Raw genomic sequence first — 288,358 nt, forward strand, 5'->3', positions numbered from 1 at the left:
TTACCACAGCATCCACCAGGACGAAATTGGAGCGTACCTTACGACCGACAGGTAAGTTATAATGCGCAACAGCAACAACAACCGCAAAAGTTTGGAGATCATAATAGGCAATATCCGAATGTGAATATAATAGAAATGACACCTGATGCACAACCTCAATCTGTGTCAGTACCTAGTACAAATGCTAATCCGACAAACTAGAAACAGTCACTTCTATGCCCCAGGTCATGGCTGAAGAATTCTTGCGGGGCGACTGCAATGTTAATCAGTTATTTGACACCACACTTGAACAACAGAATAATGATATGCCGAATAATTCTAAACAAAAATTACCTGTTTTATTTATAAGATACAACCACAATGAGAATATATCAGATGAACTTTTACAAGACAGTACACAATGTCGTTCAAACACAAATGAAATTGTTTTAGCATCTACTACTGATGTAGTAGGTGGGATTCCAACTACTATTATCCTAGATACAGGTGCAGCTGTGAGCGTTTTGTCTTTTAATTTCTATAAAAAGATGTGTGAATTGGAACCTGTGCCTGAGTTTCCTGCCCAAAACTGTAAAATAACTACTGCACTAGGTAATAAGTCATGTAGGGTTACGAAGCAAGTTTTTGTAAACATTAAAATAGGTAATGGAACCGTACAATGGCCATTCCTGGTTGTACAAAACCTTGTGACAAATTGCATATTAGGAATAGATATTATGAGCGAGAAGGACTCTATTATAGACTTCTCCAAAGGTAAATGTATTTTAAATGATAAAGGCAGTGTAATTATTATTGATTTGGACAGGAGAACTCTAAAGCATGACAAACACTGTACAGGGTACAAGGTTCAGTTAGTACTTGACAATGACATTCAAGATATGCAAACACACTCATCTGACACAGAGCTAATGGACTTGAAAACATTGCTTGATCATAAGATAAGTGAAGCTACAGCTCTCAGTGTACATGAACGTATAAAACTACAGGAAGTGTTATCCAAATATTTACAAGTTTTTACCAAACGATTAGGTGTTATCAACATGTATGTGTACAAGATTGAAGTTAAGCCTCACAAGATCTTCTACCACAAGACATATAACGTACCGTTATCTCAACGACCTGCTGTGTGGCAAGAATTAAAGCAAATGTTAGACTGGAAGGTCATTGAACCATCCACCTCACCAAATTGTAGTCCTCTACTTGTTGTCAAAAAATCAAATGGAAGCATTAGGTTAGTGTTAGACGCACGAGCAATTAATGAAATAATTTTACTGGTTCACACAAAACCCGAGAATTTAGAAGAGCAATTACAGAAATTTCTAGATGCAAAATATTTTTCCACAATAGATCTCGCTAATTCGTTTTGGCAGGTGGGTATCACTCCTGATTCACGGAAATATACTGCATTTATGTTCGGGGGGCGAACCTATCAGTTTTGTGTTCTACCTTTCGGACTGAATGTCAGCTCTGGGGTATTCATTACAGCCCTGGATACTGTGCTTGGCGACGATTTAGTTGAGACAGTCACACACTATGTAGATGATATACTGATAGCTACACAGTCTTGGAAGGAACACGTTGACACACTTCAAAGAATTTTAGAAAAATTTGCACAAGCTGGAGTCACAGCCAATCTTAGAAAATCAAAGTTTGGTTGCAGTGAGATAAAGTATTTAGGACATATCATTAATTCGCAGGGCATACGTCCGGATCCCAGTAAATTAGATGATATCAGAAACTTTCCTAGCCCTCGTACTAAAAAGCAGTTAATATCATTCCTTGGGCTATGTTCATTTTTCAGACGTTTTTTGCCACAACCACTTTTGAACAGTAAACATCTGCTAAATCTACTCAGAAAGAATCAAGTTTGGATCTGGTCGGAACAGTGCCAGAATGACTTTAATACAATTAAACATGGTTTAGTGGGTGCAAACTTATTGAGCCATCCAGATTTCAATTTAGACTTTTGTATGACTTGTGACGCTTCACGAACTGGCTTGGGATGTTGCTTATTTCAAGTTGTAAAGAATAAAGAAAAGGAACAGATAAGAATTATTGGGTTTGCAAGTCGTACTCTAACTGAATGTGAGCGTACATACTCCACTACTGAGTTAGAAACACTTTCCATAGTATGGGCATTCAAGAAATTCAATTATTATTTATTTGGAAAACATACAGTAATTTACACCGATCACCAGGCCCTGACATTTTTGTTAACTAGTAAACTTGTACATCCTAGACTATCACGATGGGCAGTTACACTTCAGAACTACCCTTTTGAAATTAAGTACATAAAAGGTAAGGACAACACCATTGCAGACGCTTTGTCTAGACTTCCACAAGGTATGAATGATACCAACAGTGACTTAGAAAATATAAATGACTACAGGATTCTCTTAATGCAAGACAAGCAGTATCACCAATATTATATTGATATGTGCAGAAACATGGCTAAATTACAAAAATCTGACCCTCACTGGTATAAGATAATAACATTACTGGTAGAAAAACACAATCATCCTTCGACTAAGTATTACAAGTTACACAATGATGTGTTATTTTACCGCCGACATCCAAATGCTACTAACTGGTGTGTATGCATTCCCAAAGAGTCTGAACGTAATCTAATTTGGCACACACACTTAGTTTGGGGTCATTATGGGACGAAAAAGTGTTTGGCAAGGCTCAGCACATACTGTTATTTTAGCAATATGAGAAGAAAAATTTACAGGGAACTGAAAACATGTGTCATATGTCAAAAATCAAAACCTCAGAATTTATCCACAAAAACAGATTTACATTCTATTTTACCTAGTAAACCCCTGGAAATTCTGTGTACTGACATCAGTGGACCGCATCCAGCAAGCTCTGGAGGCGTCAAATATATCTTAGCTTTTTACGATATATTTTCTAAACATGTCAAACTTTATGCTTTAAAATCCGCCACTGCAAGTGCTATAATACGAAGATTCTCAAGTGATTACCTGACGCACGTGGGAAAACCTAAAGCAATTCTGTCAGATAATGCAGCATACTACTCTGGGTACAAATGGAGAAATTTCTTGAAGGACAATAACATTAAAAGTATATTTATTTCGAGGTTTAGTCCACAATGTAACGCGACTGAGAGACTTTTCTGAGAATTAAATCGATTCATGAGGACCTATATTTCATCAAAACATACTAATTGGGTGTCCTACCTAAGTCTTTTTGAAGACGTACACAATAATTTAAATATTTATGATACAAATTACACACCTAACGAGATCATGTTCAATTGCAAACAGAACGATCAGTGGATAGAACCATTACCTAAGTTGTCAGACAAGGAAATCACACCTGAACAAAAAATAAAAGAAGTATTGACTACGCTGACACATCACGCACAGATACGAAACAAACATCACAGAAACATAATAAAAAGAAAACAAAAATTCGAGGTAGGAATGCTTGTACTACTTCGTACTCATCATAAATCTGTAGCACTCAAACGACGCAACGCTAAGTGGCGTCTGCTATATGAAGGACCTTATATAATTGTTAACATACCGCATCCTGGTGCGTATCTGTTACAACATCGTAGAACTAACAAAATTATTGGGCTATACGCACACTGAGATCTTAGAGCATTTCATGCTGAATAATGTCAAAGTCATACCCATCAAAATATTGCTAAGCAACTCGAAAAACTCTGTTGTTACAACACAGATAATAAGTGGTGTAGAAATTTTCATTTCAGCGGTTCCAGAGTCGCAGTTGAAGGCAGAAGAACTCTTCTTTCAGCGCGCGCCACCACCTGGAAGACGGAATATCAAAATAAAATTTATGATTACGTAGCAGTGAATGATATATTAATTTTTCACGGAACATTTGTTATTGTAGGTACCACTGACTTGGTATGACACCTGACGAACCGACAGACGTCAACTGTGAAGCGATCTTTTACTTTGAGAAATAGATTAGACGCACATCTCTCAACACGAAAAGCATCTATCAGTAGTCAAGGCCACACAGACACTCTTCACACACGCACAAAACGCGAGGAATCGAACATTTTTTCTCTCTTACTATTTTGAATATTTATTGAGTAGTGAAAACGCCTGGTCTTGCCTACTGATGTAATGAATGTTGTGTCTAACCTATCTTAATTTCAGATGACATCACGTGACACAATGTAATAACCTATAGCTATGTAATGATGATGCAAACATGTTTATGTGCAACTGTATTATGTTTATGCTAAGAAAATATGTGACGTGTGTATGTATAATTACTTTTTTTTTTAACTGATGTATCATGTAACTGTTACTATGTAAAAAATTTGAACAAAACGAGTGCCAAAAAGACATTGCATAGTGAACCTCTGTTCACGGACATTAACGAACATTACTAACTCTGCAACTACGCAGAAACTTATGTGAAAGAAACGGTTAATGCCATTCATTATGCAGCGTATCTATGTAAACGCGATGAATGATTTCTTTGATTAATAACTATGAACATTTAGGTGAGCTATATTCAAAAAAAAAAAAAAAAAAAAAAACTGAAAATGTGAAGTGCATAATTCCTGCATCGTCTAGTGACATTACTACAGTACCTAACTTCAAGATGTTAACTGGATTAAATGGACACAAAGTGCCTGTCCAGAAAACAACACGACGGGTGGAAGAATTTTGGTTGGAACTTCAGGGAATGAAATGTTCCCGAAATGTGACGGACACTCTTACCTGGACTGTCCAAGGATCGACGCCGGCTATGTGCCGTCCGAGGTTCTGCAACCAAGCTTCCACGGAATGTAAAAAAAAAAAACGAACTGCACGTGGACCAATTACTCGACGGGTCACGTCTGATCTGTAATGAGCAATGCCTTTAGTCACAACGAACTGCATCACAACGACTATAATGGAAATGGGAAATGGACACGCTTATGTATTAATCACGTTGTTATACAACGATGTTACTGTGATCAAAAAAAAAACTTTACCACGACGATACTAACCTGTAAAAAAATTATTGTGCAGCAGATGAATATGAACTGTAATAACGACACGATGTGTATAGGTCAACGCACCTGAAACATACGGACATTTTTCTTTGAAGTATTTCAAAACAATACTATGTAACTAAGAACATTCAACAATCTAAGTTGTATTGTGTTATAACAAATATTGTAAATTTAAAACTAAGTTACCTGTCATAGAATGTAGTCTTCATATGTAATCTTGGTTGAATATTTTCTTTGTGCAACGACTGAGAAACGCGCGCACACGAACAATATGAACTGCAATACTGTGCTGCGTGATCTAACTGTACGATATAACGGCAGTGCCGGAGTCACACAGACGCTTCTGCGCATGCGCGCACTCTATCTGCCAACATAAGAACTTTTACGGCGCACCCGCGTCATTCAAATTTTGTATATAATGTGTATAATGTAAGTCATGTAAATAGTTGTAGATAACTTAGATTTTCTTGTGCCTTTAGGTGAATTGCTCGCCTGCAGGTGTGTCCTTTCGCCTCGCAATTCAGGGGGCAATATAAAGGCACATTTGCATGCCGAGCGTGAGTTTCCTCGGAAACGCGAAATATTAATTAAATAAATAATCAGTGACAAATAAATAAAGCCTATGGCACACAACTGCAGCGCTGTGTCGCTGATAAAACAAAAGCACAATTACGTTACTCTTATGTTTGATTAAGAAAGGAGAGAGCTCTGGGAGAAGTGGTACGAGAAGCACGTATTTTATTCTATTGTCTGGCACATTGCCATATTTCATGTTATAGAAGAATACTGCGAGTTGCAACCAGACTAGGCACTCGATTCTGTAAAGAATTTATATTTATAAAAGTAAGTAGGATTATGAACTGTAGGCTTATTCATTGAATATATCTGATTTAACTAACTGTGTAACTTTTTTATGTTTAGTAGACAATCACCTCTGTACGACGTATTGGCATGGCTGGCAAATTATTGAAATAGTGAGATTTAGATTATGAGTCCGCACCTACCGCAGCAGTCTTTGGAAACGATTTATTTACGAAGTCCGATTATTTCAGTTTTATTTCACGGTCAACTACGAGTAACATTGCCTTTACGAGAAAGCCATTGTCAAGCGTCTGATACCGAATAATTAAACGTCCACGTTCCAGATAAGCAAATATTAATTACAATTACAATCACAATCACCATCATACAGATAGAATAATTAATATCTAAATAATATTTTTTATTTTATTTATTTTATAAACTCACTGCCCTCTATGACAAACATGCACCCGTACGCACAATCCGTGAATGAAAATCTCCTGCTGCGTGGCTGACAATTGAATTACGTCAAATGATGAATAATAGGGATGCTGCCCACAGGCGTTTCAAGCAGATACGAAACACCAGCGTTTCGAAGAATATAGAAAGCCACGGAACACAGTGAAACAATGCATTTGCAGTGGTCCCTTGTATGCAGCAATTTCACGTCCACGGATCTGTGGAAGGATCTCCGTAGCTTGGGGTCGCAAAGGCAAAATCGAAAACTGTTTTTCAGGTCCCACTTTACGAATTAAATGAATTCTTCTCTGCACCTCTAAACACCCATTTGGGCTGATAATTGCCTCCACAAGAATCTGCTAACTGGATAACGAACTACGATACCTTCCGTGTCAAATAATTACGGCAAGAAAAGCAATACTGAGAATCTCTTCTGAGACTATAGGCAATGACAGTATCAGTATAACCATGATTAAGTATGTTGCCGATATCTTAGTACCTGTCTTAACTAATATATTTAACTTTTCTCTCGTGAAAGGAATATACCCCACTGCATGGAAACGAAGCATAATTCGACCCATCCCTAAGATCTAAAATCCGAAACTGCCTAGTGATTACCGAACAATTAGCATACTGCCTGCTGTTTCCAAAGCACTTGAATACATTGTTCATGATCAAATCACTGACCACCTGCATGAATTCATCCAGTATGACAAATTTCAATCCGGTTTCCGTGAACACCACACCTCAAACACTGCTATAATTAAAGTAACTGATGACCTGAAATTTGCCATAGACAGCTGAAAGGCAACAATATTGACGCTGCTACACTTCAGCAAAGCTTTTGACACTGTTGACTTTGACGCATTGCTCAGAAAAATGCGGAAGCTTAATTTCTCAGATAGTGCAATGAGGCGGTTTGAAAGCTGCTTAAAAGACAGACAGCATTGTGTTGTTCGTGTAAATGAAAAATCTTCCTGGAAACATGGCTCCTCAGGAGTTCTACAAGGATCAGTCTTAGGACCACTTTCGTTTGCTTTATATGTCAATGTCCTTTCGTCGGTTCTGTCCTCCTGTAAATATCATTTCTATTCGGACGATCTCCAGGTTTACCTAAGTGTCATACCTGTAGATATAAACACTGCAATCGCTCAGATGAATGATGATCTGCCTTTGGTGGTGACATGCAACTAAATGCAAAAAAGATACAAGTAATCTTAATAGCTCATTAGAAATTAATAACCTAAGTTCAGACTTCCACGAATGGCTGCCTCCTATTCTGCTCGACGGTATTTCAATACAGTATCAGAAAACCGTTAATAACTTGGGTGTCACCAGCCGGGTGGCCGAGCGGTTCTAGGCGCTAAGGAGTTCTAAGTTCTAGGGGACTGATGACCTTAGAAGTCGCATAGTGCTCAGAGCAATTTGAGCCACTTTTCGGGTGTAACTTTGGATGAGCATCTCAACTGTGCAGAGAATACAGACGTCCTCTTGTCCCTATGCTGTCAAAAAGTTTCGGAACGTATGTCCACAGTACCTGAAACGCCATCTCGTACAAGCACTCGTTCCACTGAATCTCCACTATTGTGATGTAATTCAACATGGCGTGAGTGGTGAAATCAAAATACTGTTAGAACAAACCATGAACGCCTGTGTGCGTTGCACCTGCAACACTCGCCGATGTGATTATGTTAGTACTTCATACTCTCAGCTAGAGTGGCTGCCGCCGGACAAATTGCGTGACTACCACACTCTATGTCTACTTCACCGGCACCCCAGTACCTTGCTTCAGAGATTAAACACCTTTCAATGCATCATAATCGAAACATGAAGTCAACTTTTATTTGGTATCCTAACTGTGCCCACCCACAAAACAAAAACATTTGCAAACTCCTTCTCTGTTGTCGCAATCTGCTTCTGGAACACACTTCCCCTTACTCTGCGCAAAATTCAATCCCCTGCCGCTTTTAAGAAGAAGTTGAAGCATTTCCTACTATCATCCTCATAACGTTTTCCATAAAATTTAAGTACAAGGCCAATCCTCCCCTCTGTCAAACAACGAAGGTAGTGTCTCCTATCTTGCTCCTTTCTGTTCTGCCTCTTCATCTATCTCCATTAACCTCGCAATCTTCTTTTCCCTTATATTTCCTTATCTGTGTTTCATCATGTCCCTATTCTTCTCCTCCCTTCACCATTAGTTTCCCTTATACCCCCTGCTGCTAGCACTCCTATCTAAAATCTGTCTCTATCATATCGGCTAATTGTAGCAGTACTTATCATCTACGAATATAAACTGTATGTGTATGCATTTTTCCAATTGTATCTTTGTAATTGTTTATTTCACTTTCTTATTACATGTAGCTTAACATACCTAATAAAACATATGAAAGCAAAATATGTAGAATGCCTGGTTTGATGTAAGAGGGGGCATGATGGCCCTAATCGTGCCAGGTTAAATAAATAAATAAATACTTCCCTCGAACAAAAAACTGTGCCCAGTTCTTGGAAAAAGACACCAGGTCACACCCATCTACGAAAGGGTAATAGAACTGATCCACCAAACTACCTCCCAATATTCTTGACATCGATTTGTTATAGAACCTTAGAACATATTATGAGCTTAAACATAATGAGGTATATTGAACAGAAGGACCTTCTCAGTGCCAACCAGAGTGGTTGCTTCTCTGTCATTGTCGTCCATAAAGGCAAAACGTCACAAAATTAGCTCCTTGGCAACTGTATTGTGTTACGTATGAGCAGCTGTACGCCTGCCAATCCCCTATGAGCAGTCGGTCAGTAGCCATGTCATTGGTTATTACATTACCGTTACTCGGTATGTACGTTGTCTTTTGTCGTTCATTTTCGGATATTCGACATCTGTCTGCGCAACATACCGCGGCTCTCAGGGTAGCGTTGTCAGTGTCTCAGTGTGTGGTGTTGACGTCCCCTGCCGTTGCTCTACCGCTGTTGAACAGCGAGGTGAGTACTCGTTACCGGCATGTTTGCCGTCTCCCCTGCTAGCATGCTGGCAGTCGTTCTGCAGGACTCCTTCACTATAATTTCTCCATTAACTACAATTAACTTTATCTCTAGCGATGTTGAAATAATTTTGGTAATAATTAAATAAAACATTACAAAACAAATGACTTATTGCCTGAATGTAATTCGCTCATCCTAGCACAGCTGGTATAAAGTTCATTTTCATGTTATCACTGACCCTCACATCGCTTAACGTTTCATAGCAAACACATTCCCTGATATTTCTATTCTACTTCATGCAACAGTACAACCAATTATCGTACCGTACACTATAATTAATATGATGAAAACCCAAAGAAACTGGTAACCCTGCCTAATATCATGTAAGGCCCCACGAGCATTCAGAAGTGCATCAACATAACGTGGCATGGACTTGACTAATATCTGAAGTAGTGCTAAAGGGAAATGACACAATGACTACTGCGGCGCTGTCATCTATCTGTAAAAGTACGAAGGGATGAACAACTCTTCTGAACAGCACGTTGCAAGGCATCCCAGATATGCTCAATAACGTTTATGTCAGGGGAGTTTGGTGGCCAGCGGAAGTGTTTAAACTCAGAAGAGTGTGCCTAAAGCCACTCTGTAGCAATTCTGGACGTGTGAGGTGTCTCATCGTCCTGCTAGAATTGTCCAAGTCCGTCGGAATGCATAACAGGCATAAATGGATCCAGGTGATCAGAAAGTATGCCTACATAAGTGTCACTTGTCAGAATCGTATCTAGGCATATCAGGGGTCCCATATTGAGAGATTGCAAGGCACTTTCATTTTTGATATGGTGTCATGCTGTTTAATGTTCTTAGTGAAGATTAACTTTATTACTTGGTTGCTATATTTCAAAAAAGGTTCAAATGGCTCTGAGCACTATGGGACTTAACATCTATGGTCATCGGTCCCTTAGAACTACTTAAACCTAACTAACCTAAGAACAGCACACAACACCCAGTCATCACGGGGTAGAGAAAATCCCTGACCCCGCCGGGAATAGAACCCGGGAACCCGGGCGTAGGAAGCGAGAACGCTACCGCACGACCACGAGTTGCGGACGGTTGCTATATTTGATACGAGGTGACTTCACTCACATGATGAAATGGTTGACAGTAGTAAACACTCTTGCTTGTGTGTATGCTATGGGCAGAACTTCGTACGAATTGATGAATGGCAATAAAGCATAGGATCGGCCCTTGTTAGATACGAAGCCGATGAGATGGCTTCGAGTTTCTTCGAATTTCTGTGGGACAGGGCACTGGCGCCCATGTGTCTAGACTCTGCTACATAACATATTTGTGAAGGCATGAGGCTTTTAGCGACTTTACGGCCGTTCTGTGGAAAGTACGAAATGGACACAACTGGAGAGATAATGATTATTTTATGGAGTGCCGTGGTTCTGTCCAGGTGATGCTTTTAGCAAAGACGTAATCGCATAGGAAAGAGACCATGAAGCTGAATCGTTTTCCTTTTGTGTGCTACCGAGCTGGCGATGAAAACTGAGAGAAAGAGAAGAATAGGCTTTGTAGTGGCACTTCCCTAGTAAAGAACAGCAGGTCTTTACCTAAACGGTGAGACTTGTGTCCTTTGCTAGTGTGTCGTTCACCAACTGAATCATCAGAGGTACTGCTTCTAGCATCATGCACGCAGCGAGTGATGCGTAGGTGTACTTATTTGTTTTTAGTTGGCATTGAAACGTTTGACATATTCTGTCACGCCTAATCGTGTCACGGAGTCAAACTGGTTTGTCAGACCAGCAAATGGGTCCACGTGCACACTGGAATTCACCAGGGTTTCAGAGGGTCATAGGGAAGTACCTGCGTTCCGGATCAGCCGAACATGAGACCGTGTGTGTGCATAGTTTCCTCACGTGCGCCATTAGTAACAGATTGTCGCTGCCCGTGATTCCAGTTGGCAGCCGCGTCGTGCCGTGCCACTCTCACCTGCAGAAGGATGAAGTATGTGCTGTTACAGCGTAGGGCTCCAATATATGGTTCTCAGCACCCTGTTCCTTGGAACAACATTTTTCTTTACTAACAGTACAGTACAGATGTTTGACAGTAGCGTAGTTTTTGGGCCATACCACGGATTCACATTTATGTAGTCAGATAAAGTGATTATTTCTGGTTAGTGTGGTGTGTTGATCCCCTGCTGATCACTTTGTTCACCATAGACCACTTATCACTGAAAGCTTTTGTCAGATAAAAATGTTTGTGTGGCGTTTCTGTAGCCATGTAGCCATTTTTTTCATTTGATGTTAAGAATTAATAAACTTATTGTTATTTAGACCACAACTCATCCCATTGTTCTGATTAACATCACCTTTGCTATTTTATTAAAATCTGATTGAATTGGAAGACCGGAATCTTGCAGTTGGTGAACTGCCAGGATATAGGTCCTTGGCACTTCTGTGATGCTGTCATTTAGCGTTGTTTCCAAACACGTCGACATTATGTTAGTTAAAAATATGTTTCAGTAGTATGTTGTAGATACTTATTTCTCTGATTGTGTTCTTTATGCATTTGTTTGTTTTATATACGGTGTATGTGTCAGTTACTTCTGTGTTCCATGTTGATAGTTTTCCGGTAATTGCCAATGGCGTTGTCGTATTATTTTTTTGGTGTTTATTATTGTATTTGGTTGTTTTTGATTCAGAATCTTGTGTACTATTGTCGTAGTCTCGGACTGCAAACTGCTTTGCTAATTTTCTTTTCACGTCATTGTGTTTTACTGTGTATTTCTTTTGAGTTAGATAATACAGTTGTTCACGTGCTGCATGGATAATTAAAGTTTGTTGTGTGTAGAGAATCTGAATGATAACGAGAAGTAGGGCACGGAGGCAAGTAGACTGCGAGGAGGGAAAATTAAGTGTACGTTATAGAAGAAGAGTGCAATGAAATGGTGCAGGCACACTATTTGAACGTAGGGAGGTGTTGCTGTTGAACGGTGTTAGCCACAACGATGTCGTGTAGCGAGGAAATCAGGGGGACGAAACCGATACGGTTTATCTTGGGGGGCGGCCAGTGTCAGATCGCGTGCGATGCAAGATGTGAGCGTACCACAGCACATCGAAGCAGGGGTGATTATCAGAAATACGGACAGAGAAGACAGGGCGGTATCGGAAAGCAATGATGCGGAAATAACACCACAGAAATCAAGTATGAGTTCGGTCTATCACGATACTAAGGAAAGGGAGGAGGAGTTCGGTCTGGTGCCATTTTAATGGGTATGGAGAAGAATTTGGAAGAGAAAGTAAATGAATTAGTACGAGATTGTAACGAGACGTTGATGGACGTAAAAAGTATCGGTACTCAGGTAAATGAGATTCAGGAGGAACAGAAGTCATGGCCAAACCAACTCCAGGAAAACCTAGGTAAGGTAAACACCAAAGCAATCAAAGGCTTAGAGATTGCACATCACGTTCTAAGAAGACGGCAGAGAGCGCCCAGGCAGCGAGTGTCGCAAGAAGAGTAGCAGCTGAAGCACCGAAAACGAGTATACGCACAGCATCGCAGGGACGGAGGCAGCGATCAGTTTGAACAAGAAGGTCGAAAGCGTGGAAAAATGGTAAAATGACGCGGAGCAGCGCATCGACACGAAAATACGTGAAGCCACGGATCTTCATGCGACAGCGGCCATGAACAGAATAGAGTCTGAGCTGCGCAAATTAGGGACTGATTCGGAGGTAACAACTGCAACTCCAGTGAGCAAGACTGAAGAGGTCTCAGCAGGAAGCTATCAAAGAGAAGAAATTGGAGGAGGCGCTAAAAAAGCAATTTGAAATAGGGCCAAGCGCGATCGCAAAAGAACCAAAAACAAATTCAGACGTCACGCATGCAATTAGCAGTGAGCAGCGGACACGGTGAGATGAACGCTGCATTTTCTCGAAGCCTTGGAGGCAGCACAAATGAGGGGACGTCGAACGAGGACATCCGAAGGACATATTTTCCGTAGGACGGAGATTGTCTACTAAGTGCCATTTGATCCTCAACACTTCTTGTAATTCCAAAAATTCGAAGTTTTCCGTGTGAGGGTAACTTTACTCACTCACGCACGTGGATATCGCAATTTGACCTCTCTTTATCTCCTAATTGGCCTTTAAAATACAAATCAGACTTTATCTGCGAACACTTTCAAGGTTCAGTCGCGGAGAAAATGCGCGGAATATCTGCGACGTGTTCAAGGACAGCTTCCTAAATATCTAGTGGTCCAAGGAGACGCAAAAGCGCGTAAAATGCGAGATGACTGTTGGCAAAGATTTCGAGAGTTCAGGCTACAAATGTCCAGTCAAGTTCCTTGACGCAATGATTGACAAGAACCAATATCTTCAAGTACCATGCTCTACCGGTGAAATCATACGTCACTGTTACACCAAACTTCCGTCAGCATATCGACAAGTATTAGTTGGCAGGTGTAATGTGGAACTCAGTACTCTCCGTAACACTCTTTACAAATTAGATTACGCATTCCGAGCAGGGAACACGAAAGAAATTCTGACGGATAAGTCGCAGGCTGTGTGTCGCGTGCACAACATAACAATTATAATAATAGGAATGGGAATGTGCGAAATTGAACGCCTTATGGAAACCATTCACGGTCGGGAAATTTTGGGAGTAATATAGTGGAACAATGGAGAGTCTGGAATGGGAACCGCAATAATTATGTACTACGCGCAGAGGCTGGAATGGAAGGAGCAATGAAGGCTAAAGACCACAAAACAATGGATCACGAAACCATGGATCCGGATTCAATGACAATGGAAGATGTGCGCGAATGAACAACGGAGGAAACAGACGATTGGTCGAGGAACTTGAGATTCGGGGACCGAACCCAGGACGAAGGGCGCGAGGAAATGACAACCAAAAATTGACTAGTTGAAAATGCAGAAGAGGCACAAAACGCATCTGCAACTGAACTCGGACCTAACCTCATCCATGTTATTAGATGTGACAATCTTGAAGGAACATTGCTGGAAGATTCTTATTCTGAACAAGCCACAGATTGTTTAATAGTCGGTGACAGCCGAACGTGAACATAGTAGCATAAGTTTTCTTTAGTTATGATAGTGTTAAGGACAACAATCATTTGTTTAGATTTTTTTGTGATTCACAATGGTAATTAGCATAGAAACTTCTCCCATTTCTGCTGGTCATAAGAGTTAGGCATTGTTAGAGTCTCACTGTACAGATGTTCATCCCAGAGCAGACTAATTACAATAATAGCTGAGAGTAGAAACTTCGTTGTTTATTTGAGTCCCCTTTCGCATGAGTTAATATGTTCTCATAGCAGTTTTGAAGTTTGCACGGAAAGACAGAATCAAGTGTAACAACAACGGTAGAATTTTATGTCGTAGAGTCCGGAACAAGTGCACGAGTATTGGGGACGGAATTCTTCTCTTAATATCTTGGAGTTCAGCTACAATCAAATTTCTTCTGTTTATTCTGTTTGCATCGCAGTAAACGTCCTTGTACGATCCGGTGTACAATTAGTAGCATAGAGTGTGAAAGGGGCGTCGTTGAGATTAGTTTGCGAGACCGATGGAGGTATTTTGCAGGATGGTTGTGTATTGTCCACGCGAGAGGCGTATTGACTGTCTTGTGTATTTCGCCGTGGTTCGTGACCGTTGTCCAGTGCAGTGTGTGTTCGCTGTGGGCTGATTATTGTCATCGCCAATGGCGCGATGTGTTTGTGGTGTGTTTTTCGTCTAGAGATGTCGTCTTTGGTGCGATGTTACTCGAGAATGGGATATTTTATTCGAGTGTGGTTACACAGATGAGTTATCACGTCTTATGCGATTGTTGTTCATTGCGGTTATTTGCTTGTGGTTCCCGCATGTGGTTTTCCGCACTGGTGTGCGTTGATATTCGTGTGGGCTTTCGCGAGTGGTCCGCGAGAGCCCGAATGGCAGGTCTTGGGCAGTAGCCTGTATTATGTGGCGTGAGCACGGAATGTGCGAGTCACTTTGGTATGTTTTTGCAGCGTGAGCGAGGCATACCATCAATTTACAGAAAGAGAACGGAAGAAATGTAGCTTTGCGGTGAAATGTCGATATCTTGTGCGCTTTTTTTGTTGTTGTTTCAGCAACTGGAGTGTAAAATTTGTACATCAACCTAAGAAATTTTTGTGTCACTTTCAGTCAAAAGAGAATTTCGCAGAAGAATTGTTTTGCCCACACAGCACAGAGAACAGCCTGACGATGTCGGCACTCATCGCAACTCACGCCATACGCCAGTATTAGTGTCACCATAAAGACTAAGTAATGGGGAAGTAATCTGCAGTACCTTCAGTAGTTCCTATATCTTCTGTAGCAGAAGCGATGCATGAATAAGTAGTAGACTTAGATGGTGTGAGAGTGACTGAAGTCAATGTGTAGTCTAAGCCGGTTTAGTACTTTGAGTTGCACGAGAGCTTGTAGGAAATTAACACTAAAGTATCATACATTACATCTCACCACTACTTAAGATTATAAAAATTTAGACACAGAAAATTAATCATTTAAAATTATTGCTGTAATATAATCTACATCTACATCCATACTCCGCAAGCCACCTGACGGTGTGTGGCGGAGGGTACCTTGAGTACCTCTATCGGTTCTCCCCTCTATCCCAGTCTCGTATTGTTCGTGGAAAGAAGGATTGTCGGTATGCCTCTGTGTGGGCTCTAATCTCTCTGATTTTATCCTCATGGTCTCTTCGCGAGATATACGTAGGAGGGAGCAATATACTGCTTGACTCTTCGGCGAAGGTACAGGTATGTTCTCGAAACTTCAACAAAAGCCCGTACCGAGCTACTGAGCGTCTCTCCTGCAGAGTCTTCCGTTGGAGTTTATCTCTCATCTCCGTAACGCTTTCGCGATTACTAAATGATCCTGTAACGAAGGGCGCTGCTCTCCGTTGGATCTTCTCTGTCTCTTCTATCAACCCTATCTCGTACGGATCCCAACTGCTGAGCAGTATTCAAGCAGTGGGCGAACATGCGTACTGTAACCTATTTCCTTTGTTTTCGGATTACATTTCCTTAGGATTCTTCCAATGAATCTCAGTCTGGCATCTGCTTTACCGACGATCAACTTTATATGATCATTCCATTTTAAATCACTCCTAATGCGTACTCCCAGATAATTTATGGAAGTAACTGCTTCCAGTTGCTGGCCTGCTGTATTGTAGCTAAATGATAAGGGATCTTTCTTTCTATGTATTCGCAGCACATTACACTTGTCTACATTGAGATTCAATTGCCATTCCCTGCACCATGCGTCAATTCGCTGGAGATAATTGTAGAATAGAATAACATTTTATATTTGTTCAAATGGTTCAAATGGCTCTGAGCACTATGGGACTTAGCATCCATGGTTATCAGTACCCTAGAACTTAGAACTACTTAAACCTAACTAACCTAAGGACAGCACACAACACCCAGTCATCACGAGGCAGAGAAAATCCCTGACCCCGCCGGGAATCGAACCCGGGAACCCGGGCGTGGTAAGCGAGAACGCTACCGCACGACCACGAGCTGCGGACTTTTATATTTGTCAAAAGAGCTCTGTACACCATTTTTACTTTTTATTCTTGGAGTAATAATGTAAAGCAAGTCCTTAAAAATTCGTTATAATTCTCTCTGTATTTATGCTGTAAACATATTTGTAAAAACACAGCACAGCGTGCAAGCATTGTGCAGACTACGGGGGCTGAGCAGATGGCGACATACCAGGCAGCTGGAGAGGTCGCTGACACCGGGGCGGCTGCAGCAGCTGAGCAGACAGCGCGCCCAGGACCACACTGGCACCTAGCACTGTGCCCTCCACACGTCTCGTCTCGTACAAGTTTATTCGCCTGCGGCCGCAGCACTACTTCGGATTACCTGGTTTGTCGCCGGCAGCTTGTCACCTATCCGTTGATGACAAGCTTCAAACACATTGACTTTTACGCACCTTAATTTTTCCGGAAATCCTCTATTTTGCCGTATCGTTCAACAAACTCCAATTTTCTTTTCAAGTAATTTCTCTACAAGTTCTACACTGTTATAATTATCCATGTAGAGGTGATGCCACTTTCCATAAGAAGGTGTCAACAGTTCCATCACTGTTTTTGCTGAAGGCTGTCCAGCGCTTGAGTGCATCCTGAAGGAGTAAATGTATCCTGTACTCGAATCACACAGAATCCAAATGAGTATGCGACATTTCGTGATTTTCGACGGATTGTAAATTTTTAAATCTAACTATCCACGGCATGGTATCATTTCGTCATCAACTGAGACGTTTTGACATAGATTAAAGGTTTCTTTGAACTTTTTGGAAAAAATAATCAATTACGAATTGCACTTTAAAAATCCGGTCGGCTTTATACGGATTATTGTTGTTTTCGGAAAAATGTAAAAATGATAATATTTGTCTGAATCGGTTGTGGTACATCGTTCTGCGAAATATCGGTGTTTATATCAAGGAATTCTTTAACCAATAATCATCGATCCTTGCGATTTTTACAGTTCACATAAGAATAGCAAGCCTAATCCTTTTGCTATGTTCGGGTCCCATAACGTCGACAAATTTGACAGTTTTTTTATCCAGTTTCCTTCTATTGCAATTTTGACTGTGGTACTTGTTGGTATCATTGCTAATATAGTAAAATATATCGTTCCCAACATATCATTCTATGATATCCTTCATGCTCTGTGTGTCTTTGGGAATGGGAAATATGTTTGGATCCGGAGATCCTTCAGATTTATTATTGGTCATCGGTAAATACACTCCTGGAAATGGAAAAAAGAACACATTGACACCGGTGTGTCAGACCCACCATACTTGCTCAGGACACTGCAAGAGGACTGTACAAGCAATGATCACACGCACGGCACAGCGGACACACCAGGAACCGCGGTGTTGGCCGTCGAATGGCGCTAGCTGCGCAGCATTTGTGCACCGCCGCCGTCAGTGTCAGCCAGTTTGCCGTGGCATACGGAGCTCCATCGCAGTCTTTAACACTGGTAGCATGCCGCGACAGCGTGGACGTGAACCGTATGTGCAGTTGACGGACTTTGAGCGAGGGCGTATAGTGGGCATGCGGGAGGCCGGGTGGACGTACCGTCGAATTGCTCAACACGTGGGGCGTGAGGTCTCCACAGTACATCGATGTTGTCGCCAGTGGTCGGCGGAAGGTGCACGTGCCCGTCGACCTGGGACCGGACCGCAGCGACGCACGGATGCACGCCAAGACCGTAGGATCCTACGCAGTGCCGTAGGGGACCGCACCGCCACTTCCCAGCAAATTAGGGACACTGTTGCTCCTGGGGTATCGGCGAGGACCATTCGCAACCGTCTCCATGAAGCTGGGCTACGGTCCCGCACACCGTTAGGCCGTCTTCCGCTCACGCCCCAACATCGTGCAGCCCGCCTCCAGTGGCGTCGCGACAGGCGTGAATGGAGGGACGAATGGAGACGTGTCGTCTTCAGCGATGAGAGTCGCTTCTGCCTTGGTGCCAATGATGGTCGTATGCGTGTTTGGCGCCGTGCAGGTGAGCGCCACAATCAGGACTGCATACGACCGAGGCACACAGGGCCAACACCCGGCATCATGGTGTGGGGAGCGATCTCCTACACTGGCCGTACACCACTGGTGATCGTCGAGGGGACACTGAATAGTGCACGGTACATCCAAACCGTCATCGAACCCATCGTTCTACCATTCCTAGACCGGCAAGGGAACTTGCTGTTCCAACAGGACAATGCACGTCCGCATGTATCCCGTGCCACCCAACGTGCTCTAGAAGGTGTAAGTCAACTACCCTGGCCAGCAAGATCTCCGGATCTGTCCTCCATTGAGCATGTTTGGGACTGGATGAAGCGTCGTCTCACGCGGTCTGCACGTCCAGCACGAACACTGATCCAACTGAGGCGCCAGGTGGAAATGGCATGGCAAGCCGTTCCACAGGACTACATCCAGCATCTCTACGATCGTCTCCATGGGAGAATAGCAGCCTGCATTGCTGCTAAAGGTGGATATACACTGTACTAGTGCCGACATTGTGCATGCTCTGTTGCCTGTGTCTATGTGCCTGTGGTTCTGTCAGTGTGATCATGTGATGTATCTGACCCCAGGAATGTGTCAATAAAGTTTCCCCTTCCTGGGACAATGAATTCACGGTGTTCTTATTTCAATTTCCAGGAGTGTAGAAGTCTGATCCGAATTCTTCTTGGACGTATTTCACTATCTTCTGACGATTCTGCTTCACTTCTTTTTTTTTTTTTTTAAATATCTATTGTCCTCTTCCCAAGCGGAAAAGTCGTCAGGAACATCAGACACGACATCTCCACATTCATCATAAATAACCGTATCATCTCTCTCGTCTGCCATGATGAAAGGGAACAAGTACTTATAAAAACAAAAATCTTGTTGACGTGTGTAACGCATTGTTAGCTAAACAAAACACCAACAGAATGCAAAAGGCAGTAAAGCGCTGGCTGTCGCCAGCCACTGAGCGATACTGTGCACGTGACACCACTGTGGTGTCGCAGCTACTTTACGTATGACACCACTGCGAGACACAGGCGGTGGTAGCCCACATAGCGACAACAGGGCAGCTGGCCCACATGACGTCATCGGGGTACTGAATGGAGGCATGTGCGGACGAGTCTCTGGGCACCAAGAGCTTTCAATAAAGGGCTCGTGCCCTGGCAGCATGCGAGCACTTTTGCCGCCACTTCCGGCTTCCGAGGTCCCGAGGGACATACTGGTGAATGGAAGGGCGAGCGACTTGCAGAGTGCTGAATCGAGGTACTTACGTCTCTGGAGACATTGGTCGTTTCTCTTAATGAACTTGTGTATTATTATTCGTTTTGTGTGAAGATTCACTTGTTTTATGTTACTTATAAGTTGTTTTGTTGTGTTGACAATAGCATCTTTGTACTAAAGGAACAGATTGACACATGTTAAAGAAATAAGCGGAACAGATGACATGCAAAATGAAAACTAGGAATCTTTTATATTGGGTGAATGTGAGAATGTTTGTGATCGATATTGTGTCAAGGAACGAGTGCAGCCATTTCTATAATTCACCAGGAGTAGTAATTTTCCTCCAGACATCATCATCATATTGTGGATAGGGAAAATCCTTCTCTGGCCCCAATTTCAGGACGAATGAATAGGTAAATGTCTGCATGACCCTGTAATCATCTAGTAACTGTCATTTATGTCTGGGTCTTCAAGGATATGAGCCGATGGTGCACCAGTCACATTTACTTTTCTCACTTTAATTTTGTAGGCATGCAGGAGAGACTGTACGGATGACGCCCGGTTGAATGTGTTAAGAACACACTATTACATTGTGCTGGGGTTTGTTAATGTTTACTTCTTTCATAATGACCCAACAAAACTGTCACAATTTATTCTGTCCTGTGTCACACTAACCTTTTGAAGTGTGACACTCCCCAAGAATAAATCTGAGAGGAACGGGGAGGTTGTGACAGTTGCAGGGCGCTCTCACTTCTAACATGGTGTTATACTTCGTTATTTTCTTAGAGAAGTTGATCTTTATTACTTGGTTGCTTAACCTGGATACGATCTGACTTCATACATTATGAAGAAATGTTGGGCAGTAGTTAACACTATTGCTTGTGGGGTCTAGTGAAGGAACCATATTACTATGCGTACAAGAGGAAAGAGAGTTAAGTGACTGCAGTAAAGGCGTGCGGTGGGTAATGTCGGAGGAGAGCGTTTTTTCTACGGAACCTGGGTGAAAACGTTTGCGGACTGCCAAGTCCCACTGTCTTTTTGTGCAGACACATTGTGGGCGCCAGTCGATCGACGGCCGCGTCCAGGTAGGCTAACTAGCGCTGAGGAGTCGCTGCAGCTGTGAGCAGAGCTTTGTGCGAACTGATGATTGGCAGTAAAGCAGGGGATGCGCCCTTGTTAGGCAGGAAGCCGATGAGACAGCTTCCATGGAAGAGGGCAGTGGCGCCCAGGTGTCCAGACTCTGCTACAAAACACATTTGTGAAGGCATGAGGCTTTTAGCGACTTTATGGCCGTTCTTTGGAAAGTTCGAAATGGATGCAACAAGAGAGATATCAGTCTTTTTGTGGAGGACTGTGATCACAACCAGGTGATACTTTTAACAAAGACACTGCATAAAAACGTGGGAAAGAGGCCGCAAAGTTGAATCTTTTTCCTTTTCTCCCAATTATTTTTTAAAGTCGCTGGTTGGTCAAATCTGTATATGCAGAGCAGGGGGCGGTCTCCCAGCTTCGAATTCCGAGCTCCATCTCGTGATTCACTTGTGCGAAAGTGGGTGTAGTCTAAGCCTGTAAATTTTCTATGCTACCGAGCTGGCGAGGAAAGCTGAGTGAAAGAAAAGAAAACACACCTATACTGATGGTTCACAAGTAAAGAATGTCAGGCGTTTACCTAAACTGTCATACTTATGTCTTCGGCTAGTGTGCCACTTACAACCTGTGCCAGTCACCATCTGAACCGGCAGAGGTGATCTGTGGGTGTACTTATTTGTTCAGAGTCAACCATCTAAACGTTTGATGTATTCTGTCATGCATAGTCGCGTCACAGAGTCAAACTGGTTTAGCAGACCAACAAACAGGTACATCTGCACACTGGAATCCACCGGAGTTTCAGAGGGCCTTAGAGAAGTACCCTCATTCAGAATCAGCCAAACGCGAGATCGTATATTTGCATATTTTCCGCACTCGCGCTGTTATTAACAGACTGTCACAGTCCATGATTCCAGTCAGCGACCGTATCGTGCTGTGCTGCCCTCATCTACAGAAGGGTAAATTATTCGCCACTATGGCGTAGGGCTCCAGTATATGCTTCTCAGCACCCTGTTCTTTGGAACCACATATTCCTTTATTGAATTGTAGAGTATAGATGCTTGGAAGTAGAGTGGTTTTTTGGCCATACCAGGGATTCACATTTATGTAGTCAGATAAAGCAATTATTTCTGGCTAGTGTGGTGTATTCATCCCCAGCTGATCACTTTGTTCACCGCTTTTCATTTGTTTGCGTTTGTCAGATAAAAATGTTTGTGTGGTTTAGCCATTTTTTTCATGTGATGCTAAGAATGAATAAACCTATTGTTATTTAGACCACAACTCATTCCAGTGTTCTTATTAACATTAACTTTGCCATTTTATTAAAATCTTGATTGCAACTGAAAGACCAGAATCTTGCTATTGGCGACCCTGCAGGATCCAGGTCCTTGGCACTTCTGTGATGCTGTCATTTAGTGTTGTTGCCTTACAGGTCCACATTATGTTAATTAAAAATATGTTTCAGTAGTTTGTTGTAGATACTTATTTCTCAGGTTGTGTTGTTTATGTGTTTATTTTTTTTTATTTACAGTGTACTTGTGTCAGTGACTTCTGTGTCACGTGTTGACCACTTTCCCATCATTGCCAATGGCGTTGTCGCATTATTTTTTGGTGTTTACTATAGTATTTGGTTGGTTTTGATTCAGAATCTTGTGTACTATTGTCGTAGTCTCGGAATGCAAACTGCTTTGCTAATTTTGTTGACTGTACATGCTTCGGTTTTGAAAATGTTTGCTCACAGACATAAGTTGTTCAAAACTCTAATACCACACCAACGAAAAATTCCTTCAGCTTTGGAAACTCGATTCCATGCAAGCAGTGACAAAAAAAAATGGTTCAAATGGCTCTGAGCACTATGGGACTCAACATCTTAGGTCATAAGTCCCCTAGAACTTAGAACTACATAAACCTAACTAACCTAAGGACATCAGACACACCCATGCCCGAGGCAGGATTCGAACCTGCGACCGTAGCAGTCCCGCGGTTCCGGACTGCAGCGCCAGAACCGCTAGACCACCGCGGCCGGCAGCAGTGACAAAACTCAACAAGATTTTCTTCTGTGTGCTTCTGTTTCAACGAGTTTCAATCAGATGGCTTCTCGAACAGAAGAATGTCACCCTCAGTACTGTCAAGTTATGGAAATCTCTGGAATAATGCTTCTTCTAGTAACGAATAATTTTTTTTCGGAATATCAAGACCGACATTTTCGGGGATTTTATCACAACACTCTTTGAAACAGTGTAAATGAGAAAAGTTTTCCCCTTCCATTTGTCCTACAAACAAGGACAGCCTTCTCAGAAACCCTTTGACATATCTCTAGAGATGAAAGACGAGGTTATCCATTTCCTGAAATTTGATGTTAAGTTCGATCATGTGATTTTGACTGTGAACAAAAGTGACAGCCAGGTGAGATCTGACACCTTTGGATCAGCTCTGTCGTTTTCAGTGAGAGAAACATCTATTTCTTTTCAGAGAATGTGAAAACGAAAGACGACTTTACAGCAGCTGAGTCACGTCACTGCTCTATGATTAGGCGAACCAGAGAATCAATATCTTCAAGAAAACTTGGAACTAACCGTGACAGAATACATGTCCCCAAATGAAGTTCACAGCAGTAAAGACTGGTTCCATTACGCAAGAAATACATCTTTCCCACATATCTATGAACAGGGTGCCAGTAATCTGTAAACTTCCCAACTGAATTCTAATCATTCGACATAGTAAATTTGAGGCACATAGCATCAAAATATCTCTGCACATGTGAAGATCTAATATATTAAACACAACATTTAAATTTAAACTGCATCACAACGTCTCGTGTTTCATACGTTTGACCGAGCAAATTCCAGTACTGTCAGTGGGCTGGATGAACTGACACAGTGGGGAAGCTTAGAGGGAAGCCTAAAATGTTTTCGTAGCCTTGTAAAACTCAATGCGGGGGATTTTGTAAGAACTTGGATAACTTCCGAGATGTACCTTGTCGCTACTATTCTTTTGGTCTCCAATGAGGAATATGAAAAAACAATTCTTGTGACAACGTTCAAACCAGGAATAAAATACAGTTACGCCAACTAAATCTATTCACTTACATTTCCTAATTTAAATACATTTTGAGTGTTTATTTGTTTCATAAGAAAATTTTGTGTTGGCAAATTTCACTCACAGTGCTTCCGAAAGGCGGTGGACGAAGTCTGACGTGTACAGGAAATAAGACAGACAGGGATAGAGCGAGACAGAGCAAGAGAGAGAGAGGGAGAGAGAGATGAGGAGAGAGAGAGAGAGAGAGAGAGGGAAATAGAGAGTGGTGGACTAGGTAGAGGGAAGCAAAGATTGTTGGCTTCGCGAGGGACACTTAAAAGTCCTTTCATTTCGAAGTCATTTCGAAAGAAGCTTACAGGGTCTTTTGAGGAAGGAAGTCAAGAGTGTCCGCCTTGGCCTCTATTAAGAACTTTCTCCACTGGCAGTTTCCGATGACTGAAGAAACTTTCGACAGGGGCTTCAGAACCGGAAATAAGGTTCCTTCTCCGCCTTGCAGCAGGCGCAGTATCAGCCGCTGTGGGCTGTTTGCTCGGTGCGGAATTAACTAAGGTAGCCTTGACTAGCCGGACGACAAAACACCGGTAAACACAAGAGAGAATATTGTAACTTTGACCAAAACGTCGATTTTGTCAAGTAGTAGTTATTTTACTATCTGTCGTGCCATAATACCCGGAACACTTTTATTATTATTAAAAAGACAATGACGATCAGCTCTTATTACGCCATCTGACTATGGCGGAAGTAGCATACTCACGTAGTGTCCTCTGAAGTGGTCGTTACTATCTCCCACTTGAGTTCTTCCTGACTTATTAACTATCACGATTCAGTAAAGAGTTTTATGAAATTACTTAACCTCATGGAACTTGTAAACAGTTGATATTCTTTACAGTATATTCCCAATGTAAAAAGAAATATGTACGTATGTCCTCTTCCCACACTGAATACAAAATCTGATTCCCAGAATATACTACAGTGCCACGAACACGTAATACCTCAGTACAGAATGTATACACCACGACACCTTGAAGGCTAAATACACTCCTGGAAATGGAAAAAAGAACACATTGACACCGGTGTGTCAGACCCACCATACTTGCTCCGGACACTGCGAGAGGGCTGTACAAGCAATGATCACACGCACGGCACAGTGGACACACCAGGAACCGCGGTGTTGGCCGTCGAATGGCGCTAGCTGCGCAGCATTTGTGCACCGCCGCCGTCAGTGTCAGCTAGTTTGCCGTGGCATACGGAGCTCCATCGCAGTCTTTAACACTGGTAGCATGCCGCGACAGCGTGGACGTGAACCGTATGTGCAGTTGACGGACTTTGAGCGAGGGCGTATAGTGGGCATGCGGGAGGCCGGGTGGACGTACCGCCGAATTGCTCAACACGTGGGGCGTGAGCTCTCCACAGTACATCGATGTTGTCGCCAGTGGTCGGCGGAAGGTGCACGTGCCCGTCGACCTGGGACCGGACCGCAGCGACGCACGGATGCACGCCAAGACCGTAGGATCCTACGCAGTGCCGTAGGGGACCGCACCGCCACTTCCCAGTAAATTAGGGACACTGTTGCTCCTGGGGTATCGGCGAGGACCATTCGCAACCGTCTCCGTGAAGCTGGGCTACGGTCCCGCACACCGTTAGGCCGTCTTCCGCTCACGCCCCAACATCGTGCAGCCCGCCTCCAGTGGTGTCGCGACAGGCGTGAATGGAGGGACGAATGGAGACGTGTCGTCTTCAGCGATGAGAGTCGCTTCTGCCTTGGTGCCAATGATGGTCGTATGCGTGTTTGGCGCCGTGCAGGTGAGCGCCTCAATCAGGACTGCATACGACCGAGGCACACAGGGCCAACACCCGGCATCATGGTGTGGGGAGCGATCTCCTACACTGGCCATACACCACTGGTGATCGTCGAGGGGACACTGAATAGTGCACGGTACATCCAAACCGTCATCGAACCCATCGTTCTACCATTCCTAGACCGGCAAGGGAACTTGCTGTTCCAACAGGACAATGCACGTCCGCATGTATCCCGTGCCACCCAACGTGCTCTAGAAGGTGTAAGTCAACTACCCTGGCCAGCAAGATCTCCGGATCTGTCCCCCATTGAGCATGTTTGGGACTGGATGAAGCGTCGTCTCATGCGGTCTGCACGTCCAGCACGAACGCTGGTCCAACTGAGGCGCCAGGTGGAAATGGCATGGCAAGCCGTTCCACAGGACTACATCCAGCATCTCTACGATCGTCTCCATGGGAGAATAGCAGCCTGCATTGCTGCGAAAGGTGGATATACACTGTACTAGTGCCAACATTGTGCATGCTCTGTTGCCTGTGTCTATGTGCCTGTGGTTCCGTCAGTGTGATCATGTGATGTATCTGACCCCAGGAATATGTCAATAAAGTTTCCCCTTCCTGGGACAATGAATTCACGGTGTTCTTATTTCAATTTCCAGGAGTGTATAACTTGAGATGCCACGCCCCTTCTTTCAAAGACAATCAAGTGTGGAAAGCTTTCAACATGACCGAATTTACGTATGCAAATATCTGGTAGCTAGCTATTCTTGTTACAACTGACGTAACTTATCCCTGCTACAAACAGATATATCCACAAACACACTTAAACCAGTGCATACAATGATGTATTAAATACATATGTTGTTCTTGTTATGGTCTTCAGTCCGAAGACTGTTTTCATGCAGCTCTCCATGCAATATAAATATAAATATACAAATACCTTCCGTGATTGTAGATGTGTTACAGTACCTACCGAAAGTCTATGTGCGGACAAACAACGCTTTACCTAAAATGTTATTCAAATTAAGTGATGTGAATGTATACTTGCTGAAATGGGTCAACAGAATGCTGTCAAAGTATTGATACGATCGACGTAACACATGTTAGTTTACTGACTGGGATAGAAGCATGTAGAAAGGTGAACTGTAATTGGATATAAATGAGCTGCGAAACTTGACCAGTGCTCGTATATAGTGAGTAATAAACTACTTTTGTAATCAATTTCCATTTATAAATGGCTACATCTGAATGCAGTTGTCTGTTACGTTTCACAACTGTTTTGGATTTGAAAGTTCCAGTGAATTAATATCGCCTTGTTCTTGGCTACAAGGTACCTCAAACTGAAAACACTTCCGCATTCAGTACAGCAGGGCGATAAAGAAAGAGGATAGTACAGGCTTGTCATGAACTTTACTGTTTGCACCTCTACTGTATCTAACATAATGCAAGGTTCTGACACCGAGTAAAATCTGACGTTATTACTGCACTGCGGGATACCCCTAGTTATCGTCTTAAGGGATATGAGCGTTGTTCTGTTGTGTAGCACTCTCTAATCTAATGTTACGTAAGTTGTTTTGATTTTGTATGATCCAGTAACGCAAATGGCGATGGACTGTTGATAAACGAATTCAGAGATGTCAGCTCAATACTTCCTATCTCACGATGATTGTTGCGGAGTTTCTGGAGTAAACACTTTGCTGTTCCGGCAATATCGCTGAGCTGCTGCCAAAACGGTGAAGGCGGCTTCATCGATTTCTAAAATGTCCACCGCAACTGAAAGCAAAACACTTTGCTGCGGTATGGGCACGTGTCGGGTTAAGGCCAAGATCACAGATATTCACTTACGATAATGGACGGCTGCTTAACAGAACTTTTGTATGGCACACTCTCTGCTTATTATACCGTTCTAATTAGAAATCACAAGTTTGGCTCTTTGTGTCTGGAATACAGTTTAGAGCGAACAGTCCACGGCATTTGCCTCGGAGACTTATCACTCTACTTCTCCTCGAAATACCGGGTAATCAAAAAGTCAGTATAAACTTGAAAACTGAATAAATCACGGAATGATGTAGATAGAGAGATACAAATTGACACACATGCTTGGAATGACATGGGGTTTTATTAGAACAAAAAAATACAAAAGGTTCAAAAAATGTTCGACAGATGGCGCTTCATCTGATCAGAATAGCAATAATTAGCATAACAAAATAAGACAAAGCAAAGATGATGTTCTTTACAGGAAATGCTCAATATGTCCACCATAATTCCACAACAATAGCTGACGTCGAGGAATAACGTTTTGAAAAGCACTGTAAAGCATGTCCGGAGTTATGGTGAGGTATTGGCGTCGGATGTTGTCTTTCAGTATCCCTAGAAATGTCGGTCGATCACGATACACTTGCGCCTTCAGTTAACCCCAAAGTCAATAATCGCACGGACTGAGGTCTGGGGACCTGGGAGGCCAAACATGACGAAAGTGGCGGCTGAGCACACGATCGTCACCAAACGACGCACACAAGAGATCTTTCACGCGTCTAGCAATACTTTGGGTTTTTTTGGTTCTAATAAAATCCCATGTCATTCCAAGCATGTGTGTCAATTTTTACCTCTCTATCTACATTATTCCGTGGTTTATTAAGTTTTGAAATTTATACTGACTTTTTGAGCACACGGTACAATAAAATACCTGTCTCTCTTTCTCTCAAAATTATCACATAACTCATTCGTTTTGCTGCGTAAATGCACAATGGCATGATAGCACTCTCGCAACGTGATTGCTGCCGATTCTGAAAGGTTTGATGCCTCTGTGGTATCTTTTACGTCCCGTCGTCTTCTTTGATGAATCTTCTAAAGGGTGGTTTCTTCTCCCTTCTCCATCTGTCTTGTATCCTTAAACGTCCTCATGTAGACAAGTTCATCCTATTACAATAAAACAAATAATAGTAACTATAAGGCAGCGAACGCCTTTAAGACGTTTCACTTTCGTTCGTATTTCCTCCTAAATAACGTTCTAGTCCATGGGAAAGCAGCTTCTGCACCCCTGTTTCCTTCCGACACTGCGAAAACTGTTTTTTTTTTTCTTCAGAATTTACTTTTGCTTGTGAAGAAAAAAATCAGTACACAGATTGTACACTATGCTATCACATTAATGTGACCACCACCTATGTTGGACGTCAACGTGAAAAACCACTCACAGAAGTCAGGTGGCAGCACTAGCAGTGGAGGGGACATAAAGTGTGTCGGGGGGACGCGGGAAACAGTGCAGTCGTTATCGTAATACGGAAAAGGAGCGATTTATCTGACGTCCACGATCATTACCTTTCGGGCCAAGTGTGGAAGCTTTTCTGAAACAGCTGGGTGCGTAAGCTGTTCGCGTGCTTCCGTGGTTAAAGTATACCGGGCATGGCAAGATGGCGCTGTCCAAAACCGGCACCGAGACAACTGAGGTGCAAAACGTGACAGGGGCGAACGACGGCTGCGCAGATGTGAACGGGCGAGTACACGTGCAACTGTTGAGCAGCTGTCCGCCCCGATGAAGCAGTAGTCCATCAACAGTGTCTTCTCAACGACTGTTAAGAGAACGTTGCTGCGTACGGGCCTTCGCAGCTGTCACGCGCCCGTGCTGACTCCTGTGCATCGGCGGCGAAGGCTGCGATCTGCACGCCGGTACGGCAACTGCACGTCCAGTGAGGGGCCACCAGTGGCCTCAGACTCCGTCTGACAGGTGAGTGTTGGCGCGGACGTTGTGAAAAGCGTGAAAGCATTGTGGTCTGTGGAAGGTGCAATGGATCCACAGAAGCATTTCTCTATCTTTTTGATAGACCACAAAAATAGGCAAATTTAATTTGGTTTTCGCCGATACGACAGAGTCTTCCTGTAGTGCAATGCAAGGTGTCACACAGCTCACACTGTACGTGCGTGGTTAAAAGAGCACCAGCATGCGTTTACCGTACTCCACTGGCCATCGAACTCCCTGGATTTAAACCCAATCGAGAGTCAGTGGGATGAACTGTGTCTGGCAGTTGGCGCCATGGATCCTCAGCCGAGAAACGCAGCGAGGCTGGGCAGCTTGGCCCCGCACTGGAGCCGGCGCGGCTGCTCTTCCTGCCTGCCGCTGCCTACCGGAACATGAAAGGCTCTCCACCCACACAGCGGTGGACGCTGCTGGTGCTGTTATTCAGGCGTTTGGCAGGTGTTCACATTCATGTAACTCGAGAGTGTATTTTCGCCTGACCGATCTTCCAGAAAAACAAATGTTGTTGTTGTGGTCTTCAGTCCTGGGACTGGTTTGATGCAGCTCTCCATGCTACTCTATCCTGTGCAAGCTTCTTCATCTCCTAGTACCTACTGCAGCCTACATCCTTCTGAATCTGCTTAGTGTATTCATCTCTTCGTCTTCCTCTTCGATTTTTACCCTCACTGCTGCCCTCCAATACTAAATTGGTGATCCCTTGATGTCTCAGAAAACGTCCTGCCAACCGATCCCTTCATCTTGTCAAGTTGTGCCACAAGCTCCTCTTCTCCCCAATTCTATTCAATACCTCCTCATTAGTTATGTGATCTACCCATCTAATCTTCAGCATTCTTCTTTAGCACCACATTTCGAAAGCTTCTATTCTCTTCTAGTCCAAGCTATTCATCGTCCACGTTTCACTTCCATACATGGCTACACTCCATACTAATACTTTCAGAAACGACTTCCTGACATTTAAATCTATACTCGATGTTAACAAATTTTTCTTCTTCAGAAACGCTTTCCTTGCCATATCCTGTATACATTTTAAATCCTCTCTACTTCGACCATCACCAGTTATTTTGCTCCCCAAATAGCAAAACTCCTTTACTACTTTAAGTGTCTCATATTCCAATCTAATTCCCTCAGCATCACCCGACTTAATTCGAGTACATTCCATTATCCTCCTTTTGCTTTTGTTCATATTCATCTTATATCCTCCTTTCAAGACACTGTCCATTCCGTCGAACTGCGCTTCCAGGTCCTTTGCTTTCTCTAACAGAATTACAATGTCATCGGTAAACCTCTATGTTTTTATTTCTTCTCCATGGATTTTAATTCCTACTCCGAACTTTTCTTTTGTTTCATTTACTCCTTGCTCGATATACAGATTGAATAACATCGGGGATAGGCTACAACCATGTCTCGCTCTCTTCCCAACCACTGCTTCCCTTTCATGTCCCTCGACTCTCATAACTGCCATCTGGTTTCTGTACAATTTGTAAATAACCTTTCCTTCCCTGTATTTTACCCCAGCCATTTTCAGAATTTGAAAGACAGTATTCCAATCATCATTGTCAAAAGCTTTCTCTAAGTTTACAAATGCTAGAAACCTAGGTTTGCCTTTCCTTAATCTTTCCTCTAAAGTAAGTTGTAGGATCAGTATTGTCTCATGTGTTCCAACATTTCTACGGAATCCAAACTGATCTTCCCCGAGGTCGGCTTCTACCAGTTTTTCCATTCGTCTGTAAAGAATTCATGTTAGTATTTTGAGCTGTGACTTATTAAACTGATAGTTCGGTAATTTTCACATCTGTCAACACGTGCTTTGTTTGGAATTGGAATTATTATATTCTTCTTGAAGTCTGAGGGTATTTCGCCTGTCTCATACATCTTGCTCACCAGATGGTAGAGTTTTGTCAGGACTGACTCTCCCAAGGCTAATCGAATATTGTCTACTCCGGGGGCCTTGTTTCGCCTCAGGTCTTTCAGTGCTCTGTCAAACTCTTCACGCAGTACCATTTCTCCCATTTCATCTTCATCTACATCCCCTTCCATTTCCATAATATTGTCTTCAAGTACATCGCCCTTGTATAGACCCTCTATATACTCCTTCCACCTTTCTGCTTTCCCTTCTTTGCTTAAAACTGGGTCTCCATCTGAGCTCTTGATATTCATGAAAGTGGTTCTCCTTTCTCCAAAGGTGTCTTTAATTTTCCTGTAGGCAGTATCTATCTTACCCCTAGTGAGATACGCCTCTACATCCTTACATTTGTCCTCTAGCCATCCCTGCTTACCCATTTGGCACTTCCTGTCGATCTCGTTTTTGAGACGTTTATATTCCTTTTTGCCTGCTTCATTTACTGCATTTTTATATTTTCTCCTTTCATCAATTAAATTCAATATTTCTTCTGTTACCAAAGGGTTTCTACTAGCCCTCATCTTTTTACCTGCTTGGTCCTTTGCTGCCTTTCATCCCTCAAAGCTACCCATTCAGCTTCTACTGTATTTCTTTCCCCCATTCCTGTCAATTGTTCCCTTATGCTCTCCCTGAAATCCTGTACAACCTCTGGTTCTTTCAGTTTATCCAGGTCAAATCTCCTTAAATTCCCACCTTTTTTCATTTTCTTCAGTTTTAATCTACAGCTCAAAACCAATAGATTGTGGTCAGTGTCAACATCTACTCCTGGAAATGTCTTACAATTTAAAACCTGGTTCCTAAATCTCTGTCTTACCATTACATAATTTATCTGATATCTTCTAGTATTTCCAGGGTTCTTCCATTTATACAACCTTCTTTCATGATTCTTGAAGCAAGTGTTAGTTAAGATTAAGTTATGCTCTGCGCAAAATTCTACCAGGCGGCTTCCTCTTTCATTTCTTGGCCCATATCCATATTCACCTACTATGTTTCCTTCTCTTCCTTTTCCTACTCTCGAATTCCAGTCACCCATGAGTATTAAATTTTCGCCTCCCTTCACTACCTGAATAACTACTTGTATCTCATAATACATTTCATCAATTTCTTCACCATCTGCAGAGCTAGTTGGCATATAAACTTGTGTTATTCTAGTAGGCGCGGGCTTCGTGTCTATCTTGGCCACAATAAAGCGTTCACTATGCTGTTTGTAGTAGCTTACCCGTACTCCTATTTTTTAATTCATTATTAAACCTACTCCTGCATTACCCCTATTTGATTTTGTATTTATAACCCTGTATTCACCTGACCAAAAGTCGTGTTCCTCGTGCCACCGAACTTCGCTAATTCCCACTATATCTAACTTTACCCTATCCATTCCCCTTTTTAATTTTTCTGACCTACCTGCCCGATTAAGGGATCTGACATTCCACGCTCCGTTCCGTAGAACGTCAGTTTTCTTTCTCCTGATAACGATGTCTTCCTGAGTAGTCCCCGCCCGGAGATCCGAATGGGGGACTATTTTACCCAAGAGGACGCAATCATCATTTAATCATACAGTAAAGCTGCTTGACCTCGGGAAAAATTACGGCTGTAGTTTCCCCTTGCTTTCAGCCGTTCGCAATACCAGAACAGCAAGGCCATTTTGGTTAGTGTTACAAGGCCAGATCAGTCAATCATCCAGACTGTTGCCCCTGCAACTACTGAAAAGGCTGCTGCCCCTCTTCAAGAACCACACGTTTGTCTGGCCTCTCAACAGATACCCTTCCGTTGTGGTTGCACCTACGGTACGGCTATCTTTATCGTTGAGGCACGCAAGCCTCCCCACCAACTGTAAGGTCCATGGTTCGTGGGGGGAGAAGAACAAAGAATAGTTATAATTTACATTCAGATAATATTACACCATAAATAACATCTGTTTACATAAGACATATAATTACATTTTCCTACAAAAGATAAGAAAAATCCTTCTATACAGTTAAGAAGACAGGCTCTTCCTAACATAAAGAATGAGACATATTCAAGTCTTCAAGGCACGATTTACGACGGACTTGAACAATAGAACACCATAGTTAAATACACTTGTAGCAACAGGTAAAAAAAAGTCATCACAGAGCATTTTTGAAACATAGTATTGTATCATACGCAACGTTACTTACTGCTAGATTTGCTAATTCGAGCGCAGAAGAATCCATTGGAGATCATAGGATCCGAGCCCGATGCGTCGCGTTTGCTTGGGCGGACGCTGGCTGTATCAGGTGGTCGCTGGCTGATGGCACTGAAATTGTCCTTAGCATGACAGCCACCCACAAGCCCTCTCACAGACATGTCTCCGCAAGATGTCTGTATTACTCGCTGGTTAGCAAATGAACGAAACTGTCTATGACATTTTGTCAGACTGATGCTCTTAGCAGACAGATGGAATAAGGCTTGAAAAAGAAACGAAAAGGATGGATTTGGCATCACTGCTTTGGGTTCCCATTGCATGACGTTGACTTCCACACCACGAGTAGGTTATTCACAACTACAGCTCCAGTCAACACTTCTTGTACCATGTGCTGTGTACCCCATTATGACAAAAACATGATGCTACCACATGTAAAATTCGGTAGTTGGTTTGACTGAGGCTAGATTGTAACTGTTAAAGTGTGGGTTCGATTCCCGCTGTGGGTACCAGTGTTTAACAGCCACAAACATACCCTCTTCATTTTCAGTAACACCAAGTAAAGAATACATTGTTACCCGTGGATAGAAATCAACATCCAATATGTTCATTCGCTACTGACTGGAACAAATTTGGGTTACTTTTGGCTGCCAGATTCGGAAGTCCCGCTTACACATACTTCCTTACACTAGTAATGTTATTTTACTTCACGAATGTAAGATCACAGGACCTTTATTCCTTATTTTAAGTGACACTGAGATTTTGAAAATATTGGCACTGTACTGGGATTCGTGCTCAGAGTCCAATTTTGCTTTGGATGTGAACACTTCGAGATGATACTCTTCCATCATTTCGTTGTATCTTCACGATCCCATACTCCTCCGGGTCTCTACGAATGGCGAGATCCCAACTACAAGTGAAAGGGAATTTCATAATCGACACCTCTTCGTATGAGGTCGACAACGACGTTATGCGCGGCGTTGGAGCCCACGCAGCACAGCACTATTCCTTGTATTACCTCTGGCGGAACATGTTTACTTCTCAATAATGGTGAAGAAACGATAAATATTTCATGTTTTTTCATAGCTATAGGACAGTAGCGAAATATTCTGGGTTCGAATCGCTGCGAGGCAAGAATCATTTGTATCGTCGCTTCAGGTTCCTGGATCACGCTGTTGGTGTTCTGTGTTCTACTCCCCGTCCGTCACTACAACTTTACTGGGTTTTCACACTTGGCGTTGCACTTTATTACATGCCCTTCGTGGTTACTAATCAGTGGTCAGATAAGCTTCATTGGATTCCCTGTGCAGTCCTAAGAGAATCTTCATTAATCTTCGTTGATCCATTACAGGTCGTGGGACGACGGCTCTCATGAACTTCTTGATGCAATAATTTCGCAACAGCCGTATGTATTGTAGATATTTATTTTATTTTATGAACTTTTACGTGCTACCAGTTTCGGCATTACATTGCTGCCATCTACAGGCCCCAATCCTTATAGTCGTAAAATCGCTATACGCGGAAGGAGCCATATAACTGGATCCGTGAATCAAATCGTCCTGCAACATATCTTGGTGGCCAGGCGACACAGACTCTTAATTCCAAGGTTCGGACATTTGACCTTGTAAACTGATACTGGTGAACACTCGATATTTAACGTCTCTTTACGCCTTGTCGAGTATCGATGGGGCACGCAAGCTTAGTTTGACTAACAGTTGGTTCAAATTGTGTTCACAAACAACACGACATCTCATTTAATCAGTGTGATGAGACTTCTACGGTGTCACCTATTATTACGAAGTTTAATTTACAAGCGTTAAGAATGTCTCATCTCTAATAACATGTTTTCTAATATTTGATGTATCATGGTATTATTTGACATCAGGACTGACTGCCATAATGAGCAGTTTTCCGTAGTGCTGTTTTGCGGTAACTACTGCGCATAGTCAGACGACTGTACGCATGTGATTTCGGCGTTCAGAAGACCTACGACAAAACTACGTTGTGTTTTTTGCTATCAAGTGTGTCTAATAATAACGTCTCTTTGATTAGGATTCTAGAAGCCATCAATGTAGTGAAGAATGTAATGAATGTCGAATTGCGGTGTCTGAATCAATTACTGTAGACAACTCTGTTGGAAACGAGCACGTCGATGTCGTGTCTTCATGAAACCATGCGGTACTTCCGCTCGCAGCTCACTGTCTCGCTCCGTATAAGACACACGGCACACACGCAGAACCAGTAGTCACTCCTTCTTCTACAACCTGCTTACCTATCTCTCTCATTCCCTTAACCCTTCCGCCCATCTTTACCCTTTAGTTTGTCTTCCTAGACGGAAAAATCATTAAGAGTTAGGTATACAGTGCTTGCAGTCTTAGTATTTTACCCTTCTAATGGGTTATATCTCTCTCTTCCTTGTGATAAAATTTGCAGAGGTGATGACTATAGACTCAGCCTCCTACAAATTTTCAGCTCGCCTTTTAACACTTACTGTGTTCACTCGGACTCTGCTAAAACAGTTAACGTTGTATTGATATTTCCCAAGTATACAGTACTTATTCCTCGGCTGTGTATGAATGAACTGTTGTTAAAAACTGAACTGAAAATTCCGTGATACAACGTGGCACACAAATTACCAGTGAGACATCCCAACGCTGGATTAAAAAACTTAAGTTATGTCAGTGGTTAAGTGAAATCAAATAAACTGAAAATGACGATATGGGGGGACTAATAAACAAATGGAAGAGATTAATTAAAGGTTTGAAACAAGAAACGTTCGCCTTTCTTACAATACCGTTTACACAATAAAATTACAAATCTCTGGGACGATTGTACTGGGGCTGGAGACGACTCAGTTACTAACGGGAGGCAGACTGGGGACGAGTGTCCTCACCATCGATCGCAGTCATTTGTCATGTGGTGGTGTCAGCGAGAGCCGTTGGGTACGCACGTCGCCCCGCCTTGAAGCAGCGCTGTGTGACTCGGCCACACTCAGAGACGCGCCGCGGCCGTGTGGCGAAGGCCGCGGTCGAGCGCAGTGTTGGGAGGTCGCCGTGTGTTTCGTGGTCGAAGCAGCGCTGAGTGACTTGGCCGCCCTCAGCGACGCGCCGCGGACCTGTGGCGAAGGCCGCGGTCGATCGCTGTATTGGTAGGTCGCTGTGGTTTTCGTGGTCGAAGCAGCGCTGTGTGACTCGGCCGCACTCAGCGACGCGCCGCGGGCGTGTGACGAAGGCCGCGGTCGAGCGCTGCGTTGGCAGTTCGCCGTGGGTTTCGTGGTCGAAGCAGCGCAGAGTGACTTGGCCGCCCTCAGCGACGCGCCGCGGCCCTGTGGCGAAGGCCGCGGTCGATCGCTGTATTGGTAGGTCGCTGTGGGTTTCGTGGTCGAAGCAGCGCTGTGTGACTCGGCCGCACTCAGCGACGCGCCGCGGGCGTGTGACGTTGGCCGCGGTCGAGCGCTGCGTTGGCAGTTCGCCGTGGGTTTCGTGGTCGAAGCAGCGCTGAGTGACTTGGCCGCCCTCAGCGACGCGCCGCGGCCCTGTGGCGAAGGCCGCGGTCGATCGCTGTATTGGTAGGTCGCTGTGGGTTTCGTGGTCGAAGCAGCGCTGTGTGACTCGGCCGCACTCAGCGACGCGCCGCGGGCGTGTGACGAAGGCCGCGGTCGAGCGCTGCGTTGGCAGGTCGCAGTGGGTTTCGTGGTCGAAGCAGCGCTGAGTGACTTGGCCGCCCTCAGCGACGCGCCGCGGCCCTGTGGCGAAGGCCGCGGTCGATCGCTGTATTGCTAGGTTGCTGTGGGTTTCGTGGTCGAAGCAGCGCTGTGTGACTCGGCCGCACTCAGCGACGCGCCGCGGGCGTGTGGCGAAGGCCGCGGTCGAGCGCAGTGTTGGGAGGTCGCCGTGTGTTTCGTGGTCGAAGCAGCGCTGAGTGACTTGGCCGCCCTCAGCGACGCGCCGCGGCCCTGTGGCGAAGGCCGCGGTCGATCGCTGTATTGGTAGGTCGCTGTGGGTTTCGTGGTCGAAGCAGCGCTGTGTGACTCGGCCGCACTCAGCGACGCGCCGCGGGCGTGTGACGAAGGCCGCGGTCGAGCGCTGCGTTGGCAGTTCGCCGTGGGTTTCGTGGTCGAAGCAGCGCTGAGTGACTTGGCCGCCCTCAGCGACGCGCCGCGGCCCTGTGGCGAAGGCCGCGGTCGATCGCTGTATTGGTAGGTCGCTGTGGGTTTCGTGGTCGAAGCAGCGCTGTGTGACTCGGCCGCACTCAGCGACGCGCCGCGGGCGTGTGACGTTGGCCGCGGTCGAGCGCTGCGTTGGCAGTTCGCCGTGGGTTTCGTGGTCGAAGCAGCGCTGAGTGACTTGGCCGCCCTCAGCGACGCGCCGCGGCCCTGTGGCGAAGGCCGCGGTCGATCGCTGTATTGGTAGGTCGCTGTGGGTTTCGTGGTCGAAGCAGCGCTGTGTGACTCGGCCGCACTCAGCGACGCGCCGCGGGCGTGTGACGAAGGCCGCGGTCGAGCGTTGCGTTGGCAGGTCGCAGTGGGTTTCGTGGTCGAAGCAGCGCTGAGTGACTTGGCCGCCCTCAGCGACGCGCCGCGGCCCTGTGGCGAAGGCCGCGGTCGATCGCTGTATTGCTAGGTTGCTGTGGGTTTCGTGGTCGAAGCAGCGCTGTGTGACTCGGCCGCACTCAGCGACGCGCCGCGGGCGTGTGGCGAAGGCCGCGGTCGAGCGCAGTGTTGGGAGGTCGCCGTGTGTTTCGTGGTCGAAGCAGCGCTGAGTGACTTGGCCGCCCTCAGCGACGCGCCGCGGCCCTGTGGCGAAGGCCGCGGTCGATCGCTGTATTGGTAGGTCGCTGTGGGTTTCGTGGTCGAAGCAGCGCTGTGTGACTCGGCCGCACTCAGCGACGCGCCGCGGGCGTGTGACGAAGGCCGCGGTCGAGCGCTGCGTTGGCAGTTCGCCGTGGGTTTCGTGGTCGAAGCAGCGCTGAGTGACTTGGCCGCCCTCAGCGACGCGCCGCGGCCCTGTGGCGAAGGCCGCGGTCGATCGCTGTATTGGTAGGTCGCTGTGGGTTTCGTGGTCGAAGCAGCGCTGTGTGACTCGGCCGCACTCAGCGACGCGCCGCGGGCGTGTGACGTTGGCCGCGGTCGAGCGCTGCGTTGGCAGTTCGCCGTGGGTTTCGTGGTCGAAGCAGCGCTGAGTGACTTGGCCGCCCTCAGCGACGCGCCGCGGCCCTGTGGCGAAGGCCGCGGTCGATCGCTGTATTGGTAGGTCGCTGTGGGTTTCGTGGTCGAAGCAGCGCTGTGTGACTCGGCCGCACTCAGCGACGCGCCGCGGGCGTGTGACGTTGGCCGCGGTCGAGCGCTGCGTTGGCAGTTCGCCGTGGGTTTCGTGGTCGAAGCAGCGCTGAGTGACTTGGCTGCCCTCAGCGACGCGCCGAGGCCCTGTGGCGAAGGCCGCGGTCGATCGCTGTATTGGTAGGTCGCTGTGGGTTTCGTGGTCGAAGCAGCGCTGTGTGACTCGGCCGCACTCAGCGACGTGCCGCGGGCGTGTGACGAAGGCCGCGGTCGGGCGCTGCGTTGGCAGGTCGCTGTGGGTTTCGTGGTCGAAGCAGCGCTGAGTGACTTGGCCGCCCTCAGCGACTAGCCGCGGCCCTGTGGCGAAGGCCGCGGTCGATCGCTGTATTGGTAGGTCGCTATGGGTTTCGTGGTCGAAGCAGCGCTGTGTGTCTCGGCCGCCCTCAGCGACGCGCTGCGGCCGTGTGGCGAAGGCCGCAGTCGAGCACTGCGTTGGCAGGCAGCCGTGGGTTTCGTGGTCGAAGCAGCGCTGTGTGACTCGGCCGCCCTCAGCGACGCCCGCAGCCGTGTGGTGAAGGCCGCGGTCAAGCGCTGCGTTGGCAGGTCGCCATGGGTTTCGTGGTCGAAGCAGCGCTGTGTGACTTGGCCGCCGTCAAGGACGCGCTGCGGCCGTGTGCCGAAGGCCGCGGCCTAGCACTGCATTGGCAGGTCGCCGTGGGTTTCGTGGTCGAAGCAGCGCTGTGATACTCGGCCGCCCTCAGCGACGCGCCGCGGCCCTGTGCGAAGGCCGCGGTCGATCGCTGTATTGGTAGGTCGCCGTGGGTTTCGTGGTCGAAGCAGCGCTGTGTGTCTCGGCCACACTCAGCGACGCGCCGCGTGCGTGTGACGAAGGCCGCGGTCGAGCGCTGCGTTGGCAGGTCGCCGCGGGTTTCGTGGTCGAAGCAGCGCTTTGAGACTCGGCCGCTCTCAGCGACGCACCGAGACCGTGTGACAAAGGCCGCGGTCTAGCGCTGCGTTGGCATGTCGCCGTGGGTTTCGTGGTCGAAGCAGTGCTGTGTGACTCGGCCACCCTCAGCGATGCACCGCGGCCGTGTGGCGACGGCCACAGTGGAGCGCTGCGTTGGCAGGTCGCCGTGGGTTTCATGGTTGAAGCAGCGCTGTGGGACTCGGCCGCCCTCAGCGACGCGCCACGGGCGTGTGGCGAAGGCCGCGGTCGAGCGCTGCGTTGGCAGGTCGCCGTGGGTTTCGTGGTCGAAGCAGCACTGTGTGACTCGGCCGCCCTCAGCGACGCGCCGCGGCCGTGTGGCGAAGGCCGCAGTCGAGCGCTGCGTTGGCAGGTCGCCGTTGGTTTCGTGGTCGAAGCAGCGCTGTGTGACTCGGCCGCTTTCAGCAACGCCCCGCGGCCCTGTGGCGAAGGCCGCGGTCTAGCGCTGCGTTGGCAGGTCGCCGTGGGTTTCATGGTCGAAGCAGCGCTGTGTGACTCGGCAGCCCTCAGCGACGCGCCGTGGCCGTGTGGCGAAGGCCGCGGTCGAGCGCTGCGTTGGCAGGTCGCCATGGTTTTTGTGGTCGAAGCAGCGCTGAGTGACTCGGCCGCCCTCAGCGACGCGCCGCGGCCGTGTGGCGAAGGCCGCGGTCGAGCACTGCATTGGCAGATCGCCGTGGGTTTCGTGGTCAAAGCAGCGGTGTCACGGTGTCTGCTCTTCAATGTTAAGCAAGGAACTGGACCACAAGGATCCGTCCATTTAACACGGAACAGGAAAAGAGTAAGTCACAAAATGAAGATCCACATACACTATGTGATCAAAAGTATTCGGACACCTGCCTGAGACTGACTTACAAGTTCGTGGCGCTCTCCATCGGTAATGCTGGAATTCAGTATGGTGTTTTCCCAAACTTAGCCTCGATGGCAGCTTCCACTCTCGCAGCCATACGTTCAGTCGGGTGCTGGAATGTTTCTTGGGGAATGGCAGGCCGTTCTTCACCGAGTGCTGCACTGAGGAGAGGTACCGTATCGATATCCGTCGGCGTTCCAAAACATCCCGAAGGTGTGCCGTAGGATTCAGGTCAGGAGTGTGTGTAGGCTAGTATATTACAAGGAAGTTATTGTCGTGTGAACACTCCAACACAGGCCGTGCATTATGAACAGGTTCTCTATCATTTTGAAAGATGCAATCGCCATCCCCGAATTGCTCATCAACAGTGGGAAGCAAGAAGGTGCTTAAAACATCAATGTAGGTCTGTGCTGTGATAATGCCACTCAAAGCAACCAGGGGTGCAAGCCCTTCCTTGAAAAAGACGACCACACCATAACACCACCGCCTCCGAATTTTACTGTCGGCACTACACACGCTGTCAGATGTCGTTCACCGGTCATTCGCCATACCGGCCCCCTGCCATCGATCGACACATTGTATACCGTGATTCGCCACTCCAAACAACGTTTTCCCACTGTTCAATCTTCCAATGTTTACGCTCCTTACACCAAACGAAGCGTAGTTTGCCATTTACCGACGTGATGTGTGGCTTATGAGCAGCTGCTAAACCATGAAATCCAAGTTTTTTCACCTCCCACCTAAATGTCAAAGTACTTGCAGCGGATCCTGATGCAGTTTGGAATTCCTGTGTCATGGTCCGGATAAATGTCTGCCTATTACACATTACCGCGCTCTTCAACAGTCGGCTGTCTGTGTCTATCAACAGACGAGGTCGGCATGTTCGCTTTTGCGCTGCACGTGTCCCTTCACGTTTCCACTTCACTATCACATCGGAAACAGTGGACCTAGCGATGTTTAGGAGTGTGGAAATCTCGCTTACCGACGTATGATACAAGTGACACCCAGTCACCTGACCACATTCGAAGTCCGTGAGTTCCACGGAGCGCCCCATTCAGCTCTCTCACGACGTCTAATGACTGCTGAGATCGCTGATTTGTAGTACCTGGCAGTATGTGGCAGCACAATGCACCTAATATGAAAAACATGTTTTTGTGGGTGTCCTGAGACTTTTGATCACATGGTGTAGCTGTAGAAACGAGGATAAGATCCAAAGTCAGCAGACTAGGTATGTGGTGGGTGGGAGAGCCTCTGCGTCCTCATCCTTCCGCACTGTCTCCCTGACGCTTTCTGCACTTTTCATCACTCTCCTTAGCTCACAAACTCCTCGACTTTTTCTCCTCCTCACGTTGACATCATTGGCGGACTAAATCTGCAGTAGCACCCAATGACTGCCGTTTCGTGACTACGACTCCCACTGCAGACAGTAGGTTTTCTGTCTTGTGTGTACTGGTGCGTGACTCTGAAACTGGCAGCCTTCTCACATGTTCACTGGAGGCTGCTTAGCGTTTTGGTCGCACATTGTTCCGATGTTTTCCCGAATTGCTTTGTTGCACAACACTTCTTTATGACGATTGTCTCTACATGAGTCCTGGACATTTCTCTTGATTTATAAGCAACTTTCTTGCTGTCCGGCAAACATTTCCTCCTATGAAACTTCCTGGCAGATTAAAACTGTGTGCCGCACCGAGACTCGAACTCGGGACCTTTGCCTTTCGCGGGCAAGTGCTCTACCATCTGAGCTACCCAACCACGACTCCCGCCCCGTCCTCACAGTTTTACTTCTGCCAGTACCTCGTCTGTTTGCAGGAGAGCTTCTGTAAAGTTTGGAAGGTAGGAGTCGAGGTACTGGCAGAAGTAAAGCTGTGAGGACGGGGCGGGAGTCATGCTTGGGTAGCTCAGATGGTAGAGCACTTGCCCGCGAAATGCAATGGTCCCGAGTTCGAGTCTCGGTCAGGCACAATTTTAATCTGCCAGGAAGTTTCATATCAGCGCACACTCAGCTGCACAGTGAAAATCTCATTCTGATTTCCACCTTTAACTGGCTGACCTCTTCCACTGTTCCACAGTTTCACATTCTTCGCTGTGCGAATTCTAGGCATTTTGTGCCTACGCTCCATCCTAGTGCCTACATGGGTCTGTCAATTAACAGCACATGTCTCACTTTTTAAGGTAAGGCAAAATGACTGCTGGCTGCCTGGAGTTTAGCACGCTTTCACGTATGTATTCTTAACACTTTTGTGTCCATGCTTTATCTTAGTGTCTGCAGGGGTCTGCATTGTCCTTTACGTGTTTCTCATTGTGCGTCAGGTTTTTCGCAAGGTGTCCATTCTTAAATGAGCGGCGAACACCTGCCGGCCTACCCGCTGCTTTGTTGCAGAGTTACCTCTATGTCTGTCTCTGTTGGCGCTCGCGGTATGACGTTCAGCTTTCTCCTCAACCAGTGGCGCTGGCAGTGGGAGGCATTGAATGTGGCCACTAGTTAAGGTATCACATCACATTTTATTCATACTTGAAATCGAGTAAGGTGGGCTTGGACGACTGATATCTGGAAGTAATGGTGATGCTGGCAATTTCTCTTCTTCTCCAGCCTCATCGACGCGCAACCCACATTTTATTAATAAAAATGTGGAACCGGTGTTTGTCAAGACTCGACAATACCCTATCTACATCTCACTGCCATTCCGCAATCCACTCTAAGGCGCATGGCGGAAGTTACCCTCTGTCAGAACTAGCCATTTCCTTTCCTGTTCTACTCGCAAGTAGAACGAGGGATAAATGAGTGTTTATACGCCTCCGTATGAGCCCTAATTTCTCCTATCTTATCTTCGTGATACGTACACGCAGTGTATGTTGGAGCCAACAGAGTAGTTTGAAGCCAGCTTCAAATGCTAGTTCTCTAAATTTTCTCAGTGGTGTTCCTCGAAAACATCGTCGCCTTTCCTACAGGGATTCCCACTAGAGTTTCCGAAGCATCTCCGTAACACTTGCGTCTTGATCGAACCTACCGGTAACAAATCTAGCTGCCCGCGTCTGAATTAATTCGATGTCTTGCGTTAGTCGGACCTGGTACCTATCCCAAACACCCGATCGGTACTCAAGAATAGGTCGCGCTAACGTACTATAAGTATTCTTTCTTTATAGATGAACCACACTTTCCTAGTTTTTTCCTAATAAACCGGAATCAACCATTCGTCTTTCCTGCCACATCCTCACACTCTCACGCCATTTCATATCGATGTGCTACGTTAGGCCTAGAAATTTAAACGACTTGACTGTGTGAAGCAGAACAATATTAATGCTTATCAGAACTTTACTGGTTTGTTTATCGTACTCATACGTGTTAAATTACATTTCTCTATATTTAGAGCTAGCTGTCATTCATCACATGAACTGGAGATTTTGCTTAAGTCATGTTGTATCCTCCCACAGCCTACCAACTCCGGAACCTTACCGTACACCACGGCGTCATCAGCAAACAACCGCAGATGCTGCCCATCCTGTGCGCCAAATCATTTGTGTACACAGAGAACAACGGCGGTCGTCCCACACTTCCCTGGAGCGCCTCTGACGACACCCTCGTCTCTGACGAACACTCGCCGTAGAGGACAACGTACTGGATTCTATAAGTTTTCGAGCCACTCACACATCTGTGAAGCTATCACATATGCTCATACATTCTTTAACAGAATGCAATGGAGCACCGTGTGAAACGTTTTCTGGAAAGCTATAACTATGGCATCTCTCTGTTGTCCTTCATTCATAGTTGGTAGTATATATCATGTGAGATAAGGGCACAAAAGTGAGACAGAAAGGTACGGACGGTCCCATCTGTGCATATTAAAAATTAATGCCTCGAAATTCTTTACTTATCAAAAATATTCACTGACTAAGGGTCTTTTAACATGAAAGTTGAGTTTGCTTTCGGTAGAACCATTCTATAGTTGTTCCCACATGAGAATCGACGCTGCACAAATCAGTGCATTATCCTTGAAAGAAACGAAGCCGATCTGCATGTGAAAGCCGAGCTAGTCAACACTGTATTATTCTGCTGAAAACAGTCCTGTTATTCCCTGAACTGTGAGGAGAGGATGGGATGTAGCGTCTTCGAAAGTGCTTCTTGCTATGACCCATTTATGAAATCATACAGAGAGCGTCTGTGTTGTAAATGATATTCCTTAATCGTATTTTTCAGTCTCAGATCACACAGATCATATCATAAAACGATTTTAGTTCCCAGTGTGTCACCTCCAGGTTGAGATGTTTACATATAAACTTACTAGTTGTATTGCTGGCTAACAATCTACTCAGCCGTTGATACATGTATCTTACATGATGAGAAGTTACTATTTGAATTAATCACGGAATTAATGTTGTATTAAAGACAGTGCAGATTCGAGAGAGTAATCAATTCAGATGTGAAGGAATGAAATTTTCTAACACTGGATCGTACTATAAGTGCAAACACGTTATTCTTTGTAGGGGTACCAGGTGCAAGGTGTATATTCATGGTGCCTTTATAATATGAGTACGAGAATAATTAAGAAAACACACATGCATCTGACTAGCATAATGATGATTCCCCCACTGATTTGTGCAATGTGGTCACTTGTCGTTGAACGTACAGTCTTAGACAATAAAACTGACCGCCGGCCGGCCGCCACAGAGACTAAGTCCGAGTCTTTCACTTAAGGTGGCCAATAAAACTGGCCGCCCCTGACAACTCTAAGTCCGGCCATATGCACAATCTGGCAATACTGTAAGATGCGGAAGTGTTAGGAGGAAGTGTTGTCTACTTCCGAGACGTTGTCGGACTACCTGAGCCCATGGTCTAGTGACTGCCGGCACGGTAGCTCCGCGTGTTCGGTCAGAGAGCCGGTTGGCCTCTGTAATAAAAAAACTGAGTGGAAGGATCAACCACCGAACTTGAACAGGATGTCTTGCGACGTCCGCAACGACCAAACAGAACGATCAATAACGAAAAAAAAAAAAAAGTGGCAAGCGTCGTGCGCTCTAAACTTATAGTCGCCTGTTCTCGTTCAACTGTATTTTTTTTTTTTTTTTTTACCACAGTCGGCCTAATGTTATGAGTCTGACTGAACATCGAAGATAATTCGCTTAACATTCTACCCACCAGCAATACCCAGTATTCCAGAAACAATTCCGCAGGACAGTTCATGGCTGCGCCGCGATCAGAACAGCTTACGCTCGAGCGTTTCCTCGCGCTGCAGCGGCTATCGGCCACCGGCCAGACGCCACCCGCCGCCTGAAATCCGGCGCCGCCCATGTGAACGCGGCGCCACGCTGTCAGTGTATGTATCAACTGTCATTTTCGAATTTGAAGTTCTAGTTATCATCTTGCAGTTAAGCATTGGATTTTGCATACTAGAAAATCATGAACTACAGTTAAGCATTGTAAAATTGAGTCGCAAGTGGAAATAGGTGTAACATCTGCAACACAACGTTTACTTTTGGTATAACAGAGGGGTGAATGCAGAGGAGGCAGCTAGAAAGATTTGAATTGTGTGTGGAGCGAGTGCATTTGGGAAAAATACGCCAGAAAAAGATATTCTTGTTTCAACAAAGATCGTTCTGGCATGAATGATTTTCCACATTATGGAAGTCTCGACTACTGATATATGTGATAGATTACCATTTTACCGTCATGCGACTGTGGTGTCACCGCCAGACACCACACTTGCTAGGTGGTAGCTTTTAAATCGGCCGCGGTCCGCTAGTATACGACGGACCCGCGTGTCGCCACTGTCAGTGATAGCAGACCGAGCGCCGCCACACGGCAGGTCTAGAAAGACGTACTAGCACTCGCCCAGTTGTATAGCCGACTTAGCGAGCAATGGTTCACTGACAAATACGCTCTCATTTGCTGAGACGATAGTTAGCATAGCCTTCAGCTACGTCTGTTGCTAAGACCTAGCAAGGCGCCATTACCAGTATCAGTTAATATTTATCTATGGATGCCTGTGTAATCAACACCTATGTTCTCCAATTATGGAATAAAGTTAAGTATTACTTCAATTCCGTACTTTATTTGCTACATTAAATTACATTGACCTGTTCCAGACCTCACGCCATCCTGCGTGAGCGTAGCGTGCATTTCGGCCTCCTCAAAATACAAGGTGTTGGCACTCTGCCAACACTTCAGCGACATTTGCATTCAACAGGCAAAGTTCAGAAGTCTGGTGTAGGAGTACTGCATGCTCTAATTCGAAACAACCAAAATCAACGGAGTGACTATTATTGAACGTCATCAGGTCGCTCATTGAGCATTCGTATGCAGTACTGTTACTGGTGACGTGTTATGATGCCTTTATCGTTAACTTCCTAAGAAGAAATGAAAGGCTGAGCCCCTCAAAAAGACATAACCTCGAGCAAAGAGTAGTGTGAACATAATATTGAAAGGTCTCTGATGGATTCCTTTCAGGTTTAATTTCTTAAATCTGTTGCCATTTATGGAATAAATTCCTCTTCTAAATGTACTGTGGCGTTTCTGACTATCTGGGAGGAGACTGAGCAGTGGAACGTGTTACTTTTACACATAAACAAGAACGATCTGTCACACTACTACACTTTAAAGCACAGTTTATATGTAATTCTTATATGTAATTCATGTCACACAGTCTCATACGGAACCTACATCCGCTCTCTTTTATATACTGTATGTGATAAGATACTGTCATCCCCCTCCCTTTTGTGTGAGAGGATGAATGAGCATATGTATTTCTAGTTGCATGCTTGAGGGTAGCAGACAAGGCTGTCTGCTAGAGAACAGTAGGACCAACGTCGGAACAGGTAGCTACGCTTCCTAAAAGCAAAGAGGTTTCTATCCGTAGTATGGTCCTGTCCGTCCGTTGTCATGTTGGTATAGGAAGCTGCCCCTCTGGCCACTTCCGTTGGTCTTTGTGACCCACCCTCAGGAAGCACGCTCGGCAGTAGGGCAGTTGCAGGGTGGCCGTGGCGAGCGCCTGAAGTGGTAAGATCTCCGGCTAAGTGCGTGTCTGTTAAGTCCGTAGGACAATGGATTTCTTAAGTTCAGCCTAACTGAAAATTTAATCACTTTTATTTCGGGTTTAGGTCTAAAATATCCGATGTTATCTTAAATTGCAGCGCAGTGTAATTATCGTGTGAAGTTCAGATTATTTTTCGGTAGTTGCTTTGTTACTACTTTGTGAGTAATGTGGAACCACGTGTTGATCAGTAACTCTAACTAAGTTCATCAATCTTAAATCCGAATGTGCGTGAGATTATAACGTCTCGTCTTGAGAATATTTTTTTTAATATAGCAACTTTTCTTTATGCTTTTCTTTATGTTCAACCCACGTGGGGTGTACTTTGCGAGACCAGTACCACGTGCTTATATAACTGTTTGACCCATCAGGTTAATAGTAAGACGTTAGTAACCAGTTCAAGGTTTTTCTTTTGTCAATTGCTTTTCGATCTAATGTATTTTAATTATCAAAATTATTGTGGAGTTGTACGCTTTGTGTAAACCAAGTTGACCACGTGGAGCATGTGGTGTAATCATCAAAGTAGCCCTCAGCTATTCTTTTTGCGAAGACTTCACAAAGAGTTAATATGAATTTAGTATACCAGTGTGTGGTAATTACATGACGGACAGGATTGTGGTATGAACGTAATTTCTTTGGGTAAAAACTGAATCTGTTGGTTGTGGTTAATTTCTTCTTGCTTATGTTTCAATGTTCTTCGTGTGTTATTTTATGAATGGAGTGTTGTATGCAGTTTTCCAAATCTTGGCTCCATATTTTATGTGTTCCGTAAGATTACAATCTCACATTCTTTTCAATCGTAAATAAGGCACCAGCTCAGTTATAACTCACGTATAATATGCTGAAATTTCAATGAACAATCTTAAAATAAATTTCCAAATATAAACTGATTTCTTTCTTTTTATTTAAATTCTCCTTTTTATATATATATTTTACCGGTTTTGTATGACTATTAAAAGATTATCATTAATGTTAGTCTGGTTGGTAAACCTAGACTAAATATCTGATGAAACAGTTGCCCAGTAATCCACGGTTAACGTCCCCAGACAGATCACGGCTTTTAACCCACTTTCATTGTCTATTAGCTCCGATCTCAGCATAACAAAATTAAAGTTACAATATTACACATCAGCATACCAAATTAAAGTTACAATATTACAATATTTTACATCTGATAGCTCCAAAAGTGTGTTTTGGGCTACGAATTCTGCCCCAAGGGCTGTGTGCAACACTGCTGGAATTTGTTGCCAACAACTGAGACACTTTCCGGTCTCAGCGTAAGAAAATCGAGCAACACAACTACGAAAGCAGCTTACACCTGGTAGCCAAACATGTTTCTTGGGAACAGGCTACTTCCTAAAGTGGGAAGACATACTTTTGTGGTTGAATTGTTGGCAAATGTCAGTCAGACGAGTGCCGTTGGCCTAAGCGTTTCGGTGTGTTGAATTTGTACCAATGATTTTTCTACAGGTTTTTTCTGTCCCAAATAGAGAGTTGAAGTCTCCCATTAGTATTTTCACGTCATCTTGGTGAATTTTGCTCATAGTATTTTCGAGTGTGTTCCACAATTTTTTGACATTTTCGGTGTTTTCCTTATTTTCGATGTTGGTGGGTGCATGTGCATTTATGAGTGTATATTTTTTATAGGGGCTCTGAATGAGCATAGCGATAACTCGATTGTTGATGGGTGTGATTTCTTCGACGGAGTTGTTGATAGATCTGTGTTCGAGAAATGCAATGCCGAAGATTGGTGCGCCTTTCGCTACCTTTTGTTGTACACTCCTGGAAATTGAAATAAGAACACCGTGAATTCATTGTCCCAGGAAGGGGAAACTTTATTGACACATTCCTGGGGGCAGATACATCACATGATCACACTGACAGAACCACAGGCACATAGACACAGGCAACAGAGCATGCACAATGTCGGCACTAGTACAGTGTATATCCACCTTTAGCAGCAATGCAGGCTGCTATTCTCCCATGGAGACGATCGTAGAGATGCTGGACGTAGTCCTGTGGAACGGCTTGCCATGCCATTTCCACCTGGCGCCTCAGTTGGACCAGCGTACGTGCTGGACGTGCAGACCGCGTGAGACGACGCTTCATCCAGTCCCAAACATGCTCAATGGGGGACAGATCCGGAGATCTTGCTGGCCAGGGTAGTTGACTTACACCTTCTAGAGCACGTTGGGTGGCACGGTATACATGCGGACGTGCATTGTCCTGTTGGAACAGCAAGTTCCCTTGCCGGTCTAGGAATGGTAGAACGATGGGTTCGATGACGGTTTGGATGTACCGTGCACTATTCAGTGTCCCCTCGACGATCACCAGTGGTGTACGGCCAGTGTAGGAGATCGCTCCCCACACCATGATGCCGGGTGTTGGCCCTGTGTGCCTCGGTCGTATGCAGTTCTGATTGTGGCGCTCACCTGCACGGCGCCAAACACGCATACGACCATCATTGGCACCAAGGCAGAAGCGACTCTCATCGCTGAAGACGACACGTCTCCATTCGTCCCTCCATTCACGCCTGTCGCGACACCACTGGAGGCGGGCTGCACGATGTTGGGGCGTGAGCGGAAGACGGCCTAACGGTGTGCGGGACCGTAGCCCAGCTTCATGGAGACGGTTGCGAATGGTCCTCGCCGATACCCCAGGAGCAACAGTGTCCCTAATTTGCTGTGAAGTGGCGGTGCGGTCCCCTACGGCACTGCGTAGGATCCTACGGTCTTGGCGTGCATCCGTGCGTCGCTGCGGTCCGGTCCCAGGTCGACGGGCACGTGCACCTTCCGCCGACCACTGGCGACAACATCGATGTACTGTGGAGACCTCACGCCCCACGTGTTGAGCAATTCGGCGGTACGTCCACCCGGCCTCCCGCATGCCCACTATACGCCCTCGCTCAAAGTCCGTCAACTGCACATTCGGTTCACGTCCACAATGTCGCGGCATGCTACCAGTGTTAAAGACTGCGATGGAGCTCCGTATGCCACGGCAAACTGGCTGACACTGACGGCGGCGGTGCACAAATGCTGCGCAGTTAGCGCCATTCGACGGCCAACACCGCGGTTCCTGGTGTGTCCGCTGTGCCGTGCGTGTGATCATTGCTTGTACAGCCCTCTCGCAGTGTCCGGAGCAAGTATGGTGGGTCTGACACACCGGTGTCAATGTGTTCTTTTTTCCATTTCCAGGAGTGTATTTTGCTCTTGAAGATGCCATGGTTTCCGTAATGCAAGTTTTAATTGTCAATTAATCATGGTTCTTGAAGAGCAAGGATGAGAATTTTTTGGCGGACGATTTCTTTTGTGAGATTATTTAGGTTTCTTGTGTGGATCAATGTATCGATGTTTAGTTTTCAAATGAATGTTTTCTGCTTGTAGGGAAATTTACCAGAGATCTTCGATATTCTCTGCCGTGCTAACCTGGACTCCCCAGAGTGCGAAAATCCAACTGCCGCCTATCGGTGGCCAGGTTGTGTACCACCTGGGTTAAAGTTACCTTTGCTTGCATAGTTCATGTATTCTTGTGTTTCATTGGTTTGGCTTGGGTGATACCGGGACCAGACAGGACCAGAGGGTGTTGAAGGCTTTGGAAGCAAATATTTTCAGCCAATCTCATTGAGATAACAGACGGTGACCAGAGTTGCGGTGATTTTCACTCAGATGTGTCTGGATTTTGCGTTCAACGGATTGAGTAGCCGTTCAGGATTGTGTTAGTATTTGGTTCACCCCAAGTTCAAACGGCTCTGAGCACTATGGGACTCAACATCTTAGCTCATAAGTCCCCTAGAACTTAGAACTACTTAAACCTAACTAACCTAAGGACATCACACACACCCATGCCCGAGGCAGGATTCGAACCTGCGACCGTAGCAGTCCCGCGGTTCCGGAGTTCACCCCAAGTATTTGATTTTCTCGGTACCACCCATATGGAAGAGGGTTTCCCCTATCGAACACACGGGATTTTTATTATTATTATTATTTTCATTATGTCATCAGCAAATCTGATATGGAGTATCTTCCCACCACTGAAATAGATGTGTATTGTTCGATTCAATATTTCCATCAGATAAATATGGGTTACATTGCTGCTAGTCGACATATTTCTCCCTTTTTTCTTAGACAGTTGCTAGCTGTTACTCCATCATAGGAATTTATGTGCGCAGCATTGTTGCAATACAAACGTTCAAATTATCCGATTTCTGTAATTTCATTTCGATACAAGATCGTCCTAATCGGATTCAGCCAGTCAGTCTTAATTTGGATATCCGACTACGACGCTCATCATCTGATAGGCTGGGTGAACCACATTCCTAATCGGACTGTTGAATTCAGGTCACTTATCTATGACAGGGAATGAATTCTTAAACACTGTGGAAAATAATAATCCAATGTGCTTATTACAAATACGTTATTTAAATAAAAATATATGAATTAACGAGATAACAGATTATTTACAGGAGCAGAGACCCATCCATCATAGCAGAGCAGTGCGAGATTGGTTTCAGGGCCAAGAGAAGATAAAGCTGTTGCCGTTTGTTCCACGATCACCGAACATCAACCAGATAGAGAATATGTGGGCAGAGGTAACAAGGTCATTGCCATGTGTCCCTACAAATGCAAGGGACCTTTGGACGAATATAAAAAACGTATGGTGGGAAGTAAACCATCACGCTACACTGTCGACGATTTAATGAAATCAATTCCCCTACGCCCTCGAGAAATCTTACATAATGATCGTGGGTCGGTTGGTTACTAAAAGTATACTCGTCCACAAAACCCATGTGGACAATTGTCTGATAATCGGTCAAGCTTTGCTTTGTCGCAGGTCTTTAGCATACAGCAAGTCCATTTACTTTCAGTCCCCTCCTTACAATTCTTGCAATGCAAAGTAATTGAAAAATCTCATCCACTCGAAGCCATCTGAGGAAATGACTGGTGCATGTGTTGTTCAACACACAGTAGTTGTCACCCCCACTCGAATCAATGACTGTTTGTGTGTGTGTGTGTGTGTGTGTGTGTGTGTGTGTGTGCTTTCGTGTTCACGCACAATCTGAATCAATACTATTAACATTAGAGAGACAACCAATAATAAGTATTGCATCAAGTATGACTGTAAAGTATTTTAATGCGATGGGAAGTTACAAACTGAATTTTTTAACATCCCACGTCCTGCGTATTATGTTAAGTAAGATGTATTAACTCCATAGTATCGTTAGCAGAGACAGTGCGCTCTTGTTGTCGAGGCTCGCGACAAGTGCAGCGATCAGCAGTGCCCAATGCCGCCGCGATTTGTTTATGTTGGCTGAGCGTGGACACTGCAGCAGACGCTTCGCCATAAACAGAAAGAAATCACCTTGGCTCTGACTGCAGTGAGCGGATATCACTGCCTGCGTGTTCTTATAGTAACCAACGTGAGACTCTACTCACAGGTGCCATGGGGCAATTGCAACGGGTATCATGTCATTAGTCATCAGAATATTAACCAGTGATGAAATGTCCACTCTATTTGAATCCCAAGAAAATGGGAACCTTCTCACAAAGGAATGTGAGGTGACATCAAAAATTATCCAACATACAAAAATTAACTGCAAGGCTTTCATGTATGCAGTAATAGCACACAAGGAAATATTATGTCTTGGATACGCTTCCAAGTGAGAAAAGAGAAGTGAGAAAATAAACACGAAAAACTAGTTCCTGAGAAGCATATAAGTCATTTCCTCTTCTCATATCACAACTTTTGTTTTAGTATGAAGTAAAAAAATAAATAGTTTAGAGTTCTGAAGCATAATATGACACCACATTCTTATAGTAGGCGCTATCGGAAACGCCAAAAGAAGGGAGCTGTCCATTCTTTTGTCCAATAGTCTGTTTCCTTTCATGTATTACTCCCGCTAGGAGATTCTTATTTAAGGACTTGTGGGCATCAAGTTCTTCAGCAGAACAACCCTTATGTTATTGTGCTAATTACGGTATGGAAAAAATGCAACAAAGACGAGTTCCGCTAGGGCAATGAGGATATTTGCACATGTGTGTATTCAGCAATGACTGCCAGCTGCCACAACACATCACAGAATCCTTGCGGCAGGCAACAAAACTGTGCGTGCACTTCAGACTTCATTCAGTGAGACGTCAGGAGATGGATGAAAACGTCAAATTAACGTCGCTTTCCGAGTCGTATTCAATCCAGAATGAGGTGTTATTAAGGTAGTTGAGCGTTCTAGCAATTACACTTTTATGATTCCCATATGAGTATTTCGATAGCCAAAAGAACCCGTTAGTGTGAAACTATCGGGAACTGCATTATATCAAACTGCAAGAACTTGAGACAATACGTGGACTTCTCTTCGCAGGGTGACCTGTTACTGTTATTTAGCATTCTCTCCGTCCTAGTCGTAATGCAAATGGAACTTCAGAAGCGCTTTCCGCTATTCTTGACAAACATCAGCAACCTGTAATCACTGAGAGTCAGAACTGCGTGATGATAGTGGTTCAGGTTGTCGGTAGTTGTGGTGGTGTTATGCTGTCAAACTGCTTACAGTAACGTTAACGGTGGCTCACATAATTTAGCGCTGACTACCTACTTAAGTAAAGATAGCGTTTTGGCGTCGTCGCTTGTCTTTATTTGGCCTCAGCTTGAGTAATCCGATTCAATGAACATAGTACTCCAGTCGCGGGTTCCTAATACAGTATGACTGCAGAGATTTTCGTGTGAATATTACATTAATTCTGCAATGAAATGCTTAACAAATCTTACCCTCAGCTATGCAGCTGGAATGGCTCATTACACAGGTACTCCATGTTGCACTTGGTTAAGTGATCAGTTCGCTGCAATCCTGATTGTACTGTTCGTAAATACTCGTATACTTCAGAAATGGTTCAAATGGCTCTGACCACTATGGGACTTAACTTCTGAGGTTATCAGTCCGCTAGAACTTAGAACTACTTAAACCTAACTAGCCTAAGGACCTCAGACACATCCATGTCCGAGACAGGATTCGAACCTGCCACCGTAGAGGTCGCGCGGTTCCAGACTGTAGCGCCTGGAACCGCTCGGCCACCCCGGGCGGCATACTTGTATACTGACCATTCGTTATTTGACTAAATATGAACTACAATCTAATTCGCATGTATATGACATGGGTTAGCGCCGGCACAAAGGTATGACTAAGGGTTGGATGCCGTTGAAGTCCTGTTACATTGATGGCAAGACAAATGTTCGCAAATCACCTCTATTGCCTCAAAAAACAATTGTATCTTAAATATCGAAGGACCGACGACCACACTGTCACAGCGCGTTGAAATACAGCAACGACGGCAGATGAAAATTCGTGACCGACTGGGCTTCGAACCCAGACCTCCTGCTTACTAGACAGACGTTCTGATCACTGGACTATTTTTTTTTAATGTTTGATAAGACTTTCAGCACCAGGTAGGCGGAGGCCAAGAGGGCAGGGGTCGAAGATCCGGTCCTGTCATGGTCCTTCAACAAGGTTCGGATGACATTCCACTTCCAGTTGTTAGTGGCCATGCGCTTGGGATTCGCCCTTAACCACAGTCGGAGTTGGAGACTCTCTTCAGTTACATCTAACCAGCGCGCATCTATTGCACTATTGTAAGAACCGAGATGCAGTATTTTGGTATTAAAATTTTGTAAATTTGTGGTAAGAACTTATGAGACCAACCTGCTTAGGTCATCGGTCCCTAAGCTTACACATTACTTAATCTAACTTAAACTAACTTACTCTATGGACAACACACACACCCATGCCGGAGGGAGGATTCGAACCTCTGATGGTGGACACTATGATGACACAGCAGTCAACCTCTCTGCAGCACCCATCTACACACGCTCCTCGTCAGACGCGAATTCCCATTTTTGCCGCGTACCACATGCGCGGTAACTCCCGGCCATTGTTCCACTAGCTTGCGTCCACACTGTATTCCCGCGAGGGTCGGACTATGTCGTGCGTCTAGCACTGAAAACTTTCGGTGACCCGTGGAGACCCAAATAATTATACAGGATGTTACAGGAGGGATCCCGGCCATTGTTCCACTAGCTTGCGTCCACACTGTATTCCCGCGAGGGTCGGACTGTGTCGTGGGTCTAGCACTGAAAACTTTCGATGACCCGTGGAGACCCAAATAATTATACAGGATGTTACAGGAGGAATCCCGGCCATTGTTCCACTAGCTTGCGTCCACACTGTATTCCCGCGAGGGTCGGACTATGTCGTGGGTCTAGCACTGAAAACTTTCGATGACCCGTGGAGACCCAAATAATTATACAGGATGTTACAGGAGGAATCCCGGCCATTGTTCCACTAGCTTGCGTCCACACTGTATTCCCGCGAGGGTCGGACTATGTCGTGCGTCTAGCACTGAAAACTTTCGGTGACCCGTGGAGACCCAAATAATTATACAGGATGTTATAGGAGGGATCCCGGCCATTGTTCCACTAGCTTGCGTCCACACTGTATTCCCGCGAGGGTCGGACTGTGTCGTGGGTCTAGCACTGAAAACTTTCGATGACCCGTGGAGACCCAAATAATTATACAGGATGTTACAGGAGGAATCCCGGCCATTGTTCCACTAGCTTGCGTCCACACTGTATTCCCGCGAGGGTCGGACTATGTCGTGCGTCTAGCACTGAAAACTTTCGATGACCCGTGGAGACCCAAATAATTATACAGGATGTTACAGGAGGAATCCCGGCCATTGTTCCACTAGCTTGCGTCCACACTGTATTCCCGCGAGGGTCGGACTGTGTCGTGGGTCTAGCACTGAAAACTTTCGATGACCCGTGGAGACCCAAATAATTATACAGGATGTTACAGGAGGAATCCCGGCCATTGTTCCACTAGCTTGCGTCCACACTGTATTCCCGCGAGGGTCGGACTATGTCGTGCGTCTAGCACTGAAAACTTTCGATGACCGGTGGAGACCCAAATAATTATACAGGATGTTACAGGAGGAATAGTAAATATTTACTGTTTTACCGTTTAAGACTGTACCTTGACGCATCTGAAAATCAAAGCAAACGTAGACATTTCTTGGCTCCTGTAGACGGTTGTAAGATGTAAATAGCTGGATGTAAACGTTAAATGAATGACTCAAAGAACAGTCCTACGGTGGGCTCTAACTGTTGATACGTTCCCAGGAGAGCTTCTGTAAAGTTTGGAAGGTATGAGACGAGGTACTGGCAGAAGTAAAGCTGTGAGTACCGGGCGTGAGTCGTCCTTCGGTAGCTCAGTGGTTGCTGGCACGGTAGCTCAGCGTGTTGGGTCAGAGAGCCGGTTGGCCTCTGCAATAAAAAAACTGAGTAGAAGGATCAACCACCGAACATGGACAGGATGTCTTGCGACGTCCGCAATGACCACACACAACGAGCAATAACGAACAAAATGCAAAAAAAAAAAAAAAAAAAAAAAAAAGTGGTAGAGCACTTGCCCGCGAAATGCAAAGGTCCCTAGTTCGAGTCTCGGTCGGGCACACAGTTTTAATCTGCCAGGAAGTTTCAGTTGATACGTTATCAAGATTTCAGAAAAATCACTCGTGTGACTGACGGCACAATTTTACACTACTGTTTACTTACACTAGTTACAGATGCAGCCACTAATGGTGCTAGCCCACCAGCAAACAGAATCACTAATTACGCTTGAGTCTGCTGACCAAGGAAGTATCGCAGTATACGAGCTTCAGTCTTCACATTTCGTTGCACAGAAAAAACAATAAAGAAGTCAAGAACTACAGTGTACTTCTGCTTGCACACCTGGACAAAATAATGTTATCAATCATCGGAATAAAAAGAAAGAAAGATACACACAAATTATTCTATGAAATGGTTGTCAGAAAACTCGATATGAAACAGGCAAATCTGATTAGGTATAAGGCCGAGGCAATTATAGACTGGATCTAATGATTCATATTGCCGTCTTGTGCAAAACCAGTCACAGGATTTCTGAGCCCCTAACACACATGCGACTATCACTATACGAGAAAGATACGTAAATATACTCCCGTAAGACCTCTCCAATAACTAAGAAACCAAATGCGAATATAGCAAGATTAGCCGCTGCCACGCATTTCATATACGAGTATTGTGGTGTCACCGCCAGGCACCACACTTGCTAGGTGGTAGCTTTAAATCGGCCGCGGTCCATTAGTACATGTCGGACCCGTGTGTCGCCACTGTCAGTGATCGCAGACCGAGCGCCACCACACGGCAGGTCTTGAGAGACTTACTAGCACTCGCCCCAGTTGTACGACGACTTTGCTAGCTACTACACTGACGAAGCCTTTCTCTCATTTTCCGAGAGACAGTTAGAATAGCCTTCAGCTAAGTCCATGGCTACGACCTAGCAAGGCGCCATTAACCATATCTAGAGAGTCTCACTTGTATCATCAAGAATGCTGTATACAAATGATGGATTAAAGTTAAGTATTACAGAAGCTACGTACTTTTCTTTATAGTATTCATTACGTATCCTGTTTAAGACCTCAGCAAGCTTGCTTGAATTTAACGCGTGCATTTCGGCTACTTCCGAGTGGCGTGGCTATCTTGAGACGCCACAACAGTTGGCGCCGAGGATTGGTGACGCGCCCACGTTGCATTCGTCTTGATATTGCTTTGCTCTGATTTACTTGTGTCATGGCTTCGCCACATTCTCCAGATGTACTGTCCGAATTTTATCGCTTACAGAATCAGCAGACGCAGGCGTTATTGGATGCCCTTGGACAGCTCGACCAGGGTGAACGTGCACTGCAAAACGATGCGGCCGCCGCCGCTTCATTGCTACAGCAGCCACAACACGCAGTTGCACCAACTTTTAGGCCTTTTAATTCAGCCCAGGAAACATGGACGGAGTGGTCACGCCAATTTGGATTCCATCTCGCCGCCTACAGGATTCAAGGTAACGAGCGGCGGCCTTTTTTGTTAGCATCCGTCGGGGTGCAGACGTACCGTGTGATAGTGAAATTGTTTCCCCGACGCGACGTAGCAACTCTGTCATACGAAGAAATTTTGTCTGCTTTAGATGCCTATTTCAAAGAAACAGTAAATGTCGTTGCAAAAAGGTATACATTCTTTCGTACAAAACGTACGGCCGGTCAAACTAATCGGGAGTGGGTTGCAACATTGCAAGGCCTTACAAGGGATTGTGCTTTTGAGTGTGAATGTGGACTCCCTTATTCAGATACTATGGTGCGTGATGCAATTGCACAGAACGTTTCTGATGTTCTCATAAGGGAACAGATTTTGAAACTCGTCAATCCCTCCCTTCAACAAGTGATAGACATATTGGATAGGCAAGACACACTTGACTTTGCTCAGGAATCATTTGCAACTTCGCCAGCTGTGTGTCACATTACCCAGCCCGGGTGAGCTGCACGGAACAGCCTTCGCGCACGTCCGCGCAGCCACGTGTCCCGCGAAAGCAAGCAAATGCAGTGCTGAAATCATGTCCGCGGTGTGCAACTAGACATTCGCGTGAGAATTGCCCGTCACGCCAAGCTATTTGCTTTTTCTGTCATAAAAAAGGACATGTTCATAGTGTTTGCCAGAAAAAGCTTAGATCAGACGCTCACAACCATTCCAGGCCCTTTGCTTCGCACCTGAATCGAACCAAGGACACTCAGGCTCGTGAACCTTCACCCATGGACATTCATGTAGTTAATTCCACACTGTATAGTGCTACTCTCTCTAACAGTGACTGTGTTCGTCCCACAAAACGTGTGCGTCGACGTCGACGGAAATCCCGTCAAGTCGCCAGTGCTTCTGGCCCAGAAACAGTTCACCTTGCACGAAACAGTCGCTCTTGTCGTCAGCAGGACAATAAACTTTTTGTAGACTTAGAAATTAATGGCAACGTGATACAATTCCAGCTCGATACCGGAGCTGTGGTTTCACTACTCAATCACGCCACGTACAAACAACTGGGAGAACCTCCGTTGCGTGCCGCAAATGTGTTTAACTTGTCTATCGTCAATCAGGTCCTATCAGTGAACCAGACTGTGCCTTCCGTCAGTGTTTCTCGTCTATGTGAGGAATTTGCCGACATTTTTGCACCGGGCCTTGGTTGCGCTAAGAACTATGAAGCACATTTGGAACTAAAAGTAAACGCGCAACCGAAATTTTTCAGAGCGCGCAATGTTCCCCACGCATTGCGTGATGAGGTCGCAAGAACATTAAACGATTTAGAATCACAAGGTGTAATTGAACGTGTGCAGGCTTCTCTCTGGGCCTCACCCTTAGTAATTTTGCAAAAACCTTCCGGAAAATTGAGACTTTGCGTGGACTTCAAGGTAAAAGTGAATCCACAACTTGTGACTGCAACTTTTCCTTTACCCCGCCCGGAAGATCTTTTTGACAAACTGTGCCCAGGAAAATACTTTTCGAAGTTGGACCTAGCAGATGCGTACTTGCAAATACCGGTGGACGAAGAATCCCAGCGCGTCTTGGTGGTTAACACGCATCTTGGTTTGTACCGATTCAAAAGACTGCCATTCGGGTGTGCATCCGCCCCTACATTGTTACAGCAATATTTACAAACTGTTTGTGCGTCGGTCCCTACTGCTGCAAACTATCTGGACGATATTGTGATCTCCGGCAAGACAGCAGAAGACCATTTACTCAATCTTAGGACATTATTTCAGGTATTGCGACGAAATGGTCTCCGTTTGCGGAAGGACAAATGTGTGTTTTTTGCTCGTGACTTGCCATATCTGGGACATGTAATCAATGCCCAAGGCATACATCCGAGTCCAGAGCACCTCCGTGCCATACAGGACAGGCCATCGCCGCAGAATTTGAAGCAGCTACAGAATGTGTTGGGAAAAATTAACTATTATCATAACTTTCTTCCGCATGCCTCTTCCATTTCAGCTCCGCTTCATCGCTTACGTCGTAAAGGTGTTCCGTTCGTCTGGACATCGGAATGCGACCGCGCCTTTCGCCAGTTGACGTCGGCGTTGCTTTCAAATACTTGCCTTACGCCATTCGATCCCCAGAAACCCCTTTTGTTGATGGTAGATGCATCGGATTTCGGGATCGGTGCTGTGCTTGCGCACAAAGATGGTTCGCATGATCGCCCTTTTGCCTTTGCGTCCAAATTGCTGTCGTCTGCGCAAAGAAATTATTCCCAGATAGAGAAAGAAGCTTTGGCTCTCGTGTTTTGGTGTTACCAAGTTTCATGATTTCTTGTATGGTCGTCACTTTACCATCATCACAGACCACAAACCTTTGTCATCGCTTTTTCATCCGTACAAACCTGTACCTCCACGTACAGCGCAGAAATTCATTCGCTGGTCTATTTTCCTCTCGCAGTACCGCTACGATATCTTGTATCGGTCCACTGCTAAGCACGGAAACGCCGATGCGTTGTCCCGTTTGCCTGTTGCTGAGGATAGAGCATTCGATTCTTCTGAACTTGCTTGCATGTTCATTGATGCGGAAACTGATGACGTGGTCTAATCGTTTCCGATTGATTTTCGTCGTGTAGCTGCAGCCACAGCTGCCGACCCTGTCCTTGCTACAGTTTTGCGATTTGTTGCTACGCAATGGCCCATGTAAAAGTCACTGATCGAGGATCCGTTGGTTCGCCGATTTTTTGCTCACAAGGAGAGACTTTTTGTACGACGTGGTGTTTTGCTGTTGCGTTCTGATAATGATCAGTCTAGGGTCGTGGTCCCACGTTCGTTACAGTCCTCTGTCTTAAAGCTTCTCCACCAAGGACATTGGGGTATAGTGCGCACGAAACAACTTGCTCGTCGGCACTGTACTTGGTTCGGAATCGATGCTGCGATTACGAATACGTGCTCTTCTTGCATGGCGTGTGCCGAACAACAATCCGCACCGCCGCGGAAATTCTTTGCATGGCCAAAAGCCACTTCCCCTTGGCAACGCTTACACATAGATTTTGCTGGTCCATTCTGGAATGCTCGATGGTTGGTTGTGGTCGATTCATTCAGTAATTTTCCATTTGTTGTCCGGATGTCTTCCACGACGTCATCTGCCACCATCCAAGTGTTGTCTGCTATCTTTTGCATTGAAGGTCTTCCACAGACTATTGTTTCCGACAATGGCCCACAATTCATGTCCGCAGAATTTCAGTCATTCTGCAAGGCCAATGGTATTCATCACCTGACATCCGCGCCGTTTTCGCCTCAGTCAAACGGTGCCGCTGAACGTTTGGTCCGGACTTTCAAGTCACAGATGTTGAACTTGAAAGAGTCGCATTCTCGGGAGGACGCGTTGTTGCTCTTTTTGTCCTCGTATCGCTCTCAGCCCCGGGATGGTCGCTCGCCGGCTGAGTTGCTCCATGGTCGTCCTCATCGAACCTTGATGTCTTTGCTGCATCCGCCGCATCAGGTTCCTGTGCAGCGGCAGACTCCTGCTTTTGCTCCAGGCGACGTTGTATTCTATCGCAACTATCGCGGTTCACGGCGTTGGCTCGCAGGGCGCATTCTTCGCTGCGTCGGCCGCGCGATGTATTTGGTTTTGGGGGCCTCTGGTGAGGTGCGTCGGCATCTCAACCAGCTGCGCCTCTGTCGTCGCACGGGTTCTGCCGCTCCCCGTCTGCTTTCAGCGACGGTGCCGTCCGGTCAGCGCCCTGGGGTCCCATCTACTGGCTCGCCTCATCCCCAGGTGTTACCGACGATGCCTTCCATTTTGCCCCATGGCGTCGCGCCGCCGCCGCAGCCGCCGCCGGCGCCGCCCGCAGTGGTCGCTTCGCTGCAGCCGCCAAGCGCCTCCCTGGGTCCCGCGCCGCCGATCGCTTCCCGTGACCAGCTGTCCTCAGCCATGGAACTCTTGCCCGCTCCGGACCACATGGCGTCATCGCGCGTCGGATACCCCGACGCAATGGAGGTCGACCCTTCGGCCCCTCCTGTCTCTTTACGGGCGCATACACCGCATGTTGACGTGCACCCTGGACTAGGTTTCCAGGTGTTTCCTAGCTCCCCTCGGACCGAATGGCCGGGTGCGGGTGGCACAGCCTCGCCTGTTGTTCGGCTCCCCACCTCATCGCATACATCAACATGGGGCCCTCCCCACGTCGTTCGGACGCCTTATAACACGACCGTTCTCCGATTTGCGGGGGAGGAATGTGGTGTCACCGCCAGACACCACACTTGCTAGGTGGTAGCTTTAAATCGGCTGCGGTCCATTAGTACATGTCGGACCCGTGTGTCGCCACTGTCAGTGATCGCAGACCGAGCGCCACCACACTGCAGGTCTTGAGAGACTTACTAGCACTCGCCCCAGTTGTACGACGACTTTTCTAGCTACTACACTGACGGAGCCTTTCTCTCATTTTCCGAGATACAGTTAGAATAGCCTTCAGCTAAGTCCATGGCTACGACCTAGCAAGGCGCCATTAACCATATCTAGAGATCACTTGTATCATCAAGAATGCTGTATACAAATGATGGATTAAAGTTAAGTATTACAGAAGCTACGTACTTTTCTTTATAGCATTCATTACGTATCCTGTTTCAGACCTCAGCAAGCCTGCTTGAATTTAACGCGTGCACTTCGGCTACTTCCGAGTGGCGTGGCTGTCTTGAGACGCCACAACAAGTATAGTCAAGGCTTCATCTCATGAAAGACATTCGTTAACGGGGGTGTCGATGTGTGGGTCCTTCGTCTCCAGACATCGGAACAAAATCAACACCAACGCAACTGAACTGCTCACGTATACTCGCGAGCCTTTCAAATGGTTAAAATGCCTCTAAGCACTATGGGACTTAACATCCGAGGTTATCAGTCCCCTAGACTTAGAACTACTTAAACCTAACTAGCCTAAGGACGTCACACATCCACGTCCGAGGCAGGATTCGAACCTGCGACCATAGCAGCAGCGCCATTCCGGACTGAAGAGCATAGAACCGCTCGGCCACAGCGGCGTGCCTCGAGAGCCTTTTTTCCTCTCGACGCTCAGTGAACACTCAGAAAAAGTACTACTGCCGCCTGGCCCCGTGTCCGCTCAAATATCCTACTACACGGCAGGCGAGTACAACGCATATCTTTGGAGATGCTACACAACACTAAGGAGTGCGTGAAACAATTGTACTGTAGTAACGAAATGCGGCTGTCGGACTTACAACTTGATCATTTGTTTAAAGACTTTAATTGATCATATAATCATTGCATGATGGCTTGCCATGAGTCGACATTGATTACTTGTCATAAATGTAAGTAACAATACTGCAGGCAACATGTTCAACGGCATAGAATCTCGTTTTGTTAACTTTTTTGCTACTGTTTTGGTGACGAGGAGGCTGTCCTTTGAGCGTGAGGGGTAGGCAAACGAGAACAGAACACCTGTCACAGCGGCACTATTGAATGTCTCCGTGCAAAAGTAATCACCACTGGCATTTAGACGTTTATTCCACTAGGGAACGAGGCGATCAATTCGTTTTCCGTAGAACGCGATCGGCCGCTAACGAATCTGCAACGACGCCGACTACTGTACTTCCCCCTCGGCCGTAAACCGATCTCCACGCGTGTCTTTCTTCAGGTTGCTAAAGATGTGAAAATCGTACGATGAAAGATCCGTACTGTATGGAGGATGTTATAGTGTTTCCTAACAAAATTGCTGAAGCGTGGCTTACGTCCGATTGGCAGCATGGGGGTGGGCAATTTAACGAACAGGGTGATCTACTTCGGTAGCCTGAGGACAAACGTTGAAGCCAACAGTGGGTACATCCCATATCTCCCCCGCCAAAGAAATCCCAGGTTGTTCATGTAAGTTCTGGCAAGGTCATGATGACCCTCTTCTTCGTCTGCTCACGTCCTGTCCGTCGAATTCCTCGAATGTGGAACCACACTCGTGAGAAGCGATATGTAGACTCTTTGCGCCAAAAAAGTCAAAATGTCTAGGAATGTTCTAGGACGTAATCATCCCCTTGCATGAGACACAATAGCTTATGTAGCAACACTGAAACCAACAGTGGACAGGAAAGAAGGAGAGGTCCTTCAGAATATAGACTGAATTGTGAAGATGTCGCTTACAAACAGTTTGTCTCACAGGACCCTACAGACGGTAACGTAATTCATTCGGAAACCCTGCTTTCTTTAGCAGTCGCTATTGGAACAAACCGACATGACAAATTGCTTTGAAACAAGTGGTGACGGCCCATAACATCTCCCATTAACTCTTACAAAGTTTAGCCGCCTTTGAAAAATACTTCCCGCTGCTGAACTCGCCGATTCTATACAAGTCCGTGTAATTAAGTAGAAAGTAAAGAGATAATATTTCACTTATTCTTACGAAATTGTGGAAACCTTACGAGCTGTCCAACGGTATGTAAAATTTCAGAAAAATTTTATCAGTTGTATAAATGGGGAACCAAGGTTTCAATCGACCAGCACATTTCACAGTGACGTAACTACATTTAAAATTTTTCTATAAATTGTTGATGGTAAACAGCAACCAGCCACAAATTGATTTCAGGCTACTTCATTGAAAAAGTCCCGTTACCGGCTTCGAATTTTTGTTTTTGTTTTTTACAATTCATCATCACGCAGTTTTTTCATGCTTTCATCAATGCATTGGTTTCCTGGTAGTTGCTATAGGATAAACGATAATTTAGAAATTACAAAGTGTCACAAAAATGCTTGCGCTACATATTTGTGTTCTAACTTACATGAAATGTCCATCTGGCGCGTTTGTATTAGCAGTTTTCTTCCAATGAAGGACAAATGCGCCAGATGGACACTTGACGTAAGTTGCATTACAACACAAATATGTAGCGCAACCATTTTGGTTACAGGTTTGTAACTGGTAAATTATCGTTTATCCTAGAGCAACTAACTGGAAAGCAATGTGTAACACGTATTGAAAGCCACGACAAAACTGTATGATGATGAAATGTAAAAAAAAAGGTAACGGTACTTTTTTAATAAATTGACCTGAAACCAATTTCTGTCTGGATGGTTGCTGTACACCATTTACAATTTATTTATATAACAGCCACTGTCTCCAACCATGTCAACCTATGACAAAACTGCAAAAAAAAATTCTGTTGAGTGACTCAGGAGATATTTCAAAGTCTTCTCTACAGTTGTGTGTGGGTTTAGGATACGAAGTTTCAAAACTAACACATATCAGCAGTTGAAAAAGGCACTGTACAAAATGATTTAGCGAACAAAAAATTTATGTTACATACATTAAGTATATCTTCTTCGAGTTTCGACACATATTCTGCCTAACCTGTAACTTCTCCTTTTCGTGTCTTCAACGACTCACATTTTTCTTCTTTAACAAGTATCAAAACCGTGTCTACCTTACGGTTTCTGATTAAAAGTATTTGGATGTCTTTATCCAATGCGGAATCGATCACTGGACTTCATGAGAGGACATGGTAGTATAAAAAAAAAGACAGGGAGTAATTAATCGCCATAAGAGAAGCAGTAAAAGTAGAAGAAAAACGTGAACTAGTCCCTGCATCTCACCTGAGTAACAAACCCATCAAGGACACTTCAGCCATTGGCAACCTGCTATAGTCCATTGATGGTGACGTGAGTGAAAATTAGAAACCTGAAACAACAACTACAGCTTAGAAGTGGATGCCTTAAAAGTAGATATTCTCGCGGTTGCGAATCATCTTAAATCACTTAATAGAAGTGAGTCTTCCGGTCAATGTTGTATACCGATTAGGTTCGTTTCAGAGTATACTGATGCAGTAGCTCCATACTTAAGATCGTATACAACCGCTCGCTCGACGAAAGTTCCATACCGACATACTGTAAAGTTGCACAAGTGATACCAATATTCAAGAAAGGCAGTAAGAGTAGACCACTAAATTACATAACGTCGATATGCAGCAGGATTTTGGAACGTTCTTCGTGTTGGAACATTACGAACTACCTCGAAGAAAACGGTCTATTGACACACAGTCAACACTGATTTAGAAAACATCGTGGTTGTAAAACACAACTAGCTCTTTATTCACGCGAAGTGTTGAGTGCTACTGACAAAGGATTTAACATTGATTCCGTATTTTTAGATCTCCATAAGGCTTTTCACAACGTACCTCATAAACAGTTTATAACAAAATTGTGTGCTTGTGGAATATCGTCTCATTTATGCGACTGAACTCGTGATTTCCTGTCAGAGAGGTCAGATTTCATAGTAACTAACGGAAAGTCATCGAGTAAAAGAGAAGTGATTAGGAATTTTCCCTTGGTAATGTTATAGGCTGTCTGTTGTTCCTTATGTATATGAACGATTTAGGAGACAATCTGAGCAGCCGACTTAAGTTGTTTCCAGATGATACAGTCCATTATCACCTAGTAAATTCACCAGAAGATCAAACCCAATTACAAAACTGTTTCGGTAAAACATCTGTATGATGCGAAAATCTGCAATTGACGCTAAATAATTAAGAGTATGACTTCATCCACAGGAATGCTAAAACGAATCCGTTAAGCTTCGGTTGCACGATAAATAGGTCAAATCTGAAGGCCAAATTCAACGAAATACCTAGGAGTTACGATAGTGAAGAACTTAAACTGCAAAGAACACATGGAAAATCTTGTTGGAAAGGCGAAGCAAAGACAGCGTTTTATTGACAGAACACTTCAAAGATGAAACAGGTCTACTAACGAGACTGCCTAAGCTACGCTTGCCCGTCCTCTTTCAGAGTACTGCTACGCGGTTTGGGATCGTTAGTAGACAGGATTAACAGGGTACATCAGGAAATTTCAAATAAGAGCAGCACGTTTCGTTCTATCGAGAAATAGGGAAGGGAGTATCACGTAGAAGATACTGGATTCGGGGTGAACATCATTAAAACATAGGCGTTTTTCGTTGCTGTGGGATCTTCTTGCGAAATCTCAGTCACCAACTCTCTCTCCCGTATGCGAAAACGTTTTGTTGACGCCGACCTACATAGGGAGAAACTATCATCACCATAAAATAAGGGAAATCAGATCTTGCGTAGAAAGATACAGGTATTCGTTTTTTTCCAGGCGCTACTCAATAGTGGAATAACACAGGATTATTGTGGAGGTATTTCGTTGAACCCTCGTCCAGCCACTTAAGAGTGATTCGCAGAGGAGCCATGTGGATGTAGATGTAGACAGCCAAACCAAGAGATTAGGGAGGACTCAGTTGCAGCCGCCGAGCACTGCGGAGGGCGGGTGGAAGAAATCGTATGGAATAAGCGGAAGCACTCACCTGCGCACTAGAAAATGCTGCACTGTGGACGGGCGGATACCAGTGGTCTGGAAGGACAAATCGCGCTACAGTCTGTGGCAGTCCGATGGCAGAGTTTGCGTTTGGCGAACGCCTGGAGAATGCTACATGCAATCACCTGTAGCGCCAACAGTGTTGTACAGAGGAGGTGACGTCACACAACGGAGGATGTTTTCAGGATCAGGGGGAGCCCCATTATTTCACGTCACAAAGCGCCAACTCTGGAGGGGTAGGGAGGCTTTTACAGCTTTTTATACTTCGTACAATACCGTACCCGTGGTTTAGGGTAGTGTAATTGATTAGTAATAAAAACGTCCTCGGTCTCGAATTCGAACCTCGATTCGAATGAATAAAAATCATCAGCAATGGTGACCGAAGACGTCCGGCATAAGAAGTAGGCCTCGTTCTGCCAATGATCTCGCCAAAGAGGGCGGACGGTCGGACACAGGTTCCGGGTTCTGTCTTTCCCTTAGGGTGGGAAACTGCCCCTGAAAGGCAGAAGAATCAACAATGATTAATGGCTTGAAGGTGCAGACGGTAATGGGAACGACTGCAGTAAAGACACATAATGTGTATCCCAGGACATGTGGCCTTTATTTGAAAAACTGTCAGGATGATCCCTCCATTGGCAAAAGATGTCGGACTAGTTCCCATTCAGATCTCCGGGAAGGGACAAACAAGTGGGAAGTGACCATGAGAAAGACATCCAATAAATAAAAGGATAACGTTGTACGTGTCAGGGAGCGAATCATAAAAAAGTTTGAACGTGATAGGGAAGCTGTCAAAACTGAAAAGGGAAATGATAATGGTGAGGGGTAAATGCAGCATAGAATAGTATCAACAGCAGCAGAAAATGGTATGAGTACATTCGTTACGAGTGTGAAAGTAGGGTAAAGAGTGAGTTACCGTGAACAGTCCAGGCATCGCGTTGTTGTGACCAGAATCGACAGCCAAACAACACTGACAACGACCGTTCAGGTATACTCGTCGACGTCGCAGCAGAAGATGAAGGGACAGAGAAAGCGTATGAGAGTATTGAAAGAGTAATTCAGTACATAAAGGGAGATGAAAATGTAGTAGCCATCAGGGACCAGAATGCGGTTGTAGGGGAAGGAGTAAAAGACAGGATTACAGCAGAATATGGACTTGGTAGTAGGAATGAGAGAGGAGAAAAACTAGCTGAGATTTGCAAAAAAAAAAAAAAAAAAAAAAAAAAATTAGATAGTTATAGCGAATTCTATGTTCAAGAATCACAAGAGGAGAAGGTACAACAGAAAAAGGCTGGTAGATACACGAAGATTTCAGTTAGATTACATCATTGTCAGATTTCGAAATCATATATAGGATTGTAAGGAGCAGATGTAAACACAGATGAAAGTTTAATAATGATTAAGAGTAGGCTGAAGCTTAAGAGACTAGTCGGGAAGAATGAATGCGCAAAGAAATGAATTACGGAAATACAAAGAAACAAACAGATATGCTTGAAGTTCTCTGAGGCTATATATACTGCAGTAATGAACGGCTTAGCAGCAAGTTCAGCTGAAGAGGAATGGACGTGTCTAAGTAGGGCGATCAGCAAAGTGCAAACAAAAACGTAGGTACAGTGGAGGTAATTGCGAAGAAACCATAGGTAACAGAAAAAAATACCTAAACTAGGTGACGAAAGAAGAAACTATTAATGAAAATTAAGGAATAAAAACATAGAAGTCGCTTGGGAATGAAATAAGTAGGAAGTGCAGGAAAGCTAAGGCAAACTGGCAGCACGAAAAATGTGAAGGAATTCAAAAAGAGATGATTGGCAGAAGGACTGACTCAGCATATAGAAAAGTCAACGCGACCTTTGATGAAATTAAAAGCATGAGTGGTAACATTAAGAGTGCAATAAGAATTCCACTGTTTAATTCAGAGGAGAGAGCGGATAGGTGGGAAAGGTACACTGAGGGTCTCCATGAGGGGGGGGCACTGTATAATTACGTCATCGAAGAAGAAATAGCAGTCGACAGGAAAACGATAGGGCATCCAATGTTTAGAGCAGAATTTGAAAGAGCTCTGGAAGACTAGAAGTCAATAAGACAGGGGCAAAGATAACATTCTAGTGGAATTTCTGAAATCATTAGAGGAAGTGGCAATAAAACGATTATTCACGTTGGTGTGAGAATGTATGAGACTGGCGATATACCGTCACACTTTGGGAAAAATATCTTGCACACAATTTTGAAAATTCCAAGAGCCGGTAAGTGCGAGAATTACCGCACAATCAGCTTACAGCTCATGCATCCAAGGTGCTGACAAGAATAATATACAGACATATAGAAGAGAAAATTGAGGATCTCTTAGATGATCATTAGCTTGGTTTATGGAAGGTAAAGGCACAAGAGAGGCAGTTCTGATGTTTCGGTTGATAATCGAAGCAAGACTGAAGGAAAATCAAGACACATCCATAGGATTTCAGGACATGGAAAAAGCGTCCGACAATGTCAAACAGTGCAGCACCACCTAAATTCTGAGAAACAGAGGCGTAAGCTATAGGGAAAAACGGATAATGTACAGTACGTACAAGAAACAAGAGAAAACAACAAGACTGGCAGTCCAAGAATGAAGTGCACTGATTAAACAGTGGGTAAGACGGGGATGTCGCCTTTCGCCCCTACTGTTCAATCTCTACATCGAAGAAGCAATGTAAATGTTCAAGAGTGGGATGAAATCCAAGATAAAGGGATATCAGTGATAAGATTCGCTGATGACATTGCTATCCTTAGTGAAAGTGAAGAATAATTACATGATATGTGGAATGGAACGAACAGTCTAATGAGTATAGAATGTGGACTGAGAGAAAAGAGAAGAAAGACGAACGTAATGAGAAGAAACAGAAACGAGAAGAGTGAGAAATTTAACATCAGGATTGGTGACAATGAAGTACACGAAGTTAAGGAATTCTACTATCTAGGCAACAAAATAATCCATGACGGACGGAGTAAGGAGGACATAAAAAGCAAACCAGCACTGGAAGAAAGGGCATTCCTGGTCAGGAGAAGTCTGCTAGTGTCAAATATAGTGCTTAACTCCCTGAGGAAATTTTTGAGAATGTACGTTTGGAGCACAGCACTGAATGGCAGTGAAACATGAACTGTAGGAAAAGCGATACAGAAAAGAATAGAAGTATTTGAGATGTGATGCTACAGACGAATGTTGAAAATTAGGTGGACTGAGGGCTGATAAGGTAGGGAGTGAGGTGATTCTGCACAGAAGTGACGGGGAAATGAATATATGGAGAACATTGACAAAAAGAAGAGACAGGATGATAGGATATCTGTTAAGACATCAGGGAATAACTTGAATGGTACTAGAGGGCGCTGTAGAGTGTAAAAACTAGAGTAAGACAGCGACTGGAATACACACAGCAAATAAACGGAAACGTAGGTTGCAAGCGCTACTCTGAAAATTTGGAGACGTATCAGCATGACAGTGCAAAGAAGTATGCGTGAGGCAGTGGTCAGTGGCTAGTAACATTCCTGAAGCTGAGTGCCTTGCACAGAGCCTCGACGTGAAACCTTTGGGATGAAATAGCACCCGACTGCCGGGCCCCATGTCGCTACCTACTCTGTTTTCGCCTCTTGGGTAAGAATGGACAGTTATTCCTCCACAGACATCTAGACGTCTAGTTGAGAGTGTACCCAGCTGAAGTCCTTTTTTGTTTGAGTCATTAGTCTTGTGCCTAGTTCGATGCGGTCCCCCACGAATTCCTCTTCTGTGCCAACCTTTTTGTCTCAGAGTAGCACTTGCAACCTACGTCCTCAATTTTCTTTTCTGTATGTATTCCAGTCTCTGCTTTTCTCTAAAGTTTTTACCCTCTACTGCTCCATCTAGTACAACAGAAGTTATTCCGTGATGTCGTAACAGATGTCCTATCATCTTGCCCCTTCTTCTTGTCAATGTTTTCTATATATTCCTGCCCTCACCGATTCTGTGGGGAACCTCCTCACTTCTTACATTATCAGTCCACTTAATTTTCTACATTCTCCTGTAACACCACATCTCAAATGCTTCGATTCTTTTCTGTTCCGGTTTTTCCACAGTCCATGTTTCACTGCCATACAATGTTCTACTCAAAACCTACATTGTCAAAAATTTCTTCCTCAAATTAAGGCCTATTTTGATACTAGTAAATTTCTGTTGGCCAGGAATGCCATTTTTGCAAGTGTTACCCTGCTTTTGTTGCACTCCTTTCTCCGCCCCTTATGAGTTGTTTCGCTGCCTGTTTAACAGAATTCCTTAATTTCATCTTCTTATTGACCACTAATCCTGATGTTTTGCTTCCTGCTGTTGTTATTTCTGCTACTTCTCGTTACTATCGTCTTTCTTCGATTTACTCTCATTCCATATTCTGTACTCATCAAATTGTTTATTCCATTGAGCAGGTCCTGTAATTCTTCTTTACTTTCGATGAGGATAGCAATGTCATCAACAAATCTTATCATTGATATCCTTTCACTTTGACTTTTAACTCCGCTTTTGAAATATTCTTTCATTTCCATTATTGCTCCTTTGGTGTATAGACCAGTAGGGGGGAGAGACTACATCCCGTCTAACATCCTTCTTAAGCCATGCGCTTTGTTCTTCATTTTCCTGTCATATTGTTTCCAGTCGTATTGTTCCATCTCGGCTCTTTTACATGTTGCATATTACCCGCCTCTTCATAAAGCTTACCCCTCTTTTCTCAGAATGTCGAACATCTTGCACTATTTGATATTGTCGAAAGAAGTTTTTTTTCCAGGTCGACAAATGCTATGAACTTCCCTTTATTTTCTTTAGTCTTACTTCCATTATCAACCGTGTCAGGCTTCCCTCTCTGGTTCCTTCCCTAAACCGAAACCGATCGTTGTCTAACCAATCGTCAATTTTCTTTTCCATTCTTATGTACATTATTCTTGTCAGCAACTTGATGCAAGTGCTGTGAAGCTAATTGTGCGATGATTCTTACTCTTGTTGACTCGTACTAATTTCGAAATGGTGTGGACGATGTATTTCCGAAAGTCCGGAGGTTATCGCCAGTCTCATACATTCTACATACGAACGCGAATAGTCAGTTGTTGCCACTTTCCGCAACGATTTTAGAAATTCTGATGGAATATTATCCATCCCTTCCGCCTTATTCGATCTCAAGCCTTCCAAAGCTCTTTTAAATTATGATTCTAATACTGTATCCCCTATCTCTTCTACATCGACTCCTGTCTCTTATAGAGGCTTTAATGTACTTTTTGGACCTATCCACTCTCTCCCCTGCATTTAATACTGGAATTCCCGTTGTATTCTTAACGCAGTTTTTCTTAATTTCACAAAGAGTTGTTTTCAATTTTCTACATGCTGAGTCAAGCATTCCGACACTCATGTCCTAATCGATTTCTTCATACTTTTCATTCTACCATTTCGCTGAGGTCAAACCGTCACAAAGGCGAAGAGCGGACACACTCCATATTGGTGTCCACTATTCAGTTCCGGATGGCCAACGGCAACACCGGTTCCCGTTAGATCACCGGAGTTAAGCGGTCCTCCGGGCCTACCGAGAGGGTCGCACTCTGCCCTTGTGACGCCAGTTGAGGAGCTGCTTGATTAAGAAGTAGCGACGCCGGTCACGACGGCCGGGAAAACGGTGTGCTCAGCACACGCCCCTATCCAGTGACGCCTATGGGCCGAGGATGACACGGCGGCTGGTCGGCACCGTTGGGCCTTGAAGGCCGGTTCGGACGGTGTTTGTGTTTATTAGTTGCTGGATACTTTTGGTCAGGTGGATCGCAGCTGCTTTACGAGCCCTTACAATACTTTGTCAAGAGCACTGTTTTTCCATTCGAAGTTCATTTTAATCCTAGGTGTGTTACCTGCCTTCTTTAGGGTAGGTCTCTTCCTGTTCCACCAGTAGCGCTGCAGAATGTTGTTCTAGATAGCAAATTCTCCTCCATTCTTGATTGGTAACCAGCCGAGATCAGCATTCTTTCCTTTGCCAATTCGGCTATGTTACTATGTTTGTACAGTTCTTACAGTTCTGGAATTATTCTTTTCCTGCCCTCTATGTTGCTGTCACCAAATTCGAGAATCAAAATTTTCCCTTAGTGTTCCGTTTTCGAATATTAGCAATTTTTCTTCACCTTCCTATCCAAATATTAATGTTCCAGCTTTTAGGCGACTATAATGGAATAAAATCTGGGATAAGAAATAGAAGAGGTGCATCAAAGGTACCAAACTAGAAACGACGTAAAACGTCCGGGTAGCTAAGCGAATAACCCGATGCTGCAGCTACACGATAATTTGATCGCTGACTGGATACCTGTGCCGGGGTCCGCAGCAACAGGTGCCGCGCTGCGGCCGCTGGCGGCCACACCTGCATCAGCGCGGCAGTCAGGGGGGGGGGGGGGGCGCCGATCACCGCCTCCAGTCACTTTCCGCGTCTGCGAGCCATTTCTGTGACTGTGAAGCCTCCTTTGACGTGAAATGACGCGTCTCCTGCTAAATTAATTCAGTGTGTCACAGTACGAGAATTCTAAATGTAACATGTATGTCTAATAACTTTATACATAACGTAGGACTCTGTACTCTCATCAGAAGTGTCCAGACACCTATTAGTGCAGCTTAGTATGGTGTGTGAACACCCTTCCCTTTAATGATGGCTGGAGTTAGGAGCTAATTCGACGTCCTAATTCATCCCAAAAGTGATCCAGTGTGTTAATGTCGGGACTTTGAGTACGGCTGTCCATTTCATGATTATTGTTGCCAACACACCATTGCCTCAAAGACGCCTTACGACAGGGTGCACTGTCCTGCAGACACAAATGCCGTCTCCGAACTGTTCCTCTACTCCACGCAGTACACAATACTGTAAAAAGTTTTCATATTCTTCCACATTTTACGTTTTCTTAAGTGCAGTGAGGGGACCACACCTTAACAGCGAGGAGCACCACCAGACCGTATCACCACATCTCTGCACTTCTCTGTTGGTACTGCGGGTAATGCCAGGTAAATGTTAAATATTTTCAACATTTCGTGGCCCTGTCAGCAACTGTATAAACATTAAATTTGCAATTGGCTCATGCGCCTCCACCACCCTTGCGAGGGCAATTGCATTGTTAAGTGAAAGGTGCAAAGTTAGACATTATAGAGGAAATGGAAATTTTTAAACATTTACTACATGGCAAAAACAACCTTCTTAACGACCAACTGCAGCTGCGAAATACAAGCTTTTTCCAAGGTTTACAACCATTATATCATCCACCGTAATGTTAATGCAGGGTATGTTTTACCCTTGCCAACATATGTCTGTACTCCCGTGGGTTGAATAGCTAGGTATATTAGTTTGACACCAAAAAAAAATTTTGGACGCATCTATGAAGGTGTCCGTTGTTGTAGAGGAATATTCAGTTACTAATTAACGTTTCATTATCATAGAGGGTAGCAGCGTAAATGGTTAATATCTGACGTACTGAACACGTTGAACACGCACACAGACGGTCAACCGATATTCGGTATGCACGTTCCAAAGTTAAGAACGGTTTCAACACTTGATTTAATTGTTGTTGTTGTTGTTGTTGTGATCTTCAGTCCTGAGACTGGTTTGACGCAGCTCTCAATACTACTCTACCCTGTGCAAGCTTCTTCATCTCCCAGTAGTACTCCAGCCTACATCTTCTGAATATGCTCAGTGTATTCATCTCTTGGTCTCCCTCTACGATTTTTACCCTCCACTCTGCCCTCCAATACTAAATTGTTCATCCCTTGATGCCTCAGAACATGTCCTACCAACCGATCCCTTCTTCTAGTCAAGTTGTGCCACAAACTCCTCTTCTCCCCAATTCTTTTCAGTACCTCCTCATTACTTATGTGATCTATCCATCTAATCTTCAGCATTCTTCTGTAGCATCATATTTCGAAAGCTTCTATTCTCTTCTTGTCCAAACAATTTATTCTCCATGTTTCACTACCATACATCGCTACACTCCATACAAATACTTTCAGAAACGACTTCCTGACATTTAAATCTATGCTCAATGTTAACAAATTTTTCTTCTTCAGAAACGCTTTCCTTTCCATTCCCCATCTACATTTTAAATCACCAGTTATTTTGCTCCCAAAATAGCAAAACTCCTTTACTACTTTAAGTGTCTCATATCCCAATCTAATTCCCTCAGCATCACCCGACTTAATTCGACTACATTCCATTATCCTCCTTTTGCTTTTGTTCATGTTCATCTTATATCCTCCGTTCAAGACACTGTCCATTCCGTCGAACTGCTCTTCCAGGTCCTTTGCTTTCTCTAACAGAATTACAATGTCATCGGTAAACCTCTATGTTTTTATTTATTCTCCATGGATTTCAATACCTACTCCGAATGTTTCTTTTGTTTCCTTTACTGCTTGCTCAATATACAGTTTGAACAACATCGGGGATAGGCTAAAACCCTGTCTAACTCCCTTCCCAACCACTGCTTCCCTTTCATGTCCCTCGACTCTTATAACTGCCATCTGGTTTCTGTACAAATTGTAAATAGCCTTTCGCTCCCTGTATTTTACACCTGCCACCTTCAGAATTTGAAAGAGAGTATTCCAGTCAACATTGTCAAAAGCTTTCTCTAAGTCTACAAATGCTAGAAACATAGGTTTGCTTTTCTTAATCTAGCTTCTAAAATAAGTCGTAGGGTCAGTATTGTCTCACGTTCTCCCATATTTCTACGGAATTCAAACTGATCTTCCCCGAGGTCGGCTTCTACTAGTTTTTCCATTCGTCTGTAAAGAATATGCGTTAGTATTTTGCAGCTGTGACTTATTAAACTGATAGTTCGGTAATTTTCAAATCTGTCAACGCCTGCTTATTTTGGGATTGGAATTATTATATTCTTCTTGAAGTCTGAGGGTATTTCGCCTGTCTCATACATTTTGCTCACCAGATGGTAGAGTTTTGTCAGGACTGGCTCTCCTAAGGCTGTCTGTAGTTCTAATGGAATGTTGTCTACTCCCAGGGCCTTGTTTCGACTTAGGTCTTTCAGTGCTCTATCAAACTCCTCACGCAGTATGATATCTCCATTTCATCTTTATCTACATCCTCTTCCATTTCTATAACATTGCCCTCAAGTACATCACCCTTGTATAGATCCTCTATATACTCCTTCCAACTTTCTGCTTTCCCTTCTTTGCTTAGAACTGGGTCTCCATCTGAGCTCTTGATATTAGTACAAGTGGTTCTCTTTTCTTCAAAGGTCTCTTTAATTTTCCTGTAGGCAGTATCTATCTTACCCCTAGTGAGATAAGCCTCCACATCCTTGCATTTGTCCTCTAGCCATGCCTGCTTAGCTGTTTTGCACTTCCTGTTGATCTCAATTTTGAGACGTTTGTATTCCTTTTCGCCTGCTTCATTTACTGCATTTTTATATTTTCTCCTTTCGTCAATTAAATTCAATATTTCTTCTGTTACCCAAGGATTTCTACTATCCCTCGTCTTTTTACCTACGTGACCCTCTGCTGCCTTCACTACTTCAGCCCTTAAAGCTACCTATTCTTCTTCTACTGTACTTCTTTCCCCCATTCTTGTCAATTGTTCCCTTATGCTCCCCCTGAAACTCTGTACAACCTCTGGTTCTTTCGGTTCATCCTGGTCCCATCTCCTTAAATTCCCCCTTTTTTGTAGATTCTTCAGTTTTTATCTGCAGTTCATAACCAATAGATTGTGGTCAGAGTCCACATCTGACCCTGGAAATGTCTTACTAATTTATAACCTGGTTCCTAAATCTCTGTCTTACCATTATATAATCAATCTGAAACCTGTCAGTATCTCCAGGCTTCTTCCATGTATACAACCTTCTTTTATGATTCTTGAACCAAGTGTTAACTATGATTAAGTTGTGCTCTATGCAAAATTCCACCAGGCGGCTTCCTTTTTCATTTCTTAACCCCAATCCATATTCACCTACTACGTTTCCTTCTCTTCTTTTTCCTACTATCGAATTCCACTCACCCATGACTATTAAATTTTCGTTTCCCTTCACTATCTGAATAATTTGTTTTATCTCATCATACATGTCTTCAATTTCTTCGTCATCTGCAGAGCTAGTAGGCATATAGACTTGTACTACTGTAGTAGGTGTGGGCTTCGTGTCTATCGTGGCCACAACAATGCGTTCGCTGTGCTGTTTGTAGTAGCTTACCCGCATTCCTATTGCTTTATTCATTATTAAACCTACTCCTGCTTTACTCCTATCAATAGCATGTACCTGTAGTAACCCGATAGGTGCTACCACATAATCCTTGAGTATGACCGACTATGGTCAATATAATGTGTACTCGTGTAAGTATCACCGGAGGGTAACGTCACCTTGCCACAATCTCCTGGATACGAAGTTTTGGTTCAGACTAGCTGGATCAGTTTGAATTGACCTTAGTCAATGACGTTTAAAGGTGTCCTTTGGAGCTTTGTATGCCAAATCACATAATAATTTAATCATTTTCCCGTCATCCTCCCACAGTTTAGTCTAGTTCCCTAAGTACATATTGACCTTACCAGTGAATTATTTTAAGTGTGTTGACTGGAGCGATGTTCGCCAAGTCACACTTTAGCTTTAAATATAACTCCGCTGTCATTCCCTAAGTTCAATGTCAGTGGTCGCCAGACACGAATTATGATGGCAGTGTTCCACACACAGTTTTTACGATATGTATGTGGATCACCTCCATGAAGACAAATTGAGTACCTCAATGCCGCTACATTATCCTCTACTTTAGTGATTTCTGTAACTCATAACCCTAACTTCGTCATGAATCTCAATTAGGCACGTGCATTAGTTCATTTAGATTTGATAGACCATTTCAGGTTAAATATACTAATCCTGATTAATGACCATCTATTTTATATGGCCTGTATTGCCGGATGTTACAGATTAGATGTAGACTTGTTCATAAGTTCATTCATGACCATTTGTGTGCTAAGTCAATAGGATGTTCATGCGCTGTAACCATAGCTAAGCAAATTGCTTAACATTTACGTCTCAAAAAATTTTTAGACCTAGTCATAATTATGACTATGTTGGCTTTTATTATCCTTCCCACTCCTAACTTCTTTTTAGGTGTTTAAACTTCGTGCTTGAGCACAAAATTTTCCTAGTCAGGCCATACGTTGTAAGCACATAATGTCTTCTTCATATCATGACCAACCATGACCAACGAGTACTTCATAATTGTTAAGACAGTCGATCTAACTACGATCTGCACAGTATAACATATACGCCCTCTTCCTCAGCTGAACGTTTTTTTATTTCACTTCACTAGTAAATTGAAGGTCAGGAGTAAGGTTCGCGTCTTGTCCCAGCAAGTACCCATCACAGTTTATGCGCAGGCGCAAGGTATTGTGTCCGCATAGGCGGGCCTCATGACGCTACGGTCAGTTCCAGTACAACACTCGTGGCTGCCGCATCGCGGTCGCGAAGTGGGGCCGCGGCAGTTTGAAGTAAGTTTTCTACAGTCTGACGATAATTGATGGATTTGTAGTTTTTGCTTGACGATGTCCACTATGGACAAACGATAGTTACTTTTATTCTGAAGAAGGTTAGGTTATCCCGACTGAAACCTAGGTAAAGCTAGGTAAACTTTGCCAGGTAAAGGTGTTGAGGCATTCGCCAAACACAAACCCCTCCATCGCCCTTTACGCAACCTCAGACGTGGCTTTGTACTGACTACAGAAATGTGTCGCTGGTGACATCCCATTCTTCTAACTTCCTATGTACAGTCATTCTGCTAGACGAACTGCGTGTAGCACTTTATTACTTACGAAGAACTCGTTTGGCAAATGTCATGCGAATTTTTTTTTTTTTTTTGCCTTCATCTTACACTCAGGTGACAGAAGTCATGGGATACCTTCTGATACTATGTCGCACTTCCTTTTGCTAGGTGTAGTGCAGCAACTGGCCGTGGTATGGACTTAACAGGTCATCGGAAGTCAAATACTGAACCGTGCCGCCTCTACAGCAGTCCATAACTACGGAAGTGTTACCGATGCATGATTTTGTGCCCCGCTTGGCCTCTCGATTACGTCCCATAAATGTTTGATGGGACTCATGTCGAGCGATCTGGGTGGACTAATCATTCGCACGAAATCTGTAGAATGTTCTTCGAAGCAATCGCGAACAATTGTGGCCCAGTGACATGACTCTGGGGCCATGAAGTCCCCGAATGGCTACAAATGGACAATGATCGGTTCCGTTTGACCAGACGACCCAGTCCGTTCCATGTCGACACCACTATGGAGCGACCACCAGCTTGCACAGTGCCTTCTTATCAACTTGTGTCCATGACTTCCTGAGGTCAGCACCAGACTCGAACCCTACCACCAGCCCTTACTATCTGAAGTCGCTACTCATACAACCAGGTCACCGTTTTCAGGTTGTCTAGGATCCAGTCGATATGGTCACGAGGGCAGTAGAGGAGCTACAGGTGGTGTTTTACATACGCTCTCACGTCGGTCGTCTGCTACTACAGCCCATTAACGCAAAATTTCGCCGCACTAACCCAGTGGATGCCTTCATTGCAGGTCTCACATGGATTGCTGCAGTCGTGTTGGAAACCTTTTCACGTGAATCACCTGAGTACAAATGACAGCTCCTGTAACCGCCCCCTCACTTATCGACCTTAATGACAGTGAAAAATTAAACCACGTGTACCTAATGGAAATTTGGGAAAAGCAATCGTCCCTCGGTAAAGAGGGAGGAATGGGTTACATCTAATTGAAAGGAAAAATGCTAATCAAACTGGTGGAAATTAATTTTGAAATAGGGGTACAGTTAATAAAGAAAGTAAATGTGCGGCCGTTACATTAACAATCAACTAGCGGTAATTAGATATTTCAGATTTGGGGGAAGTTACGGTCGCCAGTCCTGAGGACAATTACTATAGTAACTGAAAAAGAAAGATTATTACACATATAATTAGCACTAGAAGCGTGGCAACTGAAGGTTGACAAGTGTAGTGTGAAAACTGAAAGTTTGTCAGAAGTAATAAATTTCGCTACACTCTGACTTAATTTAGCAAAAGAATTAATAAAACCTGAAAATAGGGTTAGTCTTGGGGTACCTCAACAATCATTTCAAAAGCTACTTGAATCTACGCAATTTAGAAATAAGAGATTTAACTTTGAACTTGAATTAAATGATTCTGAACAATTAACAATAATAAAATTTAGTACGTACCAAGCTGAGCTGCAGTCACAGGTAAGCTAAAATACGGTAACAAAACTCGCACTCTTAATTTGTGCTAGTGTAAACTAACTATTGTAGCCAGCTATGAATACTTTAACTGAACTTTGAAGTTAAAGCAGCGAAATTGAATTGTATTACTTTAATGCTGGCGTTTGAATTTCAACGACACTCGGGTTCATTTCGGAAAAGGAAGGGACCCTGCTTGGCAATGCAATTGGGACAATGAGCAACAAAGGTTCATGCTAAGTTGCTGTAATTTTGTGATGCAACAATTTTAAAAGTTTGAAAAGCTGAGGTCTGCCGTACAGTTCTAAAACTTTACGTGCTTCCTGTCTTCCTTGTTGGTTGATTGAAGGTTTGAAGCCGTCGATCGAGGAGGTGGCGACAGTCACTCATTGTCGGCCGTCGCTGTCGCAGAAGCTGCATGTTGGCGCGCCTTCTTCTCGACACGGTCACCAGACGAAACGGGCTCTTGATGTGCGCCAGCTAATGCTTCCCGTTCGCGACACCATGTCAGAAACTATCATCGCAAGTCGAGCGCAATTACATGCTGCCAAACCCCGAAAGCGCGGCAACTCGTGGGAGCTTCACACAACACACCTGCTCCACTCGCTACTCCAACCAGACTCCCTCTGCCCGCGCTCCACGCGGCAGAGTTAACACTACCAAAGATCCTACACACTTTGATTCTTCACACGACCTATTGATGTAATCGTTCGATAGCAGTTTTCCCTAGGCAAGACCCAGAGTAAAAATACAAATAATATTTACGAAACAAACCAATTATACATCGACATAAATGCATATATATATATATATATATATATATATATATATATATATATATATATATATATATATATATACAAACAGTAAAACAATTACAATATATAAAGAGACAGAAATGTCATATCTTGAGGTAACAAAACAAGGAAAAAAAATTATAGTACAATAAATGGAAATAGGAGGATATGCATTTCCGGCGTTACACTCCGCTAATGCAGTGCCCATTCATACTACGCGTACGCGGAACTAACGCCATTGAATTTGTGCATATCGGTATTGCATAACGTTTCTCATCCCAGTGTATAACCACTTGCTCTATGTTCAGCTGTCGTTATTTCTCCGCCTTCCCACTTCACATTCACGTCAGCAACAGTGGACATGGGCAGCTATAGAAGGACTGAAATGTCCCTGATCGATTTTTTGCTCAGATGACATCCAATGACAAGGCCACATTCGAAGTAACTCAACTCTCCTGGCCGAAGGATTGTGTTTCTGCTGCTTCTTTGCTTACAACAAGACACTCCTCGCCTTCTATTACGCTGGCAGGTATGCACCCCATGACATCTACTTTTGAGTTCCGCATTACATAGCGGCGTCCACGTACTTTTGTCCGCTGCTCGTGGTCCAGCACTTCGGTCAGATATTGCGCGGTGTAGTTGTAAATACACATTGCCACTTGGCACCGTAAACTATCTCATTCAAAATTTCACGCTGTCCTGTAACTGGGAGGGAATACGAGCTTCTAATAAATTACGCTATTTTGACACAGTGTTGTGCTGGGGCCACTGCTGCTTCTTATTTATATAAATGATATGTCTTCTAGTATTACAGGTGATTCAAAAATATTTCTGTTTGCTGATGACACCAGCTTGGCAGTGAAGGATCTTGTGTGTAATATTGAAACATTATCAAATAATGTAGTTCATGAAATAAGTTCGTCGCTTGTGGAAAATAATTTGATGCTAAATCACAGTAAGACTCAGTCTTTACAGTTTCTAACTCACAATTCAACAAGAACCAATATTTTGATCAGACAGAATGGGCATATTATAAGCGAGACGGAACAGTTCAAATTCCTAGGCGTTCGGATAGATAGTAAGCTGTTGTGGAAAGCCCATGTCCAGGATCTTGTTCAGAAGCTAAATGCTGCTTTATTTACCATTAGAACAGTATCTGAAATAAGTGACACTTCAACACGAAAAGTAGTCTACTTCGCATATTTTCATACGCTTATGTCGTATGGTATTATTTTTTGGGGTAATTCTTCTGATTCAAAAAGGGTATTTTTTGCTCAAAAACGGACTGTTCGAGCTATATGTGGTGTAAGTTCGAGAACCTCTTGTCGACCCCTATTCAAAAATCTGGGAATTCTAACATTGCCCTCACAGTATATATTTTCTTTAATGTCGTTTGTTGTTAGCAATATTAGCCTATTCCCAAGAGTTAGCAGCTTTCACTCAGTTAATACTAGGCAGAAATCAAATCTACATGTAGAATGCACTTCCTTGACTCTTGTGCAGAAAGGAGTGCAGTATTCTGCTGCATCCATTTTCAATAAGCTACCACAAGAACTCAAAAATCTTAGCAGTAGCCCAAACTCTTTTAGGTCTAAACTGAAGAGTTTCCTCATGGCTCACTCCTTCTATTCTGTCGAGGAGCTCCTGGAAGAGCTAAAAAATTAAGCAAATTCCAGTGTTACATTGTTGATTGTCTTCATTTAAACTTACGACTTGTCACCTGAATATGTTTTTTTTATATTTCATTTTATCTGTTTCTACAATCGTGTTATAATTTCATGTATTGACTCGTTCCATGACCATGGAGACTTCTCCTTAATGTGGGCCCACGGAACAATAAATAAATAAATAAATAAAATAAAATGTATTAGAATGAAGTGAACTGCTATCAGTGACATTCTCAGTGCGGTAGCCTGTGGTTTCTTTAACATGTTTGTACTACAATATGTTGTACGAGGGCAAATCAGAAAGTGAGTTACATTAGCTCGCCGTTAGAGCACGCTGTGTGTCTAGACTGTGGCCGATGTCTAGCGCGCGACGGTAACTACCCACACGTTCGATAGTACGGGTGGTGTGTTGTGCCGTCGCGTTCTGTGTGCAGAGCGGGCTAGGCTCAATGGAGGCCGTGCTGCACTTGGAACTTCTGCCGAACGGCACGACAGTCAACTCGGCCTCGTAGTGTCAAACGTTGCGCCGCTCGCGCAAGCCAAGTAAAGAGAAGTGGTGGGGGAAATTGAGCACCGGTGTGATGTTGTTGGACGATAATACAACACCGCACTCGGCCAGCCAAACGCCAGAGCTGCTGCAGTGATTCAAGTGGGAGGTGTGGCAACGCCCTCCGTGCGGTCCAGACCTAGCACCATGCGATTATCATGTGCTCGGCAAGATAATATGAGGATCTCGGTAGACTATGAATGTGAAACGACGAGGAGGTGAAAGCTGCTGTATCCAGGTGGTCGCACAGCTGTGCGAATCCAGAATCGAAAAGTTGGTTACTCGTCCCGCGAAATGTTTACAGTCTCTTGGGAATTAAGTGGAAAAGTGAATTCACATTGTATGTTATAGCCGTGTTGCCTATATGTATGTGGTTCAATAAATGACCATAACTTGGAACTGTAACTTACTTATTGATTCGCCCTCGTATAAAAGATAATAGGGTCCTTTTTCACCTGCTGTTTTCATTCAGTGTTTGATACTCGGATGAGTACGTGCGGCTGTTGACTTCAGTTCGCAAACTGCTGGAGCTGTTGTGGCCACAGTCAGCAGTCTGCAGGCTTCCTTCTCGTAGTGCAGCACTGCTGGAGAACGTGGCACAGCACATGCGACACCTCAAGTGCCACGGCTCTGCTGGCGAAACTCCTTCCAGCGGGCCTGACGTGCAGAAACAACGTTCACTTCTGGATGAGTGAGGGCAAGACACCCGTTCAAGTCCCTCGGGGCCAGAGCGACTGTGGGACTGATTGCCTGGCCTCGCCCATTCATCCTATGGGAGGAGAAGTGGCCACTTCTTCAGCAGGGTTCGAGCAGACACACGCCTCGCGTTGTCTGATAGCCACCGGGCGCTGCAGTGTTAGGTGTATTATGAAGTGCCTCAGGGAGGTTGTAGAGGGAGCCGGCTGCAGCCACTTGCAATCGTCCGCGTCTGTCACGCCTCCCGCTTGGGTTTTAACGCCGTCCCTGTTTCATGCAGGTAGATGGCGGAAGAATAAAACTGGTGGCCTTGTTTGCACGGCGTAACCGGATTTTACGTTGATCAATGGCGTACACAGAATTGATCGGGGTTTTTTGTTTAGAGACACGACAGGGCCTTAGCTCGAGGTTGCATCGACTCTGGGACGGTCTTGTCCGATTGTTTCTGGACCCGAGTAATGGTTATGAAGAACTGTGGAAGCCCTCTTACGGGGACAGAGTCACGAAGGAACTCCCATAAGGAGTCAGTGCTAAACGAGCGAACTTATGAAGAAACTGGTAGAGACAATGTCTGAAACGTTTACAGAATCCTGAAACCACATAAACATCGGTTACTGTATTTTATATACAGAGGGGTCCAAAAAATGTATCCTCTGTTTAAAAGTCCATAACTTTCAAACTAAATGACGGAGTTGTCTCATTTTTGGTGAAAGTGTAGCTTAAAGTTCAACTTAAAGATATCACTGGAGGTGTTCGAAATGGTCACCATTAACATCCACACACAAACCATGCCGCCGAACTGCAGCACGAACTACTGACTGCAACGTGTTCAGATGGATATTTGCACATGAATGTACGATGGATTCTCGAAGTTCATCCAATGTGCGAGGCTTTTGTCCATAAACGACGTCCTTTAGTGTTCCCCACAGGTAAAAGTCCAGAGGAGTTAGGTCTGAGTAACGTGGTGGATACTCCACACCACCTCTACGGCCTATCCGTCTTCCTGGTAGATTTTCGTCGAGATACGCACTAACACGATTTTGGTAGTGGGCTGGGGGACCATCTTGTTGAAAGTAAACTCTTCCGTCCCCATACAAGTCTCGGATGGCAGGTATAATGGATGTCTGAAGGTTCTGAAGGTACACGTCACCGGTAACTGTGCTGTCAAAGAAGAATGGCCCAACGAGCCCCGGTAAGACAAGCCACACCACAAATTTACTTCTGACAAATTCACGGCTTTGTCTATACGGACGCTCGGATTTTCGGCGGGCCAGTAGATGCAATTTGAGCCGTGGCGCGGCTCTCGGGCGCAAGACGCTATCGATGACTCCCCTGGTTGAGGTTGGCACTATGTGCGATCGCGAGCGCCTCCTGTCGGAGCGGCTCCTAACGGGGGAGTGAGTGCGAGTAAGGAGAGTCTGGGGCGGACAGCAGGGGAGAACGGACATGGCGGCCTCACTCTGAGGCGACAAGAGAAGAGTTGTCGTGCACGGCCGAGAAGGGAGCGTCGAGCGAGGCGGCAGTCAGCATCGCTTTCCGGGGGACAGAGAGTTGCGGCAGTCCGGCGAGCAGACACCAGCTCCGGGAGCAGTGCTCCGGTTTGTGGACGTGACGTGGGTCGTATTTTGGCGCAGTATAGTTTGCTCGGTACGCATCTGCTGCTCCCTTTATGCCCACGTGTGTTGTTCTGTCCGTATGTGCATTGAAAAGGTTACGCTCCGGCTGGAACAGTGGCTCGTGCTTTACGTCCGTGCACCCTGACTCATTTGTTTTGATGCAAGCAGCTGTAATTTCAGAGATTTTTTTTCGTCGCGATTATCTTAGCCCGGTGGTCCCTAGTATCCGAGAACAAGACTGCTAATGTGTGACCTGTTGTTTTGGGTTTTGGAGTCCTGTTTCGGCAACACAAATGTATTGCTGCCGAGTGAGGTTAGTCCTAATATTGCGGAACTGAGCTTTCAGTGACTGGCTCGTCTGCAAATTAATTAATTTAACCTCTGTGGTGTGTTGTTTTTTTGCTTTCAATGGTGAATTTCTTTTCATTCATTTGTGTATGTTTCGCCGTTAATGATAACTGTAAGATAGCAAGGTCTTGAAGGGCTTGCGTATCGTGACTGTATTTTTGGCAACTGTTTAATTTGATTTCTTGTTTATTGGTCTGGTGAAAACTTATGCCAAGTTTACTAATTTCCGCCTGTGATCCGGAAGTTGGTTTGAAGGTAAATCCGTTGGTAAATCTTTACTGGACCTAACTGTTAACTGATCTTGCGTTGAACTAATGCCATTATTAATCGTTTCTTGTGTGCTATAAATTGTATTACCATAGACAAGCAGGCAGGGCACATTCTGTGGTCGAGGGGTAGGCACGGTTGCTGCTTTGCGCGTGGCGTCTTGTCGCTCGCTATCATTTCCCGCGTTAGTACTGGCGGCGTGAGATTTGTTTGCTCTGGGTTGTATGTCCGCTAGTCAGCTGTGCCTGCTCCCGCTTCAGGGTGTGCCGTGTTTCGTAAGGCGTACGCCGACTTTGAGTCACTGTTACTCCTGTGTTGCTGTCGGTAGCTTACCGAAACGTGAGACTGTTTTAGCACGGTGGCCACTGGGCCGTGACGATGTCGGTTGATGACCAGCGTTGGGGCGGTCGTCCGCTCTCAGTGGCTTCGGTCGCTTGGACTTGACAGTTACCTTCTGGTTAGACAGATCAAACTTGTTTATTTGCTGTAAATTCATAAGTAGTTTGTGAGAAAAGTTGTAACTCAGCTTTTCATGATTTTACACAATTGAAGCATTTTGGTAAGGCACTTTCCTATCTATATTTTATTTAAATGAGAATTCTTTATTGGGGTTATTCACCTGTTGAAGCTTAACGTAGAAATTTGTAACTTAGCTTTCATGATTTTACTTAATTTAAGCATTCTTGTAAAGCAGTCCTTTATCTATATTTTATTTAAATGAGTATTCTTTATTGGGGTTATTCACTGGTTGAAGGTTAACATATGTTTGTAGCCAAGTTTATGTCCTTGCTTAATTGAGATTTGTTGAGAGCCTTTATTGCTGGAAGATCATTAAAGCTTGGGTGCTTGCAACTGTGAATACTGTTGTCTGTCTAAGTTGTGGACTACCCTTCCATTTCCACAGCCAAGCAGTCCTATCTACCAGTACACAATTGTGGCGATTAACTGTACCACTGAGTTTGAACTGTGCCTCATCAGACCACACAATCATCTCTGCAAACTCTTCATCGTTGCGCACCATGTTAATAAACCACTCGCAGTACTCCATTCTACGATCTGGGTCGTTCTCGCTCATTGCATGTAGCAATCGCGGGATGTAGCACTTCCACTTTGCTGTCTTCGAAATTCGTCAAACACTTGAGCGACTCAGTCCAGTTTCACGGGCACACTGTCTCACAGACTTCTGTGGTGAGCGAGTAAATTGTTGTAACACACGATGGGAGTTGGCTGGACTTGTTACTGTTACAGGTCGTCCAGATCATTGTTTGTGTACATCCTTAACACAGCCTTCGGCTTCAAATTTGTCATTTGTCTCGAGTGCGACGAATCGTTAAACGTGTCGGTGGCTCTGTTTGATACTCATTTCGCCATTGCCGTTGAACCTCATAATTGTTTTCGTACCTGAAATACCACTTCAAAACTGACTTCCTTTCATCGAATGTAAGCCTTGCGCCAGCCATGTTTACTGGAGTAACTAGGTGCAACTAAGAACAAAACACTGATTATATGGCGACTGTCATCTGACAAAACAAAACAAGGCAATACAACGCTTGTGTGGCGATTGCCGGAACTACAAAGTATTACATTACCAAAGATGAGACAACTCCGTCAATTAGTTTGCCACTTATGGACTTTTAAACAGTGGATACATTTTTTTGGACTCCTCTGTATATTATAATACTTTTACTGCTCTGAAAGAAAAAAAAATTGTAACATTTTTAAAAGCGTTGGTGCTTGCATATTATTCACTACAGGTCCATTTTATATCCGATTAATCGCCGTCTCATTAATAAGAAATACTGAAACTTTTGACGTCTTCCACAATGTTAGTATTTGAGGAAAGTGTGCTAGAAAATTAAAAAAGTGAGTTTGAGGAAAACTGTACTAAAGTTTTACATACAAGAAACTAATATATTACCATACCGACGCCGGCCGCGGCGGCCGAGCGGTTCTAGGCGCTGCAGTCCGGAAACGCGCGACTGCTACGGTCGCCGATTCGAATCCTGCCTCGGGCATGTATGTGTGTGATGTTCTTAGGTTAGTTAGGTTTAAGTAGTTCTAAGGTCTAGGGGACTGATGCCCTCACTTGCTAAGTCCCATAGTGCTCAGCGCCGTTTGAACCACTTACCATACAGACACACTTTAAAAACATTCCAAGTACGATGGTTCAGCTTTAATCTATTTATGTAATTTTCTTTTCTTCGATCTTCTGGCTATCTCGCCTCGTTGTTTTGATTTTCTGTAGAAATTTAAATATAGCACAAATACGATCCCTGTCTTTGCATTTCAGTCCCCTGTCAGTACCGATACCATTGTTTGTTCGCAAGAGCATTAACACAACAGCCTTCTTGACACACCATCATTGAAGAACATCACTTCATCGTGAGAAATCAAACTTTTGTGGTTATTTTCTAGTTTTTGATAACTTTGTCCAAATAACACAATTCAAATTTTCATTCAGATTTTCATTTTTATCACGGAGATATTTTTTCAGAAGCTCTTGTTGGCTAAGGACACTGTAAACAGGTTTGACAGCAAGTGAGAAATTTTCTTAAATTGGAAGCTGTAGCTGCGTTTTTGAATTGACATGAGACGAAATTTTGTGTAAGAATATAGCCGACACAGATCTTCTCATTGCTTGCGGGTCCTATCTATTTCAACCTTTGTCAGGTCCTCTTTACCACCTAACGTTTTGTTCTTATATATCTGCAAAATTCGTGATCCCATTCTTTTCTGTATATGCCTCATACACCCCAGAATATAATTTTGAGTGTACTCCTTATTATTTCTCTTCTGCCACTTTCTGATAAGCCTTAGTCTTTCCATCCCCAAGATAGATTGTACACAGGATACCTGTTAACTGCTTAAAGCTTCAGAAAATTTTAACAACACCAGCCACTTCTGTTTCTTTACTAGAACCATTATAATCCTTTTTGCACACATTTTGCGTAGTGTGATTTTTGCTGCAGTTGTCAGAGAACTTCGAAAGTATTCCAATATCCAGAACATTTCTATTGTTGAAACAAGTGGTTTACACGTTTGTCAACTACCATGAAAACTATCAGCAATATGGGTTATGCTTTGGATCATTGAACTGAATTTCTTCTTTTGCTGCAGTAGAACGCAAACATATTGTAGCCAAATAATTGGAGTTTCGAACAAGACTAAGAAGAAAATTTCGTTTTAAAGCCTATTCCTCACTGTGTCCCCTTAATAGATTAGTGGTTCGCTACAGAGACAAAGCAGCTGCTTGCGAAGAAAAGCATTTGTACAAAATTGTTAAGGCTTTCGTGGCCACTTGTTTACAAACTGCCTATTGGCTTCTGTCTCTGGTTCTTCGGCCGACGTTCATCTAATGATTTTTCTGACGTTTCGCCAGCACGAGTGACTGGCATTGTCAAAGCTTCATCCTCCATTGCCGGTGGTGAACTGGAGCCGAGCTCACGGCCGCAGACTATATGTACCTGGCGCGCCAACGTCCGAGGGCTTTTCCGCGGTCATTTCCGGTGCGGTTCTCCTCTTGCTACCTGCGACGGTCGTTCGCTGCAGTACGGGAAGCCAGGATCCGTTTACCTTAAGGCTTTCCTCTTTCTTGTTCAAACTGTTCGCGTGTTTTTGTATTTCGACAGCTTCTCTGAACATGCACGTGTGATAGTGCTTCTCTACAGCCAGAAATTCCGTATCAGCGAATTTTATTACGTGGTCGGTCTCATTCAGTGCATGCTCTGCCACTGCCGATTTCTCCACCTGCCCCAACCTGCAATGTCGCTTATGCTCTTTGATCCTTGTGTTAATGGATCGTCCAGTCATTCCGACAAAAACTTTTCCGCATGTGCATGGTATACCGTATATTCCCGACATTGCAAGTGGGTCTCTTTTCTCCTTCGCCGATCTATGACACTCTTTGATCTTCCTTGTCGGTTTGAAAATCGTCTTTACGCCATGTTTGCGCAATATACGGCCGATTCTGTCCGTCACTCTGGGAATGTATGGCAGAAAGGCCGTATCCAACATTTCTTTTTCTGGTTCCTTACTTCGCCGAGTGTTTGGCTCTGTTACACGAGGTGCATTCAAGTTCTAAGGCCTCCGATTTTTTTTCTCCGGACTGGAAAGAGATAGAAACATGCGCATTGTTTTAAAATGAGGCCGCGTTCATTGTCAATACGTCCCAGAGATGGCAGCACCGTACGGCAGATGGAATTTTACCGCCAGCGGCGAGAATGAGAACTGTTTTAAATACTTAAAATGGCGACGTTTTCCTTACTTGAACAGCGTGCAATCATTCGTTTTCTGAATTTGCGTGGTGTGAAACCAATTGAAATTCATCGACAGTTGAAGGAGACATGTGGTGATGGGTTATGGATGTGTCGAAAGTGCGTTGGTGGGTGCGACAGTTTAATGAAGGCAGAACATCGTGTGACAACAAATCGAAACAACCTCGGGCTCGCACAAGCCGGTCTGACAACATGATCGAGAAAGTGGGGAGAATTGTTTTTTGGGATCGCCGAATGACTGTTGAACAGATCGCCTCCAGAGTTGGCATTTCTGTGGGTTCTGTGCACACCATCCTGCATGACGACCTGAAAATGCGAAAAGTGTCATCCAGGTGGGTGCCACGAATGCTGATGGACGACCACATGGCTGCCCATGTGGCATGTTGCCGAGCAATGTTAACGCGCAACGACAGCATGAATGGGACTTTCTTTTCGTCGGTTGGACAATGGATGAGACGTGGATGCCATTTTTCAATCCAGAAATAAAGCACCAGTCAGCTCAATGGAAGCACACAGATTCACCACCAACAAAAAAATTTCGGGTAACCGCCAGTGCTGAAAAAATGATGGTGTCCATGTTCTGGGACAGGGAGGGCGTAATCCGTACCCATTGCGTTCCAAAGGGCACTATGGTAACAGGTGCAGCCTACGAAAATGTTTTGAAGAACAAATTCCTTCCTGCACTGCAACAAAAACGTCCGGGAAGGGCTGCGCGTGTGCTGTTTCACCAAGACAACGCACCCGCACATCGAGCTAACGTTACGCAACAGTTTCTTCGTGATAACAACTTTGAAGTGATTCCTCATGCTCGCTACTCACCTGACCTGGCTCCTAGTGACTTTTGGCTTTTTCCAACAATGAAAGACACTCTCCGTGGCCGCACATTCACCAGCCGTGCTGCTATTGCCTCAGCGATTTTCCAGTGGTCAAAACAGACTCATAAAGAAGCCTTCGCCGCTGCCATGGAATCATGGCGTCAGCGTTGTGAAAAATGTGTACGTCTGCAGGGCGATTACGTCGAGAAGTAACGCCAGTTTCATCGATTTCGGGTGAGTAGTTAATTAGAAAAAAAATCGGAGGCCTTAGAACTTGAATGCACCTCGTAATTTGTGGAGTACCCATTGCTCCTCAGAACAGTTTCCAGGTGTTGCATTTCTTGTTTGAGGTATTGCGGCTCACATATTCGCCCTGCACTCGTTACGAGCGTACTAATCATGCCTCTTTTCTGGCTCGGGTGGTGGTTTGACAGTTTGTGCAGGTATCGGTCCGTGTGCGTCGGTTTTCGATACACGCTGTGTCCCAGGTTTTCGCCGTCCCTTGTGACCAGCATATCTAGAAATGGCAGTTTCTTGTTCTTTTCTACTTCCATGGTAAATGTTATGTTGGCATGGAGGCTGTTCAAGTGTCTTAGGAAGTCACCGAGCTGTTCTTCACCATGGCTCCACACCACGAAAGTATCATCGACGTACCTGTACCACACCTTAGGTTTGCAAGTCGCCGAGTCCAGTGCCTGTGCTTCAAATTGTTCCATGAAGAAGTTGGCCACCACTGGACTGAGAGGACTACCCATGGCGACGCCTTCCAGCTGTTCGTAGAAATCGCCATTCCACGTGAAATAGCTTGTGGTGAGACATGCATGGAAGAGCTTTCTGATGTCTAGCGGGAAAATGGAACCGATGTGCTCCAGAGCGTCACTGAGTGGCACTTTCGTAAATAACGAAACAACATCAAAGCTGTCCAGGATGTAGTTTGGTGCAAGTTTCAGTTTCTTCAGCTTCTCAATGAAATGTGCTGAGTCCTTAATGTATGTGTCGGTCTTCCCCACGTGTGGCTGGAACAGAGAGGCCAAGTGTTTTGCCAGTTTATATGTCGGTGAGCCAGGAGCGCTAACGATCGGTCTCAGTGGAACGTTGTTCTTATAGGTCTTGGGTAATCCATGCAGCCGAGGTGGTAGAGCTTCTGTGTTGCGCAGATTTCTCTGTATGTCCGCCGGCAGAGAAGACGCCATGATTAATCGATTCGAATTCCGAGTGATACGCTGCGTCGGATCTGCGCTTAGTTTTCGGTACGTCGTCGGATCTAATAGGTCTCGGATCTTTTGCTCATAATCTTCGGTCTTCATTACGACGGTCGCGTTCCCCTTATCGGCAGGCAGTACCAATATACTCTTGTCGGCGTTGAGATTCTTAATGTCTTGTACCTCTTCTTTCTTCAGGTTGCAAGCTGGTGGTTTTTCTCGGCGCAGTATCCTGGCTGTTTCAGTGCGTATTTCCTCTGCCCTTTCACAAGGAAGGGTCCGAATGACTGCTGCGGTGTTGGCAATGATGTCCTCCATAGGTATAGTTCTCAGGATGATAGCGAAATTCCCTTCTTTTTGAAGAACAGACAGTTCCTCTTCGGTCAATCGTCGTTCAGTAAGGTTGACCACTGTGTGTGACATGTCGGGAATCGCCTTGTCGGTCTGCTTCCGGCATCTTTCAAACTTTTTCTTCTGCCGCTCGGTGCAGCGCTCGAGTTCGTTCTGCATGCTCCTGTGAGTGATGCTGTCGATCTTGTCCCAGTCGTCTCGATGCATTCTGCCACTTAGTTGATAGAAAATGTCCAGAAGTTCCTGATTCGTTATTGCTAAGTCTCTCCGTGTTGTATGTATTCGCTCACGAAGAAAAGCTCGTTCCATTCTGTCGTAGATACGATGTGCTTGGGCGGTGGTGAATAGGCGCTTACATCTCAAGAACTTCGGTGTCGCACATTCATCTCGGCACCGTGACAGAAAGGCGAGAGAGGACATCAGTCGCGCTTTCTTCTTCCGTCGTTGGTCAAGGCGTCGGTACAATCTGCAAATCTCCTCCCCGTAGAGGCGTAATACAAAATTGTTAAGGCTTTCGTGGCCACTTCTTGACAAACTGCCTATTGGCTTCTGTCTCGGGTTCTTCGGCCGACGTTCATCTAATGATTTGTCTGACTTTTCGCCAGCTTGTTCAGAGAAGCTGTAGAAATACAAAAACACGCGAACAGTTTGAACAAGAAAGAGGAAAGCCTTAAGGTAAACGGATCCTGGCTTCCCGTACTGCAGCGAACGACCGTCGCAGGTAGCAAGAGGAGAACCGCACCGGAAATGACCGCGGAGCAGCAATCGGACGTTGGCCGCGAGCTCGGCTCCAGTTCCCCACCGGCAATGGAGGGTGAAGCTTTGACAATGCCAGCCACTCGTGCTGGCGAAACGTCAGAAAAATCATTAGATGAACGTCGGCCGAAGAACCCTAGACAGAAGCCAATAGGCTGTTTGTCAAAAGCATTTGTGGTGCTCACATCGTTTTATTTAGGCTAGGCTATAGTTTGAGGTCCTTTGATGCCACTTGACACACAGAGAGAGCGAAATCGGATGGCCTGAAAATTGAAAACACTGCGAATGTCAAAATTTTAACAGTAAACTGCAGAAGTATTCGTAGCAGTCTCTGAATTTACCGCCCTCCAGGAAGGATGTTGCGCTGAACTTTTAACAGGGAGCGGATAGCTAGCTGAAGTCCGACGTGGAAACCTGCGAAATATTCAACGAATATTTCCGTATTGTTCTATGCTTTATTTTTTTCCATTTTTCATAGTGCGGCAATAAAATAATGCGCGAATGAATGTAAAACTCTCAACCTAAATGGAAAAGAGGGCTCACACACCATGGGGGGGAAAGTGTTCGTTGCAGTTAATAAGAAATATTGTGTCTGTTGAGGCCGAGACTGACTAAAAAGTTATCTGGATGCGAGAGTAACCGTTATAAATGAAGCGGAGTAAATCATCGGATGTTTCTCCTGGTCGCCCGATTCCGCTGCAACAGTTCGAAAGAGGCCCCGTCTCAGATGAAGAAACTTGTCGTCTTTCGTGTCTGGTGCACGCCGGCTCCACCTCACAACGGTCACAGCGCTCCCTACTCATTCAGATACGTAATTTTTAACTTTTAAACAAATTAAAAGGAGACCCTCCTAAATGAGTGATGGTGCCGGCGTTGAAAAGTCAATTATGTCAACGGAAAGGATTATTTAACTACACCGAGCAGTGGTTAGACACTGGACTCGCATTCGGGAGGACGATGGTTCAATCCCGCGTCCGGCCATCCTGATTTAGGTTTTCCGTGATTTCCCTAAATCGCTCCAGGCAAATGCCGGCATGGTTCCTTTCAAAGGGCACGGCTGACTTCCTTCCCCGTCCTTCCCTAATCCGATGAGACCGATGACCTCGCTGTCTGGTCTCCTTCCCCAAACCAACCAACCAACCATTTAACTACACGTTCAATAGAAAGAGCTCCGGTTCATGCCTTAGTTGTTGTTTCCACTTGTTAGACACATGAAAACAGCACCTAAGGAAATTCTTACATTCAAATATCATAAAGACATATGAATCAAACCATAAAACACTTCTGAGTAGTCCTCCGGGCATGAGGAAACGAACGTAAACATTGCCTAAATGTATCACTCGTGAAACTACATTAATCTATAGTACAGAAATAATTGCTTCGGCCACGCTGTGGGTATGGGACAGACTACTGAAAAAGGAATTAAACAGTATGCTATTAGCATTGTAATAAGCACTCACTCCATCCAACGAGCATAAGGTAACCACGCTTTACCAAAAGAGGCAAAATTATGCTGCACGTTGAATCGTTAGCAGATTCGACCGAGTAATGACCATAGCCACTATAAGAATTTTCAGAATAGTTCATCATCATCATTTAAGACTGATTATGCCTTTCAGCGTTCAGTCTGGAGCATAGCCCCCCTTATACAGTTCCTCCATGATCCCCTATTCAGTGCTAATATTGGTGCCTCTTCTGATGTTAAACCTATTACTTCAAAATCATTCTTAACCGAATCCAGGTACCTTCTCCTTGGTCTGCCACGACTCCTCCTACCCTCTACTGCTGAATCCATGAGTCTCTTGGGTAACCTTGCTTCTCCCACGCGTGTAACATGACCCCACCATCTAAGCCGGTTCGCCCTGACTGCTACATCTATAGAGTTCATTCCCAGTTTTTCTTTGATTTCCTCATTGTGGACACCCTCCTGCCATTGTTCCCATCTACTAGTACCTGCAATCATCCTAGCTACTTTCATATCCGTAACCGCAACCTTGTTGATAAGGTAACCTGAATCCACCCAGCTTTCGATCCCATACAACAAAGTGATTGAACGGTGCACAGATAACTTAGTCTTGGTACTGACTTCCTTCTTGCAGAAGAGAGTAGATCGTAGCTCAGCGCTCACTCCATTACCTTTGCTACACCTCGCTTCCAGTTCTTTCCCTATGTTGCCATCCTGTGAGAATATGTATCCTAAGTACTTGAAACCGTCCACCTGTTCTAACTTTGTTCCTCCTATTTGGCACTCAATCCGTTTATATTTCTTTCCCACTGACATTACTTTCGTTTTGGAGATGCTAATATTCATACCATAGTCCTTACATTTCTGATCTAGCTTTGAAATATTACTTTGCAAACTTTCAATCGAATCTGCCATCACAACTAAGTCATCCGCATATGCAAGACGCTTATTTTGTGTTCACATATCTTAATCTCACCCAGCCAGTCTATTGTTTTCAACATATGATCCATAAATAATATGAACAACAGTGGAGACAGGTTGCAGCCTTTCTCTTACCCCTGAAACTATTCTGAACCATGAACTCAATTTACCGTCAACTCTAACTGCTGCCTGACTATACATGTAAAGACCTTTAATTGCTTGCAAAAGTTTGCCTCCTATTCCATAATCTTGTAGAACAGACAATAACTTCCTCCTAGGAACCAGGTCATATGCCTTTTCTAGATCTATAAAGCATAGATACAATTCCCTGTTCCACTCATAACACTTCTCCATTATTTGCCGTAAGCTAAAGATCTGGTCCTGACAACCTATAAGAGGCCTAAACCCACACTGATTTTCATCTAATTGGTCCTCAACTAATACTCGCACTTTCCTTTCAACAATACCTGAGAAGATTTTACCCACAACGCTGATTAAAAAGATACCTCTGTAGTTGTTACATTCTCTTCTGTTTCCATGTTTAAAGGTTGGTGTGATTACTGCTTTTGTCCAGTCTGATGGAACCTGTCCCGACTCCCAGGCCATTTCAATTATCCTGTGTAGCCATTTAAGACCTGACATTCCACTGTATTTGATGAGTTCCGACTTAATTTCATCCACCCCAGCCGCTTTATTGCACTGCAATCTATTCACCATTTTTACCACTTCCTCAAATGTGATCCTATTTCCATCATCATTCCTATCCCATTCTACCTCGAAATCTGAAACATTACTGATCGCATTTTCACCTACATTGAGCAACTCTTCAAAATATTCCCTCCATCTGCCCAAGGCATCCACAGGATTCACCAGCAGTTTTCCTGACCTGTGCAAAATACTTGTCATTTCCTTCTTACCTCCCTTTCGAAGACTGCTAATTACACTCCAGAATGGTTTACCAGCAGCTTGACCCATAGTCTCCAACCTGTTTCCAAAGTCTTCCCACGATTTCTTCTTGGATGCTGCAGTTATCTGTTTGGCTTTGTTTCTTTCTTCAACATAACTTCCTCTGTCTACCTGGGTTCTGGTATGTAGCCATTTTTGATACGCCTTCAGAATAGTTACATAAAAATATTCTGATCTACACATGCTACTGAGTGCGATAATCTAACTTGCTCCACGAATAATTCACTTTAGATGCAAGAAAGCGGTGACGAAACTTGCAGAGAGAAATCAATGACTGTGAAACAACACTCAGCACGACGTGTTCATGACCACAAAGAAACCATGATTAAATTTGTTCTTACTCGAACAAAAATTACTGGATGGAATATCGTTCCCGCACAGAAATTACTTCGACTGATAGAGAATTGGTCTGAAACGATGGCAATATCTGGAGTCTTTGGAGAGCTCTACACCACACACTTTCATCCTCATCACGAAGAAAAATCTAACACTGGACAAAAATATAAGATGCGATGAGTCCAAACCGAAATAAAAACATAAATTCGATGCGAAACTCCGCCAGCCCTGTCCTTACAAAAGCTTTAACACATCCACCCGATCACGAACAAGTATGTGTATAAATATTCGTATAGAAACTGAGATAAATTTCATTCAAGAATCTTCAAAAATCAGTAACGCGCTGATAATGAAATGAAATATTACTGTAAATGCTCTGAAAATCATCTGATGCCGGGCAGAATCTACAGCTCTTGAATTTTTATTGAAGTGAACCGTTAAAGCAAATGCAGCACTTACTTATCTTGGTTAGTTGTGGGCACCACCAAACGAACGTCCAGAGTGACGTAATGACTCAGCCTCGCTGTACTCCCCTAGAACATTGGAGGGGACCGCCCTTGAGAATTCCTCTGGCGAGGCAAAATCGAAAGGGCAGACCAAAGATGAACACGAATAGTGTGCCGATCATGCAACATTAGCAGCGCCGTACTCTATCTACCGAACATAGATTGGAATGCCTACGTTCTCAAGGTAGATGGTATGTGCAAACAACCTTGTGAAGTAGTTCTGAACACAATTTCCGAAAACTGTCTTGAAGAGCTAGATCGGCAAATCACACGTAGTGGAACTTTTTCTTTTTTTTATACTTTAAGTACAGACTGTCAGTATAGAGACAGGGATTAGTAAACAAGATGTCATCAAAGCGATTGTGGTTGGTAAAGTTAATAAATCCATCGAGAACGCTAGGAGACGTTTCATACTGGAAATAACGGATAAGTGGTTGTTAGCATCCTACCTAAACAGCAAATGGACAATATTTATTCTCCGCAGCTCGTGGTCGTGCGGTAGCGTTCTCGCATCCCACGCACGGGTTCCCGGGTTCGATTCCCGGCGGGGTCAGGGATTTTCTCTGCCTCGTGATGAACGGGTGTTGTGTGATGTCCTTAGGTTAGTCAGGTTTAAGTAGTTCTAAGTTCTAGGGGACTGATGACCATAGATGTTAAGTCCCATAGTGACCAGAGCCATTTGAACCATTTTTGAACAATATTTATTTAGTCTCTGTACGTCCATGTTTTCAGAGAGGATTGCCGGACCCCGGCTGTTGAGTACGGTATGTCAGTTCAAACTGATCCTACTCTAACACAATCTCAATTTTATTTTCCCGTCTTCTGTATATTATACTTGTCAGCAACTTGGACGCATAAGCCATAAAGTTGATTGTGGGATAATTCTCGCACCTGTCAGCTCTTGCAATCTTCGGAATTGTGTGGATGATACTTTTTTGAAAGTCAGATACTATGTCGCCCGACTTTCTACACACCAAATTCAATTGTCGTTGTGTTGCCACTTCTCCCATTGATTTTATAAATTCTGATGGAGTGTTATTTATCCCTTCTGCCTGATTTGATCATAAGTCTTCCAAAGTTCTCTAAAATTCTGATTCTAATACTGGATCCTATATCTCTTCTAAATCGATTCCTGTTTCTTCTTCTCTTACAGACAAACTTCTCCCTCATAGAGGCCTTCAATGTACTCCTTCCACCTATTCACTTTCTGTTCTGTATTTAACAGTGGAATTCCTGTTGCACTCTTAATGTTACCACCCTTGCTTCCAATTTCACCGAAATTTGTTTTGATTTTCCTACATGGTGATTCAGTCTCCTCGTCAATTATTTCTTTTTCAATTTCTTCACTTTTTCATGCAGCCATTTCGTTTCATTTTCCCTGCACTTCCTATTTATTTCATTTATCAACGACTTGTATTTCTGTATTCCTGAATTTCTCTGAACACATTTGTACTTCCTTTTTTATCGATCAGCTGAAGTATTCCTTCTATTACCCATGGCTTCTTTGAGGTTATCTTGTTTGAACCTATGTTCTTCTTTCCAAGTTTTGTGACTGCCCTCATTAGAGACATCCGTTCCTCTTCAAATGTACTCCTTACTGAGCTATTCCTTCAAGTGTATCTCGTCATTCCTTAGTACTTCCGTAACCCACTTCATTGTTTATTGATTCTTTCTGACTGATTTTTAATCTTCAGCCTACTCTTTATCATTTCTGCATTGTGATCTCAGTCTATATCTGCTCCTAGATAAGCCTTGTAATCCAGTACCTGACTTTTGAATCTTTGTCTGGCCATGACGTAATGTAACTGAAATCTTCACCTATCAACCAGCCTTTTCCTAGTAGGTCTACACCTCCTCCTCCCGTGGTTCTTGAACAGAGTATTCGCTATTACTAGCTGAAATTTGTTATAGAACTCAATTAGTCTTTCTCCTCTCTGATTGCTCCTCCCAAGTCCATATTCTCCCGTAACCCTTTCTTCTGGTCCTTCCCCTACAACTGTATCCTGGTCTTCCATGACTATTAGATTTTCATCTCCCTTTACGTACTTTATTACACTTTCAATACCCTCATATACTTTCTCTCTTCATCTTCAGACTGCGACGTCGGCATATATACTTGAAATATCGTTGTCGGTGTTGGTTTGCTGTCTATTCTGATAAAAACAACCCTATCGCTGAACTGTTCACTGTAACACACTCTCTGCCCTCCCTTCCTAGTCATAACGAATCCTACTCCCATTCTACCACTTTCAGCTACGGTTGATATTACTCTATACTCATCTGTCCAGAAATCCATGTCACCTTTCCGTTTCACTTCACGGACGCCTATTGTATCTAGATTGATCCTTTGCGTTTCAATTTTCAGATTTTATAGCTTCCCTACCACATTCAAGCTTCTGACATTCTACACCCCGACTCGTAGAACGTTGTCCTTTCGTCATGGTCACCTCCCACTTTGCAGTCCCCTCCAAGAACTGCGAATGGGGGACTATTCCAGAATCTTTTGCGAATGGAGAGATCATCATTTTTCAATTACATGCCACATGTCCTCGGAATTCACGTTATGTGTCTTTAATGCAGAGGTTTCCATTGTCTTCTGAATCCTCATGCTGATCATTGTTGATTCTTCCGCCATTATGTACAGTTTCCCACCCCGAGGACAAGAGATTGCCTGAACCTCTGCCCGCTTCTCCACCCTCTTTGACGAGGTCGTTGGCAGAATGAGGGTGACTTTTTATGCCGGAAGTCTTCGGCGCCAATGCTGATTATTAATAAAAATTTAAGCGGTGGCGGCTTTCGAACCTGAGTTCGTGCAACGTTTTGATTACTTATCGAAGGCGGTACTCCTAGATCACAGGTACAAACCCGTCCATTCATAATGTTGGATAAGATGATGGTCATGTTGCAGCACTGACAAGACCCTGGCATCGTTTTTCCTATTTTTTCATGTAAGTGGGCCACACGTTTATTGGTGATTCAGAAACTACATGGTGTCATGTACTTTTGCAATGATTTTAAGCAGACAACAAAGGTTCAATGTGTTGTGTACTGATATCCCATTCTGAGAATGAAGGAGGTTTTGGGGAGTGTGTTAGGGAGCCAATTTTCCTTGCACATCGAGTTGCATGATGCATACCTGCAGGCCAGTTCTTGGAGTTTTTAGTGCTCAGTATCTCATTTGGGCGTTATCAGTTTGTATGTCATCTGCACCAGGAATTTATTAATGTGGTTTAGAGTGGTTAATTTATGACATTTCTTGTTGTGTGAACTACCTTCATGGCGCTTTGATCACTGCTCCCACAACAGAAGACCATTTCTGGAAACTGAAAGTGGGATTCAGATTCCTGCTGGAAAACTGACTTCTTTGTAAATTGGAATAATGTAATTTTTGTCCCAAAGGCGCATTTTAAGGGTCATATCCTCAGCTATGATGGCCGTGCTCCTACGGATGAGCATGTCAAAGCCATTGTATACCAGCTGCCTCCCAAGAACCTGATGGAGCTTCTAAGGTGGCAGAATAAATAAAGGTCAGATTCGCACCTTACTTGAGATCTTTATACATCGCAACAGGAAGGTGAATATGACACCTAACTTAATACGGCGGTTATGAGCAAATGAGCCTCTCAGTATGTAATGCAAAAAGGATTCACTCAATGGACAGTAATCAACACGCCATTCCTATATAATGCATGTCTGTGAACCGAAGGTGTAACAAGCAGTGAGAGGCATATTAGTTTGTAATTCAGACGGGAGAGAGCAGAGGCAAGGCCACGCCACGGCAGGTACAACGGGAATCAGTTAAAGGGGCTTTCCAAACCAGGTCAACGACCGACCAGGTGACTCGGAAGGGGAGAGCGAGTTAACGGGCCATCTGAGGGAGGACAGGAAAGAAAGATTTTAAAAAACTGCGTTTCAGAATTCAAAATGGATACTAACAAGACCAGTGACGCATTTTGGATCACGTGTCCAGCGAGTGGTACACATGTGAGAGACAATGTACGCATTTTGACATCTGTTGTAGACACAGAAAGTTCGATTGGCGGAAACGCAGTAGGAAGGAGTAAAAAGCCGAAGTTTCGACGCAGTTTAATGGTAGGGCCCTTGCAGTTGGTAGAGAGAGTTGCCAAAAAATAAGAGGAATGCTCCTATTGGCCGAACAAGGCTGTAATGTGAAAAATCAAAGAACCCAGGTGGGGAGACAATTTGGCTATGAGAAGAAAAAGACGGAAATTTTGAGGGGAACTCTTCTCTGAATTGGAGTTAAGTGCAGAACGGAGCACATAACGCTCTGTACGATGCAGAGAAGAAATTTGGGTGAACACTGCGATTCACAGCGGCTGACATCCAGCTAGAAATTAGCTGTAGCATCGTTTAGCTCCAACTGTGGAGAGACAAACTAGCCAATTAGTTTACTGTTCTTGTGAGAACTGAGAGGGCATTTATAATATGCATGCTGCTCCAGCCATGCGCGTGTATATAGCCAAATTCTAAGACTGATGAGTACATGTTTTCTCGTATAACGAAAAATATAGTGAAAGTTTATGTTGAAAAAATTCAGCTAAGGTTTCAATTAGTTTTACAGGAATTTCAGAGGAGAGAGCGGCCTAGCAGACAGCAGCTCATCGCAGCTTAAGATAAATACTGTGTCCAGAGGCATAAACTTCTTGGTTCACCAGTTTGTGTCCACTGTAAACTCGAGTGACCTCGGGTAATCTGTTGCTCAATTTGTTACATAACTAAACATCCGCTGTAGATTTGATTGTCATCCTAAAAATAGTACTGAAGTTTGAACCTGAATCCGATGATTTATCGTAGTACTGACCAACATCAAAACGAAATCGTAAGAATAATTTTGTAAAGAAACTTATAGTTACACTTTAATATTATCGTATTTAGGATAATTTAACTTTCTACGGGTTAAAAAATAATATTCTTGCTATCGTTTCAGTTTTTGATGTTAATGAGATGCATTATCCTGACAACTGTTTTAACATTGTAAACTGTGTAAAAGCGTGTATTTCTATGCAAATACTGCGACATTAAACAAGTCAATACAGCAGACACAGTTGCATTCAATCCTAGAATAAGTAAATCAGAAGGTTTCATATTATGGGCGACGCACATCTGCATTCATGCTAACCAGCTTCACCAAGAGGGTGTCAGCATTGTCAGATTTGCTGACTGTGCATGGTTTTAGTCCCACAAGCACTGATCATGCTGCTCCATGTTTGGCTTCCTCAACACTGTGTCAAACTTTACAGCTGGTGTGTGACGCCTCCCAATATGGCATTGGTGTGGTACTGTCACATGGTACAGAACAGCACATCATTTATGCACCAAAGATGCTTTCTGTGGTGCAACACAATAATTCGTATTTGGAAAAAGAAGTACTTGCTATCGTTTTCTGAACTGAAAACATTCACATTTTCATGTGTGGGATAAGTTCGTACTGATCAGCGACGACAAGTTATCAATTTCCTTATTTGACCATCATTTTAAACTGCAGGATAAAACTGCATGCCACTTGCCAATAACTGTGCCTTTCTTCACTAAATATTATTACAACGTTCGGTAATGGTCCACTGACCAGCATGTCACTGTAGGTGTCCCATGATTGGTGCCACTGTGACAGTACCTGGAGTTCGACCAAGAGGTGGAGGGTGTCGTTTTCACCTCGAGTGATGCCACGCCTCAGAGCCTGTCGGATTTTCCTTCAGTGTATGAGGAGGTCCCAGCCACCATGTCTGGCGACCTGTTCCTTCAGAAAATTCTATCTCCTGTCCCGGTTGGATGACGTGGCCTGGTCAGGCAGTTCTGACACTTATTTCTACACCCGTGGACTAAGTATTACTTTGTCGCAGTGCTGCATCCTACGTTGTTTGCACTAGTCACGTGTTGTGTTATCTTTTGTGGTCATTCTCTATCAGGCAGTCAGACCCTCTGCTCCCATGTACATTAACTCCCACGCTGAGATTCATTTCCTCTTCCAGGGTTCATCTCTCTGCCTTGTAGTAGACCACAGTCAGCTGACATCAGTATATTTGTGCTGACACTGATAAAAAAAAATCGTGTGACTAGGGTCTCCCGTCGGCTAGACCGTTCGCCAGTTGCAAGTCTTTCCATTCGACGCCACTTAGGACAACACAGCACCCAGTCCCTGAGCGGAGAAAATATCCTACACAGCCGGGAATCGAACCCGGGCCAGTAGGAATGACATTCTGTCGCACTGACCACTCAGCTACCAGGGGCCAAAGCTGACACTGATAATTCCACAGTATTTTCACGCCTATCAAGAAACTGAAATTCTGCTGTTCTATCGCACGTAAAGTCACCTGTTCCAGGGTGCCGTAACATATGCACCACTAGTTCATTTTGTAAGTAGGCTGTTTAGGTTCTTATATTGGTAACGCCGCCGCCACGTATCGCTCTCTGTATGAAAATCACTGGCTGTGCTGTGTCCAGTCTGTGGCTAGTTTGCATTGTTGTCTGCCATTGTAGTGTTGGGCAGCTGGATGTGAACAGCGCGTAGCGTTGCGCAGTTGGAAGTGCGCCGCCAGCAGTGGTGGATGTGGGGAGAGAAATGGCGGAGTTTTGAAATTTGTAAGACTGGATGTCATGAACTGCTATATATATATTATATGATTTTTCAACTCAACACTATTGTTGTTGTTGTGGTCTTCAGTCCTGAGACTGGTTTGATGCAGCTCTCCATGCTACTCTATCCTGTGCAAGCTTCTTCATCTCCCAGTACCTACTGCAACCTACATCCTTCTGAATCTGCTTAGTGTATTGATCTCTTGGTCTCCCTCTACGATTTTTACCCTCCACGCTGCCCTCCAATGCTAAATTTGTGATCCCTCGATGCCTCAGAACATGTCCTACCAACCGATCCCTTCTTCTAGTCAAGTTGTGCCACAAACTTCTCTTCTCCCCAATCATATTCAATACCTCCTCATTAGTTACGTGATCTACCCACCTTATCTTCAGCATTCTTCTGTAGCACCACATTTCGAAAGCTTCTATTCTCTTCTTGTCCAAACTAGTTATCGTCCATGTCTCACTTCCATACATGGCTACACTCCATACAAATACTTTCAGAAACGACTTCCTGACACCTAAATCTATATTCGATGTTAACAAATTTCTCTTCTTGAGAAACGCTTTCCTTGCCATTGCCAGTCTACATTTTATATCCTCTCTACTTCGACCATCATCAGTTATTTTACTCCCTAAATAGCAAAACTCCTTTACTACTTTAAGTGTCTCATTTCCTAATCTAATTCCTTCAGCATCACCCGACTTAATTCGACTACATTCCATTATCCTCGTTTTGCTTTTGTTGATGTTCATCTTATATCCTCCTTTCAAGACACTGTCCATTCCGTTCAACTGCTCTTCCAAATCCCTTGCTGTCTCTGACAGAATTACAATGTCATCGGCGAACCTCAAAGTTTTTACTTCTTCTCCATGAATTTTAATACCTACTCCGAATTTTTCTTTTGTTTCCTTTACTGCTTGCTCAATATACAGATTGAATAACATCGGGGAGAGGCTACAACCCTGTCTCACTCCTTTCCCAATCACTGCTTCCCTTTCATGCCCCTCGACTCTTATAACTGCCATCTGGTTTCTGTACAAATTGTAAATAGCCTTTCGCTCCCTGTATTTTACCCCTGCCACCTTCAGAATTTGAAAGAGAGTATTCCAGTCAACATTGTCAAAAGCTTTCTCTAAGTCTACAAATGCTAGAAATGTAGGTTTGCCTTTTCTTAATCTTTCTTCCAAGATAAGTCGTAAGGTCAGTATTGCCTCACGTGTTCCAACATTTCTACGGAATCCAAACTGATCTTCCCCGAGGTCGGCTTCTACCAGTTTTTCCATTCGTCTGTAAAGAATTCGCGTTAGTATTTTGCAGCTGTGACTTATTAAACTGATAGTTCGGTAACTTTCACATCTGTCAACACCTGCTTTCTTTGGGATTGGAATTATTATATTCTTCCTAAAGTCTGAGGGTATTTCGCCTGTCTCATACATCGTGCTCACCAGATGGTAGAGTTTTGTCATGACTGGCTCTCCTGAGGCCATCAGTAGTTCTAATGGAATGTTGTCTACTGCCGGGGCCTTGTTTTGACTCAGGTCTTTCAGTGCTCTGTCAAACTCTTCACGCAGTATCTTATCTCCCATTTCATCTTCATCTACATCCTCTTCCATTTCCATAATATTGTCCTCAAGTACATCGCCCTTGTATAAACCCTCTATATACTCCTTCCACCTTTCTGCTTTCCCTTCTTTGCTTAGAACTGGGTTTCCATCTGAGCTCTTGATGTTCATACAAGTGGTTCTCTTCTCTCCAAACGTCTCTTTAATTTTCCTGTAGGCAATATCTGTCTTACCCCTAGTGAGACAAGCCTCTACATCCTTACATTTGTCCTCTAGCCATCCCTGCTTAGCCATTTTGCACTTCCTGTCGATTTCATTTTTGAGATGTTTGTATTCCTTTTTGCCTGCTTCATTTACTGCATTTTTATATTTTCTCCTTTCATCAATTAAATTCAATATTTCTTCTGTTACCCAAGGATTTCTATTAGCCCGCGTCTTTTTACCTACTTGATCGTCTGCTGCCTTCACCACTTTATCCCTCAGAGCTACCCATTCTTCTTCTACTGTATTTCTTTCCCCCATTCCTGTCAATTGTTCCCTAATGCTCTCCCTGAAACTCTCTACAACCTCTGGTTCTTTCAGTTTATCCAGGTCCCATCTCCTTAAATTCCCACCTTTTTGCAGTTTCTTCAGTTTCAATCTGCAGTTCATAACCAATAGATTGTGGTCAGAATCTACATCTGCCCCAGGAAATGTCTTACAATTTAAAACCTGGTTCCTAAATCTCTGTCTTACCATTATATAATCTATCTGAAACCTGTCAGTATCTCCAGGCTTCTTCCATGTATACAGCCTCCTTTCATGATTCTTGAACCAAGTGTTAGCTATAATTAAGTTATGCTCTGTGCAAAATTCTACAAGGCGGCTTCCTCTTTCATTCCTTCCCCCCAATCCATATTCACCTACTATGTTTCCTTCTCTCCCTTTTCCTACTGACGAATTCCAGTCACCCATCACTATTAAATTTTCGTCTCCCTTCACTACCTGAATAATTTCTTTTATCTCGTCATATATTTCATCTATTTCTTCGTCATCTGCAGAGCTAGTTGGCATATAAACTTGTACTACTGTAGTAGGCATGGGCTTTGTGTCTATCTTGGCCACAATAATGCGTTCACTATGCTGTTTGTAGTAGCTAACCCGCACTCCTATTTTTTTATTCATTATTAAACCTACTCCTGCATTACCCCTATTTGATTTTGTATTTATAACCCTGTAATCACCTGACCAAAAGTCTTGTTCCTCCTGCCACCGAACTTCACTAATTCCCACTATATCTAACTTTAACCTATCCATCTCCCTTTTTAAATTTTCTAACCTACCTGCCCGATTAAGTGATCTGACATTCCACGCTCCGATCCGTAGAACGCCAGTTTTCTTTCTTCAACACTATTAAGATCTATTAAATAATTATTTTATGATCCACATTCTTCGAAAATGGAGCTCTTGGAATGGAAAGAACAATAAGAAGGGACTGATAACAATAACTGCATATATAATTTTCTTTTCGAGTACTTGGTAATTTTTTGTACAATTCGTTTTTGTGGTGCACCACTTTAATTACATAGACATTAAAAGATGAATATACATTTCCCTTATCTGCACTGTTGTCTTTAGTGTAATATTTTTTTCTGCTTGAGCTATGTCATGTTTAGATATAAGTTATTTCATTTGCTGCTGCTGTTTGACAGGCATAGTGTTACTGAATTTGACTTTCTGTTACTCTGCTAAGCCAGTTTACTACTGATTTATTTTTCTTGTTTGCTGCTCATTGCCTTATATTAGTTGTAATATTGTTGCTTACTTTGCCAATTTGAATTTTTTTGTCATTGCTGTTCGTGTTAATTGTTTTGTGCTGCTGCATTGCCTCGGCCCTTAGTTTAGCATCTGAGCTCAGTAGATTTAAGTTAGCTTAAGAGGGGATAGCCTATAAGAGAATGAGTTGCGATGAATTTGAAGAAATTCACTGAGAGGTTATACGAGAAAAATACAGAAAGCATGCTTGGATAGGATTTTTTTGATGGAAACAAATGTTGAAATAAGACGAAAGACCTATCGCATGAAGTTTTGGGTTGGACTGCAGTACCAAATGTTACACTGAAAACGAACCCTGTCCTTTCCTTTTGTGTTATCCCACTATGTGTTTGTGTACTCTTGTGTATTTGTGCTTTTCCTGTCTTTATGTGTTTAGCTAATAAGATTTATGTTGTAGAATTTTTCTAATACTCAGCTACATGAACTATGATGAGGAATACTGTTATCCTCAAATATAATTCGCATTAATAATATGTTATTTACTTTGTAAAGATGTTAGACATTATTAATTCTTTTCTGTTTTAATGCTCTTGTGTGAAGTTGATGTTTCAATTATTATTCTGATCTTTTATGTATTTACTTATGTCATAATTCCTGTAACACTGATGTATATGTTAGTTCGATTCTTTTGTAAAGCCTGTACCACAAATGTTATGTGTGTTATTATGGTGTTTAATGATGTTTTCTGTACCTTTGTAATTGTATTCACATGTCATAAATTTCAAATGTAATTGACACCAGTTCATCTAATTAAGTAACTTGTAAGTTACACTTCACTGCACACATTTCTGTTGGTCATAGTATATGGACAATATGTGAGAAGTAGGGAGTGATAGTGTTTGCACGTGTGTTAATAATTCAGCAAGGGACTGGTTAACAGCATTGCTGGTTCTAAGCACAATTCCAAAAAACTTCGTGAGTGCACAAGTGGTGGTTCATGGACTTGCTATATTAACTGCAAGACTCTTCAATGGTGATTGTGCACCTGCACAGTTGCAACAGATGGCTGCTGGCCGTCTTTACAAGGACTACAGTGGGTCTGCATCTTTGATGGCCCACCATTACCATTATTTCTACAAGGACTGCAGTGGGTCTGCAGCTCTGGTGGCCTACCAATACCATAATCTCTACCAGGACTACAGTGGATCTGCTGTGTGATGACCTACCCACCAATATTCTTCAAAACGTCGAATGACTCTGCTGTGGGTTTGCTCTGTTGTGGCCCATTACCTGTCTGCATGTCAAGAGTCAGCACTGTCTTTCCGTTGGAAGGACAACACTACTTCTTCAAGACTGCATGGAAATCCATTACTTCTGTGTGCAATTTCTTTTACTAATGAGACTTTGTGAAAAAAACTGTAATTACTATTATGATGAATGATCAGGACTACCTTTATGGACTGTGAGAAAATTTTAGCTTTTGACCAACATTGTATCAATAAGTGTGTGCATTTCATTTCTTTGTTATCGTAATTACGATTATGAAAAATTTTAACAAATATGTATTGCCCAGTGCCCAAAACAATTTGTAAAATTTTTTGTGGGGAGCATGGGGGCTATTTAGGTTTTTGTATTGGTAACGCCGCCGCCACGTAGCGCTCTCTGTATGAAAATCACTGGCTGTGCTGTGTCCAGTCTGTGGCTAGTTTGCATTGTTGTCTGCCATTGTAGTGTTGGGCAGCTGGATGTGAACAGCGCGTAGCGTTCCGCAGTTGGAGGTGAGCCGCCAGCAGTGGTGGATGTGGGGAGAGAAATGGCGGAGTTTTGAAATTTGTAAGACTGGATGTCATGAACTGCTATATATATTATGACTTTTGAACACTATTAAGGTAAATACATTGTATGTTCTCTATCAAAATCTTTCATTTGCTAACTATTCCTATCAGTAGTTAGTGCCTTCAGTAGTTTGAATCTTTTATTTAGCTGGCAGTAGTGGCGCTCGCTGTATTGCAGTAGCTTGAGTAATGAAGATTTTTGTGAGTTAAGTGATTTGTGAAAGGTATAGGTTATTGCTAGTCAGGGCCATTCTTTTGTATTGATTTTTGAAAGTCAGATTGCGTTGCGCTAAAAATATTGTGTGTCAGTTTAAGCACAGTCATGTATAAATTTTTCGAAGGGGACGTTTCAATTTACTATGCAAGTCTTGGAGCAGGGGGAATTTAGTGGAGTTTTAATTTAATCCAATATAGTAAACTGTCCCCACACCCCTGCCCCCCATACCTTGGTGTCGTCACACTGATGATGTCATTTGCTTCCCCCTTCCCAAATCCCTATCCTCCCACCACTCTTACCCCACCATCCCTGGAAAAAAAATTGGCGGGAAAAATCGATCAGTCTCTGTTAAGATGCTGCTGAGGAAGAATCTAATTTTTTTTCTTTATTTTGGATCTCATGCTGTTGGGAGGAAAAGGAGATAAATGCTCACAGCGTGTTCAAATGACAAGACGTTGATGTTGAACACAGAGACTTTAATCTATGTATTACCTGTAACTGTGTCCACAGCGCTCTACATGAGAATTGGAAAGGAAAGATAATTGAGGAGTGTAACAATAATTATACTTTTCAGCAAATAATGATGCAGTGAGATAGGCTGAAGATGCATCTCGCAACTCAAACAGATAGTTGCTTGTGCTGGAACTGCCTACTGTTTTTGAATTGGTCTGTCAATACGGCTAAGAGATGAATTTATGCTCTTCAACAACTACAGCCTGATTGATATAGTTCACAATACCGCCACTAGGGTGCGTTCTAAATTGTGACATCATGGGTGACAAAACTGGCGGAAACCAATGGCAATGTGCCATCTGGTCACGTGATCATGACACCAGGAATGTAAAGTGAGCCCGCCGGTCCGAATCAGTGGAAGGATAATGAGACATCAACCACAGCAGCGGCCCAGACTGTACAGCACCTCCCAGCTGAAGTACTCGTTAGTTCTCTTTGTTATTGTTTCTGCCACACATGCAACAGTCGTTCTTCTTCTTTACAGGAGACGTAAGCTGACCTCCAGCATGTGCAGACTTGCAGAGGTGACATCCGGCTTGTCGGGGCCTGCAGCAGCAGCCGGCACTTGGGATCCTGCGGTACACCTGGTGAGCAGAACAAGGAGCAGCTATTGTGTCTCCGACTCGCAAAAGTGCACTGGGGTTTCAAACAACGTGGTGCAGGTCAGTACTCAACTCCAACATAAGCACCAGCCACTGAACTGGAGAACATTGATACTGCAAGGACAAAGTGTGGAAGTGGTGGATAAGAAGATACCAGTCGCTCCTTGTGCACTACCGTTATTCACTTCCACATATAATTTAGTTGTTAGTGGATCAAAGGTTCTACATATAGGCACAGAAGCAGCAGACAGTCTCTGACGTGTGGTGGTGGGGATCGAAAATGACACAAAGAGTGTTAAAGTGCAGTTTAATGAGCTCTAATGGGAAGATTATATTGTGCAATATCATACATGAATGCTCAGATGACTACAGAGTATAATGCATAGCTGGAATTTCCTGTTCTGGCCTGAGGCTGTCTATCACTTCAATGTACGATGATGCAATGCTCAGGGTGAAATCTGGAGACCGATCAATTTACCACACTATATCGAACTTATTTGGTTAATGAAGGTACTATCTCTTGTGTTAGACAGACTGGAGCTATTGCTATCGTGTATTCAAGCTGTGTACAATGATACTGTGAACCATTTACATGTGCGTGGTGTATGTGTACACGATTTAGAACAGTGCTGTAGTTAATGTATCAGTGTAGTGCCGAAGTCGACTTCAGTTGAGATGGAGTCTATCCAAGCTAAATTTATAGATAGAATACCCCAGTTTTCTGATGCTCCTATTAATTTGAGGAAAATATGTGCAGAATTTAGTGCTTCAATACCTGATATAGTCAGTATCATGGCAGGGTGGGTGAAGAATCACTGTCACAGAGAGTTTTTGTAAGTTGCTGGTCCCGATGAGGAGGAGGAGGAGAAGAAGAAGAAGAAGAAGAATAGGAGCTCCTTCCTGATAATATACAAGCAATAATTGTAGGTCCATCCAGTTGTGGGAGGCAAATGTTCTCAAGTCACTTCTAACATACCTGCATGGAGAAAATATAAAGCCAAACACCATGTAAACATTTGATGACACTGCTGCGGAAAACCACGTCCAAATTAGAAAATATTTCTGTTTCGGTCGTCATATGGCTGTTTCTGTATTTTATTTGAGTCAAACATAGTCCAGTATCCCAAAACACATGGCGAGGTATAATGCAAACGTCATTACAGTCTTCAAACAAGACGGTCTGAATCGAAAGCATGTTTGTCTAGCACATGAAGGAAATGATTTGTCACTCAATGAATTTGTAAAGATATATCTGGAATCACACACACAATGGTTTTCCTGTTTTTGACAAAACAAGAGACCTTTCAAGACCTCCTATGCGTGTTTTTATGAAAAGAAGTGGCTACATCAGTATACATTGCACCACAGACAAGGTCACATGCATACCAACCAATCAACTTGAGAGGATTGCTAATACGTAGACAGAATAGCCGCTTGTACATGGAAAAATTCGAGCTGACCACTGTAAAGTAGGGAGTGTACACAAGGAACTACTGATGTATTGTCTGATCCTTCTGAGACTAATCAATACAGTGAATGATAGGGTTTATGTAATTAAAAATAAAGTAAATAACTTAATTTTGAAGGTCAATAAAGTGTAAAAGAGTGTATATAAGTTCTAACGCACACAGAACTCTGCTTAGTATATAACATGGTACCAACTAAGCATAAAGTGATCAAAGCGTGGAAGGCATTGTGAGAGAATTACGGTTGCTAAGAGAAGGACATTTGGAATGGGATCAAACATTGAGAAAAACCTTTAAGCTACTTACTGAATCTCTAAGGCAGCTCTCGGTAAAATTATATGACGATGACGATGATCCTATTAGCAGTCTCATGAATATTCATAACGATGCTAGGACAGACAAAATATTCTTCATCAGCCACGTAAAACCACACATGCTGGGCACATAGCCTATAAGTTTAACTGTTCCCAAATATGGATTAGTGGCAGGGAATTTCAAAAAACTGAAGTTGTAGTTAACCTTATTTAGCTGAGACCTTCGAAAACCCTACATTATTCAGCTAAACATCTGGAAATGTGTGATAAAATGTCGCATCTAACTGATATACACAAGGAAGCAGACAGAGTACCAGAAAGCCAAAGCAGTGCAGAATGCAAACCATTATAAAATCTATATTAGATTGTGAAAATAGCAGCAGTGATGGTATTGACATTCAGCATATTATGACGATCTCAGTGAGATAAAAGATTGGCTATGATTGTTCATAGCATCAGTGCCGCTAGTAATACAGCTGTTTCGAATGGGATTGTTTCAATAATTTCAGAGCTTAGAGACAGAGATAATATCGAATAAGCATGGAGAGACATGTTATGATTAAACATTTCGACGACCCACGGCAGGCTGATCTTGTAGATATGAGGAAAGATTCATGTGTGAATAATAGTTTCAAGTACATTTTAATGGTCATTGATACATACTCTAAAATTACTTGGACCTTTCAAAACAAAAACGGGGAGAGATGTGGCAGAGGTATTTGAGCGTTCGTGGCAGACAGGAATGAATCGATGTCTGGACAACCTTCAAGCGGACCACAGTGGAGAGTTCCACAATACTTATTTCAATACCATGATGGGGCGATATGGAATACACCACTACTCAACATTCATCCACCAGAAGGCAGATATTGTGGAACATGTGAGAATAATCGATGTTCATGATAATGGACTCCTGGGAACAGTACACAGTCACATTAAAGTGCTGGACCCATGCGAACTAAAGTTTAATGTGAGTGATTAAATAAGTATTTAAAAACATAACAGCATTTGAGAAGTCGCACATACCATATTGGTCAACTGAGATATTTGCGGTTTGCAAGGTGCAGAGAATGAATCCTATGACTTATATTTTAAACGATAGTAGTAATACGGAAATTTCAGGATGCTTTTACACACATGAAATGCTGAAAAGCTGACAAACAGATTTGTTTCTTATAAAGATGACCATAATAAGTGGTTCACATGGCTCTAAGCACTATGGGACTTAAAATCTGAGGTCATCAGTCCGGTAGACTTAGAACTACTTAAACCTAACTAACCTAAGGACAGTACACACATCCATGCCCGAGGCAGGATTCGAACCTGCGACCGTAGCAGCCACGTGGTTCCGGACTGAGGCGCCTAGAACCACTCGGCCACCGCGGCTGGCTAGGATCATAATAACTCAAGAGAATAGTGTGCTAGTTAAATGACTTGGTTTTTCCACAACACAAAACAATCTGATTGATGCTGACGATTCACTGTATAATAGGTTGCGCAGACCACAACCACCACACTGGTACCTTTATGTGTATGACAGGAGATGCATTATAGGAGGGTGTGATGTTGTCGAGAAACTGCTGGATGAATTACACATTTTGTGGACATGGAACAACGCTTCAAAAATGGTTGGCACACGGTGATACGAGATTAATCTGCTTAACATGTTGCGTACGGAACACAACACTGCATATGCAGGAAACAGAGATCTCCCAGGACATCAGGCTGCAGATCGAATTCCAGCTGACAAAGCAAAGAGGGTAAGTACAACAAGGGTTATTTGCATAGGTCAAGACAGTGCAGCATTCACAGTTGAAAGAAATACACTTGGTAAAATTAAGTTGGGCTTGGGGATGTATTTCAAGCAAGTTATGAATGCAATACGTCACACACTAAAGAAGAGGAAGAGAAAGGTGAAGAAGAAGATGGACAGGTGATTAAAAAACAGTAACCTAACAATGATGTAAGCAGCTAAAAGCACTCTGACTAATAAAGGAACGAGAAGACTGATCAAAGCATACAGAATTCTACCAATAGAAAGACATCAGCTGGAATTATTCCCTTCCTCATTCCAGTCCTCATAGGTCTTTCAGCAGTAGGTTGTCTGGCTGGTGGTGCCGCAGATATTACCAGAAGAGTCAAGAACGCAATGAATTCCCAGGAGCAACATGAGGAGGAAAGAAGACACAAGTGCATGATGAAAGCAGTAGCCATCAAGAAAGGACCGTACCTTGAATCTCTTCATACTCGAAAAAAAAGCCACTTAGCCATTGTACAGGATAAAGTGCTTACAATTATAGATCCGCTTAAGTTTTTCAGAAAAAAATTTCAGAATTCAACATCCAAGATTCTGAGGTGAGCTTATGGGGAATGCATTACCAAAGACTATGTGGAAATCCACAGAATGAGGACTTCTCAATGTAGATGTTGTTGGAGGGTCTGGGATACTGGGTCTGGGTCTGGGATACTGGGTCTGGGATACTGGTAAAAAATCCAAATAACGTTTACTGTTTCCACTCATTTGGTGACCTGCAACTTCCAGAAGAGTTACAACGATATTCTGCCAGCAGAGGACAAGTATTCTACAATTTCCTACGCTACCAAGACTTTAATACCTACCTGTGTGGTTATCTACGCAACATATTCCTCTTAACGTTTACAAGAAAGGATATATAAGGAGGTGCATTAAGCATCCATTCTCTAGTTGAGGTTCAGATGCAATGTCATATATCCTGATTTTAAAAGAATGACCGTGCATTGTATGCGAATTACTTCCCACCAGATGACTTAAGCGTTGCGGAATGGGGTATTGCGCTGATTGCGCTGGAGGCAAACAAAATCATCCTGAATATCATGGAGGTCAGCAATAAACTGTATCTGGAAACTTATGGTAGAAAAGAAATTGTGGAAATAGATCCTGGTGCATACGATACCGGTGATTTAAACCAGCTCTAAAACAGTCTGTGAAAGGGATCGAGTTTTGTGCGAAAGAAAATTCGAAATAGGAATGTTGAATGGAATGTTTTACTTTAATTAGAAAGGCTCAATAGGAGGCCTACTCGTTTTCACAAAAGAATAGGATTTGAAGAAGGATCCTAATAGTTTTTTCATATCCGAGCAGACTGCGGATATACTGCCCATCAGTACAATCCGTGTCGAGTGTAACATTGCAGTGAATTCCTATCACAACGATAGATTGATTCTTACAACGCATGGATTCTTCTCATCAGTTTTGCCACGGTATAAGGTTGTTGAGACTCCCATCAACCCTATATACCTCCCATTGACAGTTCATACTGATAGGAAACGAGAGTTGCCTTGAACTGAACTACCTTGTTTCAACTACTTTGCAAGGATATCCAACCACCCACCTCTCATACACACAGATAAACAAGAGTCTTTTTTGTGTTTTTCGGCAGGATAGAAACAATTTGAAAATAAATGTTCTTGTAAAAGTTTTTTTTAGCTTCTGTGTATACTATTTTGCACAGAAAACAACTCTTTCATCATTTTTGTTTCGTGCAGTTTTAATAACATAGACCTTAAATGCTATCTTTAAGCTAAATTTACATTGGGCTGTTATAATTCTTTCTCTAGCCAGTAATTTTAGATGTACAAGGAAGCTATGTTCTCAAAATTCCAAAACATATCTCATTTTTTTTCTATGCAGTATCAGACTTATGGCTTTTCCAATTAGCTTTGTTCCATCCAAAGTTATTCTATATAAGAGCGTTCGGTGATTTTAATAAGTCTTATTTCTTGCTATAACAAATTTGCTATAACACTCCATAACTTACTTGGCGTGCGCTACCTGCTTCTCTGCTGCACATTCTTGTGGAAACGAGTGTTCATTAAATGTATTTATTCTGTTGGTTTTAAGCACAGCCAACTGTTGTTCTGTTGCTGGTTTCACAACATCCAGCCCACCACACGTAGATACATTATAACCATACATTTTAAGCAAATTTCGGTGGGATTGGAGCTTTATAATCGGGTTTCTTGTGTGCCCATTGATGTAGCAAACCTGCTTCAATCCATAATTTTCGGGTGGGACTCCAACATATGGGCATTTACTGTTACTATCAACAGTAAATGGTGATATTTTGTATTCCCTAGTGATAGCCAGAATAGCGTAGCAGTCTGCCTACAGCGGAATAACGTGAACACAGGACCTCCAATAGCAATCCACGTACGAGTGGGGGCATCCGCCAGAAGCTGAGACACAAAATAACTTAACTAGAATCCACAGAGTTCCGATACAACCAAGTTTATAAGATATGATTGAAAGGTCATGTGACCGGAAGTACCACATCCTGGATCTTTACAGTATAAAGGGAGGCCAAACAGCCGCAACCAATTAGTCCATCGCGGTACTGGGAAGTGTCAACATGGATACTTCCGAAGGGTTTAACTCAGCTTTTACAGACGAGGACGAGATCAATACACGAAAGTTTGGTTTATTGTTATTACTGGAGGACTTGGACAATCTTGTATCTGACTGGGGCAACAGAAATTACTTAGAAAATCGTACGCTACTTAGGAAGAAGAATTTAAATGTTCTTACTCCTATTACAGAACCGCTTTGCGATAGCATATGGTGGTTTAAATCTGTGATCAAGTGGACTGTCAGGATCAGATAGATAACGGTCTATCTGTTATGTTAAAGAAGGAGATGTGTGGTTCATTTAACTATTACCTACGCAGTAAATTCTCCAAGGATGTCGCTGCAAGACAAGGTGTCAAAGTGAAGCTAATCCCTCTCCTCCATTGGAACAACAGTGTGACATCACGAGGAGTATTGGATAAAAGTATCAAGGAAGCACTGGGAACAATTTCGAAGAAATATACAAAATCCTATATCTATACCCCTATAAAGTAGAATTATCTGACGTAAAAATGGATGTTCTAATGCAACTGCTGCCTGGAATTTTGCAGCAACCACCTGTATACGACTATTACCTTTTGGATTTGGATGTAACTCAAGATTTGGACGGGATGTTTAAGACAATCGAGAAATGCGACTGCGTAATATCAAACCACGACTTATGCATCAAAGGAGACGGCCAGGGGAACATCAATATGGTTGTGAACAACGATAACACAATTGGAATAGACTATTTTGTGTGGTTGATCTTCAAGTGCAGAGTAGATATATAGATAGAAATACGACTGCGTAATATCAAACCACGACTTATGCATCAAAGGAGACTGCCAGGGGAACATCAATATGGTTGTGAACAACGATAACACAGTTGGAATAGACTATTTTGTGTGGTTGATCTTCAAGTGCAGAGTAGATATATAGATAGAAATACGACTGCGTAATATCAAACCACGACTTATGCATCAAAGGAGACTGCCAGGGGAACATCAATATGGTTGTGAACAACGATAACACAATTGGAATAGACTATTTTATGTGGTTGGTCTTCAAGTGCAGAGTAGATATATAGATAGAAATACGACTGCGTAATATCAAACCACGACTTATGCATCAAAGGAGACTGCCAGGGGAACATCAATATGGTTGTGAACAACGATAACACAGTTGGAATAGACTATTTTGTGTGGTTGATCTTCAAGTGCAGAGTAGATATATAGATAGAAATACGACTGCGTAATATCAAACCACGACTTATGCATCAAAGGAGACTGCCAGGGGAACATCAATATGGTTGTGAACAACGATAACACAATTGGAATAGACTATTTTATGTGGTTGATCTTCAAGTGCAGAGTAGATATGTAGATAGAAATACGACTGCGTAATATCAAACCCGTGTGGGCTTGCTAGTCCCCCATCGGGCGCCTCCCCAGGTGGCGGATAGGGGAAAGCCTCCCAGATATGGGTGGCACCGGGGAAATGAAATACCCGGGGTGGACCAAAACTAGCAGTGTGGTGGCGTCTGTACTCTAGTGGAGCGGCCTACCAAAGGTGTCTGTACCCCATGTCAGGGGCGGCCTGGAAATTATTTCGCCAATCCGTTCTGAAGCAAGCGTGGCGATTATGCTTCTCACCTTCGAGTTATGTTGTGTGACATTAATGTTAAATTTTCCGGAGTAATAGCCCCACAGTCGGATCTCCGGGTGGGAGCAACTTTGATGTCCCAAACACCAAGTGGTGCTGAGAAGAAGATACAGACTCTTCACGTCTGTACATATAACTGTCGCTCTCTAATAGGCAACGACAGACTAGAAGAGATCGAGAAAGAGCTTACAAAAATAAACTGGAGTATTGTTGGTTTAAGCGAAGTTCGCCGAAAAGGGTAAGACTGTCTCCGTTTGCACTCTGGCAACTTGTTTTACTTTTGTGGCGACCCAGAAGGAAAACTCAATGGAGTTGGGTTCTTAATCAACAAGAATATTGCTGATAGAGTATCTGTCTTAGAAGGAACTTCCAGCAGGACAGCTCGAATGGTCCTGAAGGTGTCAAATAGGTATAAAATACAGATTGTTCAGGTGTACGCTCCCACGTCAAGTCACCCTGACGAAGAAATTGAATCCTTTTACGAAAGTCTGGATAACACCTGTAAAAAAGATAGTGATTGTCACTTCCAGATGGTCATTGGCGATTTCAATGCAAAAGTTGGCACCAAGAAACAAGGCGACACAGTGGTGGGCAACTATGGGATTGACGACCGAAACGATAGAGGTGAGAGATTAGTCCAGTTCGCTGAGTACACCAGTATGTCCATCATGAATACGTTCTTTAAGAAGCACCCTGACCGAAAATGGACTTGGAGGAGCCAAAATTTCAGTGTCAAAAATGAGATAGACTTTATTCTGTCAAATATTCCGCAGATTGTAAAAGACGTATCAGTGCTAAATCAGTTCAACACTGGCAGTGATCACCGTCTTGTGAGAGCAAGGGTCGAACTCAATGTAAGAAATGAAAGGAGTAAACTTATGAAAGGGAAGAGAAGGGTAATCAACCTCAAAAACCTGGAAGAACATTCCTCGAAATTCCAAGAAGTCCTCCAAAGCAAGTTCCACGTAACTAAAGATTGTGATTTGGCGGAAATGATTGTTTCGAGTGCACAAGAAGTCGGTGGCCTATGCCAAAAAAATAAACAACCAAAGAAATTCAGTGCCAAAACTGAAACCCTTTTACAACAGAGGAGAGAAATGAAAATCCAAACCGATCGTGATATGGAGGCGTACTCCGAACTATGTAAGGCAGTGCGAAGAGAAATGAAAACTGACATACAGAAATTCACTGAAGACACCTTACGAGCAAGCTTGGAGAACAAGACAAGTTTAAAGTCAGCCAAACGCAAACTCACAATCGGTAAAAAGCACATTATCGCACTCGATGGAAATGACAGTCGAATCACTGAAAAGGAGGCGGTTTTGAAGTTCATCAGAGACTTTTATAGCAATTTGTATAGCAATACAGGGGAAAATTTGAGTGTATCTAATTTAAATGATATACCTAGTCTAGTGTTCCAAATATACTCCCATCGGAAGTCAAGTGTGCTCTAGATAGCATGAAGAAGAGAACAGTGCCGGGTGATGATGAGCTCAGCGTTGACATCCTCAAACTGGCAGGAGAGGTAACAATAAATCACTTGGCAAAAGTATTTACTTCCTGCCTGCACTATGCTCCAATCCCACTATCGTGGAACAAGGCTAAGATTATTTTGATACACAAGAAAGGAAGTATTCACAATATTAAAAACTACCGTCCTATCAGCTTGCTCTCAATTTTGTACAAAATTTTTACAAAGATCTTGTTAAATCGAATTAGTTCCACCCTAGACTTAGCCCAACCTATAGAACAAGCTGGATTCCGAAGCAATTTTAGCACTATTGACCACATTCTGACCGTTAGTGAAGTGATAAGCAGAGCGAATGAATACCAACTGCCTCTCTGCATTGCCTTTGTTGACTTTGAAAAGGCATTTGACTCCGTTAGCCATGTAGCTGTTCTCCAAGCTTTGAGTGAGCAAGGAGTGGGAGCAGCATATACATTGAAGTGCTCAGGAAAATCTACGAGAATTCTTCAGCTTATGTTAACATCGGCGAATCAACTCAAGAATTCCGCATCATGAGGGGTGTCAAGCAAGGCGATCCCATCTCCCCAAAACTGTTCTCTGATGTATTGGAAATGGCTATGTCAAAGCTGAGCTGGGAAGGTAAGGGAATCAGAATTAATGGAAGAAGGATTACCAACTTGAGATTTGCTGATGATATTGCCTTACTGGCCAAAGACTTCGCAGAGCTCCAAAACTTAGTTACAGATCTTGCATCGGAATGTCAGCTGGTTGGCTTGAACTTGAACCTTTCCAAAACAAAAGTAATATCCAACTAATGGGTCCCAGCTGGAGATGTGAAAGTCAAGGACAGTCTACTACAAGAGGTCAGTGAATATGTCTACCTTGGCCAGATTATAAATATGAAGGGAGACATAAGACCAGAAATCTATCGACGCATCAAGCTTGGTTGGCAAGCATTTGGGAAGAATTCAAAAGTATTCAGATCAAAAATGCCAGTAAATCTGAAGAAAGCAGTATTTGATCAATGCATTCTTCCTGTGATGACGTACGGATGCGAGACATGGACATTGAACTCATTCACAAAAGGGAAACTTAGGACAGCACAGAGAGCCATGGAGAGATCAATGCTGGGGTATACAAGAAAGGACAGGAAAAGGGCAGATGACATCCGGTCTGTGACGAAGGTTAATGACATCTTAGAGAGAGTAGGTTCCTTGAAATGGCAGTGGGCTGGCCACATCGCAAGAAGAAAAGACAACAGGTGGACGAAGCTAGTACTGGAGTGGAGTCCGAGAGAGCACCGGAGGCCTAGAGGAAGACCACCAGACAGATGGGGCAAAGACATCAAGAAGATCGCTGGTAACACCTGGCAGAGAACTGCCCAAGACCGTCCCACTTGGAGAAGACTGCTGGAGGCCTACCTGAATCCTCGACTCGAAGAGGCCACATCATCTAATGATTGAATTGGCTGATGATGATGATGATGAATATCAAACCTCGACTTATGCATCAAAGGAAACTGCCAGGGGAACATCAATATGGTTGTGAACAACGATAACACAGTTGGAATAGACTATTTTGTGTGGTTGATCTTCAAGTGCAGAGTAGATATATAGATAGAAATACGACTGCGTAATATCAAACCACGACTAATGCATCAAAGGAGACGGCCAGGGGAACATCAATATGGTTGTGAACAACGATAACACAATTGGAATAGACTATTTTATGTGTTTGATCTTCAAGTGCAGAGTAGATATATAGATAGAAATACGACTGCGTAATATCAAACCACGACTTATGCATCAAAGGATACTGCCAGAGGAACATCAATATGGTTGTGAACAACGATAACACGGTTAGAATAGACTATTTTGTGTTGTTGATCTTCAAGTGGAGAGTAGATATATAGATAGAAATACGACTGCGTAATATCAAACCACGACTTATGCATCAAAGGAGACTGCCAGGGGAACATCAATATGGTTGTGAACAACGATAACACAATTGGAATAGACTATTTTATGTGGTTGGTCTTCAAGTGCAGAGTAGATATATAGATAGAAATACGACTGCGTAATATCAAACCACGACTTATGCATCAAAGGAGACTGCCAGGGGCTGATCTTCAAGTGCAGAGTAGATATATAGATAGAAATACGACTGCGTAATATCAAACCACGACTTATGCATCAAAGGAGACTGCCAGGGGAACATCAATATGGTTGTGAACAACGATAACACAATTGGAATAGACTATTTTATGTGGTTGGTCTTCAAGTGCAGAGTAGATATATAGATAGAAATACGACTGCGTAATATCAAACCACGACTTATGCATCAAAGGAGACTGCCAGGGGAACATCAATATGGTTGTGAACAACGATAACACAGTTGGAATAGACTATCTTGTGTGGTTGATCTTCAAGTGCAGAGTAGATATATAGATAGAATACGACTGCGTAATATCAAACCACGACTTATGCATCAAAGGAGACTGCCAGGGGAACATCAATATGGTTGTGAACAACGATAACACAATTGGAATAGACTATTTTATGTGGTTGATCTTCAAGTGCAGAGTAGATATGTAGATAGAAATACGACTGCGTAATATCAAACCCGTGTGGGCTTGCTAGTCCCCCATCGGGCGCCTCCCCAGGTGGCGGATAGGGGAAAGCCTCCCAGATATGGGTGGCACCGGGGAAATGAAATACCCGGGGTGGACCAAAACTAGCAGTGTGGTGGCGTCTGTACTCTAGTGGAGCGGCCTACCAAAGGTGTCTGTACCCCATGTCAGGGGCGGCCTGGAAATTATATCGCCAATCCGTTCTGAAGCAAGCGTGGCGATTATGCTTCTCACCTTCGAGTTATGTTGTGTGACATTAATGTTAAATTTTCCGGAGTAATAGCCCCACAGTCGGATCTCCGGGTGGGAGCAACTTTGATGTCCCAAACACCAAGTGGTGCTGAGAAGAAGATACAGACTCTTCACGTCTGTACATATAACTGTTGCTCTCTAATAGGCAACGACAGACTAGAAGAGATCGAGAAAGAGCTTACAAAAATAAACTGGAGTATTGTTGGTTTAAGCGAAGTTCGCCGAAAAGGGTAAGATTGTCTCCGTTTTTCGCTCTGGCAACTTGTTTTACTTTTGTGGCGACCCAGAAGGAAAACTCAATGGAGTTGGGTTCTTAATCAACAAGAATATTGCTGATAGAGTATCTGTCTTAGAAGGAACTTCCAGCAGGACAGCTCGAATGGTCCTGAAGGTGTCAAATAGGTATAAAATACAGATTGTTCAGGTGTACGCTCCCACGTCAAGTCACCCTGACGAAGAAATTGAATCCTTTTACGAAAGTCTGGATAACACCTGTAAAAAAGATAGTGATTGTCACTTCCAGATGGTCATTGGCGATTTCAATGCAAAAGTTGGCACCAAGAAACAAGGCGACACAGTGGTGGGCAACTATGGGATTGACGACCGAAACGATAGAGGTGAGAGATTAGTCCAGTTCGCTGAGTACACCAGTATGTCCATCATGAATACGTTCTTTAAGAAGCACCCTGACCGAAAATGGACTTGGAGGAGCCAAAATTTCAGTGTCAAAAATGAGATAGACTTTATTCTGTCAAATATTCCGCAGATTGTAAAAGACGTATCAGTGCTAAATCAGTTCAACACTGGCAGTGATCACCGTCTTGTGAGAGCAAGGGTCGAACTCAATGTAAGAAATGAAAGGAGTAAACTTATGAAAGGGAAGAGAAGGGTAATCAACCTCAAAAACCTGGAAGAACATTCCTCGAAATTCCAAGAAGTCCTCCAAAGCAAGTTCCACGTAACTAAAGATTGTGATTTGGCGGAAATGATTGTTTCGAGTGCACAAGAAGTCGGTGGCCTATGCCAAAAAAATAAACAACCAAAGAAATTCAGTGCCAAAACTGAAACCCTTTTACAACAGAGGAGAGAAATGAAAATCCAAACCGATCGTGATATGGAGGCGTACTCCGAACTATGTAAGGCAGTGCGAAGAGAAATGAAAACTGACATACAGAAATTCACTGAAGACACCTTACGAGCAAGCTTGGAGAACAAGACAAGTTTAAAGTCAGCCAAACGCAAACTCACAATCGGTAAAAAGCACATTATCGCACTCGATGGAAATGACAGTCGAATCACTGAAAAGGAGGCGGTTTTGAAGTTCATCAGAGACTTTTATAGCAATTTGTATAGCAATACAGGGGAAAATTTGAGTGTATCTAATTTAAATGATATACCTAGTCTAGTGTTCCAAATATACTCCCATCGGAAGTCAAGTGTGCTCTAGATAGCATGAAGAAGAGAACAGTGCCGGGTGATGATGAGCTCAGCGTTGACATCCTCAAACTGGCAGGAGAGGTAACAATAAATCACTTGGCAAAAGTATTTACTTCCTGCCTGCACTATGCTTCAATCCCACTATCGTGGAACAAGGCTAAGATTATTTTGATACACAAGAAAGGAAGTATTCACAATATTAAAAACTACCGTCCTATCAGTTTGCTCTCAATTTTGTACAAAATTTTTACAAAGATCTTGTTAAATCGAATTAGTTCCACCCTAGACTTAGCCCAACCTATAGAACAAGCTGGATTCCGAAGCAATTTTAGCACTATTGACCACATTCTGACCGTTAGTGAAGTGATAAGCAGAGCGAATGAATACCAACTGCCTCTCTGCATTGCCTTTGTTGACTTTGAAAAGGCATTTGACTCCGTTAGCCATGTAGCTGTTCTCCAAGCTTTGAGTGAGCAAGGAGTGGGAGCAGCATATACATTGAAGTGCTCAGGAAAATCTACGAGAATTCTTCAGCTTATGTTAACATCGGCGAATCAACTCAAGAATTCCGCATCATGAGGGGTGTCAAGCAAGGCGATCCCATCTCCCCAAAACTGTTCTCTGATGTATTGGAAATGGCTATGTCAAAGCTGAGCTGGGAAGGTAAGGGAATCAGAATTAATGGAAGAAGGCTTACCAACTTGAGATTTGCTGATGATATTGCCTTACTGGCCAAAGACTTCGCAGAGCTGCAAAAATTAGTTACAGATCTTGCATCGGAATGTCAGCTGGTTGGCTTGAACTTGAACCTTTCCAAAACAAAAGTAATATCCAACTAATGGGTCCCAGCTGGAGATGTGAAAGTCAAGGACAGTCTACTACAAGAGGTCAGTGAATATGTCTACCTTGGCCAGATTATAAATATGAAGGGAGACATAAGACCAGAAATCTATCGACGCATCAAGCTTGGTTGGCAAGCATTTGGGAAGAATTCAAAAGTATTCAGATCAAAAATGCCAGTAAATCTGAAGAAAGCAGTATTTGATCAATGCATTCTTCCTGTGATGACGTACGGATGCGAGACATGGACACTGAACTCATTCACAAAAGGGAAACTTAGGACAGCACAGAGAGCCATGGAGAGATCAATGCTGGGCTATACAAGAAAGGACAGGAAAAGGGCAGATGACATCCGGTCTGTGACGAAGGTTAATGACATCTTAGAGAGAGTAGGTTCCTTGAAATGGCAGTGGGCTGGCCACGTCGCAAGAAGAAAAGACAACAGGTGGACGAAGCTAGTACTGGAGTGGAGTCCGAGAGAGCACCGGAGGCCTAGAGGAAGACCACCAGACAGATGGGACAAAGACATCAAGAAGATCGCTGGTAACACCTGGCAGAGAACTGCCCAAGACCGTCCCACTTGGAGAAGACTGCTGAAAGCCTACCTGAATCCACGACTCGAAGAGGCCACATCATCTAATGATTGAATTGGCTGATAATGATGATGATGAATATCAAACCACGACTTATGCATCAAAGGAGACTGCCAGGGGAACATCAATATGGTTGTGAACAACGATAACACAGTTGGAATAGACTATTTTGTGTGGTTGATCTTCAAGTGCAGAGTAGATATATAGATAGAAATACGACTGCGTAATATCAAACCACGACTTATGCATCAAAGGAGACGGCCAGGGGAACATCAATATGGTTGTGAACAACGATAACACAATTGGAATAGACTATTTTATGTGGTTGGTCTTCAAGTGCAGAGTAGATATATAGATAGAAATACGACTGCGTAATATCAAACCACGACTTATGCATCAAAGGAGACTGCCAGGGGAACATCAATATGGTTGTGAACAACGATAACACAGTTGGAATAGACTATTTTGTGTGGTTGATCTTCAAGTGCAGAGTAGATATATAGATAGAAATACGACTGCGTAATATCAAACCACGACTTATGCATCAAAGGAGACTGCCAGGGAACATCAATATGGTTGTGAACAACGATAACACAATTGGAATAGACTATTTTATGTGGTTGATCTTCAAGTGCAGAGTAGATATGTAGATAGAAATACGACTGCGTAATATCAAACCCGTGTGGGCTTGCTAGTCCCCCATCGGGCGCCTCCCCAGGTGGCGGATAGGGGAAAGCCTTCCAGATATGGGTGGCACCGGGGAAATGAAATACCCGGGGTGGACCAAAACTAGCAGTGTGGTGGCGTCAGTACTCTAGTGGAGCGGCCTACCAAAGGTGTCTGTACCCCATGTCAGGGGCGGCCTGGAAATTATTTCGCCAATCCGTTCTGAAGCAAGCGTGGCGATTATGCTTCTCACCTTCGAGTTATATTGTGTGACATTAATGTTAAATTTTCCGGAGTAATAGCCCCACAGTCGGATCTCCGGGTGGGAGCTACTTTGATGTCCCAAACACCAAGTGGTGCTGAGAAGAAGATACAGACTCTTCACGTCTGTACATATAACTGTCGCTCTCTAATAGGCAACGACAGACTAGAAGAGATCGAGAAAGAGCTTACAAAAATAAACTGGAGTACTGATGGTTTAAGCGAAGTTCGCCGAAAAGGGTAAGACTGTCTCCGTTTTTCGCTCTGGCAACTTGTTTTACTTTTGTGGCGACCCAGAAGGAAAACTCAATGGAGTTGGGTTCTTAATCAACAAGAATATTGCTGATAGAGTATCTGTCTTAGAAGGAACTTCCAGCAGGACAGCTCGAATGGTCCTGAAGGTGTCAAATAGGTATAAAATACAGATTGTTCAGGTGTACGCTCCCACGTCAAGTCACCCTGACGAAGAAATTGAATCCTTTTACGAAAGTCTGGATAACACCTGTAAAAAAGATAGTGATTGTCACTTCCAGATGGTCATTGGCGATTTCAATGCAAAAGTTGGCAATAAGAAACAAGGCGACACAGTGGTGGGCAACTATGGGATTGACGACCGAAACGATAGAGGTGAGAGATTAGTCCAGTTCGCTGAGTACACCAGTATGTCCATCATGAATACGTTCTTTAAGAAGCACCCTGACCGAAAATGGACTTGGAGGAGCCAAAATTTCAGTGTCAAAAATGAGATAGACTTTATTCTGTCAAATATTCCGCAGATTGTAAAAGACGTATCAGTGCTAAATCAGTTCAACACTGGCAGTGATCACCGTCTTGTGAGAGCAAGGGTCGAACTCAATGTAAGAAATGAAAGGAGTAAACTTATGAAAGGGAAGAGAAGGGTAATCAACCTCAAAAACCTGGAAGAACATTCCTCGAAATTCCAAGAAGTCCTCCAAAGCAAGTTCCACGTAACTAAAGATTGTGATTTGGCGGAAATGATTGTTTCGAGTGCACAAGAAGTCGGTGGCCTATGCCAAAAAAATAAACAACCAAAGAAATTCAGTGCCAAAACTGAAACCCTTTTACAACAGAGGAGAGAAATGAAAATCCAAACCGATCGTGATATGGAGGCGTACTCCGAACTATGTAAGGCAGTGCGAAGAGAAATGAAAACTGACATACAGAAATTCACTGAAGACACCTTACGAGCAAGCTTGGAGAACAAGACAAGTTTAAAGTCAGCCAAACGCAAACTCACAATCGGTAAAAAGCACATTATCGCACTCGATGGAAATGACAGTCGAATCACTGAAAAGGAGGCGGTTTTGAAGTTCATCAGAGACTTTTATAGCAATTTGTATAGCAATACAGGGGAAAATTTGAGTGTATCTAATTTAAATGATATACCTAGTCTAGTGTTCCAAATATACTCCCATCGGAAGTCAAGTGTGCTCTAGATAGCATGAAGAAGAGAACAGTGCCGGGTGATGATGAGCTCAGCGTTGACATCCTCAAACTGGCAGGAGAGGTAACAATAAATCACTTGGCAAAAGTATTTACTTCCTGCCTGCACTATGCTTCAATCCCACTATCGTGGAACAAGGCTAAGATTATTTTGATACACAAGAAAGGAAGTATTCACAATATTAAAAACTACCGTCCTATCAGCTTGCTCTCAATTTTGTACAAAATTTTTACAAAGATCTTGTTAAATCGAATTAGTTCCACCCTAGACTTAGCCCAACCTATAGAACAAGCTGGATTCCGAAGCAATTTTAGCACTATTGACCACATTCTGACCGTTAGTGAAGTGATAAGCAGAGCGAATGAATACCAACTGCCTCTCTGCATTGCCTTTGTTGACTTTGAAAAGGCATTTGACTCCGTTAGCCATGTAGCTGTTCTCCAAGCTTTGAGTGAGCAAGGAGTGGGAGCAGCATATACATTGAAGTGCTCAGGAAAATCTACGAGAATTCTTCAGCTTATGTTAACATCGGCGAATCAACTCAAGAATTCCGCATCATGAGGGGTGTCAAGCAAGGCGATCCCATCTCCCCAAAACTGTTCTCTGATGTATTGGAAATGGCTATGTCAAAGCTGAGCTGGGAAGGTAAGGGAATCAGAATTAATGGAAGAAGGATTACCAACTTGAGATTTGCTGATGATATTGCCTTACTGGCCAAAGACTTCGCAGAGCTCCAAAACTTAGTTACAGATCTTGCATCGGAATGTCAGCTGGTTGGCTTGAACTTGAACCTTTCCAAAACAAAAGTAATATCCAACTAATGGGTCCCAGCTGGAGATGTGAAAGTCAAGGACAGTCTACTACAAGAGGTCAGTGAATTTGTCTACTTTGGCCAGATTATAAATATGAAGGGAGACATAAGACCAGAAATCTATCGACGCATCAAGCTTGGTTGGCAAGCATTTGGGAAGAATTCAAAAGTATTCAGATCAAAAATGCCAGTAAATCTGTTGAAAGCAGTATTTGATCAATGCATTCTTCCTGTGATGACGTACGGATGCGAGACATGGACACTGAACTCATTCACAAAAGGGAAACTTAGGACAGCACAGAGAGCCATGGAGAGATCAATGCTGGGCTATACAAGAAAGGACAGGAAAAGGGCAGATGACATCCGGTCTGTGACGAAGGTTAATGACATCTTAGAGAGAGTAGGTTCCTTGAAATGGCAGTGGGCTGGCCACGTCGCAAGAAGAAAAGACAACAGGTGGACGAAGCTAGTACTGGAGTGGAGTCCGAGAGAACACCGGAGGCCTAGAGGAAGACCACCAGACAGATGGGACAAAGACATCAAGAAGATCGCTGGTAACACCTGGCAGAGAACTGCCCAAGACCGTCCCACTTGGAGAAGACTGCTGAAAGCCTACCTGAATCCACGACTCGAAGAGGCCACATCATCTAATGATTGAATTGGCTGATGATGATGATGATGAATATCAAACCACGACTTATGCATCAAAGGAGACTGCCAGGGGAACATCAATATGGTTATGAACAACGATAACACAGTTGGAATAGACTATTTTGTGTGGTTGATCTTCAAGTGCAGAGTAGATATATAGATAGAAATACGACTGCGTAATATCAAACCACGACTTATGCATCAAAGGAGACGGCCAGGGGAACATCAATATGGTTGTGAACAACGATAACACAATTGGAATAGACTATTTTATGTGTTTGATCTTCAAGTGCAGAGTAGATATATAGATAGAAATACGACTGCGTAATATCAAACCACGACATATGCATCAAAGGATACTGCCAGAGGAACATCAATATGGTTGTGAACAACGATAACACAGTTAGAATAGACTATTTTGTGTTGTTGATCTTCAAGTGCAGAGTAGATATATAGATAGAAATACGACTGCGTAATATCAAACCACGACTTATGCATCAAAGGAGACTGCCAGGGAACATCAATATGGTTGTGAACAACGATAACACAATTGGAAGAGACTATTTTATGTGGTTGATCTTCAAGTGCAGAGTAGATATATAGATAGAAATACGACTGCGTAATATCAAACCACGACTTATGCATCAAAGGAGACTGCCAGGGGAACATCAATATGGTTGTGAACAACGATAACACAGTTGGAATAGACTATTTTGTGTGGTTGATTTTCAAGTGCAGAGTAGATATAGAGATAGAAATACGACTGCGTAATATCAAACCACGTCTTATGCATCAAAGGAGACTGCCAGGGGAACATCAATATGGTTGTGAACAACGATAACACAGTTGGAATAGACTATTTTGTGTGGTTGATCTTCAAGTGCAGAGTAGATATATAGATAGAAATACGACTGCGTAATATCAAACCACGACTTATGCATCAAAGGAGACTGCCAGAGGAACATCAATATGGTTGTGAACAACGATAACACAGTTAGAATAGACTATTTTGTGTGGTTGATCTTCAAGTGCAGAGTAGATATATAGATAGAAATACGACTGCGTAATATCAAACAACGACTTATGCATCAAAGGAGACTGCCAGGGAACATCAATATGGTTGTGAACAACGATAACACAGTTGGAATAGACTATTTTGTGTGGTTGATCTTCAAGTGCAGAGTAGATATATAGATAGAAATACGACTGCGTAATATCAAACCACGACTTATGCATCAAAGGAGACTGCCAGGGGAACATCAATATGGTTGTGAACAACGATAACACAGTTGGAATAGACTATTTTGTGTGGTTGATCTTCAAGTGCATAGTAGATATATAGATAGAAATACGACTGCGTAATATCAAACCACGACTTATGCATCAAAGGAGACTGCCAGAGGAACATCAATATGGTTGTGAACAACGATAACACAGTTGGAATAGACTATTTTGTGTGGTTGATCTTCAAGTGCAGAGTAGATATATAGATAGAAATACGACTGCGTAATATCAAACAACGACTTATGCATCAAAGGAGACTGCCAGGGGAACATCAATATGGTTGTGAACAACGATAACACAATTGGAAGAGACTATTTTATGTGGTTGATCTTCAAGTGCAGAGTAGATATATAGATAGAAATACGACTGCGTAATATCAAACCACGACTTATGCATCAAAGGAGACTGCCAGGGGAACATCAATATGGTTGTGAACAACGATAACACAGTTGGAATAGACTATTTTGTGTGGTTGATCTTCAAGTGCAGAGTAGATATAGAGATAGAAATACGACTGCGTAATATCAAACCACGTCTTATGCATCAAAGGAGACTGCCAGGGGAACATCAATATGGTTGTGAACAACGATAACACAGTTGGAATAGACTATTTTGTGTGGTTGATCTTCAAGTGCAGAGTAGATATATAGATAGAAATACGACTGCGTAATATCAAACAACGACTTATGCATCAAAGGAGACTGCCAGGGGAACATCAATATGGTTGTGAACAACGATAACACAATTGGAAGAGACTATTTTATGTGGTTGATCTTCAAGTGCAGAGTAGATATATAGATAGAAATACGACTGCGTAATATCAAACAACGACTTATGCATCAAAGGAGACTGCCAGAGGAACATCAATATGGTTGTGAACAACGATAACACAGTTGGAATAGACTATTTTGTGTGGTTGATCTTCAAGTGCAGAGTAGATATATAGATAGAAATACGACTGCGTAATATCAAACAACGACTTATGCATCAAAGGAGACTGCCAGGGGAACATCAATATGGTTGTGAACAACGATAACACAATTGGAAGAGACTATTTTATGTGGTTGATCTTCAAGTGCAGAGTAGATATATAGATAGAAATACGACTGCGTAATATCAAACCACGACTTATGCATCAAAGGAGACTGCCAGGGGAACATCAATATGGTTGTGAACAACGATAACACAGTTGGAATAGACTATTTTGTGTGGTTGATCTTCAAGTGCAGAGTAGATATATAGATAGAAATACGACTGCGTAATATCAAACCACGACTTATGCATCAAAGGAGACTGCCAGGGGAACATCAATATGGTTGTGAACAACGATAACACAATTGGAAGAGACTATTTTGTGTGGTTGATCTTCAAGTGCAGAGTAGATATATAGATAGAAATACGACTGCGTAATATCAAACCACGACTTATGCATCAAAGGAGACTGCCAGGGGAACATCAATATGGTTGTGAACAACGATAACACAGTTGGAATAGACTATTTTGTGTGGTTGATCTTCAAGTGCAGAGTAGATATAGAGATAGAAATACGACTGCGTAATATCAAACCACGTCTTATGCATCAAAGGAGACTGCCAGGGGAACATCAATATGGTTGTGAACAACGATAACACAGTTGGAATAGACTATTTTGTGTGGTTGATCTTCAAGTGCAGAGTAGATATATAGATAGAAATACGACTGCGTAATATCAAACCACGACTTATGCATCAAAGGAGACTGCCAGGGGAACATCAATATGGTTGTGAACAACGATAACACAATTGGAATAGACTATTTTATGTGGTTGATCTTCAAGTGCATAGTAGATATATAGATATAAAACTTATATCTAAAATCACAAGCTCAGGTGTAACCAATGTTATCCGTAACTACATTATAGATTTTATAAAGTGTCTAGAGATTCGACTACGAGAAACTTTTAAGTCCTTCCTGAACAGAAAAGTAGCTATTACCAGTCTGGCGTCTACAATAGTCAACAACAGAATGGACCGTGTGTTAGACCGTGTTCAAAACTGTTTAAGTGCTTTAAACTCTAGCAAGCAGATATTACAATGTGCGACAATGCACTTTATGTCAATTACATCCTTTTGTTTTGCCAGGTAATTAATAGCTTAGAGAACAGTTGCTGTATGGTGTTTAACAACGTTCTGCTGTTTGTCTACTTGGGTAGTAAGGATGCCCAAAAATTGACTCTTGAGAAAGTGAATGTGCCAGACTCTCAAGAGCGAAAAAAGTTTATAAATTACGCTCTGTCATCACACAGCTTTGTTCATGGAACTGTAAATTACGAGGAGATTCTTAATACCGACTCCAGCAAAGACAATATAAGTATTACACGGTTGTGCTGTATTAAAGCACAAGAAAGACAGTACTCTCAATGGAGGACACTGTTGTTCACAATATTGTCGGACATAGATATCACCGAATTTGGCCTAGATACCACAAACAGTGTTATTAAGTCAGTCGCCGTTAAGAAAATTATTTTCCTTATTACCGTTAATGTGTTGTGTGAGCAAAAATCAGACCTGGTAATGAAAGAGAGTGAAAAAAGAAGAAGACTGAAACTTGAGTTTATGGCGAGAATAACTGCCTTAAATTCATACTTCAAGGCAAGGATTTCAGATTGCCTTCAACACAGTGTAGGGCGAAATATGGCTAGTACTGGGGAACATGAAATATCAGAATTTACTGTTGATAGTAGTAATAAGTGGCCATATGTTGGAGTCCTGGCCGAAAATGATGGATTGGAGCTCGTTTGCTGCTTAATGGACGCACTAAAAACCTGTTTACAAAGCTCCATTCCCATTCTGATCTGCTTAAAAAAAAGAGACGGCAATATTGTATCTAAATGTGCTGACCTGGATGTTGTGCATGTAGCAACAGAATAACCGTTTGCTGAGCTTCAAACCAACGCAATAACAACATTTAATTACCACTCGTTTGCAAAAGTTAAAAAAAACATAAAATTCTATACGTAAATTCCATAAAAATGTGCAGCAGAAGAGCTGATAGCGTTCATCCAGAAAGATGTGGAGTGTTATACGAATAGTGTTATGCAAGGAATAAGAGGTAACATTAAAATCACCGAATGCTTTTCTCTAGAAGAACTGCTGCAAGGAACAGAGTTAATTGCTAAAGCCATAAAACAGACAGTTTACAGGAAAAATTTAGATATGTTTTGGAGTTCGAGAACATAGATGCTTTGTATCCATGAAATTTATGGCTGGAGAAGGAATTAGAACAGATCAATAAAGACAGAAATTATGAGATAAAAATTAAGAAGGGATGTTATTAAAATCACACCAAACCATAATAAAGAAAGAGTTGTTTTATGAGTGTAAATGCATATGTTGAAGCTAGTAAAAGTGTACAAGATTATTTGGTTTCAGATTCGCTCCATCACACCAGAAAGTACAAAGAAGACTCCTTTTCACGATGATGTGGGTGTATGGAAGGTGGGTGGTGAATGGCCTTGAAAAGTTATAGAAACTAGGTAGCTGAAGGCAAGGAAACCCTATTTTGTTACCCTTATGAAACGGATCTGCTGTAGGTGTTGTTTGCGAGAGAGGAACCTGTTGCTATTATCAGGAGAACTCTCCGATTTCTGGGAAAATGGCCTGTATTTTGACAACAGGAAGGGTAGAGAGTTCTGTGCAAAATATTCGAGGATGGACTTTGTCTGTGAATATGATTGACAGATTCCTTTATTCACGAATGGAGAGGACCGCTAGCTGAGTATCACATGTGGCTGTGCGAAAACATCCAGTTGGTCACACCCTGCAGGTCTGCGTGTGTTATTCCAGACTGGCGCCGGATGGTAGAAGAATAAAATGGATTCGATAAGATGATACAATATTAGTGTTAGAATTTAAGGCTCTGGAAGGCTCCTGGCAGACTAAAACTGTGTGCCGGACCGAGACTCGAACTCGGGAGTTTTACACTCCAGGAAGAAAGGATATTGCGGAGACATGGGTTAGCCACAGCCTGGGGGATGTTTCCAGAATGAGATTTCCACTCTGCAGAGGAGTGTGCGGTGATGTGCAACTGCAAGGTTCGCAGAAGAGCTTCTGTGAAGTTCGGAAGGTAGGAGACGAGGTACTGACAGAACTGAAGCTGTGAGGGTGGGTCGTGAATCGTAATTGGGAAGGTCAGGTGTTCAGTCGTGTTGAGGCACTCGGCCAGTGCACATCGCGCGGTGACGGGCGGTCGCACGTGCCAGTGTTTACGTCGCGAGCGGTGCTGAGGCGGGGAGCCGAGCAGCGTGTGGGAGCGTTGTTTACGTCTGTTTTCTTTATAACTGTTGTAGCTACGATGTCGACAATTACGAGATCCAACAGAGTTCAGTGTGTTTTCGATTGCGCTGCATTGCGGCGGACAGCGTTTGAAACTCAGAGGTGGATTTTTGAGAATTTGAAATTGCCTGAAGATATAGTCGACAAGTTTTAGTGGGACTTTTTGCAATACTGGTAATTTGTAATTTATTTCGAGTGACGCTTACGAGAAATACGTTGAGGAGCACGCTGGCATGAGACAATTTCGTCATACTGATGGTAGTATTAGTAAAGTTCAGATCGTGCCTTCGGGATATGGAGTGAGAACCGTCACGGTATTTAATGGGCCATCCCAGTGTCCTAATGATGAGTGTCCTAATGATATGCTGCGACTGTAGCAGCAGTGCGGTTCCGGACGGAAGCGCCTAGAACCGCTCGGCCACCGCGGCCGGCTGTAGTGAGCACCTACGCAAAGAGGCAGAAGAACAGTAATGGTTGCACGCCCACGACTCTTCACAGAGCGTGGGGTTCAGAGGCAGGTCTGCTCCGTACAGTAAGGACAGGTGGTCATATGTGGCGTATCTGCCGACAGTGCACGATACTGGCGCATTTCAGAGCACGCCATTCGTCGTACATTGTTTCACATGCTGATCAGCCACACGGGTTCGTGTGACGACCCAACGACATGGTAAATTACGATTGCAGTGGACGCGGGACCATCAGTATTCGACCATCGATCAACGGAAACGTATCGGCTCTTCGGATGAAACATGTTTGCTGCACTAGGTCGATTATCGTCTCTGTAAATGCTGTCATGGAGGTGAACGGCGGCTCTAAACGTGAAGTACGCCACAGAATTAGGCTGGTGGGGGCAGTATTATGTTAGGGGCGACATTCTCTTGCGCCGGACATGTTATAGTATTGGAACACATGCGACAGCTGCGGACCACCTGCATCGCCTCATGCTTGATGTCTTCCCCTACGTCGATGTCATTTTTCAGCGGTACAATTGTGCATGTTTCAGAGTCAGACCTGTACTTTAGTGTTCTGGGGAGCATTATAGTGAAGTCACGTTGATGTCTCAGCGATAAAATTAGTCTTATCCAAATGCTACGGAATCCACCAGCGTCACTGTTGACGGCCATCGCCGCTTACGCAGATCGGCGGCCTGTTACATACAGTAATTATATGACCAGTTCGTAGACACCTAATGCCACGTGCAATCATACCAACAGACTGTCGGATCCATGATACACAGAATCAGTGATGTATTTCGTTCCAGAGACGGACATACAAGCTGTTAAGCAGCTGGTGGTAATGTTTTGGCTCATCAGTGTGGATATTTCGCCTAGCGTAACTGTCACCTGTTGGTAATAATCGTAGCGTCAGTGCTGCACTCTCTCTTGCTGATATGCGTCGTCGATCATTTGTGTCTTGCTTTGAAACCCTGGGCTCAGTTGCTGCTAGAACAAGGCCAAAATCGGCGGTCGAAATGTGGCTGATATTTTGGAATAATGCGAGCAGTGTTACAGCTGCAGCAACTAACGAGAGCCAAGCCACCGCTTATTCCAAGCCTGCGCAAAAATTCGCACATCCACATTTTTCGTTATCTTTGCCGCCTTGATTTCATGAGCAACAGCGTATTCGCTATACAAAATAAACCAAGTTGTGATTGCTTCTCCATTACGCAGTAATCAAATTTACCGCAACAACGGTTAGGACAAAAAACAAAAACAAAAATTTCACTCTAGTGCAAATGCTTATTCGTGGGTACAGCCACTCCACATTGCTTGCGAATTCGCATTCTCTTGGATTCGCTCGTGTATAAAGTGTGCTTACCTGTCTGCTACGGACGCAAGCAGCTTTACCTACGTGTATTGATGGATGGGGCTGTCCAGCAGTATTTCGGAGGATGTGTAAAATCGCATGCAGTCAGCAGAGGGAATCACTCGTGAAATTCGAAGTGCTACCAGAAATCCAACTTGGCAATGAATTAAAAACAGCGGGATGCAGTGGTGGAGCAGCTTTTCATGTGCCATCCTTTTCTGAAGTCAAAGCTGACCGACGCTTGAGGTGGTACAACCGGCAATACCGGTGGACAGTGGATGTCTGGAAACGCGTGAACTGAAGTCATGAAGACGCTACGTCCTGCAGCAATCCGATGGAAGCGTTTGGGTTTCACGAATGACTCGAGAGCGTTTCCTTCCATCATTTGTAATGCCAACAGTGAACTGAGTGGATGGCGTTAAGGTAACAGGGTATTTTTCATGGTTAGGGCGTGTGACCCTTACCGTGCTTGAAAGAAACGCTGAATGCTACTAAAACATGATCACCTCTGCGATGTCAGTGCTGATTCCCACACTTTCACAAAGCAGCATGTACGGAGCAGTGGTTTGTGGAGAGTAACATTTCTCAAGTGCATTGAGTTGCCCAGAGTCCTGGCTTGAACCCAATGGAACAACTTCGGGGTGAGTTAGAGAACGTCGACTACGCTGTAGACCTCAGGACTCAACACTGTACGTATTCTGGTTTTCGCTCCTGGAACTGCCATTTTACGACAGTCGTTCAGACGACTCATTGAGCATGTCCCAAGAAGAGTTCCGGCAGTCATAAAGGCGAAAGGGGTTCAGACACACTGCGTATTGATGTCCACTGGTCGGATTCGGGATACTTCTGATCAGATATTGTATTCTGTGCTTGTATATGGCAATGTGGCAATTGTTTTGTCTGTGATAATGTGTCCTTGCATTTCACATACTAATGAATCCTCACAATCTCCTCTTCATGCATCCTCCCCTGCTTATCTAGTACTTTCAGGATTCTTAATAATCTACCTTTTCATATATATGTCCAGCAATTCAAGTTGTGTCTATCTCCATTTTGCAGCAAGTGAACAGTGCTTTATCCCTTAATATACTGTAACATGGTTACTTTTTGATAATGGTATTGGATGTGTTAACATTTGTAAAAGAAAATAATATATTTAAAGAATTGTGGTCAGAGAAACATTTGTTAGGTAACAGTATCTGCGTCTGAGATGGCGGCACTGTGGCCTCGCAGAATCTTTGACGATAAGTAGTGGAAAGCTGAAGTGTCCAGTAGGCGGTTTTCGTTGAGTGCACAGTGTAATGCACGGACGCACTTTTGGAACTATGTGAGTTGCACATTTATTACCAGGAGTTATGATGACTTAGAACAATGGCTGAATAGCGTACGGATATAAAAAAGGTTTTGAAATGAACAACAAGATATTACTTGATGAGGTAAAAAGTTTATTTTGATTTTTGTAGACTTTTATTGTTGGTCCACTTCACCACCATCACAGTCGAGTTTCTGATAATTATTCTATTGATTTTATTAGATTAAATGACTTTCATATTAGAGTCTACAAATTCTTTTATAAGTTCCATCCTAACTGAAATTTCAGAACATAAAGCTTGAGTTACGTGTTTCATTGGCATTCTCTGTCAAGATTTTGAACCCAGTTTCTCTGTATCAACTGTAGTTAGTTTTTAGCACTATTTTTAGCTGTTGCGGGGCCTTGCTATGTTGCCGTTTCCGTCGGTACTTTATTTAGCAAGTGAGATTCATAATACGTGATTGTTTCGTCTCCTTTGCGCAATGTAGGTTCTGTCAATTTCTTTATTTTAGCAAAGCCATATGTCAGTGCAGATATTTTCGTATGTTTCAGATTTCATTTTATACAGGTCGAAATTACATTTTTGTTTGTTTTTTACGCAGTTGTGTGTTTTTTTTTCGAACAGTTTCCACTGACTAAGTCTACTCAGCGTGAAATTATTGATTTGCATATTTATTTGTCTATGGATAAGATCAGATACTGACAGGTTTCACATGGATTACATAATGGTAAGACAGAGATTTAGGAACCAGGTTTTAAATTGTAAGACATTTCCCGGGGCAGATGTGGACTCTGACCCCAATCTATTGGTTATGAACTGTAGATTAAAACTGAAGAAACTGCAAAAAGGTGGTGATTTAAGGAGATGGGACCTGGATAAACTGACTAAACCAGAGGTTGTACAGAGTTTCAGGGAGAGCATAAGGGAACAATTGACAGGATTGGGGCAAAGAAACAGTAGAAGAAGAATGGGTAGCTTCGAGGAATGAAATAGTGAAGGCAGCAGAGGATCAAGTAGGTAAAAAGACGAGGGCTCGTAGAACTCCTTGGGTAACAGAAGAAATATGGAATTTAATTGATGAAAGGAGAAAATATAAAAATGCAGTAAATGAAGCAGGGAAAAAGGAATACAAACGTCTCAAAAATGAGATCGACAGGAAGTGCAAAATGGCTAAGCATGGATGGCTAGAGGACAAATGTAAGGATGTAGAGGCTTGTCTCACTACGGATAAGATAGATACTGCCTACAGGAAAATTAAAGAGACCTTTGGAGAAAGGAGAACCACTTGCATGAATATCAAGAGCTCAGATGGAAACCTAGTTCTAAGCAAAGAAGGGAAAGCAGAAAGGTGGAAGGAGTATATAGAGGGTCTATACAAGGGTGATGTACTTGAAGACAATATTATGGAAATGGCAGAGGATGCTGATGAAGATGAAATGGGAGATATGATACTGCGTGAAGAATTTGACAGAGCACTGAAAGACCTGAGGCGAAAAAAGGCCCTGGAAGTAGACAAAATTCCATTAGAACTACTCACAGCCTTGGGAGAGCCAGTCCTGACATCTGGTGAGAAAGATGTATGAGACAGGCGAAATACCCTCAGACTTCAAGAAGAATAATTCCAATCCCAAAGGAAGCAGGTGTTGACAGATGTAAAAATTACCGAACAATCAGTTTAATAAGCCACAGCTCAAAAAGCCAATGTGAATTCTTTACAGACGAATGGAAAAACTAGTAGAAGCCGACCTCGGCGAAGATTAGTTTGGATTCCGTAGAAATAGTGGAACACGTGAGGCAATACTTACCCTACGACTTATCTTAGAAGCTGGATTAAGGAAAGGCAAACCAACTTTTCTAGCATTTGTAGACTCAGACAAAGCTTTTGACGCTGTTGACTGGAATACTCTCTTTTAAATTCTGAAGGTGGCAGGGGTAAAATACAGGGAGCGAAAGGCTATTTACAACTTGAACAAAAAGCAGATGGCAGTTATAAGAGTCGAGGGACATGAAAGGGAAGCAGTGGTTGGGACGGGAGTGAGACAGGGTTGTAGCCTTTCCCCAATGTTATTCAATCTGTATATTGAGCAAGCAGTGAAGGAAACAAAAGGAAAATTCGGAGTAGGTATTAAAATCCTTGGAGAAGAAATAAAAACTTTGCGGTTCGCCGATGACATTGTAACTCTGTCAGAGACAGCAAAGGACCTGGGAGGGTAGTTGAATGGAATGGACAGTGTCTTGAAAGGAGGATATAAGATGAACATCAACAAAAGCAAAACGAGGATAATGGAATGTAGTCGAATTAAGTCGGGTGATGCTGAGGAAATTAGATTAGGAAATAAGACACTTAAAGTAGTAGAGAAGTTTTGCTATTTGGGGAGCAAAATAACTGATGATGGTCGAAGTAGAGAGGATATAAAATGTAGACTGGCAATGACATGGAAAGCGTTTCTGGAGAAGAGAAATTTGTTAACATTGAGTATAGATTTAAGTGTCAGTCATTTGTGAAAGTACTTGTATAGAGTGTAGCCATGTATGGAAGTGAAACATGGACGATAAATAGTTTGGACAAGAAGAGAATGGAAGCTTTCGAAATTTGGTGCTACAGAAGAATGCTGAAGATAAGATGGGTAGGTACTGGATAGGATTGGGGAGAAGAGATGTTTGTGGCACGACTTGACTAGAAGAAGGGATCGGTTGGTAGGACATGTTCTGAGGCATCAAGGGATCACCAATTTGGTATTGGAGGGCAGCGTAGAGGGTAAAAATTGTAGAGGGAGACCAAGAGATGAATACACTAAGCAGATTCAGAAGGATGTAGGTTGCAGTAGGTACTGGGAGATGAAGAAGCTTGCTCAAGATAGAGTAGCATGGAGAGCTGCATCAAACCAGTCTCAGGACTGAAGACCACGACAACAACAACAAGATGACGTTTCACATACACAGGATTCTCTTCAATTTCATGTGGCTTTGAGCTCAGTAGCGTATTTTGGTCGTCAGTTCACACTCATGGGTTTGTGTTTCAGATAACATACAGACAAGTAAAGCCTACTTACTTCCAACAAGCATTACTAACTCTCATTTTGTTTTATTTATTTATTTTTTTGTAATAAACAGTTTTCCTGGAACTCTTTCCGCGACTGTTATTTGTAGTAAATGTTAATTTATTGATATCGTTGCCCAGTTAATTTCTGACATGTCTAATATTAGATTTCAGTGTTTCACATTCTTATTTTTGCAATTTTTAATTTCAGTTTATTCTGCCTCGTAGGAAGTTAATGTCACACAAAGCACTTTAGAGAATGTCTGTCCCAATTTGCTGTCGACTTTTAATGCAGTGAACCCTTCCACACCCTCAGTACACGAACACTTTCTTCACTTACGGCCGGCCGAAGTGGCCGAGCGGTTAAAGGGCTACAGTCTGGAACCGCACGACCACTACGGTCGCAGGTTCGAATCCTGCCTCGGGCATGGATGTGTGTGATGTCCTTAGGTTAGTTAGGTTTAAGTAGTTCTAAGTTCTATGGGACTTATGACCACAGCAGTTGAGTCCCATAGTGCTCAGAGCCATTTGAACCATCTTCACTTACGTCTGATTGTCAAAGTTGTCGCCGTTAGGCGATCATCATCCTTTGAAGTGACAGTTACGTCAGAGAATCCTTCCACACTTATAATGTCTTTGCCACTTTAACCAGTCAGTATTCCTACTTCTGTTGTCCTATGTTACACAACTGAGGCATCAGTCAGTTGGACTTAAGTGATCAGTATCGGTCACACCGCGCTCTCTCTACTTTGACACCAAACAGTTAACTACCACAGCGAATATTGGTACGATAACAGTGTGCATAGAGAATCGATAGCCATCGCTGATAGAAGGTGGTTCCAGACGGTGACGAGCAGTGGTGTATTTAGCGGTACGCATACCACTGGGAGTGCTGGCGATGTCGTCCTACGGGTGTACGTGTGACGCAGTTTCGCCCGTAGCGTAGAGTGGACGTGGAAGCACAGCGACGTGTGCCGACCTGCGTGGCAGCCCCCTCGGCTGCCCGCCGGCCAGATTGCTCCGTGTCAGCTTCCGTTGCCCAGCTGCCACAGACGCGTCACGAGTGGCAAAAGCTTCATTTTCGGTCGATTCCTGCGCTATTGTGTTAGAAAACAGGCACGACTGATTTATTTCCCCATCATTCCCCAAACATTGTGAGCTTGCGCTCCTTCTCAAATGACTCCGTTGTCCTTGTGGCAGGAAGGGATGTGCCACTGACAGAGTGGACGGACATGCCTCGTTGGTTTTCGTATGAATGGTCTACGCCATTGGTCGTCAAACAGCTGCCAGCGGCCCGCGTGCTGCCATCGAACCAACACCCGAATCCAAAAAGGTCAGCTGATAATAAGACTTATTAAAACAGTAGTTTTCCTGCTCACAAGGGAACCTCCCCATCGCACCCCCCTCAGATATAGTTATAAATTGGCACAGTGGATAGGCCCTGAAAAACGGAACACAGATCAATCGAGAAAACAGGTAGAAGTTGTGTGGAACTATGAAAAAAATAAGCAAAAAATACCAACTGAGTAGTCCATGCGAATCATAGGCAACATCAAGGAGCATACGAGCTCAGGAGCGCCGTGGTCCCGTGGTTAGCGTGAGGAGCTGCGGAACGAGGTGTTCATGGTTCGCGTCTTCCCAAAAGCAAATATTTTACTTTCTTTATTTTCGCAAAGTTATGATCTGTCCGTTCGTTCATTCACGTCTCTGTTCACTGTAATAAGTTTAGTGTCTGTGTTTTGCGACCGCCCCGCAAAACCGTGCCATTAGTAGACGAAAGGACGTGCCTCTCCAATTGGAACCAAAAACATTTGATCGCAATGTCGTAGGTCAACCGATTCCTCCACAGGAAAACACGTCTGATATATTCTATACGACACTGGTGACGGCATGTGCGTCACGTGACAGGCATATGTTGTCGACCCACCTAACTTGTACACTTAGCGAATGGGTAAAAAGATTCTTCTACCTTGTCCGATTTAGGTTTTCTTGAGGATGTGATAATTACTCCCAAAAAAGTGATGAAAACATAAGAGTTTGTCACACAAACTGAAAATAAAAAATAAAACTTTTTACTGTAGGGAAGCCTTGAACGTAGGACCTCTCGTTCCGGAGCTGTTCTCGCCAGCCACGGGACCACGGCGCTCCGTAACTCTTATTGTCCTTGATGTTGTATATCAAGCGCATGGACTACTCAGTTTGTATATTTTACTTATTTTTTTTATAGATCCACACAACTTCTTCCTGTTTACTCGATTGATCTGTGTTCTGTTTTTCAAGGCCTATCTATCAACTGCGCCAACTTACAACTAAATCTGAGGGGGGTGCGATGGGGAGGTTTCCTTGTCAGTACAAGCAAAAAAATCTTACAGAGACAGAAATGTTTTAAAACGTACTTAATTTTAATTAGAGTTGGTGAATTCGGCCATGAGCTGCTGAGTGTTTACCAGTTACCTCAGAGACAGAGGACTAAGTAGTGTGGCCACTACACGATTAGAGCACGTGAGAGCGGAAGTGCGTCACTGTCTGTCTCGCAGTGCTCACAGCTCGTCGTCGGAGCCGAACAGCTGCTGCGTTATAGGCCTAATGGAAAAAAACGTGGATTCGCCAATCCACATCATAGTGGCAGCCTTCAAATATGATACACTGTTGTAGGAAAGAGCACGAAATTAATTGTTGAAATAAAACGCCTTCAGTACAAGAATAATAACATTCAAAACCTTCATCTCTCATAATGTATTGAAATATACACTGGTCAGCCAGAACATTATGTCCACCTACCTAATAACCGATATGTTCACCTTTGGCACTGATAACAGCGGGGACGCGTCGTGGCATGGAAGCAGTGAGATATTCGTAGGTCGCTGGAGGGAGGATGGCACCACATCTGCACACACAAGTCACCTCATTCCCGTAAATTACAGGGAGGGGGGCGATAAGCTCTGACGCCACGTTCAGTCACATCCCAGATGTGTTCGATCGCGTTCAGATCTGGCGAGCTGGGGAGCAAGCACATCAACTGGAACTCGCCACCGTGTTCCTCGAAGCACTTCATTACACACCTGGCGTTGTGACATTTCGATTATCTTCCTGAAAAATTCCACTCATCATCATCATCATCATTTAAGACTGATTATGCCTTTCAGCGTTCAGTCTGGAGCATAGCCCCCCTTATACAGTTCCTCCATGATCCCCTATACAGTGCTAACATTGGTGCCTCTTCTGATGTTAAACCTATTACTTCAAAATCATTCTTAACCGAATCCAGGTACCTTCTCCTCGGTCTGCCCCGACTCCTTCTACCCTCTACTGCTGAATCCATGTGTCTCTTGGGTCACCTTGCTTCTCTCATGCGTGTAACATGACCCCACCATCTAAGCCGGTTCGCCCTGACTGCTACATCTATAGAGTTTATTCCCAGTTTTTCTTTGATTTCCTCATTGTGGACACCCTCCTGCCACTGTTCCCATCTACTAGTACCTGCAATCATCCTAGCTACTTTCATATCCGTAACCTCAACCTTGTTGATAAGGTAACCTGAATCCACCCAGCTTTCGCTCCCATACAACAAAGTTGGTCGAAAGATTGAACGGTGCACAGATAACTTAGTCTTGGTACTGACTTCCTTCTTGCAGAAGAGAGTAGATCGTAGCTGAGCGCTCACTGCATTAGCTTTGCTACACCTCGCTTCCAGTTCTTTCACTATGTTGCCATCCTGTGGGAATATGCATCCTAAGTACTTGAAACCGTCCACCTGTTCTAACTTTGTTCCTCCTGTTTGGCACTCAATCCGTTTATATTTCTTTCCCACTGACATTACTTTCGTTTTGGAGATGCTAATCTTCATACCATAGTCCTTACATTTCTGATCTAGCTCTCAAATATTACTTTGCAAACTTTGAATCGAATCTGCCATCACAACTAAGTCATCCGCATATGCAAGACTGCTTATTTTGTGTTCACATATCTTAATCTCACCCAGCCAGTCTATTGTTTTCAACATATGATCCATAAATAATATGAACAAGAGTGGAGACAGGTTGTAGCCTTGTCGTACCCCTGAAACTACTCTGAACCATGAACTCAATTTACCGTCAACTCTAACTGCTGCCTGACTATCTATGTAGAGACCTTTAATTGCTTGCAAAAGTTTGCCTCCTATTCCATAATCTTGTAGAACAGACAATAACTTCCTCCTATAAACCCGGTCATATGCCTTTTCTGGATCTATAAAGCATAGATACAATTCCCTGTTCCACTCATAACACTTCTCCATTATTTGCCGTAACCTAAAGATCTGCTCCTGACAACCTCTAAGAGGCCTAAACCCGCACTGATTTTCATTCAATTGGTCCTCAACTAATACTCGCACTTTCCTTTCAACAATACCTGCGAAGATTTTACCCACAACGCTGATCCACCGGTTAGTCCCTCAGCCGTTAGGGGTAAAACCCAATGGGACTCGGGGCAAGTAAGGCTAGCAACCTGCTTCCCTGGTACTTTATATATGATGCTGGCAATAATCAGAGCAAAATAATCAGAAAAATTCCACTGCTGTCGGGAAATATGATCGTCATAAAGAGGTGTACGTGGTCTGCAACCAATGTATGGTACCTCTTGGACGTAGCTGCGCTTTGCACGAGCTCCGCTGGACCCGTGGATGGCCACGTTCACGTTCCCCAGAGCATAATGGAGCCGCCGTCAGCTTGCGTCCGTTTCACAGTTCAAGTGCCAAGGAGCTGCAAGATGACAGATTTGCGCTCTCCCATCTGCGTGATGAAGAAGGTAATAGGATTCGTCAAACCACGAAACTCTGTGACATTGCGGGAACGTCCGGTTCCGATGGTCACGTGCCCATTCCAGTCGTAATTGCCGATTAGCAGTGTTCGCTGCAGTGTGTCTTCAAACACACTTGTACTCTGCCCAGCATAGAAGTCTGATGTGAGTTGCGCCACAGATTGCCGCCGCCCGTCCCATTCTACCCGTCTGCGTAGCCTGCAACTGCCGAGGGGTGGGCTCCCAACCCCACCAAGTCGAGAGGTGTTTTCACCACAGCTTCGCCGACGCTCACCACGGCACTCCTCGAACGCCCGACAAGCCGTGCAGTTTCTGAAATGGTCGTGGCGAGCCTCCGGGCCGTCACAGGCTGCCCTCCCTCGGTCAGACGCAGACAGACAGACCGCGCCGCGCCGCGCGCCTCCCCCACTGGTGCTACATGAACCGTGCGTGTGTCTGACTACTAGTTATTCTTCGCCAGGCGACGCTGCCATGTCCTGGACGGGTTTATATCGATAGTGGGTCGTTGGTCATATGTTCTGGCTTCAAACTGTAAGTACAAATTTAACTTATCATGTTCTATAGACAACTACAGTCTTACAACTTCGGAGTAGCTGAGAGTGGCAGCAATGAGACAGACAGTGGACTACAAGTTTTCCATGTGGTGCCAACTTTCAACGATCAGAACTTTGGAACCGGCAGACAAGTTATTGTGCGTTTCCTATATCTAGCCTGTTGGAGGCTCGTAACACAGCAATTCAAGTAGATCATCAACTAATAATAATATCGCTGCATACGCAGCCTGAGGCACCGCCCCACGATATCATAATTGCCTCCTGAGCAAAAACATGTTTGACAACCACTGGCCAGCGCGATTCTCACAACTTCGCAAATTGTAATTCTGTTATGTATTTCTTCACCAGAAAATTCCAATGTTGCACTTTTGATTAAAATTCTGTTACATATTGAACTTCTCAAAAGGCCTGCTGCAGTGACTTTCTATTGCCTTATATGGTACTGAAGCTCCAGATTCAGCTTCGAACACACCGCGAGCGCCTGCATTAGGTGTTAGTGCGTTACATAAAAGACAAAAATAAAAAAATGTGCATCACGGAATCGATAAAAATGTTGGGGTACGCTTTAGCCCCAAAATTTGTATTCGTCTATACATAGGAAACAGTTGTAGTTACGTTCTTTCAGCTGAATCTGTGCAATTAGTGGGACGCACAGCAAGTCTGTTAGTATACACTGGCAGTTGGGGAGTTAGCAAACACGCCCAAGTTTGCGAAATTATGCTTCAGTTTGACTGCACGAACTTACAGCAGTCCAGCGAACTTAGTCGCTCTGTAGTTACTTTCCAGAATGTAGATGGCCATTCCTTTCAGCTGGGTACAGCTTCTGCCAATGTAAATGTTCCCTCACAATGTATTTCACTTCCATTACTTGCTAGTAAGTTTATCACAGGTGCATTTCGCTGTAACAGACAAATAACACCACCTTTAAAATCTGTATTGTGTGGTCATCAGATTCGTTCAGAACAGCTTTACTACGACGTCTAATTGTTAACACACATTCTTAACTACTTATTTCTACATAGCATTTTAGTGCTGATGAACGTACGAGTACACACATCAAAAAAGTTTTGCACAGTGCCGTTCCCAGAACTCCCGAAGATAGACGTTGACTGTGGGTGTTGTATCACAGACACAGTCCCTCCACTGTTCAGATATGTCACTAAACGCACCCAAAGACGCAAACAACCATGCATGAGCAGCGCCTATTAGACGGAGGGGATCCGAATGTCGACCAGTTCCCGTTATTCTACCAGGAAGGAGGTATACGGATCGTATTGTCTGTAGTTCAACCATGCCTAGACGGTCAGTACCGCGGTTCGATCGCGACCGCATTGTTACTTTGTGCCAGGAAGGGCTCTCAACAAGGGAAGTGTCCAGGCGTCTCCGAGTGAACCAAAGCGATGTTGTTCGGACATGGAGGAGATACAGAGAGACAGGAACTGTCGATGAGATGCCTCGTTCAGGCCGCCCAAGGGCTACTAGTGCAGCGGATGACCGCTTCCTACGGATTATGGCTCGGAGGGACCCTGACAGCAACGCCACCATGTTGAATAATGCTTTTCGTCCAGCCACAGGACGTCGTGTTACGACTCAAACTGTGCGCAACAGGTTGCATGATGCAAAACTTCACTCCCGACGTCCATGGCGGGGTCCATCTTTGAAACCACGACACCATGGAGCGCGGTACAGAAGGGCCCAACAACGTGCCGAATGGACCGCTCAGGATTGGCATCAAGTTCTCTTCACCGAAGAGTGTCGCATGTGCCTTCAACCAGACGATCTCGGAGACGTGCTGGGAGGCAACCTGGTCAGGCTGAGCGCCTTAGACACACTGACCATCGTTCACATCTTGTGAATGACTTCCTTCAGGATAACGACACTAGAGTGGTCAGGATGTTCTCTAGACATGAACCCTGTGGACCATGCCTAGGATACATTGAAAAGGGCTGTTTATGATCGACGTGACCCACCAACCACTGTGACGTGTTTACGGCGAATCGCTGTTGAGCAGTGGGACAATCTGGACCAACAATGTCTTGATGAACTTGTGGATAGTATGCCACGACGAATACAGGCATGCATCAATGCAAGAGGACGTGCTACTGGGTATCAGAGGTACCGGTGTTTACAGCAGTCTGGACCACCACCTGTGAAAGTCTCGCTGTATGGTGGTACAACATGCAATGTGTGGTTTTAATGAGCAATAAGAAGGGCAGAAATGTTAATGTTGATCTGTGTTCCAATTTTATGTACAGGTTCCGGAACTCTCGAAACCGAGGTGATGCAAAACTTTTTTTTATGTGTGTTGTTCTCACGCTCAATCAAGTAATCGTTTGATCCGTTAAAAGAAGTGCCTGGTAGTGAGAACTAATGTTATGGGATTTCTAGGACAGGTTACGTTAATTGGGTGCTGTTGTTCAGTCACAAAGGGATACAGAATTTTGTGTATAGAATAGAATACCTGAATAAAATGGTTATGATTCCTACAGGGTGTTTCAAAAATGACCGGTATATTTGAAACGGCAATAAAAACTAAACGAGCAGCGATAGAAATACACCGTTTGTTGCAATATGCTTGGGACAACAGTACATTTTTAGGCGGACAAACTTTCGAAATTACAGTAGTTACAATTTTGAACAACAGATGGCGCTGCAAGTGCTGTGAAAGATATAGAAGACAACGCAGTCTGTGAGTGCGCCATTCTGTACGTCGTCTTTCTGCTGTAAGCGTGTGCTGTTCACAACGTGCAAGTGTGCTGTGGACAACATGGTTTATTCCTTAGAACAGAGGATTTTTCTGGTGTTGGAATTCCACCGCCTAGAACACAGTGTTGTTGCAACAAGACGAAGTTTTCAACAGAGGTTTAATGTAACCAAAGGACCGAAAAGCGATACAATAAAGGATCTGTTTGAAAAATTTCAACGGACTGGGAACGTGACGGATGAATGTGCTGGAAAGGTAGGGCGACCGCGTACGGCAACCACAGAGGGCAACGCGCAGCTAGTGCAGCAGGTGATCCAACAGCGGCCTCGGGTTTCCGTTCGCCCTGTTGCAACTGCGGTCCAAATGACGCCAACGTCCACGTATCGTCTCATGCGCCAGAGTTTACACCTCTATTCATACAAAATTCAAACGCGGCAACCCCTCAGCGCCGCTACCATTGCTGCACGAGAGACATTCGCTAACGATATAGTGCACAGGATTGATGACGGCGATATGCATGTGGGCAGCATTTGGTTTACTGACGAAGCTTATTTTTACCTGGATGGCTTCGTCAAGAAACAGAACTGGCGCATATGGGGAACCGAAAAGCCCCATGTTGCAGTCCCATCGTCCCTGCATCCTCAAAAAGTACTGGTCTGGGCCGCCATTTCTTCCAAAGGAATCATTGGCCCATTTTTCAGATCCGAAACGATTACTGCATCACGCTATCTGGACATTCTTCGTGAATTTGTGGCGGTACAAACTGCCTTAGACGACACTGCGAACACCTCGTGGTTTATGCAAGATGGTGCCCGGCCACATCGCACGGCCGACGTCTTTAATTTCCTGAATGAATATTTCGATGATCGTGTAATTGCTTTGGGCTATCCGAAACATACAGGAGGCGGCGTGGATTGGCCTCCCTATTCGCCAGACATAAACCCCTGTGACTTCTTTCTGTGGGGACACTTGAAAGACCAGGTGTACCGCCAGAATCCAGAAACAATTGAACAGCTGAAGCAGTACATCTCATCTGCATGTGAAGCCATTCCGCCAGACACGTTGTCAAAGGTTTCGGGTAATTTCATTCAGAGACTACGCCATATTATTGCTACGCATGGTGGATATGTGGAAAATATCGTACTATAGAGTTTCCGAGACCGCAGCGCCATCTGTTGTTGAAAATTGTAACTACTGTAATTTCGAAAGTTTGTCTGCCTGAAAATGTAATGTTGTCCCAAGCATATTGCAACAAACGGTGTATTTCTATCACTGCTCGTTTAGTTTTTATTGCCGTTTCAAATATACCGGTCATTTTTGAAACACCCTGTATCTCCACTATAACTCTGCTAATTATATACACTCTCTTTCACAACATCAAGTGGATTTTGGTTCAGCACCACCTAATGAGACATGTTAATGAGGATGTCAAATAGTTCATCTATAGATGTCTGTCGCATATGCAACGGTCGTGTCAGAACGGAGAAGAAATTGAGCCCTGTCTTGAACCTAATTCGTCCAACAATACGCAACTGCAACGCAAGATCCGACCTACAGTACGACGATAGAAACCAATTTACGTATTTTCTTTACCAGTACTATGAAATTCTTAACAAATGCTTTGTAAATTCTCATACGTTAGCTGTCTCTTGGGGTTGGGGCTTTGTGATCATTAAAAAGGAGATTTCATAGGCTAACATGAAATTCATTACGCTAAGCATCTTACTTTTTGGTAAAAATTACAAAAAAAGCTTGTTATTTTAATTCACTGTATCATCTTACAATATAATCTTATCTATCTGGATATTACCTCAGCAGAGGCATCTCTTCTCGGTAAGGAAGAAATTAAAATGATCAGAACGAAAAAGGAGAGTATGTGGGGGAAATGCAACGATATTTTAGGAAGTTTAATACGTAATACAAAATATTTAATCAAATATGCACAATAAGAAATCACTAAGGAGACGTCATTTTAGGGCAGAAATAATCTGAAATACAGAGAATTCCGAGGGCGGGAAAAGCTTCGTATGAGCGTAGCTTTCGGTTCCCTACAGACTGGCGACATGCAGACTGACGAAGTGACGCAGAAATATGCAGGCATCTTAGATTTCATTCTATGTCATCAAGGCGACTACGCACGTTAATTATGCCTTGTTTCAGAAGTATGGGACCTATTTACTGAGAATTGCGTTGCATGCTACAGGCCTGGCGAGGATATGACTGTCGACGAGCAACTGTATCCTTGCAAGTGCTGGTGCCCTTTCATACAGTACGTGGTGACTAAACCTGGTAAGTATGTGGCAAATTATTGTCTTCTGTGAGATGCTGACAAGCGCTACTTCCTGGACGGATTCCTTTACCATGGCAGACATGAAACTCGTGATCAGAGAAGCGTTTTGGTCGCTTGGGACAGCGGTTCCTCAACTTTGGTCGTAACATCACGACTGACAACTTCTTCACCTTCATGAAACATACTAGTTCAAGTAGAGGGGGGCGTGAGGGGGCAATCTTCTCACAGTGTACCAAAGGCAAAAGAAAAAAAAAATGTCTTTATTCACAGTAATATGGGTTTTGGATGCTACGTCAATCAGAATACTGGGAAGAATCTCCCAGAAACAATGAAGTTTCCTAATAAAACAAAGAGTGGAATCGATATATTTGACTAAATGATTAGGCTCCACAGTGTTCGAGCTGGTGTCCACCCACGGGCTGTGCATGTCTTTTACGACATTCTTGACCTCGCAATGATCGAGAGGATTCCACGGCGACACTTTACCCTCAGAATAGCTGATGAGTTTGATGGGCCGTTAGGTTTCCTGCAGATAATAAAAGGAATAAAACATTGCGCTTATGTTTGAAGTGCAACAAATATGTGTGCAAAATCTGCCAAGCCAAAACACGCAGTGCATTTTAACCACATCGTGCATTTTACAACCTTCTACAACTAGTCGGTACTTGCCTTATTTGTCTGTAAAAGTAAAAGTACTAATAGTAGTTATATGAACAGTATTTTTCAGCTCTTTTTCCAACTTTTTGTAAAGAACAACCACATAACATAGTTTCACTTACTTGTTTTAGTGATGTTTAATAGAATACTGAGGAATTTCTTGTGTAAAATTTTAAATGAAAATAGTTGTTCCTGAAAATTTATTTTTGACGATGTTTACTTATTTCAGAAACCGAATTATCCTTTGGTTACATTTTAGAGTCTTACTGAACGTATTGTTAACAGGGTGACATCCAAAACGCCACCCAAATACCAATAAAAAGGTGATTTCCTGCTGTGGGTCAAAAACGACCCACGTGGTATTCAGGAGTACGGCGAGGTCCGGTACTTTTAATGTTAAAGAGCAGAGGGGAAAATCGCTAGAGACAAAACTCATCAAACCAAGTGCGAAGGGCGTTACTTACTGTGGACTCCCAGTTGGTCCAAGTATATGAAAAATCAATATCGGACAACGCACAAACAGAGGGAAAGTCCAAAGCGACTTAAAACGAACTGATTTCCACCAGCAATGAGTATAAAGACACGAAAAGAATGAACAGGAGAACAAGACAGCGCTGTACTTTCAAGTTTACTTATTTCCAAACTGAAACATGTCACGACTCAGTCTAATTTCGTTTCCACCAGGAACACACATGCTTATTGACAAAGAACTGGAACACGACTCCCCAACAGAAAGGTTACCGTTTTCCCTTGTTCAGACCGGAGAGGGAGTTGGCGCCCGCACCACTAGGCGATGGGGACGGGCAGAAAAGCTGCCAGATCGGCTTGCTGATTTGGCAGACCACTCGAACTGGGCTGGAAGACCTGTGGTTGGCTACAACTGCGTCAGGGATGCTGCGGCGGGTCGTATTGTTATCAATTTCAGACTGTTCAGCCGATCTGCCTCGACAGGCTTCTTTGTACGTTGTTCCTTCACTCTCTTGTAGCAGGTACTATCTGGGTGGTGCAAAGTAGCCGTAACGAAATCACCACCTAATATTCATCAGATAGAAACCACAAACTCCAGCCAAAATCAGTTCCAGAAAGTGTGTGACAAATATCGAGCATTCGAGTTCTATCTTGTTATAGCAAGGTGTTTAACACTAAGACGCGTGAAATATCTATCTTGTATGTATTTATGTGTGAACAAATATTGTCTCTGGGAGTTCACCGTTATAGAGATGCGTTACGCTTAATCACACGAGCGCAGCCAGAATTTTACAAAGTTCGACCTATATATTATTCACGATCTGAACAATCACTGACCCACCACTTAACACGAGTTAAACATTCGATCGATTCAGTGGTCTTCCTTTGCAGAAGTGCTCGCCACTCTATTTCGTCACCAATGTGAAACATGTTACGCTGATTTTCTAAGTTCGACCAGAATATTTCATACGCGGTTATCTTTCCCACGGAAGCACATAAAACTACCAAACGTTCACCAAAATGCTTCCCACTCAAGTCGCTTTCTGTTACCGATAATCGAATTGAACTTACATCTGTAATTCATCGTTTACGTATTATTTGCGAAGAGCGATCTAACATGATGTGCTCCGTACAGTGGTTCGAAAGCGGCCTCATAGGCAGTGTCCTCATACAGATTCCTTCTCTCCGTGCGGGAAGCTCTCAATTCTGATTCGCTGTTGCTCTGAGTGACCACTCAGTACATTCTTTCTAGATGATTCTCGCGGAAAAATCCTCTCTAATCCAATCACAACCTAGAAAGTAATTTTATATAAGCAAAACTTCTAAGTAATACATTAGATTTAATTACAGAACAAATACCGTATGAAGCAATTCCAAAATTAAATAGCAAACTTATTCCGTTGCTAACTTCTTTTCACGATGCCTTTTACAAAAGTATGCTCACTCAGATATATGTCACAAGACTCGTGGTTATTCCCAGTTATTTTTCCCACGTTTGGATTTCACAAGGATCTTCACAAGATAAAAAATTTCTACCTACATATGTCCCTCATTCACTCTCTTAATCACTCCCATGCACTCACTAACAAAATATAATTGAATATTAATTTTAAAATGTTCCAGAACTACATCCAACAGACATTACAAATGTTATAAAATAAAAGATTTTAGTTAATTGATTTTTAGAAACTGACCTTTTCATAACAGCTCCTTAAGGTGTTGAAAGTTAATCTCTTGCCGTTCCTAGATCAGTTTCGAGATACCAGAATAATATTTGTTTTATTTTTAGGTAAAATTTTCTATCTGCGAAACTATAATAAATAACGAAATGGAATTTGGCCAGTATCATTTCACCAATAGCAACCAGCAATGTTTAAAGTTTGAAAGAAATGGGGGAATAACTTATATAGTTATGGAGTATGCCTTACTGCATCTATGATAACACGGGATGACTCGCTATGTTATACACCCCCTGTGTACGTAAAATTACTTTTAAGTATGTAACGGTGCGGTTTGCTTTTGTTTCATTCTAGAATTGAGAACAGCTGTGTGAGGTGAAATGGCAACTTTAATGTAACAATATTTCTCACCAAATTAGTGCCTTACATAGTTTTCAACTCGACAACATATAACAGTGCAATGGATAACTCATCTGGCCAACATCAGAAAGGGAAATAATTTTATACACAACAATGTTAAATATTAACTCTCTGAAAGAACATTAATCCTAAGCACAATATTATGAAAGATTAATTGGAAGTTTCTTTAAATTAATCCTAAGCACAATAATATGAAACTTTAATTGGAAGTTTCCTTACAAAATTGCTCCTACACATACATTATGATGTTGATCAGTACTACGAAAATCGTTCGAATCCGGTTCAAAGTTCGGTAATATTTAGGATGACAATCAAGTCTATGGTGGATGGTTAATCAAGTGTCAAATTTGAGAGCAAGATGAAAATGCATCACTCTTTTGTTCGTATCCCATTGGAATTCCAAAATGCTGTTTTCTAAAGCTTCTTCTCTGCCTTTGTGCAGGTGCCCCGCTATAGGTGGTCCTCCGGCTTGAATCACTTGACCCGGGTCGCTGTCCTCCTTCCTACCACCCCTTTCAGTGGTTTCTGGCGTAACTCTCGCAGCGCAGCTTCGCTACACTGTTATGGAGCTGGCTTTTTAATACTAAAAGCGACTCCACTCTTTTTCCCTGTCCTACCTTCTGCTCAAAGTCATGCGTTGTGTAGGAATGGTGTGTTAATTACTGTTGATTGACTATCATCCCTTTTAGCATTACAAATTGATAGGCAAATGTTCTCATAACTTGTGATTTAGATTAGGTGTCATCTTCACCTTCTCATTGCGATTTGTAAACGTCTCATGTAAGGTGTGAATCTGACCATTTATTCTGCCACCTTACAAGTGTATTTGAGGTTTGTATAACAGCAAGATTATTACGAAAGACTCTCTGCAACTGATTTAATGGAAACAAAAGTTTAAACATAAACAATTCTTAAAAAAACTTTTTTCTACGTATAATTTTTTAATCAACGAAATATTGAAGACACACTACATTCTCTACAATCATACATTAAATATCTGAGGCTTTGACTTGATTGCAGTTGATCGAAATTCATTTACATTTTTTTAAGAAAAATAATTCTTACAGTACTTCGCATTTTATCTGAGTCCAGAAAACAATATTTTAACAAACGAACTAACCTTGCAAATTTTATACATTTCCCGAATTACTTTTCGTTTAAATTATTATATTTAAACCTTCCACGGCTTTTTTAGGTAAAACAGCTCACTCAATGGTTAACAGAATCACCATGGTCGGCGTCCTTAAAAAGCTTTCACTTTACTATACAAAACTTCACATTAATGAGCGTCTTTCAACAAAAATTTTCTAGCGAGATAACGTTGACTTCTGTAATATGTTATTGGGTACAAAATATTATCTTTCTTTCGCAACAATTGCTCTCTCTTCACTTATTCACGAATTCTCTGTGGTGGGCGCCTGTGAACACTAAACTTATACGTCATTTATACTAAGGGTATTTATCTGAGATCCAGTGTCCAATCATCTGCCCTCCATCAGGTTTCTGTGAGTCTCGTATCTTTTTCTGTATTTGTTGTGTAATTGCAGAATATAGTATGTCTAAGTCAACTGTTCTCCTGTGTTGCGTCTGTGCTCACGTTACATTTGCTCTGTAAATCGACAATTAGCTTGGTAAGGTCTATCATCTGACCCCCTTTACTATGATCGCATTCTTGGCCCATGAATAGTTTATTTTGCTTTAGTGATTCATATTAATTCATTTTGTGCTCTCTCTAGGGCCTGGTCTTTATGAAGAAGACATTATTATTATTTTCTGCCTTGTCCTACAGTAAGTCCATTGCTCATCTAGACACTGCTTTACTGTGAGTGACACTTACGAACTTCCATTAGTCTGTAGTTTCCCTACTGTACCTTTAGTCAATTCCTTACAGTGTGACGAAACAGCTGCTGTAAGAAGCCAGGTCCAGCACCTGGGAAAGAATATCTACAGGTGAGTAATGTGCTAGGGACCAATGACAACTGCTACATCTCGAAGGGACATTTATTTCAACTTTCCACAACTGTACTAATTCAGACTCTTGAGAGTTGATAAGGGACCCCAGTCTTACCAACAGCTATTCACACAACTTACACATGCTACTCTGGGATGTGTTGTGCCCGTGTCAGTTACTCAAGAGAGTTTGGGCTATTTCCATGACACAGATGCGAGTTTAATGCACCTTGAGGAGTTGTTAGGTCCTCGCTACAACATCAGAAGGACCATTTTCGTGGATACCGAGGTGTGTTTGCTGGTGTCTCACAGCTCAGAGTGTGTGTGTGTGTGTCGTTCAGTATTATTCGTCCCTCACAGAGGTCTATGGTATGTCGCACAGACAGTTCGAAGCACTGAGAATAGCGATTCCACCCATTGTGTCAAAGATTATGTGTAGCCAAATCTCGGATGTACACAGACCAGATCTTCTGCACAAGTTATTTTGCCAGTTCATGAACTGTCAGGAGTGATGATGCACAATCTCACTTTATTCAATGGATAATTTTTACATCATAGCTGATATATGTGCGTGAGTTACAGGTATCAGAAGACCTGAGGAAGATGTACATACTGAACGTAAACCTGCTCCCTGTGACGACACGATACTATGATAAGAAATATTGCAAGTGTACCAACTGTTAGGAGGTGAAGGGAAACCAGAAAGTTGGTAGTTGTGAATATACATCCGCAGAGATAGATTGTATTTCAGCCTATATCAGTACAACAGTGCAGGCAGAATAACACACACTTTGCTCACATTGCCATTGTTTGCACAGTCAAAATTATGTTTGCTGGTTTTCAGCAACTGCTTTATGAAGCGCCAGTTGCCATGTACAATGAGTGAATAGTGGAAGAAAATGGTATTCACAGATGTTATCTAGTTTGATGCAGCATCTTGGAGATGGTTGTTTCTTATATATTCTTTAAATGTTCCTTTAGTGTGATAGGTTAAGCCATGTTTATTTGATTGTCTATGTTTTTTCATGTTAGTAATTATTATTATTATATATAACTTACTGTAGATGGAAGTCTGCGTAGTGCTACAAAATAATGATTGATTGTTCCCCTAGGAACAGCTGCACACACAATCCTATGAACTTGCTCTCACATACACCACAATCTGACCACCTTCCTTAAAGCATACTCGCTATGCTTGTGATCATATATTTACAAGTCGTAATTAATACATAAAGTCTGATTTGAAATGTAATGAGGCATGTGCAGACCCAGACGAGAAATGAGGCGACATGAGTACGCACCACACACAGTTTCCACAGAAGACAGACAAGCAGGTCTACACACAATGGAGAGAGTGGTGTGGGTGCAGAGCCAGATGAAGGAGGGCCATTATATTCAGACCACTGCAGCTGACGAAGCAGCAGGAATTCCCTGTGGCATGGCCTCACTTATCTGGCTAGTTTCATAGAGAGATGTTTGTATAATGCAGGACATCCTGGCTAGACAACCTGCTGATTGTAAATATGAGAAGAGCAGGCAGCCTGGCACCAGGGAGGGTACTGACACAGGAGGCTGCGCGATGCTCCAACAGCAGACAGTGAGTACAAATGAGGTTTCACAAGTCTTTGCCAGGAAGATATCAACAGTCAACTGCAGCAACATTTCCCCTTAGCAACTTTCTGGAGCCCACAATAATACATTCCAAATCTTCCCGAGTACTTATTACTCAGCCATTTGACCATACTGTAGCTACACACTGTTCCATGCTGTGAAATAGTCCACCAAAATATACTTACTCTCTTCCTTGTGAGGATATAAATCTGCTACTATCTGAAGGCATGTTACCTATCAGCACCAAGTGACCTACAGATAACCTAAGGATAGTAGTGAACACAATTGTGCTGTGGGAGTTTCCATCTCTATCTTACTCTTACTAGAGCCAAAAACATCCTACTGTCATCTGATAGCACAAAAATGTAGCTTATAACCACATCCAAGGAGGTCCATATCAAGGATGATCCCTATGAAGCGTCACTGTAAAAGAGACTATATATTTAGCTGTCCCCCAATCCACGCAGTCATCAATACTGCACATTCACGGGCAAACTTGCACCTTCATGATATCAAACACCACCATTTTGACAGTGAGATTCGCTTCATACAGACCACACTGCCCCAGTGCGGAAGGAAGGAATCGTCCATGACATCCATACTCTCCAATTGGTCATTGACTCAAGTCTGGATTTGTTGCCCAGATTGTGTAATAGTGAGCTCCCGTATGGAAAATGATATTGTTTTCGCTCTGTATACTCATGTGGTGTAATACTGATATTAGAGTCGTTAGGTTCAGTGCTTTAATTATATGACATATTAGTCAATCATCATACATGATTAGTACATCAAACATGTGTTTGATGAAATACTCATCAAAACTACGTAAAATTTTTACTTGTATATTGTATTATATGTGTAAGTCATCTGATACACAATATATTATATTCATATTTGCCCATGCAGTATCAGTAATATCACATAATTGTGACATACTGTATAGTATTCTCAAGTTTCATTGTTGATCGTGAAGTAGAACAAACAGGGAAAGCATCAATAATTGCATATCCTGTTACTGATGTCACACAATTAAAAGTATTGGGTTATTCCATTAGCACACTGTTCCTTTACACATGTAACACATATTTTTGTGGACAATTATTTATTAATTTCATGTTACCTCTATTGTCACACAGTTAAAGTTTGTACAGTTGTGCTTTTCTGGTAGCACAATGCATCTGTAAACATTTATCATATTTCTCTACATAGGATCAATTATTCACTGTTTTCATGTCATGTCACTGGTGTGACACAACTAGCACTTCCATATGTATTATTATCACAATGTAGTTTCACAACTGTAACATGTATTTGTGTTGGTGGTAATTTATTTGTATCTGCATTGTTGGTTGACCATGTACCCTGTCTCACATCTTGTCCACACCCCTTTGTTCACTTGAGTTTTATTCTTCTTGTACATGTCACATTTCATTCAACAGTGATATGTGTCGTCATGTATCCCTTACATGCACGAATGTCAGTGAGAGTGCTACGATTAAACATTCTCATGTGATGAATGTCGACTGTGAGGACCTTCAGTCAAACGAAAATTTTGGACACTTTTTTTTCCTTCGATAAACCATATTTGAAGAGATGCAGAGGTATCATTACAGATTCTTAATTGTATTTATACGACGATTTCCCACCTCTGACATTAGCTGAGGGGTGTGGATATTGTGATGCCGGGTACAGTTTGTTTCTGGTTTTTGATTGGGCATGATTGTGGAGGTCCTATCATTTGACTGCGACTTCCCGCAGGGCACTTAGCCCTAAAATACAGCAGTAGTGTGTCTGTGTGGGTAATGACGTCAATATCCCTGAGAATATGTGTTGGATGCTGAACTACTTTGTATTACTCATTTTGAGGAAGACAAAGTGACCTCCAATTGCCATGGGTATGTAAAACAGTTTTTTATAAGACTTATATTATAATTATTGCTTATCTATATCACAATAGCTGAATTTAAGCACAACATTCTCCATACAGAAATTTACTGTGGGGGGGGGGGGGGGGAATGAAGGGTGGCTAGTCCTGAGCACCTGCCTCCCATTCATTCTTATTATTGTTATGAGAGTTAATGATAAAGAATGAAAATGATTGCATACTTCATAGTTTGGAATCTGGGTGGACTGGGTGAATAGACATCGTGGGACTTTCGTTTTATTGACTAACATTTCTTGTCCTGTCTGTGTTGTTGTTACATGGAGAGCTATAGGTAGAATGACAAAGAGCACACGGCCTTCCACTTTACTAAAGTTTGTGCAAGGACAAGGGGAAATTTCAAGGAAGTCATGATGTGACCAGCACGGCCTGGCGTGTGTACTTGATGCTGCCTGTTGTGCTTTTAAGACCTTCAGGACCACTGTCATGATGGACCAACGCCATCGAAGATGTTCTAGGTCGGAAAAGTTGTTTTATTGGAGTTCGAAAGTATCTGTGGGCTGTATACTGAGGACTTTCTTTTGAGAGATGCATATGTGTTAACGCATCAAAATGTTCTTCTCTGAATCTGAGACAGTCACACACTGTTGGATGTGTGACAGTCTGTCGCGAATGCAGTCAGTGTATTTTTTTGGAAGTCGGGTTCCGTTTGAACTCATTTCTTGTGCACACCAGAAAATGAGGGCCATGACTGGAAATCAAATGGTGATGTTAGAGATGTATCAGAGGCGTCAGTAACTTTTCGTGGCAAGTGATCCTATTGGAAAAGATTTTTTTTGCACATTTGCACATTTGGCTATTTTTATTACACGATTGGTATACAGGAATCTTGTCATATGCAATTAGTAGGCTGAGTTCCACATGGAATTACGTTTTTTAGGATGTAGGTATTTTAGAGAGAGATCTGGACGGTTCTTTCTGGAACAGAGGAGACAGGACTTCGTTCAGGGACAACGTGGTGAACTCATTGGATTCATCCCAGAAATCTGAGGACAAGAGTTTGTTCAGAGATGGCGTTATGTATGCATCGCAGATCTGGTTCTGTGGGTGGGGACCAGAGAGAAGTCCAACATTCGAGCCAGAGCACAGACATTCTGGGCGAGGGTTTGCAGATTCTTCACAGTGTTGAGCAACACCCATGATGGGAAACTGTCCACATCCAATATCTTTGCACTTCTGGCACAGAAGGAACTTTCCGTCTCCGTTTATACACTCAGTGCCACGTTTTTGGTACGTCCTGTTGTGTCTAGACAAGACAGTCTAGACACAAGGCGAGGAAGCCGAAAGGGCACGCGTCAACTCACGCAGGCTTGCTTATGTCTGAAACAGGATACGTAATGAATGCTACAAAGAAAAGTACGTAGCTCCATGAATACTTAACTTTACTCCATCATTTGTATACATCATTCTTGATGATACAAGTGAGACTCTCTCTAGAAATGGTTAATGGCGCCTTGCTAGGTCGTAGCCATAGACTTAGCTGAAGGCTATTCTAACTATCTCTCGGCAAATGAGAGAAAGGCTTCGTCAGTGTAGTCGCTAGCAAAGTCGTCGTACAACTGGGGCAAGTGCTAGTACGTCTCTCTAGACCTGCCGTGTGGTGGCGCTCGGTCTGCAATTACTGACAGTGGCGACACGCGGGTCCGACATGTACTAATGGACCGCGGCCGATTTAAGGCTATCACCTAGCAAGTGTGGTGTCTGGCGGTGACACCACATTCCTCCCCCGCAAATCGGCGAACGGTCGTGTTATAAGGCTTCCGCCCGCCGTGGGGAGAGCCCCATGTTGACCTTCGCGATGAGGTGGGGAGCCTAACAACAGGCGAGGCTGTGCCACCCGCACCCGGCCATTCGGTCCGAGGGGAGCTAGGAAACGCCTGGAAACCTAGTCCAGGGTGCACGTCTACATGTGGCGTATGCGCCCGTAAAGAGACAGGAGGGGCCGAAGGGTCGACCTCCATTGCGTCGGGGTATCCGACGCGCGATGACGCCATGTGGTCCGGAGCGGGCAAGAGTTCCATGGCGGAGGACAGCTTGTCACTGGAAGCGATCGGCGGCGCGTGACCCAGGGAGGCGCTTGGCGGCTGCAGCGAAGCGTCCACTGCGGGCGGCGCCGGCGGGAGAACAGGCGGCGGCAGCGGCGGCGGCGCGTCGCCATGGGGCAAAATGGAAGGCATCGTCGGTAACACCTGGGGATGAGGCGAGCCAGTAGATGGGTCCCCAGGGCGCTGACCGGACGGCACCATCGCTGAAAGCAGACGGGAGCGGCAGAACCCGTGCGACGACAGAGGCGCAGCTGGTTGAGATGCCGACGCACCTCACCAGAGGCCCCCAAAACCAAATACATCGCGCGGCCGAGGTAGCGAAGAATGCGCCCTGCGAGCCAACGCCGTGAATTGCGATAGTTTCGATAGAATACAACGTCGCCTGGAGCAAAAGCAGGAGTCTGCCGCTGCACAGGAACCTGATGCGGCGGATGCAGCAAAGACATCAAGGTTCGATGAGGACGACCGTGGAGCAACTCAGCCGGCGAGCGACCATCTCGGGGCTGAGAGCGATACGAAGACAAAAAAAGCAACAACGCGTCCCCCCGAGAATGCGACTCTTTCAATTTCAACATCTGTGACTTGGAAGTCAGGACCAATCGTTCAGCGGCACCGTTGGACTGAGGCGAAAACGGCGCGGATGTCAGATGTTGAATACCATATGCCTTGCAGAATGACTGAAATTCTGCGGACATGAATTGTGGGCCATTGTCGGAAACAATAGTCTGTGGAAGACCTTCAATGCAAAAGATAGCAGACAACGCTTGGATGGTGGCAGAAGACGTCGTGGAAGACATCCGTACAACAAAAGGAAAATTACTGAAGGAATCGACAACAACCAACCATCGAGCATTCCAGAAGGGACCAGCAAAATCGATGTGTAAGCGTTGCCAAGGGGAAGTGGCTTTTTGCCATGCAAAGAATTTCCGCGGCGGCGCGGATTGGTGTTCGGCACACGCCATGAAAGAAGAGCACATATTCGTAATCGCAGCATCGATTCCGAACCAAGTACAGTGCTGACGAGCACGTTGTTTCGTTCTCACTATACCCCAATGCTCTTGGTGGAGAAACTGTAAGACAGAGGACTGTAACGAACGTGGGACCACGACCCTAGACTGATCATTATCGGAACGCAACAGCAAAACACCACGTCGAACAAAAAGTCTCTCCTTGAGAGCAAAAAATCGGCGAACCAACGGATCCTCGATCCGTGACTTGGACAAGGGCCATTGCGTAGCAACAAAACGCAAAACGGTAGCAAGGACAGGGTCGGCAGCTGTGGCTGTAGCTACACGACGAAAATCAATCGGAAACGATGCGACCACGTCATCAGATTCCGCATCAATGAACATGCAAGCAAGTTCAGAAGAATCGAACGCTCTATCTTCAGCAACAGGCAAACAGGACAACGCATCGGCGTTTCCGTGCTTTGCAGTGGACCGATACAAGATATCGTAGCGGTACTGCGAGAGGAAAATAGACAAGCGAATGAATTTCTGCGCCGTACGCGGAGGTACAGGCTTGTTCGGATGAAAAAGCGATGTCAAAGGTTTGTGGTCTGTGATGACGGTAAAGGGACGACCATACAAGAAATCATGAAACTTTGTAACACCAAACACGAGAGCCAAAGCTTCTTTCTCTATCTGGGAATAATTTCTTTGCGCCGACGACAGCAATTTGGACGCAAAGGCAATAGGGCGGTCATGCGAACCATCTTTGTGCGCAAGCACAGCACCGATCCCGAAATACGATACATCTATCATCAACAAAAGGGGTTTCTGGGGATCGAATGGCGTAAGGCAAGTATTTGGAAGCAACGCCGACGTCAACTGGCGAAAGGCGCGTTCGCATTCCGTCGACCAGACGAACGGAACACCCTTATGGCGTAAGCGATGAAGCGGAGCTGAAATGGAAGAGGCATGCAGAATAAATTTATGATAATAGTTAACTTTTCCCAACACACTCTGTAGCTGCTTCAAATTCTGCGGAGAAGGCAAGTCCTGTATGGCACGGAGGTGCTCTGGACTCGGATGTATGCCTTGGGCATTGATTACATGTCCAAGATATGGTAAGTCACGAGCAAAAAACACACATTTGTCCTTCCTCAAGCGAAGACCATTCTGTCGCAAGACCTGAAATAATGTTCGTAGATTGAGTAAATGGTCGTCTGCTGTCTTTCCGGAGATCACAGTATCGTCCAGATAGTTTGCTGCAGTAGGGACCGACGCACAAACAGTTTGTAAATATTGCTGAAACAATGCAGGGGCGGATGCACACCCGAATGGCAGTCTTTTGAATCGGTACAAACCAAGAGGCGTGTTAACCACCAAGACGCGCTGGGATTCGTCGTCCACCGGTATTTGCAAGTACGCATCTGCTAGGTCCAACTTCGAAAAATATTTTCCCGGGCACAGTTTGTCAAGAAGATCTGCCGGGCGGGGCAAAGGAAAAGTAGCAGTCACTAGTTGTGGATTCACTGTGGCCTTGAAGTCCACGCAAAGTCTCAGTTTTCCGGAAGGTTTTTGCAAAATTACTAAGGGTGAGGCCCAGAGAGAAGCCTGCACACGTTCAATTACACCTTGTGATTCTAAATCGTTTAATGTTCTTGCGACCTCGTCACGCAATGCGTGGGGAACATTGCGCGCTCTGAAAAATTTCGGTTGCGCGGTTACTTTCAGTTCCAAATGCGCTTCATAGTTCTTAGCGCAACCAAGGCCCAGTGCAAAAATGTCTGCAAATTCTTCACATAGACGAGAAACACTGTCTGAAGGCACAGTCTGGTTCACTGATAGGACCTGATTTACGATAGACAAGTTAAACAACTGAAATAAATCTAAACCAAACAAGTTCACTGCAGAAGAAGAACGAAGGACGTAAAATGACACAAGTTTTGTTTGTCCCTTGTATGTGGCAAGAAGGCTGCACTGTCCTAACACAGGGATATGCTGTCCTGAATAACTAGTGAGCTGAACATTTGCGGCACGCAACGGAGGTGTGCCCAGTTGTTTGTAAGTGGCGTGATTGAGCAATGAAACTGCAGCTCCGGTATCGAGCTGGAACGGTATCACTTGTCCGGCAAAGTCCAAATCTGCAAAAAGTTTATTGTCCTGCTGACGACAAGAGTGACTGTTTTGTGCAACTTGAACAGACACTGGTACAGAATCACATACGACGTGACGGGATTTCCGTCGACGTCGACGCACACTTTTTGTGGGACGAACACAGTCACTGTTAGAGAGAGTAGCACTGCACGGTGTGGAAGTAACTACATGAATGTCCATGGGCGAAGGTTCACGAGCCTGAGTGTCCTTGGTTCGATTCCGGCGCGAAGCAAAGGGCCTGGAATGGTTGTGAGTGTCGGATCTAAGCTTTTTCTGGCAAACACGTTGAACATGTCCTTTTTTTTACAGAAAAAGCAAATAGCTTGGCGTGACGGGCAATTCTCACGCGAATGTCTAGTTGCACACCGCGGGCATGATTTCAGCACTGCATTTGCTCGCTTGCGCGGCACACGTGGCGTTGCGGACGTGTGGGAAGGCTGTTTACAGTTCCGTGCAGCGCGCTCGGTGAATGCGACACACAGCTGGCGAAGTTTCAAAGGATTCCTGAGCAAAGTCAAGTGTGTCTTGCCTATCCAATATGTCTATCACTTGTTGAAGAGAGGGATTGACGAGTTTCAAAATTTGTTCCCTTATGCGAACATCAGAAACGTTCTGTGCAATTGCATCACGCACCATTGTATCTGAATAAGGGAGTCCACATTCACACTTAAAAGCACAATCCCTAGTAAGGCCTTGTAAAGTTGCAATCCACTCCCGATTAGTTTGACCGGCCGCACGTTTTGTACGAAAGAACATATAACTTTTTGCAACGACATTGACTGTTTCTTTGAAATAGGCATCCAATGCCGACAAAATTTCTTCGTAGGACAGAGTTGCTACGTCGCGTAAGGAAACAACTTCACTATCACACGGTACGTCTGCACCCCTACGGATGCTAACAAAAAAGGCTGCCGCTCGTTACCTTGAATTCTGTAGGCGGCGAGATGGAATCCAAATTGGCGGGACCACTCCGTCCAGCTTCCTACAGCCGGGTCATATGGCCTAAATTGAGGTGCAACAGCATGTTGTGGCGGCGGTAGCGGTGAAGCGGCGGCCGTTGCATCGTTTGGCATTGCACGTTGACCCTGGACGAGCTGTCCAAGGGCATCCAATAACACCTGCGTCTCCTGATTCTGCAAGAGATAAAATTCGGACAGTACATCTGGAGATGGTGGCGAAGCCATGACACAAGTAAAGCAGATCAAAGCAAGTAGCAAGAACACTTTTAAACTCGTCGCCAAAATATGTTGTGTCTAGACAAGACAGTCTAGACACAAGGCGAGGAAGCCGAAAGGGCACGCGTCAAATCACGCAGGCTTGCTTATGTCTGAAACAGGATACGTAATGAATGCTACAAAGAAAAGTTCGTAGCTCCATGAATACTTAACTTTACTCCATCATTTGTATACAGCATTCTTGACGATACAAGTGAGACTCTCTCTAGAAATGGTTAATGGCGCCTTGCTAGGTCGTAGCCATGGACTTAGCTGAAGGCTATTCTAACTATCTCTCGGCAAATGAGAGAAAGGCTTCGTCAGTGTAGTCGCTAGCAAAGTCGTCGTACAACTGGGGCGAGTGCTAGTACGTCTCTCTAGACCTGCCGTGTGGTGGCCCTCGGTCTGCAATTACTGACAGTGGCGACACGCGGGTCCGACATGTACTAATGGACAGCGGCCGATTTAAAGCTACCACCTAGCAAATGTGGTGTCTGGCGGTGACACCAGACTTCCAGCAGCAGCTAATCAAGCCATGCGTTTTGTATAGCTTGCCAGTTTCGTAGTTTACAATCACTTTTACGTCAGAACGAAACTGTCAGATAGCGTTGTTACGCTAAGAGCGAGGCGTCTCATAGAGAATCCCATTCCTTCATGCAACTTTGCCTAGTGAGTATTACTATTTAAGAACTGTGTTCTACACTTGTTTTGTGGGATCTGTTTTCTGTATTATGTACTTTGAAAATCATGTTTCATGCAAGATTATGTGTTACTAAATTACTAATTTCAATGAATAACTTCTTATTTCGATAGAGAATATTCCCTCTTCATTTATATTTTGATTTCTTTTTGTTGGACATCACAAGTTTATACTTGTTTTATCACAAGATGCCGACTCAGGCATCAATACTAGGACCAGAAAACATTGACAAGCATTCACATTGTTTTTGCTTCACAGACTTCAGTAATGTTTCTTAAGGATGGTTCAATGTATGTTGTGAGCCATATGGAACAGAATTTAATCTCAGGTAATTCTCACGTCTTGTAGAGTTAGGGGACGTTGATTGACGATACATGTAGAACTCTGTAGCTCCTGGAATTAGAAACACATATTGAATAACATCCTATTATCTCACTGTTTTATGGGCGCTTGCAGGTCACAGGTAATCCCGAGCACTGACGACCACATGAGAGTTTACCCTGTATTCTTTAAATTTATTTTTATCCTATAGGCCTGTTTCTCAAATTCAGGTGTCGCTCATATTCGACATGTTCACCTCCCTGTAAGCCAGTTAACGATTTATATAATACACAGCACAGTTAGCCCGATATAGCAATCAACAACTGGTCTAGTTCTCATGCAAACTGGATAACGACAATAGGATTTTATAGACTACTCCATGGGCATACAGGAAATGTGTGAAAATATGTCGCTAGCAGTGAAGTGTTGTATCTGTTTTCATGAGCTTAACTCCAAAAACGCCCAACTTCTTTTTAGCACTGAATGTATACAAGACTGAGTAATTTTATGTTTCTTGTGGGTGTCAGAATGAGATGGGAAGATGATTATGAATCATGGGGCTATGATGAGTCATCTTAAAACCGGTATTACATTAAATTAAAAATTGAAATCATCACAGCATTCAGTTCTGTGCAACGATCTGTTAATGTAACATAACATGTGCTGGTATAAATGATCACTTAGGAACAAGATTCGTGTAAGGAATCGAAATACAAAATGTTAAATAATCAATTAAATTCTGGTATGTGAGGGGTGGAGGATCAAGTATCAATGAGAAGAGTGTATATTCAAATCACTCATAAGTTTATACATGTAGGATCTCATCAGTTGTAATGTAACTGGGTGAATGCTCTCCAAAACATTGAGCACACAATGGAGTACGACGGATGTAAGTCTTGGTGGACTAATGGAGTCAATGTCCAACACACATAAGAGTAAAAAATATAAAAAAAAAAACAGTTAACCAGAAGGAACTTTTCATACACTAGAATAAGTACAAAGGACTATTCATGTTGCAATATGGTAGTGTTTATCATCAGACCATCTTGTTCACTGATGGCCATACTCCAATCTACCTTGGATAAATTCAGGTATTGCAGTATAATTCATAATTATACCCGCTAAACTCAGCACAATTAGAAGCAATGTTTTAACATCAGCAGAAATTGATGATATAGGATTAAATACCGAGTGGTTTGGTGATGGTCAAAACGCAGTATATTCTTTGATAAATTCAGAAAATGTGAAATAATTCTGAACTGCACATGTGTTTTACTCATTAATCTTAGTAGACTGAAATCGAACCTGTTACCTTAGCCATAGATTGAGAACCTGGGACAGAGAACAATGTGGCTGGCTGATGTCAAATATGCCAACACCTACAACAAATTCAGAAACTACAGGATAATTCTAAATGACACATGGTTCTGAGTACTCATTAAATTCAGGGGAATGAGGTCTAACGTTTTATCATAGCCATGCTTTGATAAGTGGCTGGCTGGTAACCAGGATACAGTTTAACATTAATAAAGGAACATGCATCAAAAAAGGAATACGTGAATAGTGAATAATAAGAACAAAAACCCAACGCAAGTAACATTCCCTGCTTTACGCTACCACACACGCCACAAAGGTACAAGTGTAATGGTCATTTCCTCGAGAGAAAGCAGAACAAAGCAGTATCCATGAAACACAGCAATATCTATGAAATTGCATATAATGTATGAATTTCTCCCAATAAAGATTTAGAGTAAACATGTTTTGCAAAACCTTTTGCATTATCTCTATAACGATCTGTACCAAATTAACTTCTGAAAGTGAATTTTTACGACCAGTGCCTTAACCATAATGTTAAGCTAGTACTTGAAGAAGCATGTCTGTCAGCGAGTCCCACCAGAAACTGCGCTTCCTTCTCTGTGTCGTCCGGCATTTACCTACATCGCTGGTATTGGAACAACCTGTCACTCTCTTTGCAACCATAACTTGCAAAAATTGGAATCACTGCCCTCTCTGATCCTTCAGCGTCTCTGGCTATAGCCCAGACTCCCTAATGGTTAGGTTGGCTATATGCCCCCACGAAAAGTTCTGACTAAGCCGGAGTAGAAGTCAAATCTATTATTTCCTTCCAATCACATATACACGTACACAGGGAGATGGGAAGAAAAATGAATTGTTTAAGGCAAAAAAGTAAATAAACACCGATGCAGTGTTAGACTAGTACTTGAAGAAGCATGTCTGTAAGTAAGTCATACTGGTCAGGCATTTACCCTACGTCGCTGGTATTGGAACGACCTGTCGCCATCTTTGCACCTGTAACTTGCAAAATTTGGAATCACTGCCCTCTATGATCCGTCAGCGTCTCTGGCCTTAGCCCAAACTCGCTAATGGTTAGGTTGGTTGTATGCTCCTACGAAAAGTTCTGACTAAACTGGAGTAGAGGTCAAATCTATTGTTTCCTTCCAACCACACATATACATACACAGGGAGATGGGAAGGAAAATGAACTGTTTAAGGTCAGAAAGTAAATAAACACAGATGCACTCTCCTTTCGCCAGAGGGTAAGTGTTGATGTGGCAGTGGAAATACAAACCAGTGTGTGACCAGAGAATTTCGTGCCTTCAACACATCAGTGCACAAGTTGAATTTGATGTTCACGAAACGTGACTTACTGACCTCTTTCAATGTGTACGTAGGTTCATGAATATAACAACGACTCATCCCATTTCTACTTTGTTCATGATATTTGTAATGTTGTTTGACCTTCCGGGCTCTATGTGCTAAATAGGTAGTCTGGATTACTCACAGGTTCCAGTTGGATATGTATTCTTGTGCATTACCCATAATACATCAGGGGTCTTGTTTAAATGCTCTGCAATAGACAGACATTTATTAGGGTCAGATTGTCTTACCAAACTGCCATACACAAAGAATTTTCGTAATCATTAAAACTGCTGTGCCCTGTAAGATTAAAGGATAGACCTCACTGCACGCAAACTACATTACGTGCAATAAAGAATGGGGAGGAATGCTCCTGTAAATCCTCTGGAGTCAAAGCGACACCTTCACTGTCAAGAATTACTGATGATTACTGTCCGTCAATTGAAATCAAAAGAGATAACACTTTCTGGAGGACTGGTGTGACGCAGCCGTCGCCAGGTGTCTGGTTCCAGCAGAGAAATCCGATTGTTGAGCACACAAAGGCGGCATGGCGGGCGCATTCCGGCTGGGGCAGCTGGCGGCGTCACCCTGAGGGCACACAATGCTGGCTGCCGACAATGGGGCGCCTCTGCTCTGCCCCCCCCCCCCCCCCGCCCACCCTCGGTCTGCCACCACTCCCAGCACCCTCTCTCACACTGTGCTAGCGTGGCAGCGGCTATCTGCTCTGCTCTGTCCGACAGGTGGATGCGACAGAAGAGCGGCCATCGCCCGGAAAAAGGTGAGGTTAAAAAAAAAAACACACCCCTGTTTGGCTGTCTTGTTGCCCTCACAGCATATCTCACGTACCACTGCCCCTGGCGGTCGCACACTGCTTAAAATAAAGTTGTCGGTCCTCTGCTGACACATTTGTTCCAAACACATTGGTATGGAGCCCGTGTTGTGGAGGGACCGAGTCACATATATGTAGTTTTAGTTCGGTTACTACACAATGAAATGTTTCAACACAAAATGAAGACCAGAGCTCTAACGCCACTAAGGTTGTACACTCTTTGTGACCTGGTCTTAAAATAAGCGTCATTCCACCTAAAGCCTTTCCTCCTTAACAATTACTCGCTGTGCGTCAATTTTAAAAATCTGTCCTGGAATGAAAGCAATTTCTGGAATCAACTCTGTACACAGACCCTGCACCCATTGGTGCCAACTGATTGGAAATCGAATGTGGGTCTTTTGCATCGCCATCAGCTGTGCTGACCATTATGCTATGGAGCAGAACAACACCTGAAATGACTGATGAGAAAAACAGGGGACAGGTGGCTGCATGCATTGCAGATGTTTGTTCTGATGGCAGTAGAAGTAGATGGCGTTCTGAATTAATGCTCGTCCTTCCACCAATGATTCGCCCCTAATACTTGCGCTAGTGTCTTTGTATGTATAGGAAAATGTATCCCAAATAGTGGGATTTATAACTGGTAAGTCCCACCTCCATGGCTAAAAGTAGTGTTTGCCCTATGCTTTCGAAAAAGAGACACCTGCCAGTCTCCTACTGTCATATCTGTACAAAACATAGTTAAAACGTCCCCTATGAATGCCAATATTTGATGCGCCTTACCTCTAATTCATGTGGTTTTACCAACAACTATGACCTCTTTTAAAGGCAATTCTCTTTCTTTATAACACTTCCATGTACTCGCTGCAAAATGGCATACACTTCACCAAGTGATTGACTGCTGCCGTTTTTATGTCATGCATTTGTAAAAAAAAATGGTAAGAAAAATTATTAGACTTCATTCTCATTCTCCTCGATTAGTACTTCATTAACATCTTCAACTCTATTGCAAACTGCATGTTTTACATAAAATGATTTAGAAATACTTTTTCAATCTGGCCTCTTCTGAACTCCCTGATAGTTATTCCACTCCATACTTTCTGTTTCTCGCCTTCTACCTTTTCTATTGTATAGCGACACATTTTCTTCTGCAGCCTTTACATAATGTATGTTAGCAGTGAGAGACTGCTTCTGTAGTTGCATCTACCTTTTGTGGTGGACAAGTTTAAGTATCTTGATGTGATTCTACCACACTCCATCATCCATGTTTTACAGTTTTATGTACTGCTTATGAATACTTTTAAAGAATACATTCATTTCGCTCATCTATCTGATCTACAAAGTCTTCTGCCAACTTCTTCAGGTTTCAGTTTCTTCGTTCTACTGCCCTCTATCAGATATCCACCTGCTACTGGACCAACAAATGCATGGGCCTCTGATTAAGTGAATACTGAAATAATAATGTCTTTACATCATTATAAAACTGTAAATAAACAGGCTTAGTTTCAATGTGATCACTTTCTTATATTCCTATCAGATTTAGTTATTGCCTGTTAAAACCAAATTACAGATTAGCACTGACATCTGTATCATTTCCTCCCCTATTTATAACAAAACGTTTCTTTTCAAGTTTCGCAATCTCCTTCCTTCTACTGCCTACTAACAGATATCCACCTGCAACTAGGTCAACTCATACATTGGCCTGCGATATATGACCAAACAAAGCGTGCTGTATAAAAATTTATCTCTTGCTTAAAAGTCACTTATTAGAACATTTATAAATATGAAGTAAACACAAAATGTGTTTGCCGCGACGTTACTGCATAATTCTTTTTTAAACACCTGGAATGCCAATAATAGTTCATATTTCATTAGAATTTCTTGTGGTTGGAAGTTTGTGATGGATTTGTGTATTCACACATTGTCAGTAAGAAGTCTCACTGGACACTGTCTTTGCTGGACTTTGGTACTCTCACATTATTGGTAACCAGCCTCATTGCACACCATGTGTGTTCAAGTAGGGTACTCCCAGATTTTCAGTAAGTGGCCGAACCGACCACATTGGCAACTGGCGAGACTGAACGTGTCTGTGGATGAAGTGGGATAATCCCACATTGCCTCAGTGAACACCATCTTATGTTGCAGTTGGGTTCTCGATAATTTCCAGTAAGTGGCCCACAGGAAATCCTTTGTGCTGATTCTGGCTACTCCCATGATGTTGATAAGTCGCCTTACTGGACACTGCACTCACCATTGACACAAACAACACATAGTGAACTGCCATCACTTACTCAGGAAAGAAACTATCACAGATGTTTCGCTGCCTATCATGCCGCTCCATTTTCTATAGGACATGGCTCTTTTGCTTCTTACAAAATCATTGTCCTCATATTTCGTAAGACACTATGAATGACAGAATAATTCTATTAATCTGCAACCAAAACTACACAGTCTGTTCACAATTGCCATTTTTCAGTTTATTTCATTTGAATTACGTGTTTTGGCTGTAACTCATCTCTTTGTACAACCTATCATACATTGTTTGTGTGGTAGAAAAGTCCGCTTGGTGGGTATACACTATCTGTGCATGCAGGTCAGCCAATGTATGCAGCAATAGGTAACCCCTCTGAGCACTTTCTGATAAAAGAAGAATGCTACAGTCTCATTTATATTCATGTATTATGTATGGGTTAGCTGGAATTCTGAGCTCTAGAATACATCTATGAACAAGCTAAAAAATTTTCATTGAAAATTCAATGCTGAACATCATATGGAAATTTTTTCTTACTGTACATGACACGTAGGCAACTGTTTCATTGGGAATTTCAATGTTGAATGTGCCACACAGCTTCATAATTGATGTGTATTGAATTTTATGCTTACTAACGTAGATGCTAGTGGGCATGGTAATGGTTGGGTTACTGTGGCTGTAGCATGTGGAGGTATGTCATTAACTCGTGTAGAAGAATGAATGTGTTAGCTACACAGAAACAGACAGGATAATTTACATTAACATTGCCATTCAGTTGTGTGTCTCCCTTAATGTCTCAGAAAGCTTCACATGCCTTCAGACAATTGTTTGGCGGATCTAGATTCCATACTTCATGGGGAAAAACTTCATTTCTTCCGTTCTTTTTTAGGTATTTTTAGTCTTTGTGATCGAACATGGAAGATTCAATCCTCTGCCGATTTCTTTGATTTCGTTGGAAAACAACAAAGATAAAATAAGATGTATCGAATTCTGCAAAATTATAGTAATTGTTGGTATCTAACTAAACATTTCTCATTATCTTCAATCTTGCAGTTTATATGGTTGATTCAAAGAAATCCTTAGATTTCTTAATGTATCTTGATCTAGCCTGAGTAAATATTCTCATTCATTTCTGATCACCAGAACACGGATTTCCATTGATTCCACAACAGTTTGCATTCCTTAGGAAGTATGGCAACTTCTTCAACTCCAGCCTGATTATAGTTAGCCTATCAAAGGAAGGTATTGTTTTCATTATAACTCCGAGTAAAAGTCAAAATTGGATCTACATTCCACAAAATCTCTTTACTGTCCCTAAAACATCCAACAAGCAAGTCTAGTAGCAAACATACTTCATTTTCATTGCTTTTCATCTTCCCATTATTGAAGTTATAGCCTTCCATGGTTAACTCGTTGGCTAAAGACGAAGTCAATCACATAAGGATGGATAAAGGAAGAAAAGAATGTTTCATTCTAGACAAACTATTGTGTCCTCCCGTTATGGTGATAATCCAAAAGACATTGAGACATAGTTACAATATTCTGTTGGATATCCCATCATATGTTGGAGAATCTCTACCATCAGTTCCAATAATACTGAATCTCATGTGCAGTGGAGGATGACTAGGATGAACCCAACCATCTAGAATATTTATGTTAAACTCTGTGCCCTTCCTGGAAAAATTGAGGTCTTCTCATTCAATGGAAATGAGTAAAAGTGAAAGCTCTCGATCTTGTTCATTTATAAGGTTTAAAATTTATTAAGACATTTCTAAAATAACTGCTACATTAGCACTACTGAAGGTAATCAGTTCATCATTTTCATCAGTTACAATTAACAACTTTAATTCTACTAAAATTGGAATATATACAAGATAGTGTGGTTCATAAATTACTGGAGCACCAAATCTGCATTAGGTGTCAGTGAAGCTATAATATTTGACTCTCACTGAAAATAATCTTTTTGTGCACACATTCCATCACCTAAACGAAAGTTAATGTTAATTAATTCGAACTAAATAATTCTAGGAATATGAATAGCAATAGTTTTTTTATTATCTGCAACAGTTTGATTACTAAATCTAAGCAGGCTTCCAGTACTATCTTTTACATCCACATATAATTTAACATCACTCCCAATAGTATTTCTGTTTAAAATTTCATCTACCTTAATGCGAATATTAGTCTTTTATATGAATAAATCTTTCTACAACATCAAGAATTAAGTTTCAAGGCGAAGTTTCTGAACTATTCAAATTCAAAACAGGAGTTCCCCAATTCTCTTTAACTTGGTTTTAGATAAAGTAGTAAAACCATGGGAAAACACATTAAAAAACAGAGGCACAAAGGGTATAAGCATGGGCCAAGGAAAGAACAAATCTGAAGTAAAATGTTTAGCCTTTCGGATGATATGGCATTGATAACTGAAAACCGAACAGATGCAACACTTATGCTTGGTATGTTACACGAGATTGCTGAAAAGACTGGGCTAAAAATATCCTACCAAAAAACCGAGTTTATAGAACACAAACATAATACAGAAAAGTTTATGAAAACAAAGTATGGAAAAATTAAAAGAGTTGATAGATTCAAATACCTGGGGGAGTGGATCCAAGCCAATGGACTGGATAACACAACAAATAAAGAAAGAATAAAAAAGTTGGAATTTGCATATAAATTAACACAAAACTACTACCATAAGAAATCAATATCCATACAAGCAAAGATTAAACATTATAATTCAGTTATTAGGACATAAGCAACATATGGATCGGAGTGCCTAACATTGAACAAGAAAGGCGAATTAAGAGAACTACAAAAAAGGGAAATAAAAAAATTAAGAAAAATTCTAGGTCCTGAGAAAAACAAGGAAAATAGGTGGATTAAAAGGAGAAATGAAGACGTATACAAAAATACAGAAAAGATCACAGATACAATGAGGAAGAGACGGCTAAAATTTTATGGACATTTAAAAAGAATGGAAGAAACCAGGAATACAAAGAAAATTTTTAATTACGTTAGTAAGCTGAAAAAAACTGTAGGATGGATAGAAACAGTAAAGAAAGACGCCAACAAAATAGGTGTTACAGAAGAAATAATACGTGACAGGAATAACTTTAGGCCACTTATAAAAAACGCAAACTAAAAAGAAGATGCGCCAAAACCTCGACCCAAGAGAGTGTGGACAGATGAGCAGAGATGAGCAGTTGGCGAGAAAATGAAGAAGTACTGGGAAGAACAGAAGAAAAAGAAACACCATAAGTCTTAAGTTGTATGCGGTCCATAACTGGCCAAATTCATAAATAAAAAAAAATCTTTCTAAGCTTATAATGCAGTATAATATTTTTTGGTGCAATATTTGGAGTCATCACCACCATACAAAAACCAACTGATACAATGTTACTGTAAGTGCCATGTATTGGTAGAGTCAGTCTTTTTTTGAGAACACATGACTTACCACTGAACTGAAATAAATGAATCATTTACTATTAACAAAAATGTTATTAATGAAATGAAAATTGATTGGGAACCAAAAATAAGAATTCCAGAGAAGAACTCAAGAAATAAAGACAGTAAACCTTCACCAAATTCTATTCAGTGTATAATAGTATGACCAAGTGGTTGTGGAAAAATAACATTAATGATTGAAAATTATATTTTAGCTCCAGTAAGGTTGAAGTGGAATAAATTCAATGATCTATGTGTCTACACTTAAGCTAGATCAGCAACATATCAAGAATGTATAAAAATGTGCATGGAAAGTCATTTCTTACTGAAAATAATGATGAAATTATGCCACTGGATAAATGTCAAGATAATTTCGTTGTTTTATTTGGTGATTTCGTTCTTCAAAATCGAGATGTAGTCAGAGAATATTTCATTATATGAAGACCTAGAGGAACAGAATCTTTTGTCTCAGGTCACACATATTTGAAGATTCCAAAACACTTAATGAAAGATAATCTTAATATTTAAATATATTTATACAAGATAACATAAATTTAAGTCATATTTACCATGCGTTGGTCGTGATGATTTTAAGGAAATATTCAATAAATATTGAAATGTTTACCAGTTTGGATTTTTTATGGTAGACATGACTAGGAAACCCAATGAAGGAAAATTCAGGGGTAATATAAACTGTCTGAGAAACATCTACCACAAGAAAGTTTTTTATATTATTAACATTTTGCATTATATAAATGTTGTCAAAATATTACCATCTGAAAGAGCTTTGTACACAGAAAGCATACAGTGCAGAAGTTGTTAAAAGAAGCTGTACAAAATAGACAGAAGAGAAGGAATTACATGGATGAAGCAATCCAGAACGGTGTTTGAAAAATATGAAAAAAATGATTAGCTTGTTATTGAAGGATTCAAACAAGTAAAACAAAGAACTGAATATGTAGGTCATGATGGTCTGGAAACCTGAAGGAAACAGAGAATCTGAAGAACAAATGACTGCTTATGCACATCATCGTACCATTCCCCATGTAGAGGAATTTGGGGGCACACCACAAATTAAGCAATATGATAGTGATAATATTGATTATTCATTGAGTGAATCAGAAATAAATATGAAGAAGTGCTTAAACACAAGGAAAAGTTAAAATATGAAGACGAAATATTAAAAAATAAACACACATAAAAATGCTGGTGTATATCATGGTGAAGTTTAATATTTTGGATTGAGACCTGTTGGCACACTTACATTTGTTGGTAAATTACCAGTGGAGACAAGTCAACAGCTGGTGAACTGACTATCGAGTTACAGATGGATTAATGAATATCTTATGTAAAACCCAAATTACTAGTGATATGTCAAATGGTGGATAAGATATTCAGTGATCACAGGCTCTGCAGACCATACACTGCTTCCACAAACTGCCTTCATTCCTTCCTGTTTTGTGCTTGATTCCTCCAGGTGTCTTCAATTCCCAAGGCTGCCAGCTCCTTCGTCATGTCGTCCATCCAGTGCTGCCTCAGTCGTCCAATGTGGCGTTTGGTGTTTGGTTTCCCCGCTAGTGTCATCTCCGCCTGTTTTCCATCTGGCATACGGGCTACATGGTCCACCCATTGTATTCTTTTGCTCTTTATCTTCTGTAGGATAGCTGGTTGTCGCATCAAAAGATAGATTCCCTCGTTTTTCCTCCTCCTCCATTCTCCATTATCTAAAACTGGTCCCTATATCTTCCTCATTACTCTTGTTTCAAATATGAATAGTTTTTCCCTTTCTCGCTTAGTCATGCTCCAGGTTTCTGAACCATACATTATTGTAGGGCATATCATTGTGTTGTAGATTTTCATCTTAGTTTTCACTTAGATCGATTTAGAGCCGAGAGTCTCTCTGAGAGAATGCATGCATTTCATTCCCACTGCTATTCTTTCTTTGAAATTCATTTTTATGTTGTTGTCCATGGTAAACCAATCTCCCAAGAATTTAAACTGGTGTACTCTCCTGAACCTCTTGCCATCTATATCAAGATATTATTCCTGCTCATGTCTTCTTCCTAATTGCATGAACTCTGTTTTGTCTCGATTCGCTTTGAGCCTTACCTTCTGTGCATAATTGTCCTTTTTCTGACACCTTTCTTTCAACTTGTGCTTTGATTCACTTAGTAGTACTATGTCATCTGCATATGCAAGACAACTGAAGTTACTGTCCATCTCTACTCCAGCCCACTCTTGTTGCCTACACTCTTTTATTACTTTCTCTAAGATGACATTGAACAGAACACATGAGAAAGCATCCCCTTGTCTGAGAACTGTCAAATAAGGTCTACAATTATAAAAACATTGACATTCTTAAACACTGTAGTGATCAGCATTTTGAAACATGTGCCACACAAATAGAAACACACAAAAGAAAAATAATTATAGTCACAATTCACAGGGCTCCAACTCGTAATTTCCAGCTATTCACTAAACAGCTTGATGCAGTATTAAATTTCTTAACTTCTAAAAATAATGAACTTATATTAAGTGGAGATTTTAATTTAAATTTTCTGGAGGATAGTCACTCAAGATCCGTACTAGAGTCTCTTACTACTTCTTATAATCGCATTCCCTTAGTACAGTTTCCAACCAGGGTTATGGCTACTAGCAGCACTGCTATTGATAACATTTTCATAGATACCACCACACTAGCACATCATAGAATAAATACAATATTTAATGGCCTTTCAGATCATGATGCCCAGTTGCTTACATTTAATATAGTGGGGTCTGATTCAACTAATAACAAGAAGTGGGAAACTATATGAATAATAAATGAAACAGGAATTGAAGGTATAAAAAACTGTTTGAGGAATACAGTCTGGAAAGATGTATACAATTCACCTGGGATAAATGAAAAATATAACTCTTTCTCGAATATGCTCATAGGTCACATTGAAAACTGCTGCCCTAAGGAAGTAATCAAAGCAAATAGATTAAATGTTTCAAAACCTTGGACTACAAATGGAATATGAGTACCTCCCAAAACAAAAAAAAACAATGACTACAGAGCTAAATCGCATTACAAATTACATTCAAAAATTCTAAACAAAGTAATCAGAAACTAAAAATGTATTTATTTTTAAGAAAAAATAAATGCTTCTAATAAGAAGAGTGAAACAGGAAAAACTAATCAGGCAAATGAGGAAATTATGTTAAATATAAATAATGAGTTGCTTAGAGATACATCAAAAATTGCAGACACTGTAAACAACTTTTTCCTTTCAGTAGCAGACAAGTTAGGTTTGCATAGTTCCTCAGAAGACAGTTTAAAATGTTTAAAAAATGCATTGCCACAGAAGTTGGACATAATTTACCTATGTCCTACCTCACTGAAAGAGGTTTCTTGTATTATTAGCTCTCTTAAAAGCAAATGTTCCAGTGGTTATGATGAAATCAGCACGACCATAATCAAAAGTTGCTTCTTCGGACTTTGTGAGATACTGAGTTAGTTATGTGATGAATCCTCCCACAGTGGTACTTTTCCAGATAGGCTTATATACGCTATTGTGAAACCATTACACAAAAAAGGAGACAAATCATCAGTGGAAAACTCACTAATGAACAGTTACATAGTATTGATAATTTTTATCTGATGCTTGAAAGAGAAAGAGATAATATCTGGAAAACTGGTCACAATGTAATCAAATCATAAAGTATACCTTCTGTATATTAATACCCTATACAGGTATACACTCTGTGTACTAATTATTGAATACCTAATAAGAAAGGAAATGTTGTCCAGACTAACATTGCTTTATCCAGCATTACCAAATGTGTCTATGGTTGGTTCACTGGCTGGTGGAACAGTGCTGTGGCAAATGCAGTGATAGACAAAACGAAAGATGATGAAAAATGTAAGAACAATAAAAGACATGACTTTGCAGCAGAGAAGAGAGGAACTGAATGCAGTCAGAAGCCTGCTTCAGCAGTAGCTGGAGTGAACAAAGTAAAAAAAATCTGTAAAATGATAAGAATATAATAAACCGATATCAAATTTTGTTATAGAAAATCTATAATAATTAAGTATTATTAATAATACTTACTGTGCAGCTGGTCCCGGCAGTGGTTCGAGTCTTCCCTTGGGCATGGGTGTGTGTGTGTTTGTCATTAGGATAATTTAGGTTAAGTAGTGTGTAAGCTTAGGGACTGATGACCTTAGCAGTTAAGTCCCACAGGATTTCACAGACATTTGAATAATAATATAATAATTACGTATTTTCAAGGAATGTTCATAATTTATGAGTTCCCTACTGAAGAAAAATTGTTCAAATGGTTCAAATGGCTCTGAGCACTATGGGACTTAACATCTGAGGTCATCAGTCCCCTAGAACTTAGAACTACTTAAACCTAACTAACCTAAGGACATCACACACATCCATGCCCGAGGCAGGATTCGAACCTGCGACCGTAGCGGTCGCGCGGTTCCAGACTGAAGCGTCTAGAACCGCTCGGCCACACCGGCTGGCTCCTACTGAAGAAAAGGCTGTAGCATGTGGAATAGTAAATTTAGATACATCTGATCATAATCGCAATCACTAGATGTGCAATTATAAGAAAAGGCACAGCTCCAAGGCAGAGAGTGCTGTAGCAGTTTTCAGACTGCACCATTGTGTCTGATTCATTTGGTGGCAACATACCAAAGCAGTTAGTTAACTACTTGGAAAAAACCAAGGATACTTCATTGTTGAGAGAGTACAAAATTGTAATGAAGTAGTATGTGTCCATCTATGTATATTTGTGCTAAATCTATTGTCAGGTGTTCATGGACACTGTCTTGCTGCTGAATTCTATAATATTTTAAACTTAATAAATGTAACTTTTTTTGGAAATAAGGCACACTATGCAGATTATATCAGTGCAGAGCAAAGCACTGGACAATTAGGAAACATCAAAAATGAAAGTGAAGATGTGCAAAAACAGAAATTGATCAAAAAATAGAAAATTTGATTAAACAAATTTCTAAACACTTACATAGCATCTTTAAAGTAACTATCTGATACATTGATTTTAAATGTAGAAAATTGTTAGATTTCAAAGATCCTATAAATGGTTCTGATGCAGTAACCAAACATTACTTAGAAAAAGAATCAAATAATCATGCTTTGTACTCATCCTTATGCATAATCTTGTTACCAAATCTGAAAATGCAAGTATTCTAACACAATTGTCACTACAGGACATTCTGTTGAAAAAGTAATCAGTTCATAAAGATAACCATACCACTACAACACATGTTGGTGGAAGGATGAAAATCATAGATGAGGCTCTTACATTTTCTTTAAGTTTGTGCAATGCAATACAAAATAGGGTACATGACAAACAAATAACTGAATTTTGCCTTTATGGCTGGAGATGAATAAACAATATGTATAATTTTGAGTATGATTTTACACTGAAGAAAATTATTGTCACTGGTAACAATATAAATGGCGACTTTATAGTTGATGATATTGATATCACAATAAATTTACCTGATAAGTTGTATGAAACAAAGAAAAATAATGAGACTGTATCAATAGTGGCACATAAATCAAATATCTGTCTTTCAGGATTAAAAGATAGAGTGAATATTGTACTGTAGATGTAAAGTTAATTACAACTGGTGAAAAAGATTATCTTTCTTAAATGTTTTATCAGTAATGGATAATCATAACTCGATCTTGAAATGCAAAATATTTACAGAAACGTGTCATCCTTAAAGAATGACTACTAAAAATGGAGAACAATGGGTAGAAAGCCATTGTACCGTGTGCCCCATTAAATTGCAGATGTGTTCGATCGAGTTCAGATCTGGCGAGTTGTGGGGCCAGCACTTCAATTGGAACTTGTCACTGTGTGCCTCAGATCACTCCATCCCACTCCTGGCCTTGTGGCATGGTGCATTATGTTGTTGAAAAATTCCACTGACACTGTAAAACATGATCGTCATGAGGGATGTACATAGTCTGCCACCAGTGCAAGATACTTCTTGGCCATCATGGTGCCTTGCACGAGCTTCGCTGGACCCATGAGACAAAAAATGGAGGACAAAGCCAATGGTGTACCAACAGAAGTGATGGATGTCATGGGGACTACAAACAGAAATTTACTTTACACATTTACCACCATCAACGATTCGATTGTGTGTTCCATATCTGACCCATAACATCAGTGTGCATGCATTGCCACAGTCCATAGTCCATATGGTCGGGATCATCGAAAGAAATGTAGTGGTGGAGCAGACTGAGGCTCCCCAAAGACAGTGCAATGAGAGATCATTTTCTGAATTTAGACCTCTATGTTCTACCAAGTGCAATGTCGCCAGGCGAGTTGCTTTTTGTGACTTTGTCACCATGACCGTCGATCAACAATGACAAAACTTCTCGGTGGAGGGACTGAGGAATTTGATAACACTATTTCTCAGCCTCTGAGACTGTGCCGCGCGGGATTAGCAGAGCGGTCTCAGGCGCTGCAGTCATGGACTGTACGGCTGGTCCCAGCGGAGGTTCGAGTCCTCCCTTGGGCATGGATGTGTGTGTTTGTCCTTAGGATAATTTAGGTTAAGTAGTGTGTAAGCTTAGGGACTAATGACCGTAGCAGTTAAGTCCCATAAGATTTCACACACATCTGAACATCACATCTGAGTCAGTAGCAACGAGTAACTGTTTCAGCATTCGAATGTTATGCAATGGATCTGTACAAAAATTAATATTTATCATTAGACAATAACAGAGCCAAACAATGCAATTTTAGCGCTGAATGTGGTGGAGCAGACTTGGAAGGACTAAACAGTCACCAAATGCCAATGATGTGTATTAGAAACAGCTTGCAACTGTACAAATGTTTGTGAAACCTGCCTCTTTTCGAAGTTGACTATAACTGCACTGCTTTTCGTTGAGAGTTTTCGAGACAAATGCAGTGGGCCTGTCAGATTAACCAATTCTGTGGGAGAGCACAGCTCCAACCCCATAAGAACGTACACCGATAGGTAACAACGCAGACTCAGGTGGATCAAAGTGAGTGAAGGAACCAAGACAAAAAATGTGCCCCATAATTGCTGTAATGTGTCCTGATATTCACGGGACGACACGAAAGGAACATTTTTCCTGCGCAGTCAGTTCAGTGGAGCTGCAGTTTGCACATCCTTTTTAATGAATTCGATATAATAGGTAAGCTTCCCTATGATCCTTAATGTTATGGAATGCAGGCAGATCTTTTATTGCAGGTACTTGTTGAGTAGCAGTATGAATACCCTGTGGATTTAACTCATGTCCTAATCAGTCAAGTTCTTCTTGGAAGAAGAAGCACTTTCTGTTATTGCACTTTAAGATAGCCATAGAAAGAACCTGAAACGAGAAGTCTAAATTGGCGACATGTTCAACAGGAGTATGACCCGCAACAACAGTATCATACAAATATTTCGTACAAGAAGGGACTTTTGCTGTTAAAGGTTGCAGGAACCGTTGCTAAATAGTAAGAGCTGAAACACTCCCAAACGTGAAAAATTGGGTGAGTGTTTATCACAAAACATTGCTTGGACTTCTCACGCAGCACACTTCTCACGCAGCACTGTAATGTGTCTCACGTAATTTATCTTCAAAAGAATCTTTTTTTGTCCCAGTATATCTATTAATTCGTCCAGTTAAGGAAGAGAAAAAGAATCCATGACGGTTTGTAGGTTTACTGTTGCTTTAAAGTCAGCGCACAGACGTAAATATCTTGATGGTGTTATCAGAACAACCAAGGGCGATGCCCTTTGGCTTGCAGAAATGGGTTTCATAGCCCCTCTGTGTTCTTATCTTTGCAAGTTCTGAGCAACATGCTTACGTATCGCATGGGGACAAGCGTGGAGGTAAACAGTCGCATTTGCACATTGTCATTAGTAGTAATGTGCGCTTCAAAATCAGTAGCCCTCCTTAACCCTGGTTGAAGCAGTTCCTTGTACTTATTACACAAGTCAGAAACGTTACTGAGGGGCAATGAAACAATGAATTGTAGCACACTTTGAACAAATCAAAGAAGTCTAACCCAAATTATGTTTTCACTGTTTCAGTACCAAGTACATGAAACAACACACGTTTAGTATCTCCATGAACAGCTGCCAAAAAACTGAACACGCCCGGTACTGGAATTTCATCTCCGTTGTATGCAGACACAACAGGTGTATCTGTGGGCTATAGATTCTTTAATATGTATCTTTACGGGAACGGTTGCGTTAGTCTCTAAGTACAATTTAACTGTCTCTTGAGAGACCCTTAATTGAGCAAATAATTTGTTCTCCTGTCTGGGGAGTTCCATGACGCAGAAATACAACCCTTTGCTTGCACTTGCTGTAATGGCCTCGCTGATACAGCGTCGGCTGTTGCTCGCACCTGAGTTGCTTTGTAAACAAAGTGCTTCAACAGTACCTCGCTTTACATACCGGAAATATTTTGCATCACTCCAGGAACAAACGTTTCAGTCACGATCCGAAAAGCACGGTGTTATGTAGTACACAGCCTATCATGAAACTGAAAGTTTTTGTCTTTGATTTTACGGTTTACCTAAGCCCAATTTTTAATCACTTTTATAATAGCATTAACTTTAGACGAAGTATCATTAGCATTTGGACAACAGAGCTTCGGAGTAGACTTTTGTTGTGCCCACAGTAGTCTGAGATTTCACAGTAGATGAAATTGTTCTCAGATCAGGATTTACCAGTTTGAGAAAGGCAGTGCGAATACATGCCTGAGACAAATTCTGTGTGATTACATCGTCTAACATGACATCACTTCTCCTGAGTGCACAAGAAAATTTACAACGTGTTGTTATCCTCTGGGTTCGGCAGTCCTCTGAAAGTTTGTGGAGTTTCTCCTTGTATAAGACAAAATTTATACCTTGCAGCTGTGACATTTACCTGACTATCATAATGTTCAGTCAGCAGCCGAACCAGTTCGTCGTACTTACAGTTTCACGACGCGGATCAGGGTAGTTTTAAACACGGATAGCAGACGTCAGCTCCAACCATCAAAACAAAAACAAAATGATTTGCATGTTGTACCTGAAATGTTATATATGGTGAAGTGGACCTCAAACTGCACCCGATATTGCGACTATTCCTAGTATGTATTACTGTATGGTCAAAGTTCAGGTGCTGCAGCTGGTATTGTGAGAGGAGTGGCATCATGTTTTGGACACTGAGTAGTCGGCAATCAATCTGCCATGCCTAACACTGAACAACTTCACTTAGAGACATTTTCTGTGGTGGCTCAGAAATGGTTAAACACTTCATGTAATACACTGAAAGCGCAGAATGAAAGACAAGGCACACAACAAGAGCCTAAGGCTGGTGAAAGTGCACACATCAACCTTTTGCCTTTTGTAAGTGGATGAGGCAATTCTGTTTCACGATGAGCCTCAGCGCCATCTGACGTGCCGAACGAAAATACGCTAGTCGATAGTGCGGTTCGTTCAATGGTTTTCTTCAGTAGGAGGTCGGGTGCATAGTATACCAAATAAAATATTAGTTCAGTTTATTAGAACACAGATAAGAGGAATTACTTAACTTTGTACAGTCCTTACACACTGATAAGCCGAAACATTATGACCACTGTCAACCGCGACATTCGATGCCGCCTGGTGGCGTTGTCGGCACGTGGCACGGTAACAAAAGTATGTAGGCGGAGCAGGCACGGACGGGGGATCACCCTAGCGAAGACATGGGTTCCAAATTGGGAAATCCGTCGAGATAACCAACTCTGAGAAACAGTAGATTATTATTACGCAGAGCCTGTGGACGAATACCTCGAAAATGGAGAGGCTGGTCTATTGCTGACGTGCTGCTGTCATGAGCACCTACGGAAAACTGTAGAAGGACAGTTCAACTACCAAAGGCGCTAAATGATTGGACATCCACGACCCTTCACAGAGCATGAGGTTTGCAGGCTTGTCTACTCTGTGAAGTAGGACAGATGGTGATCTGCGGCAACTCTGCCGAAAGAGTACAACGCTGGTCCTCTAACGCGCAGGTCTTTCGGAGCGCACCGTTAACCGTACCTTGTTGAAAACGGAACTTCGCAACAGACTAACCCCTACGTGTTCACAAGTTGACCCAACGACATCGTGACTTAGATTTCAGTGCGCATGGGAACATCGGGGTTCTACCTTCGGGTGGATCACAATTTTGCTACACTACGTCGACGATCGTGTCAACAAACGCCGCCATCGAGATAAACGGCGGCTCGAAATGTGCAGCGCGCCAAGGAGACAGGCTGGTGGGAGCAGTAGCATGCTGTGGCAGGAGTTCCTCTGGACTCCCGTGAGACCAGTGGCTGTAATCGAAGGCACGCTGACAGCTGCGGACCACCTACATCCCTCCATGCTTGATGTCTTCCCCGACGGCCGTGTCGTCTTTCAGCAGTACAATTGTTCGTGTCTCGGAGCCAGAACCGTGCTACAGTGATTTGAGGAGCATTATAGTGAATTCACGTTGATGTCTCGGCGACAAGATTCGCCTCGTGTAAATCCTACGGATACCACACGGATCGCTATCGGGATCCATCACCGCGTATGCAAATCACGGCTCGTCTTTTACGCGAATTACGTGATCTGTGAACGTAGTGCCTCATACCGCCACAAACTTGCCAACAAACTACCGGATCACTTATCTGGCGAAACTGTTATGTATTTGGTTCCAAAGAGGGACAAACAAGGTACTAAGCAGGTAGTCACAATGTTTGAGCTCATCAGTGTAAGACACAATAAAATGAAAGCTCCAGAACTAGCTGCAATAAGGTAACACATTTTTAATATCTTACACCAAAGGCCTGTCTTGCTTATTACCATCATAAGCTGACCTCCAAAAATAATGTTGTTAGGATTATCTATCAATAAACCGTTGCTAGTTTTGGAGATTTGCTTTGCATTGTGTCTTATAATAACATTTCCTTAGGAATGTCAACAGCATTGTCTCACAACATTGACTTAATCACTTGATACAGACAAATTATGTTACTCTCTGATTATAAGTTGCACACAGTGTCCTGCATAATGCGCTGGTCACACAGCTGGCCTGCTAGCCGACGACACTGTTGTCTCACTTGACAATCACGGACTGGCACTGAGCGGCCGTGTGCTCTTGCTCTGTAGTGTTCATGGACAACGCGTCGACTTGACTATACATACTCCAGTTTTGTTTTCTTCATTTCAAGAGTCTTCATCAAAGATTTTCTTTCTTTTTCTGTTCATAACTCATTAATCGTGTTACGGGGGGATATTACTCCAGTATACAAACTGCAGTACACTGCACAGAGACTGGCATTACTCAGTATGCAGAGATTTTCTCCACTGGAGTAGGAGAGCAGCGTGCTTTGGAATGCTTCCACATTGTTACTGCAACATGTTATCCATCAGTTTAAACTCTGAAAATGTTTGTTACGTTGTTTCTGACAGAAATTCACTTGCAGTTCGTATATATTGGGACAGAATAACACAGCATGGGGTGCAATGGAACCTTATAGCTAGGAACAGGATGGATCATGTGTTTTGATCTCATGCGACACTCAGTAAGTGTATTGAACACCATCAAACGGTAATTACAAAGCGCTCCACTCAATTATGGGCCAATTGCTTCCATGTTGTGTTAATTAACGAATAACGTACAGAGTACCCGATGTGTTGTGTTTAATAACGTTTCTGCTGTTTGTCTGCCGGTGTGTAAGTAAATCATTACATATATACAGTATACGCACGGCTTTAATAAATTAATATACTCAAAATGCCACGCGGAAGTGCTGAGTTTTTACTATAGTTACCAACGTTCCCCGCAATGCCGCCAGCGGCACAGTCTGTCCATTACGATTTGGCACTTTTTCACATAAAACTCACTGGATTTGCCTATAAGTTATTCCATTACGTTGCCGTCATTTTGAGGAACAATGTCAATTTATACACACAACCTGTGGGATTCACAGATTGTTCTGCATCAGGAAACTACAATATTAATCTACGTAACCAACTTATCTCGGCAGTTCCATAAAGCATCCTAGGTGGAGGGTGTGAGGTAACGGGCGAGATGGGGAGCCCTGAAAATATTCTGAGTTCTGAGTTGAAGTGGCCGCACGGGCCACTCGGCTAGCCGGGGCCCGTCAGTAAATGGGTGGTGCTGAACGTTAGCTGGAGCAAGAGGGTGGTCCAGGCCGACCGTGTGGCTGGACATTCCATGTTGACGCTGTATCAAGGACTGTGCTTTGTGTCGATGAAGGAGATTTGCATTAGTGTAAACCAAAATTGATATGAATTACAGGCATGTAACTTGAATTGCACATGAGTTATTGGAGGTCAAAGCGGACAATTACTATTGATCGCGTCAGGCCATAAGTACTCCACAGTTACACGAAAAAAGGTTGGTAGCATGCTTATAAATATATTTATTCATCTATGTCTTTGTTTACATCCAATATATGTCATTCATGAAGAAATAGGTCAAATATTTACAGTATTTTAGAAAGCACAGAGTCATTAGGCTACTGGCGGGCTTTTGGTTCTATTCCTTTGATATATGTTTATTTGATTTGTTTATGTATTTAATAATGCGAGTTAGAGTGTGTTTATAATCCACCCATAAGAATATTTGTTCAATTTAAAGTTATTTAAATGTAAATCCAGTATTTCGTATGTGTTTCAACGTGTTTGTGAGTGTGCTTTGGCTTGTAGACATGGTGGGAGCGCTGTAACCAATCACAGCGCTCGTTACTACAGGAGGCGACAACCGAAGAATGGAGAGACGGGAGGGAAAGACTTGGAGAGTGGAGCAGTTTGCGCATGGTCGCAGGAGACAGAAGTATTTCGTAGTGTCAGCTTGCGTGCTTGTGAGATTTCCGTCGCTTCTGGAGTGAGGACGTTTAGAAGTGAATACCTCAAGTTATATTGTTCTTCATAAAAAATTACGTGAAGTAGAAATCTATTGTTCCCCTGTTATTCAACTTATATTTGATTTTACTGCTGGCCCATCGACACCAATACGTGTTTTGCAGTAATAAACGGCATTCTTACAGGTACTTCTGCTATCGTACTCACCATTTAAAGTCGTTAAAAATAGTACCTGCAGATTTTATTTAATTGCAATCTTTCATTTATAAATTTCTATGTTACATTCCAAATTAGCAGTTGGCATGTAATTGGAGCCTTCGACTATTTAATTCATGGTTATATTAATATTGTGTACTGTAGACTCAGCAGTATTTGGCTTATAATGCTGCAACTACACTGCTGGCCTTTAAAATTGCTACACCAAGAAGAAATGCAGATGATAAACGGGTATTCATTGGACAAATATTTTATACTAGAACTGACATGGGATTACCTTTTCATGCAATTTGGGTGCATAGATCCTGGGAAATCAGTACGCAGAACAACCACCTCTGGCCGTAATAACGGCCTTCATACGCCTGGGCATTCAGTCAAACAGAGCTTGGATGGCATGTACAGGTACAGCTGCCCATGCAGCTTCAACGCAGTACCACAGTTCATCAAGAGTAGTGACTGCCATATTGTGACGAGCCAGTTGCTCGGCCACCATTGACCGACGTTTTCAATTGGTGAGAGATCTGGAGAATGTGCTGGCTATGGCAGCAGTCGAACATTTTCTGTACCAGAAAGGCCCTGCAAGATGTGGTCGTGTATTATGCTGCTGAAATGTAGGGTTTCGCAGGGATCGAATGAAGGGTAGAGCCACAGGTCGTAACACATCTGAAATGTAACGTCCACTGTTCAAAGTGCCGTCAATGCAAACAAGAGGTGACCGAGACGCGTAGCCAATGGCACCCCATACCATCACGCCGGGTGATACGCCAGTATGGCGATGACAAATACACGCTTCCAATGTGGGTTCTCCGCCATGTCGCCAAACACTGATGCGACCATCATGAAGCTATATACAGAACCTGGATTCATCCGAAAAAATGACGTTTTGCCATGCGTGCACCCAGGTTCGTCGTTGAGTACACCATCGCAGGTGCTCCTGTCTGTGATGCAGCGTCAAGGGTAACCGCAGCCATGGTCTACGAGCTGATAGTCCATGCTACTGCAAACGTCGTCGAACTGTTCGTGCAGATGGTTGTTGTCTTGCAAACGTCCCCATCTGTTGACTCAGGGATCGAGACGTGGCTGCACGATTCGTTACAGCCATGCGGATAAGACGCCTGTCATCTCGACTGCTAGTGATACGAGGCCGTTGGGATCCAGCACGGCATTCCGTATTACCCTCCTGAACCCACCGATTCCATATTCTGCTAACAGTCATTGGATGTCGACCAACGCGAGCAGCAATGTCGCGATAGGATAAACCGCAATCGCGATAGGCTATGATCCGACCTATACCAAAGTCGGAAAAGTGATGGTACGCATTTCTACTCCTTACACGAGGCATCACAACAACGTTTCACCAGGAAACGCCGGTCAACTGCTGTTTGTGTATGAGAAATCGGTTGGAAACGTTCCTCATGTCAGCACGTTGTAGGTGTCGCCACCGGCGCCAGCCTTGTGTGAATGCTCTGAAAAGCTAATCATTTGCATATCACAGTATCTTCTTCCTGTCGGTTAATTTTCGCGTCTGTAGCACGTCATCTTCGTGGTGTAGCAATTTAATGGGCAGTAGTGTACATATCCCAGCCCGTAGACAACGGAACCAGTCAAAACTTTTAATAATTCAACTCTGAATCTGAGGGTACGTAGGTGAGGGCCACATTTTATTTTTTTTTTTAAGCCCGCAAGGGTAACGCTCACTTGAGGCTCATATATCGCATATATAATTAAAACGTCATCTTGGGTTATATTTTACGATAAGACAGTTGGGGTTGACTCTGTTTGACGTGCATGACCTCCATGGTAGAGTAAAACATATTTATGTGTCAAATCACGAGCCAATCAGTGAGCAATGTTATTGGTAACTACCAAGACAGGTGGACTTAACTGTCTAACGTGCATGACCTCCAGTGTATAGTAATGTTTATGTGTCAAATTATAGGCCCAGGAGTGGAGGATATCGTTGTTAACCACCTTAAAGATTTTATAAAGTGTCCAGACATGCAACTACGGGAAATGTTTACGTCTTCCTTGCCTGAAGAAGGTGGTACTTTCTGGGTGGTGAGCACAAGATACAGTAACAGAAAGGATGGTCTGTTTGAGTCCTGTGTAAGGCTGATTAGACACGTACACGATGACTTGTACCTTCCCTTTCAGCCAGTCTCTTATGGAATATAATTTAACCACTTCGACAATTATTGGTAATTTCCCACTGCTATCGCTTCTGTAATTGCATTATTGTGTCTCTGTCTTCTGTGTATCACGACGACGCTATCATCTTTGCAAACCAGAGCTGTCATGCTGTCACACTCACACACGCCGCAATTTTGACGTTCCAGCCATTTTATTTATGCTTTACTTATTGGAGGTCCGAACATGAACAGTGAGCTTGTGGATTTATGAACAGTGAGCTTGTGGAGTTGATATTAAGCGCATATTTTACTATAGCAACTTTGAGGGTTGGTAGAATCTCTGACATCCTTCCTGGTTGTGACCCCCTAAATTTTAGAACACAACTACTTTCGCTTTTAAATCTACATATATGTACTTTATAGAGAATAACATCATTTTACTACATGTTATGCGTTTGTTTAGCATTCATAACAGGAAATGTAGTCATACAGTGGTATGCTTACAAAGAATGTCTTGTATTAGGTGTTAGGCGTTAAGCATATTTGATGCCTCATTTCCTAGGAGTGCGAAATCTCACATATCATGTAACTTTAGTTTTGCTTGAATTTTCATACAGGTCTTCCATATATTAGTTTAGAAAGCATTTAGTAAGTAATCAAACAATTTATATGCCGAAATAGTTAATTTTTGGATTTTCATAGTGATTGCAAAGTGTGACACGCCTCACAATAAATTGTAAGTAATTTTTGTTAATTTCTGACGTATCTACTCTGACATTATCTTCGGAAATATCACATATCTGTCTGTTACCATCTTTGAGTGTCTCCCTCGTGAATGTGTATTTATATACCATTCATGTCGTTCCGCAGTTTAAGTCATAAACTGTAAAGCACCTTATTCCCTCCTAGAAACGAACATCTCATTCCTTCCTTCTCTAATAAGACAACAGTGTGTGTATGTGTGTGTGTGTGTGTGTGTGTGTGTGTGTGTATGGTTCTTTAATTAGTTGATGGTGTAGTTGAGTACAGCTTTTATTTCTGCGAGAGATAGTTTTCTGAAATGGAGCACCAGCTGATTTGTGATACTGGTAGTTGATTGTATTTTCCATTACATTTTCTGTGCGTTTTTAGACTATTGCGACTTCATAAGTGTGATAACGTAATTAATTTGTGACTTACAATGTTTCTTTTGTACTTTACCTCAAATATGTGACCAATTATTCTCGCACTATGTGTCGTCGATTATGTTTTTGTAGTGATACATTTTCTTCACCTGCCTCTTCCCCCTGATGCATACTTTTTTAGAGTTCACAACCAAGATTAGATATGTGTGGAAAAGAATTTTGACATAAACACACTGTCATAATCCAGATAATCATCTCACTTTTTTCGCATAGTGGTGCAAGGTAAATAATACCTTTTATGACGTATTTTGGAATATTGTGACATCAAGATGTGGTATACTAATTGACTTGAGTCTTACAGCGTCTTCTTTTGACATTAATTTCAACTAAACCCTAGATTATCGATTTCTGCATCGCACTTTTTCTTGGTGTTGCCGAAGTTTTCAACGCAAATTTTAGAATATTCTGATGTCACAGATGTGGAAACAGTTTTATGCTCTGATGTACCTTGAACAATCGTGCTTCATAGGTGAAATTTTGAGCGCTTTTACCCAGTACCGACAGTGAAGACGACTAGTGCTACGGATACCACACTTTCTCCGATTTCAACAGTGATACCATCTGTTAGTTACAGTCAGAACAACTTGTGCTAAAGAGATCAAACTTTTGTAGTTGTTTAACAGTGGAGCCATCTGTTGGCACAGCAAGCAAATGGAAAGTAAAACATTTCACGTATTCGACATTTGTGGAATAGTAAAACTCATGTTCAACAAAGACGAATTCCTAACTCGTTATTTATATTTAACAAGCAAATGTTGGTTTTTAATTATTTGTTCAGAAATACGCTATCTACTCTTTCCAGTATTCCATAATGAGTGACAGATAGCTGGAAGTCAGTAATACAAATTTTCAATATTTTTAGTAGCTGTAGCATTGATCATGAGAAGTGCTGATGATGATATCATGATTGTGGTACACATGGCCAGATGTGATGATGAACGAGTTCCAGGGCTACAGAAGAGCATGGGCACTGCTGCGTGGTGTCTGGATTCCCAGTCTGGCTGTGGTGCACAGCGTCTGGATTCCTAGTATGATCGTGGTGCACATGGTGGGATGAAGTCCTGGTATGACTTTGAAGATAAGGAAGTACTGATGCTGATGTTGGCGAAATGTAACAGGCACATCTCCCTGAGCATGGTTGGATTACCAGAATGGCCATAAAGATAATGAAAGTGCTGACTGTGACGTCGCCGAAAGTGATGCGTCGTCCGATGTTTACTCACGACCTCACCAGCACTGACCCACTACTAACGGTATGTAATAACTCTGTAACGAACCGCCATGCCACGTGGGTCCTTTGAACCAAAATACTCAGAATGTAATCCAAACAACCTCTGAGAGTTTGCCATTTACAGTTCATCCTGCATACATCTGTGTTACCGCTTTCTATATATTTTATCAAGATGGGCTGGCGAAAATTATTCTTATGAGTTCCAAGAGTAGGTTTCAGGCCTTAAACTCAAAAAGAGACTAGAAATTACTAGTGAAAGATCTCATAGACTTTTGTTTTACTTGCGACAATATGAAGTAAATGTAACGAATAATGGAGAAACCTGTTAGAGAAGATCTAAAGTATGCCTACAATTGAATTATGAGTGCAAATAAAGTGCAATCAACGCATTAGGAAGAAATAGTAATTTGTCAATGAGATCGGGTGATTTGTTTCTATATATTTACGAAGCACCCTGACCGAAAATGGACGTGGAGGAGCCCAAATTTCAGTGTCAAAAATGAGATAGACTTTATTCTGTCAAATATTCCGCAGATTGTAAAAGACGTATCAGTGCTAAACCAGTTGAACACTGGCAGTGATCACCGTCTTGTGAGAGCAAGGGTCGAACTCAATGTAAGAAATGAAAGGAGTAAACTTATGAAAGGGAAGAGAAGGGTAATCAACCTCAAAAACCTGGAAGAACATTCCTCGAAATTCCAAGAAGTCCTCCAAAGCAAGTTCCACGTAACTAAAGATTGTGATTTGGCGGAAATGATTCCACAAGTGCACAAGAAGTCGGCGGCCTATGCCAAAAAAATAAACAACCAAAGAAATTCAGTGCCAAAACTGAAACCCTTTTACAACAGAGGAGAGAAATGAAAATCCAAACCGATCGTGACATGGTTGCGTGTTCCGAACTATGTAAAGCAGTGCGAAGAGAAATGAAAACTGACATACATAAATTCACTGAAGACACCTTACGAGCAAGCTTGGAGAACAAGACAAGTTTAAAGTCAGCCAAACGCAAACTCACAATCGGTAAAAAGCAGATTATTGCGCTCGATGGAAATGACAGTCGAATCACTGAAAAGGAGGCGGTTTTGAAGTTCATCAGAGACTTTTATAGCAATTTGTATAGCAATCCAGGGGAAAATTTGAGTGTATCTAATTTAAATGTTATACCTAGTGTTCCAGATATACTCCCATCGGAAGTGAAGTGTGCTCTAGATAGCATGAAGAAGGGAACAGTGCCGGGTGATGATGAGCTCAGCGTCGACATCCTCAAACTGGCAGGATAGGTAACAATAAACCACTTGGCAAAAGTATTTACTTCCTGCCTGCACTATGCTTCAATCCCACTATCGTGGAACAAGGCTAAGATTATTTTGATACACAAGAAAGGAAGTATTGACAATATTAAAAACTGCAGTCCTAACAGCTTGCTATCAATTTTGTACAAAATTTTCACAAGGATCTTGTTAAACCGAATTAGTTCCACCCTAGACTCAGCCCAATCTATATAACAAGCTGGATACCGAAGCAATTTTAGCCTATTGACCACATTCTGACCGTTAGTGAAGTGATAAGGAGAGCGAATGAATACCAACTGCCTTTCTGCATTGCCTTTGTTGACTTTGAAAAGGCATTTGACTCCGTTAGCCATGTAGCTGTCCTCCAAGCTTTGAGAGAGCAAGGAGTGGGAGCAGCATACATTGAAGTGCTCAGGAAAATCTATGAGAATTCTTCAACTTATGTTAAGATCGGCGAATCAACTCAAGAATTCCGCATCATGAGGGGTCTCAAGCAAGGCGATCCCATCTCCCCAAAACTGTTCTCTGCTGTATTGGAAATTGCTATGTCAAAGCTGAGCAGGGAAGGTAAGGGAATTAGAATTAATGGAAGAAGGCTTACCAACTTGAGATTTGCTGATGATATTGCCTTACTGGCCAAAGACTTCGCAGAGCTCCAAAACTTAGTTACAGATCTTGCATCGGAATGTCAGCTGGGTGGCTTGAACTTGAACCTTTCAAAAACAAAAGTAATATCCAACAAATGGATCCCAGCTGGAGATGTGAAAGTCAAGGAAAGTCTACTAGAAGAGGTCAGTGAATACGTCTATCTTGGCCAGATTATAAATATGAAGGGAGACATAAGGCCAGAAATGTATCGACGCATCAAGCTTGGCTGGCAAGCATTTGGGAAGAATTCAAAAGTATTCAGATCAAAAATGCCAGTAAATCTGAAGACAGCAGTGTTTGATCAATGAATTCTTCCTGTGATGACGTACGGATACGAGACATGGACACTGAACTCATTCACAAAAGGGAAACTTAGGACAGCACAGAGAGCCATGGAGAGATCAATGCTGGGCTGTACAAGAAAAGACAGGAAAAGGGCAGATGACATCCGGTCTGTGACGAAGGTTAATGACATCTTAGAGAAAGTAGGTTCCTTGAAATGGCAGTGGGCTGGCCACGTCGCAAGAAGAAAAGACAACAGATGGACGAAGCTAGTACTGGAGTGGAGTCCGAGAGAGCACCGGAGGCCTAGAGGAAGACCACCAGACAGATGGGACAAAGACATCAAGAAGATCGCTGATAACACCTGGCAGAGAACTGCCCAAGACCGTCCCACTTGGAGAAGACTTCTGAAAGCCTACCTGAATCCACGACTCGAAGAGGCCACGTCATCTAATGATTGAATTGTCTGATGACGATGATGATGATGATGATGATGGAAAAAAAGGAAGACAATGTATATTGCTAAAGTGTTCCTGACTAGTTCTAGTAAACTCACCAGAATCCAGAACTAAAATCCTAGAGGTTCAGAAACCGAAACATTACAATCGGTGTATGCTACCGTTTTTGACTTTGACACTGAAACGTAGACTTGAATCACAAAATTAATTTAATAACTGAGGGTTGTTCTACAGACACTCCCAAGATGGATTTTGTATATTACCAGCAAGATAGTATACAAGTGGACACGGGAATGGTTTAGAGTAAATAACGTACTTATGGTTGTAATAAAATGGAACCAAATATTGGTGCCGAAATATGTAGCCAGGCGAATGTGTGCCACATTCGTGTGACTTGCAGTACAAGGGACAAGGTGGAGACGGGGGGAAATACGCGGGGCGGGGGCAGCGTTGCGACGTCTGGGACGACAGCTGCGTGCAGCCGCGGGTGTCAGACAGCTGTTGATCAGAGACGGAAATTACACGAGACCCACTCCCAAAGTACAGAACGTTTCGATCTACCGGGGCGCGCAAGTCTCCCCCTTCCCCACACCCTCAACCACGCCATTGTGCCTTCGTAATCGTTGGCCCTAGTTTTATACCAACAGAAAGCGGAAATGCTCGTTTACTGTTCATTTGTACCAGCTTAAAATCTGGGGCGAAATTCACGAACTCGTATCTAGGATAGAGGATAAAGTTGAAGAGGACATACGTTTCACTATTGATGGAGTGATCTTCTTGCTTTCTAAGATTTCGCAATGATTTGCGTATCAAATCGTTTGTCGCTGTTTGCGCTGTAGAAACGTGTGTAGCAGGTAGATCCATCGACAATCAATAAACGAGCGCAAATATACAACGAATGGAAGCTACAGTTACTTTTTTGCTCGGTATAACAAGATAGCGAGAACTTTCTGAATCACTTTGTTACAGCTAACGAAACCTATGTCTCACACGAATGTCCAGCTACAAAGTACCAGTCAGTGGAATCGCATCATCCCCAACAAAACCAGAATGAAAGCCAAGCGTTTTTGGAGCACCAAGAAATGGACCTAAAGGGTTTCCTCATCACCGACTTTGTGCCTAGAGCACAAACCATAAGTGCAGCAGCCCGCTGTCAGAGCCCTCGTCGACTTCACCGCGCCACTCAAAACAAATGGCGTGAATTATTGTTCATCGGCATTCTGCTTCCACACGATAACGCTTGTCAGTGTCATCCTACACTAACGATATACTTCTTTCGGCGGTTAATGTAAGGAATTGCTGAACAGACCTCCTACGACCTGGACTTGGGCCCGAGTGATTATCAACTTTATTATAAGCTGAGGCAATTTTTGGGAGGAAAGCGTTATAGAATCGACAATGAGCTGAAACCTGACTTTAGCAACTGGTTCAAGATCGGCTGCAACTGAGTACGCTAAAGGCACAGGATAGCTTATGGAGTGCTTCTTTAAACGTTTAAATTTGCATGGAGTTTCTTCGTGATTTCCTTGGATAGTACATATACACAAATGGTCCAAGGAACTGCTGAGGGAGCTCGATACACCAGGGCTATGCATGTGATAATTTATTGTGTTTACTGTTAATTCTAACTGTTAAGCAGTACACCTAGAAGTACTTTATTAGAATTACTTATGCCTGTAGATGCTAATGAGGTCTTAAAATTCAAGACGTAGGACAGAAATTAAATGAGCAATGTACAGTACTGAAATATGTAGTTGTATAATGACAGAAAATACCTTTTCAAAGTGAGAATCTAATTATTGTTCTTCGGTCTTCAGTCCAGAGACTGGTTTTTTGCAGCTCTCCGTACTATCTGTCATGTGCTATCCTCTTCATCTTGGAATAATTACTGCAACCTACATCTTCCTGAGTCTGCTTACTGGATTCACAACTTGGTCTCCTTCTATGATTTTTACCCTCCTCCCTTTGCCCCCCCCCACCCCCTTCCCACCACACCCAACCACCTGGTACTGAACTGGTGAACCCTTAATGTCTCAAATGTACACTCCTGGAAATTGAAATAAGAACACCGTGAATTCATTGTCCCAGGAAGGGGAAACTTTATTGACACATTCCTGGGGTCAGATACATCACATGATCACACTGACAGAACCACAGGCACATAGACACAGGCAACAGAGCATGCACAATGTCGGCACTAGTACAGTGTATATCCACCTTTCGCAGCAATGCAGGCTGCTATTCTCCCATGGAGACGATCGTAGAGATGCTGGATGTAGTTCTGTGGAACGGCTTGCCATGCCATTTCCACCTGGCGCCTCAGTTGGACCAGCGTTCGTGCTGGACGTGCAGACCGCGTGAGACGACGCTTCATCCAGTCCCAAACATGCTCAATGGGGGACAGATCCGGAGATCTTGCTGGCCATGCTGGCCAGGGTAGTTGACTTACACCTTCTAGAGCACGTTGGGTGGCACGGGATACATGCGGACGTGCATTGTCCTGTTGGAACAGCAAGTTCCCTTGCCGGTCTAGGAATGGTAGAACGATGGGTTCGATGACGGTTTGGATGTACCGTGCACTATTCAGTGTCCCCTCGACGATCACCATTGGTGTACGGCCAGTGTAGGAGATCGCTCCCCACACCATGATGCCGGGTGTTGGCCCTGTGTGCCTCGGTCGTATGCAGTCCTGATTGTGGCGCTCACCTGCACGGCGCCAGACACGCATACGACCATCATTGGCACCAAGGCAGAAGCGACTCTCATCGCTGAAGACGACACGTCTCCATTCGTCCCTCCATTCACGCCTGTCGCGACACCACTGGAGGCGGGCTGCACGATGTTGGGGCGTGAGCGGAAGACGGCCTAACGGTGTGCGGGACCGTAGCCCAGCTTCATGGAGACGGTTGCGAATGGTCCTCGCCGATACCCCAGGAGCAACAGTGTCCCTAATTTGCTGGGAAGTGGCGGTGCGGTCCCCTACGGCACTGCGTAGGATCCTACGGTCTTGGTGTGCATCCGTGCGTCGCTGCGGTCCGGTCCCAGGTCGACGGGCACGTGCACCTTCCGCCGACCACTGGCGACAACATCGATGTACTGTGGAGACCTCACGCCCCACGTGTTGAGCAATTCGGCGGTACGTCCACCCGGCCTCCCGCATGCCCACTGTACGCCCTCGCTCAAAGTCCGTCAACTGCACATACGGTTCACGTCCACGCTGTCGCGGCATGCTACCAGTGTTAAAGACTGCGATGGAGCTCCGTATGCCACGGCAAACTGGCTGACACTGACGGCGGCGGTGCACAAATGCTGCGCAGCTAGCGCCATTCGACGGCCAACACCGCGGTTCCTGGTGTGTCCGCTGTGCCGTGCGTGTGATCATTGCTTGTACAGCCCTCTCGCAGTGTCCGGAGCAAGTATGGTGGGTCTGACACACCGGTGTCAATGTGTTCTTTTTTCCATTTCCAGGAGTGTATTTTATCAAGCTATTTCTTCACTAGTTATGTTGTGTCACAAATTCCTTTTCTCCCCAATTCTATTCAGCACCTCCTCATTATGTACGCTATGTGATCAAAAGTATCTGGACACTTGGCTCAAAGTGACTTACAAATTTGTGGCACCTTCCATCGGTAATGCTGGAATTCAGTATGATGTTGGCCCATCCTTAGCCTTGAAGGCTGCTTCCACTCCTGCAGGCATACGTTCAGTCAGGTGCTGGGAGGTGTCTTCGGGAATGGCATCCCATTCTCCATGGAGTGGTACACTGAGGGGAGTTATCGATGTCAGTCGTTGAGGCCTTGCAGGAATTCGGCGTTCCAAAAAAAAATAAAAAGTGTTCTATAGGATTCGTGTCAGTACACAGTGCAGGCCAGTCCATTACATGGCTGTTATTGCAGTTTAACCACTCTGCCACAGGCCGTACATTATGAACAGGGCTTGATCACGTTGAAAGATGCAGTCGCCATGTCCAAATTGCTCTACAACAGTGGGAAGCAAGAAGGTGCTTAATACATGAAAGTAGGCCTTTGCTGTGATAGCGCCATGCAAAACAAGGAGTGCAAGTCCTCTCTATGAAAGACACAACCACACCATAACACCATCGCCTCCGAATTTTACTGTTGGCCTACACACATTGGCAGATGACGTTCACCAAGAATTCGCCACACCAACACACTGCCATCAGATCGCCACATTGTAAGGCGTCCAGATCTTAAGGATCTTACATGACCTTGATCTATAATGACAGGATGATACAGTATGAGATCTTCAGAAAATAATAGTTATATTATATCAACAAAAGGTAACTGCGGTTAATGTCATGTGCCGAAAACTAACAAAACGATATCAACCAGTATACGGTCTGGAATGAACAAACAAGTTGAAGTGAAATGCATTTTGGATATGAACCAAGCAGGTGGTTAATGATATCGCAAAACTCCCATTTAGCAAGAGAATGGTGAGCTTCAGTGCAGAAAGGGATAAGACCAGAACAATATATTATTCCTTTTAATGTAAATAACGCTGGGACCAAGGGTAAGTGGCTGCACATCAATAACGCAGCTAAGCTGATACCCAGCAAGAAAAATGAAAATGTTTTATTCACCTCTAGTGAGACAGTGATTGGCTGAAGCCATACTTTGTGATGCAGACGCCACACGGTGGGGAGGTCCCCATCACATAAAAGCATTTTGAGACGTTAAGGCTATATCTCTCTCTCACGTCTCATGACAGACTGCACAAGAGTGTGTAAATAAGCTAGGGCATTGAGAGCTTTGCTTTCTGCAAAGTGAGGACGATATGCATCATGTATCGTGGCGACAGATAGCAAAGCGGTAGTTAATTATTCCTGCAAGAATTTTTGTGGGCAAAGAAACTGTGCACATCGTTCCAACCTATAGCGAGTATGCAGTAGCCATTATTTCGACTATGGAAAGATTAACATTCTACGGAAGACAAGAAAGCTGTGACTAAGTGGATTCAGTCAAAGCCAGAGTAGAAAGCTGTGACTAAGTGGATTCAGTCAAGGCCAGAGTAGGGAGTAAGCGTTTCAGATCCAGCACAGATACAACACCTTTGCAGATGCCACTTGGTAAAGTAGCATTGTGCATTGGGCCACAGTACATGTTGAGTCTAGATATTGCTCACTCCAACTTGCGAATACTTTGGCCATTGAATATCAAAAGCTAGGATACTAACCTACCCTCACATTGAGTACATGAGGGTTTTTTCATTGGTTCAAAAAGTAAATTTATTCTCCACCAAGTGAGTGCATTGACCAGCTATGTCAACGCAGATTTAAATAAGTTGATGAACGTTTTTAATAATCGTTCTTTCCCGTAATAAAAAATTTTCATATGTAGAGATAACAATTTTAATAATCATCATTTCAATAAGTCCAAGAATTAAATATTTTGCTATTGAGTGTCAAAAGTAACTGAACATTATTGTTGTTTATCACGTGACTCCTGAAAGCAACACTTGATAAATTACATGTAGAATAAAAAAGGGAATAGCTGTTTTGTCTTTCTAGAATAGAACCCAAACTCAATTTTATTAATTCATACATTCTAGGTATGTGACAGCAGCATTTCTAATGATTCTGTTATGATCCGCAACTGATATTAGCTGCCTTACAGTGACAGGATCATATTTATTTAGAATATCTGTTTGACACCCTGGGCTTGAAAATACAGTTCAGATGTTTTGTCCATTTGCTCGTTAAATGGTAAGCTAAGTTTGTGCACATTTGTACACTCACTGTGCAGATACAAAGGTCGGACGTATGACAAAATGGTGTCCCTTACAGAATGCAAAATTATAGCATATTGATGGATTGATGGTTAGCTTTTGATGGGTACAAAACACATAAACCTCCCAAACTGTAAGCTGATGCAAGCTGGAGTAAAAAATTGTAAACGTAAATGTGGCTCAACTGTGTATTAAGTGTAGGCACAATTGTAGTCATGTGTTTGTTATTAGCTGGCGCACCACATCGTTGAATTGTGTTGAGTTCTGACTCAACTCCAGTAGCCAAAGGGCTACATAAGGGACGAGGAAACGGTTTCAGATATTGAATATAGGATCGTGGCTGATATTTTGGGATAGAATCAAGTCTTACGATTAAATGTTAACACGTAGTCAGGATCGGAAAATTCGCGAACAGCAACGCTTAGTGGAACGCTCAGAAATGACAGAAAATAATCGATTAAGACAGCGAGAATCAATGGGAGATGTTGGTAGGCTCGAGTTGATCACGCAACAGGTAGATCAGCTTGAACAACACGAGAGATAACACGTAGAAATACCGAATGAGACCGAAAATGCAACTCATGAGGTTCAACATGGCCCAAAGTATGGACATGAGAACGGCGTTGCTAAGGAATCAGACGCTGAGTCTGTATACAGTGATTTACAGTTTATTGAACTAAACGCAATGGTATTGAATCAGTGACGCTAGCAGTTGCATGAAAGTATGAGTGTTAGACCTCCTGCACAATGTTCGGACGTGAAGGAAACAGTTCACGAAAAACACGATAGGGAACGGTTGCATCAGGTGCCAACTGACGGAAATGATGTAAATGAAAAAGCCAACATATTTGAAATGTTACACCGTATGTTACAACAATCTCAGGTAACAGATAAGCGTTTAGAGGGGCGAATAACACATCAAACAATACAGTTTCAAGTATCAAAAAAGAGTATAGCAGGGCGCATAACACTGGGTCTGAAAGAAACTAACAAGGAAATACAAAAAACGCCTGATATTGCTTAAGGCCAATTATAGCAAAAGCGATCTGAAGCTAAGGAAGCGCAAATTACGCTGCAAACGCTCGTTACAGGGCACAAACAATTGAGAACAGACATTGACACTGTCCAAACAGACATGATTACGTTGCGTGAAGATACGCAACAAAGTGTCAAAAAGGTTAAACAACAAGTCGGAGGTTTTGCATCAAAGCGACGACGTCTTACAAAAGAACGACAAAAGCAGCATTAAAGAAATTCGATGCTAGTATTTTAAAAATACAACAGAAAAACGAACACCAATTTCAACTGCTGAGATCGGAAGTTTTATGTTCGATCGAAAGTCGTGGTGACGTAGAAGGCGTTAGTGAGGAGTAGCAAACGACGACAGAATCCACTTAAGTGTTGGTCGATACTACTGTGAATACTCCAGAATCAACAGTTGCCGATAATACGACAGAAAGGATACGCGAGATTACGCATGACATAAGACGGAAAGGCACATGTGGATACCAGTCCGAAACCGCAAACGGCGGACGGGAAATTGGTCCAAACCAGCGTATGCCAGAACATCACGGTAACCATAGGGAATAGTGTGGATTGCGACCACTTGTTCAAAAAAGAATAACAGGTCAATCTGGAAATCAAGAGCGTGGTTTGCAGCAAGGTACAATACATCAAGCACAAATCGTGACATACGCTGATCATAACATAGTGACGCGTTACGCAACGACACAACCTGTAGGACAAATATCGACGGGATACAGCAGGGTGTCTAACGAGCCACAATTGCTTTCACGTCAAGATACAGAGGCGGTAGCGGATGCTATTTACGCATATTAAGCAATGAGACCTGCAAGTGATTCTACTACACAAATGTCACAGAATGAACCAAGTTACACAAGTTTGAGTAGATTTGATGCAAACGAAGGACAGAATTCCAATCTTGAAAACCCAGTAGGTACATAGCAGAGAGAAGCGACAGGTTTTGATAATAACCACTTTCTTACAGTGCGGAAATACCAGCCCTATAAGGAAGATGCAAATATTCTCCATGCCCGCGCATTTATTGTCCAATTTAAAGTAGAAACACCGACACATTGGCCATTGAAACATAAGTTAAACTTTATTTGCGCACATATGGAGGGAAGTGTTGCTGAAAATATACAGAAGGTAGCAGAAACTTGCGATTCGTTTGATTCGTTTAGAGCTGCCTTTATAGCAAGGTATTGGTCTCCTAAGGCTAAGATGAGAATAAGATATGGATTATTGCAAAATGTCTCATTCGAAAATTCGTGTGAGAAAACAGCAGTCAGATTCTTTGAGAATATGTGTAAAAGGAACCAATACTTAGATAACCCATATAGCGACGGAGAATTGATTCAAATACGCAAAACGAAACTGCCCATGAAGTATCTACAAGCCTTGATAGGACTAGGGGGCGATAATGTAAAAACTTTCAAAAGTGTTTTGAGAGAAGTACAATTCATGTATGAAAACAAAGCTCAAAGACGTCGCGTTTCGGGACAGAGCAATTTTGAAAGAACACGTAATAGTAAGGAGAATAACAATAATGGCAGTGATGGTAGGCCAGTATTGGGATTAAATTTTGGGGGAAATGGGAATAATTACAGAAATGGGAGTAGTGGAAACACTAGGCCACAGTGTAATGGATATGGTTTTGATAATGGTTGGAACAGGCGGAATATAGATGGAAATAGGAATGGAAACTGGAGAAATCGGCATAACCGACTGACTGATTTTAATCAGCGATCGCCAGGTCCATGGAGAGCAAGCAGGTGGGGAGGTGGTGCGAGGACGCAGCCACGGGCAAATACTTGGGGTGATTACCAGAGAAACGAAGCACAGAAGATTCACTGACTTTAAGTATTGCAGGAGTTCAAGCAGATAACACACTTTCTGCAGAAACGAATGACAAGGCGACCGCAGCAATACATAGGTTAAGGTGTGATGTACAAGAATCGGAATTGGGAACAGCAACGACAGAAAGATTATCAGAGGTATCCGTATAGATGCTACGAATAGGAAGGATGTCACAACTGAAGTGCTGGGACGAGATAGAGCGGACTGACACCGACGATGAGGATGAACTCGCAGCACTACCTAGTAATGAACCATTTGATTATAATGAAGCATTAATCTATATGGTGCAGATGTTTAGTTCCGCACAGACTAAAAATGATTTTCAGCAGGATAATACAAATCCTGCTGAAACCGGTAACGCTAGGACTGATCAAGACGATAATATTAACCGACAAAATACCGTTAATATAGGTCATAGAAAAAAAGAGGGAAGTAAGGATAAGTACACCTGATCAAAAGTTCGACAAGCTACAAGATCTACTAAAATCCTTCCACAAAACTTTGTAAGACAAGCAGAAAGTGTCTAAGCCGTTGTGGGTAGAGGGAATCGAACAAAACCGGGAAGAACAAGTCGATAATGGAGAGGAAAATAACAGAGCCAATATTTCGCCTCAATCGGAAAACGAACAAGATAGTAAAGTATGTGGTCTGATAAATCGGATCCAAATGTATACAATTTTGGTACATATGACGACATAGTACGGTAGTATTACCCAGACTATGTAATCACTACACCAGACATAGAAAACAGCCTCGTAATAAATGATGACACAGTTGAAAATATGAATCTGCAACTCACAGTTGCCGATAACAAATATGATAACGAGTAGAATCAGGGTGCGAGTACACATACACTTAACATAGAATCAGACGACTCCCCAGAACCTAAGCGTGAAGTACTGTCACACTTAAAGAATACTTGCCAGGTTCTAAAATCCAAATTAAACACGATTACACAGATGTGTGACGAGTAGACAAACCTAAAGGAAGTAGCAGGGTGGATTTTAATCTTGCAAGAGTATGATTTCTGTGTAAAATATGTCCAGGGCCGACAAACACCTTAGCAAATTCTTTTGCCCGGTGTTCACATGGTACAAACCCAAGTAATACGAAGTTCGGTGCAGATGAAGACCAAATTGGTATGTACTACATAACAGGACTTCCTTTTGAAAACTACATAAAACAGCTTTCTCAAACATTTCAGACGAACAGAACAAAGACCCAGAAGTGTTAAGGGTCAAACATAAGTGGAAAGATTAAAATTCGGTTAACATTTGTCACCATTATTTGCTGAAGGATGACGTGCTGTTCTACAGACGAGAGCCAAGTACAAGTTTATGGACATTATGTAGTCCTTATGAGCTCGTGAACAAGTATATATCGTACACTTACTTACGTAATGGGCAAATTGGGGCGAAGAAATGTTTTATGGAACTAAAGAGACAATACATTTCCCCAACATGGAAAGACGTATGCAGCAAGTACTCAAAACATTTAAGGATTACTAACGCGCCAAACACGTTACTTTTCAGACTGGACCACCATTGTAACCCATAATACCGAAAAAGCTAAAACATCTAGCAGCAAAAAATTTGATGCGACCGTTACCAAGGACAAGGAATGTTGGAGTTGGCATCAAAGTATGTCACTTTGACCCCTTTGAAATGAGCAACTGGTGTTACGATCTGTAAGGCACTACAACGTGCTTTCTTCAAGCAGGTAGGGCATGTAGAAAGATTAATTTCACATAATGGGCCCCAATATAAATCTAAACCTTGGTTGGCGACTTTAAAAATACATAAAATTAGACCCATCTTCATATCCAGGTACAAACAAAGCGTCAATTGTGCAGAATAAACGATGAAGTGTGTTGGAACATGTTGTTGTCTGTACTGTAGTTCACGACATACCACATGGGATGCCAATTTACATCATTTACAGACTATTATTAACGAAATGCTACACAGTACTACACGATAACCACCAGTCACAGTGTTCAAAGAGAAAAGACCATTTGATAGGGTAAGAGAAGTTGTAAAGTTCCCCCCATACAGAAGACCATCACACCAGCAGCTAATAAAATTAGCACTCGGAAACAATGAACAAGCAGGTGCAAAAAGGAATCTTAGAGCAGACAAAGGTGCGTCCACATGGGTATTCCCTGTGCGACAGTTGATTCTTGTTAGAATACACTTATTATCTAATAAAGGAAAACAGGTTTCTCATAATTTTTATCCAGTTTTTAAGGGACACATGTTAGTTAGTAAAGTGGTTCATGCAAATGTAGTCGAATTGGTGAACCCAAGAATGGGCAAAATATCGGTCTACATCATGTCAGCCACCTTAAGGGCTGAATGACAATTTTTGCAGTGGTCATATGGCAATTAGCCATCAAAACTAAAAACTAAATGGATCACAGATGATACACCAAAAGAATGTAGGTAAGTTCCAGGTAGCTGCAGATCTTCAGAGGCAAACAGGATGAACTACAAACATTTAAATATTCAAATATGGTTACAATAAAACTAATCATTTAAATGATCAAAGTAGGTTAGAAAAATATGAAAGAAAACTAATTGCATGATGTCCTAATTAACAAACTTACATATCATCAATCTGTGATCGTTCAAGAAGTAAAGGAACCGTTATAAAATGAAGTAACTTCATGTGTCAGAGATATATTTCAATGTCGTCTATAAAGTACTGAAAAAAAAAACTATATAATCGTTCGTTTTGTATTATTCATGTAAGTGTTCAAATGTAAAGCTTACAGTAAATTTAGGTAAAGAAACTTGTAAATAGTAGCATTAATCAAAAGTCATTGTAAAACAAAAGAAATAAAGAAGGCACGCAACACAACATCATTACAACCATCTGGCGAAGGGAGCCAAGCTGACGACAGAAGCAGAATGTCGACAGGTTGCTATGGTCTGAGTGTGAGAGTTTATACAATTGCACAATACGGCATTGGCGACAAACTGAAGACAGAAGTAAGGAATTCACTGTCTCACACTTCACATTAGTATGGAGAATGAGCTAGGTGTATTTTGAAGAATATTATCCCACACATCACCCCCATAGCAACAGGACGGAATAAAACCAGTAGCAGCCAGGGACACAAAGGCCACACACGTGCAAGGAAGGCCAAGCAAACCCATTAGCAGTGATGCACAATAGCAAGCTGTCTGCAACAGCTCATTAGTACAGACGCCTGGAAAAATAGAATATTTCTCTCAATACACCAGATGGAGAAGCTCATGACTGAAAACATATATATCACTTCCGAAATTATCTGTTGAGACTTGATCATATAACAAAAGTAGGTAGTTCTTCAGAATAACTTTCGCTGAATAGCGTATTCTGTCCCTATGCCCGAGGAGTTGCAAGTTTCAAGAAAGAAGACATGAGAACACAGCAAGTAACAAAGAGAAGAAAGGGTCCCAAGATGAGGGCAGAAGACAGAAAATCCTATGCCCTAAACCAGTATGAGATTTGACAGAATCAACAGAAAGCAATGTTCAACAAAACTATGGCACTTCTATCAAACAAACCAAAGGTGGTCAAATCATCAAACAGAGTACGCATAATGGGGACATCAAAATGCGGCAACCATTGCAGGCCTACATGCATCAACCTTGGCGGCAACTACACCAATAAAGGACTATGCCTTCTGTGTTGACACATCATGGCACTGCCTTGGACGAGCAGTTTTTTGTCAAAACAATGCAACATGCAACCTAACATGTAATGGCATTCACGCTCGAACACTCACAACTCTAAATGTCTATAATCTTCATCAATATCGCTCAGAGTCTACAGCTGACTAGCAGCATCAACCACCACTGATCGACAGCAGCAACAGGAAGCATACACAGCCAAAGTGAAAAGTGCGATAAGAAAGAAAGTGATGCATGTGAAAATTCATAGTAATATTTTAAAGAGAGCAAAAGATAATCACTTCAGAAAGGAGTTGAGATGCCTGTAAATGTTCAGTCACACCTGTACCACTGAGAATTTGTACTTAACGTGATTCATTTATATTCTGTAATTAGATTTGTAAATTGTTAAAGTATATTCGTAAATGTACCACAATTTCTATTTTTTATTTTATGTGTAATTTATAAATGTCCATTTAATCTAAATATATGTTAATAAGAAGTTGTATATTGTAGATATTTTGGAAACTTACGTTTTTGATGATAAATAATGTCAATGAACATAAAGTTTGTGTTAATGTGTATGGAAGTATGCAAAAATATTTTAGATATACAATGTCCACTTAAGTACGTAAAGGTCTGTTTGTGATGAAAATTTGATGACAATAGTGATGTAGCATTTAAGTGTTGAGAGTACATATTAGAGTAACAAACGCTTCCTTAACTTCACTCATCTTACACAATCATCAACATCATGAATGTTATAGAATTGTGGAATGTCTGAAGTTATTGTAAAGAGAAAATCTAAAAGGTGGATGAACAATTTTAACAGAAGTTAACTGCAAGTACTAGAGAAAAATGTTGTAAGATTAGTCAAATAACAGTCTCGAAATTTTAACAATTTTAACAGAAGTTAACCGCAAGTACTGGAGAAAAATGTTGTAAGATTAGTCAAATAACAGTCTCTAAATGACTATAAAGCCACTTAATAATCATATAAATAGAAACTGCCATGTAAAGCAATATATATCAGATCAAAATGTTATGTTAAAAAGATATCATCTAGCATAAGATAGACAAGTATCTGGACAATGATTAAATTATTGGAATTTATAATTTTGCACTGCAATGAGCAATACCTCAAACATTGATCACAGTAGCACAAAATTAATTCAGAAGGGATGGCATGTGTAAGGTGCCCGGATTTTATGGACCTTACATGAGACTGATCCATAATGACAGGATGATACAGTATGAGATCCTCAGAAAATAATAATTATATTATATCAACAAAAGGCAATTGCATTTATTGTCATGTAGCGAAAACTAACAAAACGATATCTACCAATATATGGTTTGGCATGAACAAACAAAATAAAGTGAAATGCATTTTGGAGATGAACCGAGCAGGTGGTTAACGATATCGTAAATCTCTCATTTACCAAAATAACTGTGAGCTTCAGCGCAGAAAGGGATAAGTCCAGAACAATACACCATTCCTTTTATTGTAAATAACGCTGGGGCCGAGTGTAAGAGGCTGCACATCATTAACAGGGATAGGCTGTGACCCAGCAAGAAAAATAAAAGCGTTTATTCACCTCTACCGGGACGCTGATTGGCTGAAGCCATACTTGGCGACACAGACGCGACACAGTGGGCAGATCCCCATTGTATAGAAGCATTTTGAGACCTTAAGGATCTATCTCTCTCTCTCATCTTGTGGAGGACCGCAGAAGTGTGTGGAAATAAGCAAGGGTATTGAGAGCTGTGCTTTCTGCGGAGTACAGACGATATGCTTCACATATCGTTATGACAGATAGAAAAGTGGTAGTTAATTATTCCTGTGGGAATTTTTGTGGGCAAAGAAATTGTGCACATCGTTCCAAACCATAGTAGTGTGCAATAGCCATTATTTCGACTAGGGAAAAATTAATGTTCTGCGGCACACAGGAAAGTTGCGTCTGAGTGAATTCAGTCAAGACTGTAGTAGAGAATTTGCGTTTCAGATCCAGCACAGAGACTATGCCATTGCAGATGCTGCTTGGTAAAGTACCATTGTGCATTGGGCCACAGTAAATGTTGAGTCTAGATTTTGCTCACTCCAACTTGTGAACGCTTTGGCCATTGAATATAAAAAGCTGGGTACTAACCTACCCTCATATTGAGTACATGAAGGTTTTTCATTGGTTCAAAAAGTACATTTATTCTCCACCGACTGAGTGCATTGACCAGCTATGACAAAGTAGGTTTAAATGGCTGATGAGGATTTTTAGTAATCAGTCTTCCCCATGATAAAAAATTTTCATGTGTAGAAATAACGATTTTGATAATCTTAATTTCAATAAGTCGAAGAATTAAATGTTTTGTTATTGAGTGTCAAAATTAATTGATTACGATCAGTTAACCCCTGAAAGCAACAGTTGATAAATTATATGTAGAATAAAGAAGGGAATAGTTGTTTTGCCTTTCTAGAATTGGCACCAAACTTTCACTTTTATTAATTCATGCATTCTAGGTATGTGACAGCAGAATTTCTAATGATTTTGTTACCATCGGCGCATGATGTTAGCTGCCTTACAGGGACAGTCTAATTTATTTAGAATGTCCGTTTTGACACCCTTGGCTTGGGACGACAGCTCAGACGTTTTGTCCATTTGCGCACTAAGTGGTAAGCTAAGCTTGCACACATTAGTGTACTTACTGTGCAGATACAAAGGTCGAATGTACGACACCACTGCGCAACGTGATTCGTGACTCCACATAACGTTTTTCCACTGTTCGATCGACACGCTTCTTACATCAAGCGAGGTGTCGTTTGACATCTACTGCGCGAGATCTGTGGCTTATGAGTACCCACTCGATCATAAAATCCAAGTTTTCTTACCCCCGCCTAACTGTCACAGTACTTGCAGTGGATCCTGATGCAGTTTGGAATTCCTGTGTAATGGTCTGGATAGATGTCTGCCTATTACATATTACGACCTTCTCTAACTGTCGGCGGTCTCTGTCAGTTAACCGGTCAACCGACGATGTCAGCCTATACGCTTTTGTGCTGTAAGTGTCCCATCATGTTTCCACTGCACTATCACATCGGAAACAAGGGACCTACGGATGTTTAGGAGTGTGGAAATCTCGCGTACAGACGAATGACACAAGTGACACCCATTCAACTGACCATGTTCGAGGTCTGTGAGTTCCATGGATCGCCCCATTCTGCTCTCTCACGATGTATAATGACTAATGAGGTAGCTGATATGCAGTACCTAGCCGTAGGTGGCAGCACAAACACCTAATGTGAAAATCGTATGTTGTTGGGGGTGTCCATATAATTTTGATCACAAGGTGTATGTGATATACCCATCTAGTCTTCAGCAATCTTCTGTGGTGCCACATTTCAAAAGTTATTTTCTTCTTGTCTAAGCTGTTTCTTGTTCGTGTTCCACTTTCATACATGGCTACACACCATACAAATATTCCAGAAAACACTTCAATCTACATTCGATATTAGCAAATTTCTACTGTTAAAAACCCTTTTCTTGTCATCCCGAGTCTGAATCTTGTATCCTCTCTACTCTGTCCATCATCAGTTGTAACCCAAACAGCAAAACTCATCTACCACTTTAAGTGTATCGTTTCCTATTTTCGTAAGCGTCACCTGACCTAATGCGACTATGTTCCATTGTCCTCATTTTCCTCTTGGTGATGTTCATCTTAAATCATTCTTAAAAAGACACTGTACATATCATTCAACTGCTCTTCCAAGTCATTTCCTGACTCTGACAGAATCACAATATCATTGGCAATCCTCGTGTTTATTTCTTCTCCCTATACTTTTATTCCTACTCCAATTTTTTCTTTGATTTCCTCTATGCTTACTCAATAAACAGACTTATTAACATCCGGACAGACCACAAACCTGTCTCACGCCCTTCACAGGCACTGGTTCCTTTTCGTGCCCTCGCTTCTTATAACTGCCGTCTGGTTACTGTACAAGTTGTCAATAGTATTCCGCTCCATCCTACCTCCAACATTTCAAAGAGAATGTTTTACCCAAAATTGTCAAAAGCGTTTTCTAAGTTTACAAATCCTGTAAAAGTAGGTTTGCCTTTGCTTCGCCTATCTTCCAAGTGAATTCGTAGGATCAGTATTGCCTCCCGTGTTCCTGCATTGATCCCGAATCCAAACTGAACTTCCCTGAGGTAAGGCTTCTACCAGTTTTCACGTTCTTCTGTGCAGAATTCATGTTAGCATTTTGGAACCATGATTTGTTAAAGTGATAATTCCGTAACATTGACACCTTCCGGCACATGCTTTTTTTGGAACTGGAGTTATTGTTATATTCTTCTTGAAGTCTGCAGGTGTATCACCTGTCTCATACATCTTGTATACCAGACGAAAGAATATTGTCATGGTTGTCTCTCCAAGGTTATCAGTTGTTCTGACGGAATTTCGTTTACTCCCGAAGCCTTATTTCGACATACATTTTTCAGTGCTCTGTTAATTTCTTCTCACACTATCATATCCCCCGTTTCATGTTCATCACATCCTTTTCCATTTCTATAATACTGACTTCAAGTTCATTTCCACTGCATAGACTGTTTATATCCTTCTTTCACCTTTCAGCTTTCCTTGCGTCATTTAGGACTGATGTCCCAACAGAGCTTTTGATATTGATGTAGCTACCTGTCCTTTCTCCACAGGCCTCTTTAATTTTGTTGTAGGCGGTGTCCATCTCTCCTCTAGTGATATATGGTTCTGAATCCTTACATTTGACCTCTAGCCATTCCTGCTTAGCCATTTTGCACTTACTGTCAATGTCATTTATGAGACATTTCTTATTTCCGTTCGCCTTCTTCATACACTGCATTTTTAAAATTTCTCCTTTCATTAGTTAAATTCAGCAACATTTTTTGTTATTCAAGAACTTCCAACAGCCTTGTCTTTTTACCCATTTGGACATTTGCTGCATTCCCAATTTCATCTCTCAAAGCTATCCATTCGTCCTCTACTGTATTTCTTTCTCTTGTTCTTGTCACTTAATTAGCCTGAAAATCATTACTAAAAATAATAATATTGTGCAATATTCCCAGTATTCATTGAGGCAATCATGTAACTTTAAAAAGGAAATAAGAAAGCATTACTGGAACCTAAATTTTACTTAAGGTATTTAGGAGCTTGTTGCAGACACTACAGTGTCCTTTTGTTGAAAAAACTGAGAGGAAACTAGTAAGGAACAGCAGTGCCGTTACAGGTAAGTGGAATCTATAGCAGTACCGTGATACAACCTAATCGTGAGATTTATGCGCAAATTAAGCGAATCTGCGGTTCTTCGTTGAAGACCGTGCATTGATCAAACGTAGCGATTTTTTTGTAAATCGGAGAAGAACGAGTTGCACAGGACACATGAGAAGCGTCACTCAAGCTCTTAAGTAGCCAACTACTTCATCCGTGGTGCACGTCTGATGTCAAGTGCGATAAACCGTCAGGCGGGAGACGACGCTGGTAAACCGAAACCTACAAGGTGCCGAAAAGTGGACTCGACTGTGCTGCTCACACTGAAGAGTAGGTGCAAGGCGATTAAGAGGGTGGAATATTTCTTGCAGCCACTGACGCTGAAAGTCACTTGGTCTGACTACTTGTTTTTGTTGCTGGGTTTGAATATTTCACGAAGTAAAGATAAATTCTTAGCATTACCTATCGCAGGACGGGCTTGTAGAAAAACGTAGAAAGAAAGAAATATGTCTGGTCTAACGCAGCGACCAGCAGTAAAGCTGAGTACTATGACGTGACGAAGGAACGTGCAGGCAGCGTGACGTGTTTACTGCAGAGGCCACTTTGTAGCCGCCCGCTCAAGTGCTTGTCAGGGGATTGCGCTTGTCTTCATCTGAGGACTCCCACATTAAAGTAACATATGTGTGCGAAGCAACAGCAGGAACTCTCCTGTGTAGGAACTCCACATGCAAGCGGAATGTCTGCATAAAATAACGTGACAGGGCGAATGCGGTCTCGCGATGCGCGCAGAACTCCACCAGCATGTTGTTGATCCCCAGAGGCGCGAGAAGCAACTGAAGGGGGGGGGGGGGGGGGCATCCGGGCAGGTTGTGACAGGGGGCGGGCGAGAGCCCGAAATCCTAGCGCACCAAGTGGGAGCGAAATGGCGACAAGAGCGGCTGCCCACTACGAATATTTCATGCAGATAATGTTTCATACGACCGCTCTTTCCGCTACCGCAAATTTTACAATATCTTAATCTTGTTTTCGTCTAAGAGAGCTGTAAGACCACTAAACGAAGTATTGTCTCTTGTCATAGTACTACTAACTACAGGTATATCTGTGTCAGCTACGCTTTTTAAAGCGAGTTTTATTAACTAGTACTGCTAGTGTCGCTGACCATGTGATTTTTGTTGTGCCCTTCAGTCCGAAAACTGGTTTCAAGCTCCCCTTCACACTGGACTATACTGTACAATGCTCTTCTTTCTGTTTACTTGCCTAGGTATCACTGTACAGTTATCACTCCTCAGGCTTCAGCTCATTACAGTTCACTATATATAAATTTCACTATATATAAATTTCTCTTTTCTCCAGTTTCATTCAGTACCACCTCATTAGATACGCGATCTGCTCATCAAATCATCGACGTTCTTCTGTAGCCCTACATTTCCAAATATTCTGTCCACTTACTGTCTAAACAGCTTACCGTTTCAGTTCGACAGTACCTTCAGAACAGATTTCCCAACACCTAAATTTGTATTCGATGTTAACAAACGTCCTTTTTCAGAAATATCTTTCTCGTATAGCCAGTATGCATATTATGTTTTCTCTAATGTGGAACAAATCGACTACTTTAAGTGCCTTATTTGCTAATCTGATTCACTCTGCATCGCCAGATATAATTTGAATACATTTCATTTATCCGTGTTTTATTACTTTTGCTGATGTTGTTTCTATCATCACTCCGTTGAACTGCTTTCCCAGATCCTCGACAAAATTACAATGCCAGTGATAAATCTCAAAGCGTTTGTTTCTTCTTCCTGAACATTAATTTTTTCAAATGTTTTTTTGTTTTCTTTACTATTTGTTCAGTGCACACATTGAAGAAAACTGGGGAAATGTCAACATGGTATCTCACTCCATTCTCAACTACTGCTTTCCTTTCACGTCGGTCGACTCTGACAAGTATTTCGTTTTCAGGGTGTACCTTATAAAGGAACAGTGACGGAGTACAACAGCATCCATGATCGATGAAATTCACTATTTCTATTTTAGTTGTAAATAACCTTTCCCTTCATGCATTTTAACCTTGCTAACTTCAAAATTTCAAAGAGCATATTACAGGCGAAATTGTCAAAAAATTCCTCAGAACAGACAAACACACACACACACACACACATATATATATATATATATATATATATATATATATATATATATATATATATATATATATATAGATAAAAAGAAAGACAAACGCGTAGCAAAACACATATACAGGCAAAAAAACCACACACCAAACAAATGAAAAATATCAAACCACACACAAAACACAAAAAAAGACTAAAGATAAACACACAGTAACAGTTGGTAACACTACAGACTGTAAATACACACAAGTTGATCACAAAATGGAAAGTGCAAATTCAAGTGACGTGTTGTAACAAACGTGGCTGAAAATACGTAGGACATCTGCCAGCTGGGGCACGGGGATTACTGAGCGCATCTCGAGAACGATACAGACGGGCCAGCAGCACTGGAACTCGTAAGTAACACTGAAAGATAACTTCACTTCAAGAAATTTGTGCTATCAAAGTTTATTCTAATCTGAAAAACAAGAGACAAACATGACGAAATGTAACATAGTAACATACTGTAACTACAATACAATACGTTTATTATACAAACAGAAACATGGATCACAGTCGACTAAAGAAGCTTCAGAAATAAAAGATACGAAACTCTGTGAGTAGACTTCTAATGCCACACACCTCCACATACTTACCAACAAACTGTAGTATCCGTGATATGCAGAACCAATGGTGTATTTCGTTCCATAGACTGGCAAAAAGCTATTAAGCAGATGGTCATAATGTTTTGGCTCATCACTGCATATCTCGTAGATTCATTAACACATGAAAAGGTGACGTTCAGGCAACTCCACCAGAAGGTGTTGCGCATACAGTGGGAAGGGCTATTGTCTTCGACACAATTACGTAAACAGTAAATTGTCAAGATGTTGTACATTTAAAGAAGCTGTTACAGTTTTTAGTGATTTATTGCCATACGATTCCTTCGACAGAGACTGAAGTCAGACAGAAGGGCGACAGGGGGGCGGAAGCCGGCGCGGCACGATGCTGGGCAGACCGCCGCCCCCGCCCCCGCCGCCGGCCTTATCACGGCCCGTGTTTGCTGTGCGCCCTCGCAGCTGCTCCCCCTGGCCGCTCCCCCCTGTCAGACTGAAGTTTCGGCAGGGCTTCCTCAGCGCCCGCGGCCATTTGCTGAAGACAAAGCGGCTGGGAGTCCCAGGGGCGGCGACAAGCCGCCGGCACTGCACAAAGCGGCTGTGCCAGAAGGCTGCCCTGAGGTCACTGCCGCTGCCGCTGCCGCTGCCGCTGCCGCTGCACGCTCTGAAGGAACGGGGCGCAAACGTAGTGGAGGTGTGCCGAGGCGACTACGTACTTTCACACCTAACGACGGTATTAAAGAAAAATTTACATTCAGTTTGTGAGTGAAAGACTCACGGTGAGTGGCATAACCCCCAACATGCTGATTATACAATTGATGTAGTGGGTCACTCAGGACGGAAATTCTCTTCCATCAACGACATGATACAGTATTATTTGTTTCTAGTAAATACTGAGGCACACACGCACGCACGCAAACACGCACACACACACACACACACACACACACACACACACCACACGCACTACCCACACAAATATTCGCAAATTTATGAATTTGTATGCTCATATGCTTACCTTAAACTGTGGAACCATGGGTCTCCGTGGACGTCACACAAAGTTTCTGCAAAACTGATGCCCCGTTTTCCACAACAATCTAGAAATTAACTTAAAATAATAATGGAAGTTAAAGTCTCTACAAAATTAAAAGGAGATAATAATTCAACAGATAACCCTCGCTAACGCTTCCCCATACCAATTTTAATAGGTGGTATGAATCCGGTACTGACAGTGAATGAGGTTCTAATCACCAAAGACCAGATGACAAACTTGCATATCGGAAACCCACCATGGCGAGAAGGAGTGCAGAAGGAGCTTCTGTCGCAACGGGTCCTCACACTGCCGCTACTATCACCCTCACCCTGCAATAAAGTCCAAAAACGTCAGTGGCAATTTGCTCCGATACTCAAGCCCATCGAGTCAACAACTTTTATATTTGATATCTGTAGGAATATGGCTGTAATTGCATATCAGCTATCGATGGGAGAGGGTGCAATATGAACACGACACGCGTCAATGCAACATGCATGCCAATTCACATACACGTGCGTCCACTTAGTGCAGTATACGGTGCACACCAAAAAGCACATAATGTAATGAGCAAAATCATGGCATTAACGCGGCTATATAAGGTCGACAAAATACCTATTACCTAATTCTTTGGCTGGTCATAAGCTTTCATGAAACCAACAGACTAACGACATGCAACAGGTTAAACCTCTTTTCTCAATGTACGTTAATCCGCGTAATATTCTTTCGGTAAACTCAGTAGCAACGTATGGCGCATGGTGAAATTTGTCCACATGATGGACTCGAATCTGATACTAACGTACGAAGACAAGGGGGAGCGGGAGGGGGGGGGGGGTGAGCGTAACAAGAGAAATTGAGATTCATCATAGAAAATCCAAACCTACACTCCTGGAAATTGAAATAAAAACACCGTGAATTCATTGTCCCAGGAAGGGGAAACTTTATTGACACATTCCTGGGGTCAGATACATCACATGATCACACTGACAGAACCACAGGCACATAGACACAGGCAACAGAGCATGCACAATGTCGGCACTAGTACAGTGTATATCCACCTTTCGCAGCAGTGCAGGCTGCTATTCTCCCATGGAGACGATCGTAGAGATGCTGGATGTAGTCCTGTGGAACGGCTTCCCATGCCGTTTCCACCTGGCGCCTCAGTTGGACCAGCGTTCGTGCTGGACGTGCAGACCGCGTGAGACGACGCTTCATCCAGTCCCAAACATGCTCAATGGGGGACAGATTCGGAGATCGTGCTGGCCAGGGTAGTTGACTTACACCTTCTAGAGCACGTTGGGTGGCACGGGATACATGCGGACGTGCATTGTCCTGTTGGAACAGCAAGTACCCTTGCCGGTCTAGGAAAGGTAGAACGATGGTTCGATGACGGTTTGGATGTACCGTGCACTATTCAGTGTCCCCTCGACGATCACCAGTGGTGTACGGCCAGTGTAGGAGATCGCTCCCCACACCATAATGCCGGGTGTTGGCCCTGTGTGCCTCGGTCGTATGCAGTCCTGATTGTGGCGCTCACCTGCACGGCGCCAAACACGCATACGACCATCATTGGCACCGTGCGTCGCTGCGGTCCGGTCCCAGGTCGACGGGCACGTGCACCTTCCGCCGACCACTGGCGACAACATCGATGTACTGTGGAGACCTCACGCCCCACGTGTTGAGCAATTCGGCGGTACGTCCACCCGGCCTCCCGCATGCCCACTATACGCCCTCGCTCAAAGTCCGTCAACTGCACATACGGTTCACGTCCACGCTGTCGCGGCATGCTACCAGTGTTAAAGACTGCGATGGAGCTCCGTATGCCACGGCAAACTGGCTGACACTGACGACGGCGGTGCACAAATGCTGCGCAGCTAGCGCCATTCGACGGCCAACACCGCGGTTCCTGGTGTGTCCGCTGTGCCGTGCGTGTGATCATTGCTTGTACAGCCCTCTCGCAGTGTCCGGAGCAAGTATGGTGGGTCTGACACACAGGTGTCAATGTGTTCTTTTTTCCATTTCCAGGAGTGTATATACTTAACTTCTGGCTTTACTTGAATATTGAGTGAATGTAAGCGGATTCATGATGACTGCGTTATCAGTAAGCTACTAAATATTTCATGGACTACAAAGCTGGGAATACTTGGTGAAACTGATCTCACAGTGAAACCACATCAAAATTGCCAAACCTCTTACACAAAACAGATCAACAATAGTAATTAACACTCAAATAAGCTTGGATGATACTCAGAATTATTAAGTTCGATCAATATTGGTAGCTCAATGTTGCACATAGTAAGTAAACATGGTGGGATACCAATCACAAGGCCACGCGTAGTGGCCGCATGGTCAGGGGCGCCGTGTCACGGATTGCGTGGCCCCTCCCGCCGCAGGTCGAGTCCTCCCTCGGGCTTGGGTGTGTGTGTGTTGTCCTCAGCATAAGTTAGTTTAAGTTGGTATAAGTAGTGTATAAATCTAGGGACCGATAACCTCGGCAGTTTGGTCCCTTAGGAATTCACACACATTTGAACACAATCACAAGGAACACACCCAAATGGAAACAGTATTTCCCCACAAAATTTTCATTAGTTCACTAATATCTCTCTTCGCAAACTTGTAACGCCAACATTTCGTGACCAAGTGCAATCTAGGGAGAGTTAATTTAAAGCCGCACTTGTAGCAAGAGCACGTGATCAAATACCACTCATTAACAAACACAGTAAAAATAAATAAAGTTCTCGCACAGCAGGTCGCTGGCACTACTAGTCCTCTGTTAGGTAATTGAGCAGTGTCCGAAATATTACAAGGGAACAGAAATTACACACGTCTGTTCTAACAGGTGGCGAATGGCGTGCGCACTTGGTGGGGTGCAACTCACAGAGAAAGTGGCACAAATTAAATAAAATTTCCACGCCAATCAGCTACTGCCTGGAACATATTGAACTCATTAAACTTCTACTGGGATGAAAATACAGATGTAATGTGAGCCAAGTTAGGACAACCCAAGAGAAATGGCGCGAACATCTAGTCAAACAAAAGTCATAAGAAGTAGTGAAAGGTCTCTGTTGGATTCCTTTCATGTTTAATTTCTTAAATCTGTTGCCATTTATGGAATAAATTCCTCTTCTAAATGTACTGTGGCGTTTCTGACTATCTGGGAGGAGACTGAGCAGTGGAACGTGTTACTTTTACACATAAACAAGAACGATCTGTCACACTACTACACTTTAAAGCACAGTTTATATGTAATTCTTATATGTAATTCATGTCACACAGTCTCATACGGAACCTACATCCGCTTTCTTTTATATACTGTATATGATAAGATACTGTCATCCCCCTTCCCTTTTGTGTGAGAGGATGAATGAGCATATGTATTTCTAGTTGCATGCTTGAGGGTAGCAGACAAGGCTGTCTGCTAGAGAACAGTAGGACCAACGTCGGAACAGGTAGCTACGCTTCCTAAAAGCAAAGAGGTTTCTATCCTTAGTATGGTCCTGTCCGTCCGTTGTCATGTTGGTATAGGAAGCTGCCCCTCTGGCCACTTCCGTTGGTCTTTGTGAGACCGAGGAAGCACGCTGGGCAGTAGGCAGTGGCTGTGTGGCCGTGGCGAGCGTCTGAAGTGGTAAGATCTCCGGCTAAGCGCGTGTCTGTTAAGTCCGTAGGACAATGGATTTCTTAAGTTCAGCCTAACTGAAAATTTAATCACTTTGATTTCAGGTTTAGCTCTAAAATATCTAATGCTATCTTAAAGTGCAGCGGAGTGTAATTCTCGTGTTAAATTCAGATTATTTTGCGGTAGTTGCTTTGTTACTACTTTGTGAGTAAAGTGGAACCACGTGTTGATCAGTAACTCTAACTAAGTTCATCAATCTTAAATGCGAATGTTTGTGTGATTATAACGTCTCGTCTTGACTATATTTTCAATATAGTAACTTTTCTTTATGTTCAGCTCACGTGGGGTGTACTTTGCGAGACCACTACCACGTGCTTATATAACTGTTTGACCCATCAGGTCAATAGTAAGACGTTAGTAACCAGTTCAAGGTTTTTCTTTTGTCAATTGTTTTTCGATCTAATGTATTTTAATTATCAAAATTATTGTGGAGTTGTACGCTTTGTGTAAACCAAGTTGACCACGTGAAGCATGTGGTGTAATCATCAAAGTAGCCCCCAGCTATTCTTTTTGCGAAGACTTCACAAAGAGTTAATATGAATTTAGTATACCAGTGTGTGGTAATTACATGACGGACAGGATTGTGGTATGAGCGTAATTTCTTTGGGTAAAAACTTAATCTGTTGGTTGTGGTTAATTTCTTCTTGCTTATGTTTCAATGTTCTTCGTGTGTTATTTTATGAATGCAGTGTTGTATCCAGTCTCCCAATCTTGGGTCCATATTTTATGTGTTCCGTAAGATTACAATCTCACATTTTTTCAATCGTAAATAAGGCACCAGCTCAGTTATAACTCACGCATAATACGCTGAAATTTTAATGAACAATCTTAAAATAAATTTCCAAATATAAACTGATTTCTTTCTTTTTATTTAAATTATCCTTTTTATATATATATATTACCGGTTTTGTATGACTATTAAAAGATTATTATTAATGTTAGTCTGCTTGCTAAACCTAGACTAAATATCTGATGAAACAGTTGCCCAGTAATCCACGTTTAACGTTCCCAGACAGATCACGGCTTTTAACCCACTTTCATTGTCAATTAGCACCGATATCAGCATACAAAATTAAAGTTACAATCTTACACATGGCGACCCTGTTCTGTGATTCCGCTAGACTCTGGAATCTCTGAAATGTTAGATTGCGAGCGTGTTATAATCTTAATTTTTTTTCCCTACAGCGCTCAAACAACTTCTGCGTTATTTCCGAGCAGACTTTCAAAAGATTCACGGCGTTGTTGATCGGCGTTGCGTTGTTTGTCTTGTTTTGTTTTTTATATTTGTGTGTTTTATATGTCTGTGTGTTTTTTATTCTCGCTTGGAAATTCCACTGTTTCGATCAAAGATAAAAATTTGTTTTGCGAGTGAAAAAGTGTGTACTAGGTTGGGTGTCTTTCGTGTGACTGTCGTAATTTTTGGGGGACACATTTATTGTGATTAGTGTGTTGCGTACTGAGTATAAATTGCACTAATGCAAACACGTAACCAAGCTAAAAGTAAGCGGTCCAACAACTTAAGCAACATGGACCAAGGGGATAATTTGATTTCCAATATTAACGCGTCGGGCGGTTCCGAAAATGCAATGGGGAATACTTCAGACGAAATGCAAAACAGCACGAACGGGCTCACAGCAGAGCCAGAAATTAATTTGCCTTCAACTAACCAAATTGATTTAGCAGAACTCATGAAAGCCTTATTGCAACAAAATAAAGAAAACACAGAGAAATCGATCCGCGAGCTAGGCGAACAAATGACGCAGAAATCTGAAAAATCGATCCGAGAGCTAGGCGAACAAATAGACGAAAAACTAATCCAGCAGACAAATAAAGTCGACAAGTCGATGCAGAGAGTGTCCGATGATATCTCACAAAGAATAAACAATCTGGCAAGTGAGATAAAAAGTGATATTATGAAAGAATTAGGCCGTACATTTGAACAAATCGATGATCGGCTGCAAGCTTTAGAACAGAGCAAGCGGAGGGGCGATACCGAATCTAAAGAAAGCGAAGAACGGCTACTTAGGAATTTCCAAGAGCTGAGGGAAGAATGCCAAAGGGAGCACCAGCAGGTACTTTCGAGTGTCCAAAAGGCGGAAACGCATTGTCCCACGTCCGTTAGAAACACAATAGCGGACAACAGTTTAGCGATCCACGCGTTGGAACAGCAAATAGAACAACTGAAGCAGACTGGGGCGGAGGACAAGAGACAAATTGATGATAAGATTGCGGCATTAGCGGACATTGTAGGCACGATGAAGCTGACGGAAAGCGAGAACAATACTACACCGGTAGCGGCCGCAGAGACCGAAGAAGTGCGTTCTCTTCTGAGATTTCAGAAGGGACAGTTCGAAGTGAACAGGCAAAACAGAGCTGTAACAGGCGAATTGCAAGAACGCGTGGCGCATCTGGAAAACCGCATGGCGTGTGATTCCGAACTCGTCAATAGCATTAAAAATAGCCGTACGAACAGTGCAGAGAGGGACTCCGGCCACGAGGGAGATTTTGACGACAGGGAAGAATGTAATTTGAGGGGCAGACATGAGAATAATAGAAAGATTCAAGGGCCTCGCCAGGAGGAAATGCGGGGATTTGATTTCAAACATTTCCTTACGGTGAGAAAGTTTGAGATATTCCGAAATTCGCAAAAAGGAATACATCCACGAGCATGGCTCGAGCAATTTGAGTTCTGTCTTCCTCCCGACTGGGCAAGTTCACATAAGATAGAATATATGTGTGGCTATTTGGAAGGCGAACCGGCGATTCGCATGAGGTCGGCAGCGCGTCACTGCAACTCCACTCGGGAGTTTCGACAAGCCTTTCTGTCCGCCTATTGGTCGGAAGCGGCACAAGATAGGGTCAAACATGGCATAATTATGCTGCCAAATTTGAACCAGTCTGGTTTCGGCAGCCCTGCACGCCTCTTCGACCACATGCTGCAGGCAAATCAATTCCTATACGACCCATACGGGCCTGCTGAACTAATTAGGATATGCATCACCAAATTGCCGATGCACTTGCGGCACGTCATTCTTGCGGGACGATGCAAAGAGGACGTGGAAACGTTTAAAACACTTCTCCAAGATTTGGAATATAATACAGCAGAATGCCCGCCTAATCAGGCACAAAGTTATTACGGGGCACAGCAGCGCGATCGCAGTCGTGGCCGTAGTACTAATCAACGGCGTGACTGGTCGTCGCGACGCGAACGGAACAATAATCGGGACAGGCCGTATAGAAACTGGGGTAACAGTCGCGAACACAGGTGGAACAACAGAAATGATCGAGGACGTGGACAGAATCGTGAACGGAACAGTTACGGCAACCAGAATCGATATCACGGTGAATACGGTGGGAATAGGACTGTAGGCGGAGCACCTCATGATGTTGAAATTCGGCCGGCTAACCCTAGACATAATCCAGCAAATGGAAATGAACGAAACCGGCAATGACAAACGATCAGCGCAGAAGGCGCCCGATCGGAACAAATGAGCGACATGGCAAATGAGTAGAAAGGACAGTGAGAAGTAGAGAGGACGGTGAGGAGAAAGAATTGATTAGTTTAAATTTGTGACGTATGCATTTTGAATAATATGTTGGTAAAAATTAATGATAAAGATGTTTCTATGTGATGGATTGAAGTGATGTTTTAATTTTTTTCTCTCCTTGTGCAATTAGGATTTAGTTTGATTCAAACGTGAAGATAAAAGGTTTCTTTGTGAACGAGTAAAATGCTGTTTATGTTTTTTTTTGTGTGTAAATTGAAAAGAGTCGCTCCTGAGGAAAGCAAGATCGTTGCTGAATTAGTGCATAAAACTCAGGGGAATATCCGATCTGTGGGTATTATGGGTCTGGCAAACCCAGGTCCCCAGCTGTTAGTAGCCTTGTTTCCGATTTTCTGCTTTCAGTGCTACTATCTATCTATTACTATTCTATATCTGTCAGTATAAATGAGGATCTCTTACTATAGTATGCGTGCTGTATGAATATTTTAAGATAGGAGAACTCTGAGAAAGGAATGAGTAAGTTTGGAATCTTGAAAACAGGATGCGATAATACGATTGTTGAACCATTGGCTTCCAATATGCGATGATATGTTAATATTGATGATATATGTCTCTTTTTTGTTCTTTATAGCTGAGTACGTAAAGTGCTGTCTGTGGATTTCGTAAGTATACTGATTCCCTTCAAGGTGAAAGAAGAATTGTGGTTTGTGTAATTTACGTGGCTCTGAAATATTATTGTGGTAGTCAAATACGAGCAGCTTTTCAGCAAATGGAGAATGGAACGGAAATATGGATCCTTTTTGTAGTCTTGATTGATGTTGAGCCAAAGCCTAAAAAAATTATTCTGCGTTAATACTTGTCCTAGAAAAGCGACGTTTATGTATTTTGCTGATGCTGTGAGCATTACAGCTTACTGTTTTCGCTGGTGCGGGATGCACTACAGCCTATATGATTTGTACTGAGGAAATTTCCCTCTTGAAGGTAGAGGATGATTGAATAATTTTGATTATGGGAACGAAGGAAAGCTTGGTTTAAGGTAATAAGGATAAAGCAAAACATTTGTCATTTAAACTACAGGAGGATTCGGATCTTTTGTGTCTGTTGTAAGTTCAATATGTTAAGATGATACTGTTTCACAGAATAGAGGTGACCACAATTTTGCCATTCATGAGAAATGAATCCAGAATAACCACCACAGGCGAAATAACTGGTTTGGAAGCGAAAGGTAACGTAAAGAAGGAACGAAATCGCAGCAAAATGGGTAAGAAAATGTAATATAACCTGTATAATGCAAACATTTTTAACCTTCTCAGAGTCATCTGCGTGATTAATTGTTGTGATAACGTAATTTTAGGTGAAATTTTCTTACTGTTTTATGTGTGAATATATGAGTATGATAAATGTATAATTGCGAGTCTCTTTTCAGGTGTGCGAACTGGTATAAATGTTTTGGCGTGTAAATAACCATTGTTCTTTTTAATGTGTATGTTTAAGGAAAGTTCTCCATATTTATCATGTGACAAGACGTATGGCGCGAGCGTCAAGAAGAGGACGAAATAGAACAATGTTGTAGTGGTATATACACGGTGTTGAAATAGCATTGAAGTAGCTTATGGGCTTAACTAGTAGTGGATAGAAGTAGAATATTGAGTAATGCATGTTTATGGGTAGTTAGTTTGTAGAATAGACAACAGGTTTGCATGTATGTGTGTGTAAATAACATGTGAACCCTATGCTGTCCTGACCTATACTTGCACAAGGCATAATCCTATTCATTTTAGTGAATTAATAAATAGCATTTGATTTATTAAAACGTAAGTGAACCACATTAGTGATGTGGATTTAAATATTATATTGTCAGTTTATTTAAATTTTTATTTTTATACTGTCAAGTCATTTCACTTTTATTTTTTTTTACATTGTCAAGTCATTTAAATTTTATTTTATATTGTCGATTCATCTAATTTTTTTATTTAAAAAAAATATTAAGTCTCACTTTGTTCTTAAAAATTGTGAAAGACAATACTAAGTGGTATTATGTATGACATTGTGTAATCACATAAGGATGATGAAAAATTTCTGTGAATGCAGTTGAGAACCTGAAAGCGAACCGGCAAAACTCTTAAGAGACAGCGGGAGCAGCCGCACTAGTTGTAAACTGGCGGGTTTCCCAGCGGGACACGCTGTCATCCGGGCCACTTTGGGAGCGCGGCCGACAACAAAAGGAGAGTAAGCGGCAAACACTTTCCCTTGTACCTGGAGCTAATGGGCGGCCGCCCCGGGCGACCTTTCCTCGAGGCGATGACCTGAGATGGGCGAGCGGTCCACCGCGCGGAAATCCATCTGCTGGCAACGCACCACACGCACGCGACCGTGACGAGACGGCCGCGGTGAAACAACACAAGGGGCGTGGAGCCTTTTGACAGGTACTGCCCAGAGAAACTTGCAGACGTCAACGACGCCTATCGACATTTCCTGATGGATGCCTACTGTCAAGCGACAGTAAATCTTGGTTCGATGTTCTCTGGTCGCTAAGGGTGGCACAAAAGAAGAGCCATTAAGTGTCATCCTTGCCCGAGAATATCAACCTGGCGTATCAAACGAGGATACCGCACGAATTTGACAATACAAACATGGAACAAAATCGAGATGTACGTGACACGAGAGAAACTTCATGAGAGGGCAGAGACGGCGGGATCGCACGCAACAGATGGACAAAAATCCCTACTGGCAGCTGCGGCGACGAACCCCCCCCCCCCCTTTCCCTTATATTGTGCCTCGGAACAGTGGAACTACTGAGTGTGTCAGTGAACAGTGATTATACGGTTCTTAGTCCAGTGCATATACGTGTTTTTCTGTCAGAGAAACTCTGACTCGTGTGTTTTGCAGGAGTTCGATTTATTGGTGTTTATTAGACTGACTCTTGTATTTTGCAGGTGTCCTATTTATCTTTTTTAGACTTTGACTCTTGTGTTTTGCAGGTGTTTTATTTATAGGTGGTTTTTTTTTGTTTTGTTTTAGATGTTGACTATTGTACTGTTTTATTTATCAATGTTTGTTTTTGTGTGATGTATTAGATTTGTGATATTTTGTTTCGTAAATTCATTGCTGTGGCATTGCTTCGTTTATCAGTCAGATAGCTTTTTATTCTCATTGAACTGTGATCGATTAGCCTTTGCATGGGGCATATTTACTGTGAGGAACCCCTTAAGGGTAACAATCACATAATTATTGTAGTTTCAGGATAATGACACAGTGCACATTGTTTGCTAGCTAATTGAAATATAGTAGAGTGATTAAATTAGTGCCACATAGTTATTTTAATTCTACAAATTATTAGTGTTATAAGATATAGAATTTTTTTGCGATAACCACTTTGTAAAACATGCTTTTTTCTCTTATCATTTTGTTGCTTTTGCAAATTTTGCATTGTAATGTTCTGCTTTTTAATACTGATGTTATTTGATGTTTTTTTTAATTGCTGTGGCACCTTTGCTATTTTCATAAATTTTGCTTGTTAATAAACAGTCATAAATTTTCCTGTGATCAGTTGGCTCTTGCAATGAGCAAATACTGGTGAACTCCATAAGGGTAACAACCAGAAATTGTTTTCATATTAATGACACAGGAACCATTGTTTTTACTTGCTGACCGAATTAGGTCTACACTACCTTTTAAATAGGTGTCACAGATTGTGTTCTTTTTTTTCTGTTTGAAATTGGTAGATTCTAAAGATGTGTTGAAATTATTGTGTTTTAGCAAGTAGCTGGTGTCCTTTTGCCTTTTCTTTTACACTTTTGGTTTAAGTAGGGTGTGAGAAGCCTGCTTGGGAATGTCCTAGCATGGCTAGAAAATTCCCTGCACAGTCTTTTCCCGGAGCGTTGGGGTTATGAAAGGTCTCTGTTGGATTCCTTTCATGTTTAATTTCTTAAATCTGTTGCCATTTATGGAATAAATTCCTCTTCTAAATGTACTGTGGCGTTTCTGACTATCTGGGAGGAGACTGAGCAGTGGAACGTGTTACTTTTACACATAAACAAGAACGATCTGTCACACTACTACACTTTAAAGCACAGTTTATATGTAATTCTTATATGTAATTCATGTCACACAGTCTCATACGGAACCTACATCCGCTTTCTTTTATATACTGTATATGATAAGATACTGTCATCCCCCTTCCCTTTTGTGTGAGAGGATGAATGAGCATATGTATTTCTAGTTGCATGCTTGAGGGTAGCAGACAAGGCTGTCTGCTAGAGAACAGTAGGACCAACGTCGGAACAGGTAGCTACGCTTCCTAAAAGCAAAGAGGTTTCTATCCTTAGTATGGTCCTGTCCGTCCGTTGTCATGTTGGTATAGGAAGCTGCCCCTCTGGCCACTTCCGTTGGTCTTTGTGAGACCGAGGAAGCACGCTGGGCAGTAGGCAGTGGCTGTGTGGCCGTGGCGAGCGTCTGAAGTGGTAAGATCTCCGGCTAAGCGCGTGTCTGTTAAGTCCGTAGGACAATGGATTTCTTAAGTTCAGCCTAACTGAAAATTTAATCACTTTGATTTCAGGTTTAGCTCTAAAATATCTAATGCTATCTTAAAGTGCAGCGGAGTGTAATTCTCGTGTTAAATTCAGATTATTTTGCGGTAGTTGCTTTGTTACTACTTTGTGAGTAAAGTGGAACCACGTGTTGATCAGTAACTCTAACTAAGTTCATCAATCTTAAATGCGAATGTTTGTGTGATTATAACGTCTCGTCTTGACTATATTTTCAATATAGTAACTTTTCTTTATGTTCAGCTCACGTGGGGTGTACTTTGCGAGACCACTACCACGTGCTTATATAACTGTTTGACCCATCAGGTCAATAGTAAGACGTTAGTAACCAGTTCAAGGTTTTTCTTTTGTCAATTGTTTTTCGATCTAATGTATTTTAATTATCAAAATTATTGTGGAGTTGTACGCTTTGTGTAAACCAAGTTGACCACGTGAAGCATGTGGTGTAATCATCAAAGTAGCCCCCAGCTATTCTTTTTGCGAAGACTTCACAAAGAGTTAATATGAATTTAGTATACCAGTGTGTGGTAATTACATGACGGACAGGATTGTGGTATGAGCGTAATTTCTTTGGGTAAAAACTTAATCTGTTGGTTGTGGTTAATTTCTTCTTGCTTATGTTTCAATGTTCTTCGTGTGTTATTTTATGAATGCAGTGTTGTATCCAGTCTCCCAATCTTGGGTCCATATTTTATGTGTTCCGTAAGATTACAATCTCACATTTTTTCAATCGTAAATAAGGCACCAGCTCAGTTATAACTCACGCATAATACGCTGAAATTTTAATGAACAATCTTAAAATAAATTTCCAAATATAAACTGATTTCTTTCTTTTTATTTAAATTATCCTTTTTATATATATATATTACCGGTTTTGTATGACTATTAAAAGATTATTATTAATGTTAGTCTGCTTGCTAAACCTAGACTAAATATCTGATGAAACAGTTGCCCAGTAATCCACGTTTAACGTTCCCAGACAGATCACGGCTTTTAACCCACTTTCATTGTCAATTAGCACCGATATCAGCATACAAAATTAAAGTAACAACGTTACAGTAGTTCTAAGTTCTGTGGGATTGATGACCTCAGATGTTAAGTCGCGTAGTGCTGAGAGCAATTTTTTTGACAAATGGTGCCAATAAGTGGGCAACCACTACATACAAATAAATGTCTGAAACTGTTAAAGTAATGAACCAAAAGTATACCGTTCCAGCAACAGAACGATATCCTACACGAGACTGTACACTGAGAAAACGCCCTGCAATCGAAATAAGAGCGTAGACTGGTGGTCCTCACTACACATGTACTCGTGCAACTAATCCCCCTTTTTTGCCATCAAACCCAGCAAACTAATGATAATGAAGACATCATTTAATGTTTCTCTGACTAAACTGACTCTGAAAGAAACCTTATTAGCGTTCTGTATGACTACACACTACATTCTAATGTCTAAATTTTGCCACAACGTGGAGAGGGAATCCCACACAGCTATGACCCCACCGCTGACCGTACAGACCAAATACTGCCTGCCTGTCGGAACCAGGGGGACAGCGGCCCCTGTCCAAACCCAGTCGAACGGCAGCTCCACCTCAGCGCTGACCAACCTGACACGTTCTACTCAGCTAACTTTGTTTTTCTTTGGCGTTGGCTTCCCTCTGCTGAATTTGCTCACTGTACTCTACCGCCACTATGTTTGGTCAGCCCTGACCTCGCGGCATTTATCCCAAACTCACTTTCGAGCACCCAGACGACCACGGTGGAAATCGTGTGAAGGAAGAAACGGGAGTGTTACGTAGAAATCAAACACAAAAGAGTCTATCTTATCAACAACTAGGCGTCAATAAAAAGGTGATGGTTATTGACATCACAACTAACAATAACAAATTACCATTTAACGGGAAAAACGAATGGAGCAAAACAGCAGTGCAATTCTATCTACACTCCTGGAAATGGAAAAAAGAACACATTGACACCGGTGTGTCAGACCCACCATACTTGCTCCGGACACTGCGAGAGGGCTGTACAAGCAATAATCACACGCACGGCACAGCGGACACACCAGGAACCGCGGTGTTGGCCGTCGAATGGCGCTAGCTGCGCAGCATTTGTGCACCGCCGTCGTCAGTGTCAGCCAGTTTGCCGTGGCATACGGAGCTCCATCGCAGTCTTTAACACTGGTAGCATGCCGCGACAGCGTGGACGTGAACCGTATGTGCAGTTGACGGACTTTGAGCGAGGGCGTATAGTGGGCATGCGGGAGGCCGGGTGGACGTACCGCCGAATTGCTCAACACGTGGGGCGTGAGGTCTCCACAGTACATCGATGTTGTCGCCAGTGGTCGGCTGAAGGTGCACGTGCCCGTCGACCTGGGACCGGACCGCAGCGACGCACGGATGCACGCCAAGACCGTAGGATCCTACGCAGTGCCGTAGGGGACCGCACCGCCACTTCCCAGCAAATTAGGGACACTGCTGCTCCTGGGGTATCGGCGAGGACCATTCGCAACCGTCTCCATGAAGCTGGGCTACGGTCCCGCACACCGTTAGGCCGTATTCCGCTCACGCCCCAACATCGTGCAGCCCGCCTCCAGTGGTGTAGCGACAGGCGTGAATGGAGGGACGAATGGAGACGTGTCGTCTTCAGCGATGAGAGTCGCTTCTGCCTTGGTGCCAATGATGGTCGTATGCGTGTTTGGCGCCGTGCAGGTGAGCGCCACAATCAGGACTGCATACGACCGAGGCACACAGGGCCAACACCCGGCACCATGGTGTGGGAAGCGATCTCCTACACTGGCCGTACACCACTGGTGATCGTCGAGGGGACACTGAATAGTGCACGGTACATCCAAACCGTCATCGAACCCATCGTTCTACCATTCCTAGACCGGCAAGGGTACTTGCTATTCCAACAGGTCAATGCACGTCCGCATGTATCCCGTGCCACCCAACGTGCTCTAGAGGGTGTAAGTCAACTACCCTGGCCAGCACGATCTCCGGATCTGTCCCCCATTGAGCATGTTTGGGACTGGATGAAGCGTCGTCTCACGCGGTCTGCACGTCCAGCACGAACGCTGGTCCAACTGAGGCGCCAGGTGGAAATGGCATGGCAAGCCGTTCCACAGGACTACATCCAGCATCTCTCCGATCGTCTCCATGGGAGAATAGCAGCCTGCATTGCTGCGAAAGGTGGATATACACTGTACTAGTGCCGACATTGTGCATGCTCTGTTGCCTGTGTCTATGTGCCTGTGGTTCTGTCAGTGTGATCATGTGATGTATCTGACCCCAGGAATGTGTCAATAAAGTTTCCCCTTCCTGGGACAATGAATTCACGGTGTTTTTATTTCAATTTCCATGAGTGTATATCAAGAGCATTTGAATGTTAATTACAGAAATCCACAGTTTTATTCTCGGTGTGACATAAATTTATACACTTGGCCCCTTTCGAAGCAACAATCCATCCGTTTATCATGTCCCCATGATCAAATTATATAAACAGGAAGGTTTCTTTACATTAATAACTTAGTAGTTTTATTTCCGCTATTAACATTATCAACTGTAATTTATTATTTCGCTCCAGAATTACAAAGTTGTATATTACCACTATCATATTTGAATATCCATAGTTGCTTCTATTTCCAATGTTTATTTTTCAAAATAAGAGAAGCATTATTTGTCTCTTACCTTCTGTCTGACTGCTACTGCACCTCAGAGTGTAACCTTCTCTTGTATGCGTTCGTAAGATCTTTAGAAATAACTGCTGGAAATTCTGATTTAGTCAGGGTTTTATTTACAAATATGAGGTTACTGCCTTTAACTAACGATATGCAGGCTTCGTTATATTTCAGTATCAGTTGCTTTGGAAAGGGGTCAGTTTGGTGCCTGCCTATTCGCGCGCCATCTGCGTGACATAACGTGTAGATTTGCACGATACAGAAAAAATCGAACCTTTCAGTCTAAGTTTGTTCAACGAAGTCAGTTACAAATCATGTTGTTGCATTGTATTCTGTACAAATACTGTCCTCCGTCACCAAACTCATTTACTCGTCAACAACGATTCGGAGACTGACGACCATCCACACAGTTAATCCAATTAATCTACGAGTAAGTCGACCACTCATAGTGGAAATAATTGTTATTACCAGTTTTATTTATGATTTCCATGCTTTGTTCCTGCGATGGTCACTATGACGCGTTTCGAATTCAGAACAATTAGGCTTCAGAAGAATACAACATCAGCATCTCAGTCTAAATTGTAAATTATTTCCCAAATATACTGATATGCGTTCCACAAGTGATCATGGCAGGACAACATAAATTCTGGCTACTGAACTGTAAAAAAAACAAACTTTATCTTGTGATATGGATACAATGGATGGAATACAACGACAAATATTAGTTAGCTTATTTGTAAAAGATGGCCAAAATCATGCCACGAACCTGCATAACACCGCAGCAACGCTCGATTTTTGCCTCTTATTAATGTAGTATTCGAGAGCATTCTTGTTTAGCATTGTTAGTCAGTTGTGTACGGATATTAATTTCTTTTACGTGAATTCATTATTAGGTGTTACAGAAAAGATCGGAAATTTGCTTAACACGGAGCCCGAAAATTTAGAGGAGATAGAAAATAGAGATAACAATGAAGATAGTAACGTGGCCGTATATAATGTAAACGCTTCATCCATCGACATTGAATCGCTTGCTCAAAGTGAAGCTATAAATTCTACTGATGGTTAAAATTGTTTCGCGTGTTGTACCACGTCAAAGCCGACGTTTCGATCGTATTACAACGGCCTTCTTCAGAGCAATACACTCCCACTGGGTATTGTTAGTCACTCCAGTAACCAAATACAGGATTCGAATACCACACTCACTTACAGTTGAGTGAAGAAAATAAGAAATGAAATGTCAGAATTAAAAATCGAATTGTCTTCAGGAATTTCAAGTAAATTATCATATGAAATACGTTGCATAATGTTCTCCGTATGTGATGAAATATAAACTTTGCGTATTAAATATGTGGTGAGAATGAAATATGAACAAAATCTGAGGAATTTACTTCTGCGACCACGAACTTAGTCACTGTTGAAACGAATTTAACTTCGCAGCACAATGCTGTTAAAACTGACATGACAAATTTATCTTTCGAATAAGGTACATTAATAGCAGAAGTCACAACATTGAAATATGCCGATGAAATATTAATGGCATCTGATTTTGTATTATCTAAACCAGGAATAGTTTCAATTGGAAAGTGTAATGAACAATTAAATTCTGAACTAACACTAGTACTGCAACTTTCAATTTTTCAACTTTTACCTGAAAGTGTCACTTGGGAGTAAGTTATTGAGACAGAACTTAATCTCTCTGAGATTCCATTAAGTGAAATTTTACCAGAAACATAAGACAATAACACAACACGAAACAAATCAGTGATGTAGCGAGGGAGCCAAACGATGGAAAACAAAAGGCAAGACACACATTGTCATCTGTCGCTACTTCCCATAGTGAAAACATTAGTACAGAGTAAAATGTTCAGCAACGTAACAGATACATTGAAGTGACAAAATTCAAGGGATAGCTACGTGTACGTATACAGATGGCGGTAGTACCCCCTACACAACCCACAGAAAAAAGGTGCATTGGTCAAGCTGTCACTTGTGCTCATGTACATTCATGTGAAAAGGTACACGACGTGATTATGGCCACACGACGGGCATTAATAGACTTTGAACGCCGCGGAATGATATTTGGAGCTAGACGTGTGGGATATTTTATTTCGGGAGTCATTAGGGAATTCAATATTCCGAGAACCACACTGGCAAGATTGTGCCGAGAATACAAAATTTCAGGCATTACCTCTCACCACTGACAACGCAGTGGCTAATGGCCTTAATACTTCAAATTTCTTTAAAACACAACCCCTTTAACGTGATTTGTGGAAGGGACCAAGGAGTGAAGTGCACGTATTTTGTTGATTCCCACAGTAGCAATATGTGGTTCTCAAAGGAAGCTATTTAAAAATATGAAATTCCTCACATAATGTGTACATCCTTAGGCTCAGTATAATATATGTAATCATTTTATTTATAATCGTTGCACCATAGTAAGAGACAGGGTAAAGACCACGTGCCTGTCTGAAAGGCACAATAGCAAGATTTTGTTCACTAAGAAAATAACTTAAAAATACATGTCACACACTAATTGTATATCATTATACTTACCATAACGCACGTAAACATTTTATTATGGTCCTATGACAGTGAGAGACAGAGCAAGGACCACGTGCATGGCTGAAGGGGCCACAACAGCAAAATTTGGTTCACAGAGAAAGCTAGTTAAAACAAAAACGTTTCACACGCATTCCCGTACAAACTAATAACCTACTCAGTCACCACACAAGTGACGTCTGAAAAAAAAAAAAAAACTTTCACGCCAGGCGCTGGACGGTGGGACAGGAATAATGTGTCCTGTATTATTCATACAGAAGGCGGGGGTTCGACCACGCCACCAGGTCACCTCGTTCGGTACCAGCATTGTCTACCCAAAAGTGTGAGTTCGCAGTACTACCTCAAACCGCAACGGACTACCAAAACTCTGGCTCTACTGGAGCCAGTTGTGAAATGCCCTAAATATGGCTTATTCTCTCATTTACGCAACGCAGATGAAAGGAAGTGGGGCTGTGCACGGACTGAACACCAACAAGCAGAGCCGTGCGCCCATTCCTCATCGAGAGGCTCCGTACGGGCCCGCCACAGTACAAAAGCGAGAAATACGCAAAGCAAGCCTGTTAAGGCGGAAGTTACACTTAACATTCATGAAAGAGTTTCAGCACAGCTCTTTAGACCGCTCAGCAGGTATCAGCAAACAGTAGGAGATCTGAGGCACTGCCAGCTGCTATGTAGGCAGCATAACGTCAGCACTGGATTCGCCTATAAAAAGCATCAACAACTTCACATCAAACTTTCTAGCAGTAACATGTGATATGGCTCCTCTTTAACACAATCACGCAATAAAAACACGATATACCGTGGTTTGCGGACCACACAGTTCTCCTAGCAACAGGTCAAAAAGAAGTACAGGATGTAGTCGATAGAACTGAAGTTCAGGGAAAGATATATACAATGAAAATAAATACAAAGAAAACAAAAGTAATGGCACTGGGAGGAAATACAAAAGGTAAACATAATGCTGCATGGAGAAGTATTAGAACCTGTACAAAGCTTTAAATACCCCAGAAGCAGGTTTCAAATGGACTGGAAAAGCAACACAGAAATTAAAACCAGAATAATAGTGGTAAAAGACGCATGTTATAAGAAAAGGACACTTTTCTGCATAAATACAGACAAAGATTTGAGGAAAATGATTAAAAAGTGTATGGAGTGTATTCTTGCACGGTGATGAAAGGTGGACAGTGGGGAAGAAAGACAGAGAAAGGCTGGAGGCTTTTGAAATGGAGACATGGCGGATGTTGGAAAAAATAAGTTGAAAGGACAGAGTGAAAAATGAAGAGATACTGGGATAAGAAGGAGAGCAAAGAAAGTTAATGGATGTAATACAAGTAAAAAGAAGGAAACGACATTGGGTTGAACATATATTAAGAGTGAGGGAAGGGAAGGAAGAGATTATAAAAACAGTCTTAGAAGATTATGTGGAAGAAACGAGGAGGCGATGGAGGAAGAGATTTCAGAGATGGATGGTGTAGAGAACGGTAGCACACACGCCAACATTAAGAACGAGGCAGTGGGTAGCATGAAATGGAAACGGAAAGGACCTGCTAACATAACAGAAAGTTGATGATTATGATGATGCCAGAAAAACCCATTTTCACGTAATAAATATAAAACAACAACCACAAACCAAAGTAGACAGATTGATTACGGTCATCTGCAATAGCTGCCGAAGCACTGGTAATTTTATTATACACGACGCAACAGCCTACGCTCGTTGATAACGGATAATGTGAGAACATGATTGCTTTATGATATTTCTAACTTTCCTGTAACATTTCGGGCGGAGAACGCATGTCCAGAGAACATGCTTCTCTGGTTTACTTCCAGTCTTTGAACCATAAGTTCGAATCATTGATACCGACAGACCGCAGAATCATCTCCCTGCCATATAATGACTGCATTACAAGTGTGATCAGAAGAGTAGGCATGTGTAATTTACGATAGACGAAACCACGAGTACGTCGTAACATTCTCCAACCGTCTATGACGATTATACAATAACAGCCGAATCCGAGGCAGACTTAACACGAAGAGTGTCACTATCAAGAGTCGAGATCATATTCCTGGAAGTTCTGTTGAGTTCTAAAGACAGTCTGCAGTATTTACCACGGACGGAAAGCTGAGCTATGTAGAGCGAAACTGTGATATTGAGTGACTCCATGTGTTGTTAAGCGACGAGTCGCATTTCTATTTACGGTGATCTGATCGAGACCAACGTGTCGCGAGCTGCGGGAAAAGTCATAGAGAATAGCAATTCTCGAGACACATACCCATCTCGTAGCATCAGGATGTGGATAACTACTGGGTATGAGAACAGGATCATTCTGGTTACTGTTGCACACAGACTGAATGGTTGGCAGTATGTGGGACAGATGGTGAACCGTCCTCTCGCTCCCTTAATGAACAAGGTGACAAACGGTATATCCAGAAGGATAACACATGACATCACACAGCAGTTTCCACCATGAACGCCTTGCGCCTTGATGAGCAATACGAATCCTCTGACTGGTCTGCCAAGGATCTTGATTTCTAATGCTTAGATGATACCTGCGATGCGACGGAAGGACGCCATTTCACACTAGATTTCAGCCAACAATATAAATTTATGAACTGACACAGCACGTGTTTCAGAAGTGCAAGATGACTTCCATGCTACAACGAATCTAAGAGTGTACTACTGGCCGTGTGGGTAATACTTCATACTGATGATGACGCTGGGCATCAGCAACGAATGGAATGACAGTTTTATCATTTAACGCCACTGATATCATGGTCTCCTCCACCAGGTTTGATAAACATTGGACTGGCCTTTTATGGTGTAACACACTGCAGTTACGTTAGTGTAGATGGCTTGCTCGATTAGATAAATTACGATCCATGACACTTCGGGCATTTCCAGTTTAATTACTACGTTAAAAACCTCACCGCATCTAGAGATGAGGACATAGTTTCGGTTTCGTGGTAAAAACAGAAACCTCTGCTACATTTGTCAGTTCACTATAGCCACATAACATTTTTGTTAAACTGTTGGCACTGTGAAATGTCGGAAATATTTTCAAAAACCACTCTAGCAGTCAAATACAAGGGTACACGTATTTCTTGCTTGTTGTTGTTGTTGTTGTCTTCAGTCCTGAGACTGGTTTGATACAGCTCTCCATGCTACTCTATCCTGTGCAAGCTTCTTCATCTCCCCGTACTTACTGCAACCTGCATCCTTCTGAATCTGCTTAGTGTATTCATCTCTTGGTCTCCCTCTACGATTTTTACCCTCCACACTGCCCTCCAACGCTAAATTTGTGATCCCTTGATGCCTCAGAACTCAGAACATGTCCTACCAACCGATCCCTTCTTCTAGTCAAGTTGTGCCACAAACTCCTCTTCTCCCCAATTCTATTCAACACCTCCTCATTAGTTATGTGATCTACTCATCTAACCTTCAGCATTCATCTGTAGCACCACATTTCGAAAGATTCTATTCTCTTCTTGTCCAAATTATTTATTGTCCATGTTTCACTTCCATACATGGCTACACTCCATACAAATACTTTCAGAAACGTCTTCCTGACACTTAATCTTAATTTGTTAACAAATTTCTCTTCTTCAGAAACGCTTTCCTTGCCATTGCCAGTCTACATTTTATATCCTCTCTACTTCGACCATCGTCAGTTATTTTGCTCCCCAAATAGCAAAACTCCTTTACTACTTAAAACCTCTCATTTCCTAATCTAATTCCCTCGGCATCACCCGACTTAATTCGACTACATTCCATTATCCTCGTTTTGCTTTTGTTGATGTTCATATTATACCCTCCTTTCAAGACACTGTCCATTCCATTCAACTGCTCTTCCAAGTCCTTTGCTGTCTCTGACAGAATTACAATGTCATCGGCGAATTTAAACGTTTTTATTTCTTCTCCATGGATTTTGATACCTACTCCGAACTTTTAATGCCCCTCGACTCTTATAACTGCCATTTGGTTTCTGTACAAATTGTAAATAGCCTTTCGCTCCCTGTATTTAGCCCCTGCAACCTTTAGAATTTGAAATAGAGTATTCCAGTCAACATTGTCAAAAGCTTTCTCTAAGTCTACAAATGCTAGAAATGTAGGTTTGCCTTTCCTTAATCTTTCTTCTAAGATAAGTCGTAGAGTCAGTATTGCCTCACGTGTGCCAACGTTTCTGCGGAATCCAAACTGATCCTCCCCGAGGTCGCTTCTACTAGTTTTTCCATTCGTCTGTAAAGAATTCGCGTTAGTATTTTGCAGCTGTGACTTATTAAACTGATAGTTCGGTAATTTTCACATCTTTCAAGACCTGCTTTCTTTGGGACTGGAATTATTATATTCTTCTTGAAGTCTGAGGATATTTCGCCTGTTTCATACGTCTTGCTCACCAGATGGTAGAGTTTTGTCAGGACTAGCTCTCCCAAGGCTATCAGTAGGTCTAATGGAATGTTGTCTACTCTAGGGGCCTTGTTTCGACTCTGGTCTTTCAGTGCTCTGTCAAACTCTTCACGCAGTATCATATCTCCCATTTCATCTTCATCTACGTCCTCTTCCATTTCCATAATATTGTCCTCAAGTACATCGCCCTTGTATAGACCCTCTATATACTCCCTCCACCTTTCTGCTTTCCCTTCTTTGCTTAGAACTGGGTTTCCATCTGAGCTCTTGATATTCATACAAGGGGCTCTCTTTTCTCCAAAGGTCTCTTTAATTTTCCTGTAGGCAGTATCTATCTTACTCCTCGTGAGATAAGCCTCTACATCCTTACATTTGTCCTCTAACCATCCCTGCTTAGCCATTTTGCACTTCCTGTCGATCTCATTTTTGAGACGTTTGTATTCCTTTTTCTGCCTGCTTCATTTACTGCATTTTTATATTTTCTCCTTTCATCAATTAAATTCAATATTTCTTCTGTTACCCAAGGATTTCTACCAGCCCTCGTGTTTTTACCTACTTGATCCTCAGCTGCCTTCACTATTTCATCCCTCAGAGCTACCCGTTTTTCTTCTACTGTATTTCTTTCCCCCATTCCTGTCAATTGTTCCCTTATGCTCTCCCTGAAACTCTGTCCAACCTCTGGTTTAGTCAGTTTATCCAGGTCCCATCTCCTTAAATTCCCACCTTTTTGCAATTTCTTCAGTTTTAATCAACAGTTCATACCCAATAGATTGTGGTCAGCGTCCACATCTGCCCCTGGAAATGTCCTACAATTTAAAACTTCCTTCCTAAATTTCTGTCTTACCATTATATAATCTATCTGATACCTTTTAGTATCTCCAGGATTCTTCCATGTATACAACCTGTAATGCCCCCACAGAAAATACCCTCTACCACGCACCAATTAATCTTTGTCGATCAAACCATCCACATTCATTCACTTTGGAAAAGTATCTGATCTGATTTTCTCGTAACATATGCGGCGACAGCTCGACGACGCCAAAGTATTTTCTAGTGCGTTTATTCTTTGAAATAACAGAGATGCATATATGCATTCTCCATGGTTGTTAGAGTGGTAACTAGGACAGCTTCTGGAGTATCTGTTGAGGGATTGACGTGTTTCTGAGAGATACATATTCTGCTTTTCTTCTCGCTAAAGCGAGCCAATTAACATTTGTGGCGCTAGCGATTTGTTTGAAGAGAAAGAGACTGTAAAAGGAAAATAATTAAGGCGTGGAATCACCGGAGATCTGGATATGTAATGGAGATGGTTTTAATACACAATTTCCTTCATAAATAAGGTTTGTGACTTTTTTGTTCGGGAGTGAATGAACGAATGAGTTTTTTCTGAATCATTTGATGATCACGTTGGCCCTGTAATTAGTGGGGAAGCTTCAGCTGTGTCGAAGAGAGCCTGCAATCACTGAGTCTGTGTTAAATCGTCCAAAAAGGCTTCGTACACATCTGGAATTCGCAATCTTTCGTAAAAGGAACAAATTGTCCACACGATTGATTCTCCCGACTGAATGCAGTGTCTAACGGTAATAATAAATGTGAAGATCTCTTACAGCAAGCCAGCCGCTGATTATCAAGACGAAGGACTCCACCAAAGTTTCTATTTGGCTGATTTCACGCAATGAAATATTATATTAAAAACTGTAAATAGATAAAGGAGAGAAAGAGAGAGAGAGAATGAAAATAGAGATAATTCTAATAATCCACCATTAGTCTAACTTTTCGCCTGTCTTATCACGGATCAGCCAAGAAATGGGAGGCCCTTACTTTACTGTATAGATTTGTGTGAAGGTGAAGGGATCTTAAAGGCAACAGATACACGTCTATACAGACAATACATTACACAAAGTTAGCGGCTAGCTGCAGTCATCATCTATTCTTAGATGAAGAGACGACAACTTATTATCCTTAACATTTAAAAAATGTTAAAAACTTTCTTTTATGATTCTTGAACCAAGTGTTAGCTATGATTAAGTTATGCTCTGTGCAAAATTCTACCAGACGGGTTCCTCTTTCATTTCTTAGCCCCAGTCCATATTCAACTACTATGTTTGCTTCTCTCCCTTTTCCTACTGTCGAATTCCAGTCACCCATGACTATTAAATTTTCGTCTCCCTTCACTTCCTGAATAATTTCTTTTATCTCATCATACATTTCATCAATTTCTTCATCATCTGCAGAGCTGGTTGGCATATAATCTTGTACTACTGTAGTAGGCATGGGCTTCGTGTCTATCTTGGCCACAATAATGCGTTCACTATGCTGTTGATAGTAGCTTACCAGCACTCCTATTTTTTATTCATTATTAAACCTACTCCTGCATAACCCCTATTTGATTTTGTATTTATAACCCTGTATTCACGTGACGAAAAGTCTTGTTCCTCCTGCCACCAGACTTCACTAATTCCCACTACATCAAACTTCAACCTATCCATATCTCTTTTTAAATTTTCCAACCTACCTGCCCGATTAAGGGATCTGACATTCCACGCACCGATCCGTAGAACGCCAGTTTTCTTTCTCCTGATAACGACGTCCTCTTGAGTGGTCGCCACCCGGAGATACGAATAGGGGACTATTTTACCTCCGGAATATTTTACCCAAGAGGACGCCATCATCATTTAACCATTCAGTAACGCTGTATACCCTCGGGAAAAATTACGCCTTTAGTTTCCCCTTGCTTTCGGCCGTTGGCAGTACCAGCACAGAAAGGCCGTTTTGGTTAGTGTTGCAAGGCCAGATCAGTCAATCATCCAGACTGTTGCCCCTGCAACTACTGAAAAGGCTGCTGCCTCTCTTCAGGAACCACACGTTTGTCTGGCCTCTCAACAGATACCCCTCCGTTGTGGTTGCACGTAAGGTACGGTCATCTGTATCGCTGAAGCACGCAAGCCTCCCCACCAACGGCAACGGGAAGGTCCATGGTTCATGGGGGATTTCTTGCTTAAAAGCATTTAATGAAAACAACCACAACAACCACAAACCACATTAGGCACCTTGAGGAATGTTATGTGTTAAACAGTGTCATATATTATGTATTTTGACTCTGTTACACCACCTTTAACCTTTTACATTTCTAGTTATAATTTGTGATTTGGTATGCCCTTGCTTAAGGGTACCAGCAACAATGCACAGCTCGTCTGAGAAAGTAGCTTTCTTCAACAAGAAGATTCGCTTTGTTTCGAATATTACGTAATAACAATATTTCCGTAATAATAATACCAACTTCCAGTGATGATGCTGAAGGGAAAATGTATCATTATGCGATGTGGATCCGCAGTCCTCAAATTATGGATCTGAAAGTTTTATAGTTATCAGTGCAATATGAGAACCTACGAATCTCTATTTGTACGAATACAATAAACTCGTTTATTATGTACTTACGTAAGACATATCCAGCATACACGATATTTGTAAGACTGTTCTAACGGAAAGAGAAATACACTAATGACCAGAAACATTAATAGTCTTTGGAAGGAAATACATCAATAATTCTGTGTATCAGGGATCCGTCAGTCTGATGTCTGGTTTGTGGAGGTATGTGGCATTAGATTTCTACGGATAGGTCATGTAATTTGCGTAATCGGTGGGCCGCTGGTTTTCGTAAGCAGTGAAGGCGTCCGACAGCGAGCCAGATGGGTTCGACAAAATTGACATTAGGCGAATGGGACCGCCGAGACATCAATGCGAGTTCAAACAACTGCAGTACGGGTCGTACTCAAATGGTTCAAATGGCTCCGAGCACTATGGGAGTTAACTTCTGAGGTCATCAGTCCCCTAGAACTTAGAACTACTTAAACCTAACTAACCTAAGGAGAGCACACACATCCATGCCCGAGGCAGGATTCGATGCTGCGACCGTAGCAGCAGCGCGGTTCCGGACTGAAGCCCCTAGAACCGTTCCGCCACAGCGGCCGGCTTGTCCTTGTGTCAACCTGTGAATGCGTAGGGGTGGGCCGCTGCGGTGCTCCATGTTCAACAGTGTGCGATGAACGGCGTGCTGCTTCACACTTGTATGTGTACCAGAGTTGTTCTCTTTCGCAGAGACGCCACAGATCACCATCTGTCCTACTTTACCGAGCAGATACGCCTGTGGACCCGACGTTGTGTGAAGAGTCGTGGACATCCAACCATTTAGGCCCTACTGGTAGTTTCACTGTCGTTCTACCTCTTTCCGTAGATGCTCACAGTGACAGCACGAGAAAATTGAGAAAATACGGCGTTTCCGAGATCCTCGTCGACAGGCTCTTCATTATAATAATCTGCCCTTTGTCAGAGTCGCTTTTCTCAATGAATTTCCCCATTTTTAGGCCATATCTTCGATCCGATGATCCCCCGTCAGTGTGTTCTCCGCTTACATACATTTGCTACGGTGTCACGTCCTCGCAACGCTACCAGGTGGCGTCTAACATCACGGTGGGCAGTGGCCGTAATGTTCTGGCTGACCAGTGTGTGTTGCACGGTACCACGAAACGACGATCGTAGAGAACAAGGGACCGCATCGAATCCTGGCTTGGAGGAATCTGTGCTTTCTCGTGTGGCTTAGAAATTTCCCATCGTCACTCGATTAGCATGTAAAATGGATATCGCTCATAACAGTGTTGAGAACAGGCTACAGCACCACTTCTCGCACGTAGTAAAAACTCCAAATGCTTTCTGCCTTCTGAATCCCGCTGTGATGAGCCAGTTGAGCGACGCTGCTCTGAAAGTTGACCCTCACAGTTATGCATACGTAAGGTTCAAGGGTGGAGCTTGTTTCACCAGAGACTTTTTGCTGACTGACATCATTAGCCTTGTGCGAGCCGCTAAGCCAGGGCTACGTGTTTTGAAGGCCTGTCAAGCAACATTTGCAGCATCATCGGCAAACAGTCGAATGCTGCTGTCAATAGCATCAACCAGATCGTTTATGTAAACTGTACAAAGCAGTGGACCTATTACGCTGCCCTGGGGCACACCTGATGTTACGCTTGTTTCTGTTGAAGTCTCCCCATTCAGGACTACATACTGATCTCTGTCTGTTAGGAAACTTCCTATCCAACCACATATGTCATCGGACAGACGGAAAACGCGCACTTTTTGGAGCAAGCCACAGTGCGAAACTGAGTCGAACGCCTTTAGAAAGTCGAGGAATATGGCATCAACCTGGGAGCCGGGGGGTTGGCTTGTTTGAGTAAGGAGACCAGACAGCGAGGTCATCGGTCTCATCGGATTAGGAAAGGACGGGGAAGGAAGTTGGCCATGCCCTTTCAGAGGAACCATCCTGACATTTGCCTGGAGTGATTTAGGGAAATCACGGAAAATCTAAATCATGATGGCCGGACGCGGGATTGAACCGTCGTCCTCCCGAATGCGAGTCCAGTGTCTAACTGGGAGCCGGTATCTAGAGCCTCCTGTATAGCACAAAGAGCGCCAGCTTTGTCTCGCATGACCGCTGTTTCCTAAAAGAAGTGCTGGTTTCTGCAGATGAGCTTCTCGGAGTCTAGAAAGGTCATCATGTCTGAACACAGAATATGATCCATGATTCTATAACAAATCGATGTCAGTGAAACTGCCCGGTAAGTATGTGCATCCGATTTTCTACCCTTTTTATAAACTGCTATGACCTGCGCCTTCTTCCAGTCCCGTGGAACTTTCCGCAGTACCAATGATCTCTGATAGATGACGGATAAGAATGGTGCTATATTTGTAGCACAGTCAACATAAAATCTTACGGGAATACCGTATGGGCCAGTTGCCTTCCTGGCGTCTAAGGATCTTAACTGTTTTACAATCCCAGATACACTAAACACTGTGTCTGCCATCCTTGCGTTTGTTGGATAATTGAAAAGGGGAATGGGGCTGCAGTCCTCTACCGTAAACGACTTTTTGAAAGGTAAGTTCAGAATTGCGGCCTTTTGTTTATCATCATCCACTACATTACCCGTACTGCCAGCAAGATAAGGTATTGAATTATTTGTAGCGTTCATAGATTTTACTTACTACCAAAATTTTTGGGATTATTTTAGAATATTTCTTCCAGTTCGTTAAAAGTACTCCTCATTGACCTTTTGACAGGTGCTTTCATTTCGCATAATTTCTGTTTGTCAGTGCGGTAGACTTTTAAAACGACTGTGCAAAACTCCCTGCTTTCTCAGAAACTTCCTAATATGTTTTTTGAACCAAGATGGATCCTTTCCCTCCCCCATATTTTTGCTAGGCACGTATTTCTCTAGCACGTGGTGGACAATACCGCTAAATTCCTACCAAAGACGCTCAATATCTTTGTGTCGCTCGGTGAATAGTTGGAGCTGACTAGTAAGATGTTCATTAATGACACTTTTATTTGCTTTCCCCAACAAGAAAACTCTACACTGTTTCTTTGGTTTTTTTGTAATTTCTACTGACATAGAAGCGACAACGACATTATGGTCCTAATACCTTCTTCTTGATTAACTTCCTCAAAAAGATCAGGTCTGTTTGTCACCGAGATATCTAGTATGTCTCCATCTCAAGTTGGTTTTCTACCCAATTGCTCAAGGTTGTATGTTGATAGCGCTCCTAGAATAACATCACACGAGTATTTGCCTTTGTCCCCTGTGATAAACGTGTAATTTTCCCACTCAATGGATGCCAGAATATAGTCTTCACCTATGACTAATGGATAATTTTGATATTTATTTCCTATGTACTCAAGACTTTCTCTGAAACGTTCTGCGACGTTTGTTGCGGATGCTGGTGGTCTATAAAGACATTCTAATACAATGGTCACTCCTTGTCTGATTGACAGCTTTATCCAGACTATTTCATAGTCCAACCCAGTATCGATCTGAACTGCGTTTAAACAGCTTTTAACTGCAATGAGCACACCACCTCCCATAGCATCAGTCCTATCCTTCCTAAGCTTTGTCCAATCCGAGTTCAAAATTTCACTGCTATTTATACCTGGTTTCAACCAGCTTTCGGTACCTAATACAATATTGGCATTACTACTGTTTATTTCGGAGAGTAGCTCGGAGATCCTGCTATAGACAATTTACTAACATGAGATTCAGCATATTTAAATCCTTTGGAATGACCTGCTTAGGCGAACTAATGATTTTTACAGTTGCTACACCCACATCAGTGTCATTCACTGGTAATTTTTCAGGCCAACAGTTTGTTTCCCGTGGGAGGGAACCTAATCTAAAATAGACAATTAATCCAAAATAGACAATTAATCTCCAGGAAAAAGAAGAAATAACTTTAGATATGACATAGAAATACTTTTAGAGACAAAGAATGACTTGAAGATCAGTTAAAAGGATTTAATAGGGTCTTGAAAAGACGTTATGAGATCAAAGTCAACAGATGTGAAGCAAGAGTAGTGGCATGTAATCGAATTAAACCAGGTAACTCTCGGAGAAATAGATTAGGCAATGGGACACCAAAAGTAATATGCGAACTATGCTGTTTCAGCAGAGGATGTACTTTACAGACGTTATTTAGAGACACAGAGACCATCTCAAGGTAGGTCAGTCCGAAGAAGTACATGAAATCAGCCTGCAGGGTGAAACAAGAACAACAAAATTGCAACAAAACTTACTGTAAAGTTTAATTGAAGAAAGAAACTGTTCAAGTGTCATGCGTACTTTCAGATTCACAAGTTTTCCCATCGCCACCAGCGGTGAGCCTTTGTATCATGAACAGTGATGGCAAGATGCTGGCCGCCACACCGCAAAGTTTGCAGACAACAGGGCCTTTTCCATAGGGCACAGAGCAATGTCTGTCGTAGCCACTCTCCCTGAAGCTGCTCTCTTTTCATTTAAGTGAGTACACAATTACAATTGTAAGTGCTAATTTAAATAAACTTCACAAGCCAAGATTGCCAGAACATTTTATTGGATGACCCGTTGCGACAGAGCTACGCTGTCATCATTGGATCTTTACAATATACTATCCACGATAGAAAAACTCAGTCGAAACTTTTAATCCAATAAAATGTTTTTTTTAGCGATCTTCGTTTGTGACGCTTTTTCAAGAGAATAGCCCCACACTGATCATGTCTGGAACTCATAAAAATTACAAATGGAGAGAACTATCCCGGTTTATTGGAATCTGTTGTTTCTAGTCGCATTACTTATCTTCCTTTGTAACTAACTGGTGACTTATCTCACAAAACTAAATAAAATTGCCATGGGAGACGTCTTACACCGGTCCTAAAATAGAGATAAAATATAAAAGGGAAAAGTACTAATGTCTCTGTAGGCACGATGATCTTGACACCAAATTGAGAACTAATAAATGGACGTTGCAGAAAATTGTTGGACACTCACTGGTCGTAACTTTGCTTGTGTTTATTCAGAGACGAGGAAGAAATCCCTGTTGACTGCCGCTCAGAGGTATTGAAGCTAACACACAAAAGAGAGAGCTCTAGTGTTATATCTGCCAGTACATCGTTGCACAAACTTTAAGGTCTTTTGTGGTTAGCGGTTGTTGTTCAGTAACTCAGAAGCCGGCTATTAGCAACGTGAGTAGTTGCTGGTGACACAAGATCGCAGCGCGCAGCTTACCTAATGACCTGGCCCAATTAAGCGATCGAGTATCTGATGCCGAAGGCGCGTTAAGCCGATCAGTGCTCGTTAGTTATTGAACGAGGTGCAGAAGTACAAAACTTATACACAAAAGCCTCATACCCACCCACACACACAAAATATGAATATGTATGTTGGGGATGGACAACATTTACCGTCAACTCTCAGTCTGATGGTATCATCGGGCGAAAAAAACAAATCAATTTTTACGAAAGCTCGTTCTGGTCACGCTAAATGGGAATGAAAAAGGTCAAAATAGAATGAACATAGAACACATAAACACACATGGAATAGGATTTTTACGTGGTATTGATCGTATTGATATTGCTCGTGTGTACACCACAACCTGTGAAAACCATTCGACCATCATCTGCTGATTTGTACTGCACAGACGCTATTTACCACCACGTATGTAATCACCTCTGTACTCTGTCGTTCAAAGCACGTTCCCGCCCGCGTTGCAGCCATGCTGCCTCTATAGCTGTCCATAACTCGCTCGAATTGTCCTGCATGTTCCACAAAGCAGTTACGAGCAATTGCGGTCCAGTGGAATGGCGCATTGTCATCCATAAAAGTTCCATCGTTGTCTGGGAACATGAAATCCATGAATGGCTGAGAATGGTCAATGATGGGTTCAGTTGCGCCAGACGACCCAGTTCGTTCCATGTAAACGTGCCACATCACTCTGGAAACAACACCCCTTGCATAGTGCCTTGTTGATAGTTTGGGTCCATCGCTTTGTAGGGTCTGCATCGCCCTAGAACCCTATCATGAGCTCTTATCAACAGAAAACGGGACTCATCTGACCAGGCTATGGTAAACCAGTCGTCCAGGGTCAAGCCGATATGGTCATCTGCCAACGAGAGTCACTGCTGGCGATGTAGTACTGCTAGCAAACAACTCGCGCAGGGCTTACGCCCATTTGCACCAGATTTCGCCGCACTGGCTTAACGGATGCGTGATTATTGTCGTTATTTCAAGCAGTGTTGCTGGTCTGTTACCACTGATAACTCTAGGCAAACGCTGTTGCTCTTGAACATTCACTGAAGGCCGTTGGCCACTGGAGAGAGGCAACGCCTCGTATTTGGTATTCTCGACGCACTCTCGACAGTGTGGATCTCTCAATATTCAATACCCTAACGATTTCCGAAATGGTATGTCCAATGCGTCTATGTCCAGCTACCATTCCGCGTTGAAAGTCTGTTAATTCTCGTCGTGCGGCCATAATCACATCAGAAACCGTTTCACGTGAATCACTCCAGTACAAATGACAGGTCTACCAGGGCACTGTCCTTATATGCCTTACGTATACGACATTATCATTACTATCCCACGACTTTTGTCATCTCAGTGTACAGAGAGTCCACATAACGGAGCCGAACTTGCGGACAATACTATACAAAGAGAAGAAGAAATGCGTGAAAATAAGAGAGGAGATTTGATTCAGTGAGACGAATTTCACAAAGCACAGAAAAACCCAAGTGAAAACACTGCCTATGGAGAAGCTGACATTCCTTCAGAACGACTGATATACTTGGGATAGCAAACCATGACAAACCTGTTCCACCAGCTTTGCAAGATGTATGGCAGGGGAAATACTCTCAATGTCAAGAAGAATTTAATAATCCTCTTTCCCAGGATGATGGACACAGACAGTGTTAATAGAATAAACAATCAGTTTAGTAAGACGTTTTTGGTGAATATTGACACGAATTACTTTCAAAAGAATAGAAAAACTTGTTGAAGCTAACAGATAAGGATGTTGCTACCACTTATCTTACGTGATCTGTTGAAGAAAGGTAAACCTACAGTACAGTATTTTTTTTTCCTACCTCGTCTAAGGGAACCCGAGGTCTTTGCAGTGATTTTTAGTACTGATTCATCTGGTGCGTGTACACGAATCTAGTGGGAAGAAACCCTAATTGTTGTAGCAGCATGAGATGCCCCTCCACTTTTATTTCTAATGAAACTTGCCCATGTAGCATCAGGTTTCAGGACAGAAGCGTACGCGCATAATGACTGAACAGAATTATTGCTAACGCTCAGCTACCACACGGTAATTTATAAATGATAACGATTTAATGGACTAGTCACTTTGAGATGACTGAACACTGGGAGTTTTCGCACACAAATAAATTTTTAAAGACAACACTCGTGATAACGCCGAATCATAGTATTTCTAATACACATAATAATATTACACGAAATACTAAACAAATATTGTAATGCCAGTAAGGTTTGAGACAGTATTTGGTTTGTAATACGATGAAGGCACGGCAACAATCTGTAGTGTTGTAACTTCCTGGCAGATTAAAACTGTGTGCCGGACCGAGACACGAAACTCGGGACATTTGCCTTTCGCGGGCGAGTGTAGAGCACTTGCCCGCGAAAGGCAAAGATCCCGAGTTCGAGTCTCGGTCCAACACACTGTTTTAATCTGCCAGGAAGTTTCATATCAGCGCACACTCCGCTGCAGAGTGAAAATCCCATTCTGGAATCTGTAGTGTTAGTGAAAGTACTTTTCATGAAACGAGTTTAAGAGAGCTGAGTGTTCTGAGTGCAATAGCCAAACCGAGTGGAAAAGCAATGAATTCACTGTGCTGGCTGTAAATTATGGGAACTGGATACAACATTGTATCTTACAGTCTGTTACCAACTACAGCACTGCATTCACCACACATTATGCTTCCTATCATTGCACTGTTGTCACTCGCTCTTTAACTTTTGACTGAATTAGCTGGAAATCCTCTGCGCCAATTTTGAATAGTGTAAGCGGTGGCACAATACCTGTCGTCTTCAATATGTAGCGATACTGTTTGCTTGTAGATGATGTCGTTGACAGAGTTCCTACGAAATGATAAGACGATGTTAATTCATCTTTCAGAACCTAAATATTATTCAATCAGCTAAATGAAACAACAACTAGAGGAAACATGGGTGCACAACTTTTAATAATACTTTCCCGAATTATCTTGTGCGTAATGGCATCTCAGTTACGTCCGTTACTTTCACAAACACAACTGAAAATAATACTTTAGTCTGTTCTGAGCATTACTGATCGCCTCACTGGAGATTGCAACAATCTTCCAAAGCTGTAATATGTAGTTTGGGTTCACGTACATGAGTTGCTATCATGAGTTGCTGTCGGTCGTCCACAGAAGCAAAGTTTACATGGAAGCTATGCGTTGTCCACGTTGCATAATAGCGTAGAAACCGCACCATTAATTGACGATGAACTCAGTATTGTCTTTCGACGAAACGTGGCTTTTCTGAGTCGTGGATACTTACTAGTAACAAAACTAAACATGTTGTGCGAGGCACATCGGTATTTGCTCAATAAAATTCACTTTCTAGCATCATTGTTTCATATCACTGTTCTCGTTACTGGTCCGTACTGTAAGTGTCGTCTTCTCTCTAAAATATGCGCTCCAACGCCTAATGTCCGTTGATTGACTGGCGTTCCCCTTATGACGTACTAACTTTACTCAATGCCATGCTGTCAGAATACATTATTCCAGATAGTTAATTTCATAGCCAGTACACCGGGTGGCCCATCTAAACGTAAATGTCTCCGGAACAATTGATATTGGAAAACAACTTCCGCGAGTACGAATTTAAGGCAGGGGCTCGGGAAAGTAAATACTACGAGACATTCTAAAACGCAAGTAAATATAATCGTATGTTTGTTTTCTTTAATGGACACCCCGTATGATATTTTAAGGAATCAATAATGTGAAAAATCACAAAAAGAATGTCGTACTTGCACAAACATATGTCAATTACATCGAGAGAAGTTGGAAAGAGGAAGTTTACGCTTGAAATAATCAAAAGGCGCACCTCCTGCACATCCCAAGATGCAAGTGTGAATCGCACGCTGCTCGCAATCGCGATGTGATTGACATACGTAATCATACTTTCACTGTTATTACGACGGTTTCCTGCAGCAAAGACTGATATGTGTATTACGGTTTCCCTCTTGCGCATGTTATTTATCTACGTACACTCTACAGAAAAGTACCAGTCAGTGTGCTAAACCAGCAGTTCTAAAACGACGAAGGCAGTCCTGTTCAGAGATTTCTAGCGTGGTCTCGGAATTCACCCCCATGAACAATTTTGTCTCGCGACATGAGAAAAATGTGGTACATCTGCAGTTTTCAAACAACAGTCGACTACACGAAAGCCCGCATTACAGCTGCATGTGCCGCAGTGACATCATCTGAAACACTGATAGCAGTGAGCGGATCAGTGGCAGAGAGTGCACTGGGCTGTTGCCACGTCAATGGCAATGTAAGTGATGTACAACTATGTGCGACTAGCATTTTGCCCCCTGATAAATTCTTGGTCAGCCATTAATTATGTACACTCAGGCCGAAGATACTCGGCATTTCCTTGCCGTTACGTCCATTCTAGTACTAAAATAAATATCAATAAGGCACAAACAAATAAACTTTCCTTATTTTTCGTTGTGTCACTGAACAATTGCACTGTTTCAAGTAAATAGCAATAAGTACAGCATTTGTCGCATTGCAGTGCATCAATCACATCGCGATTACGAGCAACGTGGGATTCAGACTTGCATCTCGATATGTGCAATGGCGGTGCGTTTTGTTTATTTCAAGTGTCGACTTTGCTTCGCAATTTCTCAGGATGTAACTGACGTACTGTGACGCAACCAATGCAACACTGTTTTGATTTTTCATGTTAACGATTGCATAGGAAATATTACTGAGTGTACTTTTAAAAACACAAGTGTTACCTTCCCAAACCGACCCTTGGAACCTCTTGAGCGCCGCTCCTTGTGTTTTACATAGTGATTTCCTTTTTAGTCTTAAGTACTCTGTGTGGCCTTCAGCCGAGTTTTAGCTTACTAAAATTGCGAGGATTTTTCTTCATAGGCCTTAAACCATAAAAAAAAGTTTCTTGTTTGGTATGTGGCCTTCAGCCGAGTTTCAGCCTTTCAAAATTGAAATTGAAAATTCCTTGTGCCTAGGACTTCAGCCGTAAATCTGTTTCAACTTGGTATGTTGCCTTCAACCAAGTTTTCAGCCTTTACAAATCAAAAGTTGAAAAATTTTGTCCAGGCCTTAAGCCGTAAGAAATATTTGCTAGTTGTATGTGGCTTTCAGCCGAATTTTCCAGCTTAAATTAAAAATTGGAAATTTCTTCGTCTCGGCTTTAAGTTGTGACATTGTTTGGGTTCCGTACGTGGCCTTCAGCCGAGTTTTATGTGAAGCATTTTAGCATAAAGCCTTCAAAATTGTTTTCTGCATGGCGTGCGGTCTTCAGCCGAATTTTATCTCCCTTAAATTAAAAATTCAAAATTCTTGTCTTGCCCTTAAGTCATAAGATTGTTATTCTTTAGTATAAGGCCTTCAACCGAGTTTTATACGAAATATTTTAAGATAAGGCCTTCAGCCTTTTCAAATTGAAAGCTCTTCCTCCTTGGCCTTCAGCCAAGTTTTCAGCCTCTTTAGATTAAACATTGGAACTCTTTGTCTCGGCCTTAAGCCTTGATTAATGTGAGGCCTTCAGCTGAATTCTATGGGAAAAATTTGAGCTAAGGCTTCCAGCCTATTTATATTGAAGATAAAAATTTTTTTTATAAAGAAGTGAAACCTCCAGAAGAACTCCTGTACCTCAGCTCCTTGCTTAGGCCTTGTGCCTTGCATTTTTGATCTGGCCTTCAGCCGATCTAAATTAAATCGAAGGAGGTCTTTCGTTAAAACCTTAAGAGTTTTTGATTCTTGTTTGTGTGATTGTGTGTTTTAAGGGGGGTAGGACGTCAAACGGGCCGACTTGGAGCAGGAGAGTCACCACAGGACATTTTAATTTCTACTGTCTATACTTTTACAAATAAATTCATAAAACTTTGTCACCATGACCAGGAAGGATTGCGGACTCGCACTCATCGCAGTGGAAGTTTAAAAACGTAGCAAAATACCTTTTTTTACATGTGAAATTTCATCAGTTTTTCTCTTATTACTGGCTGCATTTGTTGCTATAGGTACACTTTTCTTCCTAAGTAAGAGAGATTCTTCGATGAATTTTTCATAGCATACAAACAGTAGTTACAGGTGTATGAAACTCTAGAATTTTCCAAATCTATTAAAAAACTGTGCAAAAAATTGAGATAATTAACTATAAAACTTGAGTTTTTTGTAAACATGAAGTTTAATATGTAACAGTTCATTCATTTTTTCATAAATTAAATCACTTCTAGAGTTTCATACACCTACAACTATGCTTTGTATGCTGTGCAAAAGTCATCGATGAATCTCTCTTACTTAGGAAGAAAAGTGTACCTATAGCAACAAATGCAGCCAGTAGTAAGTGAAAAATGCTTCCATTATCTTAAACAAAACAATACCATTTCGAGCAGACCATGTATCTTGACAGCACTTTTTTGCTTTAGAAATACGTCCTGCGATGATTCTTGAGCCGTTAATTTTAGTATAGCATTACCGATCACAATGAGTATTGACACACTAACACTGCTGCTGTCAAGGACAGGATTGATGAAGCAGAATATGTCTTAATCAGCTGTCAACGGCTCCTCTTCAGATATGTCACTCTGCTGCGCAGTTTCGAAACGAGCGTTACCTTCATACCTCAGTATACATTCTAAATTTCCACTATAACTTTCAGGTCATTGTCAACTGCCATCTCAACATTAACACAAATAGACCCATTAGTGTTTAAACGATACATACCACTGAATTCACCGATTCGACTGCTCAACACTACATAGCCGATATTTATCAATTCTGTGACCCCCACATCTGTTCGTGTTATGTAACCGATATGCAAAGCAAAAGCATCATCTGGAGCCTGCTAGGACCGTATAGGTGGCTAAAGTCCATTCGAATATGTCACAGAAAAAACTGTCTGGGAAATATACCGTATTTCTCCTACAATTATGGAGGTGGATTAGGGTATGTATGTAAGCATACAGGCAATTTATTACATGATCATTGTTTGAGACTGGGTTGGAAGGGGTAAGCGATAATACCGGTGTGATGTACCCTTCACTATACAATGTACAGCCGCTTGCAGTGTATTTGTTTTAGATATGGGATGCTCATAGGTGATGGAGTTGTCTGCAAGCAGGGAGAAAAACCTGTAGTGGAGTTGGTAGTTTACTTGACTATGACTAAATCTGTTGCATAGTAATAGGACTAAAGTTCATACACTGTTATCGGTAGCGTTAACTGCAGTGAAACGCATAGCATTAAGCATTTGGAGTGAGCTGCATATATCGGATTCAGGTTCATTTGTTGTAATCTTAAGGGTTGCAATCCAAACATTAATAACTGCAAGTCGGTGAGCTAATACATAAGAATATTTCAGATTCATCTACATTGATTTTTAAGGACCTGTGATCTGCCCACCAAGATGTTACAGTGTAGGAAGCGATTGATCACAAATCCATTCGGTATGTCACCTAGAGACTGTTGAATGCGGATCGAGGTGTAAGAGGTACTAAATTGACTGCTGACGTATTGCTGCATTCTGCCTGTAAGGACGGAAGCACATCTGCTGAAGAGTGTCGCGGGCTTCCTACGTGCCACACAACTAATCGGCACCAGAAAATAGTTCAGTGTCAACAGGGGTTGTGGACTGGGGACGACATATTTGCGTCCATGACCCACATAAGCTAAAACAGTTCCTGCAATATCCTGCTGGGAGACAGTATTTAGACTCACACACTGCCATGCAGAGGGAGTTTGCATCGAGCCACGACTACAGAAGGGCATCCGCTCCACTACGAAGCTGTTGCCTGCTCCTGACCAGCTCCCTCATTGACGGACTCCACGTGGCATCTGCAGCGCCCCAGTGTCTGCCACTGGATGTCTTAACTCAGGTAGTACGTTGATCGAATACTGTTTATCCAAGGATTGTATCACTGTGCACATACTAAAAGTAAACTCTTATGGAACCTGGTTTTCGTGTGCAGCACTAGAACTTTGTAAATATTATTTTGGGGAAAACTCGCCAAAGTAAAAGACTTTGAGTTGCTGGACAAAGACCTTCGGCCTGTGAGGCACTCTTGAATGTTAATTGTGTTCGGTTTATCGGAGTGGAGGGAATACTATTCTTCTCCAATAAAATATATGTGTGGAAAGTTAGTGACTTTACCCCCACATATGGTGGATTCCTTAACTGCTGTTGCTGGAGGAAACACTGTCATTGATTTGGTCTGACCTGTACTTGTTGGTTAACTGGCTCTCGATGTGCAGTAGGAGGAGAATCGTGTAACCACTGGGTTTGCTTCTAAAGAAATAACTAACATCGTGCATATGTTTACTACCCATGTGGATACAGTCTTATCTAGACGGAATACAGTATCATGGTTGGTCTACTACTGAACAGCATGTGTAGGTAAGAAATGAGCAATGCTGTGATTACGTCCCGAATGTTTCCCTACTCTTGCAGTAGCTCTGAATTATGTGTTGGAGTGTGAGACTGTTGCACCGATGTAAATGATTCAGTGTATAGTCTGTTGGAAGCTATGTGATATTGTTATGTTTGTATCATATAGGTTTGCTCCATCTGAAAAAACGCTATGCTATCAACGAAAACTGACACCGTTACACTGTTGTACGTACGCTGTAGTAATCATAGGAAGACGATTAATATCGATGAATTGCAAGTGTTATGCTTCCGAATTTATTTGTGGAGTCCACGTATGCATGCTTCTGACCTCCCTCCTGTACATTAGTGCTATTATCCTCATTGTTATAGCTCTCTTCAGGTGGAGGAGTTCATAGCCTTCTAACTAATTAAACTGATGTCGAAAGATAATGAGATTTCGAGAGAATTAGCAGGGGTTTGTGATTTGGTGGGGAACTTCTCAGACACTATTTATTTGGTGTGGTGATGTATCTTCCACCCCCCCAGCACTTGGCAGAAAAATAGGACTCATAAGTCAATGAATCACTTTGACTGACAGCTGTCCAAAAATTACGCTTGTGTCTTGCAAAGGGGTGAGAGGGAGGGATTGTGAGCACTCGTGCAGGGGAAAGAGGGATGGAGTGGGTTTGGGGGTTTTCTCTGAAGGATGGATTATCCCAGGGAGTCGTAAGGCAACCCACGGGGGATTATAAACCACTTAGCATAACAATAGGGTAAGGTCATAAATCAATCATGTGTCAAAACTGTGCTCACTCTCTTTGCCCCACTAGTTCTGCTATCTTATGTAATCACCCGCAATTAAAGTGTAAACATTCCTTCTGTACCACCTTCATCCAGAATCAAAACACATGGAATTCCAACCCTAGTTACATGGGTTTCACAAAGAGTCTACTCTCTCAGACCGACTCGATTTCGTCGTAGTTCACATTGGTGGTGCCCTCCCTAATGAATTCACCTCTTCAGCTCGGTTCTGGCTAATGATGAAACTATTTGTTGCAGATAATATCGATTGAGATGGTCGAACATGTACTGATGTACAAGTTAAATGTGAGCTTCCTAAGAAGTACATTCAGGAACCCACGGCAACATTTTCGTTAATGATGGTAGATCTTGAGAGATGTTCTTCCCTGCAGTCACTTGAACGACTTGTGTTGGCTTTGAGTGAGCACGTTTACCACCAGTGATCAAAATAATAAATGCAACTGGGAGGATTGTACCATTCAAATTATGAAGCTGGAACTCATCTGTCAGGTTTGGACTGATCAGCTTCATATATCATTGCTAGTACATAAATTTCTTTATATCCATATAACGATGTTACCAGTTGGTGGAGGTCTGTATTGATATTGTGAAGCATGTCGATGACTGCAAAAATCGAGTAACTAACATGCATTTCATTTCATTTTTCATTATGTACATTTAGTAGCATGTTTCTGTTCAGTGTGCTGCTTAGCGTCGCAGACCCTTGGATGAGCCACATCATGCAGTAGGGGAAGCCTGTCGTGGACAGTGGCTGAGTCTCTGGGGCATTCGTGCCACCACGTGGTGGCAGGGAAGCTGCACCGGATGCACAGCTTTGTCTGCTACACTGCCAGCCACACTAGTGCACACAAATTTCTTCAGCAGTATAGCCAACACAGTGTGTGGTCATAATGCTCAAGCCAATACGAAGTAAGTTGTTTTTTGAATAGAAATCTCTGTTCAAAAGATAACCTGCTCTCATACTTTTCACTGACCAGTCTTCTGAGAAAGTCTTTCTTCTCTCTTTTGTGTGGGAGTTTTAGTGACATTGCATGTCATTGCACCTGGTTTCAAAATTTCTATTCTTCACAACATGGGATGGCAGCTCATTGCTCAACAAGAAATACTTCATTTACGTGGCATTTTTGTAGTCCACTTCCTAAAATTACATGTGCAGAAAGGCAGCTCACTATCCAAATAAAAAGATGTCTGCAAGGTGGTGTGTTGGACTGCTGTTTGGAAAAGTCTTATTGGTTCATCTATGATCAAGCCATTCCAAAGATCATTCTGTTAGATTTTGTGCAAGACAAAAGGGAAGGGTAGAGTTTGGAGGACTCTGGATATGAATGCGGAAACAAACAGTCAGGCGTGAGACACAGGGACTCGGGGTAGAGACATGGAGGAAAACAGACTTCTGTGGGAGGTGTGGATAGAGCCACTGCCTGCTTTCTCAAAAATCAATATGCCATCACTAATGTGTTGTAGCCTTGCCTCTTCGATGCTGTTAAGAGTACCTTGCAGCGTGGGTTACCACAGGAAGATCACAATTGTGGTGCTTTCAAAGCTTTTCACACTCAATATGGTTAAGCAGCCTGATTCAATCTAGGCTCGAAGTTGAAGGCTAACTCATGGTGGTTTGGGTTTAGGCATATGTTTGTGGAATGTACACATTGTTTCCCATTTTGATCAGTGTGCATTCAGCCATGATTAACACTTTTAGGGAATGAATTGGAATGATGGTATCTCATGACGCGTGAAGAATGACATCTTTCACTATACTACACGCACTGTGTACAATAACTCACCTAAGTCTGCAGTCTACAACTCAAACCAAGGATACTAGTGTGTGTGTAGCACAGGTTAACGCATCGATGTAACGGCATCGATGGTCGTTTTTTTCTGTCAGCTTTCGAAAAGATTTTCTACATCCAGAGCCAGTATCCACGTACTTTTCTGAATTCCCTCATGCCATCTGTGGGTGCTCTGAGCTGTTCGCAGCCTACGTTGGTCGAAAGAGTGGTGGGCTCGCCTTTTTACCTCAGTGCGAAGGACATTCGACAAGTTTTGCACAGTCGTCTCCTTTTTTTATTTTTTAGAGGAGGAGAATGAAAACTTTTGTGAGCAAACTTGGAACATTTAGCTATATATTGAGGCCACTCATTGTAGCCTCCATCAGCCGTGACGGATGTGGCCCAGCGTGCTTTCCATGATTTAAATGCACTTTGGTAAAATTCTGGAGATTGCCTTTTACACTATCGTTTGACACAGGAAGTACGATCTTTCTCACTATAAAATGTTTTACCACGCAGGTGGGCCTTCAGACGACCAAAGAGGTAAAAATCAGAGTCATGCCCGGACTGCAGCGAGGATGAGGAACATTTTTCCAGCCCATTTTCCAGGTTTTCTCCTGTGTCATAAGGGCTGTATGAGGTTTGGAATTGTCATGTTGTAGTCTGATGAGCTGACCCTGAAGCTTTGGTCTGTGGGTGTTGATGGCACGTCGCAGCTTGTCCAATGACAAACAGTAATGGTCCTGGTTAATTGTGGAGCCAGGTTAAAAAAAAAAAGTCAGTGAAAATAACACCACACTGATCTCAGAAGAAGGAGGCTGTTCGAGCAAGTCTTGGTTTCTTCTTCTGAGGGGAACCCGGATGATGCCACTCTATGGGTGGGGTTTTGCTCTCAGGTTTGGACAAAGACAACCATGTCTCATCCTATGTAATTACGCTGTCAAAACACTTGAGAGGTGGCATGAGCCCCCTCTCATATTTCTATCTTTAGATTTTCCTCTCTAATGGCATGCGGTGAAAAGTTGCTATTCCTTCACACGTGTACTTCCCATGCAGCGTCTCTCGTCACCCGGGTGGTCCGGTGACAGATATGCTGTTCTTGAAAGGGTAATCCGACGGGTGTGAGGGAGTCGAGTGAATGCTTTCCGAACGCCGACATTGTACAATAGTGGCAGACACGCCCTCAGGGGCCTGAAGTAGCAGCTGGGCTAGAGGTTCCGTTACTTCCCAGAAACTTAGCGAAAACACTTTCTGGCGGACTACCAGCGAGGCGTGGGAATGACTTGTGTACCCAGGCAGTTGTGGTGGGCAAATTCCCGCGCTTTCTGCAAAATCGTAACTGTGATTGGCTTGCTCAGGGCATAGCTCCGTGACGTAGCAAACTCGGCGCAGAAATTGGCGCCAAGAATCTCCATTGGTGGAATGGTAGTGCTCCGGCAATAGAGTGGAATTTTCCGCCGGTTTTCGAGTTGCTGATTGGAACGGTTAACCACGGCCACTGTCGTGGGGGCGGGAATGTTCTGGGTTCGGTTTTGTACAGGTGCTCTTGTGGGTGGTCGGCTCTCGCCTTTCAGTCGGAGTAGGTTACAACACTGAGCTCCCGCTGCTCTGGACAGCCTGCCTTCCGTTGGCTGTCTACTATACTTTTATTTGATTGTAACTGTTTAACGAAGTTGCTGAAGTTTCGACTTCAACGTAACTTTCCGAGTACAGTTGGCAATTGAGCGTTCTGCGTACAAGCGGCCTATGTTGTCTGTCTTGGGCAGTTCTGGCTAAAGTTGACTGTACCGGAGCTACTGTGTGACTTCACTTGTGAAAATCAATCACTGTACCGTCAGTGATTGTGTGGCGATCCTTCTTCGTCTCCCTAAGAGGCGCATTTGTATTGCTAGGAAGTCTTTAGTCTGGAACAACCAGACCAGGACAATTTGTTTCGGGCTATACTCGCGACATTATCATCACCATGACGGGACGTCGAAGCAACCAGCCATCGCTTCCAGTACGCCAGATAGTGTCCTTGCAGCTAAGAAGACAGCTTGGTAATGTACGTCCGCAGCACCGGCAAAACAGTCATTTTTGCTAGGTGATAATCAGAGCTCAGCAGAGCGCGCCTGATCGTTTTTTTCTAACTTTGTTCTATCTTTGGTGTTCATTGTCTGATTTCTCACTAATGTAGCAGCAATTAATGTTGAGTTAGCTGTGTGTCTCTCTTAAGATTTGAGTTGCAAGGATTTGGCTCCACATACCACTTCGTCATAAACGTCACAATCTAGTTTAGGGACAACTTCACCTTCACAGCGTTTATTTGAGTATCCAATTTGAGCCAATTTGATGTATTGTAAATGTTTCACGTGTTTTTGTTTATTATTTTGTGTTTAGTCTTAATAAATCATATTGTTATTTTGGACAGAACTTTCATTCTGTTAATCAGTAGAGCAACCCTATCATTTCTCACTACGTTAATGAAACCCTCCTTTATTTAACATATTTATCAAATTAAATTATTGCAGGTGCCAAACTCTTTTCTACTCCATTTGCAGGGTTGATCACAGTCAGTTCGCGTATCTTTTTAATCCATGTGCAACGGCAAAAGTCGGAGTTAGAATAGGGGGGGCTTAGAGTATCATTTACATATGTAGATTCTAAAAGAATTTAGTGAAATACACTGCTAGCCCCGGCACCTCACACACTCTTTCCACTCTTTAGTAAAGGTCTTCATGAGACTCTCGCACACTTTCTTCCTCATCCTTTTCATTTCACTTGTCAATAATCTAGGCAACCAATGTGCATAGATTTTCCTGTACCCTAGTGGGTGTACTAGTGATAACACACTACCCCAGTTTCAGCAAGCTGTCATGTCTTCACACATCTGTCATTTTGGATGATTTGATCAATGGTCTTATTCACATCACTCACTGCCGTCTATGGTCTACCGCATAGTGGATTGTTCAGTAGAGAGAAATCACCTTCTTTGAACCTCTGCAACCACCGCTGGATACTGCAGCGATGCACTGGGTCCTCCCCATAACCAGTGAGCAACTTCCTATGAATCGATGTGGCGGAGTCATCGCCGGTCTTGAAGAGGAACTCCATAACCGACCTTTGGCAACCTGGCATCTACTTCACGGTCCATTGTGGCTCACCTGTGAATAAAAGGAAATAATTTTATACACCAACTTATAGCTAAATGTTCCACGCACGTTCACAAAAAATTTCGTTCTCCTCCTGCAGAAAAAAAATTAAAGACGACTGTGCAAAACTTTTGAACGCCCTTTGTAATTGCCTTCTGCCACATTGTCCTAGGCCCGGAGGGACCGAGATCTCGCGCCTGGCGTTCCGCCCGTACGAAGCCCGTTCCGCCGCTTCCTCTCTCTCTGTTGTGGATTCTCGGCCTAGTTGTGGAAAGGACCCCACTGCTTGCGTTCCAACAGAGCGACCCCTGCAGCAGGCCCTCGGTGCGTCGTTCTCGTCCCTTCAGGACGGCACATCGTCCGTCTTTTACAAGATAGAAACAAAGAGCAACCATAGATAGTTAGTACTGCCTATGCAATCACTGCCATACCCAATCTTACGATGCTAAATGCCTCTGTCGAATTCTATCTGTTGTTACCATTTTATTCCGTACTATCTATGGTCATGGGTAAGATGTGGCTCAGTAGAAAGGATAGCCACCCTCTCAAAGGGAACCAACCACCATCATCCTCTACAAGTTACGTTAACTTATCGACGTGTAGATAGGAATTACTTTTTTCTTGTCTCTGTTGCGCTGGGACCTGAGTGGACACTCGCGACCCTCTTTGCTGTGTCTGTGAGCTGGGAACGTGACGTCAGCTTCCACTGACTGTCCTGCTCGTACGAAGCCTAGGGCCACGAGCTTACAGTGCTGGCCACTGCGGAAAAAGAGCCAACCGGCGAGCGCTCTGGACGGGTCGTGCTGGAAAAAGCCGCAATTGGCGACGGAAACACATTGTTTGCTACTCACCCTGCCAGATGTCTTTGGCCTACTTCTCGTTTAGCAGTGTGAAACACGAGTCTCGTGTATTATGAAGTTGCAACCGCTAAACACATGTTCTATCTACTTCATGACAAGCACCTGCAACTATATTCCGGAACTTGTTTGTCTCGTTGTCTCAGAATCTTCCTCATATTTCATCCTTGTGCTGATTTCCGAGTGTAAAAAAGTCACAATTTGGTCGAATTATGGCGCTGGGTTTGTAATTAGGTGGTGAACTTGGCTCCTGCACTGGAATAGTAACTTCTTTCACGGACGACTGGTCATTCAATGCATGGTCAATGTGTGTTCGGTATCCCGTGTTTTCTTTTAATATGGCTTACATCTTGATTCCATCTATTTTCTTGGTTTATGGATAACTTTGAATTCAGTTTGTCACACTTTGTGTACCTTCATCTACTGCTCACCTATACCTATTCTGGTGTCCCGTTATCGTTTCAGTTGTTTGTTGCTTTAACACAGAGGTCGTCATAGTTGTTGGAATGTTTTCTCACATTTCGAGCATAATTTTCCGAAACTCCCATCCTCTCATTCCCAATGTAACTATCTCATTCTTCTGCAACATGTACTTGAATTTCATGCAGAGGCTAAAATTATTTTTTAAATTGCAAAGCGAGCCTTCCAAAACTTAAAATTGAACCATAAATAAATGCTAAAAATCAGTTCTAAACCTCTAGAAATATGTTATCAGAAAGTCTTTTGTATGCATCAAATGGGAACGCTTTTCCGAACTATTTAAAAAGTGTTAGTAAAGCCAGGAATATTTTATTAAGCTCTGGGGATGCCTCACTCGCAACTTCAGAAATTCAAAAACACCTTAAAACATCTCTTTGACCCCATAAGACATACTAGCAGCCTTCTACACCCGCGACAACTTTCAGCCTCTTCCTCAGTGTTACGAGCACCATGCGGTTCCACTCCATCGTATAACTTATAAGGAGCAGAATTCAAGTATTTTTACAGGCCATTTCCTACTACCTCTAACAACAATCCCCATTAAAGTGGCGCTTCGTCTCCAGGCACTTCAGAAGTATCCACTAGGTACTCTAAAAAATCTGCCGTCATTGGAAAGCCACTATTCCGTAACACAGCATAGTAGGCCCTAACAGCGACCCATTTCGACGGATAAGAGTTACGACATCCCGGTATTCCAGATTGCATACACCGCTTTCCCTGTGATATTCGAACCAGATATTGGCGTTCAGAGTAGCCAAAAGAAACGGACAGGGTGTGCCCAGGAATTATAGGCTTCAAATGATCACATACGTATCCAACCAGATGCAACTGCAAGTCAATCAAGAAGAATCTCACTGGACGCTGTGAATACTTGGTTCGTAGGTCTTGTTATTTCTGGACATAGGAATATACTTTTTCCTATCGCTCGCCCGATTTAACTTAGTTAAAACTTTTTTTCATAGTAGTATCTATAAGCAAATGTTATTCAGAGTGATTGATGCATTCACAAAAATTCGAGCCCTTGAGCAACATAATGTGTACGAAAATGTTTCATATATGCCAGTATACTTTGGCACTGTGTAAGGGGCGCTCAAAAAATTTCCGTTCGAAAGCCACGCAAGCCTCTTGCCTACATTTCGGTGCTTATATACCGACATCGGCGTCACGCTGGGTTACATATAAGCTGCGGCAACACCTCAAATGGAAATTTTTTAATCGCCTCTTATAGCTCACTATAAACTACACTCCTGGAAATTGAAATAAGAACACCGTGAATTCATTGTCCCAGGAAGGGGAAACTTTATTGACACATTCCTGGGGTCAGATACATCACATGATCACACTGACAGAACCACAGGCACATAGACACAGGCAACAGAGCATGCACAATGTCGGCACTAGTACAGTGTATATCCACCTTTCGCAGCAATGCAGGCTGCTATTCTCCCATGGAGACGATCGGAGAGATGCTGGATGTAGTCCTGTGGAACGGCTTGCCATGCCATTTCCACCTGGCGCCTCAGTTGGACCAGCGTTCGTGCTGGACGTGCAGACCGCGTGAGACGACGCTTCATCCAGTCCCAAACATGCTCAATGGGGGACAGATCCGGAGATCTTGCTGGCCAGGTTAGTTGACTTACACCTTCTAGAGCACGTTGGGTGGCACGGGATACATGCGGACGTGCATTGTCCTGTTGGAACAGCAAGTTCCCTTGCCGGTTTAGGAATGGTAGAACGATGGGTTCGATGACGGTTTGGATGTACCGTGCACTATTCAGTGTCCCCTCGACGATCACCATTGGTGTACGGCCAGTGTAGGAGATCGCTCCCCACACCATGATGCCGGGTGTTGGCCCTGTGTGCCTCGGTCGTATGCAGTCCTGATTGTGGCGCTCACCTGCACGGCGCCAAACACGCATACGACCATCATTAGCACCAAGGCAGAAGCGACTCTCATCGCTGAAGACGACACGTCTCCATTCGTCCCTCCATTCACGCCTGTCGCGACACCACTGGAGGCGGGCTGCACGATGTTGGGGCGTGAGCGGAAGACGGCCTAACGGTGTGCGGGACCGTAGCCCAGCTTCATGGAGACGGTTGCGAATGGTCCTCGCCGATAACCCAGGAGCAACAGTGTCCCTAATTTGCTGGGAAGTGGCGGGGCGGTCCCCTACGGCACTGCGTAGGATCCTACGGTCTTGGCGTGCATCCGTGCGTCGCTGCGGTCCGGTCCCAGGTCGACGGGCACGTGCACTTTCCGCCGACCACTGGCGACAACATCGATGTACTGTGGAGACCTCACGCCCCACGTGTTGAGCAATTCGGCGGTACGTCCACCCGGCCTCCCGCATGCCCACTATACGCCCTCGCTCAAAGTCCGTCAACTGCACATACGGTTCACGTCCACGCTGTCGCGGCATGCTACCAGTGTTAAAGACTGCGATGGAGCTCCGTATGCCACGGCAAACTGGCTGACACTGACGGCGGCGGTGCACAAATGCTGCGCAGCTAGCGCCATTCGACGGCCAACACCGCGGTTCCTGGTGTGTCCGCTGTGCCGTGCGTGTGATCATTGCTTGTACAGCCCTCTCGCAGTGTCCGGAGCAAGTATGGTGGGTCTGACCCACCGGTGTCAATGTGTTCTTTTTTCCATTTGCAGGAGTGTATTACGAAAGTCTCCAACAGTGCCTGACATATAATGGATGACTTTTGCGAGACACGTTGTTGGTGTGCTCATCAGTCAGAAGATGATTTCATGCAGCTCTCCACCCTTGTCTGCCCTACGCAAGCCTCTCCATCTCTGAACAACTATTGCAGCTTGTATGCATTTCAATTTCCTTACTGCGTTCGAATCTTGTTCTAACCTACAACTTTTGCTCTCCACGCCTTATACACACGCACTTCGCTCTACTATTAAGATGATGATTTATTGATACTTCATGATTGATACTTCAGTTTGTGTTCTACGAACCATTTCCCTCTGTGCCGTATTTCTTTTGTCCTCATTAGTTACTCCAGATACTCATCTTATCTTCAACATTATTTTGTAGCACCAGGTTTCTAAGGCTCAAACCATTAAATGTAAACCGTAGATTGTCAGAAATTTTTCTGTACAGATGAATTTTATTGCACCACGTATTTCATTCTTAGTCAGTTTCAGCCTGTGGCCATTTCCAATCGCAGCTGCGTCGGTGAAATGTGTGTGATAAGTAATGAGTGACATGTGAGAAGAATATTTCCTTTTAAATACGTCAAACATTTCTCTGACGCAACTGCATTTATTTTAAAATGCAGTGGGAAACTGGTCGATAATCTATTCCATGACGTATTACAGTTAGTCTGACAGTCTACAGAGGACATTTGAAATGGTCTTGTCCTCCACAAACAGCGTCGAGCTGTAGACGCACAACTCAAGAAAACAATAGCCCTTTCGAAAGCTTAGGCTTTCCTCTGATTTGAACTGTTTATCCGTCATGATTCGCTCCCATACGAGATTAATTTCCAGACAATTACCTTCAGAAAAGATTTCCTACCACTTGTATTTGCATCCAACATCAGCAAATTCCTCTTTTTTACAGAAAACTTCTCTTGTCATTTAATATACTGTATGTATCAGCATCATCATTTACCTTACTGGTCAAATACCCATACTTATTTACGACTTTGCTAACGTAATTGATTCAACATCCGCTGATTTAATGTGACTACATTCCATTGCACTTGTTTGATTTTGTTAATGTTCATCCCACGACCTCTTTCCAAAACACTACACATTCCGTTACACTAGTCTGCCAAGACCTTTGTGTCTCTGACAGAATTAAAGCGTGAAAGGTAAATCTAAAATATTTTATTTCTCCACCCTGAACTTTAATTCTGTTTCCAAATTTCTCCGTGGTTTCCTTCACAGGTTTTTCACTGTACATACTGAATAAATGCGAAAACACGCTAAAACCGTCTGAGTTCATTCTACACTACTGCTTCCCTCTAATGTTCTTCCATTCTTATAACTGTTCTCCGTTTCTTGTACAAATGATGAATGAACTTTTGCGCCTTGTATTTGATCTCTCACTCCATCAGGTCTTTAAACAGTTAATTTCAGTGAACTCAGTCCGATATGATTGTCGTAAAGGAATTGACTATAAGTGAAATGTCTATTTGACTCTACAATAGTGAAGCCATAGTCACAGTACATTAAATTTTTCTTTTAAAAAATGGGTTGCGTTACCGGTTCCAACGAACTACCTAGTCATTTTCCAAAGTAAGGCATCAGTTGGAGAATACCGTATGTAATGGGAATTGTGACCATACACATAACAAAATTATTTTTCGTAATTGTTATCAGATGTATGGTCACAGTTACCAATATATATTCTCCGACTAATGTTTTACATTGGAAAATGACGACATTGTTCGTTGAAACCGGTAATGTAACCCGTTTTTTTATAGAAAAATTTTGTGCACTGTGACTGTGGCTTCACTATTGTAGTGTGAAATAAACATTTATCTCTGTGAACTTTTTCAAAAGCTTTCTCTAGATAAATCAGAGCAGTAAAAGTATGTCTTTCTTGGTTCAGAGAATGTTCAACGATTTGTCATAGGGTCAGTATTGCATCTTGTGCTCCTACATTTCTCCGGAGTCTAAGCCCAATTGCCCCAGGTACTATTCTAGCAGTTTTTCGATTGTTCTGAAAATAATCAGAGCAATAAAAGTATGTCTCTCTTGGCTCAGAGAATGTTCTAGAATTTGTCGTAGAGTCAGTGTGGCATATCGTGTTCTACATTTGTCCGGAATCCAAAGTGTACGTCCTCCTTAATATTCTATCAGTTTTCAGTTCTTTTGCAAACAATTCGTGTCAGTATTTTGATAGCATGATTTAGTAAAGCGATTGTTGGGCGGCATTAACAACTGCGAGTACCTGCCGTTTTCGGAACTGGGATTACTACACTCTTCTTGAATTCACAGATTATTTCCCCCGTCTCATGTATGTTACACACCATGTGGAATAGTTTTGTTGTGTGTGACTCTCCCAATGATTTCGACACTTCTGCGGATGCTTTTGTGTCGATTCATGTATTGCAGTGGTATTTTAAATTCTTATCGACATAACGTATCTCGCCTGTGGACTGTATTCGGCAAAAAATTCAGTAAGTTAAGTATATCTTATAACATATTTCAAAAATTAATTCATGAACTACCATTCAATTTTTATCCTCCCATTTCATTATCTGCCCTTATAGAACGCAAATTCTGTATCTTCATCAAGCATTGGCAGCTTATAGCAGTCTATATAAATTGTGGCCTCACAGAGGTGAGAGTTGTTCGAGGGAGAAAGAAGCCTGAGACAATTCGTGGTAGTACTGGAGGCGATACAGTCACGGCAGCTACAAATTAATGGTGAACTTATTTTACTGTAACAGATCATTAGTTCCCAAAGATGTTTGCAAAGTTCTTTCTTTGAGAAACACTGACAACGCCAGGAGTATGAGGAAGACCTAAGTTGTCGGTGGAGAAGATTTGACCTGCTAATCACTGTGGGCACGGGTGGAACAGTGGCCTGGCGGGCCCGGGCGTGGCGGCCTTCCAGAGGGGAAGCCCTCTCCAGCCGCCATCTATCTCCTTATATCGATTGCGGGAGGTGGCCGCGGCCAAGTAATTCTGGGCCCGCTGTTAATTTCGCTGCAGCGGAGAGAGATTACCTGGCGGCTGCTGACCTCGGCGGTGTGCAGGTTTTTCCGCAAAACGTGGCGAGGCCGGCGGGGCACCAGAGTCTGCCCACTGCCACTTAACGCTCCGACTGCCTCTCCAGCAGCGCCCTGTAGGGTGCGGACATTGGCTCCAGTAATACCGTGGCACAGAGAGCCAGCCGTTGCAGTGGTGCGTCTCAGTACAACTCACAGTGCGCAAAGGCTCACAAGTACTAGGTGAATGTAATTAATGTGCAGCTACTCGAGGAGATCGAGTATGGGCCGTAACTTGATAGAGAATGATCAGCCAGAACATTATGACCACTGACCTACTATCGATGTAAGCTCATCCACGCGATAGCAGCGTCACCTGGCGTGAGTAACTGCTGGTTGCACCCACGCACAGTGCATGTAGCATCAGTCAGCGTGATGTCCGTGTGTAGAATGGGGAAGCTGTGCGATATCTGAGTCTGACCGACGGCAGATTGTGATGCCCAGGGGCCTCGGCACTAGCATTTCGCAAACTGCACAACTTGTCAGCTATTTGAGAAGTGATGTGGTGAATGTCTTCAACACGTGGTGAAACCAACATGAAACCCGTCCACACGTCGTTCGGCTGGGCGTCCACCCCTCATTACAGATGTCGAACGTCGTAGGCTGGGCAGACTGGTAAAAGAGGACTGGCGGCGAACTGCGGCGGGACTAACATCAGACTGTAATGTTGGGCAGAGTACAAGTGTGTCTGAACACGCAGTTAACCGAACTCTCGCGTCGCAGAAGTATCAGTGTTAGATCGACAGACGTACCTCCCACAGGTGAGAGCATTAAAATCCTAGTAGTAAACTGCCGAAGCATTTGCAACAAAGTGCCTGACTTAGGTGCTCACACGAAAACCGTGAAGCTCACGTAATACTTACTAGGTACAGAAAGCCGATTGAAACCTGAAACTGACACCAGTGACATTTTTGGAGAAAAGTTAAGGGTGTATCGGAACGACAGGCAAATAGGAAACGGAGGTGGTGTATTTGTTGCAGTACACAAAAAACTCAAATCCACCGAGACAGAAATTGAAGCAGCGTGTGATATTATTTGGGCAGGGGTGGGCATAAAATGATAACTGGATCCTTCTATCGTCCACCAGACTCATCTCCTGGTGCAAGCGAAAGCTTTAGAGAAAATCTCAGTTCACTTGTACGTTATGTCCCCAGTCATGCAGTAATCATCGGTGGAGATTTTAAGCATCCAATAATTAATTGGGAAATTTGCAGTTTTGTTAGTCATGGTGTGATAAGACGTCCTGTGAAACTTTACTAAATGCCTTCTCCGAAATCTATCTACGGCGCGGAGTTAGGGACCCTACTAATGATGGAAATATATTGGATCTAATGGCAACAAATAGACCCCACCTCTCTGAGGATGTCCATGCTAAAACTGGTATCAGTGACCATGAGGCGGTTGTGGCAACAGTGCTTACAAAAGTACAAAGGACAACTAAAACAAGCACAAATATAAATATGTTCAGTAAACTAGATAAAAAATCAGTAATGTCATATCTTAATGAGGAACTTGGAAGTTTCAACACAGGGCAGGAGCATCTAGAGGAACGCTGACTCAAGTTTAAAAGAATTGTTGGCCACCCACTGGATACATGTGTACCCAGCAGAACAGTTCATGATGGGAGGCAACCTCCATGGTATACAGTCAGTGTAAAGAAATGTCTAAAGATTACTATATAATAGGTGTCAAACAAAAAGTATGTCTACAGATAGAGAGATGCTGTGTGAAACGCATTTGGCTGTCAAGAGAGCAATGCGTGATGCCTTCAGTGAGTACCTTAGCAGAATATTGTCAAATGACATTTTACAAAATCCAAAGAAATTCTGGTCGTATGTAAAGGCTGTTCGTGGCACCAAAGTTATTGTCCAGTCTCTAGCGAATGAGACAGGAATTGAAATTGAGGGTAGCAAAGCAAAGGCTGAAATGCTTAACTCTGTTTTCAAATGTGCCCTTACAAAGGAAAACCCAGGATAACTGCCCCAGTTTAACCCTTGTACCACTGAAAAGATGGATGATATAAGTATTAGTCTAAGTGGTGTTGGGACACAACCGAAATCGTTACAACTGAACAAAGCTCCAGGCCCGAACGGAATGCCTATCAGATTCTATACTGAATTTGCAGCTGAATTACCCTTATTCTCATTGTAATCTATCGTAGATCCCTCGATCAAAACATCGTGCCCAGTTCTTGGAATAAGGCACAGGCCAAGCCCAGCTACAAAAGAGTAGTAAAACTGATCCGCAAAATTACCGTCCAATATCTTTGACATCGATTTGTTGTAGAATCTTGGAACATATTCTGAGCTCAAATATAAAGAGGTATCTTGAATGGATTGAGCTCCTTAATGTCAATCAGCATGGTTTTAGAAAACATCTGTCATGTGAAACCCAACTTCCACTTTTCTCACATGACGTACTGAAAGCTTTGATTTAAGGCAACCAGATAAATGCAGTATTTCTTTATTTCGGTAAAGCATTTGACTCAGTACCGCACCTACACTTATTGTCAAAAGTACGATCATATGGGGAATCAAGTGAAATTTGGACTGAGGACATTTTGGTAGGGACACACCATGTTATCTTGGATCGTGAGTCAGCGTTAGATTTAGAAGTAACTTCGGGTGTGCCCCAGGAATGTGTGTTGAGACAATTGGTGTTCTTGATGTATATTAATGACCTTGCGCATACGGTGTGGTTATCCATAATGAAGTACTATCTGAGAGAAATTGCATAAATATTCAGTCGGATCTTGACAAGAATTCAACATGGAGCAGTGATTGGCAACTTGCTCTAAATGTTCAGAAATGTAAAATTTTGCAATTCTCAAAAAACGTAGTACCCTACGACTAATATCAGCGAGTCACTGTTGGAATCGGCCAACTCATATAAATACTGGGTGTAACAGTCTGAAGGGATATGAAATGGAATGATCACATAGGTTGAGTCGTGGGTAAAGCAGGTGGTAGACTTCCGTTTATTGATAGAATACTGAAGAAGTGCAATCAGTCTACTAAAGAGACTGCTTACAAATCCCCCATCATGGAATATTGCTCAAGTGTGTGGGACCCATACCAGATGGGACTAACAAGTAGTATTGAACATATACAGTGAAGGTCAGCGCGAATGATCACAGGTTTATTTAATCCATGGAAGAGTATCACAAAGATACTGAAGGAACTGAAATGGCAGACTCTTGCGGACAGATGTAAACTATCCCTTGAAAGTCTGTTAAGAAAGTTTCAAGAACCGGCTTTAAATTATTACTCTACGGATATACTACAGTCCCCTACGTAGCGCTCACACAAGAGATCGTGAGGATATGATTGGAATAATTACTGCACGTACAGAGGCCTTTAAACGATCACTTTTCCCATGCTCCATACGTGAATGGAACAGGAAGAAACCCTCACGGTGGTTTATAAAGTATAGATGTAGATGGGCCTCTGTAGGCAACGACCCACTCCTGTGTCAATGTTAACACTACTGCACCAGGAACTACGTTTGAAATGGGCACCTGACCATCGGCACTGGACGTTGGCACAGTGACAGTGCATTGAGTGATCTGATCAGTCCCTGTATCTTCTTCATCGTGCTGATGGGAGGTGGCGATTCCGTCGTCTTCCAGGGGGGACACCTCATTGACACTTGTACTGTTGGATGGAGACAAGCTGGAGGCGGCTTTATTATGCTCTGCGGATCATTCACATGGACACCCCTGGGTCCAGTGGAGCTCGTTAAAGGCGCCATGATGCCAACCAAGTGGTTGCAGACCATGTGTACCACTTCATAACGATCATATTTCTCAGTGCAGTGGCATTTTTCATCACGATAACGCGCCAAGTCACAAGGGCAAGACTGTGATGGAGTGGTACGAGGAACACAGTGGCGAGTTACAATTGGACCTGTTGTCCCCCCAACTCACCAGATTTTAACCCTATCAGACTCATGTGAGCTGTGACTGAATGTGCCGTCAGAGCTCATCGGACCCCTTCCAGGAATTTACGACAGTTACGTGACTTTGTGCAGATGTGGTGCTATCCAGCAACCTAACTAGGCCTTATTGCTTCCATGCCACAATGAGTCACAAAACCTTCATTTCTGTCCACCAGGAGCAAATCTGGTGCTCTACACACTTTATATGATGATATGACATGCACGTTGTCATTTAACAAGCCATCCCTTAATCGGGCAGATAGGTTAGAAAAATTAAAAAGGGAAATGGATAGGTTAAAGTTAGATATAGTGGGAATTAGTGAAGTTCGGTGGCAGGAGGAACAAGACTTCTGGTCAGGTGACTACAAGGTTATAAACACAAAGTCAAATAGGGGCAATGCAGGAGTAGGTTTAATAATGAATAGGAAAATACGAAAGCGGCTAAGCTACTACAAACAGCATAGTGAACGCATAATTGTGGCCAAGATAGACACGAAGCCCACGCCTACTACAGTAGTACAAGTTTATATGCCAACTAGCTCTGCAGATGAAGAAGAAATTGAAGAAATGTATGATGATATAAAAGAAATTATTCAGATAGTGAAGGGAGACGAAAATTTAATAGTCATGGGTGACTGGAATTCGAGTGTAGGAAAAGGGAGAGAAGGAAACGTAGTAGGTGAATATGGATTGGGGCTAAGAAATGAAAGAGGAAGCCGCCTGGTAGAATTTTGCACAGAGCACAACTTAATTATAGCTAACACTTGGTTTAAGAATCATGATAGAAGGTTGTATACATGGAAGAACCCTGGAGATACTAAAAGGTATCAGATAGATTATATAATGGTAAGACAGAGATTTAGGAACCAGGTTTTAAATTGTAAGACATTTCCAGGGGCAGATGTGGACTCTGACCACAATCTATTGGTTATGAGTTGTAGATTAAAACTGAAGAAACTGCAAAAAGGTGGGAATTTAAGGAGATGGGACCTGGATAAATTGAAAGAACCAGAGGTTGTACAGAGTTTCAGGGAGAGCATAAGGGAACAATTGACAGGAATGGGGGAAAGAAATACAGTAGAAGAAGAATGGGTAGCTTTGAGGGATGAAGTAGTGAAGGCAGCAGAGGATCAAGTAGGTAAAAAGACCAGGGCTCTTAGAAATCCTTGGGTAACAGAAGAAATATTGAATTTAATTGATGAAAGGAGAAAATATAAAAATGCAGTTAATGAAGCAGGCAAAAAGGAATACAAACGTCTCAAAAATGAGATCGACAGGAAGTGCAAAATGGCTAAGCAGGGATGGCTAGAGGACAAATGTAAGGATGTAGAGGCTTATTTCACTAGGGGTAAGATAGATACTGCCTACAGGAAAATTAAAGAGACCTTTGGAGAAAAGAGAACCACTTGCATGAACATCAAGAGCTCAGATGGAAACCCAGTTCTAAGCAAAGAAGGGAAAGCAGAAAGGTGGAAGGAGTATATAGAGGGTCTATACAAGGGCGATGTACTTGAGAACAATATTATGGAAATGGAAGAGGATGTAGATGAAGATGAAATGGGAGATACGATACTGCGTGAAGAGTTTGACAGAGCACTGAAAGACCTGAGTCGAAACAAGGCCCCCGGAGTAGACAACATTCCATTGGAACTACTGACGGCCTTGGGAGAGCCAGTCCTGACAAAACTCTACCATCTGGTGAGCAAGATGTATGAAACATGCGAAATACCCTCAGACTTCAAGAAGAATATAATAATTCCAATCCCAAAGAAAGCAGGTGTTGAAAGATGTGAAAATTACCGAACAATCAGTTTAATAAGTCACAGTTGCAAAATACTAACACGAATTCTTTACAGACGAATGGAAAAGCTAGTAGAAGCTGACCTCGGGGAAGATCAGTTTGGATTCCGTAGAAATACTGGAACACGTGAGGCAATACTGACCTTACGACTTATCTTAGAAGAAAGATTAAGAAAAGGCAAACCTACATTTCTAGCATTTGTAGACTTAGAGAAAGCTTTTGACAATGTTGACTGGAATACTCTCTTTCAAATTCTAAAGGTGGCAGGGGTAAAATACAGGGAGCGAAAGGCTATTTACAATTTGTATAGAAACCAGATGGCAGTTATAAGAGTCGAGGGACATGAAAGGGAAGCAGTGGTTGGGAAGGGAGTAAGACAGGGTTGTAGCCTCTCCCCGATGTTATTCAATCTGTATATCGAGCAAGCAGTAAAGGAAACAAAAGAGAAATTCGGAGTAGGTATTAAAATCCATGGAGAAGAAATAAAAACCTTGAGGTTTGCCGATGACATTGTAATTCTGTCAGAGACAGCAAAGGACCTGGAAGTGCAGTTGAACGGAATGGACAGTGTCTTGAAAGGAAGATATAAGATGAACATCAACAAAAGCAAAACGAGGATAATGGAATGTAGTCGAATTAAGTCGGGTGATGCTGAGGGAATTAGATTAGGAAATGAGACACTTAGAGTAGTAAAGGAGTTTTGCTATTTGGGGAGCAAAATAACTGATGATGGTCGAAGTAGAGAGGATATAAAATGTAGACTGGCAATGGCAAGGAAAGCGTTTCTGAAGAAGAGAAATTTGTTAACATCGAGTATAGATTTAAGTGTCAGGAAGTCATTTCTGAAAGTATTTGTATGGAATGTAGCCATGTATGGAAGTGAAACATGGACGGTGAATAGTTTGGACAAGAAGAGAATAGAAGCTTTCGAAATGTGGTGCTACAGAAGAATGCTGAAGATTAGATGGGTAGATCACATAACTAATGAGGAAGTATTGAATAGGATTGGGGAGAAGAGAAGTTTGTGGCACAACTTGACCAGAAGAAGGGATCGGTTAGTAGGACATGTTCTGAGGCATCAAGGGATCACCAATTTAGTATTGGAGGGCAGCGTGGAGGGTAAAAATCGTAGGGGGAGACCAAGAGATGAATACACTAAGCAGATTCAGAAGGATGTAGGTTGCAGTAGGTACTGGGAGATGAAGAAGCTTGCACAGGATAGAGTAGCATGGAGAGCTGCATCAAACCAGTCTCAGGACTGAAGACCACAACAACAACAACCGTGTGTAAACGGCATGGCTATCGGGAAGAGCGATCGTTCGTTGTTAGTGAAATAGTTTTATGTGAATGGCAGCTATTACAGTTCTGCATTGAGGTAGTATCACCGTATGAGAAGTCTGACTAGAGGTTCAAACAAGATAATAATGATGATAAAGTTTTCACGATTTAACAGCCTAGTCAATGCGTCGTTCTCTGGCAACTTTTCAACAAGTTTCTTGTTTGCCATCTTCAGGCGGAGTGTCGGGTCCATGTATCGCCTCTAGTGAATTGTGGAGGCGGGAGGCCAGCATGAAACAAGAAAACAAGTTTCAACGACTACCAGGGGCATAAATGCAGGAGTCCGACACCGAGGATTGGAGGACCGTTGTCAGCCTGACCTACAAGGAACTGGATGAGGCGAAAAGATGCGTGCTACCCAAAGGATTAAATTTTGCACCGGTTCCGAGCACGTTTCAAAAACCAGAGCTCACCAGAAGCGTCGAACAGACCATACATGGGCTGTCGTCTGAAGCCGCAGAAGAGGTGGGAAAGGAGACATGCAGAATCCTAGACTAAGCGAGAATGCCCGAAACCAACATCTCGGTGGTCTGCCACATCGTGGGAATGGGTGGATAGCGCTTCATGGGCTTTTTCGGACTCAGTGCAGAAAATTGCTACTAGCAAACAGTCACCTAAGTTCCAACGTCCCTGTGTTTCTCCTATTATGTCTGTTGACGACACCCGAGAACGGGTGGTTATTAATCTTACGAATCAGGAATTTGATGATGCTACGTTATCTGTTTTGGAAAAAGGTTTAAATTTTGCACCTACTCCTGAGAGGACTCCTATTACGGATTTTATTTGTGCTGTAGAGCAAACCCGCCTTCCTGAGAACAGGGCAGAAGGATTAGGCAGGAGGTTGCCTATAAACGTCGTCGAGTTCCCGCTCCACGGAATAATATTCTTGTGAAAGGTGCTATTCGGTCTCTGAGAGAAAATCGGGATCTAATAATTCTTCCGGCTGATAAAGGTGGTTATTCTCTCGCGTGAGGATTATGTCGTCAAAATGGATTTTTTGTTAGAGGAATCGGCCTATCGGAAAATCAAAAATGATCCCACGGATTGTATAAAACGGAAGACTCTCTCACTTTTAAAGAAGAGCTCCTTACCTAGTGATGTCATCAAGAAACTTCATCCTGGTGCGGCGATTCCTCCGAGATTGTATGGTTTACCCAAGATTCACAAGAGTGGTATTCCTCTGCGTCGCATTGTCAGCAACTTGGGCGTCCCTACCTATAATTTGGCCAAATATTTAGCTTCAGTTCTGGGGCCATATGTGGGAAATGTGAAGATCACACGTCAAATTCGTCTGATTTCATTCGACGATTAAAATCGTTGTACTATGGTCCTGACTTGCTCGTCAGCTTTGGTGTTATTCCTCTCTTTACTCGGGTTCCTCTTGAAGAGTCCCTGTTACTAATCGGTGAGAAATTAGATGAAGAAACCACCAAGTTATGTCGTCATGTGTTGACTTCAACACATTTTCTTTTTAATGATGTCTATTTTGAGCAAACTGGCGGAGTGGCTATGGGGATTCCACTGCCCCCCTAGTCGCCAACCTTTTTATGGAAGACTTTGAGGACATGGCACTCAAAACTTAGTTTCTTAAACCAAAGTGTTTTTTGAGATACGTTGATGATATTTTTATGGTTTGACCACTTGGAATTGACAGTTAAAATACTATAAAAAGCGAATCAAATCGCTTTTTAGAGCCTCATAAATATCTACATCCGAGTATGCTATTTACTATGGAAACTGAAAGTGATGGTAAACTTCCATTTCTTGATGTTTTAGTTCAAAGAAAGGACGATGGGACTTTTGGACACAGCGTGTTTCGGAAACCTACTCATACTGACCGCTATTTTCATGCGACCAGCTGTCATCCAACACATCAACGTAGTGGAGTTTTGCGGACTCTGGAGAAAAGAGCTTATGTCATTTCTGACGAGGAACATTTGAAAGAAGAACTTGATCATTTGAAGATTGTTTTTAACCAGAATGGTTATACGGAACAAGAAATATGCCGTGCTCTTCAGTTTGGTCCGTCACGCGAGCCAGTAGAGGATACTATTAAAGCTGTTGCTTATTTATCCTTTGCGGGAAGTACAGCATCCAAAATTTCAAGAATTTTAAGAAAATATGATATTAAAAGTGTTTTTACCCCGGTGGCCAAGACTAGAGCACTTCTTGGCTCAGTTAAAGATAATTTGGGCTTGGGGAAGACCAGGGTTTATGAAATTCCGTGTCACTGTGGAAAGAAGTATATTGGTCAAATAATTCGAACTATTCCGGACCGGTGTGTGGAACATCATCGGCACACTCGGTTGTTCCAGCCTGAGAAGTCGGCCTTAACGAAGGACACAGGATGATGTATGACAAGACGCAATTGATCACTTCTACTTCTCGCTATTGGGCATGTGTTCTTAAATAATGCATTGAAATTAGATTATGAAGTAATATTAACAGGGATAAAGGTAAGTAAGATATGGAATCCGATTTTGTCCGACATTAGACAACAACGGCCTTCTTTTCGATCATTGGATTCTTCGAACTAATGCTGTTGCGATTTATCGATTCTGCCGTCTTTTCCCACCGGAACGCTGCGTGTCTACTTGCCACCAGGAGCCGCTGCCCATGATCTCGCGCACGCGCGGTGCTCGGTCCGTGGTGTATAAAGGTTTTCGTCGTTGTGGCTGGAATTCAATTCCGGCGTGGCAGTGCACGAACATTAATTCACCTGAAAATGGCGGCCAGCTAGTCCGCCGAAATATTGTGTCTGGACGACATCATGATTCGGCTGCAAACCCGTGAAGAATATCAGCAGTTATTACACCGGGAAAGACTACTAAATCACCTTGCACTACTACTCAAGCCGCTCGTGTGGAAATGGCCCCACCACAACAAGAATTCCACAGAGTTTATTAAGACACTCAAGGAGTGGCGTCTTGACAAAAATGATATCTTTGACATCATATCTCTCTCCACGAGGGCACCGCTAGAGGACCATGAAACTAATTGAGAACCATTTCGACGAAGTCGCAATGGAATTATTCCGCCATGCTCTCAGAACCACGTACTTGCAGTGTGGGGGCAAGTTTGATCAACAGGTTTGGATGGAGTCTCTATGGGATACCCATTGGAACTATGTATTTCCAGCCTTTATATGGAATACGGTACTTCGACGATATTGCCTGAGAAACAGCACACCTTAAACCCAAGGTCTTTTATCGGTACGTGGATGATACTTTTGCGGTATGGCCACACGGCAACGACACCCTAAAAGAATTTCTCAACTATCCGAACAGCATACACGAGAACACCATTTCTCAATGGAATTTTAAGGAAATGGGTACATACCCCTCCTCGATATCCTAATAAAGAAGAAAACGGACCGCACACCCGGTCTAGCGAAAGAAAACACACGTGGAGCTGTACCTCAACGCCAACAGCTGCCATCACCCTGCACTACCCTTTTCCGTGGAGTGCACGACATATGCAACAAGGAGAGCTACATACTGAGATTCAGTACCCAGAGATAACCTTTCGTAAGAATGGCTAAACTGAAACGCAGATTAGACGCGCTCTCAAAACGAGCAAGAACAAATAGGAGGACCCAAACTGTTGGTGTGAAACCTCAATGGGGATTAAAAAATACGTTAATAGTGATCAAAGCAATTAACAAGACACCATACAATGCCGGAGCGAACCGTAACAACTCCGTGAATACAGCCTGGTGCCGAAACAGAGTGACGATTCTCGAAGACAGCTGGGCCGTCTGCGAAGCTGCAGTCCTGCAGAATGTGATGGAAGTTAGCCCGACACCACTGTCTATTAGACGAGTGCGCGCAGCCGGAATGCCGAAGTGCATATTTCTCTAAGTACAGTGGGTTAAATGGTCGCTGAAATACAAATTCACCTGAGAGCGAAAGATAGCACGTCTATCCATCATCAACAAGAGTAGACACGGGCTTCCAGATGGAAGACTATGTCTCAAAACTGCTGGCTCTCCAGCAAACCTCTGTTTTCCTCCCGCATAAGTGCTGGTGGCGAATCATAATCGTAGAATTCCCTGTACATTTTCCTTCTCGGCTCATTCTTCTGAGTGCTGAGAAGCACCAACTTTAGTCCGATTTTTGGAGTCGAATCTTGTAGAATTCATCTCTACTTTACCGCCCAAACAAAGGTCTACCAATCGGCGACCAGTCAGTGAAAAATTCTTCGGAAGTAGCCTGGAGTAAGTGATTGCCGAGGCAAAGGCTGCTGGTGCCACTGAGTTGCTCCAGATGCGACTACGAGATGTCGACTGAACTCCGATGCACATAGTGTCCGCGCTCTTGCAGTGCAGTCTGTCAGTTCGCCGATCGCTCTAACATCAAAGGACGGCGACCACAATAAGCTGGACTTGGAAACCACCTACGAAAGCTATACCGCTACTCCCCCTCACTACATGCCGCTTCTGGGCTGGCGAGGGCTACCCACTGACACACAGTATGACCTATGTCCCGTTTCTCTCTTACTCCACTGAGCTCACAGTCTTTGATAATAATACCGAAGACCCAACATGCAATAAATATTAGGAATTAACGGGAAAGTGTACCTAACGGTACTAACCACGTTCAGTTATCCGCATGAACGACGCAGAACCTATCAAATATTTCCTAATTTCAGATTAATCACATAGCAGGGGGGAGGGGGGGCGGGGGAAATGAATCACTGTACGGTTCGAAGTACTGCCACATTACAACACGTCCTTGCCAACAATTTTGTACTACCATGAGTTGACTGTTATAGTGTCATCTAATGAAATAGAAAATGATACAAACATCAAATATTCCTATAACTGATCTATTAAGATACCAGGGTCAGAAGGACAGTTGAACACGAATATGTCTCAGCACCTTCATTCTGCACTCGACCAAGGGTCGTTGCTTCAATTCTTTGCATTTAAGACACAGTTATTATTTATTTTTCATTTTCCAGATCTTTATATGTGGAACACTTTGCTCAGAGACGTCACAACACCAAGAAAACAGTCATATACAAAATAACACATGTCAAGAAAGCAAAAATTTAAAATAACACTGCAATATATCTTTCATTTCTTTCATCGTATGGCGGTTCACATACTCAGACTTTAAGTCCGTACTCCTTCACGCATTCACCCCTAAGCATATTCTATATTTAGCGTGACGTATGTTGAGGAAAACACAAATTTAAAACTATAAAATATGGAGAGTTAATACCACCAGAGAGGTCGTCCATTAAATTACGTAATTAGAATAATTTAAAAAATTATAAGGCACATCAAGTAGATTCGTCAGTTGTTCCTTAAAGCACATGGTTGCCATCAAATATTTACACCCAGATTTAAAAGAAAATTACTATGAATCCATATCTGGACATTTTCTCGTTCCTGCTTAATACAGCACTTTCAAATTGACTTTGCAAGTCCAGTGTTTACATACAGTGTGCAATCTTTTGATATTTCAATAACGCTACGTATATAAATGAGAAACCTATGCTTTGACAAACTGAGTTTACATTTGAATTATCAAGTTATTTTTTCTTTAATATTTGAATCTATGAAAATTGGGATTGACCACATATATAACTATCATTTTAAATGTACTTTCAACTGTAGAAATCATATAATGAATTTAAAATTCAAACTAGATGGATACATATAAACAACATACAAAATGTAAAATATACAATTGAGAAGGAATGGTATACCAATTATGAACCAGAAAATGAACACAATAAACTTTACATATGAAACATAGGAAACATATACAATGAATATTTAAAAAAGACTATGTGTATCAGAGAGAAACATTTTTTGTTTGCGTGGGTGTGCTTGTGGTCACTGGCTGATTACATGACAGTAAACTGTTTTCAGTCAATATGAACATTGTACACATACACTGGTGCTTCAAACACACACTTCTACATGCAGTTTGCGGATGGGAATGGACTGAAGTGGTTATGTGAGGACGCAGATAGTGAAGACTAAGATAAGAATGTGATAGAGATCAGCCATGGTACTGCTGAAAGTTGGTCAATCTGTTGTCGATCCGGACAGGCTGGAAGTGGTGAGAATGTGACAGGCCTGTCAGAATATGTTACAAGGTAAGTGGCTGTACTGCTTGTTCAACAAATTCAAATATAAATGTACTTTCCAAGACCGAAAAATGTTCATATAGGGTCTGCACATAGTATTACCGTCAGGAAGGATATTGGCCACCCTAAAATCTCTTCTGCATTGACTAATGAGAATTGTGAAGGAGCCTCAACTTCTTTTCTTTGTGATCTTCTGTTCTCGCAGCTATGTTTGTGAACCTAATCATGTTATTCATGCTCATCTTTTCTTGATACAGTTTGTTGTAATTTTGGATTAGTATATAGGAGGCTCCAGAAATGTAAGTTTTTTGTTGTTTTGGTTAGATTACTTTTTTGGATGCAAAACCATTTTGTGTGGTTCTGATCTTTCAGGAGTTAGTACTAGGTGACACTGAATGGTCCAGCCTATGGCCATAATGGCATTCTCTGTCTAGATAAGAAATTTTCAGAAGAGCATGAAAGAAGTTGTCTGCTCTCTTCGGATATTAGCAGTCAGTTGTGGTTCGGTCTGACGGTGCTTCTACGTGCAAACGGGATTATCTTGTGTTGATATACAGGTACAGTGGTTGAGATGAGTTCATAGAGGCAGTTCTTCAGCTGTCTCAACAACACACGTGTCTGCTGGTGGTCGTGGCCTCCTGCTAGCTGGCGCATGCCACTCAGACCGTGCCCCCCAGTAACCTGCTCTAGCTTGGCCCTTTGTCACTGAGCGTCCAGACGACCTGAGACCGGCTCTCCTCTGGTCCCAGCGTCATAAACCTATTCTCACATCCAATGTCCTGTTCTGTCTACATGTGTACGTCCAGTGCTGCATCGAGTACGCATGCCGCCAGAGCCTCCGTCCACAGCGACCTGTACCCACAACATACAACATTCCATACTCTGATGCACTTAAAGAAAATATTGCCAACGTAAATATGAAGAACAAAAAATTTATAGCTCTGCACAAAGACATTTCTTCTTGTTGCTTTATAAATTGTAACATACTAGCAACAGTGAGATCATTTATCTTTATTTTTAGTACCTACAAATTGCTCTACGTCTACATAGTCAAGGAAGATTTCCACTTGTATTTACCTTCAAATAAAAAACGATGAATTTGTAGATTACTTTGTTACGATATATGTTTTAAAGTATGAAATAATTTTATATCACTTAAATTCCTCAAACTATTGAATACCCATACTTGACCTATTTACTGTAAAAAGGGAGAAAATACATTCAAATAAAAGTTAAAATAATTCATCACCTGCCGGCCGGAGTGGCCGTGCGGTTCTAGGCGTTGCGGTCTGGAACCGAGCGACCGCTACGGTCGCAGGCTCGAATCCTGCCTCGGGCATGGACGTGTGTGATGTCCTTAGGTTAGTTAGGTTTAATTAGTTCTAAGCTCTAGGCGACTGATGACCTCAGAAGTTAAGTCGCATAGTGCTCAGAGCCAATTCGTCACTCTTCACATTCAAATCTATGTTAGTGTACTTGCTATATATATATAAGTGACTGTACTGTTCAGTATTTTCTAGATTACTGTTACTGTCTTACGTTAATACCATTGTTTAATCCTAACGGTTGGACGTCACCGTATGGAGTTACAAGATTGCCCAATCTTGCAGCACATTAGTTGGATGCGGATGTCGTCGTGACTGTATCTGTGAACAATCCAGGATTCGCGACTGCACTAAGCGAACGTAAATATATGATTGTGGGTGCTCTTTCCCTTTCTTTTGTATGCTCTGGACTCGAACGAGTTGGCAATTCGTAAGTACAGCAGAGAAGATTTTCATACAATTTATTAATTAATCAGTTTCACCAGTACCTTCACTTTATATTCAATAATGACAATACCAATTTCGTAGTTGTCCTTTCTCTCGTGCTTGTTATTGTCACATCTTTCCTTCCTCATATGTCTTTGCTGTGGTGCTAACAAGAGTACTTCTTATGCTTTTAATGGAACGTGCGGAATATAACGGTTTTAGTATGCAAGATAACATATTCACTCCTCACTAGCACGACTGCCATGATCACTAAATATTACAACTTCATGCATTTGGGTTTCAACAGTTCTCAGAACTTTCTTCCTCACTTCACTGATGAGAACCCCATCGCTCTCTCCTCTGTACGTTTTTATTTCCACAACATTGTATTTGACGACCTCTCACCAAGCCACAACATCACCAGTAATGTATTGGGGCACAGCGCTGGCCACCTAACAAAAGTTTCCCATCCCTCTAAAATGGTTCAAATGGCTCTGAGCAGTATGGGACTTAACATCAATTGTCGTCAGTCCCCTAGAACTTATAACTACTTAAACCTAACTAACCTAAGGACAGCACACAACACCCAGCCATCACGAGGCAGAGAAAATCCCTGACCCCGCCGGGAATCGAACCCGGGAACCCGGGCGTGGGAAGCGAGAACGCTCCCACACGACCACGAGATGCTCCCATCCCTCTGAACAGAAACAAAATCAATTCCCAACAATACACACAAATAACGGTGCGCTCTCATGTCGCCACATGGAGCAGGCCACCTTACAAGATCTTTCATCACGCTCGATGGAGACAAATGCAATAGCAGTCAACACACTTGCATGCCATCACAAACAACAAATGTCAAATCACCCTTTGGTGAGGCTATCTACATCCACACAAAATTCATACAAACTCATTTTAAGAATCAGTTCCAATATCTATGTCTTTCTAAACACATCAACAATTGTGTACTGTTATACAATTTCACAGTGGCGTTCACCTCTTCTACATCTGCATTCTATTTCGATTATGGTTATATTCAGTATTCAAATGCTCAAATTTGTGTGAATTCCTAAGGGACCAAACTGCTGAGGTCGTCGGTCCCTATAGTTACACACTACTTTAATTAACTTATGCTCAGAACAACACACACACCCCTGGCTGAGGGAGGAAGGGGCCGCGCAGTCCGTGACATGGAGCCTCTAACCGCGGCGCCACTCTGCCCGGCTCATTCATTATTGACTTGGTACCAAATTCACTGGTACCCAAACTAGCTTCAGCGACAAATATCGCCGTCGTCGGTGGGTTCTTTAATTCTAAAACATGCAGAAATAGTACAGTTATAAAACATTATTACATTTGTACTGATTGTTTTTTAAATATTGTTTTGTGTGCGTACCTTATTTACTATACGATACAACATGGTTTTAAGACTGTTGTCGCTGTTTGTAGCCTATTTCCTGTGTTCTTCTATTGCTGTTTTTCTCGGCATACATCATGTCATCTGCAACTGTGTGAA

The 288,358-nt window shown here is 42.8% G+C and overlaps 1 protein-coding gene across 1 annotated transcript; it reads left to right on the forward strand.

Annotated features, from left to right (window-relative positions):
- The first annotated feature begins 39,429 nt into the window (after nucleotides 1-39,429).
- LOC126191118 (uncharacterized) lies at nucleotides 39,430-219,527 on the forward strand. Its single transcript, XM_049931859.1, has 3 exons — nucleotides 39,430-39,632; nucleotides 40,105-40,576; nucleotides 219,099-219,527. Exons 1-3 carry the CDS (start codon nucleotides 39,430-39,432, stop codon nucleotides 219,525-219,527), a joined length of 1,104 nt encoding a protein of 367 aa, XP_049787816.1.
- Nucleotides 219,528-288,358: the final 68,831 nt, after the last annotated feature.

This window comes from Schistocerca cancellata, chromosome 6 (genome assembly GCF_023864275.1).
Source record: "Schistocerca cancellata isolate TAMUIC-IGC-003103 chromosome 6, iqSchCanc2.1, whole genome shotgun sequence".
Lineage (NCBI taxonomy): Eukaryota > Metazoa > Arthropoda > Insecta > Orthoptera > Acrididae > Schistocerca > Schistocerca cancellata.

Bases quoted from the DNA above. Each gene is read 5' to 3' on its own strand.
- LOC126191118 (XM_049931859.1), top strand. From the start codon at position 39,430: ATGGGTTTCGTGGTCGAAGCAGCGCTGTGTGTCTCGGCCGCCCTCAGC. The intron at 39,633-40,104 runs GTCGCCATGGGT...GGCCACCCTCAG, and splicing joins GTCAAGCGCTGCGTTGGCAG to CGATGCACCGCGGCCGTGTG. The intron at 40,577-219,098 runs GTCGCCATGGTT...TTCCTTCGACAG, and splicing joins GTCGAGCGCTGCGTTGGCAG to AGACTGAAGTCAGACAGAAG.